Genomic DNA, 288,358 nt, shown 5'->3' on the forward strand with positions numbered 1-288,358 from the left:
AGAAGTTCTCTATTTCATTAAATATCCATTTCCGCCTGAAAGATAATATTCAATTTTGCTGGGTAGGTTATTCTTCATTGTAATCCTAGCTCCTTTGCCTTCCAGAACATCATATCCCAAGCCCTTTGCTCCTTTAATGTGGAAGATGCTAAATCTTGTGTGATCCTGATTAGGGCTCCATGACATTTGAATTGTTTCTTTCTGGCTGCTTGCAACATTTTTTCCTTGACCTGGAAGCTCTGGAATTTGGCTGTAATATTCCTGGGAGTTTTCATTTTAGGATCTCTTTCAGGAGGCGATCCATGGATTCTTTTAGTTTCTATTTTTACCCTCTAGATCCAAGATATTAGGGAAGTTATCCTTTAAAATTTCTTGAAATATGATGTTTAGGCTCTTTTTTTGATTATGGCTTTCAGGTAGTCCAATAATTGTTAAATTCTCTCTCCTTGATCTACTTTCTAGGTCATTTGTTTTTCCAAAGAGATATTTCACATTTTCTTTATTCTTTTAAATTCTTTCAACTTTGTTTTATTGTTTCTTGATGTCTCATGAAGTCATTAGCTTCCATTTACCCAGTTCTAATTTTTAAGGAGTTCTTTTCTTCGGTGAGATTTTGTACATCTTTTCCTATTTGGCCAATTCTGCTTTTTAAGGACTTCTTTTTTTTTCAGTGAATTTTTGTGCCTTTTTGACATTAAGTCAATTCTGTTTTTTAAGATGTTACTTTTTCAGTATTTTTCTTTGTGCCTCTTTTACCAAGCTGTTAATTCTATTTTCATAATTTTCTTGCATCACTCTTATTTCTTTGCCCAATTTTTCCTCTACCACTCTTACCTTTTTCTTTAATGCTTCCAAGAATTCTTGTTGGGCCTGGGTTCGACCAGCATTTTTCCCTTTAAGGTTTACTGTCTGTAGCTGTTTTCACATTGTTGTCTTCTTCTGAGCTTATGTCTTGGTCTTTCCTGCTACAGTAGTAGTTTTTTATGATCAAGTCTTTTTGTTGTTGTTTGCTCATTTTTCTAGACTATTTCTTGACTTTGAACTTGACATTAAAGTTGGGCTTTACTCCCCTGGAGGTGGGAAAGCACTGTCTCAAGCTTCAGGCTTTTCTGTGCCGCTGTCCTGGGGGTCTGAAGGTGCTTCTAAGGTGGTGTGATGTGAGGAAAAGTGTGGTCACTGTTGTTGTGGTCTGTGCTCTGGTCTCTACCTAAGAAGGACCCCTGCTCCCCTGCAGCTACAAGCACTAAGGCTTCTCTAGAATGGGACTGTGAGGGAACCTGACAACAGCGTCTCTAGAAGCAGTAGCAGCGGGCCTTAGAGGTGGGTGCAACAGTGGCGGTGGCAGTGACGGCAGCAGCTTTAGTAGCTCTCAGCCCAGAGACAGTGAAGGGGGTCAGACAACCAGTGAGAAATAAATGACAAGGGACCCTTTGCTGGCTCTGGGAGCAGCCAGCACTGATTGGCAACTCTATTGCTCATATGCAGTTCTGGGTAAGAGGGCTAAGAAGAATGCTTGTGGTCAGTCACAAAGGAGCAGGGGCCCTGCTTACAGTTTATTTTAATGTAGGTGCAATTATTAGGTTATCTGTCATATTACATTATCTAAGTGTTTGCTTTACGTCCTTTAAGATACATTTAAAAAAAAACAAACCTAACACAGCAAGTACAAACGTGAGGAAGAAAAATAAAAGCATGCTACCCAATCAAATTTCCACATTTCAGCAATACTTTACTCATTCATTTAGTAAAGTTTTAAGAAATATCATAATAACATGAGCTTGAAATATCTGTAGGCATTTTCATTGATACTCAGCTCATGACGTAGTACTGGTGATGTTGTGAACAGCAGGGAAACAGGGGCTGCCAAGGGGCCAACTAAGGAGGCACCCGAGCCTGCTTCTTTCCACAGGAACACACCAAATAGTGACAGGATGTTCTTCAAGCGCACTTGCAGGGTGGCTGGCATCATCACGCCACATATCTGTATTCATCTGCCGATGCTCGGCTTCTTGCAACACACTGTTTGTCTATCAGAACGCCAATGCACTTCTTAATCATTGCTAATGCTCTTGACTGACTGATGACCTCCTGAATACATTATGCCCAAACACTTTTTGAGCTTTCGTGACACGGACTATAGCAGCGTGGAGGTACATTTTCCTGCCTTTATCTGCGGCACCACAGGTCTGCCCCTGTGGTGGGTCTTTTTGCATTGACGTGGTAATTTTAAATTTTATTCTTTTAGGCTGAAGTTCATATTTGATGAAAAAGTAGAGTCTGCATCTATGTCTTCCTTTTCTGAATCATGGTTAATCATTTTCTGATTTGATAGTTTTTGCCAATTCCTTTTCATTCATCTATGTTCTTGTCATGGAGCTCTTTGAAAATGATGGCTCCATTATCATGAAAAGTAATCTTGGGGAGGGGGGAGGAGGAAAGGAAAGAGGAGGGAAAATTTACAATTCAAAATAAAAAAAGCAAATGTTGAAAACTAAAAAGAAATTTGTCAATTAAAAAATTTTAAAAACTAAAAAAGCAAGTCGTACTGCCATGTGGCATGTCATCACCGTGCCCAAGCAGGGTTTGGACAAATAATTCATTTTAACTTCACCTGCATGAAAATAAGATAACCATGTAAGTTTGCCTTCTCTGAAATGCTGACCATAAAATAATTCAAACATCTGTACACTTTTTTCCTCGTTCCTGAGACGTGGCAAATGTAGAGGAAGAAGCCTGAGTAGTTTGTAGGATGTATATTTGAAAACAAATTCCCAAATCAATTACGGTGTCCTGAATTTGTTGTTGAGATCAGCACTGATGTTCATGTCTCTATACGGTCAGTGGAGTTTGCTTGTAAACTCAGATCCACGGGCTTACTTTAATTTGTTGATCAAGGCTTCATCAGAATCCATAGACATACACAGGCTGTGAATTAAACGTTTGGCGAATATTCTGGAATAAAACTTTGGAAAAACATCTTTATCATCAATATATTTGAAAACAGTAATGAAGCTGGTAGCCTTGTCTTCCACTTCATTTTCAGTCATTCCTTTTGTGGATTTTTTTTTAGCAAGTTGTCATAGCACTTGGTCAGTAGCTCAGATGCTTTGCAAACAGCTTTGGGTTCTTTATAGTTTACTCTGCACATCAGAGCCTTATCTGGGGCACTCATGAAGTGTTGATCACCATTCAAAACAGTGTTGATAAGTTGGGCAAATTTACCATGTACCTCCAAAACCGAATCCAGAAATTGAGTTGGCATATTTTTCTGAGAAAGATTACCCATTGCTCTAAGACCCTCATCGTGAGTATGGTTCTGCAGTTCTTGAACCATATGAGGTAAACTACTTGACACAGCATGAAACAAGGTGTACATATTTGCCATGCCCCTTCTTTTCTCTCATTGGATAATATTGTGATATTCTGCATGTAGGAACTATAAATGGTCTGCTACCATTTGCTACTGACATTCATGAATCACTTTACTGTATGAACTTGGATGTAAATATTTTCTACATCACGTTTTTTCATCTTTTAATCTACCTAGAACTTTTTCCCTATATTGCGAACAGCTTGATTCTTGTAATAGATTTGAAGTTTCTTGTTTATAATACTCCCCTGTTTCAGTCAGAAAAGACAACTCAAGAATTTCCTGATAAAACTTTAAGGGGAATTTTTTCTTCTGTTGTTCAACATGAACAAAGGAGTTAATAACCAACCCCATGGATTACTTTTTGATTTGGTTCTTCCCCACAGTGCTCATTTTTTATTTCTTGAAGGAGCATTTGTATGAGGATTGCCTGAAGTGGCTCAATCATCAACTTTCTCCACATGTCCAATGCTAAGCTCTCCTATTTCCATACGTGGTTCATTCATATTTACACGGCCATAACCATACTGAAGGTTAGCTTCCACCAGTTTATTCTTCTTAATAAATTGTGTGTTGAGATACTTGTATAAACAGTCCATATAGTCTGTCCTCTTGCTATATTCTTCCTAATACCTATGATACACAACCAATATTTATTCTTCAAATCCAGAACTCTCTTGTGCAGATGGCATACATGATTTTCCAAAAAAAAAAAAAATTGTAGTCTCTGTGTAAAGTCTTTCACCAGGAGGTTCAGGATAGGGCACATATAAAGCATAAATGTCTGAAAAGTGATCATTCCAAGGTGCTCTTTCAACATAATCCAACATGATTGTCTTTAAGAGTTTGTTCCATATTGCATCAAAATCCACTATTCTTGGTCTCAGAGACATTGTGGGAGTTTAGTGTTGAGATCTGTGTGGAGAGGCCTGGAGAGCAGTGCAGAAGCAGGGAAGGCTAGGCCAGGACAGGGCTGTCAGCTGGGCCCCTTCCTGACAGCACCATGGCTGCACTGCTCTGGAGGCGCAGGCCCCACGGGGGAGTGGAGGCCCCAGAGAAGGGGAGTTCCAGCACCAGGAGAGGGGGAAGGGGGGCAGGGGCCTACTGGGGTGTCCCTGCATGCCCCCTAGGTTGTCTTTGGCTGGAAAAATGTCTCAATCCGACCTTTTGTTGACTTTGCTGCTCCAAAACTTTATTTGAGGAGTTATTTTAAAGTTGTTTAGAGGGGAATATTGGGAGAGTTCAGCTGGGTTGCTGCCTGTATTCTGCCATCTTGGCTTCACCCCACCCCTTTCTGCTCTTCCCCATTTGTTTTATAGGATTTTCATCCAGGTCAGACCCCCTAACCCTGGGTACCCCTTCTCTAATTTTTCACAGAGGTTCCCAAACTTATTTCGCTTACTGCTTCCTTTTCAAAAAAAAGTTACTCAGTGCCCCCCTGGAAATCTACTTTCTTTAACCCATTAATGATTTTTTTGAAATTTGTGTCATTTCAAAAAAAAACATAAAAAATATACATATGTATTAAAAGGATACATCTCAAATTTAATAATTTATTGTAAATTTGTGGGTTTTTTCCTGCATAGAAATTTCAATAACACAATATTGCATTATGTAACTGTATAGCAGGCCTGCCCAACTGCAGCCCACCAAAGGATTTTGAGGGGCCTGCGTTTTTGGGGGGCCAACTGAAATCCCTTTGTGTGCCTATGGGCCTTGGCCACAGGTTGTGCAGGCCTGCTGTATAGTATGGTACTGTAAACAAGTCATTACATGCACATATTTCTGAGGATGCATGCTGGACTTCCCAACAATGTGCAACATGCTCACCTGCCAACAACTTGCTTGTTAAGTGGACTTGACCACTGATGGGTTGTAACTTGCATTTTATGTGTTTATTTGGAAGACAATGTACAACTATAACTCTTATAAAATAGATGAAACATGTATGAATGGTTTTTCAAAAATTTCCTCTTCTTTCTTCTTTTCTTATGCTTCCACTGCCCTGTTATTTTTATTCAATGCTCCCCAATTGCACCTGAGGCTACTACTGCCCCCCTGGATCAGTCCAGTGCCCCTCAGGGGGTGTTATCACTTTGGGAACCTGTGCATAGTAATTCACTTAGAGATCTCATCAGCTTCCTTGGATTCAATTAACGTCTCTATACAGATGATTCTCACATCTGTTAGTCTAGCCTTGACCTCCAGTCTCACATCTTCAGCTTCCTGTTGGACATCTCAAACTAGATGTTCAGTAGACAGACTCCTCTCAACAAACAGGTCCTAGACTGAACTCATCTCCACCCTCCCTCCTCTCCTTCTAACTCCTCTATTACTGCTAAAGGCAACTCCATCCTCCCAGTTCCCCCCAGGCCTGGCACCTAGATGTCACCCTCCCTCCTGCTCTTGTACCACTATACCCAGTCAGTTCCTAAATCCTGTCATTTCTACCTTTGAAACATTTCTCCTATAGACCCCTTTCTCTCATGTAATGGTGCTATCATCCTGGCATAGGCCCTCCTCACCATCCCCCTGGAACATTACAGTAGCCTCCTGGTTGGCTTCCACGATTCTGGTCTCTTCCCTATCCTCCACTCAGGTGTCAAACTGATCTTCCCAAAATACACATCTGACCAAGTCACTTCCCTATTCAGTAAACTCTGTTGTCTTTCTATCACCTCCATGATCAAATATAAAATTATCTGTGGTTTCTGTTTTTTTTTTTAGGCTGTCAGGGTTGAGTGACTTGCCCAGGATCACATTCCTATTAAATGTCTGAAGCTGGATTTGAACTCAGGTCTTCCTGACTTAAGGACCTGTAGTCTATCCACTGTACCACCTAGCTGCCCCCTCTGTATGCCTTTTAGAGCTCTTCACAAGATACACTATCTCTCTACTCTGTACATTTTTACTAGAAGTCCCCCATGCCTGGAATTCTCTTCCTCCTCATCTCCACCTTCTGTATTCCTACATCCTAGCTTAAATAGCATCTTCTCCAAGAAGCCTTTCGGTATCTCCCTTAAAGCTTTTGCTTTAAGATTATCTTTAATTCATCTGTATGGCTTATTCATATGTAGTTATTTGCATGTTGTCTCTCCCATTAGACTGTGTACTCCTTGAAGCAGAGATTGTTTTTTGTTTTGGGGTTGGGTTTTTTTTTTTGCCTTTCTTTGTACCCCCAACACTTAGCACAGTGCCTGCTGTGTAGTCGGCACTTCATAAGAATGTGTTCATTGACACAGGCTCTTACAAAGCGTCTCTGTGGAAAAGGCTAGACAATCATCTCTCATCTTGGTTCCTTCCAGGATTTTAGAATTTAGAGCTGGTAGGGCTGGTAACCCAGTCCTTTCCTTTTTGTTGTTAAGTTTCATTGGTTCCTTTTTTTTTTTAACAAAGTAGTAATTTCCTGATATCCTCCCTCCTCATCCACCCACCTGTTGAACCTTTTCCCCTAACAAAGTAAAGATAACCCTGACACCTGGTCATCCAGCCTCCAGCTGAAGACCTCTAGCAAAGGGGAGCTCACTACCAAGAACGGCCCATTTCGCTTGAGCGGATCTATTAGGAAACTGTTCCCCTAAGTCAGCTTCTCTTAGGTTTCTAGTCAAGCAACCACGTTTACTCTGTGCCCAACTTTGGGACTAGTTTCTACACTTCCCTTTCCTCCAGCCATCGGCACTTAAAAGCCTTGTGCTAAAGGGACTGTCATTCACAGGATATTAGGAGTTCAGGGTTGGGAGGGCCCTTTTGTTGTTTAGTCATTTTCAGTCTTGTCAGACTATCCATGACCCCAGTTGGGGTTTTATTAGCAGAGATACTGGAGTGGTTTGCCATTTCCTTTTCCAGCTCATTTTACAGTTGAGGAAACTGAGGCAAACAGGGCTAAGTGACTTGCCCAAGGTCACACAGCTAGTAAGTGTCTGAGGCTGGATATGAACTCAGGAAGATGAATCTTTCTGACTCCAGGCCCACCATCCTATCCACCTAGCTGCCCCGTGAGGGACCTTAGAGATCATCTGATCCGGTCTCATTTTAGAGAGGAGGAAATGGAGACTCTCAAGAGATTAAAATGAAGGCCTGTGTGAAATCCCAGGATAAGCTCAGTCAGGGCACTGGGGACATTTATGAATGGAGAGGCCTCAGAAAAGCCTGAAGATGCTGAGATCCTTCCTAGGATATCAGTCTCATCCCCTGCCCTGGCTAGCTGCTGGCCTTCTGAAGTGCTAAACCAGGGGTAGGGAACCTGTGGCCTCAAGGCCATATGTGGCCCTCTAGGTGAGGCCCTTTGACTGATTCCAAACTTTGCATTACAAACCCCATTAATAAAAGAATCTGTTTTGTAAAACTTGGACTCAGTCAAAAGGCCACACCTGAGGACCTAGAAGACCACTTGTGGCCTCGAAGCAACAGGTCCCCCACCCCTGTCAAACCTCCTGAACTCTGCACCTGAGGAAAGTGATTGCCACTGTCCTCTGCTGTGGTCCCCATTCAGCTCACTACATCCCCCATCTCCACTCTCTCTGGGGTTGCTCATTTGTGCCAGTGAACCCTGTATGGTCCCTGCCCTCCATATGTCCCACTTCATGAAGTCTCAGCACAGGGAAGCAACTGTCTCCATCCTGATCCCTCCTCTTTTTCCCTGTCTCTCCTCTCATTCAAAAGTCTCTACCATCTCATGCACTACATCATTTCTCCTGGGCTTGCCCTCAGCCCAGATGAGTCCCCTGAGGCTGTGTTACCAGCTCATGGCGGGATTATGCTTCTAAAGACAAGGCTTGGCCTGTGAATTGGGTTGAATTATTCTAATTGCAGGCAGTTAGGTGGCGGAAGTGGATAGAATTCCTGGCCTGAAGTCAGGAAGATTCATCTTTCTAAATTCAAATCTGGCCTCAGACACTTACTAGCTGGGTGACTCTGGGCAAGTCACTTAACCCTGTTTGCCTCAGTTTCCTCATCTGCAAAATGAGATAAAGAAGGAAATAGCGCTCTAGTACCTTTGCCAAGAAACCCCAAACAGGGTCACAAAGCGTCAGACACGACTGAACAACAATTCTAATTGCAAGGTAATAGGAACTATCCCTTAATTTAACTGCGTTTCCCTCTTCTTCCCTCTCTGTGTTGAGAGATGGAGTCTCATAAGTTGTAGAGCATGAAGACTCCAGAACATGTTAACTGAAAGGGACCTTAGAACACAGAATGTCACAGATGGAAGGAACCTTAGAACCAAAATGGCAGAGCTGATTTAGAAATCACCTAGTCCAGGGGTTCTTACCCTTTTGTGTGTCATGGACCCCATGAGAGTCAGTCTGGTGAAACCTATGACCCTCTTCTCAGAATCATATTTTTAAATAATTGAAGGAAATGCTAAATTTTAGTGAGAGGTGAGTGAAAGGACATGATTTTTTTTTTTTCCTGTCCAAGTTCATGGAACTTTCCCAAAATCTACACACAGACTCTATCCTCTGTATCCTGTTAGGCCTACCTTTGCAATATCTCCTGTATGATCCCCTTCTCTCCTTTGACACTGCCACCATCCTGGTACAGGACCTTGTCACCTCACCCCTCCACTACTGCAGAAGCCTTCTGATGGGTCTCGCTGTCACTCTAGTCTATCCTTCACTCAACTGTCAAATTGTATTTCCTAACGTGCACATCTGACCATTATCATTCCCCTATTTCATAAACTCCACTATCTACCTACCACCTCCATGATCAAATATAAAATTCTCTATTTGACTTTTAAAGACTTTCATAACTTGGTGCCTCCTACCTTTTCAATCTTCTTATCCCTTATTCTTCACCCCACATACTCTGTGCCCCAGTTCTTGTTAAATGTAATTGTTCATCTAATATTTCTTATTTAAAAAACTGGATTTGCATATCAAACGCCCTGTTTGCTTCTGCTTTATTTTGAAAGAAATCCTCCCTTAAAAAACAATCTATCTTTTTTCCTCTGGTGTTTTAAGCATGCATTGCAGCATGTATTATTTTGGGGTTCTTTTCAGAATTTCATATTTTAATATTTCTCTGATTTCTCATAAATAGGGAGTAGTCTTGAGTAATTTGGATTTTTTCTTATTATATGATGCTCTTTCTTCTGGTTACTTACAATATTATTTTTACTTAAAACAAGAGTTCATTGGTTTGATTACGAGGTTTCTTAGTGAATTAAATCTGAGGTATCTTTTTGTCAACAGTCTATAGATTCTGTCATATCTATTTTTCTTTTCCGATACATCTGGGCAATTTTCCAGGAAGATTTTTTGAATTATAGTCTTCAGACTTTTTGTTTCATTGTGTTTTTCTGGGAGGCCTACTACCCTTTGACAGTCTCTTCATAAGACAGTTTGCTAACCTTGCATTCCTTGCCTAAATATAGCGGACCAAACGAGTTATCAGTTACTTAGGAACTTCTTGGTAGCTAGGTGAGTCAGTCAATGGTTAAACATGGAGCCCCTTTTGTCAGAGAGGGCCTAGCAATAGGCCAATCCTATCTTCATATAGTATCCTATCTTCAGGCACAATTCCTTGGCTTGTAGAGACCATATATGTTCTTCAATTTTGTTATTTAAAAAAAATTGTTCAATTAATTTTTCTTCTAACTACACTTGTGTTCTAAAAATGTGGTTTAAAATGAGTTTTTCTGCTGTTATCTTTTTCAGAGAATCTATGATTTTGGAGAGTTTCTCCATTGTTTGTCCTAAATTCTCTGCTCTCTTTACTGTCATATTGATTTCATTCAGATCCTCAGACTTGGAAAGGACCTCAGCAGCCATTTGGTCCATACATGGGGGATCCAGAATCCACTCTACAATGCTATCAACATATGGTCATCAAGCCTTTGCTTGTAAAATTCTAGTGAGGGGAACCAACTACTTCTGAAGACAACCCATTTTATTTCTTTTTGGCTCTAATTGTTAGAAAGTTTTTTCAAGCCTGAATCACCCCTTTGCTATTGCCCCCCTAAGAACAATGGTTCTTAGTTCTTCTCTTGGATATGAAGCAGAACTTTCTTCTATATGACATTGCTACAAATATGACTCTTTCCCCCTCTACGTCTCCTCTTGCCTAGGCTAAATGTCTCCATTTTTTTCAACAGATCACCATAAGGCATTGTCTCCAATCCTGTCACCAGCCTCCTCACTGTCTTTTAGACTTCCTCCAGCTTCCCAATGACATTCCCTAAAAGTGATGTACAGGACTCCCTGTGTGATCCAACCAAGCACAGTACAGCAGAATTCACTTCCCTCAGCAAGGATGTTATGTGTCATAATGCACTCTAGAATAGTATTTGCTCTTTCGTCTTCCTTGTAATGCTGTTCATTCATGTTGAGCTTGAAGTCCATTAAATGCTCACAGGCACGTTTCCCATTGTGGTGTAGCCAAGTTTCATTACTCTATTTCTTCTTGAGAGCTCTAACTTCTATCCTAACTCATTTATCTTAAAATTTAATTTAATGATCTTTTGAATCATTCCGGAGGTTTTTGCAATTGTTCATTGCCACTTCATGGTACATAGAAGGTACTTAATAAATGCTTTTAATTGATTGATTGCTTTCTGGGGCTATTCATAGAATTTATTCTATATAATGCTTTCTTTTGCTTCAGGGATTTTCAAGTTAATTTCCCTTACTTCTTTGTAATTATTCATTGCATTCCTTGACCTTTTTTTTTTATCAACTGTGTACTCATTTCTTCTGCTTTCTCAGTTTTTCTGTTGTTTTTTTTTCTGTGATGTTTCAGCTATAATTGGCCTTTTCAGTGGAAGTTCTTTCCCTTCCATACTACATAGTTTGATGCAGGCCAGCACGGTTGGGCCTCCCTCCCAACCATGGCCTCTCACTTTCTCTCTTCCAGACCTCCAAGGTTGGGTGTAATGGAGGACAGCCTAGTAAGTCCAACCATCATGAGCTTGCACAGCATGCATTAGTATGATACAAGTCCTCACGTGGAAGAGGCTGAGGAGCCTGTTTCCAAGACAGTTTCAATAATGTATAATGGAAGTGCCTTGAAGAAACTTTTGGAACAGGAAAAGATATTCTATAATTGCTTGTGATCTGCTAATCACTTGGTGAATGGCAGCTTCTTAATTGGCTACAGCTGTGAAATAGAGCTGGAGAATCCTTCAAAGGGCCTTAGTTATCCACTACTCTTGCCTCTTGGATGGACCTCTGCTCTTGGTTTCACTCATTAGGAAAGGAATGCTGTAAGAGGTCTTGGTTCCTCTCTCTCCAAAGTCAACATGTGGCCTTGTGAATACAGTCTTGGTTCTTTGTCTGCCTCAGAGTTCTCTTTGGAGAAGTTGGAGACTGTGGACTGGTAAATTTTGAAAGGTCAGGAGGATGAGTGACTTGATGTCCTGGAGTTGAGTACAAGCCAGGTTTTTGCAGCCCAAGGAACAGCAACAGTTCCTTGAGGATGCCAGCTGCAGTGCTCCTTCAGGACCTAGCCCCATGGTAGCTGAGACAAAGACTCCTTTAGCAACAATAGATCTGACCTTGGTGTGACCAATGCTACATAGAACCTATATAAATTCTGAGCCCACTATCCCCAGGGACCATAGTAATATAAGGGAGAGTAATCTTCCTGAGATATTGGGGGAAAATGCTTGACCTTCTGTTCTAGACATATCTTTGAAGTAAATATCCCTTTGTAAAATTGGTCAAATGGTGGTTAACAGTAGAAGGAACATACCTGGAACACTGAGGACATTAAACAAGAGACATCCCAATCTTTCAAGGGTACCCCTAGAAACCTGAATAGGGCATGTAGTGACATGATTCTGGGACAGTGGGACTAGAGCCATACTGAAGACAACTCCAAAAGGCAGCTATGGTTGGATTTGTACTGTGCCTTTCAATGGACTTTTCTGATGAAAGTTCCTTCCCTTCCGTACTAGGTGACATAAAGCACAGAGCACTTGTCATGGAGTCATAAGACTCATGATTGAATCCTGCCTTAGTTGCTGACCAGCTATGTGATCCTGGGCAAGTCACAACTTCTTTTATCATCAGTTTCCACAGCTGTAAAGTGGGGATAAAAATGGCAGTTACCTCATGGACTTTTTTGTGAGTATCAAATATCTATAATAATTCTTTGCAAACCTTAAAGCACCATTTAAAATTAGCTATTGTTATTGTTGTGGTACTAAATGGTGTTTTGTTGGGCCCTTCTCCGGTCCATAGTCACCTGCTTTTCTCTGGTCCACTAAAATTAGTTGAATTCATGGATTTCTATCTGTTAAGAGCATTGGAGGAGGTAGGACAAAGTCCAAAGGAATCCTCTTTAGCAATGATTCCAAGAGGTAATTTAAAATGGCATCTCAGTGGTGGGTGGGACAAAGGTAATACTAAACTAGGGGTGGTGCCCTTTTATTAAGGGGATTTGTTCTGTGCAGTTTGGATTCAGTCAAAGGACCACACTTAAGGACCTAGAGAGCCACATGTGGCCTCAAGGCCATAGGTTCCCCATCCCTGTACCAGACACAGACAGGGCCACCTTGTTTTTTCTTTAGATTTGCTCTGTGCTAAGTGATTTCCTTTCTTCCTAATCATGTTTATGTTGTTTTAGCTAGTTAGTATCTAGATAATATTTTATCTAGCCCTTATGGCTGTTTTGTAGTGGTGAGTGGAAGCTGCGTTTAGGCACAACCTCTCACTCTATCCAAACCATCAGATTTAGAGCTGGAAGGGACTTTTGAGATAATCTGGTCCAACGCTATTCCCCTCATTTTACAGTTGAGGAAAATGAGGCTCAGAGAGGTTGTGAGTTGCTTGAAATACCACAACATTTAAAATGAATGTGGGGACTAGGAGGCCAGTTATGGCAAACGGCCCCAGGAAAAAGGGGAAGGTGATTAGGGAAGGAGGTAATTGGACTAAGACCAGGAAGCCAAACAAGCCAGGAAGGTCCAAGTGAGTTGAGGCTAGAGAGAGACAAAGTTTAGAAAGTAATAAAAGGTGGAAGCTCTAAATCTAAAGGCGTAGGTCACTAGGCTTGGACCTTTTCGTTCCAACCAGACTGGATCAGTCTACCTTCTCCTGCCTCATGCACTTACATAGGCTCTCCTCCATGTTTGGAATGTACTCCTTCCCCATCTCTGCATGCTGAAAGCCTCCTCTTCCTTCAAGCTCACCATGTCTTCCAGGAAGCCCTGATCATCTCTATTCTCCTCCCTACCCTGCAAAGAATGGGAGGGAAATCTTGCATAATCTATACCTGAGCAAGAGTTTTCTTCACAGCTTCACCTGAAAAGTGGTCATCCATTCTCCACTTGATGATCTCCAGTGATAAACAAATTGCAACCTCATATGCTAGCCTATTTTACTTTGAAGGCAGATCTAATGGTTGGGAACTATTTTCCTTAAATTGAACTGAAATCTCCCTTTTCGAATGCTTCTAGTTCTGTCCCCTGGGGTCAGTGCCTGGGCCTCCTCCTGCTGGTAGGCGTTTCCCACTCTCTTTGTGCTTCTCCATGAAGTTAATACACAGTCATTTGGTGGTATGAAAAATAGAACATCACACAGCCTATCATCTCCATCCCTTGGCCCCTGCCTCTGAATCTGGGGAAGAACTGTAAATGGGGAGCCTGGGGATGGGGAAACGTTGGACTAGATGGGGACTGGCTCCCCCTCCCCCAAACTCTCTTTTGTGTAGCAGCATGATATCATGGATAAGCCATTGGACTTGCGGTCAGGAAGACCTAGGTTCATATACTGTCTTAGATGTTTACTAGTTCTGTGACCCTGGATAAATCTCCTTGTGTCTTAATGTTTTTACTTGTAAAATGATGAGGTTGGACTTGAGGAACTCTAAGGTCCCTCTAGGTCTAAATCTATGATCCGTTGGTTTGTTCATTTCCTAGATGTATGACTCTGAACAAGTCACTTCAACTCTGTGCCTTGATGGTTTCTCGAGCTATAAAATGGGGGATGATACCTGTACTACCTACACTTTATAGGGCTGCTAAGGGGACATTGTTTGATAAAACTTAATGCATCACAGAAATGGGGGGTGGAGACAGTTATTACTACAAGGGCGGGACTCAAATAAATCAATCAAATCACTCACCTGAAAACCATTAATTATAACTTAATAAATTTACACTTGTCTTAATTAATCTGAGTCTTTGATCAGTACTCAGATTCTGGAGTGGCATTGTACAGGAATGTTCAAATTTGTCTGCAGAAACCAGATTATGCCCTAAGAAATATCTATAAAATATCAAGTCAGTTTGGGCCCAAGAGATTGTTCCAGCTAAACTCCAGTGAAGGATTCAATGGGAGTAGGGGTGGGGAAGAGGAAGGAAAAGAGGTCTGAGCCTTTCCATCTTCCCATTACTATTCTAACAGTGTCTCTGGATCAGCTGATGGTAGTGTCTGCACCAGGATCCAAGGACAGCCTGGATGAACATTCAAGGCTCCACAAAGAGTCCAGCAACAAAACAAAACAAACAAAATTATACCATACCTAAAGGGAACATGCATAAGGACTTTCAGGAACTGCTACCCTTTTGCCGCACGTACTTTTAAAGTTGGAGCTCACATTCCCTTGGACTTTGTATGGACTTATGGGAGAGTGTGTCACAGGCTCTTAGGGCTTTTTAAATTTTTTTTTACTGTTTTTTACTATACTACTTTTCTAACAACCAATTGAGTCTGGCTGACTAAATGATATTAACTAATAATCATGAAGGGAAGCACACTAGTGGGGGCTTGAGCTGTAGCATTAGAAAGACATCCCTCTTGGGTAACCCGAGAACCCTGAGGTAATGTAAATAGCCATACTCTGGGGAACCAATTAGTTAGTGAGAATGGGAGTTGGGATGATAGCTCTAAAGTATGAACTACATTATTATCAAACATCTGACAAGTAGAGTCTTTCCCAAGTCTTCTTTTCTTCAGGCTTAACATTGCTAGTTCTTCCTACTTTTGTGACCTTGGATGTCACATTAAATCTTCCAGGCCAGTTTCCTCATGTATAAAATGAAGGGGTTGGCCTAGTCAATCTTTGTCCCTTCCCTCTGAATCCTTCGTTCCCATCCATTCTCCCATGGTATGGCTTTCCACTCTCTTCTTGTTTTGGCCATCATCCTCTTGGGGACACCCAGCCCTCACAATACCTGCAGACAACCTTGTAGGTAATTTGCACTCCTGGTGCAATGTTCCTTCTGTGGGACAATTTGACAACCCAACTTTGCACACCATTGTCTCTATGGGAAAATGTATTCTGTGCTCCTAGCCACCAACTTGGCAAACGTTTGGCATCTTTCCTGTCCCAGAAGGAAGCTGAGCCAATTATTTCATAGGATTTAGAAATGGCAGGGGGTGGCAGGGGAGAGACCCCAGACCATCCAGTCTGGGTTCCTAACCTTTTTCTTTTTCTTTTTTTTTTTTTGGCACAGACCCCTCTGATGAAACCTTTTCAGAAGAATTTTTTAAAAAAATTCATAATTGAAGAAAATGCTAAATTTCAGTTGAAGGTTAGTGAAAATAAAGATACATTTTTCCCCACATGAGTTCATGCTTTCCCTGAAATCTATCCACATATTCAGAGAGTCCAGGTGAAGACCCCCTGATCTAGTCCAAACTGTTCATTTTACAGATGAGACAACTGATGTCCAGAGAAGAGAAAGGACTTGACGAAGGTCACATGGGTAGTAAGTGACAAAGCTGGGTTTCTTAAGAGTTCCTAGCTCCCTTCAAGCAGGCATTACCTCTCAGAGAGGCCATGACCAGAGTGCAGAGTGGTCCTCTCACATGCCCCATGGTGTCTGTTTGTGGCCTGTCAGCCCTATTTCTATACCAAGGTGGCAGGATGAACTATGGCCATCCTCCCAATCCCACCCCCACCCCAGGACATGTTTATTTTTTTCTCTGTGTTTCTGTTTATTGACTTGTTTGAAACTTCATCATCCATGGAGTTAATACATGGTCATTTGGTAGTGAGTAAAACAGGACCTTGAACCCGTGTCCCCAGCCCTCACCCTCCCGAAACCTGGCACGAAAAGCCAGAGTCCCCAGTGAGGCAAAACCTTTGGAGTTACAGCTTGGAGAATGCGGGCAGCAGGGAGGTCAGGCTCTTTCCCCGAAGGTGAGTGGGTGGGGGAGCTGGGGCTAGACAGGGGGTATATCTGGGTTCCCCAAACCACTCCCTTACCTGTCCCTTAAAGAGGCCCCATCAGATTCACTCTGCTTTGGGGGTGGAAGTAGAAGGGACTAGGAGGTTATCTTCCTGGCAGGGCTCAGTCTGTGAGGATGGAGAGAACTCAGGAGGGAAGGAGGTTCAGTGGTTAGAATCTGGGGTGGAAGAGAGGGAGCTTGGGACTTCCAGATTTGGTTCTTGACTCCATCAGTCCCTCTCCCCTGTCCCCTAGTCATCATATGTGCCAGTGTACCAGATGCCACAGTGTGCAGGCATGATGGGAGTGGGGCTAGGGGCTCAGATGGGCCTGGAGGGGAAAGGCACCAGAAGGTTCCCAGGCCCTTCCTGCCTAACTTGACCAATGGTCAATTAGCCCAGGGCTGGGAAACCAAAGATAACCCATGTGGAACTCGCTGTGTGACCTGGATAACCCAGAGGCTTCATCACCATCATCATCATCACCATCATCACCATCATCATCATCACCACCACCATCATCATCATCACCATCATCATCATCACCATCATCACCACCATCATCACCACATCATTAGCTGCCTCCCTGATCCATCCAGGGCTCTCAAATGTCTTCCTTAAACAACATAAAATAATGAAAAGCTGCCAATGACCAGGAAAATGGCTCAGGGTGGAGGAAAGAACCTGGAGAATTTATACACAGAACCCCTGGAGAATTGAGACTCAAGAATCAATTGATTCTCCCTCACCCATCCCATCCCTCAGTGATGAGAGAAGGGGTCTAGAAAACTGAGAATGGAGCTTTCTCGAACCCTGTATAATGGACAATAGAGCTGCTTCCCTGCCTTGGATAAAGGAGAATAGAACCAGAAATGGGAGAGTGGAATCCCTGGAGCACAGGGTCCACAGTTAGAAGAAACCTCAGCAATCGTCTAGTCCGATGCCCCTCAGTTTACAGACGAGGAGATTGAGGCCCAGAGACAGGAAGGTGACTAGTTCACGGTCACACAGCAGAGTTAGAATCTGAATCGAGATTCTCTGGCTCCAGATCCAGAGCTATTTCAAATTCTAGCAGGGGACGCTGACAAGTGGAATTCATTTCTCCAGCCCTGAATTGCCATGACGGTCATAGATGTGGCATGGTGGGCTGCATGTTCTGGGCAGGGTCTGTGAAGCTGTGCCTATAGGGATGGGGGAGGAAGTGAGTGGGTTTGGAGGGTCCAGAAGGAAAGGAAGGTGCTATGAATGTGCAAAACTATTCTCTGGGGACCGAAGTGGAGATGGGGATGATGGGGGGACAAGGACATTAGGCTCCCTTCAGGAAGGTCAGTTTCAGGCATGAACTCAACACCCCTGTAGGGAAGGGATGATTCTGTGTTTCTTGCCCCCAAATCCTGCCCTTCCTATCTCCCTCACTTTCTCCTTTGCTTGCTAGGCTGGACTGGGGCATAAATAAGTGCTCTGGGAGGTACCACGAGCATCAAAAAATATACATAAATACTGTACACATGGGGAGGTGCCGTCCACGTCTCATGTGGCCTGGCTGCCTCCTCCTCTGATTGCCAGCCACCAGCCTGGGCTCCATTCACCCTTTCACCCTTAATTTTTGCCCTGTGGGGCTACCTCCCCAACTCTGCCCACAGCCTCCAGGAAGCACTTGCAATATTGCACATGGCCCTCTGGCCCGTGGCTGCCCTGGGATGAAGCCTTCCTCCTGCCCCAAGGGAGTGTGATGGGGCCTCGGTTACCTGGACAAGGAGGGAATCAGGGCAACCCTGGGAACACAGAGAGAGGGCAAGGTGAGGAGGCTGGGGCTGGCAGCGGCTGGCATGCTGCTGCCCCACAGGCCAAGGCCTCCCCATATGCGATCCGTTCTCATGCACGTGTGTGGTCCCCAGATGCACATGGAGCAGAGGATGGGGGATGCCATGAGGGGAGACGTTGGGCGCAGCCTGGCCGGTTGTGTTTCAGACACCAGTCCTTTGAGGGGCCACATGCCTGTGCCCAAGACGCCCACACACCAGTCAGCCCAAGGCCCACAAGTGCACACACCGGTGCAGAGCGGGGAGGCGGCGGGGGTGCGGGATCGTGTCCAGGTCACACCCTCCACAGGAGGAGGTGGTTTGTGCTATCATCCCGCCCCACGGTCTCACTGCTACTGCTGCTCAGTCTGAAGTCCTCATAGCCATCACCCCCGCTGATCACCAGCATCTTGGGCTTGACCAGGGCTGGGGCTGAGCCTCGGTGTCGGGAAGAATCCCTTCGTTCCAGCAGGGCCGGCTTCTCGGGACCTGGAGGGGGGAGCAGTAGAGCAATCTGGTCAATGGGAAAGAGGCAGTCCATCCCAGGCTCCCCCCAGCCAATGTTCTGTTGTTTTGGTACTTTCTGCCCCAAACCGTATCACTTCCTGCCTCCGTGGCACTTCCCATTCTGTATGTGACTTCCTGTCATTTTATAACCATTCTCCTGTCTTCTAATGTATAACTGCTTCCTGTTTCCTACATCACATTTCTCATCCTGTGTAATGGCCTCCTGCCTGCCACATATCACTTCCTGATGTGTCCAGCCTCTTCCTGTCTCCCACAAGCCATATTTCCGTCATGCATAACAATTTCCTTTACAACCATAAGCTACTTCGTGGCAGCTATGGACACCTATAATAATAACACCAATAATGATGATAATGATCATAACTAGCAATTAATTATATAGTTCTTGAAGGCTCGGGAAGCACTTTACGATGATTATCTCATTTGATCCTCACAACATCCTTGGCAGATCATTATCTCCATTTCACAGATGAGGAAACTGAAGCAAACAGAGGTTGAGTAATTGGTCCTGGGTCACACAGCTACTGAGTGAGGCTGGGTTTGGATTCAGGGCTTCCTGATAGCATAGACCACGCGCTGTGCACTATGGCACCACCTAGTGGCCTCTTCCTATTAGAAACTACTTCCAATCCCTACCAGCCATTTCCTTTCCATTTTAGTTCCTTTATTCCCTCTGGCCCTGTTCCCAACTTTTTCTGGACCATGCCCTTTCTACTTCCTTCCTTCCTTCCTTCCTTCCTTCCTTCCTTCCTTCCTTCCTTCCTTCCTTCCTTCCTTCCTTCCATCCCTCCCTCCTTCCTTCCCTCCTTTCTCTCTCCCTTCCTTCCTCCCTTCCTTCCTTTCTTTCCCTCCTTCCTTCCTTCCTCCCTCCCTTCTTTCCTTCCTTCCTTCCTTCTTTCTTTCCTTCCTTCCATCCCTCCTTCCCTCCCTCCCTCCTTCCTTCCTTCCTTCTCTCCCTCCCTCCTTCCCTCCTTCCTTCTTTCCTTCCTTTCTCCCTTCCTTCCTTCCTTTCCCTCCTTCCCTCCTTTTTTCCTCCCTTTCTTCCTTTCCCTCCTTCCCTCCTTCCTTCCCTCCTTTCTCTCTCCCTTCCTTCCTCCCTTCCTTCCTTTCTTTCCCTCCTTCCTTCCTCCCTCCCTCCCTTCTTTCCTTCCTTCCTTCTTTCTTTCCTTCCTTCCATCCCTCCTTCCCTCCTTCCTTCCTTCCTTCTCTCCCTCCCTCCTTCCCTCCTTCCTTCTTTCCTTCCTTTCTCCCTTCCTTCCTTCCTTTCCCTCCTTCCCTCCTTTTTTCCTCCTTTCCTTCCTCCTTCCCTCCCTTCTTTCCTTCCTTCCTTCCTCCTTTTTTTCCTTCCTACCTTCCTTCCTCCCATCTATCCATTCATCATATAGCTATAAAAAATTACAGCCCACTTCTGATCTTGTATGGCTTCTTCCTATCAACCACAAACTACTTCCTGGGTAGCAGGACCATCTCTTGCCCCTTCTCAGATCATTTCCCGGTGACTATCCCAGCAATCCTTTTGGGCCAGACTTGCAATTTCATTGTAGGGAACTCCCAATGACAGAGTGGCCTCACCACCTTCTCTGCCGCTTCTAGGCCTAAGGAGTTGCCTTGAGCACCCAGAGGTTAAGTGATTTGACCAGTGTGTGTCAGAGGCAAGACTTGAACCCATGTGTTTGTGACTCTCGATAGCCTTCTTTTCACTATGCCAAGCTACTTCTCACAATGATCATATTTTCAGGGGAAAACAAAGTAAACACAGAAATGAAAACTAGGACACACGGCTCGACAAAGCAGCCCTTCTACAAAGCCTGGCTAGAAGTATTCTGGCTTTTCATGAGAACAAGAGCTGCCCTGGAAAATGTGGGCTGTGCAGTAGCCTTCATCTGAGGCTTCAAGCCTCCTGTGACCTGTTTCCTGTCTCAGGTAACATCCCCCTCTCTACACACTCACTTCCTGGATTTGTGGAGCGTCTGAGAGGCTCCCTCTGTTCCACCTTTGAGGTCCTCCCTTCCAGCGAGAGGATAAAGTGGCAGCTGTGGCTACTGTCCTCCCAGAGCCTGGCTGACTTACTTGCGTCATGGGATGGCGGAGGGCAGAGGAGGTCAAAGTTGTCCGGGAGCTCGATAGCGGTCAGGAAGCGCACATGACCCGTGTGGCCCTGGACCAGGCCAGCAGGACTCAGTGGGGCTCGAGGGGTGCTGACGGTATTTGGGGAGGTAGGCATCGTGAGCACTACCCCGGCACTCGTCCCGATCCACAGCAGGTCCTCACAGGCCAGCAGGGCTGTGATGCGTAGACAGGCAGCCTTGTGCTGGCGAATGATGGCATCAGAGCCTGGGGAGAGTGAGAATGAATGGGATGTGGGGCCTCCCTACCCTTCTAAATGCCCACAGCTCCAAGGCTACAAAAACAGCCTTCAACCTCCTAACCGAAGGGGGCAAGGGACAGCTCCCTCAGGTGAATGGCAGATCTGGAGGGGCCCTTAGGAACCACCTGCTCCAAACCCTGCATGGTACAGAAGAAAATCCTGGGGCTCAGATGGGGGAAGCCACATGTACAAGGTTCCCTGGCTGGCAGAATCAGGACTCGAGCTCACGGCTCCTGATGCCCCTGGCCCTTGGCCCTTGCTGATCATCTGGTTTGTGGCCATGCACTTGAATGAATTTCCCAAGCCTGATGTTGGAGGCATTTTACAGTCTAGCTCCAATGAGCCTGTCGACCTCCATCAACTCTGCTTCCTGAGGTCTCCTATTTAAATGTGTCAGTAACTAGGACCCTCAGACCCCTTGCCACCCTAACCAGAGGAGCGCCTCCCCGTCTCTGGTTACTGATCAATGTACTGTTTGTGTGTCGGGGGAGAAAATTTAAAAAATGACAGCTAGCATTTAAAGAACACTTTAAGGTTCGCAAAGGGCTTTTCAAATATTCTTTCATTTCATCGTCACAACCACCTTGGGAGGCAGGCGGTAGTATTATTCCCCTTTTACAGACGAGGAGACTGAGGCAGACAGAAGCTAAGTAACTCGTCCAGGGTCACACAGCTAGTAACTGTCTGAAGTTGGATTGGAACTCTGGTCTTTTTGAATTCACAATCATAAAGCAAAGTTGATTTCATCCACAGCAAATTCATTGACCAGCCTGGATTCAATGCACCTCGATAAGCTAGAGATCTCTCAAGATCCCACAGAGAAGCTAAAGCTTGGAGGAGTCAGAAGACTTGTCCAAGGTCACACAGCTAGTAAACAGCCATTTGAACCCCATTCTGCTGACACCGATCCAGCGTCCTTAGCATTAAATCATCTCACCCCATCTTTCCTCCTTTCACTCACCATCCTCTTAGGCTCCAGTGGAGCCTGGACAGCCCCTCCCACCAAGCCACTGGCCTCCCCCTCTCCTTCCCTCAGCCTGGCCCTGGGTTCCTGACCCGCCTCACCAGCGAGCATCTTGTGCACAGGGGGTGTGATGTCCACCTCAGCCAGCTGCTCGAAGGTGCCCGAGTGATACAGTCGTACTTGGGCCGTGCTCTGTAGGGCGATCCAGACACCCAGGCTGGAGTTCACCATGCAGGCCACATTGCGGTTGGGGTCCAAGCCAACCTGGAACATATGCTGGGGTGGCAAGGGGTGGGACGGAGACGAGGGATGAATTTGACTTTTCTGGGCTCATTTTACATCATAAAGCCTCCTCTTCACATATTCCGCATTCTATTTTGTAGCCAGACTAGCCTACTGGCTGTTCTCTATAACATTCCATTTCCCACCTACATGCTTTTGCACTGGTTTGTACCCCTGCTTGGAATGCATTCCCTCTTCACTTTCTGAGAATCCCCAGCTTTCTTCAAGGCTCAGCTCATGGGTCGGCTGCCTTCTACTCGAGGTCTATCCACATCTCCAGTTACTGGCACCCTCCTACTCCAAGACTTGGTCTATATTTTATATCAGTGTTTCTGGGTACATTCTCTTTCTCCCCAGTCCCCAGTAGGGTGGGGACTGTTTTATTTGTGCCCTCAGGTCCTAGCAGAATGCCTGGCACACACTAAGTGTTCAGTGGAATGAATGAATGAATGAACTCAAACACCTTTACCTCTGGTGTCTCAGTTGATTTTCCCAATCAAAGCTAAGGGACATTAGATCAAATTTTGCATTCCTAGCTCCCTGAAACCTGAGTAAGGCAAGTTAAAGGGAAAAATGTTAGAAGGCTGCTCATGGTGCACGGCTGGCTTGGGAGGAAGGTCAGCTGGCCAGGTGGTGCTATCCCAATTCACGTGTGGAGAAACTGAGGTCCAGCGACAACCCCACTTCTGTAGCACTTGAAGGTTTTATAAAGAGCCTTCTTCACAGCAATGTTGTAGGGTAGGGAGGATTATGTGCCCCATTTTACAGATGAGGAAACTGAGGCTTAGAGAGGAGAAATGGGTCAGTGGCAGCGCTCCTGATTCAGCCCAGGGCTCCTGCCTCTCCCAGATCAACCCCTGCCAAGACAACAGGGCTGGTTGCTCAGTGCCTATGGTCCCCAAATGGGGGGCTTGAGGCCCTCGTGGTTGGTCCCCAGCCTCCCCTAACCTGGTCCCTCTCCCTGCTCTGAGGCCCTCCCCTTCCCTGGTCCCAAGTACCTCCTGCTGCAAGCTGCCTGTGTTGAGGACGAAGATTCGATTTTGGCATCCACACCACAACTTTCCTGACACTGACACCATCTTGGTAACGGGGTTCCCCGGGCTCCCCAGGACCAGAGATTTGGAGTTCTGGGGGTCCCAGAAATGGCCTGCCCAGGGAGAGAAAGGAGAAGAGAGGGCTTGGCTGGCATTCCATCAGAGTGCTTCCTAGATTCCCATTGCCCCAGTGCCCTTGTCCTACCCCTCTACCAGGTACCCTCTATTTAGAAATCACAAGGTATTAGGGCTGGGAGAGACTCAGAGAAAGAATAGATCAGCCCAAAGTGACACAAACATGGCCGGACCCTAGGTCTCCTTCATAGGTCCCAGTGTCCAATTACTTGCCCTGAACCCGGAGAAATCCTGGCTCCCAAGATCCTTACCTGCTTCCCGGTTATAAACAACAAGTTCTCCATTCGCCAGAGACACAAACACTTGGTTATCCAGGTACCTAGCCGGGGAGAATTGGGGGACAGGAAAAGAAGGAGTCAGCTTTTCCCTGTGGCTGGCAGAGGTCCCCGAGGCTAGCTTGAGTTAGTTAGGGGCCCAACCACGGCCTCCCCCAAACAGAACTTCAGGGGCACCCATTGGAACCTGGAAGCAGTGGTGATAGTGGTGGGATGCGGTGAGACTAGGGAAATAATTAGTTTTCCAGTTACCTCTAGACAAACTTTGAGGAGCACTATAGAATCTAGAATCTCGGACCTAACTCAACCGCCTCATGTTACCAGTGGGGAAACTGAGACCGAGAGAGAAGCGGGGATTTGTCCACAGCTACACCGTGGGACAGGGGCAGAGCCCAGATGAGATTTCAGGTCTTCTGTCTCTCAGACACAGTCTCTCTAACTTTCTTTCCCCACCCCAACACTCCTAATGAGTGGGTGGGGTTGAAGGGTTGCAGAGTTGGGGGTCAACGGTAGAATAGTGGGTAGGGGGAATCAGCTGGACAAGCCAATGAAGAGTTGGGTCGGGGGATTCAGTGCCAGCAGGCTTCATAATGGCTATTGTTTATATAGCAGTTTAAGGTTTGAAAAATGCTTTATGTATATCACTTATTTGGTCTTTCCACCTGTGGCAGGTACTGTAGGTATTATTCCCATTTTATAGATGAGAAAAAATGAGGCCCAGAGAAATTAAGTGATTTGCTTAGAGTCTTATAGCCAGTCTGCATTCAAGTGAGCCCAGGTGTCTCCTGACTCCAAGCATAGCACTCCTTCTTCAGTATGACTCTATCTCTCTAATGCAAGGCTGGAGGAATTAGGGGTTTGGTGTTTAGGAGGGTTAGAGGGCTTGGGGGTTCAGGGCCTTACATGATGGCTGTGACGGCTGCTGCATGCTGAAGTTTCATGCTGTTCTTGCGGTTGCGGATACTGTCTGACGACTGATAGACATGGATGCTGCAAGGGACCATAGCCATGAGACAGACGACAATTCCTCCCCTGCTTTGCCCTTGACTCTGTCCACTGCCTGATGGCTTCAAGTCCATTACCTGGTCCCAAGGCAGACCCAGCCTTCCTCTCCTGGCTGGTTTTTTCTTTGGTCTGACCCCAGGCCCTTATGCTGAGACTCAAGAACCCTCAGAAGAACCAGGCTCGTTGGGTACTGGACAGTGCCTTAGACGCCCACCCACAATATCTTCATCGTCCATCCCCATCTCTGAGTTTCTGCCACCACCATTCTGGTATAGATTGTCACCTGCCTGGACTACTATAATAGCTTCATTTAGAAAAGTGTTTTAGTGATGCTCTTTTTGGGAGTAAATCTATCAGTACCTATTAACAGCCTGCTACAGTCCCCTCTCCTTTCCTAGTAAAAGCTGTCTCTTGTCACAACCATGTGTATTCTAGCAAAACAAATCAACAGATCTCATTCTGTATCTCTAGTCCCTTAGCCCTTGGCCAAGAGGTGGGAGCTATGTTCTTCCCATGCATGCTCTCTTCTTCATCCAGTTCAGCTGTCACATGCTTCCAGAACAATCTTTAACTTTGATTTAGGTTCGAACCCTTCAGTGGTTCCACATTACTTACTGAGTCAAGTTCAGACTTTCTGCGGGGCTTAGCATACAAAGCCCTCCATGATCTGTTGCTCCTCCGCTTTTCCAGACTTATGTCATTACCTTTCACACATTTCTTGCTCTAGCCAAGTTTGCTTATTCTCTGTCCCCACCAACATGTGCTGCACTCTAGTTTTGGGAGACTGGACTTGATTAGATAGACTCGATTAGACTTGGAGCATCATGAGGGCGGGCACTGTGTCTCATCTAGACTTCACATCTCCATAAGTGGAGCATGGGGAAAGCCAACGTAGCCCTAACTATGTTGGCCGCACTGTTGGCCTAGGATGCTGAGGTCGCTGCTGTTGCTTGCCCTGTCCCTTCCCTCCACCCTCCAGTCCCTCATAGTCCACCCCTGAGGGCCATACCAGCCATCTTCAGTGCCCAGCCACATGGAGCTCTGGTAGGCCTCGGGGTCCATGCTGAGCAGGTCTTCCAGGCTGCCCCGGGTAAAGGACCCACGGCTGGAGCGACGAAGGGCTCGTCCGTCCACAGGACTGCCACCGTGGGGCCCGCTGGGGCCAAAGGAGCCAGACAGGGGCAGGAAGCCGGGCTCTGGCTCCTCCTCAGAGCTGGTTGTCTCTGCTGTGGCCTCTTTGGAGCTGGGCATCTCCTCATCTGGGGAGGGGGAAAGGGAATGTGGAGGCCCAGGTCCCCAGATCCCTCGCAGCTTTCTCTTCCTTCCTCTCTCCCTTGCACCCTTCTTTCATCCACCCTGCAGATTCATTGCCCACTGCAGCAAACTTTTTCCTGACTCCCCTCCCAAATCCCTGAGCCTCTACCTGCCTCTCTGGATGTGGAGGTGGAGTCACCTTCCAAATGGGGTGCAAGAGAGAAAGCCTTGAGTCAGGGGCCAGAAAACCTGGGTTTGAGTCCAAACTTTGCCCCAGATTCACTGCGACTTTAGGAAAATCCCTTCTTCTCTCTCTGGGTCTCCACTTCCTTCTTTACAAAATGAGGGGGTTGGATCTCTAAGGGCCCTCCCATCTCCATGTCCCTCCCCTGGCTCAGTAACCTGTCCTGACTCCCCACTGCCTAACCATGGGCCAGATGTCATGGAAGTCTAGCCTTGTCAGACTGGAAAAGCAGGGTCTCTGATCTGGCTGCATCCTCTCTCTCCATCCTCACCAGGCCTTACTCAGAGGGTGGCAGGATTTCAAGGTTGGAAGGGACCTCAGCAATCATCCAATCTAACCAGCACATACCTTAATAAGGATCATCTCTGCCATCTGCTTGCTAAGGGGTCACCCAGCCACTGATCAAAGATCTCTGGTGATGGAGAACTCACTATCCTCTGAGGCAGTATACCTCACTTTTGCATAGACCTCCTTATTAGGAAGTTTCACATTATATTGAGCTGAAATAGGTTTTTTTAACTTCCACTCATTGCTCCTAGTTTTGCTTTCTGGAGTCCAACAGAATAATAACCCCTCCTTCATATGCCTTCTTGCCTTCTGGTCAATACTTGAGAGCCTTCATTCCCTCTAGCCTTCACCCCTGCCTGGTCTCCTCTTCTCCAAGCTAAAAATGCCCAATTCTCTCAGCCAATCCTTAGATGGTCTGTTCTCCAGGCCCTCCTCCATGCTGATTGCCCTCCTCTGGATGCACTCCACTTTGCCAATGTCTTTTCTACAACATGGCACCTAAAGGAGGTCCCAGATGTGATCTGACCAGAGTAGAGGACAGTGGGACCAGAATCTTCTTATTCCCCTTCTCTAAAGCTAGACTAGATGAATCAGTACCTTTCCTTCAGGAACCAGGTTAATTCTGGTGGACAAAGGTATAGACCTTTGCTCAAGCTGTTTTCTCCTTTCTGCCTGTTCATATCTTCTGGTCCTTCAAAGCCTGGCGAAGGCCCTGCCACCTCCAGGAAGCCCTCAATGAACTGACTCAGTCCACAGGGAATTCTTACTCTTCTTGGAGCCCCTACAACTTTTAGTATCTGAATCTTATTTCATTCTTGAAATGTTCCTCGGGTGTCTCTCATCTCCGCAACCAGATTGTGAGCTTCCTGAGTTCAGGGCCCAGGTCTCAGAATCACTGAACATTAGAGCTGGAAGGGGCCTTGGAGATCATTTAGTTCAAACTGCTCACTTTACAGAGGGGATACTGAGGCTCAGAGAGAGGGCTGCCACAGTGAATATGTGTAAGAGCTGGAACTCAGGACCAGATGCTTCTAATTCCATGTTATTTTCATGATTACCATCCTGCCTCTTTTTTTTCCATTTACACATCACAGGGACACATGGACCTAGAGGTGGGGACTGGGGAGGAGGACTAGGTAAGTAACTGAGCTGATTTACTGACCAATCTATTAGCTCTGACGCACAGCTTGGAAACCATCTGACTTTCTGATCCCCACCCAGCCATCTTCACCTGCCCCCCAAATCACCAAGAGAGAGGGGGCTGTGGCTACCTCTGCCTCCAGGAAGCCTCCTTAGATTGATACTCACTGCCAAAGCTGGAGGAGATGGTGGAGCGGCTGGCCTGGCTCTGTAGTGTCCCGGAGGGGCTGGGGGATGACTCATCATCTGAATCATCACTGTCGAAGGGCATGAGTTCTGGGCCTGGAGTACTGTTGGCAGGCCCTGGGGGCAGCTCTGGGGAAGAGCCCGAGATGGAGATGTGCAGGCAGGGCTGGGAACTGCCTTCATCGAGGGAAGCTGCTGTGGCTACCACCTCTGGGGGAGATGCTGGGCTTACCAATGATGGGGGCTGATCCCTGCAACAAAGGGAAAGTCAATGCAAAGTTCTGGACCTGACTGTCACGCCCTCCCCAAGCCTTACAGTAGGGGCTCCAGAACCATAGGGATGACAGCAGCAGCTGCTGCCTCCTCTAGGAAACCTTTCTGCATTGGACAAGGTTTTCCCCAGCACCCTAGTTCTGGATTCTCCAGATTCTGATAAGTAATCTTCACATCACCTGTCCCTGCCCCTGCAGGGCTCAGTCTAGGTACTACCAGCAATAGTCTTATTAATGTGAGCCATAAGTCTGGGCCTGGATATTTGTGGGGCTGGAGGCCATGGGCATCACCTTCAAAACTCTGCCTCCGAGCTCGTCAGGAAACTGCTTTAGACTCATTTGACCAGCGTATTTCCTCTAAGTTCATGTCTGCCACTGGAAAGCCTCAGACTAAGCAGTCCAAGCTCTCCTGTTCCCATGGCAACTCAAAGCCTTGCCTCCTCCAGGAATTTAGACTGTCTAGACTGTCATCTCTAAGTCTAACTCCTCTTCTAGGAAGTCACTCAGATTAAGTTGGCCAGTTACTCACAAACTCTTGCTCCAAACTCAAGTCCTTTCATCTCTGACTAACTCATCCGGTGTCTTCTGTGTTCATGACACTTCAAAACCCTTGTGCCAAGCCTACCTCCTCTGGGAACCTTCCCATACTAATCCTCCTAGAGATTCCCAAACCCTGGTTCTAAGCCCTATTCTGCCTCTAAGAAGGTTTCCCATTCTAAGGTGATGGGAAACGACTTGTGTGTGCACCATTCTCTGACCTCATCATGCTCCCATGGCCAAGGGCCCCCAATACCTGAAGCTATTGTTGCCTGCTCCACCTCCTCCACCAGGCTGCAGGCCAGGCACGGATCCCATGCAGAGGATACGGGCAGAACAGACGGCGATGCAGGCCTCTACGGTGGGCTCGGCTCTCAAGCTCAGCAGGCAGACCTGTCCCACATAGCCATCGCTGTTGCACACCCACACCTCGTGGGCACTCTCAGCACAGGTACTATGGCTAGGGGAGGCACAGGAGAACTGGAGGAGATGGAAGGAGAAGACAGAGTCAGTGTCTGCTGGGACAGGGATCAGAGAAACAAAGAAACTCAGGAGAAGAAAGGACTTCAGATATCCTTGTCATCCAACCTGTGTCTCCCTGAGAATCCTCTTGACACCATTCCTGTCAAACGGTCCTCTGCCTGGAGGCCTCCAGTGAGGGGGACCTTGCTACACATCCTGAGATATTCCTTTCACTTTCGGACAGCTCTTATGCTTAGGAATGTGTTCCTAACATCAAGCCGAAATTTGTCTTTCTACAACTTTTACACATTGTCTCTATTTCTGTTCTCTGGGCCCAAGTAGAACAAGTCTATTCCTTGTGCCAACTCTTCAAATACTGGAAACCCGGCATTCAATGCCCTTTATGGTCCCAATCTCCCTCTCTCCAGTCTCATCTCATTTCCTTCGATATCTCCTTCCCTTTGCTTCAGCTGAATCAGCCCGGTATATAAAAGCCCAGCCAAGACTACTGAGTGGTCCCCATGTTGTTTTCCACCTAAGTCTTCTCTTCTCCCGGTTACACACCTCCAGTTCCTTTAACTGATCCTCACATAGTAGAATCTTAAGCTCTTTCAACATCCTGGAGGTTGACCTCCTCTGGATAATCTATGCTTGGCTCTGCACTTTTGGTCAATTATTGGTTGGGGAGCTTGAATAAGTATGGATAGATGTCGTGCTTTTCAAATTTGAAGATGACATGAAGCTAGGAGGAATCGAGATTAAATTTAATAGGAATAAATGTAAAGAGCACATGCTTGGGTCCAAAGAGTCAATTTTACAAGTCCAAGATGGGCAAGGTATGACTAGACAACATTTTGCACGAAAAGATCTATATGTTTTGGTGGACAGTAAGCTCAGTATGAGAGTGATAGGGTAGCCCCAAATCTAATGCTATTATACACCATTTTAAGAATAGTACAGTATCTAGAACAACAGATGTGGCATTATCCAGAACAGTGGTATCCAGAACAATGGATGTGACAGTATCCAAAACGATGGATGTGTCAATACCACAGTCCTCTGCCTTAGTCATGTCATATCTACACTACTGTGTTCAGTTTCAGGCACCTCATTTTAGGAAGGACATTGATAAGCTGATGAGTGTCCAGAGGAGGATGACTAGGATGCTGATAAGCCTTGAGACCATGCCTAATAAGGATCACGTGAAGAAATTTGGAATGTTTAGCCTAGAGAAGGAGAAGACTCGGGGTATCTGTATCTTTGAAAGTCTTCCTTGTGGAACAGGTAACAGACTGGTTCTGCTGGGCCCCAGAGGGTGGAACTGGAATGGTGAGTGGAAGCAGCAGGAAGGCAGATTTAAGTTTGTTATAAGGAGAAGATTCCTTAAAATAAGAGCTATCCCAGAGTGGAATGGGCTGTCTCAGGAGATTGGTGGGAAGTGTGGGGACCTCTCTCATCAGACAGCTTCAAATAGAGGCTGGATGACGAGTTGTCAGAAATATGGTAGAGAGAATTCTTGGTCAGAGAGATCCGCGTTGGACCAGGTACCCTCTTCCATCTGAGTAGGGTGGTCTGTGATCTGGATTTGAATTCTGGCTCTGGCCATGACTTATCAATTTGGGTGAGTCTGGATGCTCACCTGTCAGATACCTGGCATAGTAGGTCCTTGTTCAGGCCAGTGCTCCACGGTCACTTCTAACACTAGAATTCTGAGATATCTGGCCTTCAGGGGTTTTTTCCTGGTTCTAAATCATGGCATTCCACATGCCCTCTGGACTAAGGGACCTTCCTAAGTCTGACTACCTCTCTTCCCTATCATGACTGTGCCAGATGCTGCATTAGGTTGCAAGGCTCTTAAGAGCAGAGTCTGTGTTAGACCTCTCAGTATTTTGTAGACAGAATGCAGGGCTTTGCACCAATGAAACATTTAATAAGTGCTGATTTTATAGAATTGACTTGGGGAGGATGCCTGAGTGTGGGACCCTGGGGGGCAAGGATTCAGGGTGGGGCTGAGGGCCTGTTCCAAGCTCTAGCGGCTTCTTCTTGCCTCTGAGATAAAATGCCAACTCCTCATCTCAGCATTCAATGCTCTTCATAATCTGACTCCAGCCTATATATTCCAGATAGATTTCATATTACCCCTCTTGACCCATCTTACGTTCTAGCCACTGGCCTACTTGTCATTCCATCTCTCATCTCTCTGTCTTTGCAAAGGGAGTTCTCCATTCCTGGAAGGCCTTCTCTCCTCACCTATACCTTGGAAAATCCCTAGGTCCCTTCCAGGCTAAGCTCAAGCACCACCTTCTGCATAAGGCCTAACCCGACTCCCCCAGTAGCTAGTGCTCTACCCCCCCCCAAAATCAGTTTGAATTTACATTGTAAATATTTTGTTTTCTTTTCATGTTCATATCATTTTTCCCCATTAGAATGTAAATTTCTTGAGGGCAGGGGCTATTTCATTTTTACCTTGGTATCTCCAGTGCCAAACCCACAGTAGGCACTTAATAGATGTTTTTGAAATGAATGAATGAACTTTAGTTAGAGAACTCTACACAAGTAAACTTGGGAGCCTTCCAATATGGCTTCCTTCAAGTCCCAACCAAAATCCCCTCTTCTAAAGGAAGCCTTTCCCAACTTCTCTTGACTCTCGTGCCTTCCTTCTTTTAATTATTTCTTCTTTTTCCTGTATGTTGCTTGTTTGTACTTCTTTGCTTGTTGCCTCCCTCATTGGGCTGTGAATTCCTCAAGGGTGGGGACTGTCTTTTGCTTCTTTTTGTATCTCCGGCACTTAGCACACAGCCTGGCACATAGTAGGCACTTAATAAATGTTTATCAACTGCTTGAATGAAGTAGATTTTTTAAAATGCACTTTATTCATTAACTCATAACCTAGTTTATTATTCCTGAACCTGAACTTCTCTCTTAAACCGGTAGATGCCTTGATTATGGGATAGGAGAAAAAAGAGATGGTGGAAGCTGAAGCTCATGGGGTGACGGTGAGAGTGGAAGGGAAGGTCCTCTGACCCCTGAAGATGGGAGTTCAGAGCCTCAGAAATGAGAGATCTTCCCTGCCTGAGGGTAAGTTGGGGGAAAAAGTAGGGAGTTGGAGTTCTTGGATGCTGCAAAGGCTGTATCCCTCTGGGAGGAGCCCCACCCTCCCCACTCTACTCTTACCTGCATGCCACTTCGGGTTTTCATGATGGGGATGGCTTTCAGGAATTCTGGGTCCAGACAGTTTTTGCTTGAGGCTGAAATGAATAATCAGAGATCGAGATAGATGAGTAAATGCATAGAGGATGGAGTAAGAAGAGGTGAGTGTCATCCAGGGCAGGCAGCATGGCTTAGGTGGAGTGATCAAATGAGATGATTTTTGTAAAGTGCTTAACATGTGCCTGGCACATAGTAGGTGCTTAATAAATACTTGTTTCCTGTCTCCCTCATTGAAGATGATGAAGGCAATAGACTAGGCTGGGGTTCTTCACCCTTTCTGTGTTATAGCCCTTTGGCAGTCTGGTGATCCTCTGGACACTTTTTCAGAATGATGTTTCTAGGCAGCTAGGTGTTGGCAGGCTACTGGGCTTGGAGTCAGGAAGACCTGAGTTCAAATTTGGCCCTAGAGAGAGCTGTTGTAAACCTGGACTCCGTCTACTTCAGTTTTCTCATCTGTAAAATGGGGATAACACTAGCACCTACCTTGTAGGGTTGTTATGAGGATCAAATGAGATAATAGTTGTAAAAATGCTTTGCGGCCTTTAAAGCACTATATAAATGCTGGATAGCATTTATAAATGTATAAAATAAAATGTAAATAAATTTATAAATGTATAAAATAAATTATACAGGATTACAATGGAAACAAATTATATTGAAATGCAGTTGTCAGTTATCAAAATAATAAAAGTTCCAAGGTTCACGGACCCCCTGAAATCCTGGACTAGATCTCTGAGACCCTTTAGCTCTAAATATTTAAGATCCCAGAAGGTTGGAAGGATGAAGTACTAAGGACAGTGTGTGGGAGGCAGAAGAGGCCTTAGTCTAGTCCAACCCCTTCCTTATACCAATTTATAAACTGAGGCCCAGAGAAGGGAAGGAACTTGCCCAAGGTCACACAGTTAATAAGTGATGAAGTCAGGATGTCTATCCAATTCTTATTCTTGGCCCGCATATCTTTCCATAGGATGAGCCTATGGTAGGGTTGGAGCTTGACTAGAGCTGAGCCAGGACCCTCACCGAGTTTCCGCTTGGCTTCATCGAAGGCCTGCTCAAAACCAACTCTGGCATCTGGGTGAGGGAATTCGAAGATGAAAGTATCTGTGCCCTCTGGCCGTGTGGCTGACAGTTCCACCTTGTTGGGTGGAAAGGAGAGTGTGTAGCACAGTGCCTGCTTCTCGGCCAGGTCCCGGTGGGCAGCAGCTGTGAGCTCCTTGATGACATCATCCAGGCTCTGCAAAGCACATGAGACCTCATTTCCCAATCCAGGTCGGCCTCCTGGCCTTGGGTGCCCCAACCAGACCCTGCCCTTTGCTATGGTGCAGGCCTTGCCCATGCCAGCTTCAGTGCTGCCCCTAAGTCCATATCACCTCACTTTCAAGCAATGCCTGTCCTATTCTGTCCTCCTCCCTCCCTCTGCCCCCTTCACCATATTCTTTGGGATCAAGCTCCTTTTCATAGGGGGTGGAGGTGGAGGTGGTGAGAGAGTCCTGTCTACTGCAGCCCATCCTCCTCTCTCTAAGCTCCAGGATTTACTACTTAATTCTCTCTCACTCTGGGGCTGTCACCCTTTTAAGGCAGGGGTACCCCTAGGGAAAGGTCCATGCCTCTCCCCTCAGATCACAAACTTCTCCAAAGTCAAGAGGACTCTCTGTCTCTTCAAACCTGGGGCTCTCTGGAAACAGGAGCTATGTTACATTACTCCTTTAGACTGGGGGGTCCCTAAGGCAGAGGTCACATTCCCCATTTCAGATCACAGGCTTCTCTAAGGAGCCATGTCTTCATCTCAATTTTGAAGCTCCTTGGAGGCAGGAACCCCCTGATTCTGAGGGTTCCCTGAGGGCAAAGGGGCTACACCTCCACTCTCAGACCGGGAAGACTGTGTGAGGGGCCTGGTGTCCTCTACCACTTATTGCCCAGGACTCCGACTTGGGGAGAAGCTAGGGCAAGGAACTCTAAGGAGTGCCCAGGGAGGGTCTCACCTGATGGGGGAAGCTGAGGCTCTCAGACAGCTTGCTGATCTGGCCCAGGGTGTTAAGGTCCTCATCCAAGTGGCTAATGGCTTTCTGGACACTCTCTCGGTTGGTGGCATGGGATGCTCCTTGGGGAGGGAGAAAGAGGGACAGAAAATATCAGGAAGATTAGTAATAGATAGGATAAAATGGGGAGGGGGCAAAGACCCAAGGGGGAGCAACAAGCTAGATGAGCTTATAGCATTCTAGTCTGTGACCTTCTGTGTGACCCTGGCTCAGAACTTTCATCTTTCTGGAAGCCTTCTCTAGAATTGCAGACCCTTAAAACGAGAGAAAACAGAAACCTAGAATGCCAAGTCATAAGAATATTCAATACAGAATCTTAGGATGTAGAGTTTTAAGACACTTTAGAATCTTGGAATTTAAAATCTTAGAATACAATCTTGAATCTTACAAGGTAGAATATTAAGATACAATTTATAATGTTAGAATATAGACCCTCCTAAGGATACATTTTTTACTTTAGAAGGTAGAATCTTAGGACTATGCAATATAGATTGATAGAAGTATTCAATTTAGAATCTTAGAAGTTTACAACTAAGATTTATTGAATGAAGAATTGTAAACTAACGAAATTTAGAATTGGAAATATAGAATCTTAGGAGTATATAATTTAGAATCTTAGCATGTAGAATCTGAGAAGTATATAATTTACAGTCTTAGAAGTATTCAATTTAGATGTAGAGAATGCAGAATCTAAGAAGTATAAAATTAAGAGTCTTAGAATGTAGAAACAGAAATAGAAACTTTAGAATCTTAAAATGTAGGATCAGTCTGCCATTTAGAATTTTAGCACTTAGACTCAGAAACATTCAATTTAAAATGTTAGCATTCAATTTAGAATATTAGTATTCAATTTAGAACATTAGAATATAGAATCTCAGATGCATCTAATATAGACTTGTAAAATGAAGAAATAAATCAGTCTTAGAAAGCAGAAATCTAAGCATTTTAAATTAAAAATCTTAGAAGTATATATTTTGAATTTTAGAATGTAGAACCATAGAAATATTCAAGTTATGATCTTAGAAGTATTCAATTAAGAATCTTAGAAGTCTCAAATTAAGATTCTTAGAATGCAAAATCAGAAATAAAAAATTTGGAATGTTAAAATGTGAAATTTTAGCATACACAATTTAGAACCTTAAAAGTATTAAGTTTGTAATCTTAAAATACTGAAATTTAGAAGCATACAATTAGTATTCTTAGAATGCAGAATGCTAAAATTTATAACCTTAAAATGTAAAATGCCAGAAGCATAAAATTTAGAAACACAGATATATTCGACTTAGAATTTTAGATTGCAGAATCTTAGAAATAAACAATTATGAGTCATAATGCAGAAATTTAGATGTGTTCAACTAAGAATTTTATACTGCCAAATCTTAGGTGTATACAAGTTTGATTCTTAGAATGTAGAATCAGATAAGCATTCAATTTACAATCAGAGAAGTATTTGATTAAGAATTATAGAATGCAGAATCTTAGAAGTATATAATTATGAGTCTTAGAACATAGGGTCTGAGAAATATACATCTTAGAGTCTTAGATGTATTCAACTTGAACACATAGAATGAATCATCTTAGAAGTAATTAATTTAGAATATGAGAATGCAGAATTTTGAAGTTTAAAATGTAGAATTTTAGGGTTCAATTATGAATCTTAGAAGAATTCGATTTAGAATCCTAGAATACAGATTCCTAAAAGTCTTCTTACTAATGGAATTTAGAACATCAGAATGCAGAATCTGAGAAAAAAGAATCTTAGAAATAGTCAATTTAAAACATTTAAAGGTGGGGTCTAAGAAGAATGCAACTTGCAACCTTAAAAGTATTCACTTCAGACTATTAGAATGAAAAATCTTAGATTTGTACAATTTAGAATCTTAGAATGCAGAATCTGAGCAAGTAGAATTTTAGAAATATACAATTAATATTCTTAGGGAGCAGAATCATAGAAACATGAAATCTAGAATCCTAGCATATAGAGATATATAATTTAGAACCTTGGAATTCAGGGTCTTACAAGTATTCAACAAAGAATGTTAGAAGTACAAAAATGTAGAATCTTAAAATTTAGAATCTTAGAAATATGTATTTTTTGACTACAGTTCTTTTAAAATAACATTTTATTTTTTCCCAATTACATTTAGAGACAATTTTAAACATTCATTTTTTTAAATTATGAGTTCCAAATTCTCTCCATTCCTCTTCTTCCTGAGACAGTAAGAAATTGATATAGGTTATACGTGTGTGAGCATGTAAAACATATTTCCATATTAGTCATAGTGTGAAAGAAGACAAGAAGTGTACAATTTAGAATCTTAGCAAGTAGGATTTAAAAAATATACAATTTAGGACCTGTGATGTACTACATTTAGAATTTTAGAATGCTGAATCTTACAAGTATTCAATTTAGAGTCTTAGGATGAAAACTCTTAAAAATTAAGAATTAGAACATAGAATCTAAGAAGAATACTATTTTAAATCTTAGAAGTACTCAATTTAGACTCACGGAATGAAGATTCTCAGACAATTTAGAATCTAAGAAGTAGCATTTGAATAATAGGATGTAGAATCTTAGAATGAAAATGTTTAGAAGTATATAACCAAAAATTAAAATGTAGACTCTAAGAAGTATACTATTTTGAATATTAAAAGTACAAAATTTAGATGTAAAAAATCAACAATCTTATAAGGAAATAACTTAAAATCTGAGAAGTAGAATTTTGAATTTTAAGATGAATAGTCTTAAAAGGATTAAATGATAAATTTGGAAAGATTCAGTTTTGAATGTTACAATGCAGAATCTTAAAAGTAAACAATTTAGACTCTTAGAATGTAGATTCTTAGAAGTATTAAAATTAGAATCCTAGAATGCAAATTCTGAGATGGCAGAATCTTAGAAAAATACAATCTAGGATAATAGGCTACAGAATCTTAGAATTAATCAATTAAGGATTTTAGAATGCAGAACCTTTCTTAGAATTATTCAACTAAGAATCTTAGAAAGAAGAATCTGAGTAGTATACAATTTAGAATGGAAGAATAAAATTCATAATGTACAATTTAGAATCTTAGAATGTGCAATTTAGAATATTGGAATGAAGAATCTTCAATGCACACAATTTAGAATAGACTGCAGAATCTTAGAAGTGCACAATTAAGGTTCTTAAAATGTAGAATTGTAGAATTATGAAACTTAGAATTTTGAAGTGTAGAATCTTAAGGTATACAATTCAGAATCAGTATGTAGCCTTACTTAGCAAGCAGAGAAGTAGACAACTTAGAATTTTAGAATGAAGGATCTGAGAAGTATACAATTTAGAATCTTAGAAGTATTAAGTTTAGATTTGTAGAATGAAGAATCTTAGAACTATTCAATTTAGAATCTTAGACTGAAGAAACTCAGAAGTATATAATTAAGGATGTTATAATGTAGACTCATAATAGTATAATATTTAGAATAATAAAATGTAGAGCCTTAGTGTATACCATTAGGAATCTTACAATGCAGAATCATGGAAGTATGCAATTCAGAATCTCAAAATGCAGAATATTACAAATATGCAATTAAGATTCAGAAAATGCATCATCATAAAACTAAAATTTAGAAGCTTAAAATGTAGAATCTTAAAGTATACAACTTTTTTTTTTCCTTTTTTTTTTTTTTTTTTTTTGCTTTTTGGCAGGGCAGTTGGGGTTAATTGACTTGCCCAAGGTCACACAGCTAGTACATGTGTCAAGTGTCTGAGGCCGGATTTGAACTCAGGTCCTCCTGACTCCAGGGCCGGTGCTCTACTGACTGCGCCACCTAGCTGCCCCTTAAAGTATACAACTTAGGATCTCAGAATGCAGAATCTTCAAAGTATTAAATCCAGACTCATAAAATGCAGTATCTTAGAAGTATTTCAGTGAGAATCTTAGATTGTAGACTCTTAGAAGTATATAATTAATATTCATAGAATACAGAATTACAGAAAAAATTCATGATCTAAACATGTAGAATCTTATACAATATAAAACATTTGCATGAAAATTCATAGAAGTATACAAATTAGAATCTTAGAAAGTAGGGTCTGAGAAGTACACAGTATTTTATCTTAGAAATATTCAATTTAGACTTGTAGAATAAAGAATCTTTGAAGTAAACAACTTAGAAATAGAGAAAGAAGAATTTTGAATCTTAGAAGGATACAATTATGAATCTTGGAAGGATTTAATTTAGATTGTTAGAAGGTAGCTTCTCAGAAGTAAAGTATTTAGAATTTTCAAATACAGATTCTTAGAAATCAATATAGAATTTTAGAACATAGAAACTGAGAATGTAAAATCTTAGAAATATAAAATTTTAAATCTTAGAAGTATTAAATTTATAATTTTAAAATGAAGAACTTTAGAGTCTGTATTCTATGATTTTTAATTGTATACTCTAATATTTAAAACTTTTAAATTCTAAATTGTCTAATCTACATTTAATTATTCTAAATATTACACTATTATGATTCTGCATTATAAAAGTCTCAATTGTATACTTCTAAGAATCTTAGAAGCCAAAATCTTAGAACTATGCAATTTAGATTCATACATAGGAGTATTCAATTTTGAATCTTAGAATGTGGACTCCTTAAAGCATTCAATTTACAACATAATAAGTATTCATTTTAGAATATGAGAAATAGAATCTTAGAAGTAAACAATTTAGAGTCATAGAATACAGAATCATAGAAATATTCATGTAAAAATCTTATAATGCCAAATCTCAGATGCATCCACTTCAGAATCACAGAATATAGACTCTTGGAAGTATGCAATTATATTTCATAGGATGCAGAATCCTCTTACCATAAAATTTAAAATCTTAAAGTATAGGTTGAGTACACAATTTAGACTCTTAGAAGTATTGCATTACACATCTTAGAATGCAAAATTTTAGAAGTATTCAATTTAGAATCTTCAAATGTGGAATTTTAGATTATACAATTTAGAATCTTTGCATTAAATACTTAGAAGCATTTAAGTTAGAACATTAAAATGTAAAGACTGAGAAGTATACAATTTTTAGAATCTCAGAATGTAGTCAGATATATTTTAAAATAATAGAATACAGAATCTTAGAAGTATTCAAGTAAGAATCATAGATGGAGAATCTTAGAAGTATACAATTAAGATTCTTAAAATGCACAATCACACATATAAATGCAAAATCTTTGAATATAGAAGCTTATGATATAAAATTTAGAATATTAGCATGTAGATTCTAAGAAGTATACAACTTAGAATTTAGTAATTGAATGAAGTAAATTAGAATTAAATGAAGTAAATAATTTACAGTCTTAGAAGTATTCAATTCAAAATCTTAGAATACAGAATCTTAGAAGTATTAAATTTAGAATCTTATAATGTAGAACCTTAGAACTATAACTTGGAATCTTAGAATGCAGTAATTTAGAAGTATACAATTCATAATCTTAGAAAGCAGAATCTTTAAACTATATTATTTAAATTCATAGAATGTAGAATTTTAGAACCATAAATTTGGTATCATAGAAGTATTCAATTTGGTATCTTAGACTGCAGAATCTTAGAAGTAAAAAATTTGGAATCTAGAATGCAACAATTTAGCTGTATTAGAATCTTAGAATTTAAGGTCAAAAGTATATAACAATCTTAGAAGTATTCAACTGAGAATATTAGAATGTAGACTCTCTGAAGTATAATATTTTGTATCTTAGAATGTAGAATTTAGACAGATAAAATTTAGAATCTTATGATATAATTTAAAATCTTAGAATGCTGAGCCCTATAATATAGACTATCAGAATAGACAATTTATCATCATAGAAATATTCAATTTAGAATCTTAGAAGGCAGAATCTTAGAGAAATGTAACTTATCTTAGAATGTAACAAGTATACAGTTTATAATCTTAGAATGTAGAATTTTAGAAGTATTCAATTTAAAATCTTGTAACTTAAAACCTTAGAAGTAAACAATTTAGAGCATGGATGGTTAAACTCTGGCCTGCTGCCTGTTTTTGTACAGTCAGCAAGCTAAAAATGTTTCTTTTTACACTTTAAAATACAATAAAACTTTATTCAGAGATATAAAAACCATTGTTAGCTTGCCTTGCTGGCTGTACAAAAATAGACTGCCAGTAGTTTGCCAACCTCTGATTCTTAGAATGGAAAAATATAGATGCATACAATTAAGAATCTTAGAATTATATAATTTAGATTCTCATGATGTAGAAACTTTGAAATATTTAATTTAAAATCTTAGAAGGATTCAGTTTAGAGTTGTAGAACATAGAATCTTAGAAGTAAGTAATTTAGAATTTTAGAATGCAGTCTTAGAAGTATTCAATTTAAAATATTAGAATGCAGGAATTTAGAAGGACATGATGAAGAATTTTAGAAGGTAGAATCTTAAAAGTATAAAATTTTGAATCTTAGTATGTAGAATCCAAGAAGTTTAAAATTCAGTTTAAAAACTTAGAATGCAGAATCTTTGAGGGATTAAATTTAGAATATTAGAATTATTTAAATCCAGAGAAAGAATTATGGAGTCTGAATGCAGATCAAAGCATACTATTTGCTCTATCTCTTTTTTGTTTTGTTTCTCCTTTCTCGTGGTTCATTCCATTGGTTATAATTCTTCTTTGCAACATAACTAATGTGAAAATATGTTTGATGTGAATGTATATGTAGAGCCTAACTCAGATTGCATGCCGTCTTTGGGAGGGGAAAGGGGAGGGAAAGGGAGAAAATTTGGAACTCAAAAGCTTGTGGAGCTGAATGTTGTAAACTAAAAATAAATAAATAATTTTTTAAAAAAAGAATTATTTAAGTTAAAATCTTAGAATACATAATCTAAGAAGTAGACAATTTAGAATATTACAATGTAGAATATAAGAAGTATACAATTTAGAATCTAAGAAGTATTCAATTTAGTATCTTAGACTGAAGAATCTTAGAAGCAAAACATTTAGAATCTTAGAAGAAACCAACTTAGAATCTTACAATGTAGAGTGTGAGAAAAATATAATTTATAGTCTTAAAATATAGAAACTTAGGATCCTAGGATGCAGAACCTTAGTATTCAATTTAGAATCTGAAAATGCAAAATATTGGAAATATATACTTTAGAATCTTAGAATTTACTCAATTGGAATGCATGTTATTATAAAACAAATTGAAATATTAGAATATAGAATCTTAGAAGTATTCAATTTAGAATCTTAGAAGGTAGAATTACAGAATTCAAATTAGAATCCTAAAAAGCAAAATCTGAGAAATGTAAATTTTAGAATACTTAAATATAGAATATTAAAATGTACAATATTATAAATATGTAACTTAGAATCTTAGAATATAGAATTTTAGAAGTATAAATTTTAGCTTCTTAGAATGTAGAATCTGAGATATACACAATTTAGAATCTCAGAAATATCCAATTTAAAATATTGGAATGCAGGATCAAAATATTCAGATTAGAATCTTAGAATGCAAAATGATAGAAGCATGCAGTTTGAAATCCTGGAATTTAGAATCTTTGAACTGTATAATTTAGAATATTGAAATATAAAACTTAGAATCTTAGAATGTAGACTCTTAGAAATATTAAACTCAGAATCTTAAAATGTAGACTCTTAGAATTACACGATTTAGAATCTTAGAATGAAACATCTTAGAAATATTCAACTTTAATTTGTTGATCTCTTAGAACTCTGTTGGAAGTAATACAATTTAGAATCTTAGGCTCCAGAATCTTACATGGAAACAATTTAGAATCATGGAATGCTGAATCTTGGAACTATACAACTTAGAATCTTAGAAGCAGTGGTATCCTGGTAAATGTCTAATAATAGGCTGGGGGTGGGGTGGGAATTGTGCAAGGCTCACTTTTAAGCTTGATCTGCATTATTAACACGTTCTCCAGTGGAGATAATCAACAAAATCTGAATCTTAGAATGCAGAATTTAGATAGAATTTAGAATCTTAGGATTTAATTTAAAATCTTAGAATGATGAATCCTATAATATGGAATATTAGAATAGACAATTTATCATCATAGAAGTATTCAATTTAGAATCTTAGAAGGTAGAATCTCAGAGGAATATAACCTATCTTAGAAGGTAACAAGTATAAATCAAGCCCTCATTTGTAGTATTTGCTGATTCCCAAGGTGTAAAGGCTCTCACTGAATGAACATTTACAAATAGGCATTCAGGAGTTGGCTCCAGCACACCCCTATTTAGAAGTATGAAAGTTAGAATCTTAGATGTTTTAAATTTGAATCTTAAAATGAATAATTTTAGAAATAGACAATTTAGAAACACAATTTACAAATATACAATTAAGAATAACATATTAGTGCTTTAAAGTTTGCACATAGTTTCTCATTATAGTCTCACAACAACCTCTCCATTTTATAGATGAGGAAACTGAGGCAAAGAGAGGTGAAGTGACTTGGCCAGGGTCACATAGATGATAAGTAAGAAGTCATATTTGAACTCAGGTCTTCCTGACTCCACGCCCAGCACTTTATCCACTCCACTCCCTAGAATGTAGAATCTTAGGAACAAAGAATTCAGATTGGAGACCTAGAAATATAGACTCCTAGAATCTCGGAGCTGGAGGAGACCCCAGAAGTTATCTAGCACAAACATTCTCAGTGTAGGAAAGGTTCCTCTAGCTTTCCGGATAGGAGGGTCACCGGGAGAACCCAATCACAAATGCCAGTAGCTACACTAGTCTCTGCATACAGCTTTTCTCACTGATAGAGTCACTGTACAAGTGTCTGCTGAATGGGTTACTCTACATGGTACTTTTAGTAGCTACGCCTTTCCCAGGAGCCTGTGGGGCTCCCCAAGGGAGGCTGTGCCTCCCCCTCTGACCACAGTATCCATGGACTCTCATTGGGAGCCTGGCTATACCTTTGATGATGTCTGCATCCTCCAGGGGCAGTTTCCACAGTAGCTTGTATTTGCTGGCTATGTCAATGACGCTGGCGGCCGTATAGCTGCAGAGAGAGGGGAAGGTCTGAGCGAGGGATGGGGCCAGAGGGACAGAGTTTCCAGCCTCAGTTCAGACCGCACTCAGAGAAGGGCAGAGCTGGAAAGGGCATTAGAATACAGAGTATGTTAGAGCTGTAAGGGACCTTTGAAATGATCTCTTCTTTTACAGATGGGAAAAATAAGACCCAGAAAGAAATCAGGACTTTCCCTAAATCACACAGAGGGTCTGTGGCAGAACCGGGGCTAGAAAACTGATGTCCTGACTCTCGGGGTCAGATCACTCTCCATCATTCCCCCAGGAGACACAGAAGTTGGAAAGGGAATTAGGCCAACAGAAACTAGAAGATAGTCTGAACCCCCAGGGGGCACCCATTTAGCCACAGAAATGGGGTGCTGGAATGGGCTCCCTCCTAGGTATCTAAAGATTGAAGCCCTCTCTGCTTTCAATGCCATCCCTTCCATGAAGCCGAATTCCCTAGCCGCTCTCACGAAAGTGGTCTCTCCCTCTTCCCCTTGCTCACAGCTCTTGGCCTAAGGCTCTCCTCTCTTCCACACTATAGGCCGAAGGTGCTTGTCCTTCCCTCTGAACAGAGGTTCTGAACCTTTTTTGTGCATCTATCTGGTGAAGCCTTGAGACACCTCTTAGAATCATGTTTTAAAATAATTTAAAGAAATGCTACTTTAGTCATAGGTTAGTGGAAAATAAAGATGTATTTTTTTTTCAATCAAGTTCACACACTCCCTGAAATCTATCACTGTACCCCTTGGTTCCTGCACCTCAATAGTTAAGAACCCTTGGGTTATGGTATTCTTGAAAGTAGGGCTAATGTATTCAGTAAATATTTGTTGAAGAAATGAATGAATAACCCTTAGAATCCCAGACCACAGGGGAAGAAAGTAGAGAGAATAGGATAGATGGGGTGGGGCAGGGGGTGTCCCTGGTTTGAGCGCTCAGGCCTGGGCTGGTGGAGCCCTGCCCCTGCCCCAGGGCTCCCCGATCAGCCCATCACTCACAGACTCATTGAACTTCTCCGCAGGGAACCAGATTTCCGCTTCAGGGTGGTGCAGACCAGGAGGTCACTGAAGAGGAAGAGGGATCTGTCCTTCTTGCCACCAACTGCCTTCTGCAGAAGAGGGAGAGAGAACTCAGGCAGGGGTACTAAGGGAGAGGAAGCAGGACAGACAGTGTAGTGGGAAGGGCTCCAGCGTAGAGGGCAACAGATTGGGAATCTAGTCTCAGCTCTGCTGCCATCTTGTGCTGTGATCTCAAGCAAGCCCCTTCCCCTCTCTGGGTTTCAGCACCCTGCCCTGTGATAACCCCTGCCTCCCTCCCTCCCTTGCTGGCTGGGAAGGGCAAAGGAGCAGCATTAGGGAGAGCAAAGAACACTGGATTGGGAGTCAGGGGCCCTGGCTTTGGGTCTCTCCATCACTAACCAGCTGTGTAACCTTGGACATCACCTCCCCCCTCTATTCCTCAACTATAAAAATGGAGAGGTTGGGATGGATATCTCTAAGGGCCCTTTTGGCCCTGAAAGTCTGTGGGTGGATAATGCATAGGAAAGAGATTTCGGGCCCATTTTATGCCTATGTTATTAGCCTTATTGATTCTCAGGCACCTCACAGGGCATCTAACTATACTTCCCCCCAACACGGATTAGGCACCTTTATTACAGCCTCCTTGACTGGCCCTCATCCAGCCCCCACCTGAATAACATTGTGACAGGGAGTGCCCTCCCTCTCTGTTGCATTATGGGACAGTCCTGAGTGTTAGAAAGTTCTAGCATTCGGAGTGGAAAGAGACCTTAAAACCAGCTGGTTCTCCTTTCTACTGAGCCCAAGTCTACCTCCATCTGACTTCTCCACATGACTACTGATTCTTCCCTTTGGGGCCACACAGAGCAAGTGTGCTCCCTCTGGCCCCACAAGAATCCTACAGATTTTAAGAATTAACTAGAGGCAGCTAGGTGGCCCAGTGGACAGAGTGCTGGGCCCAGAGTCAGGAAGACCTGAGTTCAAATCCAGCCTCAGACACTTACTGGGTATGTGACCCTGGGCAACACATTTAACTTCTGTCTGATTCAATTTCCTCGTCTGTAAAGTTAACATAGAACCTATTTTACCTCTTAGGATTGTCGTGAGACTCAAATGAGAGCATTTTACAAACATTAAAGCATGATATCAGTGCAATTATTAACAATAACAACTCCCATTTCCAAATTCCTTTAAAGTTTACAACCATGCTGGGAGGTACTATTACCATCCCTATTTTATAGAAAAGGAAACTGAGGCAAACAGAGGTTAAGTGACTTGACCAGGATCACACAGCTACAGAATTTGAACTCGGTTCTTCCTGACTCCAGATCTAGTTCTCTATCCTCTAGGCCACATTGCTTCTCTATTATAGAGCAGTTATTTCATCCACACTCACCCCCTCCTTGGCCTTCTCTTTTCTTCTCTCCTCTAGCCTGAATACCCTACTTTTCCTAGACTGCTTCACTGTCCCAGTGTCACAGTTGGAAGAAACGATTTTACAGAGAGGAAAAACCTGGACTCAGACAAGGGAAGGAGCTGAAGTCCCAGGCATCTTTACCTCTTATCTCCCTCACCGTACCTAGCGCAGAGCTGGGCACATACTAGTCATTTAATGAATGATTGTTAATGTGCTATGATACTCTAAGATCTTAAGAGGGCAAGCGGCTATTTAATTCTTTCATCTTTATATCTCTCCAGGCATTGATCTTAAGAACTGGCCTGCAGAAGGTGCTTTTAAAAAGTCTGGTGACCCAAAGACATCATAAAAAAGGGAAAAGGACCTACATATGCAAAAATATTTATAGCAGCCCTTTTCATGGTGGCAAAATATTGGAAATTGAGGGGATGCCCATCAATTGGGGAATGGCTGAACAAGCTGTGGCATATGAATGTAATGGGATGCTCTTGTGCAATAAGAAAAGATGAACAGGCAGATTTCAGAAAATCCTGGAAAGACTTACATGAACTGATGCAAAGTGAAATGAGCAGAGCCAGGAAAACATTGTGCACAGTAAAAAGTTTGTTGAATTGAATCAACAATAGATGATAATGTCTCCATTTCCAAGGATATCTATATTTTAATAAGTACTTTAAATACTCCAAAGTCTTCAGAGGAATCCAACTCTAATGGTGGAACCCAAGGCACAGAGACAGGCAGGAAGGAGAATAGGAAAGGTTGAGGGGGACGGTGGGATCCAGGACTGATGACATGTCTGGAGACAGGCTTTGCTTCAATAAGGAGCGGCTGGGGATCAGGGCATGTGTGTGTGTGTGAGTGTATGTATGTGTGTGTGTGTGTGTGTGTGATAAGGACTAATCCTTCTCCCCTTGGTAGGATAGGACAGGATGAATGGAAAGTAGGAAAGCTTGAGGGAGGGAAGTTAAGCTGGATCTTACCACCTCTACTACCATTTCCTGCCTCAGGAACCTCCGCAGTGGAGCTTGGAGCTGTAGGTAGAAAGAGACAGGGGTCAGAGGTGCCCAATGTTAGAGTCAACCAGCCTCGGGTGACCTTAAGGAGGCAGGTGGGAGCTTCTCTCCATCCTTTTGCTTCTAGGACAGGACAGAAGCCCTGGGCTCCTTGCCCGTAGGGTTTCTGGATGGCCCCATCATCCCACCCTCCATATCCCAGAACTGTGAAGCAGTGTGACTCTCCAGGAAGCCCTTTCATTCTTTCTGCATAGGTCTGCTTACCCCCTTCTGCTCAAAACCTGTCTGTGGCTACCTACTGCCTCCAGAGTAAAGTTCAGGCTTTTGTTCCTGGGATTCAAACCTCTCCACACCTTGATGCTGCCCCTGTCTTTCCAGGCTTATCTCATCTTGGTACTCTCCAGGCTCTAGGCAAGCTGGAAGATTGCCTAGAATGCCCTCCATCTCCTTCATCACTGAGCTCTTATCCAGCCTTTAAAGCTCAAGTCAAATGCCTTTTCCTCCAGGAAGACTTCCCTGATCTCCCTGCTGGGTGAGTGGTGCATTTTTTCTTGTAAGATTCCAGTTTTCTGGGTTTCTGTTTTTGCCCCTATTGGACAGTAAGCTCTAAGAGGGCAGGGACTGTGTGTTAGCTAAACTGTGTATCTCCCTTTGTCCTAACACAGTGCTCTGCAGTCAATTCATCCCCTAGGATTTATCATGTGCTACCGCGTGGCAGGCCCTAGACACAGGTGGCAGCTAGTTGATGGAAGATCATTAATTAAATTATTTTATTGCCATCTAGCTTGGATGATTTTTGATGTTGTTGTTGCAACATGAGCTGCAGAGGTCAGTGGGTAAAAATGAGGTGGGCGTGAGTAAGGCTGCCAAGTGCTTCCAATGCAAATTTGCACAAAGGAATTTTGTTGTTGTTCAGTTGTGTCCGACTGCGGTTTTCTTGGCAAAGATATTGGAGGGGTTGGCCATTTCCTTCTCCAGCTCATTTTTTTTTTTTACAGATGAGGAAACTAAGGCAAACAGGGTTAAGTGACTTGCCCAGGGTCACACAGCTAGTAAATGTCTAAGGCCAGATTTGCCCTCAGGTCCCTCCTCATGCCAGAAGGGCCAGCATAAAAGATGGGACCCAGGAGGTATGTGATCAGAAACAGAGCTGCGCTGCCCCTGTGCCACGGGTGAGGGATAATGGCACCCATGAAGCATCAGAGCCTGAGAAGATGGATTCTGGCACCTTGGGCAGTCTCCCTCGTGGTCTATTTTTTAGTGAATAGTCCACAGAAGCAGCATTTTCAGAGATGAGAACTGTCAGCCATCAGAACAGGTGAAACAGGAAAGAAAGTTCTGGCCACCAAGGTCCTTGGTGTTGTCAAAAATGGCTATGATTTTATCACTGAAAATGGCATTTATGAGGCATTACCATCTGCTTTGCCAGTATATACTTTTGTACTGGAATACACACTATTGCATGTGGAAAGGACCAAGGGCTCTTTGGAGCTAAAACTTGGAGCTGAAACCTCCTATATATGTTGTCTTCCCTGTAGGAAGGGAAACTCCTGGAGAACAAGGACTGTCTTTTCTATTTGTATAACTAAGTACTGATTAATGTGAATAGTTTCTCCATGGTCTCATTATTCAAATTTGCACTATATACTTCTATTAGGATGGAACCAATTTTATCCAATTATAACTTTGAATAGTGCAAATTCAGATATATGCAAACACATGCTGAGATTCATTATTTTCACTTATCAAGCCCTAGCTGTAAGCCCAGGGCTTAGTGCAACTCTTTATATATAATAAACACTTAATAAATACTTTGTCATTCATTTGTTCATTCACTCATTCATTCAAGGATTGCACAAGATGAGAAGTCATGGATCTGTACCATAACCTAACTTGGACTGTGTAAATTAATCTTGTTTATATTATAATCTTACGATATACTATATTATCGTATGTATTATATTATATAATGTGTTATATTATAATCTGTTGATATACTCTATCCCCTCTGGTGAATTTGAAAGAGTCCTGAGGGCAGGGATTGTGTTTTATTTAATTTGTGATTCCTCCAGTACTGAACCCAGGGTAGGTATTGAGTAAATGCTTGTGGAATAGATAAAAGGTTGAGAGAACCTTCTGGGGTGAGGGGTTTCATCTAATGCATTCTTTTTTCTGGATGGGCTCATCCCCCTCCAGGGCCCATACCAATAGATCCCCATGTTCCTGGGTAACATGATGAGGGCTGGGCCTGCCCACCCCCTCCCCCAGAGTTCTTCCTGCCCTCATCCCCACTTCCTCCCATCCCCCAGCTCCCCCATACATCTTCCATGCCCTCGATGTGGGCTTCGATCTCGAGCAGTACTCGGGCATGCCTTTCCACCTCTTCTGCATTCTTCATCCCCTTGTTAATTTTCTCAGCCACTTGCTTGATGTTCCGATGGGCATCGATCAGGAACGGCCGGTCCGGGTGGTCCTCGGGTGTGTGTTTCAGGAGGTCCTTGGTAGGGGAACAGGAGATACAGATGGCTTCAACTTGGGGGAGAAGACACATCCTCCAAAGGGCCCCTCCTTCCCATGTTCAGAATTACCAGGGCAACAGGAGGGCCTAAGTGTAGACACCAGAAAGGACTTTCCCCAACTCAGCGCAGGCCTACGGACAATGACTGTTCCACCCCAGCTATTTATACCTATGTGACCTGAGGCAAGTCACTTGATCTCTCAACCTTAGTCTATTTGTTTATAAAATGGGTGCATTGGATTAGTTCTTTACGGCCCCTCCCAGCTCTAAATCTTATGATTCTATGATTCTCTTACAGGCACAGACCCACATGTTCAGTACCTGCTGGAGCTGGGGTAGGTGGTACCTTGGGTAGTTAGTATTCACTAAGATAAGAGGTAGTATGGGGTGATGGAAAGAGCTTGGGGTTTTAGTCCTGACTAGATCACCTACTTAGTGGCTAGGTAGCCCCTGGTAAAATACTTCTCTCTGAGTCTCAGTTTCTTTCTCTGGAAAATGGGGATAATAATTCCTGTATTACCTGCCTCATAGAGTTATAAAACTTCAAGGGCTGTAGATAAGTGAACCATTACAGACAAGGAAAGTCTGACTCTAGTCTCCTGATGCCAAGTTTAGCGTTCTTCCTGGGGTCCAAGATAGAGTTCGGTTGGAAAGACACTGGTCGGGATGGTCAAGACATTGCAGTGAATTTGGGAACCACCCAGGGGACCATAAACAGCTTTTTTTTTCTAAGTGATTTCATTTTCTTTCCTCTATTTTTAATTTTTAATAAAGTCTTGTTGCTGACTTCAGTTATTATGTCATTGTCATTTCCAGATATGCCCAGCCCTCCGTGGTGTGCCTTTCTTTGCAACATAGAAAAATAATTAAGCAACCATGTCTGATAGCATCTGCAACACCCCACACCCATATTCCCCCATCTTTCCAAGAAAATGAAGGAAGTACATTTTCTCTTCAATTCCTAAGCTCTTTCCAAAGGCCTATAACTATGAGCACAGTTCAGAAATAACTCCTTCTTGTAAACTCCCCCAAGGAGACCAGCTTCTCATGAGGGTCCCAGTGAAGGAGGGGTAGAAGTAATAAGCATTTTCTGGAGGCACAGAGGATTGTAGGCAGAAGACTTGAGCTCTCTGTAGACCAACAGAATAGTTTAGGAATCCTGGTTCTGCTCTTCCCCTCCCAGACTGATTCTTCTCAGTAGGCAAACTAGGCCATTCTTTGTCTCATTTCTTACCTAGCCTTAAATCACTGAAAGGTGTTGCCTCAGACCAACTGAGACCTGAGAAAGACCTTAGCTTAAAAAGGCCAAGGTCTCCCACTGCATCTTGGACCATCTCTTCTCCAGAGCTATATCTGGCCACTGGACCCAGATGGCTCTGGAGGTGAAAGTAAGACTGGTGACTTTGCACAGCCCTCCCTCACTTAAATCCAATTCACTTGCAAGTCATGGCATCACCTTCCCAATATCATGGTCCTCTTTGAGAATGAAGGACAAAAACAACAACAAGCCCATGTGACCCTTAGCAAGCTCCTCTCCCTTTCTGGGTCTCAGTTTCTTCATCTGTAAAATGGACAAATTGGTCTCTAAGTTCTCTCTCAGGTTCAGTCCTAGGCATCTATTTGGTGGCCCTAAACCGGGGAGATGGGCATTTGGAGAACTAAATGGACTAAGGAATAGTCCTCTGCTCTGCCCCCTTTACTGGTGGGCACAGAGCATGCTGAGGGACCCTAACAGATCGTTACGGCAAGGTTGGGTTTCTCCTCAGGGATCCTCCTTCCCGCCCACCCTACCCCAGCCAGCCAGCTCCCAAGTCACCTTTACGAGCAGCTCATAACGGGGGATCCTCTGCACCGGTTTGATCATGAGGTCAGACAGGGCCTGTTTCTCCTTGTTCTCCCGCATGCTTTGCTGCAACATATGTATGGGTGAGGGTGGGATGGAGGGGCCTCGGAGCTTCTATCCCCAACCAAGCAGAGGATCCCCCCACCCTATCCCAGGCTCAACCCTGAGAGAGAGACAGAACAGAGACCACGAAGAGAGAGTTATAGGCAGAGGAATAGAAACACAGAGACAAGTACAAAGACAGAGACACCCAGAGATGGAGAGAGAGAGGAGGAATGAGGGAGAGAGACAGACAGAGACAGAGACAGAGAGACAGGGACAGAGATTGTGTGAAAGCATGTAAGAGTGAGAGACAGAGATAGAGACAGAGACAGGGACAGAGAGAGAGACAGAGAGAGACAGAGAGTGAGAGAGAGAGACACAGAGACAGAGAGACAGAGAGACAGGGACAGAGCTTGTGTGAGAACATGTAAGAGTGAGAGAGACAGACAGGGAGAGAGATACAGAAACAGAGAGAGACAGAGAAAGACAGAAACAGAGGAGAAAAAGGAAGACCCATCTTCCCACTCCCTGTCCTTAGAAGCCTCCTCTCATCCAGTAAGGGGGTATTTTTCAAGGCTAACCAATCAGTGTATGTGCATAGAGAGAAGAGGGAAGGGGAAGGAAAAAGAAAGAGGAAGAGGAAGGAGGAGAGGGGAAGGAGAGGAAGAGGAGGGACAGGGGAGAGAGAGGAGAAGGGAGGTGGGAGAGGAGAGGAGGAAGTGGGACAAGGGAAGAGGAAGGGGACAAGGGAAAGGAGGAGGGGGACAGGAGGAGGGGGAGGAGGGAGAGATGAAGGGAGAAAGGTGGGGGGGGAGAGGTTCTTTTCACTTGGCTGAACTACTTTGTTGTATTCATTTTTTATGCATTTTGTTTATAATTAACTGTGTTCATCTTATTTCTCCCCAGTAGAGTGTAAATTCCTTGAGAACAGGGACTGATTCTTTTTTTGTCCTCATATTCCCTTGCATAGAGTAGGGGCTTAATCAGTGCTTGCTGAATTAAAATGAAGTGAAGTGAATTGAAGGTCTGATACACCATGAGGGCTCTATGGTGTTCAGGGCCCAGCTCTGGCTCCAAGCACAGAAAACAATCATTTTAATTGACACAAAGTCCATTAATATTCCAGTTCTTTAAGAAACTCATCCATTGGGTTACTGAACACTGTTGTCCCTCTGACCAAAGACGAAGAAATGTAAGCAAAGGGGATCCTGATGAAATAATTAGCCTGATTTTTGGGAGGCAGAACTCCTGTACCCATTTCTATGCCCTTATTTCTTTTTGACTGGGGAAGAGAGGGCATCTTTATATAGGAATATGGGCAAACACCCTACAGCCAGGCCAGGTACTCAGAATCTTTCTGATTGGCTGAAAGGGAGCCTAGGATTGTAGAATGGGCCAATGAGCTTGGACCAGTGCAACCAGGTGGGCAACTCCCAGATGAGGGCAGGTATGCTAGAGTGGGAAATGGTGTCTGGGGAAGAAAGATGCCATTTTTATCTGAGTCATGAGGGGACCCATATGTGTCTGGCCTTGACTTTTCTTTACAACTGCACATCTAGTATCATTCTCCTGGTGTGTTATTAGTCATAGAAAACACACTCTTGGGGTTTGGAGTATGGGGTGGCAAAGGTTGTGAACAGAAGTGATGTGGATGCCAGACATGGGTGCCCAGTGATGGTGGCAGGGGCAGGAAGGTGATTAGGGACGGGAGCAGTGGACACCAGTTTCTGAGCCCAGGAAGCCAAACAGATTCAAAAGCAGGGTAGGTTCGGGAAGCAGAGACTTGAGGTAGGGCCAGAGAAGTTTAGAGGGGACTGAAAGGTGACAGTTCTTGGCCTGAAGGCAAAGGTCCTCAGGATTTCCTCTATATAACAGGGGTTTATAATTTCTTGTAAAGCCTTGGGACTCTCTCAGAGTAATGTTTTTAAATGCATAAGATAAAGTTCTTAGGATGGCAAAGGAAACAATTATTTTGTTAATTATCAAAATATTAATGATTAATTAATATTGTGTTGATTATCAAAATATTTTTAAAAACCAGTTTGTAGTTTAGAAACTTTGCCTTAGAAAGGAATTGGAGCCTTGAAGGTTGACAAAATTCAGTAACGGCCCAAAGCCCAGGCTAGAATCCCTTCTAGGTTGGAAGTCTCAAAGTTTACGAAAACAGTTCCTTTTCTTACATGAAATTCAATTTAATTCAAGTTAATTCTAAATCAATCCAACAAACATTGACCAAGGGCACACCACATGTACATTGCTACATAAGACAATATCCCAGTCCTTATGGAGACCCCAGTCTATTGGGATGGGGGACCCTTAAGGTGACCAAAATGACCCCATTGGGGGTGGATAAGGAGGGTGGATTGTGGCCCCAAACTCTACTTCCTCATCCCAATGTTCTGTTCATGGAGGCTCCCTCCGTCCTCAAGCTTAGAGGGTCATTCCTATGTGCCCCATCCTCCCTGTGTGCCTCTGGACCCCGTACCTCCAGGAATTTGAGGAAGGCAGGCCGGGCCTCCTTGGCAATTCTCACGGCATCTTTGGCATTGAGGAAGTTATCAATGTAGGCTGAGTAGATGTTCACCAGGATGTCTTTGGAGAACTGAAATAGAGAAGAGGTAGGTGGATGGATATGGGGAAGGGGGTGGTATTAGGGATTATTATCCAAGTCAGCCCATCCACTGAGCTCTGCCTGCCTGGTCTATGGCCCATACTAACCTGCGTCACCTCAGTACATAATAATAATCATTGGACTATAGGATTTAGACCTGGGAGGGCCTTAGAGATCCTCCAAATCCAATCCTTTTATAGAGGATGAAACTGAGACTTGGAAAAGGGAAAGGACTAGCCCAAGGTCACACATGTAGCAAGGATCAGAGGCAGAGCTTCTGCTTTCACGTCCTGAGTGCTTTCAACCACATCACACTGAGTCTCAGTTGCCTTGTGGTCAGCCCGAAGCTACACTCTACTGTTGGGTCCTCTGGATGTCCCATATACACCATGCAGGGTGTGGCTGTATGCTAATGAGCATGCAGGCATGTGTGTGTGTGTGTGTGTGTGTGTGTGTGTGTGTGTGTGTGTGTGTGTGTGTGTAAGAGCCAGGTCTTCTCAGGGAGGCTGTGTGCTGCTTGGGGATAGGGATTAAATGAGTCATCTGGTCTAATGAATGAATCAGGGGTCTTCTGGTTAACAGCCTCCGACTAGATATGAGGAGACTGATTTCTTGGTCCTGGATCTGCCACTGTGTCGCATTGGGTCAAATAGGATAAATAATCCTAATTCAGCCTCACTCCCAGGGATGGCATTCAGATAAGGTGACAGCAAAGAAAGACCTCTGAGAAAGTAAGAAGAGCCCATCTGCTCCCAAGACAGAGGATCCTGGAACTCTATCAAGCTCTCTGGGCTCAGGAGACTCTGGGAGTGTTGTACTGAATCTTACCCCTAGATAGGCCAAGGTTAAGGGCTGGCTCGGGGGCAGGAGAGATAGCGATATCAGTGTCTGATTCTGGGATAGGCTCAGTTGGATTAGAGGAGCAATATTCGGGTCAGTTTCCAGGTCCGGGTCAGTGTCAATCTCTGAGTCTGGAGATCAATATCTAGGTTGGGGTATCAGTATCTAGGCAGTGTCAGCATCTGGGATAGGAAAGCTCGGTGTCTCGGTTGGTGCCGTGTGAAAGAGGTAGAGAAAGCAGTGTGATGGTCTGGATCTGAGTTCATGATTGGGCAAAGGGGTCAGTGTCTGTGCCTGGAGGTCAATATCCAGGTGGGGGGGTCATTGTCTGTGCCTGAAGGTCAGTCTCCTAGTGTGTGTGGGGAGAGTCAATGCCTAGGCCTAGAGGTCAGTGTCTGGGTAAAGGGGTCAGTGTCTGTACCTGGAGGTCAATGTCCAGATTCGGGGGGGGGGGTCAGTGCCTGGGCCTAAAGGTCAGTGTGTGTGTGTGGGGGGGGGGGGGCGTTAATCCCTGGCCCTGAAGGTGAGTGTCCAAGTGGGATGGACATAAGTGTGAACTCCCAGGAGGGAGCTGAAGTCCGAGGTGAGGCAGAGGGAGGGGTGGCAGGGCCAGGAGGGCTGGGGGTGGGGGGCTGGTGGCGCTCACCGACTGCACAAGCAGGTCGCCCACTTTCTGCCGAGTGTGCCACTCTTGCACACGGCTCTGCACCTGCTCCAGGAACTGCTCATGGTGCTCCAGCAGCTCTGGAATCTGGTTGAAGATTTCATCCACCAGGGACGGGTCGCATAGAACCGCGTTCTCAGGCTGCTTGAGAGGCTGCATGTAACCCTGGGGGGACCAAGCTGGGTTGGGAGGGGGCTGGGGCTAGGGAGTAGGCGGGCCCCGTCACTCCTGAGCCCCAAGCCTCTCGGGTCCAGTTCAGTGAGACAAACACATGGTGAAGCAAACACCCCGGCACACGTGTGTGCACACACATGCACACGCAAACACAGTTAGCCAGCTTTCTGACTGCACTCCCAGCCACAAGTTTCTCCCCACTCCGATTCATCCTCTTTGCAGTTGCCAGCGTGATTTTCCTAAAGCACAGGGCTGCCCGTGTCACTGCATTACTCAGTAAACTCCAGGGGCTCCCTATGACCTCCAGGATCGAATATAAAATCCAGTGTGACAGCTAAAGCCTTTCACAACTTGGCCTTTTCCTACACTTCCCATCTTTTTCTCTCATTTCCTCCTTTGCACACTCTCCGGTCCAGCCAGATTGGTCTGCTCGATGCGCCTCATGAGAGATGTTTGATTTCCTACCACCATGTTGTTGCAGAGGCCTAGAACGTGTAGAATGCTCTCCTTCACCCTCTCTCAGATTTCTTAGAATCCTAGACTCCTGGGCTTCCTTCACGACTCAGCTCCAGCTTCACTTTCAGTAGGAGGCCTTTTCAGGCTCCTCCCCACCCCCAGGGCCTACTGTCTTCCCTCTAAGGCTACCTTCCATCCCTTCTGAAGGAGTCTAGCATCTAAGGAGATAATGTATGGAAACCTTAAAGTGCAAAGGTTATAATGTTGTTTGTTATTGAGTTGTTTTTCAGTTGTGTCAGACTCTTTTTGGCACAGATATTGGAATGGTTTGCCATTTCCTTCTCCGGCTCATTATACAGATGAGGAAACTGAGGCAAACAAGGTTAAGTGACTTGCCCAGGGTCACTAGTAAGTGTCTGAGGCCAGATTTGAACTCAGGAAGATGAGTCTCCCTGATGCCAAACTCTGTGCTCTATCCACTGAGCCACCCAGCTGCCTAAAGGCCATACAAGTGTCGGCTATCATTAGCATAGTTATTTCCCCCATTAGAAAGTAATCTCCCTGAAGGCAGGAGCTCTTTCACTCTTGCTTTTCTATCTCCAGGGCTAAGTATGGCACTTAGTAAAGGCTTGTTGATTGATGGATCTATCACAGCATCTGAATACACAAAATCCAATCAGACTTTCAGGAACTAGTTTATAGGGCCTTTGGAATCAAAACTAGGGAGGGCCCTCGGAGGCCCCGAAGTCCAGCCCCCTCATTATCCAGGCCCCGGTTGGGGAAGAGGCTGGGTGGAGGTCTCGCAGCTTGTGAGCGGAAGGGCACAGATTTGCACTTGGGCCTTCTGCCACCCAATGTAGTCCTTTTTACACCTTTCGATGATGCCTCAAGCTTAACCTGTGCCTCTTGCAAGAGGGGGAGCTGGAGCTATTGGTGGAGATGCCCACAATGACAGTACCTCCTCAGAGGGAAGTGTCCTCTTTCCTGGCTAGCCTGGGGGCTCCCTGAGGTCAGGGCCTGGGCTGCTCTTCCTCTGTCTCTCCCAAACCGAGTTCTCGAAGAGAGCATTGAGGCACAGTGGAAAGAGGCCTAGATGTGGAGTTAAAAGACCTGAACTCAAAATTGGGCTCTGCCAGTTACTACCTGGGTGGTCCTCTCTCTGCCTGTCTCAGTGTTAAATGATGGGGTTAGGAGACACAAGCCCTAAGGTCCCTGCCAGCTCTGCTCCTCTAGTGAATGCCTATGATCCTGCCTCCCCAGCCCCAGCCCTGCACACAGAGCACTGCAGGAAGCATGTATTGATTTAAAAGAAAGCTTCACTGTAGAAGCCAGGAAGCCTAGGCTCTAGTTAGGAAATACTTATAAAGGGCAAGAAAAAAGCCCTGAAGTGGGAGTCAGAGATCTGGGTTCATGATGCTGTAGAAAGGTCCCCAAACTCAGAGGAAGAGAATCTAGGTGAGGATGCTGGCTCTGTAAACTATCTTGCCTCTGTGGGCCTTGGCTTCCTTCTTTGTAAAATGATGGGGGTGTACTAGATCAGAGGTGCCAAACTAAGTGTGGCCCCCACCAGATTAAATGTAATTGGGAAATGTTAAACAAAATAAATAAAAATACAATACAACATAGATAATGTTGATTTGTGGTTTTCTCAGTCCATATGCCTTTCTAGCTGGTGGAGGGAATGCAGTACTGGGCCTGGAGTCAGGAAGACTCATCATCTTCCTGAGTTCAAATCTGGCCTTAGACACTTAGCTGGGTGACTCTGGGCAAGTCATTTAACTCTGTTTGCCTTAGTTTCCTCATCTGTCAAATGAGCTGGAGAAGAAAATGGCAAACCACTCTAGTACCTTTGCCAAGAAAATCCCAAATGGGGTCTCAGAGAATTGGATGTGACTGGAAAAATGAATGCATTTCTATTTGAGCTTGATACCATTGGTTTGGAGGATCTATCAGGACTCTTCTTGCTCCAAATCTAATTACTCTTGGCTAGAATCTACTGATAACTCAATGTGGGGCCTGTTGCTGCTGTTGTTCAGTCATGTCTGTCTCTTCGTGACCCCGTTTGTGGTTTTCTTGGCAAGGATACTGGATGGTTTTCCATTTCCTTCTCCAGCTCATTTTACAGATGAGGAAATTGAGGCAAACAGGGTTAAATGGCTTGCCCAGGGTCACACTGCTAATAAGGGTCTGAGGTCGGATTTGAACTCAGGAGTCTTCTTGAGCTCAGGCCTAGCACTCTTTACACTGCACCACTAGCTTCCCCAAGTGTAGACCAGCCTTAGCTCACATATCTGTCTAGTAGTAGAACTAGGACTTCTGGCTCCCATTGTCTACACTAGGCTACCATGGAAGGAAAGCACTTGTAGGGCTTCTCTCTGCTCTTACCTGATTATTCAACTCTCATGAGAATGGAAGACGAGTGGAGAAGCATTGATTAAGCACCTACTGAAAGAGATGGCCCTTGCCCTCTGGCAGCACCTACTCTCAACATGTTTTGACTCCTGAAAGCTCTTGGAAAAGCCGCTTAATCTACTGGGTCTCAGTTACCTAATTCACAAGCAGAGGGGAAGGTGGGGGCAGGGTGCTGTGAGGCCCCATCTTCAGTGGCCTGCTGAGGTCCTGTGGGCTCTATTGACTTTCTAACTAAACCAGGGCAGGCATTGTAATCACCTTCATTCTATTAATCACTTGAAGTCTACACTTTTTCGAGCCCTCTAAGGACTACAAATCCCTTTCCTCACAACAACCTAGTCCGTAGAAAAACTAACAATTATCGCTGCCATTTTATAAATGAGGAAACAGGTTCACAGGATCATGCATTCTGGTTTAGGAGGGACTTCAGAGGCCATCAAACCCAGTCCTCTCATTTTATACATGAGGAAACTCTGTTGCACAGGCCTGCTGTTGCACAGGCAGGAAGGGTCAGGTCAGGGGTGGAATTGTAGACCAAGTCCTTTGTCCAGAGGCCAGAGTCAACGCTTTCCCCACTGCCCTGTGCTCCTCTCCTCATCTGCCCTCCCTTGGCCTGTGGGTTATTCTAGATATTCACTGAGATCTCTTCCCATCCTGAAGTTTTGTGATTCTGTTTAGACCTTTGGAAAAACCATCTCACTTCCCTATTTTTCCAATAGAAACTAGACACACACCATTCCACTTCAGTATTTTTCCATTGGAAAGACACAGACTCTCATTGGAAAGACACAGACTCTCCTTCCCATATCACTAGTGGAAAGACATCCACCATTCCATCCCCCCATTTATCCAATGGAAAGATACACACGAATCATCCCAATTCCCTTTTCTCCACTAGAAGGACAAAGGTATTATTCTATTTTCCTATTTCTCCAGAGGAATGACACACAAACACTCTCCCTCTTCCCCATTTCCACCCCAATCTCCAATTTTTTTCCCTTTAGCCCTGCCTGCCCCTTAGGTCAGAGAAAGCCAGAGTTAGTTATATTCTTACAGATCAGGACATAGGGGTGGTAGGAGGGATGTAGGTACTCTTACCTAAGACAGAGTGGATAAACAACAGAGTCCCTCGCCCTGTCCCTGGGCCCCTCACCTGCATCAGTGTCCGAAGGGACTCCACATATGACTGTTCTGTGTCCAGTAGTGTCATGATGACATGTTTTCTCATGTCCTGGGAGAGAGGAGAGAATGGGAGAGGGTAAGACTTCATTATGGAGATCCCTGTTTTATCATTGTCATTGCTCAGGTCGGGGGAAGAGTTCCCCTCCAGCTCAGTCCTTGGAACCAATCCCCTTCCTCTGTTACTTTTCCCTACAACTCCTGGGTTCTTGCATATGCTCGCTAGGTGCAAGAACCAACTTTACTGCCATATGAACATGACTGGGACATAAACTTTGTAGGGTTGTGCATTATGGGTACACAGCAGAGTTACAGAATCCAGCCTGGTCCATCTGAAGCAATGGTGATGATGATGATGAAGATGATGATGATGACAGTTGATGTTGTATGTATATACATCCTTTAATCTGGGCTTTGCAATAGCCTTTTAAAAATATTTTATTATATTTCCCAATTCCATGTAAAAACAATTTTTAACATTCATTAAAATTTTTTTTTTAGTTCTAAATTCTCTCCCTATTTCCCCTCCCTCCCCTTCCCTTCCCTCCTGAGACAGTAAGAAATTTGATGCAATAGACTTTTGAGGTAGGCAGTGTAAAGTATTATTATGCCAATTTGATAAATTGGGATACCGAGGCTCAGAGTGCTAAGGTGACTTTCCCAGAAAAACACAAACAGTAAGTATCGGGTTTAAGATTCAAGAACCTAGATCTTCTGATTTCAAGACTAGGTTTCCAACCCCCACCCCTACCCCATTATATCATGATGACCTAGGATCCCAGGATCCTAGAACCCTAGAATCTCAGAGCTGGAAGGAACTTTAGGGGGTATCTTGTCCAACTTTTGTCTGAGTAGCAGTTTTTTCTTCTACATCCCCAACAAATGGACGTCTAGCTTCTCGGAGACTTTTAGTGATGGGAAACTCATTGCTTCCTTAGGTAGCCTTTGGGACAACTCTCTTCATGAAATTCTTCCTTCATCAAGTCAAAATCTGCCTCTTGGTGACTTTCACCTAAGGCTCCTGGTGCTGCCCTCTGGGGTCAAACAGAACAAGCCTAATATCTCCCTTAAAACACCTGAAGACCAGATATCAAGTTTGCTGTCCTCCCCCCAAGTCTTTCCTTCTCCAGAATAAACATTCCTAGTTCTTTCAACCCACTTACACTGTGACCTGGTCTCCAGACCTGGTCATTCCGTGTCCTCTGGACACTCCTCAACTTGGCAACCTCCTTCCAAAAAGGTGAGCCCAGAATGGAACATGTGGTCTGCCCAGGACACTGACTGCTAGGTGCTAGGATCACAAGATGTCAGAGCCGGTGGGGGGACCCAAGACATCACCCAGGGCAGAGGTGTCAAACATGGCCAGTGGGCCACGACACTCTTGAATGTTGCCTGAGCCAGAGTAAAATGCAATTAGGAAACATTTAACAAAATGATAAAAACACAATAAAACAGAAATAATATTATATTTTAATAAATCAATTGACTTATTGACTATAAGTCAACAGACACTACTAAGTCAATATGTGGTCCTAAAGAACCTTATGAATGAATTAGTGGCCCCTGTTCCTATTTGAGTTTGATATTACTGCATGGATTATAATCTCTTAATTTTCCAGGAGAGGGCAGGGTCATAGTAGTCGAGCAGCACAGCCAAGACTCAAATCTAGACCCTCTGCCTCCAAATACAGCGCTCCTTCTACCCTATTGCCCACTGTATGCTCAAACCCAACCTTCTCCAGGGAGCCCTTCCTGATTGCTCTAGCCCACACTGACCTTTCTTCTCCTCTGGGCTCTGGAAGCCCTGACTCAATCTCTCTCTGGGCACTGACCAAGCCCTGACTGGGGCAGCTGACCTTGTTCTACCTCTGAGTCTCACTTCCCCAGCCAAAACTAGGATTCCCAGTAGAGGAAGCCCAACAACTTGACCCTTCCAACTCTAGTGTGGTTGGAAGGGGTTAACTCAGGTGACACAAAACTCTTGCCTCCTTTGCTTTGTTAGTTACTGGCCAAAGTCACTGTCCCAACCAAGTAAAAATGTTTTGGGCCAATCTGGAAACCGAATCGCTCCCTGTTACGAGAGATCATAGGAGGCACAGATGAGCGCTGGAAGGGAGGGACTTTAGAGGTCATCAATCCCAACTTTTTCATTTTATAGATGGGGAAACTGAGACCCAGAGAGGTTAAGAGATGTGTCCGAGGTCACACTATGATTAAGACAGAATAATTTGAACTCAGGTCTTCCTAACTCCAAGTTTAATTCTCTATTGACTACATCACATTACATGGGTCTGAATGATGGCTGTATGTATGTATGTATGTATGTGTGTGTGTGTGTGTGTGTGTGTGTGTGTGTCTATCTGTTTGTCTAAGGGCTTTATACTCCAGGAGAAATTGGCTCTCATCAGTTGGACCATAAGCTGTTCCACAGTCAGCAGAACTATCTTCCTGCCTCTTGGGCTGGGCTGGGTATTGACATCTTATACCCTGGTCAGCTACTGCCCAGGAAAGCTATTTTCACAACCTCCCCTGGTTGCCCTTCTCAGAAAAGTCTAAGAAGTTGTCCCCTGGAATCTAATATGAATTCTTCCTTCTTTCCTCTTGTCTTGCTCCACGGCCATTCTTTGTGCCTGAAGAACCATACTGCCCTGCTGGGGTTTCTGATCCCCAAACCTACTGGTATCCACAAAGTACCTTTTAAAAGGGGCTCTCCCCAAAAGCTCCCAGGCCTGTCCCTTGCGTCATGTCCTGGGGAAAGGAGCATTCTTCCTTAGGTGGGGAAAGGGAGGATGGAGATAGGGGTATGTGGGACTAGGTGGGTAAGGGACAAGTTTGTATTGGGAGCATCTGTAAGGGAACTCAGTTGTGTGTCTCCTCATGAGATCAGAAGATTTTTGGGGAGGCGGTCTTAGAGATCATCAGGTCCACATGAGGCCCAGAGAGGGGAAGGGCCTTCCACAGGGTCACATAGCAAGTAAATGGCAGAGCTGATGGTCAAATCCCAATTATGCAACAGAGAAGAGATCTTTGGACTCCAAAGCCAAGCCTCTCTGTTCTACAACATGTAGCTTTCAGCCTTCTTCTCTCCCATCCGAATCCTCCAGATGCCTGCCTGGTCCCCCCCCTCCAAGAGGGCTTCTTGGCATGGAGATCCAGACCTTGGAACTTGAATCTCATGTAAGTCTGGGGGAATCAGAATCCCTGGCATGGACACAGAGGCACAGACAGGGAGAAGGACCCCAAGAGACAGGGATAGAAACAAGCTGGGAGACAAACACACAAAGGCATAGAGAGGCTGAGACATAGATGCCCAGAGACAGGGACACAGTGAGAGATACATGCAGAGAGGGAGAAGGGCCCAGAGAGAAACAAGGACAGAGACAGTGAGAGATGTGTACAAAGACAAAAAGACACGTAGAATACTGTTACACATAGCCATAGAGGCAAAATAAGCTGAGGACAGAGATGTAGAGATATGTATACACAGAGACAGAAGATATAGACAACTCCAATCCAGCTCTCCTGGGGCACTGTGAAGCCTTAAATGTCATCGGATCTAGCCATTCCAGCAGCACTGAGGTCAGATACCTGGACACTCAGCCCTCCAGAAATGTTGAGATCACAAATACTATAGTAGTCTCTGCCCTCAGATACTGTGAGGTCACAAATACTCCAGTCCCCAATGGACACTGTGAGGTCATAAGTGTCCCCAGAGCCAGCCTCCCCAGAAGCCCTTTGAAGTCTGAGACACCTCTGGACCCAGCTCTCCAGATATACTGAGGTCACAGACATTCCCAGCCCACCTAGGGAGTAAAGTCACAAATACCCCAGTCCCACGGAGACATTGTAAAGTCATATGCCCCCGGCCCTTGGGAGACACTTTGAGATCCCAGAAACCTCTAAACCCAGACTAGAGACATTGTGAGGTCCCAATAGTCCAGAATTCCGGGGACCCCATGAGGTAATATATACTCTTACTTCTAGCCCCCTAGAGATACCGTGAGGTCACAGTTACCTCCCCCCACCCACACATATATTGTGAGGTCAGATACCCCCAGCTCTCTCAACCCTGATATTGTGATGTAACATCTCAACAACAACAACAGCTCCTATTTCTATAGTCCTATAAGGCTTACACAGGGCTTTTCTCTCAACAACCCTAAGGAGCATAGACGGTAAGTCTTTTCTTCCCTATTTTACAGGTGGGTAAGATGAGGCTCAGACAGGAGAAATGAGGTCACAGTCATAGACATGTTACAGATATCTCCCATCCCTATCAGAGGTACTACCAAATCACATAAACCCCCCAAGGCCTAGAGGCCCTCCTGACCTAGTAAATACCCTAGACCCAGAACCCTTAGGATTGCAGATCTCCCTACCCCCATCCCCACCCCATAGACACATCATAGACTTCCTTAAGGTATACATTCAGGTCACAGAATTCCCCTGAAGCCACTCTCAGATTGCAGCCTTCCAGGAGGTTATCAATGTCCCAAGATCCAGGACCAAACACCCCAGAGACCACGATGCCCGAACATTTCAGATACCAGCAATAACAGACTTTCTAGCTGAACTGTTGCTGAACTTGGACCCCTTAACACGATAGAGACTCACCAAACTCCAGGCCTCTCTACCAGAGGGCTTCTCAGATAACAGGCTCTCAGCCTAAGAAACCCCAAGATCAGAGAGCCTTTCCAATCATAGATCTCAGGCCTCAGATCCTGGACCTCTCATATGGGGTCTAATACTGCAGAACCCTTAGTCTCTAGGCCAGTCTCTTACTAGAAAGGATTACAGACCACCCTCTGTCCCAAGGCCACAGAGGCCTCCAAATACTTCTTAGAGTCCAGAGTCCTGATTCAGAGACCCTTAGGCAACTCCTCCCATAGACACAGATCCCAGAGTTCTAGGCCAGAGACCCCTAACACTCCCCCACAGACACAGATCCCAGAATCCTGGGTCAGAGACCCTTAACACATGCCCCCATAGACACAGATCCTAGGGTCCTGGGTCAGAGACCCTTAACACCCTCTCATAGACACAGATCCCAGTGTCTTGGGGTCAGACACTGTTAACACATACCCCCATAGACCATAGATCCCAGATTCCCAGGTCAGAGACCCCTAATACCCCCTCATCATAGACACAGATCCCAGAATCCCAGGTTAGAGATCCCAAGCAACCCTCTACCACCCTCCCCATAGACACAGATCCCAGAGTCTCAGTCCAGAGACCCCTAACACCCCCATAGACACAGATGCCAGATTCCCAGGTCAGAGGCCCCTAACACAACCACCTCTCCACAGACACAGATCCTAGAGTCCTGAGTCAGAGACCCTTAACATTCCCACCCCAAGACACAGATCCCAGATTCCCAGGTCAGAGACTCCTAACACCTCTACCTATACCCCCTCCCCCAGGCACAGATCCCAGAGTTCCAGGTCAGAGACCTATACACACACACACACACACACACACACACACACACACACACACACACCCCTAAGAACTCAGTCCAAGTTCAGAGCCCCATATCTAATAACTCAGAGACTGAAGTGATAGGTCCCCAAAAATACCCACCTAAAGAACTCAGAGGTCTTGATCATACCCCTCCCCCAATAAACACACCTAAGAACTCAGAGTCCTAGGTCACAGCCTCCCAAACCCACTCTAGAACCCAAAGCCCTCCCCATGCATACACCTCCCAGTCGAGCTCCAGGTCAGGGTCCCTCAGACACACATACACATGTACTAGAGAACTCAAAGCCCCCAGTAAAGACACTCTAGGCCCCAGAACTGCCCTCTCACTTAAGTTGGCCCCTCAGATAAGAGATAGCCTGGCTTTCCCCACTCCATCCCCTAGTGTCCTGCCCCTGAAGACCCCACCCCCCCAGCCCTGTCACCTCATTGCTGCCTCCACTGCTTGGCACTGGCAGGCCACTCGGGCCTGGCCCCATCCCTGTCCCCAAACCTAGCCCTGGCCCGGGCTGCTCGCCATCGCCCATCTCCCGCATGTCCTCCAGGGCGATGGTAAACTGGGCCAGGGTCTTCACCATCTGCAGCATGGGCCTGGGGGCTGGGGCCAAGGGCCAGGAGGGATGGATGAAGGGAGGAAGGCAGTGTCTAGAGCCTGGGCCCTGTGCTGCCGCCTGGTCTGTGCCTGGGCCGGCGGCCGCCTGCCTGCCGCTGGCTGTCAGGGGAAGCTGAGCCGAGCTGAGCCAGGCATCAGGCTGAGCAGGCGCAGCTCTGGAGGGGGAGGGAGGGGGGAGAGCTGCAGGCGCGGGGGCTGGGAGGAGGCCCCTCACCCTCCCCTCTTCCCTCTCACACTCACACACGCAGGGGAAGATTGATTTACATTCAGAGTCACTCAGCTGCATGCCCTTGGAGAGACGTACCTGTCCACATAGGGCACACACATGTACATGCTACACATACACTCATATACTCACTGGCACATTCACACACAGCACATCCATGCACTTGTATGTTGACACATGCAGGGAGGGATATCACACATGTATATAGAGATACATGGAGACTGAGAATCGATCATACATATTCTCGTTGGTGTCCTTAGGAGCCCACACAGACCTGAATTTACCCTAATCTACAATTTGACCAACATACAAACATGAATGCAGATCAGACACATTCATACTCACACACATCACCATGGGTGCATTCGGGGAGGAAGAGGTGAACACGCATATTTACACACATGTATATAGATATGTGTACTGAGATCCATATGAGCTCTCTCATTGACATATTCAGGCAGATATAGTCACATAGGTTCACACCGTTCCACAATTCACTGATAAATATATGTAGAGGAAACACATAAATTCCAAATTAGGCTCACACACACACACACACATATAAAATCATTAATTCATTCAACAAACATGTATTAGTCCCTTATTCAGGGCAATGAAGGAGAATCAAGGGTAAGGGAAACCTGGTTGGTCCCAGCCCTCAGATCAGCCTAGAAAAAATAATTCACACTAATATGGTACCAGACAAGGTATATCCTAGCCACTATCTCTGGATCTTCACCCAGCCTGGATCAATAGCTCCATTTTACAAAGAGGGAAACTGAGACCCCGAGAGGTAGAAGGTCATACAGAGAGATAGTGCCAGAATCCAAACTCCAAATCAAGTTTCCTACTTTCTAGTGGCCGGGGTGGGGGCCTCAAGGCCACATGGGGCCCTCTAAGTCCTCAAGTGCAACCCTTTGACTGAATCTCAAAGGATGCACTTGAGGAACTAGAGGGCCACCAAGGCCTTGGATTTAGTCAAAGGGCTGCACTTGAGGACCTAGAGGGCCACATGTAGCCTTGAGGCCTTGGATTCAGTCAAAGGGTCACACTTGAGGAACTAGAGAGCCACATGTGCTCTCAAGGCCTTGGATTCAGTCAAAGGGCTGCACTTGAGGACCTAGAGGGCCACATGTGGCCTTGAGGCCACAGGTTCCCCAATCCCTGTAATCTAGCCCAAGCCTCCATGCCTTTGTGGATAAATACACTCACACAGACACATCTTTATGTATGTATACAGGAAAGAGTGGACAGATGCCATTCTCCTTATTAGTAATAATAATAATAATAATGATCATAGCAACTCCTATTTTAATAGCCCTCTCTAGTTTGTAAAGCACTTTCTTTACAGCAGTCTTGTAAGGGAGGTTGTGTAAAGAGTATCGTTCCCATTTTGCAGATAGAGAATACTGAGACCAGGAGAAGTGAGGTAACCTCTTCAGGGTCACAGAGCTGTTGATTTTTTCAGATGGTATGTATACAACTGCATGATTATACACAGACATGCTTTTTCACACAAGGACCACGTAGGAGACAACTCTGAAAAATGAGCCAGTGTGGCATGCTAGATGCCCCGTGTATGTTACTAGTAACAGACACATACCCATATACTCACTGAGCACCACTGTAAACAGGAGCCATTGGGCAGTGTTTATGGAGTGAGGGCATCCCAAAGCTCCCGTCTTCTGAGAAAACTGGCCCTGAGCTGTGTCTCTCACAGTGGGGATGGGCTGCAGGTAGCCGTCCCCCTCTCATTGAGTCCTCCCAGTGACCTTGGCTTGTCTTGTGACTCAGCTGGTAAGAGCCGGGGTTCGGTGGGGAGTCAGAGATTGAGTCCATTCTGTGACATCTGCTCTCTCCTTCAGGCAGATGCCCCCCTTATCTGTATCTCCAGCTCTGACTTCTCTCCTGGACTAGACACCCACACCCACACTGCCTGCTGATGGGGTGGGGATAGAGGCCACAACAGGCATGGTGGTGAAGGGGATGGCAAAGAAAAGAATCCCAGTGGACTTTTATGTGGCACTTTTAATGTTATAGATGCATTCTAAACTATAGATAGTTTAGAAGAACATGGCCTAGTGGATATAGAAATGGCCTCAGAGTCAGGAAGATGGTGGGTTCAAGTTCTCTGACACACACTGGCTGTGTGACCCTAAGTGAGTCACTTAACTTCTGAGCATAAACTACAAAGAAGGTGCCAACATGTACTGGGAGAGAGAGTTTCCTCACCTGACCATTCCTGTACCCACGAAACCATAGGTTTCCTATCCCTATATGCGCTTTACATAAATAGACATATTGTCCAACTCACTCACTCCCCACAAACCTATGAGATCAGGACTATAGGTATAATTATACTCATTTTACAGGTGACGAGAATGATGATGCCTCAGCAGGCATCTCAAAGAAACGAAATATCCACTATAGCCCACCTGTTACAATAACTTTCCCTTTTTTATAATTAAGATTTTTTTTTATTTTTAGTTTACAACACTCAGTTCCACATAATTTTGAGTTCCAGATTTTCCTCCCCCGCTCCCTCCTCCCTCCCCAAGATGGCATGCAATCCGATATATCTTTTACATATAACTTCGCATTGAACTTATTTACACAATAGTCAAGCTGTAAAGAAGTATTATGACCAATGGAATGAATCATGAGAAAGGAGAAACAAAACCAAAAAAAACCCAAAAAAAACAAAAACAAGAACAAAAACAAAAGAGGAAAAAAAACAAAGGGAAAAAAATGGAGAGCATATACAGTGTGCCTCCATCTGCATTCATACTTTATAGTTCTTTCTCTGGATGTAGATAGCTCTCTCCATCATGAGTCCTTTGGAGTTGTCTTTGAACCTTCTATTGCTGAGAAGAGCAAAGTCCATCAGGGTTAGTCATCACAGAATCCATATGTCTGTGGTTGTGTATAATGTTCTCCTGGTTCTGCTCCACTTACTCAGCATTATATCGTGTAGGTTTTTCCAGGTTATTATTAAGTCCGTATCTTCCCCATTTCTTATAGCACAATAGTATTCCATTACCTTCATATACCACAACTTGTTCAGCCATTCCCCAATTGATGGGCATCCCCTTGATTTCCAATTCTTTGCTGCTACAAAAAGAGCCACTATAAATATTTTTGTACATATGGGTCCTCTTCCCACTTCTGTGATCTCTGGGACACAACCCTAGAAGTGGTACTGCTGGATCAAAGGGTATGAACATTTTTATAGCCCTTTGGGCATAGTTCCAAATTGCTCTCCAGAATGGCTGGATCAGTTCACAACTCTACCAGCAATGTAACAATGTTCCAATTTTCCCACATCCTCTCCAGCATTTATCATTTTCCCATTTTGTCATTATAGCCAATCTAAAAGGAGAGATGTGGTACAAGAGTTGTTTTGATTTGCGCTTCTCTAATCAGTAGTGATTTAGAGCATTTTTCATATGCCTACAGATATCTTTAATTTCCTCCTCTGAAAACTGCCTGTTCATATCCTTTGACCATTTCTCAATTGGGGAATGACTTGTGTTCTTGTAAATTTGGCTCAGTTCCCTGTATATTTTAGAGATGAAACCTTTATCAGAGATACTAGTTACAAAGATTTTCTCCCAATTTTCTGCTTCTCTCCTAATCTTTGTTGCATTGGCTTTTTTTATACAAAAACATTTCAATTCAACATAATCAAAATTATCCATTTTGCATTTCATAATGCTCTCTCTCTCTCTCTCGTTTGGTCATAAATTCTTCCCTTCTCCATAAATCTAAGAGGTAAACTATTCCTTGCTCTCCCAAATTGCTTATAGTATCAGCCTTTATGTTTAAATCATGAACCCATTTTGACTTTATTTTGGTATATGGTATAAGATATTGATCTATGCCCAGTTTCTGCCCTACCATTTTCCAATTTTCCCAGAAGTTTTTGTGAAATAGTGAATTCTTAGCCCAGAAGCTGGATTTTTTGGGTTTATCAAAGAGTAGATTGCTATAGTTGTTGACTACTGTGTCTTGTGTACCTATCCTATTCCACTGATCCACAACTCTGTGTCTTAGCCAGTACCAGGTAGTTTTGATGACTGCTGCTTTATAGTACAGCTTAATATCTGGTATGGCTAGGCCACCTTCCCTAGCATTTCTTTTCATTAGTTCCCTAGATATTCTAGACCTCTTGTTCTTCCAGATGAATTTTGTTATTATTTTATCCAGCTCAGTAAAATAATTTTTGGTAGATCGTTTGGTATGGCACTGAATAAATAAATTAATTTAGGTAAAATTGTCATTTTTATTATATTAGCTTGGCCTAACCATGAGCAACTGATGTTTTTCCATTTATTTAGATCTGACTTTATTTGCGTAAAAAATGTTTCATAATTGTGTTCATATAGGCCCTGTGTTTGTCTTGGCAGATAGACTCCCAAATATTTTATAGTGTCCACAGTAACTTTGAATGGAATTTCTCTTTCTATCTCTTGCTGTTGGGCTTTGTTAGTAATGTATAAGAATGCCGAAGATTTATGTGGGTTTATTATATATCCTGAAAATTTGCTAAAGTTGTTTATTATTTCAAGTAGTTTTTTACTTGATTCTCTAGGATTCTTTAAGTAAATCATCATATCATCTGCAAAAAGTGATAATTTAGTTTCTTCTTTGCCTATTCTAATTCCTTCAATTTCTTTTTCTTCTGTTATTGCTACAGCTAACATTTCTAGTACCAAATTGAATAGTAGGGGGTGATAGTGGACATCCTTGTTTCACCCCTCATCTTATTGGGAATGCATCTAGTTTATCCCCATTACATATAATGCTTGTTGATAGTTTTAGGTAGATGCTATTTATAATTTTAAGGAAGGCTCCATTTATTCCTATGCTTTCTAGTGTTTTTAATAGGAATGGGTGTTGTATTTTGTCAAAGGCTTTTTCTGCATCTATTGAAATGATCATATAGTTTCTGCTAATTTTGTTGTTGATATGTTCAATTACGCTGATAGTTTTCCTAATATTGAACCAGCCTTGCATTCCTGGAATAAATCCTACCTGGTCGTAGTGTATTATTCTCATGATAAGTTGCTGCAATCTTTTTGCTAATATTTTATTTCAAATTTTTGCATCAATATTCATTAGGGAAATTGGTCTATAATTTTCTTTCGCTGTTTTGAGTCTTCCTGGTTTGGGTATTAGTACCATATTTGTGTCATAAAAAGAATTTGGTAGGACTCCTTCTTCACCTATCTTCCCAAATAGTCTATAAAGTATAGGAATTAATTGTTCTTTAAATGTTTGATAAAATTCACATGTAAAACCATCTGGCCCTGGAGATTTTTTCCTAGGGAGTTCATTGATGGCTTGCTCAATTTATTTTCCTGAGATGGGGTTATTTAGAAATTTTACTTCCTTTTCTGTTAACCTGGGCAATTTATGTTTTTGTAGATAGATATTCATCCATATCTCTAAGGTTGTCAAATTTATGGGCATATAATTGGGCAAAATAATTCCTAATTATTGTTTTGATTTCCTCTTCATTAGAGGTGAGCTCACCCTTTTCATTTTTGATACTGGTAATTTGATTTTCTTCTTTTTTTAAAATCAAATTGACCAAAGGTTTATCAATTTTATTGTTTTTTTTCATAAAACCAGCTCTTTGTTTTATTTATTAATTCAATAGTTTTCTTGGTTTCAATTTTATTAATCTCTCCTTTGATTTTCAGTATTTCTAATTTGGTATTTAATTGGGGATTTTCAATTTGTTCTTTTTCTAGCTTTTTCAGTTGCATGCCCAGTTCATTGATCTCATTTTTCTCTATTTTATTCATGCAAGCATTTAGAGATATAAAACTTTCCATAAGAACTGCTTTTGTCGCATAAAATAGGTTTTGGTATGTTGTCTCTTTTATTGTCATCCTCTTGAGTGAAGTTATTAATTGTTTCTATGATTTATTCTTTGACCCACTCATTCTTGAGGATTAGATTATTTAGTTTCCAATTAATTTTTAGCTTATTTTTCCATGGTTCTTTGTTACAAATAATTTTTATTGCATCGTGATCTGAAAAGGATGCTTTGACTATATCTGTCTTTCTGCACTGGATTGTGAGGTTTTTATGCCCTAGTACATGGTCAATTTTTGAGTATGTGCTGTGTACCGCTGAGAAAAAGTATATTCCTTTTTATTCTCATTCAGTTTTCTCCAGAGGTCTATCATATCTGCCTTTTCTAAAATTCTGTTCACCTCCTTAACTTCTTTCGTGTTTATTTTGAGGTTAGATTTATCAAGTTCAGAGAGGGGGAGGTTGAGGTCTCCCATTATTATAGTTTTGCTGTCTATTTCTTCCTATAACTCCCTTAACCTCTCCTCTAAGAATCTGCATGCCATACCACTTGGTGCATATATGTTAAACAAGGATATTGCTTCATCGTTTATGGTGCCTTTTAGCAAGATGTAGTGTCCTTCCTTATCTCTTTTAATTAGATCTAACTTTGCTTTTGCTTTGTCTGAGATTAGGATTGTTACCCCTGCTTTTTTTACTTTAGCTGAAGCACAATATATTCTACTCCAGCATTTTACCTTTACCCTGTGTGTATCCCCGTTTTAAATGTGTTTCTTGTAAACAGCATATTGTAGGATTATGGTTTTTAATCTATTCTGCTATCTGCTTCCGTTTTATGGGAGAGTTCATCCCATTCACATTCACAGTTATGATTACTATCTGTGCCTTTTTATCCATCCTATTTCCCACCTGTTTATTCTTTTATTTCTCCCTTTCCCCTTCCACTCCTCAACAAAGTTTTGCCTTTGACCACTGCCTTCCTCAGTGTACTCTCCCTCTTGATTCCCCTCCCTTATTTTACTATTTTCCACTTGCTACTTCTTCCCTCCCTTCTGACCATCTCCCTCCCTTTTTTCCCCTTTCCCCTCCTACTGTCTGTAGGACAAGTTAGATTTCTATACTTGTTATTCCCTTCTTGAGCCAAATCCGATGAGAATAAAACTCAGATACTGCTCTTCTCCCTCCCTTCTTTCCCTCTACTACAATATATTTTTGTGCCTCTTCATGTAATATTAATTACCCTTTTCTACTACCTCCTTACCTCTTCTCCCAGAACCATCCCTTTATATCTCTTAATTATATTTTTATCATTATATTGGTTATTTTATACTGATATCCACAGTCTATGAATATCCCTTTCAAATGTCATAATGAGGATACTGTTCTCCAGATTGACATATACATATATAATGTATATAAAACAAAATAATTCTATATAGGGATGAATTTATCAGCCTTATTGATTAACTAGCCCCCCCCATTTACCTTTTTATGTCTCTCTTGAGCTTTGTATTTGGAGATCAAATTTTCTGTTGAGCTCTGGCCTTTTCATCAGGAAGGTCTGGAATTCCCTTATTTCGTTGAATGTCCATCTCCTTGCCTTGAAAATTATGCTCAATTTATTGGGTAGTTGATTCTTGGTTGCAGTCCAAGCTCCTTTGCCTTTCGGAATATCATATTCCAATTTCTCCTGTCTTTCAATGTAGAAGCTGAAAGATCCTGCGTGGTCCTGACTGTAGTTCCATGATACTTTAATTGCTTCTTTCTAGCTGTTTGCAGGATTTTCTCCTTGACCTAGTAGTTCTGGAATTTGGCTATAGTATTTCTTGGAGTTTTCAATTTGGAATCTTTTTCAGGGGGTGATTGATGGATTCTTTCGATGACAATTTTACCCTCTGGTTCTAGGACCTCTGGGAAATTTTCCTTAAGGATTTCATGGAAGATACTGTCCAAGCTCTTTTTCTCATCATGGCGACCAATAATTCTTAGATTCTCTCTCCTGGATCTATTTTCCAGGTCAGTTGTTTTTCCAATCAGATATTTCACGTTTTCTTCTATTTTTTCATTCTTTAGATTTTGTTTGACTGATTTTTGATGTCTCGTAGAGTCATTAGCTTCTACTTGTCCAGTTTTAATTTTTAATGTTTTGTTTTCTTTCTTTGTCTTCTCTATCTCCTTTTCCATTTGGTTGATTTTGCTTTTCAATGAGATATCTTCTCCAATTATATTCTGATTTTCCTTAAGCAATTCCCTGATTTTACCTTTTAAAGATTTGTTTTCCTTCTTGAATTTTTTTTCCATTTTTTCTTTTACCTCCCTAATTTGGTTTTTAAAGTCCTCCTTGAGTTCTTCCAGAAATGCTTTTAGGTCTGGAGACCAGTTCACTTTCCCTTTTGAGGTTTCAGATATGGGTGTAGTGTCCATGCTGTCCTCTTCTGAATTGGTATTTTGAACTTCCCTGTCTCCATAATATGAATCTATCATCTTTGAAAGCTTCTTGCTATTCTTTTTCATGGTGTTTTTTTCCCTCCTGGTTCCTGAAGTGGATCTCTGCTTCTGAGGCTCAGGGGGCTCTGTCCCAAGTTTCTTGTGTTGGGATCTAGCTTTATGTGTTATGGCCTCTGGTTTCATGAGGTGTGGGGGAAGGGTGGTCTAACTGCTGGGTAGTCTCCTCTTCCCCAGGACTTTCTACAGAATGGGTGGTCTCAGCTCTTGTCTGTGCTGGTGTCTGCTACTTCCCCTGGCTGTGCAAAGCCAAGTCTGGGGTCCTGGCGTTGACGTTAGTTAGCTCCACCTCCTGGGCTCAGTTACTCTCGCTGCTCTGCTGAGATGAGAGCTGCTGGGACGCCTCTCTTCCTGCACTAGTCTCCTTCCACCACCACAGGAAGAGCCCTCTCCCCGACTTCTCTTGCTACTGAAGCCCCCATTCTGACTCCTCTGTTTCTCTTGAGGTTTTATTCTCTCGGTTTATTCAAGCGAGGGATATGAGCCGTTTTACCTGGATATCATGGCTCCTGGAAGTTCAAGAAGGCGAGTTTCAAACCTTTAGACTGTGGGCTGGAGGCCTCTGGGCTAGTTGCTCCAGTGGCCACAGGCTCTGCCCTCCAACAGACTCCCGTCCTGGGCTGAGTGGCTTGGGGCTCCATCGCAGCCGTAGCTGGTACTTCTGCCCTGGGCCTGTTCCTGCTCCGGCGTTTCGCTCACCCAGTGCTCTCCCAGAGCTGCAGGCTGGCTGGATTTCTCTGCTGTTCCCAGTTGGTTTGGTCTGGTGCCAATCCGCGTGCCTGGCACTCCTACCCCTCTCAATCCACTAGTAGTTTGTAACTCTCTCAAATCTGCTCAGATTCACTTTTTTAGATTCATCTGACAGAATTTGTGAGAGAGCTCTGGTAGTTCCTTCCTTTCACAGTGCCATCTTGGCTCCGCCCCCAATAACTTTCCCCTTTGTCTATACCTAGGGACTTAATAAATGCTTGTTGATTGATTAGAGGTAGGTTTCCTGGGGATTTTAATTTCCCCACTTGGGATTTTTCCCCTCTGGGCTGGGGCAGCACAGTGCAGAAACTGAGGCTCCTGATGGGCTCTCTCAGGGTTAGTGGGCCTGGATCTGGGCCTTAGCAGCAGGAAAGAACTTGCTTTGGTGCTTAGAATAAGAAGGATTTCCTTTCCCCCTTTTGGGGGCAAAATCAGTGTTCTTCATCCACCTCTGCCCTCTTCTTTTCTCAGCATGTTGAGGTTCTTTTGAACCACAGGACCTAGGAAGCTTCATGTGAGGTGGCTTCCTGGACCTGCATTTCCCAGCAGTAGGGCCAGACCTCTGACTGATGTTTTGAGCAGAGTAGGTTAAGCCTTAACAGCTTAAAGTGCACTAAGACTTTTGGGACACCCTACATATGTGCATTACTTTTTCTTTTTAAGTCTAGAATAAGATATTTATAATACCTTGTATAGGTATATACAAGACATATTAGATAAAGCAAATTCAAGGTAAACTCAAAATCAGATAACCCCTTAAAACATCCAATTAAGAAAAAAAGCAAACCACTAACCAATCAACAGATTAGTCAAATAAACAGGAAAAAGTCCCAAAGTAGCAGCTGATGCCTAAAGGGCATTGTATGTGAAGAGCTGGCCCTGGAGTCAGGAGACTTGTGTTTGAATTCTACCTCAGGTACTTATAAGTGGGTATGATCTTGGACAATTCAATTAGTCTCTCAGGGTCTCAGTGTTCTCATCTGCACGATGGAGAGGATTCTCTCTGCCAAGGCTTCAGGAGAAAGAATTTTGCCATCCTCAAAGCACTAAATTTCAGAACAACAGTTAACCCAGAATACTCTGAGGAAGCGTTTTTATGGTCACTTTTTTCCCCCTCCTTCAGCAGAATTCTTCTCTCTGCCCCCTCCCCCCACCCCCAGTGTGTGCTGGGCCATGGAGACAACGTAGAAGGGACCCTGCCTAGTGCTGAGTGGAGGTTAAAGGCACCCTGAGCCAGGCAGGGAAGCAGAAAGGAGCTTGGAATGAAGTACCTTTGAGGAATATGAGAGTTCCAGGCCTGGGAGGCAGGGTGCATGAACAGAGACGGGCAGGAGAGGAGGCAGAGGGTGTGTCTGGGACATATGCCAGGGAGAAGAAAAATTAAATGGAACCGGGGCCAGAGCTCCCAAAGGGAGCTGCTGAGCATCTGTCCTCTGAGGTCTAGATAGGGTTGAATCTGATGGCCTCTCACATTTCCTAAGGTGCCCAGTGAAACCTAGGTCAATCTTATTCTGGGCTCGTCTGCTTCCCCAGGAGGCTTGTGGACCATAGCATGGTGGTGGTGGTGGGGAGAATCAAGGATTTCAAGGAGCCAAGGTCTCAGCCTACCTACCTTGGGTGAAACTGCTCAAGGGAAGGTGGGAGGGAAACATTGGAGCAAGGGGCTAGAGAGACCCCACAGGTGTCTTAGGGGGAGGAAGGGGAGGGTGCTCAGGGAGGCTTCAGTTGGGGTGGGGGAAAGAGGAGGTGCTCAGGACCAGAGCCTGTTGCTTTACTAATGAGGCGAGATCCCAGAGATCCCAGTCCGTGAGCTGTCACCATGGCAACCAAGGCTACCAAGGGGTCTGGGTGAGCCTGGCAGGGAAATTTCCTGGGGTAGGATCACACACACACACACACACACACACACACACACACACACACACACATAGATCTACCCCCACAGACAGAAAGATAAAGACAGACGCAAATATACAGACACATGCATCTGTAGACGTATGCAGAAAATGAAAGAGATAAACCCAGAGAGACAGAAATGTTGAGGCACATACGCAGATATGAATCTGCACCTTTTAGACATGCACAAAAAAGATAAAAATACATACCAGATACACACCCACGCTCACAGACATATACAGGAAGACAGGGATACAGGCAGAGCTATAATACAGGTATTCACACCAAAACAGATAAGAAGACAAGATGACACACAGTGACACTCACATCTACTGGCTGCCACAGCTCCACTGCCCACGTGGCCACAGATGGATATAAAGAAACACAATTGCATTTGCACACGCCTATGCACACGCGGGTAGAACCCAGAGCAAACTGGGACCTGAGAGGGTACCATCAATGTATCACACCAGAGAAGTCATCGCGATGCACTGACCCCAGGTCCAGATTTTCTCTGTCTCCTTTTGGGGAAGGGGAGGCGGATTCACCCCATCTTCCAAACATGGAAAGAAATTTTCCCAGACCCATTTCTCCCTCCAGAGTTCACAGCCTGAGGGGGGAGGAGTTGAAACAAAGGAGAAAGTAAAGTCAAGCATGCCCTCAGGGGGCTTGTGGACTGGTGGAGGGATCAGACTGCGATGTAGAGATCTGTGTGACCAGGCAGGATATGATTCCTGTAGTGGCTTAGAAAGGAATATGGGAGCTCAAAGAAAGAGAGCCTGCGGTACCTTGGAAAGAGCACCAACTGGAGGTGGAAGGCTTGGGTCCAAATCCCACCTCTGATGTGTGACCTCGGGCAAGTTACTTAACCTTGTGGGTTAGTTGGGCCTCAGTTGCCTCATCTGTAAAGTGAAAGGGCTGGCCTCTGAGGTCCCACCTCTAGAACCATGAGCCTCTGATCTGAATAACTATCTGGCTAGAGACTGTGGGTCGGACATTGGCGAAGACTTCCTGGAGGAGGTAACCCCCTAGCTGAGCCCTGAAAGACAGGAAGGATTTAACAGGAGAAGGAAAGGGGGAAGGACATTCTAGACATAGGAGATCATGGGAGTGGTGGTGAGGAAGTGGGAGCTGGCAAATTACACGATTTATCTAGAGGGGTCCAAGAGCAGACGAATGACGTTGTCAGGGCCTTGAATGATAGGGTGAGGAACCTGGCTTTAGGACCATAGGGAGCTATGTAAGGATTTTGAGGAGGATAGAGATATAGTTAGAACTGGCCTGTGGGAAGGTGGCTCTGGTCAGATGTACAGAAGGATTAGAGGAGAAAGTTCCTCAGTATTTCCCAGGGGAGCTTCAAAGAAGAACCTTTACAAATGTATAAGATGGCCCTCGTGCATCTGTCTGAGCCACCCTATCAATGAGTCATTCAATAAACATTTATTGAGCACCTACTATATGAATCAAGCACTGTGCTCAGCATCAAGACTACAAAGACAAGAATGAAACAGTCCCTGCCTTCAAGGAACACAATGGAAAGAGCGATGGTCTGGAGTTACAGGTTTGTTGTTTGTTGTTCAGTCGTTTTTCAGTTGTGTCTGACTCCCTGTGACCCCATTTGGGATTTCCTTGGCAAAGACACTGGCGTGGTCTGCCATTTCCTTCTCCAGCTCATTTTACAGGTGAAGAAACTGAGGCAAACAGGGTGTGACTTGCCCAGGGTCACACAGCTAGTAAGTGTCTGAGGCCAGATTTGAACTCAGGAAGATGAGTCTTCCTGACTCCAGGCCTGGCGCTCCATCCACTGCACTGCCTAGCTGCCCTGTGGAACTGTAGGACCAGTGTTGAAATCCCACCTCTGCCACTTACTATTTGGGCAAGTTAACCTCTGTGGGCCTCCGTTCCCTCATATATAAAATGATAGGCTTGACCTAGATGACCTCTGAGGTCCCTTCTAGCTCTGAATCTGTGAGCCAATATAGACATATTAGGGGCAGCTCAGTGGCCCAGTGGATAGAGTGCCTGGCCTGGAGTCAGGAAGACTCCTCTTCCTGAGTTCAAATCTGGCCACAGGCACTTACTAGCTGTGTGACCCTGGGCAAGTCACTTCACCCTGTTTGCCTCAGTTTCCTCATCTGTCAAATGAGCTGGAGAAGGAAATGGCAAACCCCCAAATGGGGTCATGAAGAGTAGAAGATGACTGAAAATGACTGAACAACAACAGATACACACAATATACATATGAAGTAAATACACAGTAGTTTGGGTGGGAAGACACTAGCAGCAAGGCTGAGAGGGATAAGGATTGGCCTCCTACAGGAGATGGCAGCTGAGCTGAGCTTTGAAAGACACTAGGGAGTCTAAGAGGCTGGCTGAGGTGAGGAGGAATAGGGAGCCACTGGAGTGTATTGAGAAGGGAGGTGAACACAGTAAATGATGGATACTCCACAATGCAGGGATGCCTGCTGTTTCTCACACATTTGAAGACTTGGGGCATTTTCCCTGGCTGGCCTCCAGGCCTGGAATGTTCTTCCTCCTCATCACCACCTCCCTTCCCAATCCCTCTTAATTCTAGTGCCTTCCCTCTGTTGAGTATTTCCACTTTATCCTGTATTGTTGTTGTTGTTCGTCCTTCACTTTTGGAACAGTAAAATCATGGGTAATGTCTTGACTCAAGGGTAAACTGGATTTAAGTGAAGCAGAATTGCACAAAGTCATGAGCCTCACTCTCTCTTCCAGAGCCATGAAATCCAATGGGAGGACAAAAGTTGAGACAACTGGTGATGGCTTGGGGTTCGGTGGATGACCTTGGTGTCTTTGATGCCTGGCTAAGCTCTAAAAGCTTCATAGCACCTGCTTCAGACGCCTTTGTGGAACAAATTGTCGCACTGGAGGAAGTCTTCACATGCTTGGGGTAGACATCCCCCTAACTCACTGATGGGTCTGAGGCCTGCTGGTTACCCTCAATGTGGTTTCGCCCATCTGCCGTGACAGTTTGACCTGAGATATGACCGCTGCGCATGCTACAGCTCCAATTTATCCTATATGTAACTTGTTAGAACATGGTCACTTGCATGTTGTCTTTGCCATCAGACTGTGAGCTCCTTGAGAGCAGGGATTGTTTTTTGCCTTTTTTTGTAACCTCAGCACTTAGCAAAGTTTCTGGCACAGAGTAGGAGCTTATTGACTAGACCAGGGCCGAGGTAGCCACATGGCACTTTGACAAGAATCTCTTCCCTGTCTGTTTAGTAAAAATAATGCCCTTTCCCCTCAGGCCCCACGTAAAACTTATCTTTTTCAACTCTGTTATCATGTAATATTGTACACTGAATTGTCTGTGTTTATGTCTCACCCCACTAGAACATGTTAAACTCCATGGGGCATGGGCCAGGTCTTGTCTGAACTGACTATCTCTCCCAGCACTGAATCTAGTACTCTGAACACAGAGGATGCTTCGTAAATGTTTGTTTTATTATATTTGTTATGCTGGATGTACTGACCCTTAGGATGAACACAGAGGGCTGGATTGCTGAGAATCTCCCTCCTTGATCCTGTGATGGAGGAAACTGGATGAGAGCAGCTAGGGTTGGGACCAAGAATAATAGTAAGAGTTCTAGTTTCCATGGGATTTTAAGGTTTACCAGGCACTATCCTCTTCATAGCCCTGCTAGGCAGGTGGGGCAAATATATCACTCCCATTTTACAGATAAAGAAACAGAGGTTCAGAGAACATACAGCCAATGAGTGTCAGACCCAGGGATTTGAACCCTGGTCTTCTAACGTAATACCTCCCATGAGCTCTCCTGTACCTATTCCTCTTCAGAGTTCAACAGATGTAGGTTTTTGACCCCTCCCCTTCTCTCTGACTAATAGAAAACTCATATTCCCTGGTATAACCCAAGTAAAGATTGATCTCCAGTCCTTGCCCAGATCCTTCCTTCTTCCCCTCCTTCTTCCCCATCTCTACCAGGAGTCCAGCATTCCCTCCTGTAAGCTACTCAGGTTAGCTCTTCCTCAACAAGAACTTGGATCTGGGAAGGGAGGGTGAAGGTTTAGCAGAATAATTCATCACACTAGAAAACATCCCAGCTTAACAGGACTTTGGCAGCACTGGGTCCAATCCTTTCATTTTACAGAGAGGGAAACTGAGGATGTATAGAGTTATAGTATAGAGAAGTATAGAGAAGTGACTTAAGTGACCTAAGATCACAAAGTGGTAAAGCTGAGATTTGAACCTGTGACTCTTAAATCCTAGTTTAGGGTTCTTTCCACTACACCCCTGCCTCTGTTGTTCTAACGGTTTTATCTCAACTAGAATACAGACTGAGTTCAGTAAAGGAAGAACTTTGCAACAATCAGACTTGATTTACAACAGGAGGTAATGAATTCCCTGACGCTAGCAGTGTCCAAATAGAGCCTGGATGATTCCCTAGAGAATTCTTGAACTGGGTAAAAGTTGTATCTGATGCCTTTTGTGGGTCCTCCCAGTTTGGAAAAGCCATCCCTACTAGAGCTCAGAGCCAAGGTTCTTCCCCTAAAATATTTCCTCCTAGAACTCAGTTTAGGGTTCTATAGAGAGGGTCACATCAGGGTAGTGACTGGTCCTGGGAAAGGATCCAGAAGCCAAACCATATGAATGTTCTCAGCTCTCCAGTTTGGAAGGTTTCTCCCAGTGCAGGGGTGCATTTGAATCTGAATGGGTCCCAGAGGGGGAAACAGTCTTCCAAACAGTTTGCTGAATGATGAGCTGAGGTTTATTCAGCGAGGGTGGTACAGTAATAATTATATAATGAAAGCTGACACTTATATAAGGCTTCCTATGTACCAAGCACTGTGCTAAGGGCTTTATGATTCATGTCTCATCTGATCCTCACAACCCTGGGAGGTAGGTGCTATTATTATCCCTGTTTTACAGGTAAGGAAACTGAGGCAAACAGGGTCATGAGCTAATGTAAGTATCTGAGGCCAGATTTGAACCCAGGTTTTCCTGACTCCAGACCCAGTGCCCTACCCACTGCATCACCTGAGCTGCCTCAGTGATGCCCACGCAGGGAGGAGATGAACCTCTGAGACCACTGAGTCCCATCCATTGGTTTTAGAGGAGGAAGCTGAGAATCAGTACCTGGCAGTGACTGCCTGAGATTGCCCAGTTAGTTTCAGAAACAGAACTCAAACACAGATGCATAGGTCTGGGGGCACTTTCCACTTATCCATGTCTGGTGCCACATTAAGACCCAGATGGAAGTCTGGGGCTCCTCCCTGGAGTTCGTGTGTGTGTTGGGGCGGGGGAGAGAAGACGGGGGAGCGGGGCGGGGTGAGGGTGGCTGAGGGAATGTGGGAGTTTTTAAAGAGCTGGCCTTTGATTCTCTGAGGAGGAGCTGAGGGTGGGTGTAATCAGGGTTTGGGAACAGGATGTCCTCTGGAGGCAGGGGGAGAGAGGGCCCTATAAATAGGCTTCAGGGGAGGCCAGCCCAGCCTGGGGCAAGGAGTATGTCTCCCCTGGGGACCTCCCCCAAACTTCCAGAGGGTGCCAGAAGAGCTGGATTCAGGGCCTTCTGAGTGGGGGAAGAGCGGCCTGAACCCTGGGGGCCGGCTCAGCTGTAATTCCATGGCTCTGAGACATCCCCTTCCTGCAGGGCCTCAGTTTCCCTTTCTGTAAAGTCACATACTTTAAAAAATGAAATGGATCTTAGAGACCAACCAGTCCAGCCCCCTTGTTTTACCAGTCAGGAAATTGAGGTCCAAAGGGGAGAAGCCATTTTCCCAGGGCCATATGGCTAGCAAGTGGTCAAGTCAGGACTTGAGTAGAGGTCTTCACTTCAACTTAGGACTCTTTCCAGTATTCCCATTGAAGGGAACGGACCCAGGCCCTGCTAGCTCTGAAATTCTGTGAGGCTGTGTGTGTGTTTGTGTGTGCGTGTGTGTGTGTGTGTGTGAGAGAGAGAGACAAAGAGACAGAGACACACAGAGAAAAAAAGTGTGTGTGAGTGCCTCTTCTTCTCTAAACAGTTCAGGGACTGGTGAGAGAGGACGAATGACCCCTCTCCCCATCTAAATTCTGAGATAGAGGGAGGAGGAGGAAAGTGAGCTTTTGCAGCTGGAGCTCCAGGAACACTATTCCCAGAGTGGCCAGAAGGGGGCAGCAGAGGACAGTACTGCAAAAGTCCAGGGCCAAGGTCAGGCAGTCAAATCTCAGAGAGGCTAGGTACATGTGGTTTGAATTTAAGCCCTGCTAGAGTGTGAGAGGGGGGGTGTGTGTGTGCGTGTGTGAGTGAGTGTATGAGTGTGTGTGTGCCTTGAGTGTGTGTGTGTGTGTGTGTGTCTTGCTTTAACCATTCATTCATTCATCTCCTAAAAACCCCTCGTGTGCAGAGCGCTGTGTCCTGGCTGCTAAGAGCCCTTCTAGCTCTGAATGAAGAACAGACACCCACAGTCCCTGAGCGTCTCCACGGCCGTCAGAAGACAGAACATAGACGATAAGAGCCGGAATAAAGCTCCTGACAGAGTACACAGAATGGCAGGGCTGGAAGAGCCTTTAGAAAGAACACAGTGTGGTGGCAAGAACACGGCATCTGGAGCGTGAGGACCTGGATTCAAATCCCGCTCTGAGGCTTAACACCTTCATGACTTTTAGGCAAGTCACTTTCCCCCCCTCCAGCCTCGGTTTTCTCTTCTGTAAAATCATGTGGCTGGACTAGACGACCTTGGAAACCCCCTCCAGATCTAATTCCTATGATCCCAAGAGATTGTAGCGATCACCTGGTCCAACCTCTGCAATTGATACACGGTGGTGGAGGTAGGGAATGGTAGGGAATGAGGCCCAGAAAGTGGAGGGAACCTGCTGCTTAAAGAGGGTGGTGGACCACAATGATCATGGTTACTACTACTACACTGCTACTACTACTAGTACTACTACTACTGATGGTAGAAGGAGCTGTAGCAACAGCAGCAGCAGCAGTACTAGTAGTAGTAGGAGTAGTAGTAGTAGTAGTAGTAGGAGGAGGAGGAGGAGGAGGAGGAGGAGTGATAGTGGAAAAAACCCTGGACTTGGGAGTCAAGAGATCATAGTTCAGAGGAAACAGCTGTGGAGTCAGAGGGCCTGGGTTCAAATTCTACCTCTGGCATTTATTATCTGCATGATGACCTTGGGCAAATCATATAAGTACCTTCAGCCTTGGCTTCCTCATCAACAAATTGAGGGGTTGGACTAGATCAGGGGTGGAAAACCTGCAGCCTTGAGAACCCATGTGGCCCTCTAGATCCTCAAGTGTGGCCCTTTGAATCCAAACTTCACAGAACAAGCCCCTTTTAATAAAAGGATTTGTTCTGCAAAACTTGGACTCAGAAGGCCGCACCCGAGGACCTAGAAGGCCGCAGGTTTCCCACCCTTGGACTAGATGGTCCCTTCTGTCTCTATAACTCTGATCCTGCTTCTGTCACAAACTTGCTGTGTGGGGGGATCCTGGATGAGTCATTTAGCCTCTGAGCCCAAGTCTCATCATCTGTAAAATGGGATTAATACCTCCTCCCTCACCGAGCTGTTAGAATGTGAGCTGTGTGAGCTGCCAGGCTGGCACACTTCTGTGTTTGTAATCGTAGTATCGAGTACAACACTTGGCATCTGGTAATAATTGCTTGTGATTGACTGACCTAATGCAATGATAGATGTAAATGATTTTTTTAAAACAAAGTACTATGTTAATGTTGGCTGTTATTATTTTAAATTTAAAAAAAACCCCTTTTTCTATAGTAGTTAACAGATTACAAAGCACTTTTTTCAGCAAAAGTAAAGAGTTAATTCAAGGATTGTTATCCCTACTTTACTGATAAAGAAACTAAGGGCCAGAGAAAGGAATAGTTCCCCCTCCCCCCTGCTATTGGTGGCATTAGCCCAGGGATCAAACCTCAGTGCCCTTGAATCTTTGCTATTTTTCAAAACAATTTTTTTCAATGAACAATAATCCATTTTCTGCCCTTCTCAACTCCCTCCAATGGCGGGGGGCGGGGAAGAAACAGAAAACCCTTGTCACAAAAATATAGAGTCAAGCAAAATAAATTCTAAGGGAATTCATTTGTCCAAGGTCACACTACTGGCCACAGCAAACCTCATGTCTCTATGCCCCCAGCTTGAGTTTCTTTTTAAATGGTGGTATCTCTGGTTCCCCCCATCTGTGGGATGCTGGTGGTGGGGGCTGGAGAAGGGATAGACCCTGGGCTATGAGGATAGCTTCCTTTCTATAACCCAATTCCCTTGGCCTCTCCAAAGCGCATTGCCTTTCAGTGCCCAGCTCAAGCCCTGTTTCCTATAGGAAGCCTTCCCAGAATCCCCCAACCCTCACTGATCTCTCCCTTCCCTGACTATAGCCCTGGCTACCTGTGCCATCACTGAAAAATGATCAAATCCTTACTTAGACAGTTAATCTTTGCATGTGTGTGAGGCTTGCCTTCCTGGCCACACTGGAGATTCCTGGGGCAAAGTTCAGCTCTCTTCCTCCCAATTCTCCAACAGCTGGGGTGGGCACGTAGGGTCGGGTTGAGTGAGAATATCAAGGACTGTTTGTGGACTGTTTCAATCCAGAAAAGGGAGAGTTGCACAAATTATAGAGACGGAGTGGTCCAGTGGAAAGCACCCTCCATAGACTGAGGGACTGCTTTCCCTTCAGCCTAATGCTTCTTCTGGCATTGACTCTCTGCCCAACCTTTGACAGATTACTCAACCTTTCTGGTCTCCAATTTTTTCCATTTATAAGTGTTGAACAAGGTAATCTCTATGGTCCCTTCCAGATCTGATATTCTGTACACTAAGGTTCTTTCTATTTCTGACATTCTAGGTTCTAAGGTATTTTCTGTCTTTGACATTCTACATTCTAATCACTCTTTCCTTCTTCCTTCCTCCTTTCCGCTCTCCCTATCTCCCTTCCTTTCTCCCTCCTTCCCTTCCTCCCTCTTTCCTTCCTTCCTTCCTTCCTTCCTTCCTTCCTTCCTTCCTTCCTTCCTTCCTTCCTTCCTTCCTTCCTTCCTTCCTCCTTCCTACTGAGTATTAGACCATTATGGTTTATGTTCTAAGGGCCCTTTCAGCTTGGATTTTAAGAAGAGCAGAGTGTGGGGATTCTGGGTTGGTCTGTGTTCCCAGCTGTGTGTAAGGAATCTTCTCTGACCAACCCCCACCTGGGTCCAGTCACCCCAATCCTTCTAACAGCCCCTTTGGTCCAGGGCCAGCTCCCTTTCCTCAGCCCCTGTGTCCCCTCCCTTCCTCTCTATCAGCTGGGCAGAAAGAACAGGGGCCTCAAGGGGGGCAGGGTGAGGGGGTCGTGGGAACGGAAGAGGTCCCAGGGTTCAGAGCTAAGCTGAGCAGGGACTTGGGTTGGTCTGACTCAAATTTCCAGTCACTGCCTCGGACCCTCGCCCTGGGGGTCGAGAGAATGGATGTGTGTATATATCTGTGTGTTTGGGGGAATAGAGTGGGGGTAGGGCTCTGGCCCCTCCCCTAACCCTGGGCCCAGGACACAGTGACCAGGCTAGGGAGATGATTCACTGAGGATCTGAGCCAGGTTCTCCCTGGGAAAAGATAGTCAGGGCTGGACTTAGGCATAGGTGGAGGGGCACCCCTGTGGGGCAAGCAGAGGGCCCTGGGAAGGCCAAGTAACCCCCAACTCTCTCTCCCATCTGAAAATCTCCCTACCACAGCTTGAAATCCCATCATTATGGCTCTGTTCCTTTATGGATCTATCTTCAAGGTGTAGTACAAAGAATATTGGATTTGGAGTCAGAGAACTGAATTTGAATTTTAGTTCTGCCTATGTGATCTGGAACAAATTACTTAATCTCTCTGGGCCTCAGTTTCTTTCTCTTTAAAATGAAGGGGTCAGACTAGATCAGGGGTTCTTAACCTGAGGTCCATAGATGCCCAAGAGGTCTATGAATAGATTTCAGAGGGTCTGTGAGCTTGGGTGGGGAAAAAATGTACACATGTATCTCGATATCATTGGTTTCCTTTGTCTCCCTATGTATTTTATTTTATAGATTTAAAAACATTTCTGAGATTAAATGAGAATATTTGTAAAGTCCTTGGCACACACTAGGCACTTAATAAATGCCTGCTCTCCTCTGAGAAGAGGTCCCTAGGTTTGGCCAGCCTACCAAAGGGGTCCTTGACACACAAAACAGTTAAGAACCTCAGGAACAGATGCTCGCTAAAGTCCCTTCTACTTGTAAATCTTGTGAGTTAACAATCTGTGTTGTAATACAAATGTAGAATGTGCTAGTGGAAAGGTTCAAGCCCTGGTTTGGGCACTTACTCTCTATGTGACCTTAAGTAAATCGCCTGCATTGTCCAAGCCTCAGTTTTCCTCATCCTTACAGTGGGTATAAACACCATTGGAGTGTCTGCCTTAAAAGGCTGTTACAAGAAAAGTGTGCTATAAATTGTTACATTAACAGAAGCTATGATTATTATAACACTTATATGTTTTACGTAACAATGTGATTATTATATTATAACGCATTTGAGGGGAGATAATCAATTACTACCCACTATCTGCTCTGACCTCATCTCCCCTGCCTGCTAACATGTTCAGTTCTAGGACTATATCTCAGAAAGGACTTCTTAAAAATTATCTGTGGTAGGGCAAACAGGATGGGGAGGGGATTGGACACCAGGCCAAACGCTCCATGTTATAGGGGTTTTCCCAGTGGTGTGCTGGGAAATATTGGACAACTCACTCTCTTAAAAAAAAAGTAATAACAGACCCACTTCCTGCCTCACAGAATTCCTCACTTTCTTCATGCCACAGCTCAGGCCCCACCTTCCACGCAGTGACTTCCCCAACCCTCCACAATACTAGCATATTCCCTAGGATTTCTTTCGTAGTTCTTCTGCAAGTATTTATACTAAAAATACTGATATAGGCGCATGTTGTTTCTGCTGGTAGAATCTAAGTTCTTTATGGGCAGAGACTATTTATACCTTTCTTTGTATCCCCATAGCTGAGCCCAGGGCCTGGCTGCCTGGCACACAGTAGGTGCTTAATAAATGCTTGTTGATTGCTTGGTTGAAGAAACTGAAAAGAGGGGAGGGCGGATTGCTGCTTTCCAATAAGCTGGAACAGGGGTTAGGCTTGGTCTGCTTATCTCCAGAAGGGGGAGCTAGGGAGCAGTGGAGGAAGGGCTATGCAGGAAGCTCGGAGTCTGAAAGATCTTGCTGACAGCCAGGCCAGTCCCCCAATGGAAATAGCAGCTCTGGAGGTGGTACATTCCCTGTCAATGGAGGGGTTAGAACAGAGCTGGCTGATCAGCAGGGAAGATGCTATAGACGGTATTTATACCCTGGGAAGGAGCTGGAACAGAATTCTCTCTGAGGCTCTTTCAACTCCAAGAGTTCACAAACCGGGCTCTGAGATCCCTGAGGACAGCAATCTTCTATTTCTCCCCAGTAGCATGACTAGACCTAGCTCCTTCCCCCGTCTTCCTATCTATATATGAATGGAGTGGAAAGAGCACTGGGTGGAAAGTGGAGGGAATGGGAGGAGGGGAAGGGGGAGGGGAGGGGAATAAGCATTTATGTAGCACCTACTACACACCAAGCACTTTACAATCTCATTTAATCCTCCCAACAACACTAATCCTGCCTCTGATGTGTAATAGCTGTGTGACCTTGAGCAAGTCACTTAACTTCTTTGGGTCTCAAGTATTTCCACAGGCAAAAAAGGAATAATTACAATTTCATTAGCTACATCACTGAGTCTGTGAGAAAATATATCACAAACATCAAAGAGCTACAGAAAAATGACCAGTGCTGAGCAGGAAGTACTGTTTACTTGGAGCATTCCATATTCTATGTGATACAATTCCTTCTAACTCTGTCCTCCTGCCTTCTAAGGTCCCTCCTAGCACTAATATTCTATGTTCTTATAAACTCCTTCCCAGCTCTGTCCTCCTATGTTCTAAGGTCCCTTCCAATACTAACATTCTATGTTCTAAGGTCCCTCCCAGCACTAATACTCTATGTTCTTATAAAGTCCTTTCCAGCTCTGTCATCCTATGTTCTAAGGTCCCTTTCAGCTCTGACATTCTATGTTTTAAGGTCCCTTCCAGCTCTGTCATCCTATGTTCTAAGGTCCCTTCCAATACTGACATGCTATGTTCTAAGGTCCCTTCCAGCACTGACATGCTATGTTCTAAGGTCCCTTCCAGCACTGACATGCTATGTTCTATGTTTTAACAGTCTATGTTGTAATGTCCCTTCCAGCTCTGATGTTCTATGTTCTGCCAGTTCTGGCATTCTCTATTCTATGTTACAAGTCACAATAGATTAAGCTATTTCAGGTTAGGAGTCAAGAGGACCTAACCTAGATCTCTGCCATCTCCAGATTGTCCCAGAACTTCCAGCTCAGTACTGGTCTCACTTCCCTGACCCCATGCTCCCCTTCCCTCTCTGGTCTGTCCCTGATCTGAGCTTCCCTAGCTCTGGCTGTACCCTTAACAGAGCACTCAGCACAGATTCCCCCAACGTTGTTAATCTCATACATTCATCCCAGACATCCTGGAGCATCCATCCTGTCATTGCCCCATCACCACTTGGAACAGTCCATTCTGGACCAGAAACCATGCCTTCCTCCCTGGGTGAGTAAATCCACTCGGTTTGGAACTCAGTCCTAGGACTGAGTTTGATTGGCCAGCCAGTGAGTACAAACTTACATCAAAGATTCTATCTAGGTCACCTTCATTCATTCCTATCTCAGGGAATTCTCTGAGGGCAGAGACTCCTCCTCCTCTTCCTCCAGGGTTTAATGAGAATCCCTTCCATCTATAATGTGGCCAAGTGGTTACAAACCATTTTCCCATTCATCCTCGCCAGCGGTGAGCCAGTGCTTACTGAAGAGTGTTGTGGGATCACGTTCTAACTTGTGTTCTGTGCGGCTGTCCCTTTGCCTAACTTTCTCTACAGTATTTCTAAGCTCTCCAAGAGCAGGTCTGATCTCAACTCTGTGTCATTCTCCCATCCCCCCACCATACTGAACACAGCAGACCCTTAATAAATGTTCTTTGAAAGTTGAAGTTGAATGATCTCAGGGGACCCTTCTGACAATTTTGAAGGGGAGGCAGGGCAAGGATTATCCCCATTTTAAAAAGGAGGAAACAGAGGCCCAGATTGGGGAAAGGACTAGCCTTAGGTCACCCAGTAAGTCAGTGGCAGAGCCAGGATTAGGGCCCAGGCCTCCTGGCTCCCATCCCAGGCTCTAGAGGAGAGAAACAAACCTGAAAGAATGATCAGGGAGGAAATGGATTTTCCAGATGGCATAGAGAGGGTGTGAGAAGGAGAGGACAGGGACACAGGAGAAGGAGCTGACCCTGGAAATCTTGGAGTTGGGAGTGAAGAATGGCAATGTTCATTTTTCTAGTGCTTTAAGATTTATAAAGTACTGCCCCCAGAAAACCCTGTGACATAAGTAATGTACTATTGTCTCTCTTTTACAGATGAGAGGACTGAGGCTCATGAAGAAGTGATTTGCTGCCCAAGGTCACGCAAATAAATATTAGAGTCGGGCCAAGGTCTCCTGATTCCTCTCTGGGATTCTTTGGGGCTCATCTTATCTTTTCACTTGTTCTAATCCAGAAACTCCATCTGTTTCTTTTTCTCTCTGACTCTGTCTCTGTCTGTCTCTCTCCCCTCCCCCCAACTCTGTCACTTCTTCCCTCTGTTCCCTCTCTCCCTCTGTCTCTCTGACTCTCTCCCCTTCCTCCTTCTGTCTCCCTGACTGTCTCTGTCTCTCTCCTCTCCCCCTCTGTCTGTCTCTTCCTCTCTCTGTCCCTCCTGCCCTCTGTCTCTTTGACTCTCTACCTCTCTCCTCTCCCTCTTGTGTCTCTGCCTCTGCCTCCTTTTGTCCCTCTGTCTGTCTCTCTGACTTTCTCTCTTTCTTCCTCTCTTCCCCTCCCCCTTCTGTCTCTCTCTGTCTCTTCCTCCCACTATCCCTCCCTGAATCTGTCTGTCTCCCTGACTCTGTCTCTCCCCCCTCCCCACTCTGTCTCTGTTTCTTCTTCCCTCTGTCCCTCCCTCCTTCTGTCTCTCTGACTCTCTGTCTCTCTCCTCTTCCCCCTTCTGTCTCTCTGTCTGTCTTTCTGACTTTATTTCTTCCTCTCTTCCCCTCCCTCTTCTGTCTCTCTCTGTCTCTTCCTCCTTCTGTCCCTCCCTCCCTCTGTCTCTCTGACTCTCTTTCTGTCTCTCTCCCCACCCCATTCTGTCTGTCTGTTTCTTTCTCCCTCTGTCCCTCCCTGTCTGTCTCCTTGACTCTGTCTCTTTCTGTCTCTCTCCTCTCCCCCTCTGTCTCTGTCTGTCTCTTCCTCCTTCTGTCCCTCCCTCCCCCTGTCTCTGACTCTTTCTGTCTCTCTCCCCTCCCCCTCTGTCTCTGTCTGTTTTTTCCTCCCTCTGTCTCTTTGTTTCTCTCCCTTTCCCCACTCTTTGTCTCTTCTTCCTTCTGTCCCTCCCTCTGTCTCTCTTTCTTTCTTCCCCTCCCCCTTCTGTCTCTCTTCTTTCTCTTTTCCTCCCTCTTCCCTCCCTGAATCTGTCTCCTTGACTCTGCCTTTTTCTGTCTCTCTCCTCCTCCCTCCTCTCTCTGTCTCTGCCCCCCTCCCTCTGTCTGTCCATCTTTTTCTCTTTCTCATTCTGCACAGGGAAGTCTAGGTACATACAGAGGCCTCATATCTTTCTGTGGTTTTTCTAAGGATTCCCTGTAAGAGAGGCAGCCTGGCTAATTGAACAAACCCTGGACTAGGAACCAGGAGGAGTTGGTTCAAATTGCTCCTTCTGTTCTTACTAGCTGAATTGAATGAGCTTAGGAAAGAGCTTTCTCGGTCTCAGTTTCTTCCTCTGTAAAATGAGATGATATCTGTGTAGTAGCTATCTCAGAGGGTTGTTGTGAGAATCAGATGAGCTCACGGGTTAAAGTGCTTTGAAAGCTTTAAAGTGCTATATCGGTGTCAGCTCTCACTACTGGGAAAGTCTTCTTCAGGTCAGATCTACTAAGAGCCAACATGCCACATCAATGTCAGCTCTCACTACGGGGAAAGTCTTCTTCAGGTCAGATCTACTGAGAGCCAACATGCCACATCAATGTCAGCTCTCACTACTGGGAAAGTCTTCTTCAGGTCAGATCTACTAAGAGCCACCATGCTACATCAACATCAGCTCTCACTACTGGGAAAGTCTTCTTCAGGTCGGATCTACTAAGAGCCACCATGCTACGTCAGTGTCAGCTCTCACTACTGGGAAAGTCTTCTTCAGGTCAGATCTACTAAGAGCCAACATGCCACATCAATGTCAGCTCTCACTATGGGGAAAGTCTTCTTCAGGTCGGATCTACTAAGAGTCAACGTCTGAGCTGGAAAAAGTCATTAAAATAAAATTTCAGAGCTGGAAGGGCAGAGGGGGAGAAGCATTTCCACAGCTCCTACTACGTGCCAGATACTGCGCTAAATGCTTTCTAAAGATTATCTCATTTGACCCTAACAACAACGCTGTGAGGTGGATGCTACTTTCACCCCCATTTTATAGTTGAAGAAACAGAGTACAAATGACTTGCTCAGAGTCACACAGCCAGTAAGTGTTTAAGGCTGGATTTGAACTCCAGTCTCCCTGGCTCCAGGTCCAGTGTTGTGCCATCTAGCTACCTCTATTCAATCAAACAACATTTATTAGGGCTCAGAATATCTGAGCTAGGTGACATCTTAGAGTATGGAATGTCAAAGTTGGAAGGAACCTTAGAACACCCAATGTCTGAGCAGGTAAGAACCTTAGAATTTGGCTCTAGGAAGGAATCTAAGAACCCAATGTCAGACTCAGAAGGAACGTCAGAACACATAAAGCAGAATGTCAGGGCTGGGAGGAGGGACCCTAAAGATCAACCAGTCCAATACCTTCATTTCACAGAGGAAGAAACTAAGGCATCAACAGGAGAAGGGTCTTCCACAGTGAAGGTGACTTAGGGCCAGGCACACAGGGATGCTCAAGAGAGATATGCTGAACTTTGACTAATTATTCTATGTCCCCAGGTGGTGACTCAAGCCCTCCCCCACTGTCTGTCTGGTTGAGGGGAAGGGACCCCAAAAATTAGGAAAGAGGTGAAACAACCCTTATAGGACCCAGGATATACGAGGTGCAAAAATGATTTTGGGTTCTAAATGTATTCATGGGTAGAAATCTACAGTCGCAAGTATTGGCAAAGAACCAACCCAGTTTTTTAGGAGGTATGGGGGGTGGGGAAAGGCCTTCAAATCTGAGAGAAAGAGGGAGTGATAAGTAGATATCTTTATCACAACCTCCTGCTCCTGAACTTCTGGCCCTTTTGGGTAAATTCTCTGCCAAATGGTTTGAGAATTCAGATGGGTTTTTACAGGATAGTGGAACAGGGGAGAGAATTAAGATTTAGGATAAGAGGAGTGATAATTGGTACTTGATGCAGGAATCAAAGAAGGAAGGAAACAGGCATTTATTAAGCACCTACTGTGACCCAGGCGCTTTTATAAGCATTATCTCATTTGATTTTCACAACAACCCTGGGAGGTAAATGCTGTTATTATCTCCATTTTGCAGATGAGGAAACTGACGCAGACATTGGTTACGGGACTTGCCCAGGGTCACACAGTTGTAAGTCTCTGAAGCTGGATTTGAACTCAGGTCTTCCTGACTCCAGGGCCAACGCTCTATCCACTACACCACCTGATTGCCGGAGACAAGATCTCAGCTCAGCTCAGGCTTTCTCTCTTCACCTGAAACATAACTACTGCTCATCTGTGTTAGGCCCATGGCTGGGTCTGAGGTTCAGATCTGGGGATGTCTCTAACCACTTAGATAACCCGATTCAATAAAACACATCTCTTTCCTTTCTACCACCCTCCTGCCATCCTCTATTCTTTTTTTTTTTGAGGGCAATTGGGGTTAAGTGACTTGCCCAAGGTCATACAGCTAGTAAATGTGTCACACGTCTGAGGCTGGTTTTGAACTCAGGTCCTCCTGACTCCAGGGCTGGTGCTCTACTCACTGCGCCACCTAGCTGCCCCCAGGACTCCATTCTTAATGGCCCAAACTAACCCAGCCTAGAATGAAAAAGTGAGTGAGGGACAACGGTCTTTGACTATCAGGCATTGGTCACAGCTGGAAGGAAATTTTTCTTTTTAAGGGGGTCTGGGCCTGTGATTTCTCTGGTTTAGGGCATCTCTGATTTGGAAACTCTGTCTACTGACTTAGATTGGTGAATCCTCAATAACTTTATCACATTAGAGTGTTGCTGGGCACTAAGAGGTTATATCAATCAATTAGCCAAGCACCTACCTACTACATGCTGTGCTATGCTAAGAGCCAGTGAGTGATACAAAGACAAAAAAACAAAACAACACGATCTTTCCATCATCCAGTTTACATTGTATCAGGGGAAAATAGGTCAATCTATAAGTAAATACATAAGACATAGAATGTACCTACAGAGTAGTTTCAGTGGGGGTGGAAGTAAGGCACGAAGCAGCTGTAAGCAATCATCAAAGGCCTCATTGAGAAAGTCGTGCTTGAGCCGAGTTTAGAAGGAAACTTGGCCTAAGCCCCTAGAGGATCCTGACAGATGGATGGGAGGAGAGGGTGAAGTACAGGCCTGGGGGATATAGTCTGTGCAAATGTCCAGAGGTGGGAAATGGATTATTGCATGTGAAGAGCAGCAAGAAGGGCAGTTTGACTAGGCTGTAGAGTGTAGAGGAAAGGCAGTAACATTTAATAAATCAGAAAAAGTAGGCAGAAGTCTGATTGCAAAGGCCGTTAAATGCTAAACAGAGGATTTTGCATACTATCCGAGAGGCAACAGGGAACCACTGGAGTTTAATTAAAGGGAGGAATAATACAGCCAGACCTGTGCTTTAAGAATATTACTCTGGCAGGTGTGTGGAGGCTGAATGAGTAAAGAGAGGGAGAGGCACACAGATCAACGAGGAAGGAGACCATTGCAATATTCTAGGAAAGAAGTGATGACAGCCTGGACTGGGATGATGGCTGTGTGAGCGCAGAGAGGCAATGGATACAAGATGTGGTAACTGATTGGATATTCAGTGAGTGAAGGAAGGAAATAAGCATTTATTAAGCACCTACTTTGTTCCACACACTGTGCTAAGTGCTTTAAAGATATTATCTCATTGGATGGGAGGGAGGAGTCAAGAATTACAAGTTTCAAACCTGGGATAATGGTAGTGCTTGATATAGAAATTAGGGTGTTCAGAAGACCAGTGGATTTGGGTTCTTTTTTTGGAAAAGAGAATGAGTTCTGTTTTGGACATGTTGGGTTTGAGATGCCTATAGGACATCTAGCTGAAATCAGTCAATCATTTAGCAAGCATTTATTAAGTGCTTACTATGAGGCATTTTCAATAAGCAGTTGGTTGTGCAGGTCTAGAGTTCAGGAGAGAAACCTTAGCTTGATATATTGATCTCAGAGTCATTTGCATAAAGACAAGAAATGAATTCATGGGAGCTAGGATAACAAAGACAGTGGGAGGGTGTTTGTCAGGGCAGGCAGGACATGGATGGTGATCCAACACAGGAGACTGAGAAGTGAGTGACCAGACAGACAGGAGGCCCAGGAGAGAGCAGCATCACAAAGACCCAGAGTAGAGTGAGTATCCAAGAAGGGAGGGTGATCAACGGTGTCAAATGCTGCAGGAAGCCCACGGGGTGAGGACTGAGGAGAAGACCATTTGATCTGGTACTTCAGATATCATTAGGAAGTCTGCAGAGAGCAGTTTTGGTTGAGTAATGAGAATGGAAGCCAGTTTGCAAGGGGTTGAGAAGTGGAAGAGAGGAGAGGAAGGGGAGGCAACGGGTAGGAACAGCTTTTTCTAGGAATTTGGCTGAAAAGGGAGGAGACATACAGACTCAGAGTTTGAGGGGATGGCAAGGTCAAGTGAGGCCTTTTTTAAGAAATAGGGGAAAGACCTGGATATGTTTGTAGGCAGCGATGATGGAGCCAGTAGATGTGCGGAGGCTGACAAGTAAAAGCAAAAGGGGATAGCTGTGGGGGCAACCTTCCAGAGAAAGTGGGAGGAGATGGGATCAAGGATCCAAGTAGAGGAGTTGGCCTTGGCCAGGAGAATGGCAATCTCTTCACGAGAGAATGGAGTAAAGAAGGAGAAAATCAGGGGTGAGGGCAAGGGGGACGAGAGAGGTTGGGGAGAAGAGGAAGCTCCTGACGTATAGGCTCTGTTTTCTCGGAAGAAAATGAGACCAAGTCTTCTGTTGAGAGGGCAGCCCTGTCAGGGCTGGGAGGTGGAGTGGGGAAGGAACAGTGTGGGAGGCTTGAAGAAAGAAGAGGGAGGAGGAGGCTGGGAACAGCTGCTGAGCAGAGTCTTAGAGAAGAACAAGTAGGCAAGTATTAAAGGATTGCCTTGCTGCTGCAGTGATGGCCCAGTTGAGATTAGATGATATCAGTTTATAGGGGACCCAGACAGTACAGTCCAACGACTGTACCATTTAGCAGCTGAATGATCAACAAACACTTATTAATTGCCTATTGTGTGCCAGATACTATGGTAGGTGTTGTAAACTAAAAATAAATAAATTTAAAAGGTTAAAAAAAAGAATGTCCGTCTTTGTTTCCATTGGTGCAGGCCCACCCTCTGCACTTGAAGATCATGACTTTTCTGTGCCTTCTTCAGTTGCTGAAGATGAAAAATGTACTGCCTTGTAGCCAAGCTGGTGCTGACCTCAGTCAGGCTGGTCCTGGGATGACAGAGAAGTTGGGCCCATCCTTGAAGACTTTCTAGTTGGGCAGGACACTTCAGGGCTTGTGTTCTATCGGTAGAACTTTCAAGAACCCCATAATGAAGCCTCGGGGCAGGCTGTGGTAGGGCCACCACCATGGGAAATGATTAAATTCTGCCTGGGTTTGATACTCGGCTCTGCCCCAGACTTGTTGTGTGACCTTGGATATATCACGTCCCATCTCTGGGCTTCGATTTCTTCATTTGCAAAATGAGTGGGCTAGACTTGTGAGTTAGGTGCTATTATTATCATCCCCATTTCATAGATGAGAAAATGGAGGCTGAGAGAAATTAAGCGACTTGCCCAGGGTCAAAAAGCTAGTAAACATCTGAGGCAGGCGATTATCTCTGCCTCCAAGTCCAGTGGCCTATGCCACTCTGCCTCCTAGCTCCTAAGTGGGAGCTGGTATCATTATTATTGTAATGTAAAAGGTGAGGATTTCTCTCAGAGTCTGAATCTTCAGGTCACTCTCAGATCAGGACAATCTGAATGGTGAAGATGCTGCTCTCTGAGCTTCAAAGCAATCTGGTCGTGACCTCAGAGTCACTGGGCTCATCCCCCTGTCGTAGTTCATGGGATCATAGATCCAGAGCCAGATGAGACCTCAGAGGACACCAGTCTAATTCTGGGCAGGGAATCTTTGCTATGGTACCATCTTAGGTGGTACCTTTCATTTTATAGGCCAGGGTAGGTAAGCTACATACACAGTAAGCATCAGAGGTAGCATTGGCACCCAGGTCCCTTGACCCAGAGCCAATGTTCTTTCTACTGTAATCCATTCCTTTTCATCTCCCAGTCAGACCCCTAACTTGGCTTCACAGGTAATCATACTCTCAGCTCTAGAAGGGCCCTCGAGGGCATCTGGTCTAACTCAGGATGGAGGATTCTTTACATTATCCCTCCAAAGTGGTCCCTGGTCTCCAGCGAAGGAGAGCCCAGCAGGGCCACGGAACAGCCTATTGCACCTTTGGACTGACCAATCTCCTCTGTTAAGGGAGTTTTCCTTACTTTAACCCTTTCCATTCCTTTGACTCTCTGCAAAACAAGTCAAATCAAGCTTCCACAAGGCTATCCTACAATTCTGTGATGGCGATTCTTTCCTATAGGGCTCTGAAAGTCTTGGGTGAAGAATGGGGGGCCCTGGGTTCTAATCTCCATTTTGCCTCAAACTTCCTGAATGACCTTGGGCAGGTAGGTCTCTTTCCATCTCTGGGCCTCGGCTACCTTAGCCATATGAAAAAGGGGGCGGACCAGCTGGTCTCTTAAGTTTTCTTCTGGTACTGACATTTTGTTATTTTACAAAAGGACCAGGGCTCGGCTTTCCTCTTCTTTCTCCAACAAGACGACTAATGTCTAGCTCTCGCCCTCCAGGCCTTCTCATTCTGTCCTTTCCTCATAGGCCCTAGAGGAGAGAAGTCCTTCCTGACATCTGGCCTGAACATTCTGGCCATGGAGGGTGAGCGAGAGGGGACTGTGTGATCCAGGGGGGGAGCAGCAGGGGAGGCTCCTGGGGCTCAGGATGGTTTCTCTCCTTTACCTGGCCCCTCCCTGGAGTCTGGGGTCAGCGCCGCCCTGCTGGGGCTCAGGGATAGGGTGTCCTTGGCTGGGGCCGGCTCTGGGGCTCTGTGGACCACAGCCAGGGGCCCCTCCTTGGATGTGGCAGACAATTTGGCCCGCCTTGAAAGGGGCCTCTGTATCTCCTCAGGGCCAGCTGGACAGAGTGCCTATTCACGTGAGACTGATTGGCCCGGCGATGACGACCGAGTGGAGACCTGGGGGAGGTTGTCTCAGCTCCCCAAAGGTCCCAGCCCAGCACCCTGGGACCTAAATATTTAGAGCTGGAAGGGAACCTGGAGATCACCTAGTCCAAATCTCTTATCTTACAGGTGAGGGAGCTGAGGCCCAGAGAGGTGGAGTAGGTATCTGGGTGACAGAACGGATAGTACACTGCACTTGGAGTTAGGAGGACCTGAGTTCAAAACCAGCCCCAGATACTTCCCATGACCCTGGGCAAGTCACTTAACCTTTCTTGGTCTCATCTGTAAGACGGGCACAATGGCAGCGCTTACTTCTCAGGGCTGTCATGAGGATCCAGTGAGAGGCGATCTGGAAAGTACGTCACAAACTCCACAGCGCTGTGAGATGTAGCTGCCGCTATCACTGTTATAACGACTGAGTCAAGTGGCAGAGCTAGAATGCAAATCCATTTCTTTGGGCCATGTCTAACAGACTCTCCATTATTCTGGGCTGGTTGCCACTGGCCCCGCTGCGGAATCACAGGGCTCTCAGAGGGTATCTACTCCAACCACCTCCCCTCCAGTGACAGGGACCTCATGACCTCCAATCTCATGCAACAATTCTTTAGTGAGCACCTACTATGTGCAAGGTGAGATGCAGCATGGGATTGTGGAGTAGTAGCAAGGGAGCCTTGAGAGTCAGAAAGGCTTGAGTTTAACCTTGCCTCTAACTTATACTGGCTGTGAGACCCTGAGCAAGTTTTTTTAAGCTCTTAGTGCTCTGAGCATCTCTCTAAAACTTTAAGCTAGGCTGAATTAGCAGCTAGGTGGCACAGTGGATAGAGTACAGGGCCTGAGGTCAGGAAGACCTGAGTTCAAATCCTGCCTCCAGACACTTACTAGCCATGTGAGCTTAACTTCTTTCAGCCTCAGTTTCCTCATCTGTAAAAGTGGCCTAATAATAGGGGGAGGGAATAAATATTAATACAGTGCCCTACTGTGCATCAGGCATTGTATTACAGATGAGAAGGTGGCAGATGTGAGAAATATGAGAAGACACTGTCAGACTAGGGGTTGAATACCAGAGACAGGTGCTCACACTGGACTCCAGAGGTGAAGAGAAAGCTAGGACAGGTTTGGGGGGGAAGGTGGGGGAGAGGTGTGAACACCCTACCCTTCCATTAGAATTCCAGCTCCTTGAGGGTAGGGACTTGTTTTTGCTTTCCTTAGTATACCCAACATTTCATTCTGTGCCTGGACCATAATAAGCCTCTAATAAATGCTTATTGGCTGCCTAAAGGAAGGACTAGAGTGGGGGAGGGGCAGACAGATTGCAGGATCCCCGCTTTATTCCACATTGCTCCCCTTCACAGATGTTTATATCCCAGCCAAATTAAGCTATTCCATTTGGCCTGAACCCTCCTGCCTGTTCTAGCTTCTATGCATTTGCTCAGGCCTGGAACACACTGCTCTCCCTATCTTTACCTGTTTCTAGGTTTCTTTTTCTCCAAAGCCCAATTCAGGCACTAGCTCCCGGGTGGAACCTTCTGAGAACCTCCCTGCCCTGCCCAGAGCCTGCCCTTCCCCCACCAGACTTCTCACTAAGAGCTGAAAAGTGACCTCACTCTTCTCAAATTTTCCTCAAGTCTGAATTTCTTGGAGCAATAAGTAGAAGTGGCAGAAAAAGGGATAATATAGGTTTACTTAAATAAAAAAGAAAACTTCCTAACAATTACAATTATCTAAACGTGGAATGGGGTTCCTGGATAGCAGTGGATAGCCCCTCATTTGAAATCTTTAAGCAGAGGTTCCCAAAGTGGGCCATACCGCCCCCTGGGGGGTGATGGAAGGATGGGGGGACAGTAGTAGCCTTGAGTGCAATTGGGGGGCATTGAACAAAAATAAGGGGGCAGTGGAAGCATAAGGAAAGAAGAAAAGATAAGAAAATTTTGAAAAGCCATTCATACACATTTCATCTGTTGTGTAACAGAGTTAAAGTCATAGTGATTACATTGTTTTCCAAATAAACACACAAAATGCAAGTTATAACCCATCAGTGGTCAAGTCCCCTGATGGGTCTTAACAAACAAGTGTTGGCAGGAGAGTATATTGTCGGGAAGTCCAGCATGCATCAACAGGAATATGTGCATGCAATGACTTGTTTGAATATGATACTATACAGTTACATAACACAATATTATGTCATCAAAATGTCAATGCAGGAAAACACCACAAATTTACAACAGATGATTAAATTTAAGATACGTCATTTAAAAATACATATTTTACATTTTGTGAAATGATGCAAATTAAAAAAAACTGTTAAAGGGTTAAAGAAAGTAGATTCCCGGTGGTGGGGTGCTGAGTGCTTTTCTTTTTGGAAAAGGGGGTGGTAGACCAAATAAGTTTGGGAACCTCTGTCTTTAAGCAAAGGCTAAATGATGCTTGCCAATATGTTGTGGAGAGGATGCCTCTTTAGGTAAGGGCTGGACTTGATGGTTACTAACAACTCTCAAAATCAGTGCTTCTGTTGCTCCTGCCCCACTCTGCCTTGGATTCTACTTATTTGTCTACATGTCATTGTCACCCAAGCAGAATGGAAGCTTCTTGACGGTAAAGGACTTCATTATTTCTCATCTTTGTATACCTAGAACGTAGCATGCAGTTCAATTCAGTCATTTTTCAGTCGTATCTGACTCTTTGTGACCTTATTTGGGATTTTCTTGGTAAAGATATTGGAGTGGTTTGCCATTTCCTTCTCCAGCTCATTTGACAGATGAGGAAACTGAGGCAAACAGGTTTAAATGACTTGCCCAGGGTCACACAGCTAATAAGTGTCTGAGGCTGCATTTGAACTCAGGAAAATCAACCTTCCTGATTCCAGGCCTGGCCATCTATCCACCGTGCCATATCTTTGCCAAGAAAATCCCAAATGGGGTCAAGGAGAGTCAGACACAACTGAACAAAGACAACAACAACAAAAATGCTACAAGAGAACAGGGTACTAAGAGTCCAAGCCAGGCCCTGGTCATCTCCCTGAAACGGGCTCCTAGGGCCCTGGAACTTCATGGAAATTAGAGATGGCAGTGTTACTAGATGGGAGAAGGTAGGACATTGAACTGTGTGTGTAGGAAGCTTTGAATTCGGTCTCAGACCCTCACAATCTGTGTAACCTTGGGCAAATCTCTTTATCTCTGGGGTACACTTGTAAAGGAAGAGGACAGAACTACATCTCTAAGGTCCCTTTTGACTTTAAATCTATGATTCTGTGCATGTTGTATGATCCTATTTTGACCGTCCCTAAGGAGGGCACCAGCTTCTCTCCCACTCTGAGATTGCCTACAGATCATCAATAAAAGCTGGGAGACCCTGCTCGGTCCATTTCACAGCAGGGGCAGAGCTTTGCATATTGGAAGAAAGTAGGAATCAGGACAGATTTCTTTGTGGCAGAGCAATGGGGATCTTGGGGTATGTGCCTAACAGCAGGATCTCTGAGTCACAGGAAATAGCAGTTAATTTTTTAAAGGAATAATTCCAAATCGTTTTACAGAATGTTTGAAACAAACCTCTTCACCAACAGAAAGTCAGTAAATAAATATTTGTTAAGCACCTACTATGTGCCAGGCACTGTGCTGAGCTCTGGGGATACAAAGAAAGGTAAAAGTGTCCCTGCCCTCAAGGAACTTACAGTCTAATGGAGGAGACAACATGCAAATAACTACGTACAAACAAGCTACATCTAGGCTAAACTGGAGCTTTGGACAGTATGTCAGTGTGTCCCTGACATTGACTACTTCCATCTTTTGTCATCTTTGTCAATTTGCTGGCAATTTCTAAGGTAAAACTTCAGAGCTGTTTCGATTTGCATTTCTTTTATTATTAGTGACTTGGAGTGATTTCATGTGGTTGTTAATAGTTTTTAATTATTGAGAACTGTTTACATGATTGGTCACAACTATTGGGGAATGAGTTTTGGTCTTATGGATTGATGTTAATTCTCTTTTAAAAACATTGCTAATACAGTTGATGAAATAATCTTATTAAGGCACAGGTTTGACCACATTATTACCTCCCTCAATGATCTCCAGGGGCTCCCTATTATTCTACATGATAAAATATAATCTATTTCCCCTGGCATTCAAGGTTCCAGTTTACTTTTCCAGCCTTGTCTATTGTGTTACATTATTCCCCCTTACACACTCTGCACTTCAGCTGCAGTGGTCAGTTAGCTATTCAGAGATCTCCTCCTGCCTGCCCTCTTGTCTCCTTGCATTTGCCAGGGTGCCCCACCATGCCTAAAACACACTGCCACTTCAACATCACCTATTGAAATCTTCTTCTCAATCAAAGCCAAGCTTAGGGGCTGTCTCTCTACAGAGCCTTTCCTCACCCACATCTTCCTCCAGAGACAATCTTTCCTTCCGAGAACCTCAAAGCCTAGAGATGTCAGAGGGTAACAAGTCCAAGCTGTATCAGAGCTAGGAATTCCTCTATAACAAATGTTTATCCAGCTTCTGCTTGAAGCCTTTCAAAGAGGAGAAAACACATTACCTCCAGAGGCAGCCCAGTTAACTTTTGATTATTAGGAAATTTTTCATTATATTAAGCCTACATTGTCCTCATTCATCCCTCTCTATATTGCCTTTCCTATGTACTCAACAGAGTCAAGCCTGTATTGGAGCTCTCTGTGTCTCTTCCTCCTGCTAGATTGTAAGGTGCTTGAGGGCAGGGTCTGTCACTTTTATTGGGCATACCCACTCCTCCAAAGGTGCTTAAATGTTTGTTGAATCAGACTCCATTGAGCATTAAAATTCCTTCTTCCTTTAATTCCACTGAGTCACAGTCAGGTCAAAAACCAAACTTTACTAGGTATTTAAGGAGAAATGTGATATAGGGCAAAAGAAGGCATGAACGCAGCCTGTGGCTGTTGTTTTTAGGAGATTCTGTACTGTAGTGGAAAGAGTGCTGGATCTAACAGAGGAGTTCTTAACCTGGGGTTTGTGAACTTACTTAAAAATTTTTTTATCTGAGTTTGGTGGCACACACTTGCAGCCTTCGCTACAGGGGAGGCTGAGGCTCGTGTAGAAATAGGAGTTATTATTGTGATGGAGAGTGACACAGGGTACTTCTGATGGTGTCTCCTCGAATGGAGGGGCTGGGAAGGCACTTCTGTCATTCATCTTTAGTTGTCAGTCTTGGTTTGACCCCTTTGATGATGGCATCTGGTGAGAGACAGTGTCACAGGTGTGTGTGTGTATGTGTGTGTGGGGGGCATGACCCCAGTGCCTTTGGGGGTGCTGGGGAATTAGTGGTACAGTCAGGCAGGGGGATGGGGGCAATATGCCATCTTCCTGCCTGAAGTCTGGATCCTCCCAAATACTCTTCACAAAAGCCTGTGGTGGGGGGTGGGGGAGGGAAGGGGAGAGAGACAGAGAGACACAAAGAGAGAGAGAGAGAGAGAGAGAGACAGAGAGAGAGACAGAGAGAGAGACAGAGACAGAGAGAGACAGAGAGAGATAGACAGAGACAGATGGAGAGACAGAGAGAGGGAGAGAGAGAGAGACAGAGAGAGAGAGAGACAGAGAGACAGAGAGACAGAGAGAGATAGAGAGAGCCAGACAGAGAGAGAGAGAGAGAGAGAGACAGAGACAGAGAGACAGAGACAGAGAGAGACAGAGAGAGAGATGGGAGAGAGAGAGAGAGAGAGAGAGAGAGAGAGAGAGAGAGAGAGAGATAGACAGAGAGAGAGACAGAGAGAGAGAGACAGAGACAGAGAGAGACAGAGAGAGACAGAGAGAGACAGAGAGAGAGAACGGAGAGGCTGCCTGGGGCTGGAGCTGTCTGTGTGCCTTTGTGTGACTCCATCTAGAGAAGACAGCCAGGGGCCAGGGGGCTGGCAGTGGAGGTGTGGCAGAGGGAGGACCCAACCAGGGCAGGAATGGACAAGTTGCTAGTGACACTAGTTTCCAACCATGACTGGAGAAAAACTGATTAGAACATTCCCTAAAAGGACTCTCCTTACATGGACCCCTGAGCAGGATTTAATATATTTGGGTTTTCAGAGAAGCTATAGAAGAGGATGTTAACCACGAGCTGGGCCAAAGAATCTCTGTACATTTTCTGGGGAGGTGAGGAGAGTGAGAGTGTTCTGCTATGCTCTTTAATTAATGGCTGGCATTTATATAGCACTTGAAGGTTTTGCAAAGTACTTTAACATATATTATCTCATTTGATACTCACAACAACCCTGGGAGGGAGGCCTCTTGTTATGCCCATTTTGCAGCTAAAGAGACTGAGGCAAACAGGGGTTAAGTGACTTGCCCGGGATCACACAGTGTCTGAGGTAGGACTTTCTGACACCAAACCCAGCGCTCTATCCATTGTCACTTAGCTGCCTCACAGAATCAAAGAATCTCCGAGTTGGAGATTTAGAGCTTCAGGGGCCAGCTGGTCCAGTTGCCACTCGAGCAAGACTCCCTCCCTGAAACATACACAACAATTCAGCCTTTACTCAAGAGAGGCTCAGTGAAGGGAAAACCGATACCTCCTGGGGCAGTTAGTTCATTCTACTTGGACAGCTCTAATCATTATTAACTCTCGCCCCGGCATCGCACCCCCGCCCCCACACCATATCCAGCTTAAATCTGCCTCTTTGTACCTTTCCACACTTTGCTGCTAGTTCTGCCCCTGATTCTGGGCCTGGAAAAACAAGTCTTCCGTGGGGCGGCTCTTCAAATAGTTGAACAGAACTATCATGTCTTAGTCTGCTCCAGGCTAGAGGTCCCCAAGTCCTCCAACTGATCCCCATATTGTATGATCTCATTAACAAAGGAAAAAAATAATCGAATATTAGGTAGGATTAAGGGCTAGACTGTGTGGTGCAAATAATGATCCAAGAAGCTCAGAGTCAGTCAGTAAACATCTATTAAGTGCCCACTACGTGCCAGGCAAGCAGCTAGGTGGCACAGGCTCGCCAGGTCTGGAGTCAGGACGACTCATCTTCCTGAGTTCCAATCTGACCTCAGACACTGACTAGTTACATGACCTTGGGCAAGTCACTCAACCCTGCTTGCCTCAGTTTCCTCATCTGTCAAATGAACTGGAGAAGGAAATGACAAACCACTCTGGTGTCTTTGCCAAGAAACCCCAAATGGGATCAAAGAGTCAGACACGACTGAACAACAACAATGGACCAGGCACTGTGCTAGCAATGGGGATACAAAGAGGGCAAAAACCAATCCCTGTGCTTGAGGAGTTCACAGTCTACTGAGAGAGAGAACACACAAACCGATCTGTATGAACGGGCTATACATAAGAAAAATCAAGGGAAGGCTCTGGAATTAAGGGAGCTGGGAGAGGCTTCCTGCAGAAGGTGGGGTTTTGGCTGTGACTCAGGAAACCAGGGAAGGCAGGAGGTCAAGGTGAACAGGGAGACCATTCGGGGCAGGGGAGACACAATAAAAACACCCAGAGTTGAGAGGTGGAGGGGCTTGTTGGAGAAATAGAGACCAGTGTTACTGGATCCCAGAGTACGTGGACGGACGGATTTGAATGCCAAATGGACAGTTTTACATTTGATCCTGGAGGCGATACGGAGCCACTGAAGTTTACTGAGATCAGTCCTGTACTCAATGGATAGAGGATCTCATCTCTCTCTGAGGAGGATGCAATGGCCTTGTACTCGCCAGTCTGATGATGCCTCCTCGGCCATCCCTTCTTTTTCCTTGACTCCAGGATTCATCAGGTCAGTCCCAGAGTGAAATGGGCTTTCCTCTTGCTGATCCGTGCCAGGAACTGAGGTCACCCCAGCCAGTCAGTGGCAAAATGGGGAAAGGGAAGTAGGTCTTCTTCTCCATGAATGGTTTCTCATCAGTCTTCTGGCTAAGCCATGGCCTTGGAAGGCCAGTTCAGTGGCATGTATCTAGCCTGGAAGTGACCTTAGAGGCTAGCTTGTCCAACTCCCCTCATTTTACAGTTGAGGAAACTGAGGCACACAGACATGAAGTGATCTACCTAAGTCTAGTGCAGCATCCTTCCCACCATGACATACTGCTTCTAGTTCCTCTAACGCCTCTGGGAAGCCATCAGCTCAGCATATCATGGTCTAGCAGGAAGAGCGTTATTTTGGAGTCAGGAGGCCTGGAGGCTGGTCCACATTCTGCTTCTTACTTTCTGTGTGACCTTGGATAAATCACTTCTTCTCTGAGTCTTAGCGTCCTGTTCTGTCAGATAATAACAAGTCCTTCCCAGCCTTCCTCACTGAGCTGCGAGGATCTGGTGAACACACTGCTGTATCCATGGAAGGCGGTAGCTGAGATGGGGCTGTGGTTCCAGTCTCAGGGGGCTCCTAAATACTCATTGCAGGGTTGGGCCTGGCACAGTAGGAGAGCAAGGCTGAGAGGCCACCGACTCCCAGCCCATTGTCCTTGCCTAATCCTAGGTCCCAGGCTCCAGCTTGATCCCTGGGGACTAAATTGCATCTCATCCTGACTCTGCTGCCATGACGTTGGTGTTTCTCCATCCCACTTTGGTTCAGTCACCCCTCTTTGGTGTCAAAGAATTTATTTTTTAAGAAAAACCTGATTTTTTCTTTTTTTCAAATAATTTTTTTAAAAAAAATTTATGACGCTAAAGCTGGATGGGCCTTGCTGGAGCTGGAAGAAAGCTTAGAACACAGAATTCTAGAGCTGGAATACCATAGAGTGGCAGACCTGGAAGGGACATGAGAATATAAAAAACAGTCAGAGGTAGGAAGAACCATAAAACATAAATCAGGACCTCAGAAGCTTAGAGGGCCCAAAGAACATAGGATGTTAGACGAGGAAAGGACATGAGAACACAGGATACAGAATTTCAGAGCTTCAAACATAAAGCGGAAAGCCTGGAGGTCATCTTAAAACAACAGTGTCAAAATCAAAGAGAAACACAGTTATTATACCACAGATTCCTACAGGCTGTGGATTGACTTAGTTTTAAAGTAAAACGTTCTCTAGTTTTTAGTTGTATTTTTATTTATTCTGTTAAATATCCTCCAATTGCATTTTAATCCAATTTGGGCCACACTTGGGAGTGTTGAGGGCTGTAAGGGCTGTATGTTTGACCCCTCTGCCCTAGAACATAGAACATCAGAGCTGGAAGGAACCTCAGAAATCTTTTAGTCCATAGCTTCTTAACTTTTGAGGGGTCATGGACCCCTCTGGTAGTCTAGCGAAAACTATGGACCCCTTCTCAGAAGAGTTAGCATTTCTATATTGTTTTAAAGTTTGCAAAGCACTTTACACATGTTATTGCATTTCCTCAGAATAACCCAGTGAGGTAAGTACTAGGATTATTCCCGTTACAGGATGAAGAAATCGAGGCTGAGAGAGGTTAAGGGACTTGACTAGGACCACACATCTAGTGTCCGAGGCAGAATTTGAACTTAGGTCTTTCTGACTCCACGCCTAGCACTCTATTGACTACATCACCTAACTGCCTCAGAATAATGTTTCCAAATGCGTAAAATAAAATGCACAATATTACAAGAAAACCAATTATATGGAAATACGATATTTCAAATAAAAATACTTTTTAAAAAGCCAAGTTTGTGGATTCCATGTTAAGAACTCCTGAGTCTAATCCCTGCATTTTACAGAGCCAGAAACCAAGGTCTCAAGCAGAGGCTTGCCTAAGGGCACAGAGTGAGTCTGTCTGAGCTGGGACTAGAACCCAGGTTTGCTGAGTTGAGGCTTCTGACCCTAGGCCTGATGTTCTTTCCACCACCCAGGTTTCTCACAGAAGGGGGATCTCTCTGCCTGAGGGAGCCGAGCCCTGTCCCCGGGGCCCAGTGGCCTTTCACTCATCACCACTTCCTTTCCTAAATGCACGTAAGTCGCTGCTTTAATCATCTGCTCTAAGATTTTGCCAAAAATCTTAGCTGACAGGCCAATAGGAAGATTCCACCCCCTTTTCCTTCTTCTTCTTCTTCTTCTTCTTCTTCTCCTCCTCCTCCTCCTCCTCCTCCTCCTCCTCCTCCTCCTTCTCCTCCTCCTTCTTCTTTTTCTCTTTTCTCCAGGTCAGGACACCGTGGGCCGGTATCCGGCCCTCCCTCCATGATCTTTCGGAGATCACTGGTAACAATTCAGTACCCCCAGCTTTTTCATTGCTCTAGGGTCCTGTTCTCACTGTAGGCTCTTAGGTACTGGCTTGCAACGCTGATAATAGGAACAACGGTGGCAACGGTGATTGTAATGATAGCTAGCATTTCTGTTGTGCCTTAAGGTTTGTGAAGAGCTTTCGCAATAGCTCACTTGGTCTTTACCCACAGCTCTGTGAGAGGTAGGCGCCATTATTATCACCCCCATTTTACAGATGAGAAAACTAAGGCTGAGAGAGAATGAGTGACCACATCCTCACTTATCTTGGATGTCTGTTGTTGGTTAGCTATTTTTAACTCTTTGTGACCCCATTTGGGGTTTTCATTCTCCGGCTCATTTTACAGATGAGGAAACTGAGGCAAACAGGATGAAGTGACTTGCCCAGGGTCACACAGCTGAGACTGGATTTGAACTCAGGATGAGTCTTCCTGTGCACTATGGCGCCCCCTAGCAGGATTTCTGTTAGCCATGACCAATAGTTGTTAGCACGTTGTTTCTCCGTTAGATGATGAATTGGGAGTAGAGACCATCTTTTTCCTTTCTTTGTATCCTCCGTGCACTTTACATATCCTCACCACTCTCCGAGGGAGGTATTTTATTACCCCTGTTTTTTAGATGTAGAAACTGAGGCTCAGGGCAATTGAGTACTTTGCCTTAAGTCACACAGGTAGCAGGGGTCAGAGGTGGGATTTGAACCTAGGTGATTCCACAGCTGGAGAGCTCTTTCCAGTCTATGATGCTGCTTGCATCCATTGTCACCCCCAGCATCAGCTCTCTCTGGAAGCTCCCTGCCCCCTTCCCAAAGGAGAGGACATAATTGCCATCTTCCTCCTCCTTCTCCTCTCTCTTCTCATCACAGTAATCCTGGGAAGTAGGTTCTATCATCTCCATTTTACAGATGAGGAAACTGAGGCAAACAGGTTAAGTGACTTGCCCAGGGTCATGCAGCTAGTAAAGATTCAAATTCAACTTTGTTGAACACTAGACGCTCACAGATAAACAGCATACACACAAATACAAAGAGATAAAGGGGCTGGTGCTAACAATTAGGGGACTCAGGAAAGGCTGCACTCGCACTGATCCTTGAAGGGAAATAAGGATTCCAAGATGCAGAGGTGAGAAAGAAGGGCATTCCAGGTGGGGGGCACAGCCTATGCATAAACCCAGAGAGGGGAGATGAAACCATAGCTCAGGTGAGAAGCTCATGAAGAGGTGCTGTCTGTCCCACTCCGGAAGGGCTGAGACTGGGCTTCCTCCTCCCTCCTGGTGTGCTCCCCACAGACCAGACCAGTAGAGGCATGCATACAGGAAATACAATAAATGTCTCTGGGCAAGGCCTGAAGAATGGCTTGGGGGTTGGGTGGTGGGCAGTAGAGGCTGCTGCAGGTCCTTGGGTGAGGATAGGGACGTGGGAATAGGGGGGAGAGATGGGGATGGACAGGAGGACTGGGCTGGGCGTCCAAAGTCAGCCCTGGGAAGGGCTGGGCAGAGCTCGGTGTGGGGGGCTAAGGAGCCAGTGACCAAGGGATGACGAGGACTGGCTCCGAGTCTGGCTCCATTCTGTCCGGCCCCAGAGCTTTCTCCAAATATGGAAGGTTTCTCTGGCTCCTTTTGAGTCATGCAGGACCCGGCCCAAGAGATCTGCTTTCCAGATGCTAAGTCACACAGAGGACCCATCCATGGCCCCTTCCCTGCGTTCCCCTCTATACCCCCTCCTCCATCGGACATCAGAGTTCCTCTGCCCCCAACCTTCCCCTTATTCCTCGTGACAATTAGCTCAGCTGAAGTCTCCTCCTCCACTTCTCCCCTGTAGCCTTGCCCAGCATCATCCACTGCTCCCCTCCCCCTCCCTGCCTCATCTAGGCTCCCTCACCTTGACCTCTAAGAAGACCGGGAAACTAAGGTGTCATTGCGACCAGAGCCCAGGTCAAGGACCAGAACCCAGCACAGATCCCAGAGGTTAGAGCCCAAAGGCTGGATAAGGGCATTCAGAGACTCCCTCCTTCCCTTCTCTGAGATTAATTCAAATCACAAGGTTCCCAGACTGTGACTTAAAAGCCCCCTCCTCACTGCCTCTTCAATAGGAAGCATCATACAAGGTAAAATTGCTAGGAAAGGTGGGGAAAGCCACTATCCTGGGGGGAACTGAGCAGAGACCTGGGGAAGGGATGGGATTGGCCACTGGCCTCAGGAGAGTGGAAGATGATTCACTGGGCCAAGGTCAAGTCTATTGTCTCTGCTCTATTAAGAAGCTGAGAGCTCCCTCAGACTGGAAGCAAGAACTCAGCAAAGGTCAAAGGGTGTGAGAATCATAGAGTCCAAGCTGGAAGGGCCCTCAGAGGGCACCTGGTCTAACCTTTCTCCCAGTGCAGGAATCTCTTCTACATACAGCCTCCTTGATAGAAGACCATCTAGCTTCTCCCTGGATACTTGTTGTGACAGGGAGCTCACTGCCCTTGGAGGCAGCCCATAATATTGTGGGAAAGCTTTACTTATTAAGGAAGTTCTTCCTTATATTGAGACAAAATCTGGCTCCCTACAATTTCCCTCTCAACCCGCCCTCCTCCATTTGAAATCTGACTCCCTCTGAATCCTCCCTCCACCCCTCCCATTTAGCCTGGTTCTACCCTTGGGGACTAGCAGAATAAGTCTGCTCCTTTGGCCTCTGGACAGCCTTCCAGATGTGTGAAGATAGCAATTTCATCAACCCCAATACTTCTTTTCACCAGGCTAAAGACATTCATAGTTCATTCAACCAAACATGGTCTCTAGACAGTCTGTACTTTTCTCAATGATCCCCCTAAAATAAGCCTCCCTCTCCCACAACTGAAAACAATACTCCTGTTTGGGTTTCGGTTTTGTTTTTACCAGGACCAAGGATGAAATGATGATCATTTCCCTTGTTTTGGATTTTTGTTGTTGAGTCTCTTTTCAATTGTGTCACACTCTTCATGGGATACTACGGTTCTATTAAGGTGCCCTAATATACCATTAAGGGATAATGGGAAAGGAATAAGCATTTATTTACTAAGTACCTGCTGCGCACCGGGCACTGTATGCTTTATATATATATATATATATATATATATATATATATATATATATTACCTCCCTTTTACAGCTGAAGAAACTGGGGCAGGAAAAGTTAAGTAACTTGCCCAGAGTCACACAGCCAGTGAGTGTCGGAGGCAAGATTTAAACTGGGGTCTTCCTGACTCCAGATCCAGCACATTACGCACTATGGCACCACTTAGCTGTTCCATGTGGGCTGGGGTGTCACACTGAAAACTCACACTGAGCTTGAGGCCAACTGAAACTCTCATGTCTTCGAGATAGGAAGAGGCAGCGATGAGTTCTTGGCTCTTACAGGGAGAAGTCAGCAGTGAGTGGGTTGAGGTGGTCTGTGAGAGGGGAGGCTGGTGGATTACCAGAGCTCTGGAGTTCTGAGCTTTGGGATGCTAAGATTATTGCACTAAGTCTGGTGCCAATATGGTTAAACCCTGGGCAGGATTTGGGAGACACTGCCAAAGGAATGGAGAACTTCTCGGGGTAGACATAGAGCAGGTTAAGTTTCCAAGCTGATCAGTAGTGGGATTGAGCCTGTGAGTGTCACTGTATTTCCAGCCTGGGTGAAACAGGGAGACCTAGTTTCCAAAAAGAAGTAAGGAGTGAAGGTAGAATCCTGGAGATGGTGGCAGCTATCACAGGGCCACAGGGCTACTTTAGGGCCCAGATTGGAGCCTAGAACAAACAAGAAGCCAGGTCCAGCTTCACCAATGCCTGAAACAGACTGAATAACCAACTAGAGAGAGCACTTCATCAGAGAAATGTATAGGGATGGATATGCTTGAGGCAGGGGCCCAGCCAGAGTAATTCTCATGCTCCAAGAGGGCAGGGGGAAAGGAAGAAATATTTATATAATGCCTACTACATACAAAGCATTGTACTAATGCTTTTTACAAATATTATCTCATTTGATCCTGAAAATTCTGAGGGAGGTGCTATTATTATCCCTATTTTAGAGTTGAGGAAACTGAGGCAGATATGAAGTAATTTGCCCAGGATCACACATCTAGTGAGCTGTCTGAAGCTTGATTTGAACTCAAGTCTTCTTGACCCTGAGCCCAGCACTCTATTCCCTGTACCACCAGCTGCCACAAGGGTAGAAGGCTGATCCACTCCCCTAACCTCCACCCTGGGAAATTGTCTTTAGTGTCATATATGCATGTACCATCCCAAATTTGCTTCAGAGCTCTTAGGAATAGAAGGCCTAGATCCATTCATTCACTAAACAGACACTTATTAAAAGACCCACTGTGTGTAAAACCCATTAAGAGACCCACTTGTACAAAGCCCTCAGCCTATGCTGAGGGCAGATATAAAGTTTAGACAAGACAAAGCTCCTGCCTACATGGAGCTCACTGCTTGGGAAAAGAAATGGGATAATTTATACTTCAAAACTTCTAAGATCCAGGATTTCCTTACTGTAAGCCCTCCCTCCACAGTTACAGATGCCAATCTCTCCTTATCTTTCCTGCCCTGCTCCCACCCCTACTCCCAACCTAGCAGACTGCCTTCATGACCTTCTGTGGCTTCACGGGATTTAGAACTAGAAGGAACTTTACCTAGTCCCACTCTTCAATTTAAAGAATAGATGATTGAGGTCTAGAAAAGTCAGGTGGCTTGTTAAAATGACATATGATTCTATAGGAGGGATGGGAAAGTCTCAAGAATGAAATGTGAAAGAAACAAAGAGAAACAATTGACATGAAGAGGAAAAGAGAAAATTGTCTAAAGAGATGAATGTGGCTGCACAGGGGGCTCTTTCACTAACTTAGATTTTAAAGAGACATATAGAGGTGATGGGAAATGATGGCATCTAGGAAGACAAGTATCAAAATATACACAGCCCTGGATCTGGAGTCAGGCAGATGTGGGTTCGGCTCTAGTTTCACACACTTATCTGGGCAAGTCACTTCATTTCTGTCTGCCTCAGTTTCCTTATTTGTAAAATGAGGATAATAATAGCACCCACCTCCCACAGCTGTTGTGAGACTCAAATGGGGTAATATTTGAGAAGAGCTCTGCAAGCCTTAAAGCATTATACAAATGCTTGTTATTATTGTTATTTGAGAAGTGAATGCCAAAGTGTGTTGGCATGGTCCAGTTAGGATGTCAGGAATACTAAAGCTCAGAATGAATTGAAGCTGTCAGGAAAAGCAAAGGACAACAGAAAAAAGGGATAGGTTGAAAAAAGGAAGCCAGATGGAGGAAAAAGGAAGGATGTAAGAAGGGACAGGATTACTACTTGGGGTAGACAGGCCAATGTTAACAGTGAGAAGGCACAACTGTTGAATTCTAAGTTTGCTTCTCTTTTCTCTGTCAAGGAGAATGACCTTTGGACTGGAAAAGACAGAAAAGAAATTGTTGAAAAGATGAGATTCGACCTAAATAGAGAGACCTCTAGATCTTCAGGAATTATGGAGCTGCTTCGGAGGAGTTCAAGGCACCAGGCACAGACGATCCACACTCTGGGGCCCTGAAAGACCTGGAGAATGTGCCTTAGCCCTGGTCAGGGATCTTTGAAAAGCTGTAGAGAAGGGGCAGGTGCTGCAGAAATTGCACAAGGGCAATTGTGTCAGTTTTCAGAAAAGAGAAGAGATAAACAAGCCTGCAAACTAAATGTTGGTGAGCTAGGCTCCAATTCCTGGCAAAATTCCTGAACATATCACAAAAGGTGTGGTTCAGGAACAATCAGAAAAGGAAATACTGATCACAAAAGAGCCAGCATAGCTTCAAGAATGGGCCAGGCCAGACTCAACCTCATTTCCCCTTTTTTGATAAGGCTACTAGACTGTTTGATCAGGAGACATAGCCAGGCAATGCAGTGGACAGAATCTCTCATGTTATCCTTATGGACAAGATGGTGCCACGTGGTCCAGACCATGAAGTGGCTGAATGGCAACATAAATGGATTGTTGTCATTTGGAAGGAAGGAGATGCTGGAGATCTGGGTGTGGCCCTGTGCTCTCCACCATTTTTATCAATGATTGGGATGAAGGCATAGATAACACACTCATTAGATGTTCTTTTGGCCCCAGGAGGGATAGCCAACACACTATGACAGAGGCAGGATCTGCAAAGATTGTGACAGACTAGAAACATTGGGATAAAACTAATCAAATGAAAATAAGAAAAATAAATGAAAGATTTTCCACTTGCATGCAGGCAGGAGGAGTGTAAGCGTGTGCCTTGCAGGGCTGGTCCATCTACATGTTTTGGATTCAGTATGTATATGTCATTAGGCCTGGGGCAATACATATATCTTTTGTAGGGAATATAGGTTGGTGTGAGTGTGTGTGTGTGTGTGTGTGTGTGTGTGTGCATGCGTGTGCATAAAGGGAATGTCACTGCATCCAGGGCCATATCTAGTCATCCTGACCTATGTCTAGAGTGAGCCTGGTGAATTTGCATAGCTCAGTCTCACTTAGGTCCACTTCACTTGCAAGTCAGGACCTCACCCTCCTGATGTCATTGTTCCTCTCTGAGAATGAAGGATGAACAACAAACAAGGGGAATGCAGAGTCAGAGTGGTACAGTGGCACAAAGAGCAGTGGGTTTGGTTGGCATCAGAGGACCTGAGTTCAAATCCTTGTTCTGTCGATTTCTAGCTGTGTGACCCTGGGCAAATTGCTTAACCTCTCTGGGCCTCCTTATCCTTACCTCTAAAATGAGAGCATTAGACTAGATCAGAACTTCTTAACTTTTTTTGGCAGTCTGATGAAACATAGACTATAGACTCCACAGAATCACGTTGTTTTTTTAGTGATCATTGAAGGCAATGTTAAATTCCAGTTAGAGGTTTCCAGTGAAAGTAAAGATGTAACTTTTTCCCATCTAAGTTCACAAAGACCCCTGAAATCCTCCTGAAGACTTCAGGTTGAGAAGCCCTGGCATAGAAGATCTCTAAGATTCTTCCAGGTCTAAAACGACGACCCCACAATTCATCATTTCACCTTTAAAATGAGTGTTAAGTTTTAAAAAAGAAAAAAAGTTGAATGTAGTAGAGATTCGGGGGTTTCATATGCAGTTTTCTTTTCTATTCTTCTTTGTATAGGAAAAGGTTCATGCTTATTGGTGTTTTTCAATTTCATCATAAAGAAAAAGCAAAAATTAAGACAAATGAGTGTAAAAGTAGGAATGGGGGTGACTGTCTTTTCTTCTGTGTGACAGTAGTGGTAGGAGAGTGGAGGTCTATGAGTGTGTGGATGGAAGTCTGTGTATGCATGTGAACTGAAGACAGAGCTGTCATGATTGGAAAGAGAATGGGTGGATGTTGTGGATGGGCAGGTGGTGTGTACATGGGGGCTGAGCACGATACGTGTGTGTATGTTGCACATGTAGAACAGGGAAGTTGTTACCATGTGGAAGAACGTGATACTGTGTGTGTGTGTGTGTGTGTGTGTGTGTGTGTACAAATAGGTGTGGGGGTATGTAATGGCATTTCTCTGTGTGTGTACTGAGTGGGCAGGGATCCAAGTGTTCAGAAGGGTGGGGTTAGTGTGCTTTGTGACTGCTTGTGTGCTGAGTTTGCACCTCCATGTGACTCTGTGTGTATGCAAAGTGGGCTTTGGTGTGCTTATGTGGAAGAGGGTGTTTGTGTGTGTTTTGTGGGTGGCTTTAGGGCAGGCCCGTGCATGCTTACATGTAGCTATGCACAAGAGAGGAATAGAATTGTCAGGAGTATAATGGGTCAGCTGGTGTGCATGCGTGCTCTCTCCAAGGTTACAACAATCTTCTAACTACTAAAGCCAGTGGTCTTTCTCAGTCTGTGTTTCTCTGGGCCTCTTTCTTGTCTTTTCTGCACCTATTACAGGATCCTCTCTTTTCTCTTGGTTTTTGTGACATGGCGCTCTCCTGGCTTTCCTCCTTTCTGTCTAACTACTCCTTCTTAGCGTCCTTTGCTGGTTTATAATCCATCTTCTGTTTGCTAAGTGTGGCTCTGCCTGGGCCCTCCTCTCTTCTATCTCTATGCTTTCTTGGCCATCCCAACCACTACCATGGGTTCAATGATCTAAATAGATGACCCCTACTTTTTTATATCCAACCTCAACCTCTTCTTCTGAATTCTAGTCCTGCAAGACTTCCTATATCCTGGCCATCTAAACCTGGATGTATCTTCAACATATCAAACTTGACGTGTTCAAAATGGACCTCATTATCTCCCTCCTTCAGCCTGCCCCTTTCCTGGACTCTTTATTTTAGCTGGGGCAATTTTATCCTCCTCCCAGTCATCCATGTTCATAACATTGGAGTCATCTTTCAGTCTTCCCTTTTCCTCATCCCTCCTCTGTCTAATAAAATGCTGGATTTTATAGATTCTATGTCCATAATATTTCTTGCATCTGTCTCTCGTCTCCCATTCACACAACCATGACGTTGCTTTAGACTATCACCTCTTTTCTAGAACATGGTAACAAACTTCTAAACAGTCTTCCTGGTTTCACTATCGCCCTTCTCCATTCTATTCTCCATACAATTACCAAGAAATATAATCTAAGTGATAGGTCTGACCATGTTACTCTCCTGTTCAAAGACCTCCTCTGGCTCCTTATTGCCTCTGGGATAAAAGACAAATTCTTTATCCTGGTACTAAAGGCCCTGTACAGTCTGGTTCCCACCTACCTATCCAGTCTACTTTCACATTGCCTTTCCCTCCCGCTCTGATGTCTATGGTTCAGTCAAACTGGACCATTAACTGTCCTTGAAACTGGGTACCCCATGTCCTGCTTCTATGCACTCTCCCATGCCTACAATGCTCTCCCTCCACATCTCTGCCTTTCAGAATTCTTAGCTTCCGGCAAGGCTCAACCCATGCACCCCCTTCTATAAGAAGCCTTCTCTGGTCTCCCTAGTGTTACTCCCTTCTCATTACTTCAAAATATAAATTATGTTTTATACCACTGTAGAATTGCCCTTGAGGGCAACTGTCATAGTTTTATATATCCCCAGCACCTTGTATACAGTAGGTGCCTAATACATGTTTAGTAAATTGTTGAACTGTCCTTATAAGGGCCCAGGATCCCCTTAGTGCCACAGTGAGGCACACAAAGATGAAGATGGTACATATTAGGTTATGACAAGTTCAGAAGGGGATCAGAAAGTATCATGAGATAGAATAGATGGATGGACAAACGGATGGATGACAAAAAAATTTGTTGAGTCTAACTGTGGGTCAGGTATTATGCTAAATACTAGAGATAAAAATACAAACAAGTAAGACAGCTCCTGCCCTCAAGGAGCTTCCAGTCTAATAGGAAAAGACCACACATAAAGGGCAGCAGGAAGGGGGGAAGGTGATGATGGCGGTGGCACAGTTGGGGACATCCTGGAAGCAAGTTTGGGAGAAGACCTGAAATTGACCTGAAACTGAGCAAGATAAAGCCACAGCTGGCCTACCAAAGCCCAGAGTGGCTCCAGAAGGGGAATCCCAGTCTTAGTGGGAAAAGGGTGGAGATGATAGCTCCAGGGAGGGCAAATGGCATGCCTGGAGATGCCCAGGAAGTTCACCCCATACACCCCATCTATAGGGGCCAGTGTGATCAAAGACAAAGATATAGGAACATATAAGACATGGTGAATTTGTCCAGTTTGGATGTAATTTTGTGTGTGTGTGTGTGTGTGTGTGTGTGTGTGTGTGTGAGAAAATGGAGATGACTAGGGAGAGATGAGGCTAGAGATGGAGGTTAGGGACAAGCTATGAAAAGTTTCAAATGACAGGCTGAGGAGGTTGGACTTTGTCCTGTGAGCAGTGGGGAGCTATGGAGAGGGACAAGGCCAAAGAAGGCTGTAGGAAGGTGACCCTGGTTCCCAGTAGGGATGTAGGGAGCTAGACCGGAAGTGGATAAGCCAGCACAGAGGCTGCTGCGAAGTGGCAAACTCCTCAGTGATGGGGGGGTAACTCCCATCTCAACCACTGACTTAGGATCAGGCCACTGGGAGACACACAGAAATAACAAACCTCTAAGGATGACTCAGAGTTTAATAAGGAGATGAGAAACATCACTGACCGCTGTGATGTTTCAGGGGCAAATAGTGGTCTGCTTCTGGGCAAATCAGTTGTAGATAGGGAGATCACCATTCCCCCTCTTCTATACCTAGACCAACCACTCCTGTACTTTAAGTCCCAATTCCAGCTCTGTTGCCTTCTGAAAGCCCGACCTGAACCATGTTTTCCAGAGTGACCTCCTGCTCCCATGGATTCTCCAGGGTACACTTACTGAGAGGAGCTCAATGCAGTGGAAAGAACACTGAACTTGGAGGCAGGGAATGCTGGGTTGGAATCCTAGTTCCAACGTTCGTTAGCCATGTGACCCTGGTCAAGTACTTTAGCTTCCTGAACCTTGGTCTCCTCCTCTGTAATATGAGGATATCTCTTCCCTGACTCTCTCACAGGGCTGTTGAGAGACAAGCCCTTTACACAGAGATGCAAGGTTCTGGTTTTTACTGTCATCTGATGCACATAACCCAGAATCTGACACACTACCTTCAACTATTTAGTTTTTATCTCATCAAAGTGGGGAATTTCCATTGAAGAAACCTCTTCCACTGATGCAAATGTCTGCAAATTGTAACTTAATTGTCTTAGGGAATTGTCTGTAGCACTGAGGGATTTAATGGTTCATCCTAGGAACATACCTTCAAGGTTGGTCCTCTATCTGCTCTGCCATGCTGCTTATCCAAATATTTAATGCCTAAGGTAAAATAGGAGAACTCAATGAGATGATATCTAAGGTCCCTTCTAGGTATAAATATATATAATGGATGAAGACAAATATGGTACTATTTCCAAAACTAGAGAGGGGCATAGAAGAAAAAAAGATAATTATAAATCAATTTCACAAAAGGACACTGATGCAAAAATTGTGTAATAAAATTTTAGCAAGGAGACTGTAGGAATGTATCCTCCAAATAATTCATTATGACTAAACTGGATTTAGATCAGAGATGTAAGGATGGTTCAACATTAGGAAAATAATTGGCATAATTAGTCGTGGTTGTTGCTCAGTCATTTTTTAGTTGTATTTGACTCTTTGTGATCACTTTTGGGGTTTTCTTGGCAAAGGTACTAGAGTGGTTTGCCATTTCCTTCTCTAACTCCTTTTAGAGATGAGAAAACTGAGGCAAACAGTGACTTGCCCAGGGTCAAACAGCTAGTAAGTGTCTGAGGCCACATTTGAACTCAGGTCTTCCTGACTCTAGGCCCAGGGCTCTCTCCACTGCTTCAATTATCTGCCCTTATAACTAGTCATATAAGCAACAAAAGCTGAATTATATCAATAGATGCAGAAAACATCTTCAACAAAACACAGTATTCATTGATGTTAAAACTCTAAAAAATGCAGACATGGTAGGGCCCTTTAAGAACGAGGTAATATTTTAAATGTAGAAACATTTGGAAATAATCTCAATACAAACAGTGGTAAAGCAAGGCTGTTTATTTAACATAGTTCTAGAAAAGCTAGGACTAGCGATGAGAGAGAGAGAGAGAGACAGAGACAGAGACAGACAGAGACAGAGACAGAAAGAGAGACAAAGAGAGACAGAGAGACAGAGACAGAGAGAGAGACAGAGAGATAGACAGACAGACAGACAGACAGACACACACACACACACACACACACACACACAGAGATTGAGATTAAAGGTATATCCATTCCATCATCAAAGATGAAATGAACATTCCTTTTTGCTGACAGCAGGATGGTTTACTTAGAACACCCTAGAGAATCAGCAAAAAAAACTAATTGAGACAATAGCTTCAATAACATCAGAATAAAAAATAAATTAGAAAAAAATTACTAGTATTTCCATAAAATACTAACAAATACTAAGAGGAAATTATAGTAGAGAAATTTCATTTTTAAAAGTTCCAAAATTCAGAGAACATCTAGAAGTTAATTAAGACACACTCAGGATTTTTAGAAATACAACTACAAAACACTTTGTGAAAATAGAGGAAGATACATAGCTGAATAGTTATTCATTAGTCATGGTTGGAGTCATGGTTGGGTTTTACCAATATAATTAAAATGAAAATGGTACCTAAACAAATATACAAGATTGAGTGGTATGCCAAATAAATTGTAAAGGAGTTACTTTATAGGACTAGACAAAATAACAAATCCTTTGGAAGAACAAAAAAATCTAGATTCTCAAGAGAAATAATGAAATTAAGAATGAACAAATGGGACATAGCATTATCAGATTTCAAGCAATATCATAAATTAGTTATCATCAATGACTTAACATTAGTAAAGAAAGAAGAGTAGATTAGTGGACAAGACAAGATAAACAAGACCCAGAAGCAATGAAATACAATAATCCAGTAGAGAATAAGTACAAGAACACAAACTCTTGGGAGAAAGGCTCATTATTCAAGAACTTCTGAGAAAACTAGAAAGCAGATTGACAGAAATTTGATTTTGGCTAGCAGCTTATACCATATCACACAATAAACTCTAAATGAATATGTGATCTAAATATAGAAGTTCACATTAAAAAATTAGAGGAGAAAAAAAGATATACCTTTCATAACTATAGCTAGGGATTATTTTTAGCCAAACAAAGGATAGAGATTATCATAAAAAATAAAAAGACAATTTAAATTATCTCAACTTTTTAAATTGCACAAACAAAATCAATGTAGCTAGAATAATATAATAAATGGTCAAGGGTAGAAAATATTTGCATTAAACAACTGATAAAAACATGATATCCAAGACATATTGGGAATTAACATAACTAAATAAGACTGAGTCAGTTCCTATTAGATAAGTGGTCAAATGATATGAAGAAACAATTTTCAAAAGACCATATGAAAACGTGATTTGAGTCACAAATATTAAGATAGATGCAAATTAAAACAATTCTGAGGTTTCACCTCACATCTTGAAAATTGGCAATAACGACAAAAGATGAAAACAATTAGTGTTGGAGTGTGGAAAGATATGCACACTATTACATTGTTGGTGGGTCTATGACTTGATCTAACCATTCTAGAAAGTATTTAAGAATTATGTAAGCAAAGTCATAAAGCTCTTCATGCCGTTTGATCCAATAATTTCACTACTGAAGATAAGGGGAGGGGAAAGGAATACACATTTATTCAACACCTACTGTGTGCCACTGTGACACATGTGCTAAGTGTTTTCTATAGACATCATCTCATTTGATCCTCACAACAAGCCTGGGAAGTTGGTGATATTATTATCCCCATTTACACATGAGGAAACTAAGGCAGACACAGTTAAGTGACTTGGCCGGGGTCACACAGCTAGTAAGCATCTCAGGTCAGATTTGCACTCAGGCCCATCATCCATTGCACCACCTAGCTGCCTCTAGGGAACACTGAGCAAGTCAAGGGAGCAGCTAACACTAGGACTGATCTCCTTTGACAGTGAGCTCAGGGCTCAGCACACGTTGACACGTGTGACACACTCCAAAGATGACACAGGAGATTTTCAAGGAACAGGAAGGATACAGTGGAAAGAGTACTGGACCTAGAATTGGATTGTTGTAGTTTGTATACTTTAAAATATGAGCTACTGTTATCTCCTATTTGGAATGAGTTCAGTCCCTGGTCCCCTTCCATTGGTTGGGGGAGGAGGGGTGGGCCCTGAGAATTGACTATGCCAAAGGCAAAATCACAGGAGTCACTTGCTTGGCCATTGATCTGTTGGCCGAGGCAGCTGTTTTTTTTTTTTCATGATAACCTCATAGGCCTTCAGGGAGGAAAGCAATGTGTAAATTTTAAAGTGCTCTAGAAACAGAAGCAATGTGAACTACAAAATCATAAGATTTAGAGCCAGAAGGGAAAGGGAAGGGGAGGGAATAAGCATTTATTAAACACCTACTATGTGCCAGGCACTGTGCTAAGGGCTTTACAAATATTATCTAATTTGATGCTTGCAATGAGTTGGGTGACAGGCACAATGATTGTCCCCATTTTAAAGGCAAGATAACTGAGGCAGACAGATGAAGTGACTTCCCCAGGGTCACCCAGCTAGTAAGTGCCTGAGGCTGCATTTGAACTCAGGTCTTTCTGACTCCAGAGACCCAATGTTCTGTCCATGGTGCCACCTAGATGCCCTAAGGACCCCCTCATTTTACAGATGGTGAAACTGATGCTCCTGGAAGTTGAATGACTTGACCAAGGTAATAAGTAGCAGAGTCAAGATCTGAATACAGTGGATCCATTTTGGGAGTAGTTTGCTTATCTAGCTGGGAACCACTTCCTACTTACCTCCTGGTCATTCCCCTGTGGTTATTCTTTCTTCCTACTAACCTTCACTTTTCTTGCATCCCATCATGTGCTGTCTTCTCCAATTAGGATATAAGCTTTTAAGAGCAAGGATTCTCTTGTTTGCTTTAATATGCAACCTGGCATTTTAGTGTGGCACATGGCACATAGTAAGTGCTTAATAAAGGCTCTATCTATCCATCCATCCATCTATCTATCCATCCATCTCTCTCTCCCCCATCTATCTATCTATCTATCTATCTATCTATGAAGGATTCTCTCCTTATGTGTTGGGGAAGGAAGGTCTCAGAGATTACACTGAACTTATGCATGGTGGAAAGACTTAAGCAAAAACAAGCTCTTGGGAGGGAGGACCAGTGACCCCTAGAAGAGCCACAGAGGCAGAGTGAGGAGAATAGAAGGGTTTAAAGGGACTTTGGACATTCTCTGCTGAAACACCTGAAGCACTCCCCCAAAACTTTCATCTAGCTTCCATCTGCAGATTTCTAGCAATGGGGAACCTACTATTTCTGGAAGTGGCTGATTCCACTCTTGGGAAGCTCTAACTGTTTTTTCCCCTTTATTATCGAGCTAAGACTTGCCTCTCTGTAAATTCCACCCATTGCTTCAACATTTTCCCTTTGTGGGAAAAAGAACTAGTTTAAATTCTACAGGCTGGATATATCAGCCTATGTTCTGTGTAAAAGTATGGTAAATCCTTTTCCCTATGGAAGCCCTTCAATGAATACTTGAACAGTGCCCATGTCTTTCTGCTCCTTTCCCCCGTTCTTCTCTCATATGGCACATCGCTGAGTGTCTCAGCTGTCTCCTCCCTTCCTGACAGTTCTCCCCAACTAAACAATGTGCTCATTACCACTCTAGATCCCTCATCCCTATGACCTTCCATAGTTCTCTCACCTCTGGCTAACCTTTATCAACTACTGCTGCCCCCAGGGTTCAAGGCACAAAACGCTGACTGAGCCCACTGTAAATGCATGCCACGGCCCTTGGCATTTCTTTCATTCATCTCTGCCTGCCTGCCTCTCCCACTCTCTCCCCATGGGGCTCTTCCATATTTTCTCCTTTCTCTTCAAGCCCCAAAGATCCATCCAACTCTTTCTCTTGGCAAATGACCTCACCTTCTGCTTTACTGGCCCTACACCATAATCCCCATCATCTCCCCTTCTCCACACCTTGCTTATTTTAAATTATTCCCCTTCACTCACTCGCCATTCCAGTTGAATCAGTTGGCTTGCTGTTCCCTGGACTCAGTATTCCACCTCTCACTTCAGTAACTTTGCACAGGTGGTCTCCCATGCCTGTATGCATTTCCTTATCCCTTCTGATACTTAGAATCCCTAACTTTCTTCAAGGACCAGATCAAGGGCCACCTCCTACAGGAAGTCTTTTCTTACCCACCTATTTGCTAGTTCTTTCTCTCCTCAGATGATCGTTTACATACTTATCTATTTACATGTTATATCCTCCAACCCCCAGTAAATCTTCTGTTGGACTTGTAGGAGAGGTGCAGCCTAGGTGACAGCGTAGGCAGATACATTGGGAACTGGCTGAATGACCTTACCCAAAGCGCTACTGATAGACTGATGCCAATCTGGAGGGAAGTATTCAGTGGAAGGGCTCAAGGGGTCTATCTTTGGCCTGTGACATTCAACATTTTTACCAGTGACTTATATGAAGGCATGAATGAGATGATATTGAATTTATTCAACCTAAGAACATGAACCTGAAAGAGACAGCTCAAACAATGGATGGCAGAATGAGAATCCAATAAGATCTTGAAATCTGATCTAGAACAACTGGTCAGATCTCCGGGAATGGAATTTAACATGGACAAACACAGTTTACAGTTGGGTGCCATGAAAAGTCATGGCTTTAGAGCTGTGCAGAACCTTGGAGATGATCTAGTCCGAAATCTTCATGTTACTGATAAGAAAACGGAATCCAAGAAAAGTTAAGTGATACGCCCAAGGTCACAGCAGATTGTGTTTCTACCTCCTAAGAGTAGCTCTGGGATTTGAACCCAGGGTCTCTGATGCCATATTCAGCTCTGGACCCATGGTATATAGGGAGGGAGTATAGTGTAGTGGAAAGAGCTCTGGCTTTGAAGTCAGAACATCAGGGTTTAAATCCCAGTTCTAGTACATGGGGAAAGGGGAAGGGAAGGGAATAAGCATTTACTAAGGACCTACTATGTGCCAAGCACTGTGCTAACCACTTTATAATTATCATCTCATTTGATCCTCACAACAACCCCCATTATCCCCATTTTACAGTTGGGGAAACTGAGTCAGAGAGGTGAAATGACTTGGCCAGGACCACACATCTAGTACATGTCTTAAACAGGATTTGAACATAGATCTTCCTGATTCCAGGCCTAGCACTCTACCCATTGTACCTCTTAGCTGCCTCTTACCTACTGCCTGTGGTGCCTTGGTTAAGTCACCTAAACGCTCTTGGCCTCAGTTTCTTTATCTGCAAATGAAAGTCTATCAGTGATACTGAAAACTAATTTTAAAAACCCTTCCTTGCTCCCCCCATTATCCCCAAATCTCATTGAGACAACTCTCTGGTCCCTCTCCCTCTCTTCCACATTTAGCCCTCCCCATCCCACTTTTCCCTACTGTCTATATCTTCCTCTTTATTTCTGTCTCACTTAGAAGAAAAGCAGTCTAGTACAGTGGAAAGAGCACGGGTTGGATTCAGAGGACCCAAGTTCAAAGCCCATTTTTGCTTTGAACTAATTGTGTGATCTTAGATGAGTCTTTTCCTTCCTCTGGGATTCAGCCACCATCCTTCTAACTCCAAATTCTCTGATCTCTGTTTCCCCACTTCCATACCTCTTGTTTGGCCTTCCCCTTCTCCTTCAATAATGCTCCTCCTTTCTCTCTCTCTCTCTCTCTCTCTCTCTCTCTCTCTCTCTCTCTCCCCCTCCCTCCCTCTCTCTTTCCCTCCTCCTTCTCCCTCCTTTCTTTCTCCCTCCCTCCTCTCTCTCTTTCCCTCCCTCTCTCCCTCCCTCCCTCCTTCTCTCTCTCTCCCTCCCTCCTTCTCTCTCTCTCTCTCTCTCTCTCTCTCTCTCTCTCTCTCTCTCTCTCTCTGTCTCTGTCTCTCTCCCTCCTTCTCTCTCTCTCTCTCTCTCATTCTCTATCTCCCTCTGTCTATCTCTCTCTGTGTGTCTTTCTCTCTCTCTCTCCTTACCCTCTATGTCTCGTCCCGCCCTTCCTGGCCACCCCCCAGGTCCCAGAGCCCCAAAAGTGGGCAGCCTATTTATAGCCTCAGCTTAATTTAGTCCCGTTCCCTCGGAAATTCCTGGGCCCTCCCTCACCATGGCAACAGCAGGGCCAGAAGCCCAGGACCCAGCCTGCCCGCACCCCCCCCCCCAGCCCTTTGGCTGCTGTGCTTTATAAGGCAGAACTCAGGAAGATGAAAAGCCAGCTTCCTGCCTGCAGTCTGGGCCCCCCATCTCCCCATCACAGATTCTCGGAGTTGAAAGAGACTTCAAAGGTCATCTATTCCAGCTTCCACTTGAGCAGGAATCATCTCTACAGTATCCCCCTAAAATGGTCATCCAGCCTCAGCTTGAAGACTTCCAAGTGATGGTGAGCTCACTACCACCCAAGAGAGCCCATTTTCATTTCTTAATTGCTCTAATTGTTGGGAAATCTTTCCTTACAACCAGCTGAGATCTGATTTTCTGCAACTTCAACTTAATCCAACTTCCATTCCTAGTTCTTGCTTCTAGGGTCAAGCAGAATTAGCCTCAATCCCTCCTACACATGATAGTTCTCTAGATACTTTAAGACAGTGATAAAGACCTCTTTTCTCCCTTCCCCCTCTCTTTTTCTCCTCCTCTCCTCTCCTCCCTCCACATCCCCAGTTCCTTCAACCACTCCTCATATGGCATAGTCTCTGGTTTCCTCTTTGGACACTCTCCAGCACATCAATGTCCTTCCTAAACTGTGATGGCCAGAATAAAGCAGAATCTTTGAGATGTGCTAAGACCTGGGCAAAATACAGGGAGACCATCACCTCCCCTGTGATGGAGGCCAGGCTTCTCTCTGAATGCAAACCAAGACTTGGCTTCTCTGACTGCTGCCACACCATAGACTCATATGTAAGTGTTCAGTCCAGCAAAGCCCCCAGACCTTCCCATTCCTCCTGGAGGCCAGCTCTGGGAAGGCTATGCTGCCAAGAACAGTTAGGAACAAGAAAGAAATTGGATCCAACTCATGGTCCAAAGTGTTTGTCAAAACAGAAATCACAGCCTAAAGGTTTTTCAGAGCCATTTGAGATCCTAAGGTACAGAGCTACAAAGGGACTCTATTTGACCAATTCCCAGCTTCCTCTCAATTTATAGATAAAGAAACCATGACTCAGAGAGGTCCAGTGACTTGCCCAGGGTCACACAACAAGCTCATGATGGAACCAAGCTCCTCAGCCCCCATCCAGAGATCTTCCCACAATACCACGAGTCACTAGATCCGAGATCAGGAGCTGAAAGGGGCCTCAGAGGTCACCCAGCCCAACTCCCCCATTTTAAGGCTAAGGAAACTGAAGCCCAAAGAGGTCTAGTGACTGTCCCAAGGTCACACATGTGGTAATGGCAGAGCTGGGACTTGATCTCAGTTTCTATGACTCCAAGTTCAGCAGATAGTTCAATGCCCTTTTCATGGTAACCATGCTGAACCTTCTCATTTGATAGAGAGGAACTGAGATCAGGAGGGACTTGTACAAGATCACCCATGATTCCTCCTTAGAAATACTGGTAACAGAGTGGACCTGGAACCTGGCCCTGGAGCCAGAAAGATCTTAGTTCAAATCTCACATAAGATATTTACCAGCTCTGTGACCTTGGGCAAGTCACTTAACTTCTTGGTGCCTCAGTTTCCTCATCTGTAAAATGGGGATTAAAAATAACCTACCAGGGTTGTTGTTAGGACCAAATGAGATAATACTTGTAAAGCACTTTGAAAAACTTAAAGCACTATATAAATGCTAACTATTAGTAGTAGTAGGAGTAGGGTCTGTATTAGTAATAATATTAGTGTATTAGTATTATCTTGGGTACCTTCCTAGGCAAAGATTGCCACATGAACAACTCTCATCTCCTCTTGCATCTACCCAAGGTCCCCCGATTCTTTAAGGCTCAGCTCAAGGCCCCATCCTCCAGGAAATCTTTTTTGTTTTCCCTCCAGCCCACCCTGGGCTCTCTTTGTCTTTAAGCCAGGAAGGCATCTGCTTCTACATCCTCCCCATCCCCCTATTTCTCTTTCTAATTGTTTCTCCTGGATCAGCCCTGTTTCCTCAGCCAACCCATGAGTCCCCTAGGTTGGAATCCCAGCTCTGACCCTTCCTAAACATGTGACCTTGGGTAATCACACTCAGTTTTCCCATCTGAAAAAAGAGAATGATAACTACAAAACCTTCCATTTTTTAGAGTTCTTTAAGGTTGAATCAATTAAATGCTTAAACAATAAGCATTCATTAAGTGCCACTTGTATTCCAGACACCTTGTTAGGGACCAGGGATATGGAAGACAAAAATGAAGCAGCCTCTGCCCTCAAGGAGTTTACTTTATAATAGGACAGACAATGCTGATGATGCACATAAGTAAATCCAAAATAATATAAGATGAGTACAAGGTAATTGGGGAAGAGGTCCTAGAAGGGGAGGGGCCGGTCAGAGAGGTGGGGGTCATAAAGGACAGAAAGTGGTGCTTGAGTTGAGCTTTAAAGGAAATGATGGATTCTAAAATGCGGATGAAAGTGAGGAGGAGCAGAATCCCAGGAGGACAGCTTGTGCAAAGCCAATTGGAGTACACTGTAGCATGTGTGAATGGGAGCATTGTGCTCCAAGGCTAGAAAGGGAGACCAGAGTCAGCTGAAAAGCCAGAAATGCTGAGCAGAAGAGTCTTTATCTGGTCCTAAAGTTAACGGGGAGTCCCAGGAGCTTGCTGAGTAGGGGAGTGACATAGAGGAGCAGCTGGGTGGAAGATGGACTAGAGTAGGGAGAAACTTGTGGCAGGGATGCCCAGGAGGAAGTCACCAAAACAGGCCACAACTCTATAGGCTAGGCAGCACGTGGATCAACATCCCCATTTTGCAGATGGGAAAATGGAGGCCCAGAAAGGGGAATTAACTTGCCCAGTGTCACAGGCCTAGTAGATATCAGAGCTGGGACCTGAACTCCAGTATTCTACTGCCAGTACCAGGCTATTTCCAATAGATGATATTATCTCTTAGTCTACCACTCCCTACCTTTCAATGCTGATGGGGAAAAAGTGCTTTGCAAAGACTGAGCACCATAGAAATGGGAGCCACTTATTAATCAATCACCGTGCATTTATTAAGTGCTTACTAGGAGCCAGGCACTGTGTTAAATTCTGAGGATGGAAAGAAAGCAGTTCCTGACCTTGAGGAGCTTATATTTTAATGAGGGAGATAATTCATCTAAGGGAAAGTCAGCCGGAGAAGGGAGTGTTGGTCCTCCCCATTCATCTGAGGTTGGTCATCTTCTAGATACCCCTGAGGTCCTTCTTCCACCACTCTGCTAGGAACAGAAGAAAGGAGGGGGATTCCCTCTGCATGAGGGGAAACCAGGTTTAGATTGTTAAGTTTTCTTCAGAACTGCCCATCTGGGACCCTTCCCTAAATATGGCTGAGAGGTTCCCTCTTCCCACCCTCCACTCTACCTCTACTGGGAAGGATAGCACAGCAGATGTGATTGGAGAACCTTGGTGACTCTTGGCCATCACTAACTGTCTCTAGGAATCTTGGATCTAATCCCTTGGAGTCTCCAATGTTGTCCAGCTCACCTCTTTCTTCTAATAATATCTGAAGGGCCATCCTGGGGCAGAGGGAGCAGACTTGTTCTGTTTTGCCCAGAAAGCAGAATTAGGGCCAGTGCATGTGTGTGTGTGTGTGTGTGTGTGTGTGCATGTGTGTGTGTGTGTGGTTTCTTTCTGGGGGGAAACATAGTTACAAGGAGGTGTGCTTAGGGAAGCTACAAGGAGGAAGATTTTGGCTTAAAGTAAGGAAGGATATCCTAGTAAACAGAATTGTAAATCAATCAATCAACCAATCAGCATTGATTTTGTGTTATTATGTGCCAGGCATTGTCCTTGAGGTAGCTAGATGGCTCAGTGGATAGAGCACTGGACCTTGAGTCAGGAAGACCTGAATTCAGATCCAGCCTCAGACACATACTAGCTATGTGACCTTGGACAAGTTACTTAACTCTGTTTACCTCAGTTTCCTCATCTGTAAAACGAGCTGGAAAAGGAAATGGCAAAGACTCTAGTATCTTTCCTGAGAAAATCCCATGGAAAGTATGGCCCATAGGGTCATGATGAGTCAGACATTACTGAATAACAACCAAAAGGCATTGTGCCATCCCACAGGGGAAGGGCCTACCTCAAGAAGGAACTCCCCTCTGAGTAATGACTCCTTCCTTGGGTTCTCATGGAGTTTATGACCCTCCCCACCACGCCTCACATATAATTAATAACCAATAGCAAAAATAAAGATCACCACAATTCACACTTCTATAGCACTTTAAGGTGCATCTAGCATTTTTCTTCACAATAGTCCTTTGAAGTATCCGACAGGGGAAACTGAAACACACAGGTCAAATGACTTGCTCAGGATCACTGGGTCAAGAATCAAATCCAGATTTCCTGGCTCCAATTCCAGGAATCTTTCTATTATACTAAGCTGCTATCCCTAGACTACATCTATGCGTTTCAAGGTTATCCCTGGCTTCAGCCTGAGCTGGGGCCTCATCCCCTCTAGTGTGGGATGATTGAATGAAGGAAGAAATAAAAAAGCATTTATTGAGTGCTTACTATATGCCAGGCTGCAGGGAACAAATACAAACCAGAAGACCATCCCTGCTCTCAGGGAGCTTATGTTCTAATGTGTGCTGATCCGGGAAGGGATATTTGGTCTGGGGAATCTCAGGGATGGTCAGTTGAAGCACCTCTGCTCAGGTGACAGGCCCTTTCCAAAAACAATGGTTCTGTAGATTTGATTACTGTGCTCAGAGCAAGAGATGGAAAATGAGGGAGGGCAAAGAGACCTCTCTACCCACTGGGTGCAGTCCCTTTAACAAGATGGTCTGGGTATATGGCTGCATGGGATGTAACGTGCAGTCCAGTCTTGTCTGGGGCTGCCTAGATATAAAGGGCTTGGCAAGTTTGCACCCAATCAAGATGATTTGACTCCAAGGCTGAATAAATTAACTTCTCTAGGGACTGGGGCAGTGAATTCTGGAAGTCTGGTGTGGGATGCTAGTCTAGGTGGGGAGAAAAGGGGAGACAGCCTGGAGGATCCATATTGGTTTCCCTGTTTCTAATCTTTCTGCAAACCTGGCCAGAATCTCCTTCCTAAAGCCAAGCTCTAACCAATGATCTCCCCTGCTCAGGAACTTGCTGTAGCTCCCCATGGATTACTGAAGGAGGCCCTCTCAAGTCTGGCTCCAACCCCTCTTTTCCAGATACAACTTCCCTCACCCCTTTCTTTACACATCCTGCTGGCTCCAGCTGGGCCAGCTCCCCTAACATTCCCAGAGCATGTCAGGTTACTTCCTTTCTCTGCATTTTTGTTCAATTCAACAAACATTCACAATGTACTCAATATATGCAAGCAATTATACCAGATACTGGGAATAAACAAAAAAACAAAACAAGCCTTCCCCCTCCACCAACCTCCTATCTCTTCATATCTTTCCCATTCTTCAAAGACCAACTCAAGCATCACCTCCTCCAGGCAGCCTTCTGTAATCTCCCTAACCCATTGCTTTAATCCTTGGAAAATGCAATCTCTATTATGACTTAATTGTCTCAGCTGTGTGTCTTCTCTTCTCCAAGGAAGGGGGTTTCTTCTAATGAACCAATCACCAGCTCTTTGAGCAGGAAGGGACAGGAAGATGCTAGAGGGGATTTCTACACTGGGAGACCGATTAGACGTTCTCCAAGGCCTCTCCCAGATTAAGGAGTCTGGGACTCTATGAATGTAAGATTCTAGGATTCAATAAACATTATCAAATGAATGGACAAGTCTGTACAAAGGATTCACATGAAGGCAATGCCAATCAGGTCTTCTCTTCATGAAAGGAAGATCAAATGGGGAAAATGCATTTTTGATAGAAGTGAGAAATGGATTGGTTGCTCCATCTGACCCCACAGAGCAGATCTAGGAACAGTGGGTGGAAGGTGTGGAGGGAGGTCTTCTTGGGTCAGGCTCAGCACTCTATCCGTTGTGCTACATAGCTGCCCTGCTTCACACCAGCTGCCTCACCCTCTTAAGGATGTTTCCTTCCTGAAATTTACTCTCTGATTGGCCAATCGCTGCCTGGGCTACCATATCTTGAGGAGCTCCAGCCACAACACTCACTTCACCTCCAGCTCACACTCTGACCTGCCCCACCTCCCCAACAGCTGTCTTGCCCCTGTGGGAATGTCTTCTTCCCTCCTCAACTCTCTCTAAGCTGCCCCTTTGTGATTTGTCTTTCCCTATTAGAATGTAAGCTCCTTGAAAGTTGTTTTCTTGTATCCCTAGAACTTAACACAGTGCTTGGCACACAGTAAGTTCTAAATAAATGTCCTATCAAAATGAAACCTTCCTAATGATTAAAACCATTGAAATATGCCTGCACAGTGGTAAATTTCCCTATCATGGAAGGTCTTCAAGTGAAAGGCTAGGTGAAAACTTGTTGGAGACATTTTGGAGGGGATTGCTATTTCAGTAGGAGTTGGGAATAAATGGCCTCTTAGGCCCCTTTTCACTTCTGAGAACCTGTGATTCCAGGGGAAGATGCTCAGCATGCCTTAACTCCCTGACTGCTAAGAGAATCACACCAAGACTAGGTGGCATCTCTATTTCTGGAGATCAATCCTCAGGCAGATAACAGACAAACCTAGCCCATGCTGTGGGATGGTCTAAAGCGGGGGGGACCTGCGGCCTTGTGGCCATATGTGGCCTTCTAGGTCCTTAAGTGCCACCCTTCAACTGATCCATTTGGATTCAGTCAAAGGACAGCCCTTGAGGATCTAGAGGGCCACATGTGAACTCAAGGCCAAAGGTTCCCTACACCTAGAGGGGTCTGATTAAAAGGTGAACTTGCTGAAGGGATGGGAATTCTGTGCCTGTGTGGTACATTTTGGTTGTCTCTTGGTAGAGGAGAGAGGAAATTAAGCACTCACTGAACCCAGGATGAGGGAAGCACCTCACTACAATCCCTACCATGCCCTCATGAAGGCCTCTGATTGACTGGAAGGGAGCCAGGGACTGGAAGAAGGGACCAATGATCTTGATCCAGAGGGGAAATAGAGGTTATTGGAATCATAAAATTAGAGCTGGAAGGACTTTTCAATCCATCATTCGCCTCATTTTAGACATGAGGACACTAAGTCTCAGGAAAGGTAAGTGACTTATATTATAGGGCAGGAGACACAATTCACATCCAGAAGCCACAAGGAATGAGGTGTGCAGCCTAGGGGGAATCAGACTGGTCCGGGCTAGGCCTGAGGAATGTTACTGGTATCCATTCATCTACGGTCCTTCTCCAGGTGGGTTATCCTTGAATCTGTGAACTGTCTTGTCCTTTATGGATAAACCCCAGAAATCATTGTTGTTGTCGTTCATCCTTCATTCTCAAAGGGGACCAATTTCATCAGTAGGAGATGGAAATTGTGCTTGAGTCTAGGATATATGAAAATGGAGAGTGAAAGACAGAAAGAAGGTGGGGCCAGGCAAAGGCACTGAGAGACAGAGTTAGGAGAGTGCTTAGGAATTGGGGTCAGCAGGTCTCCAAGGCAAGGTGGCCAAGCAGGCCCAGGGCTAAGGAAAATCAAAGAGGCCCAGAGCCCTCATACCGGGGCTTGGGAATCAGAGAGGTTTGGGAAGTAGTGAAAGGTGTAAGCCCTGGCTCTGCTGCTCACTTCCTCTGTGACTTTGCCCAAGTCTCCTGAACCTCATCTTCCTCATCTTTAAAGCAAGGGGGCCGGCCTAGAAGTTCCCCTCCTGCTTTAAATCTAGGATCCTAAGATCTCTGGATCTGCTCCAAGGAGAAGGCGGGGTCCTAGGAAGCTGGCTGCGAGTCAATGAGGCCGGAGGCTTAGGGTGGGATCATTGGCAGCTAGGGAAGGAGGTTTCTGTGTAGTTCAGTAATAGCTCATAACCACAGTGATAATTATAACTTCCCTCTCTATAGCACTTTCAAGTTTACTCACAACAACTTTGTAAGATGGGTATCAGTAGTATGAAACTACTACCACTGTGATACTATGGTAGTAACATCATGCCCATTTTACAGATGGGGGACCAAGAACACGTAGCCAATAAATATGGAAGTTTGGATTTGGATTTGAGGCTCACGTCTCTTCTGATTTAACAACCTAGTCACAAAGTTTCTGAGTTGGAAGGGACCTCAGAGGCCTTCTATAATAATAGCTAGCATGTAGACAGTGCCTTTAGGTTTTCAGAGTACTTTATATACATGATTTCATTTGACTCTCACAAAAACCAGATTTTCCTGACTCCAGCTCCAATGGCCTAGCCACTAGGCTGACCCATACACACAAAAAAAATCCCTACCCCAACATATCTAATAAGTGGCCAACTAGCCCTTGCTTGAAGACTTCCATTAAGGGAAAGGCCACTGCTCCCCCTTTCTGACACCTCACAGTCCACTTTCTGGACAGCTATAAATGTTAAATTTTTTAAAATCTAAATTAATCTCTTTGCAACTTTCACTCATGGAGGATGGACTGTCTCCTGGTGGCTTTGGAGAATTGGGTTGGTATTTAAGCAATGGAGAGGCTTATAGAAGTTCAACAACCCAGCTTTGTCCCAGATCCTCTGTCACTTTCTGGTCCCTCCCAGGAGATCTAGTCTCTCCTCCTTCACCAAATCTGGCACATTTTAGGGAGGAAAAAGTTAAGGCTTCATGTTGCAGCTCTCTTCAGCTCAGCTCCCATCACCATTCCCTGCCTGCTCTTAATCCTCTTGAAGGGCAATAAGCTGTGATTCTCCAGAAACAGCATCATCAAATGCCAGTTTCTCCATATTTCCTTTGGGGTCAAATATAAATTCTTCTATTTATCATGTAAAGCTTTTCATGGAGGATGTGGTCAGTTGGGAAAGACAAAAATCTTTGCATCAGATATCTTTGATAAGGGCCTGGTAGCCAAGCTAGATAGATAACAAATAGAAATAAATAAGACTAAAAGACTTCCCCAATAGATAAATGGTCAAAGGGCAGGAAAAAAGAGTTCTCAAAAGAAGAAATGCAAACTATCAACAATGATGAAAGAATGCTCCAAATCACAAATAATAAGAAAAATGCAAATAAAAACAACCCTGAAATTTCACCTCATATCCATCAAATGAACAAAGATGACAAAATAGGGGAATGGTCAATGTTGGAATGGTTTTGGAAAGATAGGCACACTGATACATTGTTGGTGGAGCTGTGAATTGATCCAACTCTTTTGGGAAACAATATGAAATCATGCAGAGAATGACCAAGATGCCAGTACTTTCTGATCTAGAGATTCCACTGCTAGGTATATACCCCAAGGAGGGTATTGATCAAAAGAAAGTACTCTTATACACCAGAATGTTTATAGCAGAACTTTTGGTGGTAACAAAGAACCAGGATCAAAGTAGATGCCCATAGATTGGGAATGGTAAATAAACTGTGGTACAAGAATGTAATAGAATATTACTATGATCATAAATAATGAACATAAAGAAGGAAGAGCGAATAGGAAGATTTTTATGAATTGATGCAAAGTGAAGTGAGCAAAACCAGGAAAATAATACTATACACAATGACTACCACAACGTCATTGAAAAGAACAGCAACTCTTCATGCTCTGGCCCTGACTTACCTTTCCAGCCTCATTACACATTACTCCCCTTTATATACTCCATGGTTCAGTCAAACTTGTCAGCTTGCTGTTTCTTGTACAAGACATTCCATCTCTAATCTCCCTGCATTTGTACTATCTGAGCCTCCATTCTTGGAATGCACTTCCTCCCCTCTTCAAATCTCTGGTCTTCTTCAAGACTCCAAAGCCATCTTTGACATGAAGCCTGTCCTGATGCCTTTGGAGGTGACTGGTAGAACAACAGAAAAAAAAAAAACAACTGGGCATAGAGTTGAGAAAACTTAAATTCAAATCTGGTCTCAGACACTTACTAGATGTGTGACCTTGGGCAAGTCACTTAACCTCTGTTTGCCTCAGTTTCCTCAAATGTAAAATGGGGATAATACCAGCACCTATCTTACAGGGTTGTTGGGGGATCAAATGAGATAATATTTGTAAAAACACTTAGCACAGTACCAGGCACATAGTAAGTGCTATCTAAGTGCTTATTACCTCCCTCTCCCCTGGTCCTCCTTAGTTACTAATGCCCTCCCCTACTTTGTCTCCCCCTCAAAACCCGGTACTTATATCATGTCTTTATTTTGTATATATTTAGAGAGTCAGTGGCATAGTGGTTAAAGAATTGGTCTCATAACAAGGAAGACCTGGGTTTAAGGTCTTGCCTCTGACACATATTGGTCATGTGATCCTGGGTAAGTCCTTTAAGCTCTCTGTGCTCTAAGTAACGAACTAATTCTCTAAGACTCTAAGTTGCAGAGAAAATGCCAACTTGTGTTGGCAGAGAAAGTTCTGAACTGGAAGGTCTGTACATCAATGAAATCAAAGGTCCAGTCCATATCCCTATCTTGCCTATATGTCTATATGTTGTATTTCCCAAAAGAATATAAGCTCAGAGGTCAGAGATTATTTTACTTGTCTTTGTATTGCCAGGGCCCAACACTGTGCATGGCAAATAGTAAGTACTTAATAATGCTTGTTGATTGAATGATTGGAAATATATTTGGAACTTAATAAGGGAAGGCTTCAAATATCTCTTTGATCTATGTAGCACTACTTGGCAGCTCAAGGATGCCAAGGTAAGCAGGAAGACACACGGCTGCAGAGCCAGGGGGGTCAAAGGACCAGTAAATAGAGACACGAGGTTGGCAGGGCATGGGGAGCTAGCTCCCCAATGTTCTGAATACGTCATCTCAGTCTATGGGATCTTTTGGGAACTTTTGGATCTTTTCTGGACTGATTCTCCTCTCCTCCTACTCCCCAACCACATGTTTCCATTCCCCTACTTTGTCTCTGGATGGGAGGAGTAGCGTCATATGACTACGGGATCTAGAATCAAGTCAAGTCAGGTCAACAAGCATTTATAAAGCATTTAATATGTACCAGGCACTATGGGGACACATTTATATGCAAATAGGATAATCCCTGCCCTCAAGAAGCTCACATTCCAGTGGGGAACACAGAATATAAAAGGGAGTTGAAAAGGGAGTAGGCATGGAAACGTGGTAAAGTTTAGAGAAGGAAGAATGGCTGGTCTGGGCCCTTCCTCAAAATGGTGATTCCAGGAAGGACTTGACCAATGGGGCAAGAGCTGAAAGGTTCCTTCAGAGATCATCTAGCACGACTCCCTCACTTTACAAATAAGGAAATGTAGGCCCGAAGAAGTCTAGTAACTTTTCCATGATCACACGGCTGGTAGGTGGCAGTGCCAGGATTGGAACCCAGCTCTTTTTACTTTAAAGAAAGTGTCCTTTCCACTATACCAAGATGAAGGGCATTTCTATTTCTATTCATACTAATACGGCAAATCAGTGAGCCCCAGGGCCCCCAAAGGGTCATCCTGTCCACCTCCCTTCTTCTATGTGGATCTGTCTACAATGGAGATGATCCTCAAAGAAATGTCCCAGGCTCCATTTTGGCCTCTTCCCCTAAAATTTTATCCTTTAATAAATTCCCTGTCCTTCTTTCCCAGGAGCCTGTGCCACCCACTACCCAAGCCTGAGACTCAAGCCCCCTAAGGCAAGGGCAGGGAAATACAGACAATTCTGCCAAGCAGTGGGAGGATGTAGATTTGGATAGGACAGAGAAAGAGAAGGCTACAGCTGGCAAGCTGGGATCTGCCCTTGGATTCAGTGAATGTTGGGATAGAACAAGGGAGAGAGAGAGAGAGAGAGAGAGAGAGAGAGAGAGAGAGAGAAGAGAGGCAGAGACAAGGTTATGGAGACACAGTGACAAGGAAACAAATATCCACACACATATACACCTATAAGATAGGTATATGTATAGGTAATATGTGTGTATATATGTATGTATAAATATATGATATACACAGATAGACAGATAGATAATAATAAGAAAAATGCAAATGAAAACAACCCTGAAGTTTCACTTCATATCCATCAAAATACATTGTTGGTGGAACTGTGACTTGATCCAACTATTTTGGAAAACAATATGAAATCATTTAGAGTGACTAAGATGCCAGATAGATATGCACCTATAAGATTGGTAGAGGTTAAGTGACTTGCCCAGGGTCACACAGCTAGTAAGTGTCTAAAGCCAGATTTGAATTTATTTCTCCTAAACTCTCTGCCCAGTGTTCTATCCATTGTACCAAAGTCAATTTTGTTTTGGAAAAAGAGACAGAAACCGCTTAGAACGGACTCCAAAAATGTCATAACTGGACCAGATCTTTGAACTGAGGATGTCAGAGCTAGGAGGGACCTAAGACAATAGAATGTCAAAGCTGGAAAGGGCCTTAGAAAATAGAATGTAATAGCTATCAAAGACCTTAGAGAAATGAAGACAGAGACAGGGAGACAGACAAAGTGATAGATTGAGGGTAGGAGACAGGAGAGGAGGAGAAAGGTATTTTAAGATAAAAAGACAAAGGGAGACATTGAGATAGACAATCAAAGAAAGACAGAAAGAATGAGGGGAAAAGAGATAGATATGGAGACAGAGATAGAAGCAGAAGGGCAGAGATAAATACAAGGTGAAAAGGTAGATATGTTGAGAGAGCCAGAGTCAGTATGCCATAATGCAGAGGCAAAAAATGAAGGTAGAAACGGAGTAGAGGTATGTCAGTGGTGGTGATGGAGTGGGTGGGCTCATGGGAAAAGGCCCAAGGTTTTCCCATGGGGATCTACAGAGTCGCCCGTGGGTCCCCAGGGGCTGTGGAGGGCTGGCTAAGTTCCAGGAACAAAGGGCCTCACTCACCCTCCCGGCCTTGCCATCCTGTGAAGGGCCTATCCCAGCAGATCTGCTCAGTAAGGTCTGCTCACCCCCTGGGAAAGGATAAACAGGAAATCTCAGGCTCACTAACACTCCCCTCTCTCCCTCCAACTACCCCGCCTTCCCCCAACACACATACACAGACCCCTAGGCCTTCTCAGCCACAAGCTTTCAGATGGTCTGCCCTGCCCCCTCCTAGGCCCTGCCCAAGGGTCCCAGAGGCTTCAAGCTAAGTGTCTAGCTTTTCAGAATCCCAGAGTCGCATTATCACAGAACGTTACAAGAGAAGACTCTTGGAACCTTAGACCTAAGAGAGAGTATCAGAGACCCTGTTCCCAACTTGCTGATTTCTTTTCAGAGCTCCACCATCCTTTGAATTACCCAGGTTTGAAACCTCAGTATCATCCCTGACTCTTCAATGTCCCTCACCCCACACTCCCAGTCTATTACCAAACTCTGTGTTTCTAGCCCACAGCCCCTCTCACGTCTGTCCTCTTCTCTCTGCTCACACGGCCATCACCCCAGTAGAGCCTGCATCCCCTCATGACTGGACTACTACAAAAGCCTCTTAATCCCTCTCCCAGTCTCAAGTCTCTCCTCCCTCCAATCCAATGTCCACGTGCCCTGTCCTCAAGAAGCTCCTGTGGCTCCCTAGTACCTCTAGGATCAAATACAAATGCCTCTGTGTGGCATCTAAGGGCCTTCACAAAAGTCCTGGCTCCAGATTACTTTCCAGCCTTATTATATATTACTCTCCTTTATGCTATCAGTCAAACTGGACTTCTTGCTTTTTCCACACCCAAGATACTCCATTTCCCATCTTTATGTCTTTGCATAGGCTATACCCCGTGCCTAGGATGCATTCCCCCAATCAATCATCAAGCAATTATTAAGAGCCTACTATGTGCCAGACACTCTGCTAGGCGCCCCTAGGTGTTCCTCACCACTTCTCATAATCCCTAGTTTTCTTCCAAGCCCTGTTTAAGCAGCTGCACAAGAAGCCTTTCTTGGTCCCCAAGATCTCCTTTCTAGTTACTCTGTATTCAATTTGAGCGTAATTTGTATTCATGTACACATACATGTTGCCTTCCTTGATAGAATGTAAGCTCTTTGGGCTGGGGACTTTTGACCCTAGACCCATTTCTGTCTTTATTTTCCCCCATGCCTAGCACAGTGCCTGGCACATAGTAAGTACTTAATAATTGTGTATTGATTGACTGATTGACCTATAGAATCACACCCTTAAAATCACAGATGCCTGGACCCTTATAATCCTATTATCTTCAAAATAAAGAACGTGAGAATCACATATTCTCAGTGTTGGAACCTCCATTCCAGTGTAAAAATTCCTTGTTAGCTTCCTGGTAGGGACTGGGCATCCTCCCCAGGGCACCCCAATGACAGTGAGCATACTTCTTCCAGGAGGCAATCATTCCATCCCTGTTTGGGAGAAAATGTGTCTTTCTATTCGTCAGAGAGCTGCCTCCTTGTCACTTCCTTCCAGTGGTCAGAGGCCTCCCGTTCTAATCTGGCCTCCGTTATTTACTGTCTGTGTGACTTTGTGACCCTGAATTTCCTCCTACGTAAAATTCTAGAGCTGAATTTCCTCTTTTGTAAAATTCTAGAGCTGGACTGGGTTGTCCTTGAGGTTCTGTCCAGTTCTAGATCTAGGGTCCCATGAAGCTTCTTCTGCAATGGCTTGACAACAAGTCAAGTTAAGACGATGCTCAGCCAGTGCCTGGCCCACTGTGGGCACTTACACATGCGCACTGACTTGACTTGACTTTGTGGTGAATTATGGGGCTGCACTAACTATACTGTCACTCTGGGAGGTCACAAGTCACAGGGCAATGGACCCATTTCTATTTCCTTGTCTGTCCCTCAGTGGAGGGATGTACCTCTCACCATCCTGGTTGTTTCTTACTCTCTGGCCTATTACGATCCTCCCTCAACTGTAGTTTCCAGAACTGACCACAATAATCTACTGGTCATCTGAGCAGGGTATGACACACAGGGCTATTGACCCCTTCTTCCTAGAAGCTCTCTTAATGTAGCCCAAGAGATAGGGACTGATTTCATTGGAATAGGGAACTCTCAGGTGAGGAAACTCGCTCTGCTAGTGATGATTAGAACCTTTTCTGCAAATTTTAGTCTTTAGTTGTCTAGATCACTGAGAGGTTGCCCAGGGTCACACATGGTGGCAGAGCTGGGATTTGAAGTCCAAAATCCAACAGTTTTTCTATTTTAGCGCATTGACTCCCTTAGAATTCAAACCAATGCCCTTTGGCTATAAAACCACCTACACCAAAAGTTTCTGAGGTAAGGATTTGGGGACCTATTCCTGCTTTGAGAGGGAGGGAGAAAGGAAGGTTGACCTTGGCGTCCTCTAGGCCAGCCTTTATAAGTAGGTCCTAAGGCTGGTGGGGTCATGGGATGGAGCAAAAGTGTTAAGCCACCAGGTTTCTCTCCCTCTATTCTTGAGATTCCATATTTGTACATACTTGGGACCTTCCCCTCTCCCCACCCCATCTCTCAACCTTGATTAGTCCCCAACCTACTCGTTAGAAACAGGCCAACCAGGGGTGTGCCCCAGCTAGCTCAAGCTCTCTGGGACAACTTAAATTTTCAGTGCGGGCATTTACACCTTGGAAAAGGACAAAACGCTACAAGTCATGGCTTGATTTATTGTTTTGTTGATTGTCTAGACTTAAGAAAGTGATGGAGAGAATGCAGATTAAATCTTAAAGTGTGTCATGGGTACTTTTTTTATTTCTGAAGAACTGGTTGTTAAGCATTTTTCATCACATCTCCAAGCCAGTCCTTCCATCCGAGCACTGCATGCTTCGCTCTAAGTGAACTCCTTGGTTCGAGGCTCCAAATTCTGTCTTCCTAACTACATTTCATAGATTGTGCCTCCCTGGCAGCACTGACAGGTGAGTAAGGAAGCCAGCAAGGAGTCCACAGGGAATGATTGTTGACTGGCTAGTGGACATGATACACAAAACAAGGCAAGGCTGTATAGAATCATGAAACCATGAATCTCAGCTGTAAGAGCTTCAGAAATTAGTGGGTAAATTGGAAAGAATCCCAGCCTTAGGATCAGGAGACATGTGTTTACTTCCCAGTTCTGCCAATAACTCATTGTGCGACCCCGGGTAAGTCAGTTCCCTTCCCAGAGCCTTGGTTTCCTCATTAGTAGAATAGGGATAATGTTGACACTCCCTCCCTCCCGAGGACATTGTGAAGAAAGGACCTTGTAAAATGGAAAACCCCCAAATATGGGAGTGATTGTTATTATCCTCTAACCTCCTCATCTTACAGAAGAGGAAAATGCAGTCCAAGAAGGGATTGTCCATCCAAACCAAGAAGCATTTATTCAGAGTTCGCCATGTGCCAACATGATCATGAGTGCTGGCAATACAAGTATGAGCAGAAAGAAAAACAGCTCCTGCCCTCAAGGAGACTACTCCCTGCCCCCTCCCTCTCCCCCTCCCTCTCCCTCTCCCCCTCCCTCTCCCCCTCCTTCTCCCCCTCCCCCTCCCTCTCCCCTTCCCCTCCTTATCCCCTTCCCCTTCCTCTCCCTCTCCCCCTCCCTCTCCCCTTCCCCTCCCTCTCCCCTTCCCCACCTCTCTCTCCTCTTTCCTCTCTCCTCTGTCTCCCTCTCCCTCCATCTCCTTTCCTCTCTCCCTCTCCCTCTCTCTCTCCCTCTCCCTTCCCCTCTCTCCTTTTCTCTCTCTCTCTCCCTCCCTCCCCTCCACTCCCCTCTCTCGGCAGTCAGGGTTAAGTGACTAGCCCAGGGTCACACAGATTGTCAATTGTCTGAGACTATATTTGAACTCAGGTCCTCCTGACTCCACAGCTGTCACTCTATCCACCACGCCACCTAGTTGCCCCCAAGGAGATTACATTCTAATGGAAAAAGGAACATACAAAGAAGTTGAAAAGGTGTGAACACTGGCAGAGAAATGGTTCAACCTAATAGCCGACATTAATCTAACACTTAAAAGGTTTCCAAAGAGCTTTATAAACACAATCTCTTTTGATCCTCACGAGCCTCTGGGGTAGATGCCAAAGGTATTACTATCTCTATTTTGGAGGAAATTGAAGGTCAGAGAAGTTTAGGCAGCTTGCCCAGGTGGCAACCCATGAAGCCCACGGTCACACAGCTAGGAAATGTTTAAGGCAAGATTTGAACCCAAGTCTCTCTTGACTCTAGGTCCAGAGTGCTTTCTACTCCTCCACTTAGCTTCTTGACTGCCAGGGTAGTCCCCTTTCTACTTCACCTAATTGCCACTAAGTGGGTGTAACTAGATCCCATTCATTGAGTGTGGTGTATGCCACCAGTGTTCAGGAGGGTCCCAGGTAGTATGGGAGTCTTATAGTTCATAGCATCCGAGGTCATCTAGTCTCAGCCCTTCATTTTACGCATGAGGAAAATCACCAGGGAAGTTGCTTGAAAGGATAGAAAGTGTCAGTGGTGGGATTTGAACTCAAGTCCCCTGACTTAAGAGGCAGGGCTCTTTCCACTGAGCCATCCTGTTTCCCCCAGGAAATCTTTCTAGAGAAAATAGACTTTGAAAGACAGTGGTAGAGATGAGCTGGTTGATTTTAGAAAAATGTGGAAAGACTTGCATGAAATAACAAAGAGTGAAATGAGCAGAACCAAGAGAACACTGTACACAGTGACAGCAATATTGTTTGAAGAACAACTTTGAATGGCTAAGTCATTTTTAGTATTATAAATACCCAAATCAACTAGAAAGGACCTATGAAGGAAGATGCTATCCACCTCTGGAGAAAGATCTGATAAACAGATGCCTGTATAGTATGGTTTTACATATATTTACATATTTGTGTCTAGAGCAGGGTGGGGAGGGAAGGAGAAAAAAAATAAAAAGTATACAGCAGAGAACAAAAGAAAACAGAAGGAAACACAGAAAAGCAGGGGGGCTTTGAAAACAATGTTAGTATTTATTACATAGTTTTTAAAAACGTAAACAGTGAAATAGAAATTCATGGTTTTATGGTGAATCCTCTTTTACGATGTGCTGTGTACATGGGAATGTTCTCCTTTTTGTCTTTTTGTATTTAAGTTCAAAATCAATCTTTTTTTTTAAGTAGTAGGATGGGAAGAATACTGGATTTGGAGCTAGAGGATCTGGGTCCAAATTCTGGCCCTACTATTTACCACCAACCCAACCTTGGCTCTCCCTGGATCTCCTCTGTAAAATGAGGCTGGACTAGATGATCATTCAGCCTTCTTTCAGTATTCAGTCCTCTACTCTATGGTCCTATGAAAAGGATGTTCTGGTCTAGGTAGGGTTAGGTCTTACCAGTAGTGTGCTGGTAAATGTTTAACAACTGGCTCTCTGAAAATATAGGATATCTTTTTAACTTAACATTTTCTCCATCTTAAGTCTAGACACTTAACAAAATAATAAATCAAGCCCTAATATGTACCATTTGCTGATTTCCAAAGTTTAAATGCTCACACTGAAAATTTAACAACTGGATTGGTTCTTGCTGACATCCATCAGCATTCTTGGGCTTCACTGCCTCCTCTCATAGGCTGAGAATTAGAAAGGACCTCAGTCATGATCCAGGCCAAGGTTCCCATTTGATGGCTAGGGAGACTGAGGATCAGAAAAGTAAAGTGACTTGCCAGATGTCACTCAGGACATAAGTGGCAAATCGAACCCAGGTGGTCTGATTCTTTCTCTTGCTCCACATTTGTCTCCCATCAGCTCCTTCTTTGGAAATATTAAAGAGAATTTTGCCTTTGGCCCCATGACTTTGCAAACTTTACTGATTCCCAAATGGCTACCCAAGGCTGCCCTTGAACTTTCCCAGCCTGTGAGTTTTCCTTATTTCTCAGGGTTCAGAGATCCACCACCTTAGAGGCCCCCTCATCTTCTCCCTCCATCCCTAGGCTCTCTCCTTTTCCTGCTACTGCCATTGTCTAGAAGCACCTGGTCCCAGCAGCCACATTCCTCTTCAGTTTCTCTCCCTCCATCTTTTGGCCACAAGAATGAGCTTTCTAGAGTTTATTCACAAAGTACAATGGAATAACCAAATTGAGGAACAGCACACAAGGAACAGCAGCCTAGATGGGTACCAAAAATTCCTTGGTGTCAGAATAGAGAGATCCATGGCTTTAAGGGAAGTTCCTTAAAGGCCCAGCCTTGTCCTGCATAGTTCTCTCTAACCTTCCACATCCTATACAAGAACGGTAACTTCTGCCCTAGGTCTCCTCTAGGCCAATTTGGTTTTTGCCCATTCAGACTAAGTAAACTTGAAGGACCCTCCCAGCTCTGACATTCTGTTTCTAAGGCTCCATCTGGCTCTGATGGTCTATGTTTTAATGTCCATTCCAGCTCTGTCATTCTGTATTCTAAGAAGCTTTCTGGGAAGCTAGGTGGCACAATAGACAGAGTGCTGAGCCTGGATTCAGGAAGACTCACCTTCCTGAGTTCAAATATGGCCTCAGACACTTACTAGCTGTGTGACCCTGGGCAAGTCACTTAACTCCTTTGCCTCAGTTTCCTCATCTGTAAAATAAGCTGGAGAAGGAAATGGTAAACCACTCCAGTATCTTTGCCAAGAAAACCCCAAATAAGGTTACAAAGAATCAGACAGGATTGAAATAGCTGAACAACAAAAAGAAACTTTCTAGCTCTGATAGTCTGTGTTCTGAGGTCCCTCGCAGCTCTCATATTCTATGTTCTAAGGTGCCTCTGATGGTTTATGTCCTAAGGTCTTTTCTATCTCTGACATTCCATGTTCGGAGGGCTCTCCCATCTCTGGAGTTCTGTGTTCTAAGGCCCTTTCCAGCTCTGACACTGCCATTACCAGGTAATGAGCTTCTCCTTGGTTACCTAGGATTGTTAGACAACAGCAGCACAGATTAGTGCTAGATCAGTACTCCAAGCCCTTCTGGCTTGGGTCCAAAGATTGGACTGCCTGGCAGAGTATTTCTGAGGCACCAGAGCAAGGAACTTCTTCTTGCTGTTTCCATTCTCTCAAAAATTAGAAGTCAATAGTATGCACTCAGGGCATCCTGAATATTCCCAAGAGGTGGCCCATTTCCTTAGGGATAGGGAAGCTGGAGAGAGAGGTGAGGAGACCAACAGGGGTAAGCAGGGGAAGGGGACGAGGAGAGCAGCTCTTGGAGGGAGGCCCTATCCTCAAGAGGGTCAATACAGGCTCCCTTTGGCTCCATCCTGGGTCCCACACTGGTGTGGGGAGAAGAGAGGGAGAGGGAAAAAATTTGGAAGAGGCCAGAACTGGAGAGAGGAAGAACAACGAACGCTCAAGCTATACCCTGCTGCTCTCGTTCCTTTTCTCTCCCACACCAATTGTGCATCCCCACGGATCTTTCTGCCTCTGCTGGTTGGCTCCAGGGCTTGGTGCTTGCACTGTGATCCTACTGTGTCCCTCTAAACCACCTAGTTGAAAGGTCTGGTGGCCTCTGCCTTTCCTGATCCTCTTCCTGGAGCCTGGAGTGGTCTAGCCAGGGCTGAGGACAATGGCACTATCACCTTCTAAAATATGGCACCCAGAATGGGGCCCAACTATGCTTCGACCCTAGGTGGTTTTTTTACCTCCCTTTCTGATACTCCCCGGTCCCTCCATACCTAATTCCTTTAGGGTGGTATCTTTAATACAAACAGATTTCGAATCGGCCAATCCTGGGCTAAGCATGGCTAAAAATGGACAGTAATAATCATGATAAAAGCCCACTTTCTACAGCTAGCTCTTGAAAGTTTACGAAGTACTTTTCTTTCGATATCTCATTTGATCCTCCTACAACCCTGGGACCTCAGTACGCTATTATTATCCCTGTCTTACAGATGAGGAAACCGCTCAGAAAAGGTACATGTCTTACCCAAAGCCCATCTATGATAAATGTCTGAGGTGAGATTTGAACTCAGGCCTTCTTGACTTCAGGAGCAGCCACTCCACTACATTGCCATTTGAGTAGGGAAGGATCCTGGAAAAAGAGCTGGAGATCTGAGCTTGAATCCCTGCCCTGGTACTTACTGGCTGGGCTTCAGTTTTCTCATCTCTAAGCTGGGTACAGCATGACCTCCCTCCCAGCGTTATTGTGTTGAAAGAACTTTGTAAACCTTAAAGCTACGGACACAAATGTTATCGTCATATCATTTCACTGTCCCTGTCCCATCTGGGGGAGACACCTGACCTCCTTGAGCTCAGCATCGCCCAGGTCCAGCCTCAGGAATCAGAGCTCTGGGGCTCTTAATCTCCAGGCTCCCCACTCAATTCGATGATGTGCTGAATGTGCTTAGAGCTCCGTCCCTAGATGTTGGGGGAGATACAAAGTTTAATTAAGTGGAATTCAAGATAAGCTTTAAGGGATGGATTCAGCAGGCTACAAAGAACTCCTTGGGCACTTTGTTTGCATCTGATAAACTTATCATGTGTTGTCCTGTATTAGAATTATCTCTTTTGGTGGCTTATTCTGAGCTCAGTGATGACGAGAATTGTTCTTGAAATTAACTCTCCAGCTCCTCCAGCTCCAAGTACTGGGCTCTGCATACAGTAGGTGCTTAATAAATGTGAGATGAATGAATGAATGAATGTTGTTAAACTCACAGGAAACCAACTCAGACAGTCTAAGGGACAAGAGCAAAGGCTCAGACAATATTTGAGTAATAAAGCTGGGTGGGCTCAGAAGAGGAAGGGATCACTGTGAACTAACATTGTCCAAGAAGGCTTCCTGGAGGAGTTGAGACCTGAGCTGGCCTTGCAGGATAGGGAGGAGTTCATAAGGAAGAGGGAAGGCTTTCCAAGGGAGGGAAGGGTATGAATAAAGATATGTGGGACCCTCTCTCAAGTCTCTCTAATCCATCTTCCAAACAGCTGTCACAGCAATTTATCGAAAGCACAGTTCTGACTGTGTCACTCCCCTCCTCAATAAACTGCAATAGCTCCCTATTACCTCTAGATTCAAATACAAATTCCTCTGAGGGCACCTGGTTCCAGCCTGCATTGTTCTCCTTCACAAACTCTGTGGTATAGCCCAGAGGTGTCAAACTCTCTGCCCTCTGTGGGTGCTTAATAAATACACGTTGATTGACTACAGCCTGATTAGAAGGAATGTTGATGCAAATTCATAGGGTCGACTCCAAGTACTTCTCAGTTGGTCTCTGGAGGTGTTGAGGCAGGCCTGGACAGGCCAAACACTGAAGTAATCCCAGGCAAACAGGAACATCTAGCTTCCCCACCTTAATGTCTGTTGGTGGAGGGCATCCACTTCAGGGCCTCAGAGTCTCCAGTGGGTGCCTTCAGCATCACTAACTAAGTGCAGTGACCTGGCACCCAGACTCCATGGCATTTGGCGGTTTCCAGGCCGCCTCCACTCAGAGTTGGGGACAAGACTGTTCCTCAGGCTCTACCCACCCCATGGATTCTTTGCAGGCCTTGTGGGAGTTGGGACACGCTCCTGACAGGGGGCAGGAGGAGGGTTGAGGTGGTTTCATCTGGCCTTGCCTGGCCTCTGCCCCTGGGGACCCTCGGCCCCTCTCCAGGACGCGCCAGCGAGACGCTGGGCTGCCCAGCTGGGCGCCTCTCCCTTCTGTAGTGCCAAGGTGACGGCTGTTTCTGGGAAAAGGCCTTCCCATGCTTTCCTGGTGGGAATTTCCACCTCATTCGCTGTAACTCTGGTTTAGCCCCCTCCCGTCACAAACTGAAATTCTGTCTCTGTCTATACTGCAGTCCCAGAGGACACCAGCCTCATCAGTGACAACCCACTGGCTATTCCAGTCAGAAACGGAAATCTTGTTGCCAGGCCTGGAACATACTCCCTCTGTTCCTTTTTTCTGACTGTTGAAATCCTCCCTGTAGATCAAGGGATGATCTTGTTTAGGTGCCACTTCCTCCAGGAAGCCTTCCCTGATGTCCTCAGCTAAAAGTGAGCCCTCCCTCATATGATCTCATAGCACCTGGTACTCCCCTAATATTTTAACTTGCATTACACTTATCTGGATCCATGAAGATAGTGCAGGGGAAAAAAGATAGATCTTAAGAGTCAGAAGACCTGGGTTAGAATCCTGTAGCTGACATTGGCTATGTGCCATAGGGTAAGTCACAACCTCTCTGGGGCTCTGTTTTCTCATCTGTAAAATGAAAATAGTATCTCCCATTTCTAGTGTCTTTCTCATGGCAATCCTGTGATGGAAGCAATGCATTATATCCATTTCGCAGCTGAGATAACTAAGGCCCAGAGAGAAGAATAGTTATTTCAAGTGTTCAAGTTATTTAATTTTTTCTGGGGCTCAGTTTCCTCATCTCTAAAATGGGGATAACAATACCACAGTTTCCCTATGTCTAAGATGAGGATAATACTGCTGTGGGCAAGTCCCTTCCCCATCTTTGAATCTTTGTTTTCTCATCTGTAAAACAGGAATAACAATTCTTACCCTATTTGGTCAAGGTCATATGGGTTCTAAGGAACAGAGTCAGGATTTGAACCTAGGTCCTCTGACTCCAAATTCAGCATTCTTTCTACTGTGCCATGGATGAGCAGTGGTGTGTGTGTTTGTGCACACACGTATGTACATATCTGTGTGTGCATGTGCATTGAAGGATGGGGCAAGTGGGCCGCTCCAGTATCTCTAGTGGCCTAACGCTAATCTCTTGTACTATGTGACCCTGACTCAGTCACCTTTGCCATGAGATGGGTCAGGATGCCAACTGAGTTGCCCCAAGGGTTCAATGAATCCAATCAGAGACAGGATTCAACCTATGAGGAGGCTTTGCATGAAAGCCTGGGCTTGGCCTGGCTGATAATCCATCCCAAAAGGTCTGTGACGTCATTGGCTCCCACACACTCAATCATGGTAATTATCTCTTAAGCAGGCACAGCCTTTGACTGTCACCTGGTCCTTTCCTGTCTTTTCTCTCTCCTCCAAAGGGAGGTCATGCTATCATTAGCCCTCCTTTACAGCTGGGGAAACTGAGACCCAGAGACAGGAAGAGGCTTGTCCTTAGAACCCAGAATGTCAGAACTGAAGAGGACCATAGAGACCACCCACCCAAGACTTCTTAAACTTCTTGTGTGTCATATCCTCTTTGGCAATCTGCTGAAACCAGGGTTCTGTTTTTAAACACAGAAACCAAAATTCATAGGATTGCAAAGGAGATCAATTAGGTTGAAATATGGTTATCAAGATATTTTAAAAATTCACGGGCCCCAGGTTAAGAACCTCTGATCTAGTCCATTTTAGAGCTGAGTCAGAGAGACAAAGTCACTTGTCCTGGGTCATGCAGTTAGAAACGATGTAAACAGAACTCAAACCCAGATTTCCTGACTCCCAGGCCGGTGTTCTCTCCACTATACAGATTTCTTCTCAACCTCCCCCCAAATCCTTTCCCACCAGGAGTCAACAAAGCCTGTGGATATCCAGGCTGTGAGTAAACCCAAGCCAGGGAGACTGGGGGAGGAGAGGCGTAGCAGGGGAAAGGAAAACAAGGAAAATGAAATCTTTTTCCCTGCCTCAACCCCTCCCCGCCACCCTGCCCTTAAACTCTGCCTGCCGGGTGACATGACATTAATTATAGATTTCCAGCAATGCTCAAAATTCCAAGGGTCCTAATCACTTCCCTACCAGAATGTAGGGAACATGGTTTCTATGGGAAATTCGCAGCAAAAAGGCAGAGGGGAGAGGCCCCTGCATTCTCCTCTGGCTGGTCCCAGTCTTCTTCCCAGGCAGAGGGAGAACAAGACAATTCTGAACACCCTTCTACTTGTAACTCAGTGAGGAAGGGGGATTCTGGGGGTGGGGTGGGTTGAGTAAGGGAGGAGGAGGGCAGATCCCCAGGGTATACAATTGGGGGAGCAGAGGAGTTGTCAGTACCCCTGGTGTTGGGACAGGGGCCAGAGGCACTTGGGTCTTAGTTGTGAGGATGACCTTGGGCTGTGTGATCTTGAGGAAGCCCCTTCTCTTTCCTGGGCTCCAGCAGGTCCCAGCTCCTCCTCAGCCAGAGAACTGTCTCTTTGCCAGTACTCAAACATGACACTCCACATCCAAACTGGGCATTTTCTCTGACTGGCCGGCTGTTTTCAGGTGGTCCATCCTCGCTGCCTTCCTTAAAGTCTCACTTTCTGCAAGATGCCTTTCCCAGGCCTTCTTAACCTTAGTGCCTTCCCTCTGTTAATTATCTCCAATTTATCCTGTCTCTATCTAGATTACGTGGGAATGCTGTCTTCCCCATTGGGTCTTGAGTTCCTCCAGGGCTGGGAATGTCTTTTGCTTTTCTTTGTAGCTTCAGCACTTGGTACAGTGCCTGGCACATAGTCAGCACTTAAATGTTTGTTGACTAACTGACTGACCTCTAAACTCCTTCCTTCCAGGGGCTGTCCTAAGTCTGAGATGGGATTGATTGGTGAGAAGATCTACTGGAAATAACTTCCCAAACAGACTCCCTGCCCCTGGGCCGCCTTACTCATGAAAGAACAATCAAGACCATTTGGCTAAAAGCAAAGGATCCCTTTGAACTCTAGGATTCAGAGAGTATGAGAGCCATGATGTTAGGAGTCTAAGAGTCCATTATCCTAGCACTGGGGAATTTGGGTAAGGTCATGCAAGGAATCACTGGCATGTATGGGAGCTGAAACTCAGGATTTTGTGATTCTCAGGCCCAGGTTCTTTCTACTCTGCAGGTAAGATTGTATTACCCCCATTTTATAGATAAGGCAGCTAATGCTTAATGAAATTAACTCTCCATTAAGGGTCAAGGTTCAATGCTTCTGAAAAGAAGCCCTCTTCACATGTGGACAGGGCTTTAGGCTTTCCCATTGGAGTTTTACAGTTCTCTTGTGAGTGAGACTGGGTAGGGATTTAGCTCCATTTTTTACAGTCTAGGAGACTGAGGCCCAGAGAGGGCAAAGTGAACTGGCCCAAGCTCACAGAGTCAGGTAGTGGCCAGTCCTGGGACTAGAACCAGGGTCTCCTGGCTACCAGTCCAGGCCTCTTTCCTGCTGGGCCAGACCTATGAGACATCCCATGCCTCCAAATCCAGCCTCCCTGAAGGCAGGTGGGGAGGGGCTGAGGAGCAGGAGCATAACCTCAGAAGGTCAGATCTGTCCCCCAAGCTCCAAGCAAGCCTGGCATTCAGCGAAGAGAAAGTAGGTAGCTCCTTTTCCCACAAATACTAATTGTATGACCACAGGCAAATTACTGAATTTCATTAGGCATTAGTTGTCTTCTCTAGCAAATGTGGGTAATACTAGCTCACCTGCAAAGTGGAAAGAAGACTGGCTTAAGAATCACGAAGTCCAGGCTTTTGGTTTCCATATATGTGCCAGTGATTCCTTGTGTGACCTTATACAAATTTCCCTTTTGAGAAGATCTATTCTGATAATGGCTTCTGACTAATAAGGAGTCAAGACTATAAGGTTCCTTTTAGCTCTGACACTTTACACTCTGAGGTCCCTGACATTTTGTATCCTTGATCCCCTTCCCATACTGAGGTTATTCTCCTGCTCCTCAGTCCCTCCCCACCTGCCTTCAGGGAGGCTGGAGTTGGCGGCATGGGATGTCTCATAGGTCTTCCCTGTTCTCAGTGGGGACACTGAGTCAGCTCTGGGATTTCTCTCCGCTTTATTCCATAAAATCTTCAACTCTGTTGAAGTAGCAAACCTGAGTGTAATTAATGTCTGAGGTGTATACATTTAGCTCTGATGTTCTGTTCAAAAGCCCCTTACAACCCTGACATTCTATGTTCTGAGGTTGCTCTTAGCCCTGCCATAACATGTTCTAAAGTCTCTTCTAATGTTGACATTCTCTGTTCTAAGGTTATCTTAGTTCTTCCAGTCCAAGCTCTAAGGTTTCTTCTGGTGCTGACATTCTTTGTTCTAAGGTTCTTTCTAGCTCTGATGCTATGTTCTCAGGTCCCTTCTGTGTTCTAAGGACCTTTTCAGCTCTGAGATTCTATGCTCTATGTTCTAAGGCCAGTTTCAGTTCTGACATGCTAGGAGGATGGAGAAGACATACAAGGAGGTCAGTGGGAGCAGGAGGCTGGGCCTCCAGAGGAAACACGCCAGAAGATCACGCTCTCTTGCCTGCTAGGGGTGGGGGGAAAAGCTGACAGCAGAAGAAAGGAGAGAAGAACATTGCATAAATGAGTCATTCTCCTTCCTTAGTCCTTGGGGAAGACAGGGGAAGAGGGGGGTGGGAAAAGGGTAGGACGAGGAATCTGCAGTAAAGAGAAAGCTGGAGCCAGGTCCTGGCCCAACCCTGAGCACTGCCCACACAGCCAAGGGCCAGCTAATGAGGCCTCGCTGGGAACAGAGAGTCAGGGGAGGCTACTGAGTGAAAGCCTGCTAGCTCTAGGTTGAATAATCTCAGTGTCTTCCCTGGTCCTATAGGCCTTGCCTTGATCCCAGACTGGGCCCTGACATCACCAATGAGTAATGAACGTGTGCTGGGGGTTACCTGGGGATCTCGGGGGAGGGTGGATGGCTCCATCCAGTAGGAGTCAATGGAAAGAGCCTGGACTGAGCAAGCCCCTTGTTCCTAGATGTGGGCTTGGCTTCATTTCAGGGCAGATGGAAGGGAGAATAGATCCATGCCCTGTCCTCAAGGAGCTTCAGGTCCAGTTAGGAAGACAGTGACACTTGGGAAGAAAGTGCTATTTATAACAGCACTTTAAGGGTTAGAAAGTACTTCAAATTTCTGGTCCTCATGACAACCCTGTAAAATAGGTATTATTATCCCCGTTTTACAAATTAGACAATTGAGGTTTAGACACTTGCCCACAGTGACAAAGCTATAAGTATCCTGGTCACGTATTCCTGAGTACAAACACAACCCTCTTTCCACTTTGCTGTGTAGCAGCTAATTGAAGTTAAAGATACTCAGGGGAAAGGGCGATAAAGATCAGCTGGAATAGTTACAAGGGGGAGAAAAGTCTAGGGGTCTTAGTGGACGCAAACTCCATTATCAGTCAGCAGAGCAGTGTGGTTGTCTAAAAAGCTAATCTGATTTCAGGCTGGGTGTTCAGAACACAGGAGGGGACAGTCTCACTGCACTCTGCTTAGGTCAGATCACATCTGGAATACATCTGGAATATTTAGGTGGTGCAGTGGATAGAGTGCCATGTCTGGAGTGAGGAAGACTCATCTTCTGGGGTTCAAATCCAGCCTCAGACACCTACTAGCTGTGTGACCCTGGGCAAGTCACTTAACTCTGTTTGCCTCATCTGTAAAATGAGCTGGAGAAGGAAATGGCAAACTATTCCAGTATCTCTGCCAAGAAAACCCCAAACAGGGTCACAAAGAGTTGGAAACACCACCACCACCACGTTTTAGGAAGGATGGTGTTAAGCTACGGAGTGTCCAGGGGAAGGCAACTAGGATGGTGAAGAGCTTTGAGTCCATGTTGTATAAGGATTGTTTGAATAAACTGGGGATATTGAGCCCAAAGAAGAGAAAGACTTAAAAAAAAAAAGAATCTGCAGGGCTCTTTTGCAGAACAGGGAATGAACCTGGTCTGCTTAGCCCCAGAGGGCACAGCTATAAGCAATGAGTACAGGCAGCTTGCTATAATGGAAATAATGTATTTGAGTTCAAATTCCACTTCTCCCATGTACTACCTGTGTGATGTTGGGCAAAGTCCCTTAACTTCTCTATGCCTCAGTTTCCCTATCTGTGAAATGGGTGAGTTGGGCTGGATGGCATCTAAGATCCTTCTCAGCCCTAGGTCTATGTTTTTAGGATCCCATGAGGTTACAGGGAGGCAGGGAAAAACTTTCTAACCATTAGAGTCAATCCAAAGTGGAGTCAGCTACCTTAGGAAGGAGTGGGATTCTCCTCCCTGGAGGTCTTTGAGCACAGACCTTTGACCACTTGCTTGGAATGCTGGCACTTTCTCTGAGATTTGCAATCTTAGACAATTGGCCTAGAGAGTTTAAGTGGCTTGTTTGATGTCATACAACCATTATGTATCCGGGGAAGACATTTTTAATCCTGATGTACAGAATTTAATCTGTGATTATTTTTTATGATGATCCCTCATATCTGTACAGCTGTCATCTCTCATTAGATCTTTCAAGTACCCCTTTTAGTGGGGTAGGGCAGGGATTATTCTCCCTATTAAACAGATAGGGGTACTGAGTCCCAGGAAAAGGGACTTGCCCAGGGTAAGCCAGGATTAGAACCTATGTGTCACTATAAAGTGAAACCAACTTCTTTGTACCTTGAAAGCACTACACAAACATTAAGACTAATAGGATCAGAAGATTTAGGGTCCGGAAGGGCCCTAGAGATCATCTTACTCTTACACGGAGGGAAACCAAGATCCAGAGAGGGGAAGGGACATACCCAAATTACCAAGGGAGTAAACAGCAGAATCAGCATTTGAGCTAAAGTCCTCTGATTCTGAATATCATACCAAGCTACTGTTAGATTCTTCCTCTTACTCCCAGCCCTGAAAAGCTGCTACTTCTGGAGATTCACCGCCTACTAAGAGACAATCACTGAGGCCACTTACATCAGCCCCTCTCCTTTCCCAGAACAGAAGCTGGTAGGGGGAGGGGATCAGAACCAGGTCAAGGCCAGCAGCAACTGGTAGCCTTAACTCCTTCTTCCCCAAAGTGCCTTTTGAAAAGAGCCAGATGTGGAGGAGGAGAGATTAGACCTTCCAAGAGGGGATATGAAAGGGCAGGGGATCTGGTATGAAGTTGGATGCTGGCTTTACATATGTCTTTCCATTCTTTGGGTACCACTATGGATCTCCACAGCCCTCAAGAGAAAATCCAGCCTCCTCAGCTTAGCGTTCAAGGACTGTGAGATAGGCTAGCTGGGCTCTGCCACTGACTCGCTGTGCCACTATATGGAAATCCTTACTCTCCTCTGGGTCCTCTCTTCAATACAAGGAGGGGAGGGTCAAATCTGATTCATTTCTGTCTTTGGATCCTTGGAGCCAAATACGGTATTTGGCACAGAGTAGGTGCTTGTAGTGGATATGGCACTGGACCTTGGAGTCCAGAAGACCTGGGTTCAAATCCCACCTCACATATTCACAAGCTGTGTATGACTATGGGCAAGTCACTTAATTTCTTTGTGCCTCAATCTTCTCATCTGTAAAATGAAGGGGCTGGATTGTATGGCTGATAAATCCCTTTTAGCTTTACATCTATGATCCTATGAAATTCATGTTTCTTTTTAAGACTCACGTGAGACCCCAATATATGAAACCTTTTCTGATCCCCCCAGATAGGGTTGCCCTCCCTCTCCAAGCTACCTTGTATTCATTTCTTATCTATACTATATATATTTACATATGTACATATTATCTCCCCTGATAGATTGTAGACTTCTTGAGGGAAGGGACTATTTCCTTTTTGACCTTTGCTTTTTTTGTGCCAAGCACAGTGTCTGGCTTAATAGGTGCTTATTTATCGACTGAGTCTTGATTGACTTGATAGATGGTCCTTTCAGACTCTAACATTCCATATTCCGTGTTCTAAGATCCCTTGCAGCTTTAACATTCTAAGTTCTAGAGTGTCTATCGGCTTCAACATTCTCTATTCTAAAGTCCCTTCCGTCGGGGACGTTCTATGGCCTAAGGCTCCTCTGTGAGCCTCTGAGACACATTTTGGGAATGAGGCAGTTCCCACCTTTCCCTTCTACTTTAGGGGAACTCCCCACCTTCTGAAATCACATGCATGCCAGATTACCCTCCCCCCATTCCTATCCAGGAGACCCAGTTAAAAACAGCACATCTTCCCACTATGCTCTCTGTTTTAAGAAGTTCTTCCTTACATAAAACTGAAATCAATCTCTCTGACTTCTTCCCATTGCTCTTCTCTTAACTTTGCTATCTAGGGCTAAATAGGACAAATTTAATCTTGCTTCCACAAAACAGTCTTCAAAGACAAGAATCATGCCCTCTCTAAGCCCTTAGGGCAAACCTAGTCTTGCTCCAGTTTGGCTCCACCCCCACCCCTATTCTCCCTGGCTAGGATCCTTCTCTGACTCCTCCTGTTCCCTCAAGCCCACATACAGTCACTTCCCAAATCCTGTGCCTTCCCTCCCTAGTCTCTCTAGATCACTTCTCTTCTCTCCATCCCTACGGTCATCATCCAAACCCAGGACTCCTCACCTGATGTACCGATGACTGTAGCAGCTCCTCACCATCCACTTCCTCCAAAACAATCTTATTCTTACCACTGAGACTTTGTCCGAATTGTTTCTCCCACCTGGAAGCCTCTCTCGTCAGCTCTCTTCCCTAGTATTCAAATGAAACTGCTCACCCTGAAGGCACCAATAATCTCTCTGTTGCCCAATATAACGGCCTTTTCTCCATCCTGGTCCCTATTGACTTCTCTGTGGCATTGAACCCTGTTGAACATGGTCACTTCTCCTGGGCATTCTCTCCAGGTTTTCATGACCTAGACCTGTTTCTCCTCCTATCTGTCTCCCTGATCCTTCTCAGCCTCCTTCGTTGATTGTTCAACTACATCAAGCCCCTCTAATGGTGGATATTCCCCAACTCTCTGCCCTGGGCCCCTTTCTCTTTTTACTCTACAATCTCATTTGTTGATCTCATCATGGGTTCATTTATTATCTCTATGTAGTTGATTCCTAGATTTTAAAACCAGCCCTCATCTCCCCTGAGCTAGTCATACATTGTCAACTGCTTCTTGGGCATCTCAAAGTGAATATCCCAAAGGCACCTGAAGCTCATCACATCCAAAACAGAATTTATTATCTGCTCCCTCACTTCAAGCTCTGCCCCCTTCCACATGTCCCTAGTGCTGTCCAAGACACTACCATCCTCTATGGACAAATCTCCAACCTTGATGTCAGCCTGGATTCTTCACTCACATCATATATCTAATAAAATTGTCCTATATATCTACAATAGTTGTTCTACCTTCACAATTTCTCCATTCATATAACCACAATCTTAGTTCAGGGACTCACCTGGGTTATGTCTCAATTTCTAACTGGTCTGCTTGTCTCATGATTCCTCTTTCCAATATACGACAGTGCCATCTCACCCTTCTCCATTCAGTCACCTCCAGTGGCTCCCTATTGCCTCCAGGATCAAAAAGAAAATTCTCTTTTTGGCATGTGAAGCCCTCAGTAACCTAGTCCCTTCCTACCTTTCCAGTCTTCTTACACCTTATACTGTTCCTTGTTCCAAATGGACTCTTCAATCCACTGACTCTGGTCTCCATCATGCATGATGCTCTGTCTCTATACCCCAAGGTTTTCAGTGGCTGCCCCCCATGCCTGGAATGCTCTCTCTCCTCATCTCCATCTCTAGGCTTCCTGGCTTCCTTCAAGTCTCAGCTAAAGTCCCATCTTCAACAAGAAATCTGTCCCAATCCCCCTTAATGGTGGTACCTTTCCTCTATTGACTATCTCCAATTTATCATATATGTGTGTGTGTATTATTTGTGTATAATTGTTTGCATGTTGTCTCCCCCATTAGACTGCAAGCTCCTTGAGGGCAGAGACTGTCTTTTGCCTTTCTTATCACTATGCTTGGCACATAACAAGTGCTTAATAAATGCTTGTCAATTGATTGGCCAAATCTTATCTGGTTTTCCAGTTTTGCTCAAGCTTTACTAGTCTCCTCCAGAAAGCCCTTTTTCACTAGCCTAGTTCATTCTAATCTCTTCTTCCAATGAATTCCTCTAGGCCTCAGAGTCTGTAAGGGAAAGCTAAGTGGGACTTTTTACTGTCTTTTTCTTTTGGAGTGCTTCTCAGCACTAAGGCAATAAAGTGCCTTCGTTTGTAGGAAGGCCTACACCCTTTTGCTAATTAGGTCATGAAAGGTGTGAAGCAGGGTATGTATGCTCTGAGATTAGCATTTTGTTTGGGGCTCACTCATTGGAAGAGTGTTGGTGTGGAGACTCTGGGCAGCCATTAAGGAGTTCCCTGGCTTTGAAAAACTCAGATGTTGGTGCTGCTCTCTCTGGTAACTATTTATACAATGTCTTGGACAGACAGCTAGAAGCCTGCCTGTTGATTTGTGTTATTTTGCTCTGTTTATATAATTTCTGCTTATAATTTCTGTTTGTGTTTTCTCTGAAGTTCAGGGTGCTGACTTTTTCCCCTGAACTAAGTGAATGATATATGTATGTTTAATTCAAGTGAGATTGTAAACCTCTTAAAGTTGCTTTCCTTAGAAAAGCATATCAAAGAATCTGTGCTAGCAGCTTTCCTGTGTGATGGTGTTATTGGCCTTACAAGGCCACAGTAGTAGCAAGTAGCATTGTTATTACGGAGTGAGAAGCAGAGAATTGCCTAGTTGAAATGGACTTGAGAGGCCACCTTGTCCAACCTAGAACCACCATATCTGACGGGTGGTCATCCGAGCCTCTGCTGGCAGAGCTCCAGTGGGGGGGAACCCATTGCCCTCTGAGACAGCTCATTCTACTTTGGGATGACTCATTATTAGGAAATTTTTCTAGATATTAAGTCTAAATTTGCCTGTCTGCAACTCCCACCCATAATTCCTGGTCCTGTCCTCTGAGGCCAAGTGGAACAAATCTAATTGTCTTTCCTCTGGGCAGCTCTACAAAAACGAAAACAGCTCCTAGACCTTTTCTGTTCCTTCAACTGATCCTCCCGTCTGACTCTCTGCAGCTTAACATTTTCATTCTATTCTGTTTTATACTAACGTTCCCTTAGTGTAAGGCCCCGTTTTCCAGACCGTGAGTTCCCTTAGGCAGGGTCCCTGTCTGCTCCTCCACTGTTTCCTGCCCGGCCACTCCTTCCCCTCTCCTCTTCAGACTCTGAGCCCCCAAATCCAAGGGCCTGGATCTGCTCCTTTATCTACCTTCCTCACATCAAAGCCGAGCCCAGACACACCGGGAAGACTCAGGACACAGCTCCCTCATCTCTCCTCACATTTATCTAGTACCCTGATGTTTCCAAAGTGCTTCACATGTTACCTCAGTTGATCCTCACACCAACCTTAGGAATTAAGCGCTTTTACAACCCCCATTTTATGAATGAGAAAACTGAGATTCAGAAAAATGGAATGACTTGTCTAGGTTCACACAGTAAGAAGCTGAGGTGGGATTTGAACCCAGGTCTTCCTGCATGCAAGTGCAGGATTCTATCCATTATGTCAGGATGCCTACCATAAATGAATGAGGAAGATGCTTGAGCTCTGAGGGACAAGGGAGTTACTTTCTTGATGGTAGTGGTGCTCGTGGTGTGCCCTTCCACAACAAATTTATTTCCCCTTCTGTGTTTTAAGAAAGTTCATTTGGATAATAAATAGTATATCTTTTTTCACTCTGTAGAGCATTTTCTCCTCCATTACTTCATTTCGTCCTCACAACAGAAATAGGATTGTTGCTCTATGTAGGTGAGGAAACACGTTCAGAGAAAGAGATGAGCTGAGTGCCTTCGCATAGCTGGTGAGGTCTAACAATGGGCTCAAACAGAGCTCTCCTATCCTCTTCCCACCGCTCCACGAACAGAATCATGCCCATTTGACGGATGAAGACCCTGAGTCTCATGGAAGGTCAGATGGATTAGGGTTATGGAATCTCAGAGCTAAGCAGGGCTTTAAAAAGCATCCAGGCTGTGAGGCCTGTGGAGATGAGGACAGAGGTGAGCAGAGATGGCAGGTGAGGTGTTACGATATCACTTGCAGATCCTGAAGCACCAAAGGTGAGTCACCCCTCCACAGGTGGGCTCTGGCCAGGGTTGCTTCCTCTCTGTGCACCCTCTCCTTTGGGGCACAGGACCATGTGTTTACTCCTCCCATTAATACTGCTTGTATTTTAGGGGGGTACATCCCAGATTTACGGGAGAAAATGTTTTCTTGCCAAATCCAGGTGTCTTGACTTCCAGGCCTATTGGTCTTCCTCTCATACTCTGATGTCCTGTCTCCATTGGTCACTGGGTGACCTTGGTCAATTCAAGTCAATCCAACAAAGAGTTCTTAAGTGCCTACTATGTATGAGACCCTGAGCTCTCTATTGGACATAAAAGGATAAAAAGGGACCCCAGGCCTTGCTTTCAGGGAAGTGATATTTTGGAAGTCAAGACCCCAGCAAGAGCAGTGCACAAATAACTATGAGACAAAGGAAAGGTCTTTCCAGGCAAAATGCTATGAGAGGTTGGAAGAGGGGATGGTCACTTTCACCTGGAAGATCAGGGAAGTCTTCATGGAGAAAGTGGCCGCTGGCCCGGGTATGGAAGAGGCAGAGACATAGGGGGCCTTGGGGCTGGGAGAATCTATTCTAGGTATGGAGTGCAGTTATATAAAAGCACAGCTACAGAAGAAGGCAATATGATACAGGAGGAAGGACAAGGGATTTGAAGTCAGAGGACCTGGGCTCAAATCCTGGCCCTGTTATTTACTGTCTGTGTGACCTTGGGCAAGTTGTTTAACATGCCTAGGACTCTGTTTCATTTAGGTGGTACAACGGAAAGAGCGTGGGGCTTGGAGTCAGGGAGACTCATCTTCCTGAGTTCAAAGCCAGCTTCAGACACTTACTAGCATGTGTGACCATGGACAAGTCACTTAACCCTGTCTGCCTCAGTTTCCTCATCTTTAAAATGAGCTAGAGAAGGAAATGGCAAACCACTCCAGTATCTTTGCCGAGAAAACCCCAAATAAGGTCACGAAGAGTCTGACACAACTGAAAACAACTCAACAATAACTGTTTCTTTATCTATGAAATGAGGGGAGATGGGCACTATGGCCTCTGAGGTGTCTTCTAGCTCCAGATCTATGCTTTTATGACAAATTTCTGAGCCCATGAGGATAAGATCAGGGGATAGATAACAGGTAGTCCAGGATGTCTGGAACAGAAAGTACATGGAGAGAAGCAGTGTGAGATAAGGGTGGAAAGGTGGCTGGTAGACAGGAGTCTGCCTGTGGAAGTCCTTAATTCCAGGCCATGAAGCTTTGGGTAAACCCCATCCCCCAATCTGGGCCTCAGTTTCTTCCTCTGTCAAAAGGGGGATAATAATTGTTGCCCTGTCTCCCTCCCAGAGCTACTATGAAGACCAAGTGAGTTAACCCATGTAAAGAGCTTTGGAAATGGTAAAGCCCTATGGATATGTTCAGTAAAGCCAAACATCTCCCAAAAATAATTCTCAGCTGCTCAGAAGTACCCCCCTAGTCCCCTCTAGCCCAGCCCCTGAAAAGCTTCTGTTTCCCTTTCTCACTCCACCCCCACCCTGTGTCTTCCAGCTCCAGTTCCTCCCTGACAAGCCCTCTCAGGGTCTACAGGATTTGCCTGAGAGATTCTTCTAGGCAAAGGAGGGCAGGGGGCAGTGGACAATGGGTAGAATCTCCCCTAGGTTGGGGCCTCCCTCATGGGCCTGGGGCCCAAGAGGAGGGAAAGGGGAATCACGAATGCATGGGAAAATAAGGCAGTTCTAGGAAGAAACAGACATGCTCATTGGCCTCCCCCTCCTCCCTTCACCAAACCAGCTCCCTCTAGGGTGGCAGGGGGAAGGGAAGGAGGCAGAGAAGTTGGCACAGGAAGAGACCAAATGAGTGCCTGGGTCAGGATCTCTTGGCTAGGCTTCTATACTCCTCAAACACAACTCAGCCAGGGACGAAACCACAAATAGCCTTGGCTGGGTCCTGAGTCTGGTACTCAAAGCCCAGTCCTGAGCCATGGGCCCAGCCCAGAGAACCCACATCCTAGAGACTAACCCAGACCCCAAGTCCAGAATCTAGCCTCACCCAAAAGAGGTTTCTTTCAAGAAAATGGCCATGAAAGATTTGAGAAGAGAGGGATCACTTTTACTTGTATCAGAAAAGGCTTCATGGAAGAGGTGGCAGCCAAGCTGGGCCATGAGGGAAGAGAAGAATTTCAATAGCAAGACCATATATAGAGATATGGGACTGGGAGAATCTTTTCCAGGTATGGGCGTTGACATAACAAAAGTATGGAGACAGAAGAAGGAAGCATGTTATGGCCCATGTCCTTTCCACAGCTCACAGACCACACGGTCTGTATCCTAGAGCTAGGATTTGAATTAGGTCTTTCTGAGTGCAAATCCCAGACTCTGAGCTCAGAACCCAGCCAAATGCATCCAAAGCATCACAGTATCATGGGATTTAGAGCAGGAAGGGGCCTCAGAGATCTAGTCAAGGGTTTCTTAACCTTTTTGGTGACATATACCCCTTTTTTGCAGCCTGGGAACATCTCTAGACCTCTTCTCAGAATCATGTTTTTATTTTGGGGGAGGGTGGCAATCAGGGTTAAGTGACTTACCCAGGGTTATACAACCAGTAAGTATTTGAGGCTGGATTTGAACTCAAGTCTTCCTGACACCACTTAGCTACCTACCCCAGAATCGTGTTTTTAAATGCATCAAATAAAATACATAGGAAGACAAAAGAAACCAAATATATTGAAATACAATTATCAAAACATGAAAAGTTCAAGGAGCCCAGGGTAAGAATGCTAGCTCCTAGCTGAAGATACTCATTTTGGAGAAGAAGATACTGAGAACCTTTGACTAAAAAAGCTAGGGTTTCATTTGGAATCCTCAGGCTCCAAAACCAGTTCTCTTTCCACAAGACTATTCCCACAGGCCCAGTAACCAGCGGGGCCAAGGCTCAGTGGCAAGGGCGCCAGCAAAATTTGGAGGCAAGTGACTTCCAGCCGTTAGCTTTCATGGCTGCCTAGGTCTGGGCAAAGGCAGGCAAGGGAGGAGGGGATGGGGAGAAGAAGAAAGAAGAAATGGGACCTAGAGGGCAAGGGGCAGATAGAAAGAAGCCCACAGTGTTGTCTATTGACCCTGCCTAGGCTCCAGTTCGCAGATCCCAGGCCAAATTTCCCCCTAGACACAGCCCCCTCTTTCTGGCCCCCCAAACACAGCCTCCTCCAAGAAGCCTCTGCTTCCCACCCTAACCCCCTGCCTTCTGCCTCCTTCTTCAGCTGAAAGACAGCACCCACCTCTCCGCTTAGATCATGGTGAGAAGAGAGGAGAGTCTGGGCTAGAGGCAAGGAAGAAAGAGTCCCTAAGAGCTGAGGGTTCCTGCTCAGAAAGCTTTGGTGCTAGCATCCTTTGGGGCCTCCAGGGGACCAAGTCAGTCAAACTTTCTCCCTTGGCTTTGACTAAAGGTTGGGACTTAATGATAAGGTCTGAGCAATGGACCTCTTTAATGAATGACACCTATTCTGGGTAGATTGGTACAGGGACTCCAATTGAATGAACAGATATTAATTCTTTGAGAGTAGAGGAGAAAGTTTTGTGAATAGATAAGCTTTCCAAAGAAACATTAATGAATAGATCATCCTCTCTTATTGATAGAATTCCTTTATAAATTGGTAAGAATCCTTTGTAATTAGCACCTATTTACTGGATACCCACGAACACAAGAACCAAATGGAGTTCAAATCGATGACGTAAACATATAAATACTCAGCGATTCTCTCTTTCATTACCCCCTACCCCATGCCCCTGCCTCCCCAACCTCCCTCAACACTCACCACTTGTGGTTTGCTCTGACTCTGCCTCCTTTCAGTGGGAATCGTGTCTTCTGGGGGCCGGGCCAACTCCAGTGGTTTGGCTTCAGTGGAGGTTGGTGTGGCTGGAGTGGACTGGGACACATCTGTGGGCCCAGGAGCAGGGGACTCATTGAAATGGAGGGTCAGCATGTACTGCTTGGTAACATCCTCCAGGGATGGCACCTGGAGGGCTGGATAGACCTTATGTGTGGATCCTGAGCTGTCAGTGCCTGTGGCTACTGATTCAGGGGCCTCGATAGGGATGAAGGCGGCTGGTTCGCTGGCATGTCGAACATGGCGGGAGCCAGGCTGGGCCCTTCCCAGTGTGGCTGTGTCCTCCTCTTTTCGGAACTCCTGGTGACTGCTCCGGGCTGGCCTTTTCTTGGAGCCCCGGCGGGCAAGCCGGGGGGATAGCACATCAGCTAGCTTGGGGTCAAGGTGGAAATCCAGGACAGCAGTGGCTGGCAAGGACTTGGGCAGAACTCTCTCAGACTGAGCCCTGGTCTTTCCTGGCTCACCTGACTGATGTTCCAGTAGGATGGGCTCGCTGCTGGCTGGGGGAAGGGCTGCCTCCAGGATGGGCTCCCCACCAGGGCCCTCAAATTCAGGGCCGGCCTGCTCCCCACGCCGGCTGGGGTCACTCAATGACTTCTTCTTGGCTGCTCTGCCGTGGATACGCTCATCCACTGCCCGGCCCAGGGCACCCGGTTGGTGGACCACACTCTGGATCACTGCTTGAAAGTCCTTCCCACCATCACTGCCAATGGAGGAGTCACTGGCCCCACCAGCCCCACAATCTGCCAAGGCCATGGCTGATGCTGCGGGAAGCCCAGCCTTTGGGCCCAGGGAGCCCAGCAAGTTGCTGTCTACAGAGAAGCCTGAGGACTCCTCAAATGGGGTAGGCCGACGGTGGTGAGGCATTGGATCACTCAGGGAACGGTAGGCCTCACCAGCATCTCCATTGCTGAGATCTGTTCCACCTGGGCCTGTGGGGGGGCCCTTCCGGCGCCGACGAAGGGCACCTGGGGTACCTGGAGCATCCAGGGGCCCAGTGGTGGGGGCCCGGCCTCCCTCTGCTGGGGGGCCACTGGGATTTATCCGAGATGAGGAGAGGGGGAACTCCCCAGACTTCCACTCCGATAGAGGCCCCAGGCCCCTGTAGGCAATACTAGCTGGTTCTGGTTCTGTCACAATGCCTTCATCAGTCAGGCTGGATTCATGGCCTGACAGTTCCTCCAGGGATCTCCGGCAGGGAGAGCTTGTGGGTAGGTGCAGGGCAGGGGGGGATCCGCCATCATCCCGCTGGGCCCCCATCTGGCTAATCTTCTCAAATACTTGCCGGGCTTCCTGCACATATTGATCCTGCACAACCTCAGGGAGCCCATCTTCCTCCTCCTCTTCCTCAGCCCTCCGTCTTGCAAGGAGCAGTTCTGAGGAGAAGGGCTTCAGTGCCCCTGTCCGAGAGAGCCTTCGAGGGGAGGGTGTTTCTGAGCAGGAGAATGATTTTGCCCGGCGCAATGTGGCTGTGAGGTCTTTGAGGGTTGGGCGAGTGCCCAGGGCCTGCCTAGCCGGGGCAAGCAGAGGTCCCTGATGTCCAGTCAGCTCACTCTCCTTAGAAGCATCACTGCAGCTTTGTGGTGGTCCATCATGGTCCCCCCCAGGTCGTCGGCTCCGACGGACCTTCAGCTCAGAAAGGTCGGAGCGGAGGAAACTAAGCAGGGTCAACGTCTCACTGGCAATGTCGGGGTTTGACAGGGACTTCCGCTGCCGACTTTTCTCCAGCTCCATGACCTTGTAGCTGGGCTCCCCAGACTCAATGGGGCTGTCTCTCTGCCCTTTGCCCATACACCCCGAAGGCTTTGGCCGGGCATGGGCCTGAGGCCGAAGGAAACCATCCCCTGTACCAAAGCTAGGTGATCGATACAGGCCCCAGCTTCCTCGTCCAGTCCAAAGATCCTCCTCCTTCAGCTTCTCTGTGCTTGAGTGACGGCCAAGGCTGGCCACATAGGGTGGGAAGCTCACCTTGGCCACCCGGGAGACCATGGGGAAGGTACTCCCAAAAGTCTCTGGCAGGCCCCTGGTGAGCTGCCTAAGGCCTTCCTGTGACCCTTGGGAAGACTGGAGGCTCTCTGATATACACCCTGGCCTCTGGGGGTCCAGGCCCTGACCTTCAGGGGTCTGCTCAGAGGAGTCCATCCTGCCTGGTTTTAACCCATCATTGTCCAGATCCCACCCCCCTGCAGAGGCCTCTTTCCTGTAGGAGGAAGCCTGGAGGATACCTTCTTCCTTCAACCCGTCTGCTTCACGGCCAGAACCTCCGGAGGGCTGGGCCCCCGGGCTGGGGGCAGCAGAGATCCCGGGCGCCCCGGCCTGCTCTTCCTCCTCACTAGAGCTCTCTCCTCTGCTCAGGCTGCGGCTGACAGGATAGAAGGCAGTGGCAGGAGAGGAGGAGGAGGAGCAGACAGAGGCCTGGGGGCCGGCGTGTGGTTGGCAGTAACTATGCCAAGAATGTGAACTATCCGCCTGCTGCTGCCTCCTCCCCTCGGCCTGGGCCCGGGGCAGGGGGGACCGAAGGCCAGAGAGGGGGAAACAGGTCCTGGGGGGAGGTGGAGGCGGCTGCTGGCGGCCAAGGGGCTCCTCTGGGCTCTGAGCCCCGTCCTCTCGGGTGGGGGAAGCAGAGGCCGGGCTAGACGACCCCCACAGGCCATCGGGGCTTGGCCGTCTGAAGCTCTGGCCTCCGAAGAGTTTGCGCATCTCCGTGACGCTGGGCCAGTGCCCCGCGGGCTCCGACCCGGGCCCGCCCCCACCGGCTCCGGCTCCGGCTCCAGCTCCTTCTTCGGCCGCGAACGGTCCCCTGCGGAACTCCGACGGCGCCCCCTCCCGGCCCCTCATCCAGTGGGCCTCTTCCTCGCTGGGGGAGCCGGTCACGGCTACCTGGCTCTGGCTCCGACTCCTGCTCCGCGACCCTCGGCTGGCGCTGTCGAAGCGCTGGGACAACTGGCGGACGGATGGAGAGAGGCTGCGCAGGGGCCGCGGGGAGGACGTCGCCGCAGCCCCCGAACCCCCAGACGCCAGCTTGGAGACGCGTCTGGAGGCCGCCAAGGTGGCGGTGCCGGGAGCCCGCCGCCGGAGTCCGGGGGACGAAGAGGCCGTGTCCTCTGCACAGTCCGCCCTGTCGGAGCCCGGACCTCCGCTCCAGCGCTCCAGCCGTTTGAACGAGATGCTCCGGTAGAGCGGGGGCGGGGGCGGCCCGTCGGTCATGGCTCAGCCCTGGAGGGCACCGGGGGAGACTGAGTTGGGGGCGAGGGTTGGGGCCTCTTGGTCCTTCCGAAGGGAGGTGGTGGTGGTCCTCTGGAGGGGGTGAGGGGGAGACAGACGCCTCAGCTAGTCATGGCAGCCCTCTTCCCCCCTCCGCAGGAGGCCACCCCTTGTCCGATCCTCAATCACAGCCCCTACAAGGTTCGGAGTCCCCGCAGAAGCGGGTCCATGTACTATTCTGCGAAGGGAAGAGGGCTCGGGAGCTGAAGGTGGGGGTGGGAAGGCTAAGAACTTGGATGGGGAGGGATGAATGAGAGCGGGAGCGGGGGGCGGGGGGTATGGATGAAAACTGAGGGGATGGATGAGAGTTGCAGAGGATGGAGAAGAGCTGGGGGTGAAAGAGATATGGAGGATGGATGAGGGGGGAATGTATGGGGAGAACTGGATGAAAACTGGGGAGAATGGATTAGAGGGGGGACAGAGTTGAGGAGAGACGGATGGGATGAGGGGAGAAGGAAGGGAGGGAGGGGAACTGAGAAGGAGGGAGAGAGGGCGCAGGGGAGAGAGGAGGGAGGAAGTTGGGAGAGAGGGAAGGAGAGACGAGAGCAGGGAGGAGGGATAAGGGGGGACGCGGGGAGCTCCCGCGGCCCAAGCCCCTTTCCTCCGGCCCAAGCCTCTCCTGTGAGCGAGCGAGTGAGCGAGTGAGCAAGCGAGCTAACGAGCAACTAACTTTTCCCCTGGCTCAAGTTTTCGTGTCCGCTCGCAGCCTGGAAGGCGGCGGTGCTGGAAGCTCCATAGTCCCGGCCGGCCCCCGGCGCGCCTCAGCCCCAGCCCCAGGTCCGGCCCCTGCCCTGGTCCACGGTCTCAGCCTCAGTCCCCGTCTCCACCTTTGTCCGGCTCGGGGACATAGCGGCCCGGGGGCGAGGGCAGGGAGCCCGGGCCGCCCCCGCCCCCCGACAGAGAGCCGCCTTGGGGGTCCTGCGGGAAGGGAGCTCCTGGGGAGAATCCTTTTCCTCTGGCTTTCTCCCTTCTCACGCCGTTTCCCCCGCTTGCTTGGTCCCTCCTCCTCCTTCTCTCCCTCTCTCTTTTGTTGCCTGCAAATAAACTTTGCCGGGAGGAGGGAGGGAGGGAGGGAAAGGGGGAGGCAGAGAGGGAGGGAATGGGTTGGGGAGGGGGCGGGGTCTGGGAGAGGAGGGGCCACTCTGTTAGGATCTTCGGGCTGGGCTGGGACCCCCAGTGACTGAACACACTGGACTTAGAGAGCACCCCGGGAGGCGGAGGAGGGGCGGTCCCAGGCCTGGAGGCCGGAGAGCTGGGGGTGGGGGAGTGGGGCTGACCTAGCTTCTCCGGCCCCGCCCCCACTCCTCCCCGGTGCCCAGGCTGGGGGGGCGGGGTTGGGGTGGCACCGTAGCCCTGCCCCTCCCCTCTTCTTCCCTCTCCTCTCGGGCTGGGACTCCAGGCTGAACTGGGAGATGAAAAGAGAAGGAGCCAAAGAGGGGCGCGTCTTCTTAACCTCCTAATTCACATCTCTTTTCCTCTTCCTTCTACTCTTCCCTCTTTCTCCTTCTTGCCTTCCTCCTTTCTCTTTTACTCTCTTCTCTTTCTCTCCTTCTCCCTCTCTCTTTTCTCTTGCCTCCCTCCGATCTTTTCTTTTCTTCTCCCCTCCCTCCTTTTTCCCCCTTTTCTCCCCTCGCCTCCTCCCCTCTCTCCCCCATTCTTCCCCTTTCCCATCCTCTTCTATCTTTTCCTCCTCGTTCCGGTCCCCCTTGCTTCTTGACTGTGGGCAGTGCTCTTCCTGATCTGAAAAACCAGGTTAGAACTAGGTAAACCTGAAAGTCCCTTCCAGCTTAGAAAGTCCTCCCTCCCCCACCCCTCCTGCCGTCGCCTCTTCTTTTCATCCTCCCTCCTTCCTCTTCCAGTCTGCTCCCGCAGCTCCTGGGGCTACACTGCCCCCTGCTGACTGAACCCATAAGTATCACTGTGTTTGGGGAGCCTGGCAGGGATTCTAGCCCCCAAGTCATTCCTTCTTTTTAGGGTAATAGGGTTAGAGCTGGAAGAGACTTTAGGGTAATCAAATGTAACCTTCTAATTTTACAGATGAAGCAACTGAGGCCCAGAGAAGTTAACTGACTTGCTCAGGGTCACACAACTAGAAAAAAATCTAAGGTGGGATTTCAGCCTAGGTTTAACTAACTCCAAAGCCCAGTCACTATTCTATTCACTAATCCAATTCCCTCTAGGCTTAAGTGAGTGAATGATAGTGGAACCTGGGAGTTCTGATACCTGGAATCCCAGAACTGTATTGCCACTGACTTGCTGTATCGCCTTGAGCTAGTCTTTTTTCTCCTTGAGCCTCAGTTTACCCCAACATAAAATGAGGAGACTGGCTATTCTATGCCATTGAGTTCAATCCATTAGGCAACAGAGGCTAGCCTTTCTGGGTAAAGAAAATGCAGAACAAAAGTCTAAGTTTAACGTCTTTAGTTAAGGAAGGCTTCTTGCAGGAGGCAAAAAAGAAAAAATCAAGTGAGAAACAGGGAGACATTTCAAAGTTCTCTCAGACCTTGAAAGAGTCAGAAGATGTGGAATCTCAGCTCCATTGCTTATGAACAGTATGACCTTGGGCAAATGCACGTTCCTATCTCAGACTCAGTTTCCCCCTCAATAAAACCAATATGGATATACCAAATGACCTGTTAGGTTGTTTGCTGTAGTGCAAAGAGTTCTAGGTTTCAAGATGGATGGCAAGCTTGAATCCTGATTTTGTTATTTACTTTCCATGTAAACTTGGAAAAAAGTTGCTTAACCTGTCTGGCCCTCCATTTTCTCATCTGCAAAATGAACATATTAGAGTAGAGGACTTCTGAAGTCCCTTTCAACTTTAAACCTATAATCCTGTGATCTTATCAGTCCTATATGATCCTTCCATCTAAATCCTCCTAGTTCCTTCAAAGCCCAGCTCAAGCCATCTCCTCCAGGAAGCCTTCCCAGACCACTCAATCCAGTCTATCACTACCTCAATATGTATACCACATATACATATGAGTATGTGTAAAATAAATGCAAGGTGAGATGACATCACCAAAATAACATCACTATGTTGGGGTCAAGGTACAGTGTGTCCAGCTATGGATGATCAGACCAACATGAGCTCTGAAGGCTCTACCACCGGTCAGACATGAATAGTCCATATGAACATTTGGAGTGGAGATGTCTCTCAATTTGTGCATCTAATGTTCCTTTTGAGCTACTGCAATTCTGCTTTGCTCATAGAGCAAATGTGGGCACACCATGCTGGGTGATCCTATGCCAGAGTCTCCAGGTCTCACAATCAATTCCAAAGTTCTTCAGAGAGACCTCAAGAGTGTCCTTATATCACTTTTTCTGACCTCTATGTAAGCACTTGTTTGTGTGAGTTCTCTGTAAAATAATCTTTTAGGTAAATGTATGTTTGGCCTTAGAACAACATGGCCAGCCCTTTGGGAGTTATGCTTTCTGCAGTAGAGTTTGAGTGCTTGGCAATTTAGCTAGAGAAACAACCTCAATGTCCAGAACCTCAGCTAGAGAAAGAACCTCAATGTCTGGTACCTTATCCTGCCAGGTGATCTTCAGAGTCTTCCTAAGACAATTCAAATGGAAGCAATTCAGTTTCCTGGCATGGCACTCATAGACTGCCCAGGTTTCGCAAGTACACAACAATGAGGTCAGTACAACAGCTCTGTAGACCTTCAGTTTGATAATCAATCTAATACCTCTTCTCTCCCACACTTTCCTTCAGAGCCTCCCAAACACTGATCTAGTTCTGGCAATGCATGCGTCAACCTCTTCATCTGTGTGTACGCCCCTGGAAAGCATACTGCCAAGGTAAGTGAACTTATCCACAGCATTCAAAATTTCTCCATTTGCTGTAACCAATAGTTCCACTTATGGATGGTGTGGTGCTGATTGGTAGAGAACTTCTGTTTTCTTGTCAAAATTAGAATAAGTAGCAGAGTATATCCATACTCTGTTACATCTCAGCCTCAGAAGCTGCACTGAGTGCACAATCATCTGCAAACAAAACATCATGTACCAACTCTCCCTCCACTTTGGTCTTGGCATGTAGCCTTTTCAAGTTAAATAATTTATCATCAATGCAGTAGCTGACCTTGCCATTTTTTTGTCCTTGTTGAAGGCATCTGACGACATTGTTTTCACATCATGCTAAAAAAGCATAGGAGCAAGCACACGGCCTGGCTTTATTCCATTGGTGACTAGGCAAGCATGAGAGCATTGTCCATTATCTAGAACCCAGGCAAGCATGCCATCATGAAATTCACATGCAAAACTGATGAACTTCTCCGGGCAACCAAATTTTGCCATGATCTTCCACAAGCCCTCACAACTGATAGTATCAAAGGCCTTGGTCAGATCAACAGATGTGTATAGACCTGTTCTGCTCCTGGCACTTCTCCTGGAGTTGTCGGTCAGCAAACACTCTATTGACTGTTCTCAGCCCTTTCTGAAGCCACACTGGCTCTCAGGTAGATGACCCTCTTCCAGGTGAAGGATCAGCCTATTAAGGAAAACTCTGGCAAGAATCTTGCCAACAGTAAGAGAGAGGACCATCCCCTACCCCCTGGTGATTGTCACAGGGCAACCTATTTCCTTTTCCTTCATAGAGATGGAGGCATCCTTGAATTCCTAGGCAGGGATGGGGAACCTGTGGCCTCAAGGCCACATGTGGCCTTCTGGGTCCTTGGGTGAGGCCTTTTGACTGAGTCCAAGTGTTACAGAACAAATTCTTTTACTATGGGAATTTATTCTGTAAAGTTTGGATTTAGTCAAAGGGCCGCACTTGTGGACCTAGAGAGCCACATGTGGCCTCAAGGCTGCAGGTTCCCCACCCTATCTAGGGGATAACTTCCTCTGGCCACATAACCCAGAAAATTCCAGTCAGCTTTTGTATGAGCAGTAGACCTCCTGCTATGTAAATCTCAGCTGGAATAGAATCAGCACCAGGCACTTTGCCACACAAGAGGAGCCTGATGGCATTTTAAGACCTGCTTCTTCACTTGGAAGTTCGGTTAGAGAGGGATTGACTTCAACCTGAGGCACAAAGTTAATGGCTTCAGCATTGATCGATGGTGGTCTGTTGAGAACACTATGGAAATGGTCAGCTCATTTCTCCAGGATCATGTTCTCATCACTAATCCAGGTGGCTCCATCAGCACCGAGTAGTTGAGATCTACCATAGGTCTTTGGTAAATAAATAGCCTTCGTTGAATTAGGTAATGCAGGGGAAGGCACTTCCCAGCAGCAGGGAGCATCAGAAAGGGCCTCACACAGGAGATGGTGGTTAACTGAGCTGTGAAGGCAGCTAGGGATTCTAAGAGACAAAGGTAAAGGGGAGAGCCCCTGCAAATGTGCTGAGGTGGGGGATGGAGTGTAGGACAGCAAGGCCAGTTTCGATGGGTAGAAGAATGTATGAAGGAGAATAATGTGCAATAAAGCTGGAAGAATAGAATGAAACCAAATGGTGAAGGGCTTTAAAGACCAAACAGACGAATATGTATCTAACTTATAGAAGGAGCCACAGGGGCGGTAACATGGTCAAACCTGCACTTAAGAAAAAGCACTTTGGTGACTGAGCAGAGAGAAAGGAGAGACTAGAAAAAAAGAGAGTGATTAAAAGTACAGCTGAAAAGTTACCGGGACATGAGCTAGGATGGCGGCTGTGCCTTACAGGTGGTTACACACCATCCCCTCAGCCAGACCGAGCTTTTCTAGACCATAGATCAATATGTCATTGATTGATATCTCTTCCTGCCTCTCCCCCCTCTTAGACAAAGGACCAGATAGCCCAGCTCTGACCATATCCCTGCCCTGCTCAGGAACCTGCCATGGCTCCACAAAACTCACCACCTCAACCTGGTTTTCAATCCTCCCTTTCCAGCTTTCAAGTCTCCCCCAGACTCATTCCCCACTCCATTCCTTTGCTCAGGGTGTTTGCCCATTTAGAAGGCTCTTGTCCCCTTCCAAATCCTCCTGGTCCTCAAATCCTACCTCTTCTAAGAAGCCTCTGGGCCTCATGTGCTCCTTTCTTAGCTCCTAATATTTTGGTTTTCACCTCTTTATTTCATGCAATAGTTATTTATTAAGGGCTCATTGAATTAAACTCCTTTTGATAGGCATTTATTAAATTCCCACTGTGGAATAGTCACAGTGCTAGAAAGAGGGAGGGGGGAGAGAGGGGGAGAAATGGCAGGGAGGGAGGGAGAAAGGGAGAGACAGAGAGACAGAAAGACAGCAAGAGAGAGAGAGAGAGAGAGAGAGAGAGAGAGAGAGAGAGAGAGAGAGAAGTAGTCCATATCTGCCCTTCGAAGGCTCACATTCTACAATCTGGACACAAATTAAATAAATATAAAATGCAAAAACAAATACAGAGTAATTGTGGGGATTGGGAGATTATTTGGAGGGAATCAGGAAAGATCTGCTGTAGAAGGTGGCACCATTGCTGAGTTTTGAAGGAAGTTAGGGATTCAAAGAAGCAGGAGTGAGGAGAGAGTGCATTCCTAGCATCTGGGACAGCCCATGCAAAGGCCTGGAAACAGGAGATGGAATTTCCTGTGTAGGGAACAGCAAGAAGGTCAGTTTGGCTTGAAGGGAGAGTGTGTAAGGGAGAGCTGTATAGTATGTCTAGAAAGCTGGGTCAGAGCCAGATGGTGAATGACTTTCAAAGTCAAACAAAATTTTATCCCTCAGGTAGTAGGGAGCCATTCAAGTTTCTTGAGTAGGGGAGTGTATGGTCAACCTATACTGGAAGAATAGCATTTGGGCATCTGTATTAAGGATGGATTGGTGAAGGGAGAGACTGGAAGTCAGGAGACCCCTGGACTTGACACTTGAGAGATAAAGAGGTCAAATTAGATTCTATCTGCTATCATATGTTTGTGCCTCATCTCCCCTATTAGACTATGATCTCTTTCTTGTACTTTAAGGCCCCTCTCAGCTTTTCCAGGAATCCTTTCTCAATCATCCCAGCTCTCATTAAGCTCCTTCTTCCTCTGATCATGTAGCCTTTAGAGTCTGTGCCCTTTCACTGGACATGTCTTGTAACTATCCTGGTTTCTATTGTGTTTATGTAAAGGCTGTATGGTGAAATAGAAAACATGCTGGATTTGGCGCCAGGGGTGCATGGATTTGTGGATTTAGCAGATCAGAAACAAGCCTGAGAGCCTTCATCCAGAGACAGCAGGCACCCTGCCTCCTTCTTGGACTTGTTCTATTTGAGTGAGCCTTCGTCACATGACTTTGGCTTAAGGGGGTTGACTCTGCACAAAGGCATGCAAAATGTAGGTCTGAATGAATGAATAGGCATTTATTAGGGGCCTAGGGACATTCTGCTAGGTGCTAAAAAGTGAAAAAATGAAAATGAGAATGTGTCTGCTCTTATGATCTTCTAGTAGGAGACAAGACATATCAGAGGAGTGATGTCCGGGGAAGGAATTTCATCTGGATCTGGAGAGTTGAAAGTGGAGCCAAAGGGCAGCTTATTGTCATACTCTTTCCAGAAGCCACGGTAGTATAATGGGGGGACTGGTCAATGAGGCTCAGAGAGAGAAGGAGAAGGGCTCACAAGAGTATGCTTGGATTTATCCTTCCTTCTGGGTTATAAAGGGCATATCCAATATTCTCCAGTATTCTTCCTGATCTTAAGTGAAGGAGTATTGGGAGATAAAATTAACCAAGTTACAATATTGTGACCTTTGAAAGGTTGGTCAAGACATCACCCTCACCATGTCATTGGTCCTCTTGGAGAACGAAGGACAAACACCAGTAACAATAACTGGCGCACCTGGGGTCCATAGCAGAGGCCGCTGCAGCTGATACCAGCAACAGCTGAGTCTAGTAAAGGAGTATTGGGAGATAAAATTAACCAAGTTATAATATTGTGACCTTTGAAAGGTTGGTCAAGACATCACCCTCACCATGTCATTGGTCCTCTTGGAGAACGAAGGACAAACACCAGTAACAATAACAGGCGCACCTGGGGTCCATAGCAGAGGCCGCTGCAGCTGATACCAGCAACAGCTGAGTCTAGTAAAGAAACAGCCCATCGGCTAAGTGACCCTGCTTGATTGCATTGACCCCAGAGCTGAGACGCTGTACCCTGCGAGGAGCCAACCCAGCTGTGCAAGGAAGCAACTTCCCTAGCATGATCCCTTACCCCAAGCAGATGGGGCAGTGAACGCTCAGAGGGAAAGAACAACTTCCTAAAATGTTTTGCTGCATATCCAGGATAGCTTTTTTGTCATTGAGCTCCTTAGGGCTTACGCCCCAAAAGTGGAATCTTTGGGTCAAAGGAAGAGAACATTTTTGTTACTTTCTTTTCATAATTTCAAATTGCTTTCTCAACAGCTTGGACCAGTTCACAGCTCCCCTATTGATGTGTTAGTGTGCTGGTCTTTCCACAGCCCCTTCACCACTGACGATTCCCACTTTTAATCATCTTTGACAACGGAGGTGAAACCTTCGGGTTATTTCAATGTGAATTTCTCTTCTTATTAGTGAATTCTATTATGTGGCTGTCATTAGTCTGCAATTTTTTTTTGATATACAAAGTAGTTACTTGATAAAGTGTTCAGCACAGTGAGTAGAACACCCGCCCTGGAATCAGGAGAACCTGAATTCAAATCTGGCCTCAGATACTTGACACTTACCAGCTGTGTGACCTTGGGCAAGTCACTTAACCCCAATTGCCCTGCCTTTCCCCTTCCAAAAAAAATAAAATAAAATGTTTATTTGAATCGGAGTTTCCTCAAGATGTTAATTCAATAGGGCAGCCTTGAAAGGTGACGGTCTCTCCTCACAAAAAGTGTTCAAGTGGAGGTTGTCACTGGACTCCCAGACTAGGACTCGCTCCATTTCCATCTCCTCACTCCTGCCCTCAGAGAATTGGATTAGTCACTAAAACATTGGGTTTAGGGATGAAGAATAGGTTCAAAGTCCACTTCTCTGGACCTCAGTTTTCTCGTCGGTTATATGAGGGGTTGCATTTGACAGCCTTTGAGGTTTCTTCTGTTCTAACCCTGAGATCCTAAATACAGTGATTGATTGGGCCTGAATCCTTCCCAGGCTCTTCAGATGAAGCGACACTTCTGGATTCAGTCAGCAGAGGGCAGCAGGAGGGACAGTACTCTCATTCAGTTACCAGACCAACAAGATGACTTTTGAGGTCCTTCCAATTTGTATCTCTCACCTTATACTGGGGGGCCCCTCGAAGATGGGACTATGCCTCCCCTCAGGTCCCCAGAAGATCTAGAAAAGGTTGACTGGCTAATAGACACACCGTCATCTCTCCAGCCCCTTCGATCTACCTTCTCCCAGGGTGCTGCCACTCCCTGATTTGGGTGCCTTCCAGAGTCCCATCTTCAGAAAACACGGGACTAGAATGTCAGTGGTGGAAGGAATCTTGGAGACCATCTAACTCAACCCTTTCATTTTATAGACAAGGAAACTAAGGCCCAGAGAAGGGAGATGATGTGCCTATAGCCACCAGCTAGTAATTAGTGACAAGCTCTCCCTATAATAACCCCACCATCTCATTAATATAGGGCTTTATAAATGAATTCTTATAACAGCTCTCTGAGAAGGAGATTAGGGTATGGACTGTGTCCATTTATAGTGGAGGATTTGAGGCCCATAGAGGGTAAATATGCAGCATGGCATAATGGATAGAGTTCTGACCTTGGAGTCAGGAAGAGCTGGGTTTGAATCCTGTCTCAGTAACTTAGTAGCTGCGTGACTTTGGCCAAGTCACTGCTTTCCTGAAACCTCAGTTTCCTCATCTGTGAAATAAAGATGTTGAACTCAATGCTTTAAAGGGCCTTTCAGGTTCTAACTCTATGACCCATGACTCACCCAAAATCACACTGTAAATGATGGGACTAAAACCTAGGTTTCCTAGCTCTCTGAATCAAGGGCAGCTTCTTGTGTGGGAATCCTTGTCTCTCTTCTAGGTCTATGACTCTGTGACCCTACTTAGTGTAGAAGATCTTAGGCTTAAGTGGTACCTGGGGTAAGTGGGGTTAACGATCAGGGTAGGGTGCCCCGAGTTAGATTTGGAGTATCACCTCCAATAGCTGATGCTGTGGGTCCCTGGAATCCCCTTTTTCTGCTACCCAGGATTCAGGGCCAAGTCAGCAAGCAGGGCCCTGAGAGAAATGGAGGAGGCCAGTGTGTGGGCTGACAGGATGATGTCAGTCATCTAGCATTTATTAGGCACCTACTAGTGCTAGGCAGCTAGGTGGTACTGTGGCTAGAGCACTGGGCCTGGAGTCAGGCATGAGTTCAAATCCAACCTTAGATGTGTGACTTTGGGCAAGTCACTTAACTCTGTTTGCCTCAGTTTCCTCATCTGTAAAATGAGCTGGAGAAAGAAATGGCAAATCACTCCAGTATCTTTGCCAAGAAAACCCTAAAGCAGGGGGTGGGGGTGGGGGCAGAGCCAAAATGATAGAGACAGAAGCCAGGAAGTTGCCTGAGCTCTCCTCAGTTTCCCTTGGAAACAACATTAAATCAAGCCTCTAAAATAATTCTGGAGTAACAGAATCCATAAAAAGATGAAGTGAAACAATTTTCCAGCCCAAGATAACTTAGAAGGACTTCAGGAAAGGTCTGTCTCACTTGGGTAAAAGGAGAGCACAGCCCAGTGTGGGCGGTGTCCAGGCAAGCCAGTGGGAGGCTCTTAGCCACAGCGTGGATCAGCAGCCTAAGAAAAGAATAACTCTAGCAATTTACAAGCAAAGCTTCAAAGACAAGCGCAGATTTGCCACAATTTCTACTGGAATTCCTGGAAGAAACGAAGGAAGAGTTAAAAATGATCACATAAATGAAAGGTGAGCTCTAGGAGAAAGAATGGGAATAAAGATAAATAAAAATGGGAATAAATGGGAAGAAAGGAAATAAAAGCTGTTGAGGAAAGGATTGGAAAATAGCTTAGTAAAGGAAATACAAAATCTTACTCACCTAACAGACTCTGAAAATTAGATTGGTCCAGACAGAGGTTAAGGATTCTGTGAGGAGAAGAAGAAATACTAGAACAAAATTGGACTGAAAAAAAAAATCAGGAATTGTAAGGTATCTACTATCAAAAGCAAGTGGCCTGGAAAATAGGTCAAAGCAAGAGAGTCTAAGAATCATTAGACTCCCCAAAAACCTCAACCATAAAAAACCCTATATATCACAACTGAAGAAATAGCAGTAGTAATAACTAGAACTTTCATGTGTGCAAAATGCTATACATGTAAATCTCATTATGAGGATCTCATTTTATGGATGAGGAAACTGAGGCTGAGTAAGGTTAAGTGTCTGGAGCAGAATTTGGACACAGTTCTTTGTGATTCCAAGTCCAGTGCTCTATCTACTATGCCACCTAATGTTGAAAGCATAAATGACACCTACCCAGGCTGATTAGTACTGAAGGACAAAGTGAAAATTGAAAGAATCAATACCCATCATCTCCTGAAAAAAAAACCCAAAATAAAAACTTTCAAGAATATCATAGCCCAAATCCAGAGTTTTCAAATCAAAGAAAAAATATAGTAAGTATCATGAAAGAAGGAATTCAAATACCAAAGATCAACAGTGAGGATCACACAAGACATGGTTTCTACAAAATAAACTATAGGAGAGTTTAGAATATGATACTCCAGAAAGCAAAATATAAAGGCTTACAACAAAGAATAATATATGGCAAAACAGAGTGCAAAGAAAAAAATTTATTGGAATAGAGGACTTCTAGGTATAATTGAAGACTGAAACATGTGCAGAATATGTCTGATGTTACTTGCTACATGAAGAGGCTAGGAAATAGTTATGATGATGTTATGGAAGTGCCTTAGAAAGATGAATACGCATAAACTTTCTGTAACTGGTTCCAATCTACTAACTATGTGGTTAGGAGAAGCCTTTGAACTGGCTAGGTAGCCAGGAATGAAGGTGCCTTCAAAAAGCCCCACCCACCAGACCCTTGGCCATTCTCTTCAGCTACTCTGCTTTGGTTTGGCTCCTTTACTAATGGCATCCAGTGAGAGAGGAGAGACCTTAAGCCCTTCCCACTGAGGACAAGATGTAGCTTTATGAAATAAGCCTTGGACCTTTGCCTCTGTGTTTGTTCTTTTCCATTTTGGGTGAAAGGATTAGAGACTCCAACCACATGAGTTTCTAAAGGTGAGGAGAATGAGCTCCAAGGCATCCTGGTTTTTAGATGTCCTGGTGTCCCCAACACTGGGTATTGTAACTGGCCCCACATACAGTGAATATCTTTGCCCCTCTATCCCAGAACCAGACTGATTACATCTTCCCTTCAGGATTCTAATGGCACTTTGGGCAGTTTGGGTTGTTACTCATCTACTCCTATCACTTGAGTTTCCACTGGTCATGTTCCTCCCACTCATTGGTACCCCAATCCCATTTAACTACTTAACATCAATTTTTGTAATTAACTTTTGTAATTAACTTCAAAGACATAGGAAGAACAAAAGTACAAACATGTCTCCCTTAACACCTCAGGGACATCCTCTACCTTGACCCCACTGGGGAGAGTGGGCTCATTCTTAGCATGCTTTCATCTCACCTGGACAAAGGAAGGTTGAGAAAGCACCCACATGCATCTGTGCACACACACATAAACACACAATGAATTTATCATAGAAATACATTAAATTCATGAGAGAATTGTCTGGGGACAGGGACTGGGGAGAGGTGGGTTAGCCAGGATGGTAGGTTCAGGGAGGGATTAGTCATGAGCAAAACAAACTCCATCTTCAAAGGGTGGAATGTGAAGGAGGCTGGAATAAAGGGAAAGCCTTCCTGGAGGAGGGAGCATATGAGTTGGGCTTCTTAAGTGATCCTTGGCTTGCCCTTGAATAAAAGGTAGGACTACTTCCATACTCACATTGCTAGGCTTTGCTCCTTATGCACAGATCCAGCCATGTCTCTCCACTGCTCAAAGTCCTTTGAGCTCCCAGGCAAAGTTAAGGTTCCTTAGCCAAGTATTCAAGGCCCTTCACAACTTGACACCTCCATATCTTGACAACCTTATCCCCCATTTCTCATATCCACATACTTTATGCTTCAGTCAAAACTAGATGACTCTGTCCCCCAAACATCCTTTGCGTTTGCCTGTCTCCAAGCTTTCTTGCATATTTCTTTGTCTCTTCCTAGAACTGCCTTACTTTCCCTGTTTAGGTGGTGAATTCCTACCCATCCTTTAAAGTCCAACTCAAATATAACTTTCTCTGAACAGTCTTCTTCTTCCTGGTTGGTCATGAACTTCTTCTCTGACCTTACAGACTATGGGGCTTGCATTTCTCTGATGCATTTATGTAATGTTGTATAAAATAGTTATCCGGATTGATAACCTGTCCCTCTACCAGATTGAAAGCAGCTTGAAGGCAGGCACAGGACAGGGCTTATCTAAACTTTGTATCTTTCCCAGTGCCTAAGACAGAGGTTCTATAATAGTGACTGTATTTCTGAAGAATTTTGTATGTCTAACAGCCAGTAGAATGGTAATTAAAAGGTGCTTAATACTTTTTGTTTAGTTGAATTGTGTATCTGTCTATCTGTATACCTTTGTATGTTCATAACTCTCTCTCTCTCTCTCTCTCCCCCCACCACCTCCTTGTGCGCGCCTGTGTGCGCGCGCGTGTGTGTGTGTATGTGTGTGTGTGTGTGTGTGTGTGTGTGTAACCTTTATGTCAGAGGCTCTTATGTAACATTAAGGGCTTGGGTACATTTGGGGGGATTTTTCTCTGCTCTTGCCCATCACTCCCACCCAGATATTCTGGGAATCTTTCTATATGACACCACCCAATACAATGTCACCAACTCCCTTTGCAAACACGCATTTCATAAAACTCAGAGAAGAAAAGTTTTATTTATAGGCTGAAGAAAACAAATAGATCTCATGATGGGGCCTTTTGAAAAAAAAATACCACTGGTCTACCAGTAAGCCTGGGGAAGGGGAGGTGGGTATAGCCTTAATGCTAGGGAATCCAGGACAACCTTAGTCGTTTACAAGCACAAGCTGAAAGAGCCAGCCAGTTTGCCCTCCTGATGTTTCTCAGTGGATGGCTTCTCTTACAGCTCCCAGAAGTTTTACCTGAGTGAGGTTGGGATGCTAGTAGCCAGGAGGTCTGAGTTCTTGGCTCCAGGTTTCCTATGTGACCTTGTGGTGCTGGCTGCTTCTCTCTGGGCCTTGGTTTTCCCCAGAGAGCCTAAGTCTCTCTGAGAATCTAGTTCAGACCTCAATAGGATATAGAAGAATTTGAGTGTTAGAGGCACCTGTTATACCTGTACTGCATACAAGAGGATATGTAGAATGGCTACCTGTGCTCCAATCTGTGATTTGAATACTTGGTTTGGGCATCAGGGCCAGTTCAAGTTAGGAGTTCACAGGATCTAGATGATCTATGGCTTCTGGGCAGGAGATAACAAACCCATTGTCAGCTGCTTAAAAAGTTTCTAACAGAAGCCTTGGGGAGGAAGGTTTACACAATATACATATGTAGGGGGTATTGTTCCTTTCACCAACCCCCTATTGTCTTCCCACTATCTTCTTCTGTCTATTCTCAGTCCAGGGCAATCCCGTAACTGTCTGGTTGCCTCTAGAGAAACTTGTAGGAATTTTAATTTTTATTGATATCTTTTGTTTTTATATCACTTTCGTTTCTGAATGTATATCATCACATCCAACATATCCCTCTTTCATGGGAGAGTCATCCCTAGAGGCAAAGTGAATATAATGTTTCATATCCATGGTTTCCCCTCCTTTCCAAAGAAGCTTCATATCCATCATTTCTTACAGCATAGTGATATTCTATCACATTCATGTAAGACAATTTATTTAGCTATTCCCTGAGTAACATTTATTTTATTTCCAGTTTTTCTAATACTAATACAAAAAGTGTTGCTGTAAACATTTTAGTGTATATGGGACCTTTTTCCTGAACTTTGAACTCTTTGACCTATATGCCTAACAGGGAAATATCTGGGGCAAAAGGTATGGGCCCAATCACTTCTTAGCATAAGTCCAAATAGTTTTCCAGAATAGTCAGAACATTTCACAACTTTACCGTAAGTATGTTAGGATGTCTGTCTTTCTACAACTCTTCCAACATTGGCTATTCCTATCTTTTATTATCTTTGTCAATTTGCTGACTATGAGATAAAATTTCAGTTATTTTGATATGCTTTTTAAAAATTGGAACAATCTTTCATATTGCTAACAGTCTGCCATTCTTTTCTGAGTCTATGTCTCCCTATTTCACTTAGGCAGGAAGTGCAACAGACATTCACAGGCTCCATTCCAACCCTGATCTGCATGAGATCTTTGACCTGCTCCTTATACAACTTGGGCTGGTTCACCAATCCTTAGCCATGCTGCAACCTCTTCTCCACCCTGCCACTCTCCCAGCTTAGCCTCCTGCAGCTCAGAACTCTTGAGTTCAAGCAATCCGCCAGCCACAGTCTCCCAGATAGCAGGGATTATAAGTTTGTGCCACTATGCCTGGTGTAATTTTTTTGGAGAACTATTTGTTACATAATTTAACTATTCTTTGTCATATATTTGTGTTAATTTGCTATCTATCTTGAATATCAGACCTATATTAGAGATATTTGATAGAAAGACCCTTTCTCTCCAATTAGCAACTTCCCTTCTTAGCCTAGTTGCATTGATTTTGTTTGTGTGAAACACACAATTTTCTAATTTTATGTCATTGAATTTAGTCTTTCCTTGGTTAATTGTCTCTTTTTGCAGAGCTGTGAAAAGTATTTGATCTGGTTCCTTTGACTCACAGGGAACTGAGAGACAATTAGGGCAAAATGTGGATGGTTTCTCAAGTTTCTAGATTCGCTCTAGGTTAGTGCTTACTGGGCCAGGAGAAACATTATCAGGGTTAGGGGGGTGGGGGAGTTTAACTCAAATGAGCAATCTTGGTGACTGAAGTAAATATTGAAGAGGGATGGAAAGAAGAAAGGAACGAGACCTCGGCAAGGACCTGCTAGGGATAGCAGCCCTGTTGGAGGAAAGAAACTTGAATAGTGAAGCTTGGCTTAGAGATGGGCTTCATCCTTGGAAAATGGTAGTAGAAGTGTGATCCATCCCCCAGGAAGTCCAGTTCACACCTTTGGACTCTCCTATTTCTAAGAGGAAGCTGAAAGGAATAAGGTGGAAGGAGGCAGGTTGGGGGTGCAGTAGTGGAGAAAGGCACACTGGTAGTTAACTCCCTTGACTCTGGAATTTGAGGAGAATATGCCCGTTGTTAGGTAGACCAACTATTAGCTCAGGAGAGGGGCACAAGGGCAATGGGGAACGTCAGGAGTAAAATTTCAGAGCTGGGCAAGGGAGTAGAGGTGGTCATGTCACAAATGTAGCATAGGCTAGGGCTGGCAGAAGATCATGGGATACAGGAGGATCACTGTGAGTAGAAGCGCCCCTCCCCATGTCAGGAACTCAAGGGTAAAGCCCTGATCGCTCTTCCCTGGAGAAAGCGAACATCAGGCTTTGGAGTCACCAGGTGATTGAGGTGTGTTTGGAGATGGGGAGTGGGTGGGTGGGGGGGTTCCTGACTTCTTGGTGACCTTTGAAGTCAAAGACTGTTATTCAAGGGTGAGACTCCAGAGGTCAAGCCCCTTTGTCTGGTACTGTGATATTGTTATGTAGGGAAGACTCTGACTGGCTCTGTTCTTCTGGACCTCAAAATCATACCCCTGATGCTCTTTAATCCTGGAACTTCCCTCAGTGCCTAGGGCCTTTACACCCTGGAAAATCCTACCACTCCGATGGCCTGCCTACCATGGAGAATATCCCTCTCTGAGCTGCTCCCCTCTTTTTCTTTGGGTGAGTTCCTCCTGGAGCCTCCATTTTGTGAAGGGGCCCAAGCTGGACTGTTAATTTCTGTACTTTAAAACCATGCCTCCTCATCTATTTCCTGCCCTGTCCTCCTTTTCTGTTCTCTTTTGTGTGTTGTCTTCCCCCAGAGGCTCCTAGAGAGCTTTTGTATTCCCAGTGTTTAATACAGTGCCTGACACATAGCATGTGTTTAATTATTCCTTTCTCCTTCCCTCCCACTTTCCTTCCTTCTTTCCTTCCTTCTCTCCCTCCCTCTAACCCCTCTGTCCACAAAAGGTATCATACCCTTACCTGTGGGTGCTCTACCCAAAGGAATATAAATTTTGATCCCTAAAACCTCACAAGATATCTTGGGGTTTACTGGCTAGATTTCTTTCTTAAGGACCATTTCTTAAACCCAAATCAATCTGGCTCTCATTGATAGCATGTGTTTAATAATTCCTTTCTCCTTCCCTCCCACTTTCCTTCCTTCCTTCCTCTCCCTCCCTCCCCTCCTTTCTTCTTTCCTTCCCTCCCACTTTCCTTCCTTCCTCCCTCCCTTCTTTCCTTCCTTCCTTCCTTCCTCCCTCCCTTCCTTTCTCCCTCCCTCCCTTCTTTCCTTCCTTCCTTCCTCCCTTCCTCCCTCCCTCCCTTCTTTCCTTCTTTCCTCCCTTCCTCCCTCCCTCTCTTCCTTCCTCTCTCCCTCCCTCCTTCCTTTCCTTCCTTCCTTCCTTCCTTCTCTCCTTCTCCTCCCTCTTTTCCTCCTGCCAAGGTATAGAAACTATTCCCCCCTTCAGTGACAGCTTGGAGTAATTGTCAGAGAAAAGCTTTCCTCTGGCTTAATAAAAACTTGATTGGTAGGCAAGCCAGAGATGCCGCCCAGTGGGAGGAAACCTAAGGAATGATGTAACAGAGCAGAAATGCTGCCACCTGCTGGTTATTATAGAGAGCTGCAGGACAAGCCGGGAAGGGGAGAAAGGACTCCTTGTGACTTTTTTTCTTGGATTTCCCATCAGGATTTGGTCTGGTACATTTTCTAGATCTGTTGGGAGGAGTTTCTCGGGGGAGCTCACTCTATTTCTTCCTGTTATTCTGCCAACTTAGCCTCTTCTTATAATCTTATTTCAATGTAATTGGTTTCCTTTGTAATCCTGCATATTTTACTTTATGCATTTAAAAACATTCTTCTGAGAAAGGTCCATAGGCTTCACCAGACTGATTGCCAAAGGGGGGCCCTGACACGAAAAAGTTAAGAACCCCTGGGCTAAAGAAGAACAATGGGCTGCCCTTGATGACACAGAGAAGCAGAGCAATAGGTGTTGGGGTGAGAAAGCCTCTGTACTTGAGAGGAGCTGGGGCCCTCACCCTCTTGGATCAGGAGGATCAGACTGGGAGCTGGGTTATTCCAGAAGTGCCTCATCTCTCCTCTGTATCAGAGGGCCACATCTACCTGGCCTTTGGGGGGTTGCTGGTGGCCCTGTTTTCTCTAGTGGTGATGGGTAGTATACAGTGACACAGGGCAGAAAGTAGAGACAGAGTCAGAGCTGAGGGGAAGGGGATATTTGGAGCATGAAATGTCAGAGTTGGGAGGGACCTTAGAACAGGGAATATCAGAGCTGAGAGGTACCTTAGAATACAGAATGTCAGAGGTGGGAGGAACCTTAGAACAGGGATTATCAGAGCTGGGAAGTACCTTGGAACATAGAATATCAGAAGTAGGAGGAACTTTCTGGCAGGGAATGTCAGAGTTGGGAGGAGTCTTAGAAGAGAAAATGTCAGAGCTGAAGTCAATCTTAGAATATACAATTTCAGAAATGTAATTTTATTTAATAAATGTTTATTAAGTACCTACTGTTTGGGGCTGGCAACTGTGCTCCGACTGAGGGAGACACACAGTTTAAATAAAACTCTATCCCTGCCCTCATGGAGCTTCCAGTCTAGTAGAGGACAAATATCTAATCTGCAACATTACATGATAAAGTGTCTCAGAGAAGTGCTCTGTGAGGTCTGAGGGGAAAGGTTGTTACTGACTAGGGAGAATCAGGGAGATGCCATTTTAGTTACACTTTAAAGGTTTAAGCAGGAGTTCCCCACGTAAAGGGCAGGAGGCAGTTCATTCTGGGTAGAAGGCATAGTTTGCCCAGAAACAGAGAAGTGGGAGAGCGCCAATGCATTTGGGGGACAGCCATCCTTAGGTGGAGCATGAGTTACACACTTTGTAGTTTCTCAAGACTAGAAGAGACCATAGGGGTCATCTAGTCCTACCCCTGACATTTGACAAAAGGGGAAGCGAATGGAAGACTCTTGCCCAAAGTCCCACAGCAAATCAGGACCAGAGTCAGGACACAGATCTGGATCTCCTGCCTCACAGAGGTCTAGGTCTCTTTTGGATATACTGCCCTTCCACCTCAGGGGTAGGGGAGGTCTTTTTGGGGAAGGATTGTGGGAGGCCTTTTCAGGGTACCCTGTATCATACCACATAGGGACACATGGTATCTGCTCCTTTAGGTTCCCTGGAGAAAATAATGACCCTCTGGCCATGTTCTGGGGAGGGGCCACTGGTCTGAGCACCACATAGGTGCTTTATTTTACAAATGGGGAAACTGAGGCCCAGAGAAGGGGAAATGGCTTTCCCAAGGTCATACTGGGGATGAGAAGCAGAGTCAGGATGGGAGCCCAGGTCTTCCCACCCAGTGTCTGGTGTTCTTTCCACTCTGTCTGGGGAATGCTGTGTGTGTGTATGTGTGTGTATGTGTGCGAGCGTATGTATATATGTGTGTGTGAGTGTGTATTTATGTGTGTATATGTGTGTGCATGTGTGTATGTATGTGTGTGTGCGGTAAGGTTGAATTATTCTGATTTTTGAGGTGACAGGAACACTGTCCTAGTTATGCCTTTGAATTCCCTCCTTGCCCCTTGGGGAGCGGAGGGGCAAGAGAGATAGCAATTGCCCTGGAATGTGAAGGGAGTGCCCCCAGCTCTCATGCTCTGATTCAGAAGAGGTGCTGAATTGCCTTCTATCGAGCCTGAGATTATAATAATAATTATATGTGGTAATGACAACAGAAACAACAATGACTGGTGTTCATATGGTATTATCTTTATAATTGCTGACCACTTTACATACATTATTTCATTTGAGCCTCACAACAACCCTGTGAGGTAAGTATTATAGGTATTAACACTCCCACTTTACAGATGACAAAACTGAGGCACAGGAAGCCAGCAGGCTTAGGAGCATGTTTGGTGGTGAGAGGGAGAGGGTCAGGGGTCCTTGTGTGTGGGTTTTAGGATGAGAGAAATTCAGCAAGCAGTGAAAATTGGAAGCCTTTCCTCATCTCTCTGTTTGTTAATGTCTCTCTTTGACCCCCACCCTACCCCCACTAATTTGCATTTACCTTTTATATAAACATCCTTGCACACATTATTCCCTCCTGGTGGAAAGTCTGGGACCAGGAGCTATTTCTTATTTTGTCTTTATATCCCCTGTGCCTAGCAGAGAGAGAGTTTGTGATATAGGAGGCATGTAAGCCTAGTTGAATAGAGGTGAATGGAGACCCCTGATCCAGAGAGGGCCTCTGGCTGACTTAGAGAAGGAACTGGCACCCTGGGAAGACAGCCTGAGTCAATGAGGGCTAGATGCCAGGGCTGCCTCCTTCAGAGGATCTTACCTATCTCTACCTCTCCTGGGAACTGACCATAGAGCTCTGGGATTTCTAGACCTCACTGAGCTTTTGCTGAATAAATGGGTGAATGAGTTAATGAAGGAATGGATGGATATTTGGAGGGCAAATAGCAGAGACTAGAAGTGCAGTAGCCTAAGGTGGCATCTGGATTGAGAGGTTTGGGAGAGTGTGAATGAGGAAATACGAGACATTGTCTCCATGCAGCCCACAGGGCTAAATTGAGACTTTTTAGGTTGGAGATGAAGGCCAGCTATGTTCCAATCCTACCTTCACTCTTCAGTATTATTTCTCTCTGATCTCTTACCCCCACCCCCAACCCCTGCCCTCTGTTCTTGCCAGGCAGGGCTCCGAACCTTGGCTCACACCATTATCCTTCCAGGGAGGTCCTCTTGCTTCTCTGAATCTCCCTCTGTCCTTCAGGGCTCCATTTGGATCCCATCTCCTCCCTGATGCTCTCCTTAAAGACCCTACTTCTCTCCCTCTTTTTTTTTAGAGGGAGGAAGGCAGGGCAATTGGAGTTAAGTGACTTGCCCAAGGTCACACAGCTAGTAAGTGTGTCAATTGTCTGAGGCTAGATTTGAACTCAGGTCCTTCTGACTCCAGGGCCACCTAGCTGCCCTGCTACTTCTCACTAGTTTCTTTTTTCCTCTGTAGCTCTGCCTCTCTGTCTTCACTGGGTCCTTAGCATATTTGGCCTAGTGTCCATGTTTAAGTCTTGTCTTCCACCCTTTCACACCTCTCTCCCTCCCTCGCTGCCTCCCATAAATCTGAGCTCTGTAAGGGTGGGAGCCACAGCATCCACCCAGGATCATAGGATTTAGATTTGGAAGGAACCTTAGAGATCTTGTCATCATCATAATAACAATGATAGTTAACATTTATGTAGCACTAACTGTAAGTACTACACCATTTACTTCAATGACTATACCACTTAATCTTCCTCACAATAAGTCCATTTATTCCTTTTTTGTGACTGCAGAGGAGGCCTGAGAGGAGGGTAGCCTTACCCAATGTCATACAATAAAATGGTGGCTGGACTCACACCCAGGTGCCTCCTCTGAGTTCCCATCCAGGGCTCTGCTGCTTTTTGTCCCCAGTTCCACACACAGTGTAAGTGCTCAATAAATAAGTGATGAGTGTGGATTGATTCAGGGCTCAGCTGGGAGTTTGAGAATCACTTCAGATCCCAGAATGATTCTTCTTGTTCCACATGCTCCAGAAATAGTTATCATGATGGACAGCAGGGTACCTAAAGAGCTGGATCATCCCATCTCTTCCCCTTGGAACTATCCAAAACCGAGGCCCAGAAAAGTTACATGATTTGCCCAAGGTCACACACAAGAAGGAGGTAGCAGAGCCAGGATCTGAACCCAGGATGCCTGACTCCCAATCTAGTGCCCTTTGCCACTTCACTCCAAGATTCCACAGGTCACTGGGATCCTCAGTGACTGGTCTCTGGGCACACCTCTCCCTTGGGGGAGTGAGTTACAGTTATCTTAGAGTTCACTGCTGTCTGAAGGAGTTGTCCCTGGGGCAACACAGGGGGACAACTTAGAGCTGATGCCTGGCTGAGCCCTCTGGGGCCCACGACCCATCATTTTCCTTCTGTGTTCAGTGTCCCCGATGCCACTTAGTGCTTAGCTTGGACCAGATCTGCTGGGGGCTCTGGCGGAATTTCTTCTGAGTAAAGTAGAAGAGGATGGGGTCAAGGACACTGTTGGCACTGGCGAAGGGTCTCGTGCCCTTGTAGGCAGCGGCAAAGGTCTGCAGGACAGGGCAGGAAACCCCAGGAACTGATCGGACAGCCAGGTAGGCAGTCTTGGTAACATGGAACGGTAGGAAGCTGATAGCGAAGGCTGCTACCACCACCACAACCATGCGAGCTGCCTTCCCCCGCTTCTCAGCCACAGCTGGCCCCTCGGGGCCACCTTGCTGGCAGAGACGGCGCACGAGGGGCACATAGCAAGCCAGCACAGCGCTGAAGGGCAACACGAAGCCGGTGACAGTGAGGGCCATGCCATAGGGCAGATAGTTGGCAGACAGGCTGGGAGGGCTCAAGTCATAGCAGACGGTGCGGTTCCGTTGGATCCCTGTCTGGGCAAAGGCGATTGTGGGCAGGCACTGGGCTGAGACAACCAGCCACACGGCCCCGCAAACCAGCCAGGCTGAACCACGGCCCCAGCGTTTGTGCCAGGTGGACAAGGGGTGGCATATACCCAGGTAGCGCTGGAAGCTAATGCAAGCCAGGAAGAGGATGCTGCCATGGAGGTTGGTGTAGAATTGAAAACGGACCAGGCGGCAGGAGACGTCACCAAAGGGCCAGTGGTCGCCCTGGGCGTAGTTGTAGATGAGCAGAGGCAAGGAGCAGGTATACAGCAGGTCTGCAAAGGCCAGGTTCAGCATGTAGATAGTCGTGCGGGTCAGTGCCTTTCGGGACAGCCAGATCTGCACGATGACGTAGGAGTTCAGGGGCAGACCCAGAGCCAGCACCACCGAATATACCACGGGCAGAAGCACGTACTTGAAATTCTCATGGAAGACACAGGAGGGCGGGGAGCCTGGAGAGCCAAACGTCGTCGTGGTTGTCTCATTTCCTGGCTCCATTTCCAGGGGACCTGTTGTGGCTCTGAAGGACCAGGCAAGGTCAAGGCTTCCTACACCTGGAGAAACAACAAAAGCAATGGGAAACTCTTTAGGGACACAGTGAGGCTTAGCGATGATTGAGGCAGCTTAGCCTTTCAGATGGAGAGACACCGGTTCTAGTACAGCCCTGTCACTGCTTTGCTGCATGAACCCAGGCAGTTCTCTCCATCAGTTGGTTAACAAATATTTATTAAGCTCCTACTATATGCCAGGTACTCAATGTGCTAAATGTTAAAAATACAAAGGAAGGCAAAGGACAATCCCTGCCCTCAAGGAACTCAGAGGTCTGATGGGAGAGACAACAGGCAAACAAGTGATGTATGAACAACATACATCCCAGATAAAATGAAAGTAATCAAAAGAGGAGAAGGCACCAGAATAACCAGGAATTGGGAAAGGCTTTAGGTAGAAGGTGGGATTTTAGTTGAGACTTGAAAGAAGCCAGGGAAGGCAGGAGGCGGAGATGACTGGGGAGAACATTCCCAGCACGGGGGAGAGCTTGTGAAAATGGTCAGAGCCAAGGGAAGAAGTGTTTTGTTGGAGGCGGTCAGTGTCCCTGGATGACAGGCTACAAGGAGGGGTAATGGTGGTGGTAGTGTAAGATTGGAGAAGACTGGAAATGTAGCAGGGGTGTCAGGTTAGGGAGAGCTTTGGGTGCCAAACAAAGGATTTTACATTTGATCCTGGAGGTCATAGGGAGCCACTGGAATTTATTGAGGATGGCATATGATAAGGTCAGCCCTGAGCTTCAGAAAATTCAGTTGGACAGCTGGATAGAGGCTGGACTAGAGTGGTGAGGCACCTGTGGGTAGCAGGCTATTGCAATTATCCAGGCATGAGGTGACGACAACCTGCACCAGGGGTTGGCAGTGTTAGAGGGGAGATTAGGAAGGAAAGATTGGACTTAGAGTCCCCTGACTCCAAGGTGGCAGGGGAGAGTGCTTCTGTTTGCAAGAATGAGCATCTCCGGTCGTCCTGATCTATATCTGGGCACTGGACCCAGATGGCTCCAGAGGAAAGAAGTGAGGCTGGTGACTTTGCACAGTCCTGTCCCACTTAAATCCAATTCACTTGCATGTCATGGCATCACCTCCACGATGTCATGGCCCTCTTTGAGAATGAAGGACAAACAAACAACAACAACAAGGATGTTGGATGAAGGAAGGCAGAGTCTAAGGGCTGGCAGTGGGTTCAGAGGGCATTTAGCTCCCTCTTCCTCCCTTCCAGGGCAGGAAAATCCTTTACAAGAGGGGTTCTCAAACTAGGCTCTTCTCACCCCCAAAGCGTCTATGGATAGATCTCAGGGGGACTGTGAACTCAGGAAAAAAATACACCTTTATTTTCACCAACCCTGTAATGGAAATTTAAGATTACCTTCAATTATTTAAAAATATAATTCTGAGAAAGGGACCCATAGACTGAGTCTGACTGCTGGAGAGGTCCATGACATAAAAAGGATACAGATCTCTCCTCTGCAGCTTTTCCAACAGGGGGGTCATGTAGGTCTGGCTGAATACCTTCCATGATGGAGAACTCAGTTTTTCCAAAGGCAGCCTGGTTATCTGTGGAACAACTTTCTCTGTCATCATGTTGAGCTGAAATCTGCACACACACACACACACCCCCCCCCCCCCCCCCGCCAAGACCTCTCCCCAGTGCTCCTTGTTCTTGGTCTCTGGGACCAAAGAGAATAAGTACGTTCCATCTGCCACATTTTGACAGGTATGAATGGGGTAGGAGAGGGTTGCATGCTTTGGCAAGGCCTTGAGTCAAGGCAAACAGTGAAGAGGTTGGAAAGGAAGGAGCATGCCTGGAATCCAGCAAGGGGTCCTGGCTGGCTGGTTCAGAAGGTGTGGAAAGGAGCAGAAGGAGGTGAGACTGGAAAGGGAGTTGGGGGGAGAGAAAGAAAGGTCTTAAGATGATCTCATCTTCTCCCCCCTTCCTTAGGGTTTGGGTACTGGTAACCCCAAATCCACCAACCCTTTCCCATTAGTCCAGAAGGCCCAGCTAACAAAGAGCTCTTGTTATAGAGCCCATGTGACCTCAAACAAGTAATTCAGTCTCTCTTGATCTTAGTTTTCTTCTCTGTAAAAAGAGGATAAATTGATCTCTAAGCTTAGAAACTTATGATCCCTTCTCTGCTTCTTCTTCCTTCCTTCTATCCCCATGGGGGCCTGTCTGTGTTTCCCAGGGGGAGCATGATAGTTATCATGTCAGGAAACAGTTTCCAAAAGAGTGTCAATCTTTCCATTGGACCACCTTGCCTATTGGGTATAAACAGGACTTTCCCCATTTCTTAACCCCAAAGCCAGGTGACTCTGAATGGCTTTAAAATGAAAGCTGGGCTTTGTAAAGGTGGAGAGGGGTATGGGTGTAGCATATTGCCTTTGCTGTTAGACCCAATAGACATGTTGGCTGTTTTGTTTTTTAACACCTTTTTTTTTCCTCTTTTTTGATCTTTGTTACAGGACTTGGCTCCCTGGGTAAAGGAGGGAGAGGTCTCAGTTGGGGAATAAAGGTGATATAAAAAACAAAACCTATCACTAAAAATGTAATTAACTTCCTCCCCGACTAAAGCTTGCCAGAGAGAAGGGAAGGAAAGAAATGTTTATAGGGTGCTTACTATGTGCTAGGCACTGTGCTCAGAGCTTTTTACAAATAGTATCTCAGAAGAACTGGGTCATGACCCATCCCCACTTGGGGTCATAGGGGTACAGGCCACCTGGGAAGGAAATCTCATGGGGGAATGGCCAAGTGGAGCAGACAGTGTAGAGCTGTCCACACTGGGTAGTTATTATGTTCGCTTGCTTCAGAGGACCTGTAATCTTGTGTATTACTTTGAAATCTGTATATTCTCTTCTCCCTTGTGAGGGAATGTATGCTTCTGTTGTCTGGAGTGTGAGGAGAAGGACTGGGAGGAGAAGACACAGGGGGAGGAGCAGGTACCACTTCCAGTGACTGGAGGAGGAAAACAAGGTGATTGAGGGATGGAGGTGCTGTCAGGAGATCTCGGCCCAGGGAGGCAGGTGACTTTAGGGGCCAGAAAGGTCTCAGGGGTTTGGGGCCCCATGCCAGGAGTTAAAGGAAGCTTGGATTGCAGCAATAAGGAATAAGTTCCCTTATTGGGACGTCTTTAGTGAAGCCCCACATGGGGCTTCTAGAGGAGACCACATGCTGTTCAGGCCATAGCTACATAACTGTACGCACAACACATGGCAACGCCCACATATAATATACACTCATCCTCACAACACACATACTTCCCACAATGCCCATATGTAAAAACATAATATGCAATGCGTGTACATATGGTATGTATATATGTATATACATACACATGGGCACATACACATACCATACATATGCATATACACATACATACACACTTAGTTTGTACTAGAATTGTGATTTCATGATTTCATTTTCCCTATACCAATGCATGACTCTATAATTTAGAGTCTTAAAGTTGCCTGGGGACATGAAAGATTAAACGATCTACACAGGGCCACAGGCAGCATGGGTCAGAGGTGGGATTTGAACCCAAAACTTCCTGATCTCAAATCTGATTCTCTCTCCACTATACCACAGTGCAATGTTCTCTCTGTCTCTCTCCCTCCCTCCCCCCACCTCCTCTCACACGTCTCAGTAGATAGAGAGAAGACTTGAATTGAGCTTTCTTGTGACATATCCACGGTCTGACCCTGGACAAGTTAACGTAGCCCCTCAGGGGCCCCAGGCAGCTAAGCTGTAGAGTAGGATTCTTCAGTGAGAGCTCCCTTACAGGAGCCTAACCTCCAAAAAGGGAGTGTATCTAGATTCCCAGTATCTCACCTACACAGGGAATACCCACAAACGTGGCAAGGACTGTGGGCTGTTTGTGAGACCCTGACTCTAGAGCTGACCCTGCTGCAGACTCGAGGTGTGAACTTGGACAATCCCTTATCTCCAGGCCTCAGCTTCTCTCTCTGACCCTGTGCTCTATATGACTAATAGCACCAGGGACCAGGGAAGTCAAATCATTTTTTCCAAGGTCCTACAGCTAGAACACAACAGATACAGGATTTGAACCCAGGTCTCTTCAGATCCCATGCTCTTAGTGAGGCATTTTCAGGTTCACCCCACGCTTCACTCATGATTGCCCTGGGAAGCAAGCAGGCTAAGTATTTTTAGTAATGGTGAGAACTGACCAATGCAGTTTGCTAGAGGGGGCCTCCTCTCCTGCACGTAGGTCCCTCTCCCAACGAAATGACAGGTCCAGACACCAACATCCACCTTCCTCCACTCCATCCCAAACCCCTTACCTTTATATAATACTTTAAAATTTGCAAAATAGTTTACACATATTCTCTCATTTGAGCCATAAAACAACCTTGTGAAGTAATAATTCCAAAGATATTCCCACTTTTCTGATGAGGAAAAATGAGGCTCAGAGATGTTAACTGACTTGCCCACTGGCCATCCAGCATCACAGGAAGGATTTGAACTTAGATCTTCCTGACTTCAATCCCTGTACTCTTATCTACTCCATCACTTTGCCTTTTTTATCACCATCTCTCTTTAAAAAAAAAAACAACAGATGAGGAAAGCCCCCTGCTCAATAAGTTTCTGTGGCTCCCTCTTTCTTCTATTGTGACTTGCCAGATCACACCGGGAAGCCTGATTCTAAGTCCAATTCTCTGTCACCTCCCTGTTCTGTCTAGGATTACATACCCACGTGAGCCCCCATACAAACACAGTAACATAGATATGATGTGCTAGCCACAACATGTGATGCTTCAGGGGCACTCTAGAGAAGGGGTTCCTTACCTTTGGCCTTGAGGCATCAGCTCTGCTCCCCTCCTGGTCTGGGATGTTTCGAGGTTCTGCCCCCTGGAAGCATCCGCCCTCAGCCTGCCTTGGACTATCCTCCGCCCAGCTGCCTGATCAATTTTCTTTTCTGCTGCCTGGTCCAACTTGGCTAGCTGAAATAGTCCAGCATGTGGCCTTCTCCCCTCCTCCCCTCTTCCTCACCCACGCCCCCATCCAGCCTCAAGACCATGCCAAGGCCATAGCCGGAAACCAATCTCAGGAAGTGCTCGACTCAGAGCCTGGAGAGTCAGAGAAAAAAGACTCATTCCCAAAAAATCATCTCCTTCTGCCCCCGCCCCTGCCCTGCCCCTTACCTCGTGGTGACTTGAGATATGCATGGAAGAGGGTAGGCATCAAACCTACCAGGCAGGAGTCCCACCCTAGTCCTCCCCCTTCTCCTCAAGCAACAGCTTCCCTTCTCTGAATTTCAGTTTCTTTATCTGTCAAATGGGCTAGTAAAATGCTGTGAGGTTCTCTTAATGGAGGCCCCGAGGCTGGCAGCTGTTGGTCCCGTGGGCTCTTCCTCTTTCCAGTGTTGGCAGGGGCTTAGCGAAGAACGGGCTGGAAGGATAGTCTAAAAAATTCAGTTCTGTTCAGTTTGTAGAATTAGAGGATTTCTAGCAGGTGGGGCCTTCGGAGGGCATCTAGCCTGAACTCTGATTTTACAGATAATAATAATGATAGCTAGCATTTATCTAGTACTTTAAAGGGTTGGAATCTGCTTATGGATGCTGATGTCATCCTCAGAACAACCTGAGGAAGCAGGTGCTATTATAATCTCCATTGTATGGATCAGGATTTTACGGTTGGGGAAACTGAGGCCCAGAAAAGGAAGGGATGGGGCCTAAGGTCACACAGGCAGTAAGTGGAAAAGCGAGGAGATGAGCCCAGGTTTTGTCTTGTTTTTTTTTTTTAATTCTAAATTTGGTGTTCTGTGTGTGTGTGTGTGTAATTATTATTACTAAGGACCCAGTGTGGTGCCTAGCCCTTTGTAGAAAGTCCAGGCCATCCACGGCTACTCTGAAACTAACCTAGGCCTTTATTCTCTCAGGTTCTCACCACAAACACACTTCCTAGCCCCTTTTCCTCAAGAGAACGTGGTATATGGACTAGTGGTTAGCGGTCTGAACCTCTTCTCCTCCTCCTCCTCCCAGCTGGAGAAAAGCTCCCTCCCCTGTGGTCAAGCCCAGAGAGAGGGGAGGCACAATGGGAAGAAGGACCAGAGCTCTTCCTCCCTGGTTTCTCAGAACAGCCTCTGTGACCTTTGACTCTGACTCTGGGGCATTGGGGAAGACATCCAGGCACATTGGTTAGACCAAGACCAGCAAAAGGTCAAAGGATGTGGGCTCCATTGACTCACTCATACCTATATTGGTTGCTCATCCATCCATCCACCCATCCATTTATTTACGTTTGCTTGCTTATTCATTTCACTCACTCATTCTTCATTCCTTCACTTCATTCACCCTTCATGCATTTATTTTTTTCACTAATTTATTCCTTCACTCATTCCTTCATTTGCTCACTCACTCACGCATTCAATAAGTATTTCCTAGTATACCCACTGTGTGCTGAGCCCTGTGCTAAGTTACCCAGTGGGAGAGATGAAATGTGTAAGTAGCTCACAGTCTGGCCTGTGGGATGCTGAATACTCCAGGTGTGTCTACCAAGGACCTGGTTAGCCAGTCTGTACTCATAGCCCTGTGTGCCTAGACTTGGGCCGAGCTCCAGTGTGGGCAGGAGGGGGAGCCTCGGGTCCAGCTCTGCTCTAGAGGGAACTCCCAGTCTCATGTCCTGAAATGAATGGGCTGTATATTGGTAATTGGGGGGTGGGAGGGAAAACAAAGGGATCACGGTACTTGTCACATTCCCCCTTCTCTGATTGGTCTTACAAAGGCAAGGTTGAACAGTCAGCAGAAAGAGCCCTGGGCTTCAGGTCAAAAAAGTTCTTTATTTGGGTCCTGATTTCATCACAACTCTGGGCAAATGACCTTGACCAAATGCCTTTTCCTCCTCCTCATTAAAATGGGGACAAGAACATATGTCCTCCCTGCCTCACAGGGCTGTTGTGAGACTCCAGTGAGATGATGAATGTAAGGTGCTTTGTATTTATAATGTCCTCCAATGATGATGATAATGAGGACCATAGATTTAAAGCTAGAAGGAAATCTCAGAGGTCACACAGTCTCGAGAGAGGTGTCAAACTCAAGGCTAGATGCTGTCTCCCTAGCGCAGCTGAACCAGATGAAAATGCGTTTGGGAAATGCTTAACAAAAGAAATAAAAATACAATGCAGCATACATAATGTTAATTTGTGGTTTTCTAAGTCAATATGTGGCCAGCAGGAGGGATCTATTTCTATCTGAGTTTGACAGTATGTTTAGTGCATTAGACTTTTTCATATTACAGGCGAAGAGACTGAGGCTCAGATAGGCCGAGTGACTTGTGACTTGCCCAAAGTCACACAAGCCTAGAACACAAGACCCAGAACTTGGAATCCACTTGCATCCCACAGCTCCCTCCTCTACTCTGACTCCTGATCTTCCTGGCTTCCTTTAAGTCCCAACTAAAATCCTACCTTCAACAGGAAGCCTTCCCTAACCCCTCTTCATTCTAATGCTGTCCTTCTCTTAATTATTTCCTGTTTATCTTGTAGATAGCTTGCTTTGTATATATTCCTTTGATTGTTGTCTCCCCATTGGATTATAAGCTCCTTGAAAGCAGAGAGTTTTCCTTCTCCTTCTTCCAAGGCAATTGGGGTTAAGTGACTTGCCTAGGATCACACAGAGAGTAAGTATCAAGTGTCTGAGGCAGGATTTGAACTCAGGTCCTCCTGACTCCAGGGTGGATGCCAACTAGCTGTCTCATTTTTGCTTAGCAGTACCTGGAACACAGTAGGCACTTAATAAATGTTTATTGACTTGAAAGTCAACATTTTTTCTAATCTCATGTCTAGAGTGCTTTGGGATTTAAAAGTACTTTCTCCACAGCAAACCCCTCAGTGAACTATGTAGCCCTAGATTGATTATCACCATTTTGTAGATGAGGAAGCCATTTTAGAGAAGAGAAATGACTTTTCCAAGGTCACAGCTAGTAAACAGCAGTGATGACTCTCTAAAGTCCAATGATCCAGGTCAGGAAGCTAGGCAGTGCTAGAGTGCACAGATTGCTGGGTCTGGGGTTAAGAAGACCTGAGTTCAAATCCAGCCTCAGATTTTATCCAACTGTATGACACTGGGAAAGTCACTTCACCTCTGTCTACCTCAGTTTACTTGCATGTAAAATGGAGCTAAAAATAGCACCTACTTCAAAGGGTTATTGTGAGGATGAATGAAATAATATTTATAAAGTGCTTTGTAAACCTGAAAGTATTATCTAAATGCTAGCTATTGTTATTATGATCTCAAACTTTTTTTGGTTGTACACACCAGATTGGTTAAAAAAAAATTGAGCAGGGGCAGCTAGGTGGTGCAGTGAGTAGAGCACTGGCCCTTGGATCAGGAAGTCCTGAGTTCAAATCTGGCTTCAGACACTTGATGCTTACTAGCTGTGTGACCTTGGGCAAGTCACTTAACCTCAATTGCCCTGCCTTCCCCCTTCCAAAAAAAAAATTGAGCAGGTAACACCAATATATGTGGATTTATTTATTTGTAAACTCTTCATGTACTAATATGATATGAAATTCACTCATAAGATAGAAATGTAAAATGGGAGAAATAAAAATGAAATAATATTTGATCCTAGAGGCAGTAGGAAGCCACTGGAGTTTAATGAGTAGAGGAGTGACACGGTCAGACCAACACATTATGGAAATCGCCTGAGCAGCGGTGTGGAGGATGGGCCAGAGAGTGAAGAGACTTGAGGCGGGGTGACTAGTTAGACTTGCAACACTGGTGAGAGGTGATGAATGGGGTATGTGTTGGGGGGAGTGGCTGAGTAAGAAGAAAGATGGGAATAGTTAGGAAAGGTGCTGGGAAGGTAGAATGGACAAGATGTGGCAGCTGATCGGATGGGGACGGGATGCAAAAGAGTAAAGATAACATGGGAATTTACAAAAATGGGTGCAGGGAACGATGATGGCTCCCTTGGCTTAAACACAGGGAAGTCTGGGGAAAGAGTGGGCTTTGGGGAAAAGATAATGTAGAGATCCATGATGAAGACTGAAACCCATCCATACCTGGGTCACTTATCCTATATGACTCGCTCTGTCCTACTGAAAAACATTGGGGTGGAGGTGAACTTTGTAGACCACTGCTATTGACTATATAATTGCTAATGTCCCTGCGTGACCCTGGGCAAGTCACTTAACCACCGTCTACCTCAACTATCAAATAAGGACCATAATAGCACCTTCTTCCCAGTATTGTAAAAGAAGCAAATGAGATGTTACTCAGTACAGTTCCTGGCGCATAGTAGGTGCTTGATAAATACTTCTTCTCTTCCCCCTTCCCTCCTTCCCCTTCCTGCTCTGACAGGTGACAACATGGAATAATAGAGAGAACACTGGTGGGGCGGGGTTGGACGCCTTTCTGGAAGCTTACCAGCTGTGTGACTCTTGGCAAATCTTTTAACCTCCACGGGCCTCTGTGTCTTCCTTCGTAAAATGAGGGATTCAGGCTAAATGTCTGAAGTCCTTTCCAGTTCTAGATCTGTGATTTGATATTTTATGTTCTTTGTTGTTCAGTCGTTTCTGACTCTTTGTGATCCCATTTGGGGTTTTCTTGGCAGAGATGCTGGAGAAGCTTGCCATTTCCTTCTCCAGCTCATTTTACAGATGAGGAAACTGAGGCAAACAGGGTTAAGTGACTTGCCCAGGGTCACACCGCTAGTAAGTGTCTGAGGCCAGATTTGAACTCAGGAAGATGAGTCTTCCTGGCTCCAGGCCCGGCACTGTATCTGATGCACCGCCTAGCTGCCCCAGGTTTCTTCTATTTCTGACATCCTTAAGTTCTTTCCAGTTCTGAGATTCTACATCTTACCTAAAATACTGATTTTAATATTTCCACATACTCCTGCTCCAGAACCTGAGGATGGCAGAGATTTAAAGAGTCTAGGACTAGTCCACTAGGTGTCGCTAATTGTAAGTTGAAGATGCCTACAGGTCTCAGACCAAGGCTGAGAGTTTTATCCCACTGCGTATTCCTCTAGGGATCAGGGATCATGGTGTCTTTGTGAGCTGGAAATGTTTCAGAATGACTTCGACTTGACCGCACAACTCTTCAGGGAGCCAGTGAACCACAGATCCCAAGAATGCCAGGGCTCATCTAGTCCAAGTGTTTCACTTTACAGATGGGGAAAACTGAGGCCCAAAGAAGGGCAGGGATTTGCCTAAGGTCACATGTTGAGTCATTGAGAGAGCCTAGACTAGGATTCCAAAGACTTCATTCCCATCTAGGATTTTTTTCCCCTGTTATTCTAGGATGCATCCTGGTAATCTGAAAAGATTGTAGGTTTAGGGGTGGGATTGAGAAGGCCCTTAACGATGACTGGGTCTGTCTTCATGCCTGCTGTTCTCATGATGCTGAAGGCAGCTAAGAACCCATGGTGTTTTAACAGCTGCCTTCCTGCCTCCATCTCTCCTATCAACTTTAGAGCCCAGGGCAGAGTTCGAAGCCTCTCTCAGAGACTCCTTCCTGAGCAGAGTAAGACACAGATTTGTTGTTGTAATTGTTTAGTCGTTTTGAGGGGAGTCTTGAAAGAGGCCAGGGAAGTCAGGAGGAGAGGGCTCCAGGCATGGAGGACAAATAAAGGAGAATGATTGAGAAAAGGAGAAGATCAATTGTGGTAGTGTGTGGCCCAGCCTCTAAGGACTCCCCAGAAGTCCAGACAAGGGAGGGATCACTGTGGTTTGGAGCAGTCACAGAGGGCTTCTTGGAGGAGGTAGGACCCTGAGCAGAGCCTTGAAGGAAGGGTAGGATTTAGAGGTTGAGAGAGGAGCCAGGAGAGAATTCAAGGTATTGGTAATATTCTGAGCAAAACCTCCGAGGTGGAAATCATGGCACAGTATAGAAAGCAGATTAGGAGTCTGAGTGGCCCTGAGTTCTGGGTCTTGCTCTGCCCCTACCTCGTGTATGCCTCAGTTTCCCCATGTGTGACGTGAGAGGAATGAGCTAGATGATCACTAGTAGCCCCACAAATATTCTGTGTCTTAGGCTATGAGGTCCCTTTCAGTTCTGACATGCTATATCCTAAGGTTAAGATTTTGTGTTTGAAAGCCTAGATCACTGTGACAAATCTAAGAAGATGAGACTTAACAGGGAAGGGAGGGAAGGAAAGGAAGGGAATGAGCATTCATAAGGCACCTACTATGTGCTGGGCACTGTGCTAAGCACTTTACAAATATTATTTCATTTGATCCTCACAACAGCCCTTTGAGGTAGGTGTTATCATCCCCATTTTACCATTGAGGAAACTGAGGCAAACAGTGGTTAAGTGACTAGTGTCTGAGACCACATTTGAATTCAGGTGCTCCTGACTCCACCCAGTGCTCTATCCACTGAGCAACCTAGCTGCGTCCTAGGCAAACAGAGGTTAAGTGAATTGCTAAAATCATACAACTAGATAAGGGTCTGAAGTCAGATTTACATTCAGGTCTTCCTGACTCCAGACCCAGCGCTGTATTTACTGCACCAATGAGTTGCCTCAATAATAATGATATCCATAATAAGGATAAATGTAAAGTCTTTCATCTAGTTTAAGAAAATCAGTGTCACAAGACAAGACCTGGGAAGCATATGTAGATGTTAGTTCCTAAGGAGAATGCCTGATGGTTTCGGTGGGCTGCAAACCCACTGAAATGAGTGTGGGCCAAGGGTATGACACAGAAGCCTAAAAGGCTAGCACAATCTGAGGCTGCAGTTAAGAGGTGTAAATTTACGGGACTAAAGAAGTGATGGTCCCATGGTCCTCTGCCCTGGTCAGGCCATGTGCAGGATGCAGCATTTGCTTCTGGGCACCACATTTTAGCAAAGACAGCAATAAGCTGGAGAGAATGGGGTCCCTGGGACAAATGAAAGACCATTGGTTCTTCTTGACCTCTATGCCATATGAGAAGCAACTGAAGGAAATTGAAGTGTTTAGCTCGGAGGAGAGAAGGGGAAGGGATCTTGATAGCCATCATCAGGTGTCTGAAGGGCAATCATGTGGAAGACATGTTCTGTCTGGCCCTAAGGGCAGAATAAGGAGCCATGAGGTGAAGTTATAGGGAGATAGGTTTACCCTCAATGTGAGGAAGAACCGCCCCATCTATAGAGCTGTCCCAAAGTGGAATGAGATGCCTAGGGTGGGGCAAAGGGGGAGTTGGATAGTGATTCCCACCTCACTAGGGGTCTTTTTGTTTAACCTAGCCTTAAATGACAGAATGGGCATTGCCTCAGACAAACTGAGACCTGGGAAAGACCTTAGCTTAAAAAGACCAAGGTCCCCCACTGATCTATCTTGCCACTGGGCTCAGATGACCCTGGAGGAGAGAGTGAGGCTGGAGACTTTGCACAGCTCTGCCTCACTTTAATGCAATTCATTTGCAAGTCAAGACACCACCCTCCCGATGTCATTAGTCCTCTTTGAGAAGGAAGGACAACTAGCAATCATTAAGCAAAGGTTGACAAACCCTTCTCAGGCATGTGGTATAAGGGACTGGCCAAAAGGTGCGGCCTAGATGACCTCTGAGGTCCCTTCCCACTACGGGAGTTTGTTTTCTTCTGCTCTGACATTTTTCATTCTTAGAGTCTAGGTTTTTAACAAGAAAACAATGATTCTCAACGTCTGACAAATTTGGCCTTAGCCCTGAAGAGGGGGAAAGGTCGAGGAGGGCATGAATTTGCTAGGGCATTCTCCCCGCTAGGCTCCTGAAACCTCCAGTCTTAGGCAGGAAAGGCTGAGACTGAATTAGCCACAAGCAAGAGAGCCAGCAAATAGGTCAGAGAAGGCCAGAAGGCTGCCATTTAGTTAGTCTGGACTCTTCTTTCCTCTCCCACCCTCCAGGCCCGTGACTCTGCAGGCTTTGTGGCAATCTCTGTTTTTGCCTTTGCCTTCTCAGCATAACCCGGTTTCATGAGATTGTGAAACCTGGGGTTAATTGGACCCTACCTCTAGGAAGGAGGGGAACTCCCCAGAGCAGAGCAGCTGCCCTCTCTCCCCTCCCAGCTTGGGCAGATCATCGGGACTGAGGGACTGTGGGGAGGCCAGAACCACAGATGTTGGAGGGGCTGAGGTTTGTACAAACAGACATGCACCCTGGCTCACACATACTCAATCACCCTCAGACTTTGGCCCCAAAGACACACAGAGTTAGTAGCAGAACCAGGATTTGGATCCAGCTCTCCTACCTGCCCTCAGATCCAACATTTTTTTTTACTCTATAAGGAAGCTTGAGTTTCTCTATAACCTTGTTAAATACTAAACTCTGTGGTCCCAGATGTCTGCTCCCTGGGTTTCTAAAAGCCTAGTTGCCAACTGAGGTTGGACATTGCTGACCTTTTCCCATCTGTCTCTTCACTTCTAGTACTCTGGCCAGGCTTACCCATGGGTGGGGTGGGTGGTATGGCACAGCAATCACTCCCCATGGCAGAGTGGGAGGATAAGGGTAAGGACCAGGAACAGCCTGAGAGTAAACAGGCTCAGAAAGTAGAAGAGGCAACTGAAACAAATGGGAAGGAGCCCTTTTCTGCCGTTGCCTTTGGCCAGTTGTGTGACTTTGAATCATTTCCTTTCTTAGATTTTAGCTTCTCCGTTTGTCGATTGGAGATGTTGGACATTCAAAGGTTCTTAACTTGGTATCCATAGACCCTCAAGGGGTCTGTCAATAGATTTCTGGGGTTTGTGAACTTGAATGGGAAAAAATTACACCTTTATTTCAATAGAATCGGTTTCTTTTGCAATCCTATTTTTTATTTTGTATATTTAAAAACCTTATTCTAAGAAAGTTTTGTAGGCTTCAGGAGACTGGCTGCCAAAGGGGTCCGGGACCCAAAAGAAGTTATGAATCCTCGGGACAGTTTCTGCCTTTGCCCAGCTTTGTCTCACTCCAATCCAATTCGCACAAGTCAAGACATCACGGCTTGCGATGCCATGGGTCCTCTTCCAGAACTAAGGAAGAACAACACCACAAGGTTCCCTCCAGCTCTGGCATTCTGCATTCTAGGACTCTCAGGATCTCTGGGGAAACAGTCCCCTCCTCTGGTCATAATCTCTTGCCCTTCCATTTCTCCCTCTGCCTCATACCTCCTAAACATATCATTTCTTCTCTCCATGATCTCTAGTTCTGGAATCCTTCTTTTTCTCCAAGACCATCACCCCTGCTGTGGCCTCACTTTTCTCTCATGGTCTTGGTCCCATAGGTTACCGGGTCAACCATCACTGGGTCAGTCAACTAGCATTTATTAAGTGCCCACTATGTGCTAAGTGCTGACTGTTGTATGCTGTCCTCCATCCCCCATGACTCCAGCTGCCCTCTGCTCTGGCCACCATTCATGCCCTGTCCACCTTCGACCCCGGCCCAGTCCTACCATCTGCTTTCTCTGCTTGTACTGCTGAATGACTGAATGTTTCTCGGGGGATTTACGCAGCTCCTATGTCTTCTTTCCCACCAGCTGCATGCTTTTGGACTGGGCTCCACTCATCATCCAGGGAGACTACATCAGCTGTGGTACTCACATCCCATCAGTAGTCTCTGCCCCTCTGACTGGAAGGCTGGAAAATGGAGCTAAGGGCTCCTCCCCAAATCTCCGTTTAAAGAGGGCCCTCGGGCCAGCCCCCTCTCCATTTTCCTCTCAGCTACCCTCTTTTGGACCGAACCCCATTGTGCCGCTGCTCCAGGGACCCTCCCTCTCCGCCTTGCCCCCTCCTTCCCTTTTGCGGCTTGTCTTCCTCCATCAGACTGTAAGCACCATGAGGGCAGGGACTTTGAATCCCTAGTGCTTAGCAAAGTAGACACAGAAATGTTAATTGACTGATTGGCAGCAAGGTACAACGGAAAGAATGCTAAGTTTGGAGTCAGAGGCTCAGAGTTCAAATGCCCCCCCTGCCACTTCCTATCTGATTGACCTTGGGAAAACCATTTCACTTTGGCTCCTCTTCTGTAAAACAAAGCAGTTGGACCAGGCGGCTTCTAAGGACTCTGCAGGAATCCTTTTACTCAGTCCTTTCCCCATCTCTTACTTGGAATGCCTTCCCTCTGAAATTACCTTCTATTTACCCTGCACATATCTTCATGTATGTTCAGAGTTGTTTGCGTGTTGTCTCCCCGTTAAAATGTGGGCTGCTTGAGGGCAGGGACCATATTAATGCCTTTAAAAAAATTCCCAGCCCTTAGCACAGTACCTGGCACACAGTAAGCACTTAATATATTAAATTGTAAACTCCTCGAGGACAGAGACTGTCTTTCTTTTTATTCATTGTATCCCTAGTGCTTGGCAAAATGCCCAGAACATAGTAGATGCTTAATAAATGTTTACTGGGTTGAATTAATAAATGTTTGTTGTCTGACTGACAGCCTGGCTCTGGCCCACCTATACAGGCTTATTTCATATGACTCTCCTTCATATAGTATATAGCCCAGCCAAATTGGCTTACTGGACAGTAGGCAAATTTGGCATTCCATCTGCCACCTTTATGTCACTGTACTCATTGAAGCTGCCTTCAAGGCTCAGTTCACCTACAGAAAGTTTTTCCTGATTCTCCTAATAGCTTGGGCTCTATCTCTGTTTCTCTTCCTCCCCATCTTTTCCTTCTCTTCTTCCTTCTCCTCCCTCTCCTTCTCCTCCTTTTCCTTTTCCCCCTTCTCCTCCTCCTCCTCCCCATCAATTTTCCCCTCCTCTCCTCCTTTTCCTCTTTTTCCTCCTTCTTTCTACCTTCTCTTCCTTATCCTCCTCTTTCTCCTCCCTCTTCTCCTTCCTCTCTGTCATCTTTTTCCTCTTTCCCCCCTCCTTCTCCTCTTCTTCCTTCTCTTCCCCCTCCCCAATCATCTTCCTCTCCTTCCTCTCCTTCTCTTCTTCTTTTTCCTCCTCCTCCTTCCCCCTCCTTCTCTTTTTCCTTCTCCCCCTCTTTCTTCTTCCTCTCCTCTTCACCCTCTCTGTCATCGTCATCTTCCTCTTCCTTCCCCCCCTCCTTCCCTTCCTAATTATCTTCCTCCTGTCCCTCTCCCTCCCCATTATCTTCCTCCTCCTCCCCTTCTCATCTTCTTCCTCCCCCTCCTTCTCCTCCCTTTCTTCCTCATCATTTCCTCCTCCTCCTCTTTCTTTTCCAATTATCATATATCTGTTTGCTTATTATCTCCTCCCAGAAGGCTGTAAGTTCTTGCTGGGACTTACAAGGCAGGCATTATTTCTTGTTTTGGCTTTGTACCCTCAGCACCTAAACAAAATGGGCACATCATGCTGCTTATTGGATGAGATCACAAGTTGCCAGGTGAGCTCCCCCGCCCATTCCTACCAGTGTCCCAGGGTTTCTGATTCCCCCCTCCTCTCCAGAGGTGAGGATGACTTTCTGGCCTCTTGCCTCAAGTACAAAAATTCCTGACTATGGCTTTAACTCCAATCAACTTTTCCATCCTTCTTTCATATCATCTCCCTACATACACTCTGTTCCAGCCCAGCTGGCCTAGTCCTTGTTCCCAGAACCCAGAAGTCCATCTCCCACCTCTGCATAGACCATCTCTCACCTCTGCATAGACCAGCCCCAATCTCTGCATAGACCATCCCCCACCTCTGCATAGACTGTCCCCCACCTCTGCATAGACTATCTCCCATCTCTGCAAAGACCAATCGCTATGACTGCAGATCCAGTACTTTCTCTGCTCTGTCTCTTCCATTTGCTTCAAGGCTCTTCTCAGGTGCAACTTCCTACCAGGAACCTCCCCTGATCCTTCCAGTCGTCACTATTCTCTTGCTCCTCTTGTATTTACTTATCCTTGTAAAGGTTGCATCCTTCCCAGTGGAATGTAAGTTCCTTGAGGTCAGGAGACATATTTTTAAAATGTTGTTTTTGCACCTCATGCTGTTACAGGTGGCATGACAGAGTGGATAGAACACTAGACCTGTACTGGAATTCTGCCTTGGAGGCTCGGGAGCTGTGGGATCCTGGGTAAGTCACTTCCCTTCAAGCCACAGTGACTGAATCTGTAAAACGGGGATAATTGATAAGAGCACCTATGTCAGAAGATTGCTGTGAGGATCGAACAAAGTAATGTGTGCAAGGAGCTTCGTAATCCTTGAAGTGATAAATAACTGAATGTTTAGCTCCTGTGGTTATTCACTAATTCTGTCTCATTCAAAGTAGACTACTAGTTGCTCTCAAACTTCACAGCCTATGATTTTCCACAAGCCTGGAATTTGCTTCCTCCTCATCCCTGACTCTCAAGCGTCAACTCCTTCGTGAACCCTTCCTTGATCCATCCAGATGTTCCTGCTCTCCGTCCTCAATTTTCCTTGTACCATACTTTCGTTATATGCCTTGCCGCCCTTACTGTACAATACTCACCCCATTCACAAACGCTATATGCCTGGCCCGGTCTTCTAGATTTTCCCCGAACATCATTCCATCCCCTCCCTCTACACCTTTGCACAGGCAATGTTCCCCATTCTCAGAATGTACTTTCTCTTTGCCTCCACCTGTGAGAATCCTTAGTTTCTTTCAGGGTACAATTTAAGTATCACATCCTACTTTCCTGATTCCCCCCAGCTGTTAGTGCTTCCTCATGAAATATATTTTATATTTATTTCAATTTATCAGTTAATAAGCACTTAGTATTTATTTATACTTATATAATTGCATACGTATATAATTATACTTCTGATATATAATGTGTAATACTCATCATTACGCATTTATTTTGCATATATTTTGTGAATACTCATCTGGGTACATAATTTTCCTTCTTTCCTTGGGGAAAGAACCATCCCTACATTTAGCACAGTGCTTGGTACATAATTGTTCAGTTGTGTCTGAATCTTCATGACTCTATTTGGGGTTTTCTTGGCAAAGATATTGGAGTGATTTACAATTTCCTTCTCCAGCTCATTTTACAGATGAGGAAACTGAGGCAATCGGGGGAAATGACTTGCCCGAAGTCACATGGCTAGGAAGTATCTGAGGCTGGAATTGAATTCAGAGTTTTCCTGACTCCAGGACTCCAGCACTCACTCCACTGGGCCACCAAGCACTTATAAATACTTGCTGAATGCCTGAATGAATGCAACTATATATGCATGAATCACCTCCAAACTCCAGTGGAATGGGAGCTCCTTGAGGGCAGGAGCTATGTCCTTCTTGTCTTTGTACCCCCAGCACCTTGAACAGAGCAGCTTTTTGATAAAGACTTGTTGAAGGGAATTGTTAAATTGAATTGGATCTTTTGAGCGGGCTTTTGGAGGGATCCATCCCTTTGGGTTGCATCCCTCTCTGAAGGGAGTGAACAGAGGCTGGAGAGGGGTCCGGAGCCTGGAGTTTGGAAACTCCAGGGAGGAAAACTTATGGGTCAGTATGCAGAGGCAAGGAAAGACTGAGTCACTACCTGGGCAGGAACTGATTCAGACAAAGACAGCATTGATAGGTTGTGGGAAAAGCTGTCCTAACTTTGGAGAAGGTCTTATCTGCTGGGAAACAGGTCTGGGTCCTGGGAAATCCCTGTTTTGATTCATACTAAGAATGGTACAGAGTGATAATGAGATGGGGCTCTCTGACTGGGGCTAAGACCTAACCCCAGCCCCACACTGAATACAAACACTCCTATTTGGCCCTCTAAGTCCTTCATAATCTGGCTTCAGCCTACTTTTTCAGTCTTATTTCTTTCTTACACTCTGTATTCCAGCCAGATTGACTTTTCTCTATACATAACATTCCATCTCCCACCTCCAGATCTTTGCACATGCAGCCCCTGTGCCTAGCAGGCACTTCCTCCTCATCCCTGTCTCTAAGACTCTCCAATTTCTTTGAACTCAACTCAAGTTCCACCTCTTCCTTGAAGGAAGCATCTTTCTTGCTCCCTTCCAGTTGTTAGTGACCTCCCCTAATGAAATTACTTTGCATTTAATTTGTATGTATTTTGCATTTACTTCAATTAACAATCACTTATTAAGTGCCAGACATCGTGGGAAACTAATGCAAAAGTGAGACAGTTCCTGCCCTTAAAGAAGCTATGTGATACTAGAAAACTCCAGTATATTCACAGATATGCAGGATGCAAAAGAAAAAATACAGTGATCAGGAGCATACTAATAAATGGGGGAATCAGGAAAGGTTCTATGGAGGATTTAGCATTTGAGCTGAGCTTGGGGTGGGGGTGGGGGGGTGGGGAGGGGCTGGAAGAGGCAGAGCATTCTAGGTATGGGAGAACAACAATAAAAGATGGCACAACCTCTAGGGGTCATGTAAGTGGACCAGTTCATCCAGAAATTCTTAACCTGGGGTTTAAAAACTTGTTTTGAAAAATATTTTCATAACTGTACTTCAGTGTAATTGGTTTCCTTAATAAGCCTATGTATTTTATTTAATTCATTTATTTGAAGATTGGGTCCATAGGCTTCATAGATTTCAGGTCTGTAGACTGCCAAAGGGGTCCATGACCCCAAGGTTAAGGACTGGTGAGCTAGAGAAGAGAGTTCATGAGGAGGAGTGATTTGTAATTAGCCTGGAAAGATAGCTTGGATCTGGGCTGCAAAAATGCCATAACAGATGAATTGTGCTTTAACCTAAAAGCAATAGGGAGCTACTGAGGTTTCTTTAGCAGAGGAGTGACATGGTCTGACCAGTGCTTTGGGGATTTCCCCAGTGGATGAAATGGAGAGGGAAGAGAAGGATGCAGAGAGGTGGCCAATTAGGGGAATTGATGAGTGTATAAGTTATTCTCTCCTCCACTTTTTTGTTTCTATATCCTCAATGCCTGGCATACAGTAATAAATGTTTATTGAGTGAATTAATGAATGATCCCAGGTAAAGCCCTGACCTCAGACCAAGTCCTGACTTCATCCCTAAACAGAATCCTGTTCCTGGACCCAGCCTGCTCCTGACTCCACTAGCCCTGCCATAGTCTGGCCATGCTGTCTTTCTTTTTCAACCCTACACAGAGAGGATGCTCATCCCAGCTAGTATCTGTATCTGTTAATGCTCAATCTCTTAAAGTAAATGAAACACACACACACACACACACACACACACACACACACACAAATACAAAATAGAAAAAACTTCTTCTTGTGTGAATTAGCCTCCTTCCTGAAAATGACCCCAGGCCCTTCTGGTCTCTGTGTTTTGGGGTGGCTGAGGGGGGTGAGGGGAGGGAGGAAGGACTTGTTTTCTCTTCTCTTTCTCAGTACCCACTTCTTCTTCTGTCGATGCAGCTCATCCACATCTGTGCAAGGGGGGATATGAGGGGAGGGAGAGAAGAGGAAGGGGGAGCCCAGAGGCCTTAGGGAATCAGTGGGGAAGGTTTCATTTCTCTGTAGATTTGAGCTTAGGAAAAGAGTTGAGGGAGCTATGATTAAGTCTTGCAAGGATTTTGTGCTGAGGGGAAGAGCTATATCTCCCTCAGTGGCTGTATCTCTAGATTAAGGTCTCCCTAAGGGCAGGGACTAATCTGGAGCTAACAGATGTCCAGACCAGAAGGTTTGGCTGGTTCTGGATGATTAAGGGCTGAATTCAGCCCAGTGAGGTCAGAAGAGTAGGGTCTCTGTTCCTGTTAGAAAAGCCATTAGCTTCTAAGAGACCACAGGAAAAGTGCCACAATTTTGGATATGAGCAAATAGAGGTGGGCTGACACAGCCCAGCTTGTGGATACCTTCCAGGGCTTCAGATAGGCCCATACTGCCTCAGCCCAATTAGCCCAACCCAGCTTTTGTGGAGGAGCCTCAGAAATCCCAAGTACAGCCTGAATTAGGTCCACCCTTTTCCTTAGTCCTTTGTTAAATTGCTCATTCATAAAGGATGTATAGCTACAGTTTCTCTCTTTCTCTCTCTCTCTCTCTCTCTCTCTCTCTCTCTGTCTCTCTCTCTCTCTCTCTCTCTCTCTCTCCCTCTCTCTCTCTTTCCTACCTCTGTCTCTCTCTCCCCTACCCTACTCTTCTCATCTACCTCTCCTTTTCTCTTTCACCTTTCTCTTCTTTCTTTTTCCTTCTCTCTCCTCCTTTCTTCCTTATATCCTCTCCTACTGTATAATAAAAAGAGTCCTGGGGGAGAGATAAAGCAGAGAAAAAGAACTAACATCACTAGCAAATACTGATGCAAAAATTTTCAATAAAATACTAGCAAAATGACTATAGCAGCATAAGCTTTACTATGACCAAGTTACATTCTTATTATAGATATGAGAATGGTTTAACGTTAGGAAAACAATATAATCAGTCATATTAAAAACAAAATTCCCTAAATGACATGATTATATCAGTAGATACAAAAAAGGCCTTTGACAAAGTATAAGCCTCATTTATGCTAAAAACCTTACAAAGCACAGGAGTAGATGGACTGTTTTCTACTATAGCCCCAAACTAGAATTTTCTGTAATGGGGAAACATTAGAAACTTTACTCAATAATTCCAAGAATAATGTAAGAATGCTCCCTATTTTCACTACTATTTGATATAGTCATAGAAATGCTAACGAGAGCAATAAGAAAAGAGAGAGAAATAAAAGACATAACTACTGTAAGAGAGGAGCCAAAGTTCTCCCTATTTGCAAATAACATACTGATTTTCTTAAAATACCGTAGGGAATTAACAAAGAAAATTACCGAGACAATAAATTGCTGCAGTAAAGCTGCAAAATAAAGCCACAAAAGTCATCAGTATTTTTATATAGCAATAACAAAACCCAGGAGGAAATAGTAGAAAGACGAAAAGAGTCCTGGGGCCAAGAGTCAGGAAATCTTGGTTCTAATCCTGGATTTGGACTGATTTGCTGTTGGGCAAGTGACTTGCCCCTCTTGGAGCCTCACTTTCAGCCGTGGAAAAATGAGATCAGATGGTCTCGAAGGTCCCTTCTAGTTTTAACATTGTACATTCTAGCTGAGGGATCCAGATGGTTAGTGAGGAAAATTATTTGTAAACTTTTAAAAATCCACATAGGAAAGCCATTAAATTTCCTTATCTGTGAAATTAGAGGACGCTCAAGTATCTTCCAGCTCTAAATCTATGACTAAATAAATCTCTCCAGTTTCTCTAGTCTGAAGGTCCCGTGGTTTGTCTGATTTGAAGCCAGGGCTGGCCAGGATCTCCCCACCAGACACTGGACACTTTGAGCTGAAACCTCTTCCCAAGGCTCACCAGGGTTCTCAACTCCCCTGGGTCTCGAACCGAAGAGGAAACACCTTGGGCTACCACCTTAAAGGAAAGGTAGGCCCCTCAACCTAAGGGCCCCGGAGAAAGGAAAAACACAACCTTCTTTAGTTAAGAAGAGAGAAGGATAGAGAGGAAATGTTCGTGTTTATAATAATCTTTCCTCTACCCCACACATTCTGGCGCTTAATCATATACTGTCTGTGGGGAAATGATTCCTCCCTTACTGTTAGCAGGAACTGTATGTTATTTACGGTCTTCGTAAGCTATAATAAGAAGAATCTCTCTGCTAGGGGTGGGGGCCTTTACAGTTTGGAAAACATTTTTTTTCACCCTTTACGTATTTAATGTCAAGTTGTCATTTTACAATTCACAAATAATTTTCTTCACCAATAATCCCATAAAGGTATTATTAGGCCCATTTTGCAGATGGGGAAACTGAAGTTCAGAAGAGGGAAGAAACTTGTCTAGGGTTAAAGACAGTAAGTGATGATGTTGGGGACTTGGACACTGATGACCTGCTTCCTATTCCCATGAAATTTCTCACAAATCCCTTCTCTTTTTGGTGGAAACCTGATAAATTGCAAAGCTGGGCACTATGGAAGGCAGTGAGAAAGACTTAGGAAGAATGACTAGAAAGACAAAGATCAGTAGAGGAGATGCCCATTGTTTCATAGGAGACAAATGCCAGGGAAGAGGGCCCAAAACGGTAGTTACATAAAGACAGTCTCTTAATGACAAAGAATGGGTGATTAAGTGAAGTAGAGGTTATAATTTGAAGAGATGAAAACAACCTCACAGGTATGATAGAGTGTTGGTGGGATGAGATTCAGGTCTAGATTACAGCAGTGGTGGGGTGGGATTCAGGTCTAGATTATAGCAATGGTGGAATGGGATTCAGGACTATATTGGAGCAATGGTGGGATGGGATTCAAGTCAACGTTATAGCATTGGTGGCATAGGATTCTGGACTAGCAATGGTGGGATGAGATTCAAGTCTAGAATACAGTAATTTGAATGTATAGTGTTTAAAAGGAATACACAAAGGCAGAGCCAAGATAGCAGTGTAGAGGCAACAACCCAGCTGAACTCTTCCAACAGTCTCCTCCAAACATTTAAAAATGCATCAGATCAAATTCTGGAGTGGCAGAGCCAACAAATGGTGAGACTTTTTCCGAGCCTTAGACAATTTTGGAGATTGGCAAGAGAGGTCTGTGGCACAGGGATTGGAGCTGGCCCAGAGCACACATAGTGTCAGCAGCAGCATCCAGAGATCTCAGTCCAGAGATTGTAAAGGTGTCAGACAACTGGCCAAAAAGAGATTACAGGGAACCCTTTCCTGGCACTGGGTGCAGGACCTGGTGTTGCTTGGCTTGCAGTTTTGGGACAGAGAGGAGCACTAGCACCTGCAGCTACAGGAAAGCAGACGGCATTGCTGAGTCAAGACGAGAGAGCAAACCAGAAGAGCAGTGACCACATTTCTCCCCAGATCACACTACCTTGGAAGCACAAAAATCTTGCAGACCCCCAGAGTAAGCTCTGAAAATAGAAGCATGAAAACCCCAAATCTTGGGACAATACCTCCCCACCCCTCCCAGTCAAGCAGAGGTCAACTTTAACATAAAGTTCAAAATCAAGGATGGGCTGGAAAAATGAGTAAACAACAAAAAAAACTTGACCCCAAAAAGCTACCATGGTGGCAGGAAAGACCAAGACGTAAACTCAGAAGAAGACAACAATGTGAAAACAGTTACAAGCAAAGCCTTTTAAAAAATGCTAATTAGACATAAGCACAACAAAATTCCTGGAAGAGTTAAAGAAAGAGATGAGTGGCAGAGGAAAAATTGGGAAAAGAAATGAGAGCGGCATAATAAAATTGTAAAAAGAGAACTAACAGCTTGGTAAAAGGGGCATAAAAATGTTGAAAAAAAACCACTTTAAAAAACAGAATTGATCAAATGGTAAAAAGAAGTGCAAAAAATTCCCTGAAGAAAAGAACTCCTTAAAAATTAGAATTGGGCAAGTGTAAGCTAACGACTCCATGAGACAAGAAGAAACAATAAGACAAAATCGAAAGAATGAAAAAAAAGAGAAGAAAATGTGAAATATTTCTTTTGCAAAATGACTGACTTGGAAAACAAACTGAGGAGAGATAATTTAAGAAGTATTGGGTTATCTGAAAGCCATAAAAAAGGCTAGACATCATATTTCAATAAATTATAAAGGAAAACTTTCCTGATATCTTAGATCCAGAGGATAAAATAGAAATTGAAAGAATCTACTGATCATCTTCTGAAAAAGATCCCAAAATGACAATTTAAGGGGTATTATAGCCAAATTTCAGAGCTCCAGGTCAAGGAGAAAATATTGCAAGCAGCCAGAAAGAAACAATTCAGCTATTGTGGAGCACAGTCAGGATCACATAAGATTTAGCAACTTCCATATTAAAGGAATAGAGGACTTGGAATGTCATAGGATTAAAAACAAGAATAACCCACTCAGGAAAACTGAGTACTATCCTTCAGAGGAAAAATGAATATTTAATGAAACAGAGGGCTTCTAAGCATTCCCAATGAAAAGGCCAGAGCTGAATAGAAAATTTGATAAACACAAGACTCAAGAGAAGCATAAAAACATAAACATGAAAGAGAAATCATAAAGGATTCAATAAGGTTAAACTGTTTACATTCCTATATGGGAAGAGGATGCATGTAACTCCTAAGAACTTAACCATTATTAGGGCAGTTAGAAGGAGTCTACATAGACAGAGGGCATGGGTGTGAGTCAATTATGTTGAAATGATCTAAAAAAAACAAAGAGGTGAGAAAGAGGGATTCTGGGAGAAGGAGGAAGGGCAAGGAAGACTGGGGAAAATTATCTCACATGAAAAAGACACACAAGGAAGAGATTTTACAGTGGAGGAAAACATGGGGGTGGCAGGTAACTTTTGAACCTCACTCTCATTGTAATTGGTGCGAAGAGGGAAGAATATATATGTGCGTGTATATATATATATATATATATATATATATATATATACACACACACACACACACACTCAGTTGGGCATAGAAATCTATCTTACCCATTTGGGAAGTGGGAAGGGAAGGGGATAACAAAAAGAGGATAGGGGTGATAAAAGGAAGGGTAGATGAAGGGAGGCAGTGGCAGTGGTCAGAAGCAAAACAGACTTTTTAGGAGGGGCAGGGTAGAGAGAGAGGGGTGGGGGGAAACATGCAGTAATCATAATTGTGAATGTGAATGGGATGAACTTATCCATAAAATATAAGTTGATGGCAGAATGGATTAGAAACCAGAATCCAACAATATGTGGTTTTCAAGAGACACACTTGAAACAGAAAGACACACAGAAAGTTAAAATAAGGGGCTGGAGCAGAATCTATTAGACTTCAGCTGAAGTAAAAGATAAAAAAGCAAGGATAGCAATCAAGATCTCATACAAAGCAAAAGCAAAAAGAGACCTAATTAAAAGAGATAATCAGAGAAACTACATTTTGCTAAAAGGGGACCATACATAAGTGAGACAGCTATGTGGCTTAGTGGATAGAGGGCTGGACTTGGAGTCAGAAGGACCTGAATTTAAATCTAACCTCAGACATGTACTAGCTGTGTGACCCTGGGCAAGTCACTTAACTTCTGTTTGCCCTAATCCACTGGGGAAGAAAATGGTAAATCACTCCAGTATTTTTGCCAAGAAAACCCCATGGACAGTATGGTCCAATAAATATAGGAGGAAAGCAAAAAGAAAAAAAATAGATAATAATCATAGCAACAGTTCTCAATATTAATAAAACTGCCCAATGGTGTAGATACCAACCCATCCATGCCTACCAATCTTTAGCAACTCTCATTCATGTCCCCCTATAAATTGATCACAGAGGGGCCATCTAATGTGCTGAGGCTTTCCTTTAGATCTCTTGATATTGCATGGATACCTTGGTTGCTCAAAGACTCTGTCAAAGAAGCAAAACTCTGCTGGGTTCTGTCACACTAGAAAGATTTCAAGTATGGTCCTGGTTACAAATTATGTCTTCTTTTCAAAGCTTAGCATCATCATCATCATCACCATAATCACCACCATCATCATCATCATCATCATCACCATAATCACCACCATCATCATCATCATCATCATCACTGTAATCACCACCATCATCATCATCATTGTAATCACCACCACCATCATCATCATCACCATCATCATCACCATCATCATCATCATCATCATCACCATAATCACCACCACCATCATCATCATCATCATCACAACCCAGAGAACAGGTTAAGTTTTGCAAAGCCTTTTCCTCACAACAATCTGGGGAGTAAAACTACCCTCATGGTAGAAATGCTGAAACTGAGAGTTGGAGAGGAAAAGAAACTTGCCCAATATCACAGAATCAGTAAGCCAGTGAGTCCGGATTTAAATCTACACCTCCTGCCCTCCAATTTCCTGATGAGGAAACATAGTGAGAAACACGTGAGAGAGAATCATAGGAAGGAGGAGGAGAAGGAGGAGGAGAAGGAGTATCACTGTAGGAACATACAAAAGACTTCCCAGTCAGATGGAGATGGATCATGAGTTACTACTCCCTTTTATTGTCAATCTTACCCTCTCCACTTGCTTCTTCCCTTCTGCCTACAAACATGTTTAGATCTCTGCTATCCTAAAAAGAAGCTGAAAAGGGAAAAAAGCTTCTTTTGACCTTCTTATCCCCTTCATCTACTGTGCTATATTTCTCATCCCTTTGACTGAAAACTTCCAGAAAGTCACCTCTGAGATTCTGTGATTGTGTCATTCCGTGAGTAACCCAAAGAGCCCATTCCCTGCTGGGTGACCCAGGATGCCTCTGAGATGTTGGCCATTTTTCAAAGCTCATGCACGAAGTGGGATCAGCCCTCCGTCCCTTTGCTCTCCAGGTCCCCTTCACCGCTCCCAGCTCACGTGCCCCTCACACTCTCTGCTACTTGTTCTGATACACCAACATCCATCCCTACTATGCTCTTACGTTAGTGGTCCTCCATGCCTGGAATGCTCTCCTTGCCTCCATCTAACTGTTTTCTTCAAGACACAGCTCAAGTTCCTCACCTTCTACACAAAGCCTTTCCAAAGCTGAGAGTGCAAGACTTCCCAAACTAGTATTTACTTTGCGTTACTACATACAGCTGCTAGTGCAAGCCTCCAAGCTACCTTGTATTGATTTTGTATGTGTTAGTACACACTCACAGGTCAGAGACTGGATCAGAAAATAACCCCGAGAGCCTCAGACCAAGAGTCATTTGGTCAGAAGATCAAGCAAGGCAGCCCTAGTAAACGCCTTTTGACTGTCCCCTTCTTTCCACTCACCCAGCCTCTATCCTAGCTCAGACCCTCATGGCTTCTCATCTGGACTATTGTAATAAGCTCCTAATTGGTCTCCTTCAACCCATTCTTCCCACAGCTGCCAAACTGATGTTCATAAAATATAGATGTGACTGTCACTCCCGACTTAAAAATCTTCTGTGGCTCCCTATCGCTTCTGGAATAAAAGACCCCTAGAATAACAGATCCCTCAGTCTTGTATTTTAAGGCTTCCACAATCTGGTTCCAACCTGCCTTTCTAGTCTTACTTCGTTTTACTCTCCTTCCTGCTATCTGCTGCATGGGACTGTACTTTCCAAAGCCCAGGACTGCTATAATCCAATATACTATCCAGGATAGTCCAACTGGTTTCCCATCTATGAAGGTCCTCCTCTTACTTCCATGCTTTTGCACAAGTTATCCCCTTTACTACCTCCTCACCTCAATCTAACATTATCCAAGGCAAAGTCCATGTGCCACTGCCCACAGGAAGCCCTCCCTGATCCTCTTAGTTGCTTGCATTCTCTCCCTCTCAATATGTCTTTCTATTATTTATATATATTTTTGAGTTTGCTTTCTTGTGTGTGTGTTACATCCCCCAGTAGAATATAAGCTCCCTGAGGGGAGGGACTGTTTTGTTTTTTGTCTCCTTATCTCTAGTGCCTTATACATATTAGATGCTAATAGATATGAATACATGAATGAATTTTCTGGCCTCTGTCATCAAGCATCTATTTAGTGCCTACTCTGGGTCAAGCACGATGCCCGCCACACTCACATAGATTTTAAGTTGGTTCACAAAATCCAAGAGCTGTTGGCAATCTCAGGAGTTGCTGATGATGAGATTTTCTTCTACAAAACCCCTGACAAGTGGTTCTTTAGCTGATGCCTCAAGATCTCCAGTGATGGGAAAGGAACCCACTTCCTCCCTGGGCAGCTCACTTTTCCTTGCAGAAGTCCTAATCATTAGGAAGTTTTTCCTAAATCTCCATCTTCACTCATTGCTCCTTGCTCTGCCCTCTAGACTGAAGTACAAAAAAATCCAATCCCTCTTCCCCAAGACAACCCACTCAAAACACAAGATACTATATATCTCCTTACTGTCATAGCAGTTCTGGGATTGGGAAAGAATGGTCCCATACAACGTCTAGCATTTCTTCACAAGCAGCCCCTCTAGCACTGACCTCCAGCTAGTGTCTCAGGGCTTCTGACTACACCCCTTCCAATTTGGACACCTGGCTTTGAATCCAAATCTTCTCTTGGGCAAACCCCTTCCCTTTTCTGGGGATCAGTTTCCCTCTTTGCAAAATGAGAGAGTAGAACAAGATGGTCTCTAAGACAGCTAATGCTCTGGATTCTTCTCCTTATTTTCTCTACATGTCTCCTATCATCTTATTAATTTTCATATTCCATAGTCTCTAGGTAGGATGCAGCAGACTGGATTGGATGAGCTCTCCAGTTGCCCATTTTGACCCGAAGTTCCCGTGATTCTCTGAGTCAAAGCCAAAGCTGGCTGGGAGCTTCCCAGAAAGACACTGGGTACCCTGAGCTGAAACCTCTTCCCAAGACTCATCAGGGTCTTTACCTCCCCTATGCCCAGAAGCCGAGAAGAAATGTCATGGGTTACCTTACAGGAAAGGCAGCCCCCTAGCCAAGGGCCTCATTGAAAGGAGAGCTTTCTCTTTCAGTCAAGGAGTGTGAGGGAAGAGAGGAAATGTCCTTGCTAATAATAATCTTTTCTCTGCCCTACACATCTTGGCACTTATTCATTTACTGTCTCTGGGGAAGTGATTCTTCACTGTTAGCAGAAATTGGATGCTATTATTACTATCTTGGTAAACTATAAAAAGAAGAATCTCCCAGGTGGGGAGGGGTCACTTTACAGTTTACAAAATGTGCCTTCATCTCATTTAAAATAACAGTAATAACTCCCATTTTATAGAGATTTTCAATGTTAAAAAAATTTTCTCCCAATTCCTTTGCGAGAGATGTAGTGAGCGTATTTCCCATTTTATAGATGGGAAAACTGAGAATCAGAAGAAGGCAATCAATTTGCCCAGGATAACAGTCAGTAAGTGGTGGAACTGGAGACTTGAAGCCAGGTGTCTTGGCTCCTAGTGCCTTGAAATTTTTCCTACATCACCTCTCTTTTTGGTGCCCTAGATCAAATGGCAAAGCTGGGTACTTAGGAAGGTGGTGAGAACAAAATGGGAAGAATGATTTCAGAAGAGAAACAGGGATGGAGAAGCTTAAGTAATGTTTAATAATTCCCAGCAGAAAAGACAGGGCAGAAGGGATACCTGTACTTGGAGTGTGGTGATGAAGCAGGGTAGTGATGGTCACGGAAGAAGGTAAGGGCGATGTCCAAGGTATGACCAAGACATGGGGGGGTAGAGTGAAATGGAAAGTCCCACATTGTTCAAAACAAGTCAATAATGATGATAACAATGACATCTTGCCTGCTACAAGAGTTGCACCGAGGTTGCCTTCAGTGCCCTACAGATGATGAGTTTACATCCTAACATATAATTCCAAAAAACAGTTATTTTACCCATCTAGGCCATGGTCTACAGAACATTAAATAGAAATAAGTACTTATTATTTCATCAGTGTAAGGAACTCCTTGGTGAGAAGTCCCCCTCTATCCGTGCCAGCCACATCTTCTCTGAAACGTATAGTACTAGAGAATTTCGTGGGACAATGAGAAGTTAAGTGACTTGCTCAGAATCACATAACTAGCATATATCTAAGGTAGGATTTGAATCTGGATTTTCCTGGAACCCAGATTAGAATGTAGTTGGGAAATGTTTAACAAAATTAATAAAAATACAACACAGCATAGTTGATGCTAATTTGTGGTTTTCTAAGTCAATATGCAGCCTACAAGGATCCTATCCATTTGAGTTTGACCCCTACTGCCTCCTTATATATTAAATATAAAAGAATAATAGCAGGAAAGCAACTTGTTTAAGGAATGTTTTGTATGAACTTGATCAAAAAAGATAGAAAAAGAGATAACCATAATATTTATAACACTAATAATAAACAGCTAAGATCTGAGAGAGGCATTAAAAAGATCCTGTATGGGCAAAATTGGCATAAACGGCTCTTTATATGTTGACAAATAAAATCCAATAAATGTGGATTTGTTTATGGCAATGAAGGGGTTTATGACAAAAATTTAAAAGCAGGCTGTTGCCAACAGAAATTTCAGATGGGCATCCTTAAGGAACCTAGACTTCCTAATCAATGTAAATTATTCAAGGAAATGGTAAAAACTGCAGAAATTTAGTATCCACTGACTACCTAGCAAGACATGATCTCCAGTCCTCTCAGAACCTCTATTTAAGGAGGGCACCCAGGCCAGCCATCTGGATCATGCCCCAGAAAGCTCCTCCTCCTGGAAGATCACTTCATTCCTGGAACTCATACCTTGGATGTACCTTCTGACCCTGGGTCCCTGGCTCCTTCCAGAGCTGCCGTTAAGGACAGCGCCCAAGCTGGCTGTTTTTTCACTCTCCACCAAGCTGCACTCACCCTAATTTTTCCATCATGCTTCTGAACCTTCCCTTCCTTCCTCCTCTCTTAATTTCCCTTTATACATTGTCTTACCTATTATAATGCAAGCTCCTTGAGGGCAGGGACTGTCTTTCTTTTTGCTTGCCTTTGTATTCCTAATACTCAGCGAGTGTCTAACACATGCTTGTTGACCGATTGACATGATCCAGTGGCTAGAATTATCCATCAGAAATCTGCTCTTTCTCATAGATTAAGAGATAAGGAGACACTCTATTAATACAGCCCTCAAAAGAACCCAGAGCATTCAACCAATAAACTGCATTATCAGTCATTATCACATTGCCCCAATTGCCTGGACGTTATACTGATCCATAAAAGTTTGTGAATGACATTTTTGGTGTATGCCACCACCCGATTTCTTATAACATCCAAGCTGAGAGGAACAAAAGGTTTTCAAAACATAGAGACAGCACAGAACATCAAAATTATCTGGGAAGCAGACGAGGTACCCTGTCATCCCTGTGGTCCTGGCTGCTGCTGGAGTTGTGCTGAGAATTCTGTAAATGAGTTTACATCCTAAACCTTTATTCCATCTACAAACATCACTTATTTTATCCACCTGCGCAATAATCCACGGAATGTTGAACATAAATGATAATAGAATTGTGACTCATCTTAGGACCATTTCTAGCTGAATTCCACTGGAAAAGATGAGAACAAGAGGATGCTGATAATCTCCTCAAAGCCCATCTCATCAGCCAGGCCATGAAGGGAGAGGCAGTGGGAGAGAAGAGGCATTTATGCAGTACCTACTACATGCCGGGCACTGCGCACAGGTATTATCTTATTTGGTCCTCACAACAGCCCTGGAAGTTAGGTGCTATAGGTGTTGAGTCATTTCAGTCATGTCTGACTCTTGGTGTCTCCATTTGGGGTTTTCTTGGCAAAGATATTGGAGTGGCTTGCCATTTTCTTCTCCAGATAAATTTACAGATGAGGAACTGAAGCAGACAGGGTTAAGTGACTTGCCCAGGGTCACACAGCTAGTAAATGTCTGAAGCCAGATTCAAACTTCTGAAGATGAGTTTTCCTGATTCTAAGCCCAGTGCTCTATCCACTGCACCACCTAACTGCCTCCAGATGCTATCACTATCTTCATTTTACAGTTGAAGAAACTGAGGCAAACAGATTTTTTTAAAAAATGATTTGCCCAGAGTCACATGGCCAGTCAGTATCTGAGGCTGGATTTGAATTCAGGCATTCTTGACTCCAGGCCCAGCTCTCTAACTACAGGGCCACTGAGTGCCAGTGGCAAAAGCCAGGAAAGGTGGTGTACAAATGATTTGCTAATAATCCCTACAGTATTGCGAAGCATTTGAGCTACTTATTAGAGATCTTATGTGATCCAGCTGCCTTCCAGTTTTGCAGAGAAGCTACTGTTACAGTCACCCCCTCGCCACCCCTGACCCTTGACCTAGCTGTTCTGTTTCCATTATATTAACGGTGCCCAAGAATTCTTGGCCACCATTGCCATTTTGCATTTTCAACTTGCATGTTGATTGTGTTAGATCTCTTATATAGACAATCAGAGATGTTTCTATACCTCTCTTCTCGTTGGGGATGGGAGGGGGGAATGTGAGGTTGGGGTGGGGTCTCTCCCTTTCTCAGTCTCGTGTAGCAGAGTGCTTGATTGCTGTTGAATTTTTCTCCTGTCCTCTGCACTGCATTCCTTATATTATTCCCTTAACCTTTTATGTTTTGCTTCCACCTGTGGATTAATGGAAGCATGGATTGCTAATCTACTTTCATTTTCTATATTCTGCTGAACATGTTTTCCCTTTTGTTGCCCTTAATTACCTGCCAATTTCCAGGCCAGTCAGCCCATGAGTAGCCACTGCACTTCCCTCCTGAAAGAGACAGGGAGACTCAGTTTCAAAAAGAAAAAAATTATATGAGGTCGAGTGGAGCTATGTAGGAATCTTCCTAAGGACAGGTAGGTATCAAACGCCACTGTGGCAGAAGTGAGCTGAGAAAGCTGTTGAAGACCTGTAGAAAGGCATGAGAAGATCCCATCAATATCTAGCCATCAGGTCAGTAGACACCATATCACCAAACTAAAGGCAGCAACAATTTAAAAACCCTACATGTTCAGCAGAATATGGAAAATAAAAGTGGATTAGCAATTCATGCTTCCATTAATCCATGGCTGAAAGCAAAACTTAAAAAGTTAAGGCAGTAATACAAGGAATGCAGTGCAGAGAACAGAAGAAATGATTTAACAGCAATCAAACACTCTACTACAGAAGTTTGAAAAAGAAATTTGAAGAAAGTGAGACCCTCCACCCTCCTACCCTCCAAAGTGAAGTATGGAAACCCTCTGGTTGTCTACATAAGAAATCTGACACAATCAATAGGCAAATTGAAAATGCAAAATGGCAGTGGTGGCCGATGATTCTTGGGCACCATTAATATAATGGAAACAGCATAGCTAGGTCAAGGGTGGGGCTGGGATGGGAGTTACTGAAACAGTAGCTTCTCTGCAAAACTGGAAGGTGGCGGGGCCAGATAAGACCCCTAATTATTGGCTCAAATGCTTGATGATATTGTAGGAATTATTAGCAAATCTTTTGATTAGCTTCCTCTAACCTGATTCCACTCTTCTTAACAGAAGATATCATATACCTACTACCAAAAAATCAGAACACTAAAGACCCCTAGTACTATGAGCCAATTCTTTCTTTATATACTTTCTAAAAGCATTCCCAGCTTGTGTCACTAAAAAAGATTTTTTTTAAAGTTCTGCCACTTCTCACCTCTGTGACTTTTATTTTTTATTTCTTTTTTTAATAAATTTATTATTTATTTTTAGTTTACAACATTCAGTTCCATAAGTTTGAGTTCCAAATTTTCTCTCCCTCTTTCTCCTCCCCCAAATGGCATGTAATCCAATGTAGATTCTACATATACCTTCAGATTGAATGAACTTATTTACATAATAGTCCAGTTGTAAGGAAAAATTATAACCAATGGAATGAATCATGAGAAAGGAGAAACGAAACCAAAGAAGAAGGAAAAAAGAGAGAGCAAATAGTTTGCCTTGATCTGCATTCAGACTCCATAATTCTTTCTTTGGATGTACACAGCTTTTTCCATCCTGAGTCTTTTGGAGCTATCTTTGAACCTTGCATTGATAAGAGGAGTCAAGTCTATCAGAGTTAGTCCTTACAGATACTGTGTGTCTGTAGTCATGTATAATGATCTCCTGGGTCTGCTCCCCTCACTCAGCATTAGTTCATATAAGTCTTTCCAGGTTATAATGAAGTTCATCTGTTCCTCATTTCTTATTGCACAACAATATTCCATTACATTCATACACCACAATTTGTTTATCCATTCCCCAACTGATGGGCATCCCCTTGGTTTCCAATTCTTTGCTACCACAAAAGGAGCTGCTATAAATATTTTTGTACATACGGGTCCCTTACCCACTTGTGTGGTCTCTTTGGGATACAGCCCCAGAAGCAGTATTACTGGGTCAAAAGGTATGCACATTTTTATAGCCCTTTAGGCATAGTTCCAAATTGACTAAAAAAGATTTATAAACACTTACTAGAAAATTCTATATGGCTAGACAAGAAGAATGTGCCCAATGGTGCCCAATGACTAGGATTGTAAAGACGGCTTACAAGTCCAGTAATTATTGAACTAGCTACCTGAATGAGTTGTAATGTTGATGATGTTGCCCTTTGGGATCACTGCAGAGCCTTTCACTTAGCTGTGGACTCGTGGCTTATCCATGACACACAAGTCAAGAGAATTATTGGTATCCTGAAATCAAAACTCAATAGGAAGAACATATTTAAAACAACTGATACTTACATATTACTGTCCCAGTCTAAACATATACTTTCAGAACTGAAAAATGAGCAATAATGAATTTGGAAAGTACCTTAACAAAAGCCAATATATGTTAATATTTTAACAAAACCCACGCTCCATTACTCCAAGGGGTCTAAGGAAAAGAAGAATATGTTCTTGTCAAAAAAGAGAAAGATTGATAGGCATTTCAGAACATATGAAAACTTAATATAAAATTACAAAACTGCCTTTAGAAAAGTGGACATCACTTCACTGAATAACAGCAAAGGCTGGCAATAAATATTCATTAAAAGTAACTAAGTGTTTTTCTTCCAGATAGAGACTATGAAACAGCCAAGGATCCAAGGATGGAATCGAAAGGTACTCGATGGATACCATCTATATAAATATCACCAACAATATATTGACAAAAAAATTGAACAAATAAATCATTTGTTTAATTTATAGAAATAGAAAGGTTTAGGTTGGCAATTCAAGAATAGGTCATTACCAACAGAAATTACAGAAAGGTTATCTTTAAGGAGGCTGGACTTATTGACCAATCCAGTTTATGGAAGAAAATGGTAAAGACTGTGCAACACATAATTTCAGGCTACAAAAATTTTAGTACCTACCAAAAACAAGACATGGTCTGGTGGTTAGGATTACATATTAGGAGCTTGCTGTCTTTAACAAACTAACAAATGATAAAACTCTGTTCTATAAATACAGACCACAAAATCTGAATAAATCGATAAACTGTGTTGGAACCAGGCCATTACCATAGAACCATATTGGCCACAATTTCCTGGACGTGACACTGATTCATAAAAATTTAAGAATGACATTTTTAGTAGATATTGCCATCTCAAATATTCATAATCTCTAAGCTAAGTAGAATGGAGAGCTTTTATAACGTGGAGACCTAGTCGATGAAATGAGTATCATATTGGCAGGATGAAGCACATAGCTAACTAGCATCGTCTCTGCTATAAGAGTTGTTTGGATGCTTTCAGCGAGCCCATAAAAGATGAGCCGATAACTCAGAATGCTCATTGAGTTACCAAAAGCACTTATTTTCTCTATGACGGCAATGATGCATAGAACATTAAATATAAAAGAATACATATCAAGGTAGCAACTCGTCCCTGGAATATTCCTGTAATGAATTTCATGGAAGAAAATGAGGAGAATGAAATTCCTAGCAGTAATGATGATGACTACTAATAGTAGACATTTTTTAAGAATTGAGAGTGATTTATCAAGTGCTTCACTCACAACCATCTTTTGGGGTAGGTACTAGAAGTGTTAGCACACACACTTTATGGCTTAAGAAACGGAGACTCAGAGAGAGCAAGTCACTTGTCAGCAAGCACATATCTATAATTTTAGTTCAGGCTTCCTGATTCCAAATTCAATGCCTAGTCCACTATAGAATAGACAAAAGAAACACACCATGTATCTGTTGGGAAATATCTGGGTATAAATTAGGGGGGTATTGGTGAAGAATATTTGGATGAAAATAATGGGAAGATAGACCAGAGGTGAATTTGTGATGGGCATATGCTTTGGACTACTCAGCCAAATGGAAGATATAGATGAGTTTTTATTTTATCTTCCAGCTCACCTTTTCTCCTGGCTCCCTTCTCCCTGTTTACAAATATCTCCTATTGAACTTATCTGATCTTGATCTATAGAGCAGGTGGTGCAATGGTTAGAGCACTGAACCTCATGTCAGGAAGACCTGATTTCAGATCTAGCCTCAGATGCTTGCTAGTTGTGTAACCCAGGGCAAGTCATTTCTGTCTGCCTTAGTTTCCTCAACTGTAAAATGGAGATAGTTATAGCACCTACCTACAGAGTTGTTGTGAGGATAAAACGAGATGATTTTTGTAAAGTGCTAAGCACAGTGTCTGCCATATAGTAGGCACTTATTAAATGCTTGTTTCCTTCCTTCTTCCTTTCTCCTCCCCTTTCACTACAAACTTCCAGAAAGAAAAGTTTACATCACTATGTCCATTTCCTCACTACCAGTTCAACACATTCTAACCCGGCTTCCATTTGTACTGTTTTACTGAAAATAATGTCTCAGGGGTCACCAAAGATCTTCCAGCTGCCTGGAATCAAAGCTCAGTGGGAAGAATGACAAATGACTGGGTCTGATCCATTGACCTTTTCTCTCATTTTCTTTGATCTTTGCAGCAGTTCACACAGTTGACCATCCCCTCCTTCTGGATATCCTCTCCTCCTTTGGCTACTCTGACAGTGATCTTTCCTAGTTCTCCTCCTATTTCTCTTACTGCTCCTTCTCAGTCTTGGGATAATCCTTCTTTTCCTTCTAAATGTGATTCTCCCTAGACTCTATTTATGTCCTCTTCTTTCTTTACACTCTTTGCCAGTTTTATCATTCACTCAAATGGCTCCAAGTATCTCCTCTGTGCAAATGACTCCCTAATTTATAACTAAGTGATGAAAGGAAAACCTTCTTCTTCTTCTCTCCCTCCTCCTCCTCCTCCTCTTCCTCTTCCTCCTCTTTTTCCTCCTTCACCTTCTCCTTCTTCTCCTCCTCCTCCATTGCCTCCTCCCGCTCCTCCTTCATCATCACCTAATATTTGTAAAGTGCTTTAAAGTTCACAAAGTACTTTATTCATTATATCATTTGAGCCCCTGGACAAACAACCCCATAAAGTAGATGCTGTTATTAATTTTATATTATTAAATTATTAATAAGTAATGATTAATTAAAATAATTAATAGTTAAATTATTAAATATTATAGTATTTTATTTATTTTCCTAGCATTCCCATTTTACAGGTGAAGAAACTGAGGCTGAGAGAGGTTAAGTGACTTTATTAAGTATCTACTATGTTCCAAGAACTGTGCTGAGCAATGGGTCACATAGCTACTAAGAGACTGAGATAAGAATTGAACTCAGATCTTCTTGACTCTAACTTCCTCACTCTATCCAAGGCACCACTGAGCTTCAGATGTGGAGTTAGAAGATCTGAATTCAGGTGGGCGTTCTAACAGTTACTAGCTTACCTTCTCTGTGCTTCAGCTTCCTTGCTCTATGACATGACAAGCTTAGGCTGGATCATCTCTAAAGTCCTTTCTAATTCTGTAGAGGAAAGATTGATGAACTTGGACTCAGAAGAGAGCTGGATTCCCATCCCACGTCTGGTCCTTATTAGCTATACCACTTAATTTCTCTGGACCTTAGTTTTTTAATCTGTTAAATAAGCGTGCTAATTCTTGCTCCACCTTCTCCCACAGGGACATTGTAAAGAAAGCACTTTGTAATCTTAAAGCTACAGAGAAATACGAGTTATTAAACCTCTGTTTGCCTCAGTTTCCTCATCTGTAAGACTGGAATAACAATACCACCTACCTCCCAGGGTTGTTGTGAGGACCAGATGAGCCAATAATTGTAAAGCCTTAGCCTTAGCACACTACCTGACACATAGTAGGAGCTTAATGAATGCTTGTTCCCTTCCCCTATTCTTATATCCAGTAACCACCTCCTTTAAGGCCCTTTCACAGGGTGCCCCAGACTCTCAAAGGTTGTGTCGGCTGAGTGCAAACTCTGGCAGGCTCCACCTTCCACTTCTGGAAAGGCCTTAAGGACAGGGCACGAATCGTCAGCCAACCAGTTAGCCAGCTGGGCGTTCCCTGACCAAGCGTTGATTAAGCACTCATTACATATCAGGCACCACACTAAGTACTGGGGGGGAAACCCTAATCCAACAATAACCAAAACCCAAACTCACAGGGCCTGCCCTTGAGAAGCATACATCTTGATGGAGGAAGCAGCACGTAAGTAACTACGCACAGACAAGATACATCTATATCTACACATATCTCTATATCTCTCTCCATATCTATAACTATCTCTATGCACCTATACCTCTATCCATCCACCCACCCTTCCATCCATCCATCCATCTATCTGTCTATCTATCTATCTACCTGCCAGGCACTATGATGTGCGTATATGTCTATGTATATATGTGTATGTATGTATGTTTATGTGTGTATTATGTGCATATGTGTATATACACATACACACATATGAAACAAAAGATAATTTGAAGGGAGAGTAATGAGCAGGTGGTAGAACAAGGAAAGACTTCCTGCAAAAAAGAAGGTTTGAATTAAGTCTGGACAGAAGCAAGTAAACTAATGGGTGGAAGTGAGGGGGCAGAGTATTCTGGGTAAATGGTTCAGCCAATGCTCAGACTAAGAACTTCAAGTAAGCCAGAGTAGCCAGTTCTTGGAGGGGAATAAAGTGTAAGAAAGATAGATAGGAAGGATGCTGCTGTTGTTGTCCAGATGTTTCAGACTCTTCATGACCCCATTTTGGGTTTTCTTGGCAAAGATACCAGAGTGGTTTGCCATGTCCTTCTCCAGCTCATTTTACAGATGAGGAAACTGAGGTAAACAGGGGCAAGTGACTTGCACGGGGTCACACAGCTAAGACATGTCTGAGGCTGGATTTGAATTCAAGAAGATGAGTATTCCTGACTCTAGGCCTGACACCCCATCCATTGCACCACCTACATGCCCCAGATGGGAAGGAACCAGGTTGTAAAAAGATTTAAATGCCAAGCAGAGGAGTTTATTTTTGATCCTGGAGGTAATAGGGAACAACCAGAGGGGTGACATGGTCTTAAGAAAAATCACTTTGGCAGCTGAGTGGAGGATGGATTGGAGTGTGGGGAGACACTGGGTGCAGGAATATCAGGGAGAAGGCCATTGCAGTAGGCCAGGTGAGGGCATGGAGGCCTGAATAGGGGTGGTTAATGAACAGCTTAATTAGGTCAGAGAATTTTATCACCAGGCTGGTCAAAGGGCGATGAATTTTTTGGGCATAGCAACTCTGCAATGCCATCTACTAAGCTGTAGGGAGCAGGGACCTGCAGCTCTGGCAGCGTACCCACAGCACTGACATCACAGATTCTTGAACAAATATTATCATTACTCTTACAAGGTCCCAGCCCTGACATTCTCTGTTCTCTCCTCTGAGGCCCCTTCCACTTCTGACATTCTATGTTCAGCTGCCTTCCTGGTCATTGGAACAAACTGTTCTCATCCACCCATTCTGCTGGGGGAGGTCTTCGCCTGCTTGGGGTACACATCCCCCTAACTCCCTGACGGGTTTGAGTCCTGTCTTTTATCTTCAACCTGGTTGAGCCCATCTGCCAGGATGGTTTACCAGGATGTGGCCGCTGTGCATGCTATGGTTTTTTGGAGCCGCAGGTTCGGTGAAGGTGGACACCGAAGGTGGATGGGCAGCCCTGAAAAGGGCCCAGCAGCCCTCACCCCAGAGTCCTTCTGAACACCCCATACCTTCCACCTGTACACATATACCTGTACATATATACACATATGTGTATGCATACATATGGGGAGAGAAGGAAAGAGAGTGAGAGAGCTTATTATGGACACTTTGCTAAGCATATTTTACAAACATTGTCTTTCAACAACCCAGCAAGGTAGGGGCTCCTATTATCATTTTACAATCGAAGAAATTGAGGCAGACAAGTTAAGTGATTTGTCCAGGGCCACTCAGCTAGGAAGTGTTTGAGTCTGGATTTGAACTCAGGTCTTCCTGATGCCAGGCCGAAAGCTGTAGCCACCGCTGCCTCTGTAATAATAGTTTAATCACTAGCTTCAAGTTTTGCAAAATACTTTATACATATTACCTCATTTAGTCCTCACAACAATTAGGTGCTATCATTATCCTCATTTCGCAGATGGGTAAACCGAGGCAAACAGGTCACACAGCTAGGGAGTGTCTGAGTGGGGATTTGAACTCAGGTCTTCCAGATTCCAGGTCCAGAGCTTGGTGCACCATGGCCCCACCTATGTGCCACAATTGTCTAATTCAAAGCCAAGGCTGACCTGGAGCTCTCACCACATAAGGCCACGCTGAGCTGAAACCTTTCCAGAACCAAAGCTCACCATCATCCTCACCTCCCCCAGAGCTGGAATCTGACAGGACGCACCTCAGGGCACTTTGCAGGCAGGGCAGCCCCTCCACCTGGTGTGCAGCTTCCTTCAGTCAGAGTGCGAGGGTGAGAGAGGAAACCTCCTAGCTAATAATAATCTTTTCTCTGCCCCACACATCTTGGCACTTAATCATCCACTGTCTGTAGGGAAATGATTCTTCCTTTACCGTTAGCAGTGATTGTAGGTTATTAATAATGTCTGCCTAAGCTAAAATAACAGCAAATCCTCGGCAGTTTACGGTTATTTATAAGCTGCAGTTTACAGTTTGAAAAGCACATTCATTATGTCACATAATAATAATAGTACCTCTCATTCTTATAATTTATTTTGCTTTCACATTTTACAAAATATCTTTCTCACAGCAACCCTTATGGGAGACAGAATTTTTTTCCTAGACTTGGGATTTCATTGGTGTAGGGAAGTTCCTCCACAGAAAACAGTTTAACAACTCATCTATAACTCATAGTCTTAAAGCCTGGGGAATTGAGAGGTCAGCTATACCCAAGGTCACACAACCAGTATTTGTCATAGGCAAGGTTTGAACCCAGCTCTTACAGATTCCAAAGCTGGCCCTCTATCTATTACTGAAGGGGTGGAGGGTCGGGGTGGGGTGGAGGCAGTATACACATTTCACAGATGGGGATACTGAGGCTCAGAAAAGAAGGGTGGTTTGTCAAGACTCAGCCAGTACATGGGAGGTCAACCCAGGTCTCTCAAGTTCTGTGGTTTCTCTATAACCCTGTGAATTCAGCAGGACCTGGATTCACTTTTCTGTTGGAGAAATGAAATAGGCTTTTAGCAAAGGAAAGTGACCTTCTCGGGGTCATCGTGTAGCTACCTGGTATCTGAACTAGAAATTGAACCTGGGTGTCCAGACTCCAAGTCCAGCCTGCATACTGCTACTTCTCCCTCTAGGATTCTGCTTCTCCTCACTCCTAAGACTCTAGGAAGTTGGTAATAGGCAGACAAGGCTGAGAACCCAAGTTTTCTCCCTGGATACCTCTCTTCCATTATTAAAAACTCTTTCTTGAATGCTGTTTCCTCTGTGAAGTCTTCCTGGATGAACCCTACTTTGGCTGAGGGCTTTTGTGGCTCTCAGTCTTCTGGATGCCCTAAAAGTACACGTGTGATGTACACCCAATCCTATTTTATCAACATTTTCAGTCATCTGTCCATACATCTACCCTATGGCTATTAATCTATGCATCTAGGAGAACTTGCCCTGGACACAGGAGATTTATATCCCTGGGAATTTCACGGGATAGGAATCTGTGCTTGAACTGGAGGAGGGAGGAGTGCAGGGTGGTATTCCACTTCCTTTTGGGAGAGCTACAAACTATCCCACTACTTCTTAGCAGACCTATCAGTCATTTCTTTGAAGAAAATGATGGAAAAACATTCCACTTTCTTATTTCTGTAACACAAACAATCCTTGCTCCTTATTCCTCCATTTAAACAAATGTATAAGCCATCCTTCTTCCTTCCATGGAAGCAACACAGAAATCACCTCCCTCCCCCCATTTATTTCTCCAAAGAGAATCGCAGAGAAACCATCCCTTTTTTCCTTATTTCTTCAACACAATCTCACTTCCTTAATTTAAAATGGAAACCATCCCCCTTCCTTATTTCTTTAACACAATCTCACTTCCTTATTCTTAAATACAAACCATTCTCCTTACTTATTATTCAACCCAGTCTTGCTTCCTTAATTCTGCAACACAAACCATCCCTCTTTCTTATTTCCACAACACAAATAATGCCTATTATTTATTTTTTTCCAGCACAAACCAACCTCCTTTCTTATTTTTTCCAAAGGGAACCACTGAACAGCCATTTCCCTTCCTTATTTATTTGACACAATCTTGCTTTCTTATTTCTGTAACACAAGCCATACCCCCCTCCTTATTTATTCAACAATCTTCTCACATATTTCTGTAAAAAAAAAACCCTTTCTTATTAATTTCTTTAGCATAAAGCACCCCCTCCTTATTTTTCCAACGTGATCTCACTCCATTCAGAGGAATGTCTTCATTCCTGACTCTACTGGATTTGTTCTCAGTGCCCTCTCCTTGGGTACCTTCATCTTTTACTCCCCCTTCAAATGCCCCCAACTCTGTCCCCTTTTCCAGCTCCTTCTACATGGATCGTCTTCCCCCATTAGACTATAAGCTCGTTGAAGGCAGGTTACTTATTCCTGCTTCCATCTACATTCCCAGTGCTCAGCACAGGGCCAGGCAGGTGCTTAATAAATGCTTGCTGATTTGACCATGAACCATTCTACTTCCTTATTTATTCAACATAAACCACTACCCTTCCTTAAATCCTCAACATGGATAATCTTTCTTATTTCTGTGGTATAAACTATACCCCTTCTTTATTTATCCCAAAGGAACTACAGTAAATACATTACTATACAAACCATCCTTCTTCTTAATTTCTCCAACACAGGTAATTCTTCCTAATTCTTCTAGCTGAAAAGATGAACAAGCCATGCTACTTCCTTCCTTTTTCCTTAGAAGCCAGGTGAAGCTATCCCTCTTTAGTGCTGGGCATTATAATATGCCCTGGGGATACAAAGAATAAAAATCAAAAAAAGTCCCTGCCCTCAGGGAGTTTGCGAATATTCTACTGGAGAGTAATGGGGGTTGGGATACAAAAATACAACATAATTTGAGCCGAGGAGGGAGAGCATTTCAGACACGCTGGGAATGGTCAGGGTGAAGGTACAGGTACAGAGAGATGGCACATCCAGGTGGCACAGTGGATAGAGCATTGGGCTTGGAATCAGGGAGACTCATCTTCATAAGTTCAAATCTAACCTGACACTTACTAGCTGTGTGACCCTGGGCAAGTCACTTAATCCTTTTTGCCTCAGTTCACTCATCTGTAAAATGAACTGCAGAAGGAAATGGCAAACCATTCCAGTATCTTTGACAAGAAAACCCCAAATAGGGTCATGAAGATTTGGACACAACTGAACAACAAGAACAAACAGACTGAAGATGGAATGTCATGGTACAGCTAGCAAGGCCAGTTTATAATTAGAGTGGAGAAGTATGCAAAGGAGAATGATAGGAAATAATCCCAGAAAAGTGATCTAGGGACAGGTCGTGGAGGGCTTTAAATGCCAATGTCTCATTCCTGTAATGACACACAAACTGCCCTTTTTGCCTCTGCCTCTCTCTCCAGGCCCCAGTGGAGGTAAGGGTCCCACTTTGTCCATCCTCTAATCCCCCACCCCTCAGCTCAGAGTTACCTGTTTGCCCACAGGCTCCAGGAGACTTCCCAGAGAGCCTTCCCTTTCTGGGTTCAAGAGTACACAAAGCTGAGTCTGCCTTTAGTCCTCTTTCCAGGGTCCCTTTCCCCTCCTGGGTTCACCTCAGGCTCACCTCTTTCCTCAGTGTCCTCTAGGCTGCTGCAACTATTGACCTTGGACCATGCTGTCCCTGAGGAAGGACTGGAAAGGGACCAATCAGCCCTGTTCACCAGGCCAGAGTCCTCTCGGTCAACTGTCCAGAGGCTGAGTGAGACGGACCATGCAAACACAAGGACATTCCCACCACAGGTGGTCCCCGCCCCCATCCTTCCCACAAGTGAATAGTGAGTTAAATTCTCCAAAACTATTTCATTTCCCCGGAGAATTCTATATTCACTTAGGCTCTGTGGAAAAGACAGAACTCTCTTCTTGATATTCTTCTCTCTAGGTCAGGGGTGGGGAACCTGCGGCCTCAAGGCCACATGTGGCCCTCTATATCCTCAAGTGCGGCCTTTTGACTGAATCACAGTTCTTTGAAGTTTGGATTCAGTCAGAGGGCCATACTCGAGGACCTAGAAGGTCATATGTGACCTCAAGGCTGCAGTTCCCCACCCCTGCTCTAGGTTTTCAGGGCACCATTCTCTTCTGGTTCTCCTTCTACCTTTCAGACTGCTCTTTCTCAGTCTCCTTTGCTGGTTCTTCCTTCGGGTCATGCCCACCAACCACGGACTCTGTCCTGTACCCTCCTCTTTTCTTCCTCTATACTGTTTCACTTGGTGAACTCATCATATCCCATGGATTTATCTTCTCTATCCCGATGATTCTCACATCTACTTATCTCTCTGTTAACCTCCAGTCTTACATCTCCAACTGTTCTATGAGGCATCTCAAACTGGATGTCCCAGAAGCACTTTAAACTCAACATGTCTAAAACTGAGCTTATTATCTTTTCCCCTAAACTCTCCCGTCCCCTAAACTTCCTTGTTATTGTTGAAGGCCCCACCATGATCCCAGGCCCTGAGGCTTAAAACCTAGGTGTCATCTTTGACTCTTCTCTCTCTCATCACCATCCCTCCCTCCCATGTCCAATCTTTTGCCAAGGTCCATCAATCTGGTCTTTGTAACATCTTTCAGATATTCCTCTTTTTCTCCTTTGACATCGTCACTATTTTGAATCAGGCCCCTATCATCTTATATCTGGACTACTACAATAGTCTTCTGGTTGTTCTCTCTGCTACATCTTTCCCAAGTCCAGTCCATTCTCCAAGCAGCAGTCAAAGTGATCTTTTGAGCCTTTTCAGGCTTTTCACACTTTGCTCACCCCCATGTACTGGCCACCTTGCCATCCTTGCATAAGATGCTCCATCTCCTGACTTTACTCATTTTCACTGACTCCCTCACATGCCCTGGAATGCTCTCCCTCCTCATCTCCACCTCTGGCTCTTACAAATCTCATATTCTCTAGAAGCCTTTCCTGATTCCCTTTAATGTTTCTACCTTCCCTCTGTTGGTTACCTCCAATTCATCCTATCTATATGATATCCAAATGATATATCATTTTTGTACACAGTTGTTTGTATGTTGTCTCTTCCATTAGATTGTAAGTTCCTTGAGGGCAGGGACTATTTTTTGCCTTTCTTTGAATCCCCAGCACTTAGCACAGTGCCTGGCAGCTTAATAAATGTTGATTGATCGACTGACCTTCCAACTCTGACATTCCGTGTTCTAAGGTTCCTTCTACCTCTGACATTCTGTGTTCTAAGGTTCCTTCCACCTCTGACATCTATGGATCCTGCACATCAGTCACCTTGGAAAACTCCATTTATATTTCCTCTCAGCTCTCTACATGATGCTTTACAAGTTATTTGACTTCTGTGGAGTCAGTGGAGAATGCTTCCAGTCTCCTAAAGGAAGCCATTGTAGCAAAGAGGAGCCTTTGTAAATGGAGTTCCATAGGGCACAAGCCACTGAAAGACCAATTTCAGTTCAACATAAGGAATAAACTCCCAAACTAACACAGCCACCTCATAGTGGAATGGATTCAGCCGAGAAAGTGACAAGTCCCATCTCAGTTGGTTTGCTTTCAACAAAGCATTTGGCAAAAGCTCTTCTGCTCACCTCATGAATAAGATGGTGAGGTGTGGTCTGGATAATAGCATATTTAGATGGATTTAGAACTGATTGAATGGCCTGCCCCAAAGAATAGTCATTCATGGATCGACCCCAACTTGGAAAGGTCTCCAATGGAGTGCCCAAGGATATGTCCTTGGCTCTGTACTGGTCAATGTTTTCTCAGTCACTTGAATGAAGACACAGTTTTCTCATCATATCTGCTGGTAATTCAAAGTTGGGAAGGACAGGTAACACTACATGAGTCAGGTTCCAAAAAGATAACAAGACTGCCTATAACAACTGGTTAAATCTAATAGGGTGAAATCAAATAGGTATAAATGTAAATGACTACATTTGGATTAAAAACCAAATAAATTCATAGGTGCAATATGGGAATGATATCGATTAACCACATAACATGTGGTTAACCACATAATCGTGTGAAGATGATCTGGGGGTTTGAGTGGACTTCAAGCTACCTGTAAGTTAACAGTACAACCTGACAGCTAAGAGAGCTAGTTTGATTTCAGGAGACTCTAAGTGTGTCATAGCAAGGGAGATAATAGACCTGCTGCTTTCTGCCTCAGCCAGGCCACAACTGAAGTCTTGTGTTCACATCTGGGCACCACATTTGAGGAAGGACATGGACAAAATGGAGAGTTGCCAGAAAACCATAACCAGAATATGGTGGATAGGGAGCTGGCCAGCCTCAGAGTCACCGAACCCTGCCTCTGGTACAGACTGGCCACAGGACCCTGAGCAAATCATTTACCTCCTCCCTGTGGACCCAGGCAACCCTTTAACTATGAGTTATGGATGAGCTGCTGGTAGAGGGCATTTCTTCACTGGGGCTCCTTCCCATGGGATCCCCCAAACCCCCAAACCCCAAATATTTTGTATTTACTTATCTGTGTAGATGGTGCATATTGTCCCACTCCTCCCTAGGATGTACAATCATTGAAGGGAGAGACTAGTTCATTTCTGCCTCTGAACCTCTCCTCCTCCCAGGGCACCTGGCCTGGGTTCTGGCACAGAGTAGGCTCTTGTTGACAAGAATTGATAGAGGGGGATTAGAAGCCCTCTAAGATGCCCCTTCTAGTTTGGAGATTTCACGAGTTCCCAGCTCTAGGGCTGGATGGGACCTCAGAGGCCAGCCAGTCTAACCCCCTCGTTTTTCTGGATGAGGAACCGAAGCCCAGGGAGGTTGTGACTCATCCAAGATCACACGGGTAGTAAGCATCAGACGTGGGATTTGAACTAGGTCTTGTGCCTGAGATTCTGCTGTTCAGATGTTACAGCACGACTCTCTGTAGAGTTCCTTTTCTTAAATGCAAAGTCTCCTCCCCACCTCCATCATCCAAGTTTAGTTATTATGTGAGGAAATTTTCCTTTTAAGTCTGCCCAAGAGTGGGATGTACGTGTGTGGGAGAGGTGGGGTCGAGAGAGCGATGCCAGGAAACTCTGCCAAAGGTCAGGGTCCATGCTCGGGTTAATAAATGATCCATGTTTGCTGAACCCCACAGGGACAACATCTCCCATCAGGGAGTTGCAGTGCTGTGTCCTAAAGAGTCATTGTTTCCAAGTAGGTGTGGGCCAGGATAGCAAAGAAGATCCCCAAAATACCCTTCAAGGTTGCAAGCTATCCTAAAGGGGAGGCCCAGGAAAATCCCCTTAAACTGGGAAGGGAACAATGGGGCCTGGGACAGACTCACAGGGCTAGGCTAAGGGGGAGGGATGGGAATAAACCTTTATATAGTGCCTACTGTGTGCCAGGTACTTTTTAATAAATATTATCTCATTTGATGTCCCTGTGAGGTAGATGCTTTTATTATCTCCACTTTACAGTCGAGGAAACTGAGGAAAAGATTGGTTATATGACTCGCTCAGGATCATCTGGCTAGGAAGCGTCCAAAGCTAGATTTGAACTCAGGTCTTCCTGACTCCAGGCCCACTGTGCCACCATCTACCTGCTAAGGGCAGTCTTATTCGGAAGCAGGGTTTCCACTAAATGACTTACCAGGATTCTCCTTATCCCCGAATCTCATGGTTTAGTGACTTTCCTCTATGGACAGATTTGGTGGAGATTCATGGAATGCAGGAGCCAAAGTCCTCGGCTGGGCCTCAGGGGCACAGGATCAGATATCTAGAGCTGTAGGGACCATAGAGGTTATCCAGGCTAACCCCTTCATTGTACTGTTGAGGAGACTGACGAGTACAGTGATTTTCCCAGGGTCAGTCACATAGGCAGTTTGTGGCCGAGGCAAGATTTGAACTCAGGTCCTCTGACTTCCAGTCTTGGTCTCTTCCATCCTGTGGTTTATGAATTTTACTACTGGCTCGGTCATCAACTTGCTGTGTGACCCAAGGTATAAGAAGTCCCTAAATCAGTTTCCCTCTCTGTAAAATGTGGATAATAACCCTCAGGGCTACCATGTGGTTCAAATCAGAAAATGGATTGATGAATAGCAAGGGAGTCGTTTATAGAATTAGGATTGGAGGAAATTGGGTTCGGATCTTGGCTGTGACACTATTAGTGTGAAGTTACTTCTATCTCTGAAGTTTCCGCATCTGTAAGATGGGGAAATGATCCGTAATCAATTACTGATCTCACAGGGAGTGTTGTGAGAAAAGCGCCATGTAAATAAACCATAAAGCACCGGGAAATGGGAGCTGCTGTTTGTAAACGATAATGCCTGGCCCATCCCAGGGGAAGGGATGTGACTCCAAGTTAATTGTGCCCAGGGCAGACTGAGAGTGAGACAGAATTAGGGACTTTCAGTGCTGGGAGGACTCAAAACGTAAGAACAAAGAGGTCAGAGGTGGGAGGGTCCTTAGAAGAGAAAACAAGGAATGGCAGGACTGGATGGGACTCTAGAACATAGAAAGTGGGAGCTAGAGGAGCCCTTAGCACATAGAATGTCACAGTCAGGACACCTTAGAGCATTGAATGTTGGAACATAGAACAGAGATGAGAGAAAATACATGTTGTTGTTTAGTTGTTTTCAGTTGTGTCTGATTCTTCATGACCCCTTTTGAGGTTTTCTTGGCCAAGATATTGGAGTGGTTTGCTATTTCCTTTTCCAGCTCATTTTACAGATGAGGAAACTGAGGCAAACAGGGTTAAGTGACTTGTCCAGGGTCACACAGCTAGTTAAGTGTCTGAGAACAAATTTGAACTCAGGAAGATGAGTCTTCCTGACTCTAAGCCTGGCGCTCTATCTACTGAGCTACCTAGCTGCCCTGTGTTCCATTAGGAGGCTATTTATTATAGGAGCCCAAGCAAGAGGTGGTGAAGCTCTGAATTAGGGTGATGGCCCTGTGGGTAAAAAGATAGATGCAAGAGCTTTCTCTAAGATTGTCACAGGGGAGGGCTTTTATTTGGAAATGAAGTAGTAAGTAATGAAAAGGAGAGAAGGAAAGAAGGAAGGAAGGAAGGGACAATTAAGAGAAGAGCTTCTGAAATGTTGAAAAACTCCCAGAAGCAAGCAGAAGGAAGCTGAGAAGAGACCCAGAGAAGCAGGGCAGTTTGGTTACTAGCGTGTTAAATTTCATAAGCATTTTTCTTTTTAAAAATCAAACCATAATAGAAGTTCACAATTTTATACATTGTCCCATTTTGGTTGTTTTATTTTGTATCAAAATATTCACGTCTGCAAACTCATAAAAAACAAAGCAATTCTTGAAAGCCTGAGCAAAGAGCTTAGGAGAGGCTCTTGTTACTGTGCTGAAGGGTAGTGTCATACACTGGAAATCACTGTCTTGGAGAGAGAGGAGGACCTGGGTTTGAATTCTGTCTCTGACATATCCTTGAGCACTTCCCCACTTCCTCACTTTGCTCGTCTGTCCGATGGGTATAAGCATCCTTCCACTACCTGCTTCACAAGATTGTCATGAGAAAGGTGCTTCAAAAACCTTAATGCACTAAAGAAATGAGGACGTTGGTACTGTTGTTAACAGCAAAGACTCATAACAAGGACTCAGAGTAGAAGGGTTTCTCCTAGTTCACTTGTTCTAGAAAAGGGCTCCTGGGCTGAGGACTAGACAGGAACAAGACTTCCACAGGGTCATTTGCTCCTTGTCTTGTTTGGGAAAGGGAGTGTGCATTTTTCAGACTGAGGTAACTGAGGATGAGAAAGGTTAAGCAGTTTAGCTCAAGAATATGCATCAAGCCAGAGGGAGAAGGAAGGTGGATAGATGATGGATGAATGGTTTCTTGGAGAAGCACTTGGAGCTGAGTATTCAGAGGAAGGGAAAGTAGTCACTGGAGAAGACATTCAGTAGGGTGGGGACCTCCCTGGGTGGGGAGAGTGGAGAGTGGGAGGGTGTATGTTTGTTTCTTACCCAATATTTCATCAGGGAGGAAGCTTTCTGACATGAACTTGGCTCCCATAAAAAAAGACACAGTGATGGAGGACTGGGGAGTAGGCGGGTAGGGGCAGCCATGAGCAAGGCTGTGTGGGTGAGAACTGCCTTCTGGCTTCCTTGCTTGGGTCACCTTCCTGTGTCTGATAGCTCAGCGTTCCCAGAAGAGAAGAGGCACCTGACTCTGACACTCAGCATGGCCAGGAGAGAGGGAGATGGGAATTCAGGGGGGTCCCGATGGGGAGGGAGAGGGAGAGAGCAAAACCACTGGGTTCTAGGGGAAGAAACCCTGAATCTGGAGTCAAGAGACCTGGGTACACATCTTTCTGCCTTTGAATCCTCCAGGGCTGACATTCTGAGATTCAATTAGTCCACAAGAACTACCTCATGTGACTGTCATAACATCCATCTAAAGTAGGTAGAATAGTACGAGGATCATCAAGCTTGTTTTACAAATGGGGAAACTGAGGCTTGGAAATGGAAGTGATTTGAGTAGTTATCTGATAGAATTGGGATTCAAACACAGCTTTTCTGACTCCAAATCTAGGGCTCTTTCCAAGAAAATTCTGCAGTCCTTCTATTGGATACTCGACCCTATAAGGTAGGGAGTACAAATTTTATTACCTCCATTTCAGAGATTAAGAAACAATCTCAGAGACTTGTGATTTTTCCCAGTGTCAAGATACTTGCAAGGATTCAAACCCAGGTCTCCTGACTCCAAACCCAGAATTGTCTATCCAAAATATTACCCTCACTGTGTCTGTGATTCTAGGGCTCACCAACGCTGCCTTGACCTTTGAGGACGTCTAATCCAGCTGACTCATTTTACAGGAACCTCTGTTATTTTTCAGGAGTCTACAATGACCAAGCTTTGGTGAAGGGAGAATCCAGGACCCTTTTATGGACTGGTATGGCTTCCAAAACCTTGAGCTCTTCTGGGGGTTTCTCTGCGGGAGAGAAGGTCTAGCTGGTAAGTGGGTGGGTAGGTGGGTGGGGGCCTATCTGGAGCCCCCTTTCTACCTCTTGCTGGTTTTTAGGGAATGCGGAAGCCAGGGCTCCAGGAAAGGGAAGGCTTTGTCCATTTCCGTTCCCCACTGAACACTACTCCAGCCCCCAGCCCCCATAGCCCTTCCTCCGTCTCAGCTTCCTGAGGCTGCACAGCCACCATGGCTGAACTCTCCTTCCCCTTTGAACCTGACTCACAGGCATGACAAGGTCCTTTGGCTTCAGCCCTGGGGCTGGGAAGGAAGACTCAAAAGCACCCAAACTCACACAGACACACAGAGGAAGCACCCCTCATCCCAGGCAGGAAAAATGGATTTGTTCAGATTACTGAAGTGAGAAATCTCTTCTCAGGTTACTCGAGAATGAGCTCTTTGGTTCAAAGAATGTAAGCGGCCTTAGAACACAGAGGTTAGAGCTGGATGAGGCCAGAGAGCACAGAATGTTCAAGCTAGAGGGGACCTTGGAACACAGGATGTCAGAGCTGGGGTGGGGAGGATGTTAGAACACAATGTCCAATCTAAAGGAACCTTGGAACACAATATCAGAGCAGGGGGGAATGTTAGAACATGGAATATCAAATTGGGGTGGGGAGAGATGTTGAACACAGAATATTCAAGCAAGAAGGGACCTTGGAACACAGGATGTCAGAGCTGGGGGTGGGGGGCGGGATGTTAGAACATGGAATGTCAGAGATGGGGGAACCTCTGTTTCCCCATCTGTAAAATGAAGGTATTTGTCTAGAACAGGGGTTCTTAACTGTTTTTGTGTCATGGATCCCTCTGGAAGTTAGTCTGATGAAGCTTATGGACCCTTTCTCAAGAATAATGTTTTTAAATATATAAAATAAAATATACAAGATTACAAAGGAAACCAGTTATATTGAAATAATTATCAAAATATTTTTAAAAACCCAAATTCCTAGAATCTCTCCATGGACCCCTTAGGGATCTGAGGACCCCAGCTTAAGAACCTTTGGTCTAGATGGCCCTTCCAGCTCTAAAAATCTATGTCTTATGTCCTAAGGTACCTTTTAGCTGTAAATTTCTCCATTTTTCCTTCAAATTTATGTAATGATTTAAGATTTATGGGTTGCTTTCCTCATCTCTTTGAGGTAGGTAGGGCAAAGATGATTCTCCCCATTATTACAGCCCAGGAAACTGAGACTCAAGAGTAATGAAATGGCTTGCCCAGGATCACACCATTAGTGTCAGTGCTAGAAGAGGAACCACGTCCCTGGGCTCCAAGTCCAAGGCTGTTTTTCCCATACCCTTCCCCAGGGTCTTCCAGAAAAGATAGGTTCTAGGTAGCACCACTTGGGGGAAGGGGGACATCAAGACCACCCAGCTTTGATGGTAGAAGCTTTTCTAATTTTTTTTCCCATGAGTCTTTTCTCTTCTAGAGGGTGAGCTCCCTGGGCCTAGCCAACAGGAGGCTACAGACAAGCTTTGACTGAGAGGTTATAGTTTTCATTGTTGACCTAAATTTTTGGGCAGAATGGGGTGAAGGGGGTGGTGATGAGAGATCCATAGGGTGTGGGCATAATAGCGTGGAGGGGGCAGGAAACAGAAGAAGAACAGACCTGGATCTCTCCCCCTTTAGACTGGGAAAAATCCCCTGGCTTTGGAGTCCTGGAAGCCTGGTTCAAACTTAATGCCTGTGTGATCATGGGCAACTCCCTGCTCTGGACCTCAGCTGTAAGACGGAGGGATTGGACCAGGTGGCCTCTAAGATCCAGCTCCAGGACCATGATCCTAGTAGTAATAGTGAGTAACTAGCATTTGGATAGCATTTATCAAGTGCCAGGCACTGTGCTAAATGCTTTACAAATATGATCTCATTTGGTCCTCACAATAATCCTGCAAGGTAGGTGCTATTATCACCCCCATTTTACAGCCAGGGCACCGAGGCAAACAGGAATTAAGTGACTTTGCTCAGCTCATACAAGCCAGTAAGTGTCTGAGGCTACATTTGAACTCGGGTCTTCCTGACTCCAAGGCCAGCCCTCTATTCACTGAGCCACCTGGCTTCCCTTGATTTCACAGTCTGGTGGAGAAAGGAAACTCATGGTCTGAAGTGACAGGAAGAAGAGAGCAGGTCCTACCCTCAGGACGCTTATACTCAGGGGAGGCAGAGCAGGATGGGACCAAGGCCCCGGAGCTCTCAGCCTACAGGCAGGTCGGTGGCACCTCAGTTTCCCTGGAAACTCTCCAGAGACAGGCAGCCTAAGAACAGGAACAGCATGTGAGGTTTATGGAGGAGATAAGAGCAGACACTCCTGAAAGACAATTGTTTGCTTTTAGACAATTTCCTTCTCTTTTGCTGGAAAAAAGACATTGCTAACAATGGACAAATGTTTCCCAAGCCTGAAGGGAGGAAGAGCCCAAGTTAGGACCACAGATAGAGGGGATTCAGACACCCTTGTGAGTACACACCCAGAAACTTTACACACATGTACAAAGACACACATTAAGTACATGTATAAGAATATCATTTGTGCGACTCCCCCACATCAGGGTCCGGCCATTGGGAATGTTGTCTCTGACTGGGGAGAGGAGTGATAATTTGGGCATGGGTTATGTTCAGAGACTAATATACCCCAAAACATACAGAGAAATGCATACTTACACATTAATAGTCACTTAAGCAAATACTGTCCCCTCCTCTACCCCACCCCTCTACCCCAACCCAAAGGGACACACTCTTCCCTGAACACATAAGAGCCCCTAGGAAAGGTCTCACAGAATCATGGAATGCTAACACTGTTAAGAACCTTAGAGATTGGAGGGAATAACATACACACTCAATTGGGTATCTTACCCTACAGGAAAGTAGGGAGGAAGCGGATAAGAAGGGGGAATGACAGAAGGGAGGGCAGATTGGGGGAGGAGGTAGTCAAAAGCAAACACTTTTGAAAAGGGACAGGGTCAAGGGAGAAAACTGAATAAAGGGGGACAGGATAGGATGGAGGGAAATATAGTTAGTCTTTCACAACATGACTATTATGGAAGTATTTTACATAACGATACATGTATGGCCTATGTTGAATTGCTTGTTTTCTCAAGGAGAGTGGGTGGGGAGAGAAGAAGGGAGAGAATTTGGAACTCAAAGTTCTAAAAAGAAATGTTAAAAAAAATTGTTTTTATATGCAACTGGGAAATAAGACATACAGGCAATGGGGTATAGAATTCTATCTTGCCCTACAAGAAAGTAAGGGGAAAGGGGATGGGGAGGAGTGGGGTGACAGAAGGAAGGGCTGACTGGGGAACAGGGCAATCAGAACATATGTCATCTTGGGGTGGGGGGTGGGTAGAAATGGGGAGAAAATTTGTAACTCAAAATCTTGTGGAAATGAATGTTGAAAACTAAAATTATTAAATAATACAAGAAAATAGAAAAAAAAAGAACCTTAGAGATCAGGGGACTCTGCTGTTCCTTATCTCATACTGCCTTCTCGGACCCCCAGAGGCCATCCACTAGGACTGGAGCACACTCTCTCCTCATCTTGGCCTATTGAAATCCTACTCTTCTTTCAAAGCCCTGCTCAGATGCTGCCCTCTTTGGGAAGCCCTCCCTGAGTCACCCTTCCCTCCAAGCTGAAAGTCACCTCTTCCTCCTTAGAGTCCATATGGCATTTGTATCAGGCTGCCCTTTATTACCTCTAGATCCCTAGGCTCAACACAGGATCTGAAAAAGAATAAACTTTGAATGAATGTTTGACCAATTAAGCTGCCTTCCAGTTTTTCACACCATAGTGGAATGGGTTTTTTTCGAGAGTGGGCTGTCCATCATTGGGGGTCTTCAAGCAGAGACAAGATGACTGTTGGACATTGGATAGAATGGATTCCTAGGTACAGTTTGGACGACAAGACCTCTGATGTCCCTTCCAGCTCTAAGAATTAGGATCCACGAATAATGGGACCTAAAAGGTTGGGCATAGCCATGCTGATGTGTACTTAGGACAGTTCTACCAGGAGCCAGGGGACTGGACAGAATGACCTCAAAGGCTGGGTTCTTAATCACAGAATTTGGAGGGGGAAAGGACCTTAATTGTCATCTAGTCCACCCCCCCTCCTAGTTTGTATACAAACATCCCGAGGGCCAAGTGGGTTAAGTTACTTCTTCAAGATCACACAAGTAAAAAGTGGCAAAGATAAGATTTGAACTAAGGGGGCAGCTAGGTGGCGCAGTGAGTAGAGGACCTGCCCTGAAGTCAGGAGGACCTGAGTTCAAATCCGGCCTCAGACATTTGACACATTCACTAGCTATGTGACCTTGGGCAAGTCACTTAACCCCAATTGCCCCACCTTCCCCCCTCCAAAAAAAATTAAAAGAAAAAAGATTTGAACCAAGGTTCCCTAACTCCAAGTCCAATGTTAGATCCATAGCACCATCTTGGGATGCTTAGCTCAAAGAGCTCATTGGCTGTATGATGCAGCTGAAAGAAGGCTGGAATAGTGTCAGAAGATTTTGCCTTGAGCTCCTGGCTCTGCCACTTCTGAGCAGCCAAAGGAACTGAGAATGTTTAGTCTGGAAAAAGAGAAGAAATGAGGTTGAGGCATGATTTCTAGCTTCAAGTATCCGAAGGGTTGTCATGTGGAAGAGAACCTTGGTCTGCTTGACCCCCAAAGGCAGAACTAGTGAGAGGAGATTGCCTAAAAGCAGGTATGGGCTTGGGTATATGGAAGAGCTTTCTAATAATCAGAACTGCCCTAAGGTGAAATGGGATGCATTGTAAGTTAGTGAGCTCCCTGTCAGTGGAGGTATTCAAGCAGTGACTGAGTGACCACCTTTTAGGGATGAATTAATGTATGTTCCTATTCATGCATATGTTTGAATGGATAGAACTCTGAGGGCCTCTCAAACTTGGCAATTGTGTAGTTCTATGTTGTTCTATGTTATTGCTTAGTCATTTTTTCAGTCATGTCTGATTCTTCATAACCCCATTTGGGGTCTTTTTGCAGAGACACCAGATTGGTTTGCCATTTCCTTCTCCAGCTCATTTTAGAGATGAGGAAACTGAGGCAAGCAGGGTTAAGTGACTTGCTCAGGGTCACACAGCTAGTAAGTGTCTGAGGCCAGATTTGAACTCAGGAAGATGAGTTTTCTGACTCTACACCCAGCACTAGATCCACTGCACCACCAAGCTGCCCTCAAGAAATCCTAGTGTTTCCCAGTTGCCCTTAGGATAAAATACATTGCTCTACATTTAAAGCCTCTCGTAGTCTGACTTCATCCTACCTTCCCTGGTTTATTTCAAATTACTCTCTTTCATACATTCCACCTTCCAGCCCACCAATCCACTTGTTGTCCCCTACATAGGCACATATCTGAGCCTTTGCAGAGGCTGGAATTCATTCCTTTCCTGAACTCTACATTTTAGAACACCTAGGCTTCTTCAAGATTCACCATAAGGGGCAGAGCCAAGATGGCAGAGTAAAAGCAGGGACTTGCTTGAGCTCCCCCTAAACCCCTCCAAATACCTGTGAAAATGACTCTAAATAAATTCTAGATCAGCAGAACCCACAAAATGACAGAGTAAAACAAATTTCTAGCCCAAGTCAACCTGGAAGGTGGACAGGAAAGGTCTGTTGCACCAATTTGAGAGAAGAGTGCAGGCCAGCATGGCCTGTGCAGGCACAGACAGGGCCAGAGTAGGTCTCAGGGGACTGAATCACTGGGAGCTGTCATAGTTTCCAGACTTCTCAACCCCAATGACAATTTAGAAGGTCAGTAGGAAAAGTCTATTAGACCTGTGTGACAGAGGATCACAGTCTAGCCCTGGCTGGGGCAGCAGTGGTGGGCAACAGCAGTGGTGGGGACTGCTTCTGGAGCTCTTGGCCCATAGACAGTAGGGGGGTCAAGTAAGAGAAGTAGAGGAAAATTGGGAAGAGAAATGAGAGTGATGAAAAAAATCATGAAAAATGAGTCAACAACTTGCTAAAGGAGACCCAAAAAAATGCTGAAGAAAATAACACCTTAAAAATAGACTAATCCAAATGGTAAAAGAGATCCAAAAAGCCAATGAGGAGAAGAATGCCTTAAAAAGAATTGGCCAAATGGAAAAGGAGGTCCAAAAGCTCACTGAAGAAAATAATTCCTTTAAAATTAGAATGGAGCAAATGGAAGCTAGTGACTTTATGAGAAGTTAAGAAATTTTTTTCTATTAATTAATTTATTTTTAGTTTTCGACATTCCCTTCCACAAGATTCTGAATTCCAAATTTTCTCCCCAGCCCAAGACAGCATATATTTTGATTACCTTCCCCCAATCTGCCTCCCTTCTATCACACACACACCCCTTCTCTTATCCCCTTCCCCTCTATTTTCTTGTAGGGCAAGATAGATTTCTATACCCCATTGCTTGTGAGTCTTATTTCCCAGTTGTGTGTAAAAACAATTTTTAACACTCGTTTTTAAAACTTTGAGTTACACATTCTCTCCCCTCTTCCTCCCCACTCATCCCCATTGAGAAGGCAAGCAATTTGATATAGGTTATACATGTGTAGTCACGCAAAACACTTCCATAATAGTCATATTGTGAAAGACTAACTATATTTCCCTCCATCCTATCCCCCCCATTTATTCTATTCTCTCTTTTGACCCTGTCCCTTCTCAAAAGTGTTTGCTTCTGATCATTCCCTCCCCTAATCTCCCCTCCTTTCTTTCACCTAGTCCTCCTATTATCCCCTTTCCCCCTACTTTCCTGCAGGGTAAGATAGATTTTCATACCAAAATCTAATGAAAGTAAGATTCACTCATTCCCTCTTACCTCCCCCCTCTTCCCTTCCATTGTAAAAGCTTTTTTATGTGAGATAACTTACCTCATTCTACCTCTCCCTTTCTCCTTCTCCCAAAACATTCTTCTCTCACCCCTTAATTTTATTTTTTAGATATCATCCGTTCATATTCAACTCATCCTGTGCCCTCGGGAGTTTAGGATGGATAGGTTTTTTCATTCCCGAGGTGCTACTGTCCTAGCCCTCCTTCTTTGGTACTTGCTTTTTCAATCTAGTCATCTGTACTTACATTGCTTCCCCTGAAGAGACTATATAGGATAGTAGAGAGCTAGGGCCCGAGAGGACCTGGGAGCTCATTCAGTCCAACCCTCTCTTTCTATAACTGGGGAAACTGAGACCTAATCAAAATTAAGTGATTTGACTGAGGTAATACAGGAAATAAATAAATGAGGATTGAACCAAGTGCCTCCGACTCCAGATGTAGTGCTCATTTTTGTCCTTACATCTCCAGGACCTACTAAATGCTGGTCGAATGAACAAATGAATCAGTGAGAAAAGTGCTTTGCAAACTTTAAAGGGATGAAGAAATGAAAGCTGCTGGTGGTAGTGGTGGTGGTGGTAGTACTAGTAGAAACAACAGTAGTAGCGGTAAGTTTTTTATTAAGCAACTACGATGTGCCAGGCACTGTGCTAAACACTTCATAAATATTATCTCATCTGAGCCTCACAACAACCCTGGGAGGTAAGTGCTGTTATCATTTCCATTTCACAGTTTAGGAAACTGAGGCAAACATTGGTTAGGTGACTTGCCCAGGGTCACAGAGCTAGGTAGTGTCTGAAGTTGGATTTGAACTCAAGTCTCCTTGACTCTACGTCCAGCACTCTATTCACTGTGTCTGCTGGGGAGTTTGACCCAGAAAGAAAGTATAACTTCTTTCTTTTTTTTTTTGGAGGGGGGAAGGCAGGGCAATCGGGGTTAAGTGAGTTGCCCAAGGTCACACAGCTAGCGTGTCAAGTGTCTGAGGCTGGATTTGAACTCAGGTCCTCCTGACTCCAGGGCCGGTGCTCTACTCACTGTGCCACCTACCTGCCTCTATAATGTCTTCCTTAAAGAAAACCTTCACAAAGCTTCAAATATATATAAATTTGCTTAAGGAAGACTTGAGAGCAGGGACTGTTTCTTTGGCTTCTCTTTGTACCCCTGGAGCTTAGCATAGTGCCTGGCCCAGAGTACGCTCAATAAATGCTTGTTGACTTGACTTTGAAAGCCTTGAGAGGCTGGATACTCTTCCTGCTAGAAGCTCAAATGTTTTTAGCTCATTTAAGCAGGAAGAGTTTTATCATAGAGAAACGAGCCTTTCTATATCCCTCCTATGCCGAGGGCCAGGTTTACCTCCCAAATGTGGTGCAGTGGCACCTGAGCTCTACTGCCAGCACCGCCTCAGACTCACTTGCACAACTCTGGCCAAGTCCCTGGGCTAGATGATCTTCCCAATGCCCTAATCCTGTGGTCCTTTGAAGGATGGATGACCTCAAATAACCAGATCCTACAGGTGTGGCCACCTCATCGCCTCACACCTGGACTATTGAAATAGCCTTTCGATTGGTCTCCCCACCTCAAGCCAGTCCATCCTCTACTCAGAGGCCCAAGGGATCTTCCTAGAGCACCTCTGAGCATATCACACCCTCTCCTCTCAATAAACTCCAACACTTCCCTGTCACCTCCACGACTGATCCTCTATTTGGCATTCCAAATACTTCACTACCTGGCCCATTCCTACGTTTTCAGGTTTTTTTCTTCTACATAGTCAAGAATCCAACAAAATTGGCTTCCATCTTCCAAACTTATGCCTTTTGATTGTCTGTCCTCCACGTCTGAGTCTCCCTCCTCCCCTCCACCTTGTGGCTTCCTTCCAAAATTAGCTTAAATCTCAGCCTCTGACGGTAGCTTTTTCCCTTTCATCCCGAGTGCCTTCCTTCTGAGATTACCTCCCATTTACCTTGGAGATTTCTTGCATGTACATACCTGTTTGCATACTTCTTGTCCCAATTGCAGTGGGAGCTCCTTGAGAGCAGAGACCATGTTTTTGCCCTTATTTGCATCCCCAGTTTAGTCCAATGTCTGGCTAAATAACCATTTATTGTTGTTCAGTTGTTTTCTGTCATGTCTGACTTATTGTGATTCCATATGGGGTTTTCTTAGCAAAGATACCAGAGTGGTTTGCCATTTCCTTCTCCGTCTCATTTTACTGATGAGGAAGCTGAGTCAAGTAGGGTCCAGTGACTCGCCCAGGGTCCCACAGCTAGTAAGTGTCTGAGGCTGGATTTGAACTCAGGAAGATGAGTCTTCCAGACTTCAGTCTTGACTTCTCTGTGTACTGTGCCACCTAGCTGCCTCCTAAGTAAGCATAGTAAGCATTTAATAAATACTTTGTTGACCAATCAATCCCTCAAGATGCTGTGGTGGTTCTCAAAGGTTACGCCAGCAGACAAGAAAATGGAGGCTCTGGCTCATTTTTACTGCGCTAGAAAGATACAGAGTAAGATACTAGCAACAAACTGTATTTGCTTACTAGGCCTGGTCTAACCAAGTACAGAAAGTATCACTCCCAATAGACCACTTAGTGAAAACAAAAAATTCTGTAGCTGGGGCAGTCCATGAAATTAACAATAGCTAAAATTTGTAAGGCGCTTACTATGTGCCAGGCCCGGTGCTGAGAACTTCACAATTATCATCTCATTTGATTCTCACAATCCCTCTGGGAGGTGGGTGCTATTGTTATCCCTGTTTTATATATGGGGAAACTGAGGTAGATAGCAGTTAAGTGACTTGCCCAGGGTCACCCATCTAGTAAGTGTCTGAGGCTGCATTGGAATTCAAGTCTTCCTGACTCCAAACCTGGAACTCTATCCACTATACCACCTAGCTACTGATTAATTAATCGATAAGAATTTATTAATGAAAATAAAGGAAAAAAATCAGCCCCCCATCTGTTCTTACAGAGAAGGGGGCAGTGGTGAAAAATGAAACAGAGCATCCCAAGTAATTAAAATGTCTCTGAACTAATAGGTTCTGGTATACTAAATGTGAGAGCCTCGTTTGGCTTTTGTTTGGTTTTTTGAGAAGGGGGGGAAGGCAGGGCAGTTGGGGTTAAGCGACTTGCCCAAGGTCACACAGCTAGTAAGTGTCAAGTATCTGAGGCCAGATTTGAACGCAGTGCACTCACTATTAGAGAAACCAAAGTGTATCAGTCTGTCCACCCTCACTATAAATGACACCAGAAGATGGAAGAAGGTTGCATGGAAGGATGGCTCTCAGATTCTCCTTGGAGAAGCAAATAAAAGAGTTGCTTTTATTGTCCACCCAGAGGCGACAGAGACCTCTTATTCCACTGACCTTTGGCCATCTCCCAATGCAGAGAAAAAGACAACAGATCATGTGCTAATGTTTGTTACAGAGGATGAGGAAGCAGAAAAGGGGCTCTTGACTTTTTTGCGTGTGTCCTGGACCCTTTGGACAGTCTGGTGAAGCCTATAGACTCCTCAGAATAATGTTTTTCAATGGATAAAATAAAATACATAGTATCACTGTCCAGTTGTTTCAGTCACATCCCACTCTTTGTGACCCCATTTGGGGTTTTATTGGCAAAGATACTGGAGTGGTTTGCCATTTCCTCCACCAGCTCATTTTATAGATGAGGAACTGAGGTAATCAGGGCTAAGTGACTTGCCCAAGGTCACATAACTAGTAAGTGTCTAAGGCTGGATTTGAACTCAAAGACAATGAGTCTTCCTGACTTTAAACCCGGCACTCTGTCCAATGTGCTGCTTAGCCGCTCTAAAATACATAGTAGTGCAAAGGAAACCAATTCTATTGAAATAAAGATGTCATATCTTTTTTCCGATCCAAGTGCACAGCCCTCTCCTTCTCCTCTCCTCCCACGCCAGCAATCTATTGTAATGACAACCACACTGGCATACCCAGGATGGTTGCTAGTGCAGGTTCTTTTATCTGCTTTACTAAGGAAAGATAGCTGTTACAGGGGTCAGCAATCTTCTTTAAACAGAAAAAATACATAGAGAAGATAAATAAAGACCAACAGACAGGGCTCTACTGCCTGAATCAAAACAGTACTGCTATATACTTTACATCTACCACTGAATTGAGAGAGCCTTTACCTCTGAGCAGTTGGGAGGTCTGAACATATAGCCACTCAGTCTCGACCAGGGAATCACAACATCTTTCTCATAAGCGAACCCTCAAAGCAAAAGCTCAACTCTCAGAATATATACTCTTTAGGCTCAGTGCCTAAATAGAAATTAACAAAAAGTGTATAAACCTTCCTACAAACAAGCAAGCTTCCCTTAATGGGCTCCCCATGAGGTGTATTGATGGGCGGGGAAGATCTTATTCCCCATTAACCTTGAACTATCCATGAACTCCTTGGGGATTCACTGACCCCAGGTTAAGAACCCTTGAGGCAGAGAAATTCTATGAAGAGCTTGATAAGACCCTCTAGAATAAATCAATATTCACTGCAACACATAGTAGCTTTGGTGCAAAGGTGGGAATAGGTGAAGGTGGTAAAAAAAAATCTGTTGGAAATTATTGTTTTGGATTAAGAAATAAGAAAGGCCAAAGGCTTCTAGACTGCACAGAAGCCACATTCTTGTGTATTATGAATATTTTGTTTGAGAAAGAAATTGGGAGAAAAGCACTAAATGACATAACAAAAGATGAAAATGATTATATTTTAACAAACAACAAATGACTGGTTATTGATGTGGGAGTTATTCTTCAATTAGCTGTTATGTATGGTTGGACCCCTGAGTTGTTCTGGCAAAGAATTAAATTAATGCAAAACTAAAATGAAAAAATTATAATGAGAAAAAGATGCAGCCTATGAATCAGCACACTCAACCTGATCTATTTAAACAAGTTATTGACTCGGAAAAATGGGAAATGGAGAGAAGAACAAACATCAGCGCTAATTATAACCATTTCCTAATGAAGCTTAACTTCTTTATAAATCAATTGCATAATAAGGAAGCCAAAAGAAACTAGAAACAGCCTTAGTCAACAAACACTTGATCCCCTTGCCAACAGAAAGATATGGCAACAGTGGTTTAAAATTTACTCATTTGTAAAATCTGATCAGAGCGAATGATAGAAGATTAGGAGTAATATCACCTCATTTAGCAAATTTGTTATTTTTTTTGAAAGTTACAGGTTGAATTTTTTTGTAAATTTTTAAATTTTAAACAAATACAGAATGATAAAAGAAAAAAAAAGCATTTCCATGTACACAGCAGACCACAAGAAAGGATTCAATATAAAACAATACATTTCCATTTCAAGAAAACCTATATAATAAATACTACACATTGTTTTCAAAACTGCCCAGCTTTTCTTTGCCTCCTTTTTGGTTTTCTTTTGTTCTCTGCTGTGCACTTTTTACTTTATTTTCCCCCCTCCCCCCACAACCACCCTAAAGAAGGCTACTATTAGGTGTGTGTGTGTGTGTGTGTATACACACGTATATATATATATATATATATATATATATATATATATATATAGACACATAGCTATCTATAAACATACACACATATACACATAGACACTCATACACATATATGTAAGACTGTGCTATGCTTATTTTCTCCTATCATCTGTTTCTTAGAAGGTGGATAGCAACTTCCTTCATAAGTCCAAGTCTTTCCATATTTTTCTAAATCAACCAGCTCCTCATTTCCTATGCCTCAGCATTATTCCTTCCTGGATTCAAACAGTACTTTCCTTCACAGGATCTTTGAGGTTAACTTGGGTATTTATAATAGAATGACTTGGTTGTTCGCAGTTGTTCTTAACACAATACTGCTGTTACTGAATACAGTGTTCTCTTGGTTCTGCTCATTTCCTCTTCATTATTTCGTGGAGGCCTTGCCATGCTTTTCTAAAATCACTGAGCTCATCATTTCTTATAGCAGAGTAATATTCCATCATGATCAGATGCCACAGTTTGTTTAGCCACTCTGCAACTGATGGGCACCCCTGTTCTTTACCACCGCAAAAAGAGCGGCTATAAATATTAGAGAACATGTTGGTTCTTTTCCATTTTCTCTGATCATCTTGGGAAGCAGACCTAATAGTGGTATTGCTGGGTCAAAGAGTATAGGCAGTTAAGTAACTCTTCAGGCATAATTCCAAATCTCCCTCCAGAATGGTTGGATCGGCTCACAGATCCACCAACAATGAATCGGTGTCTCAATTTTTCCATGTCCCCTCCAACATTTGTCATTTGTCCCTTCTATCATTTTAGCCAATCTGATAGATGTAAAATTATATCTCAAGGTGGTTTTAATTTGCATTTCTCTAATCAATAATGATTTAGAGCATTTTTTTCATATGACTATAAATTGTTTTGATTTCTTCATTGGAAAACTGCCTGTTCATATCCCTTGACCAGTTATCAATTGGGGAATGACTCATATTCTTATAAATTTGACAAAGTTCTTTATATATTTGAGATATAAGACCTTTATCTGAGAAACTGTCTATAAAATTTTTCCTAGTTTTCTGCTTTTCTTCTGATCTTAACTACATTTATCTTATTTGTACAAAATCCTTTTAATTTAATATAATAAAAATTATCCATTTTACATCTCATAGCACTATCTTTTGTTTGTTCATAAATTTTTCACCTATCCATAAATCTGATAGGTAGTATGTTCCATGTTCTTCAAATTTTCTTTTAACATCTCCCTTTATATCTAGGTAATGTATCCATATAAAGCAAATTTAAAGAAAGTGTGATGAGAGACTCAACTAAGCAAAGTCATTCTGAGGGAATTTAGATTGAATTTAGACAACACACAGAAGAAAAACAGATCTGTAATGAATTTTTGTAAAAGCTTTTTTTTTAACCATCAATGACAGTGACTATATTTGGATCCAAACATCACAGTCCCAGATATGCCTCGTGCAAAAGTAGAAATGGTACCAAAGAAAACAAAGATTGATAAATTAGCTGGACCAGACAAAATACCGGGTGTCCCAAAAGTCTTTTTTGTTTGTTTTTGTTCAGTCATTTTAAGTCATGTCTGACTCATTATAACCCCTATTTGGGGTTATCTTGGCAAAGATGCTGGAGGGGTTTGCCATTTCCTTCTCCAGCTCATTTTACAGGTGGGGAAACTAAGGCAAACAGGGTAAAGTGACTTGCCCAGGGTTACACAGCTGGTAAGTGTCTGAGGGCAAATTTGAACCCAGGAAGATGAGTCTTCTTGACTCCAGGCCCAGCACTCTATCCACTGTGCCACTGAGATGACCAATCCCCCCACAAGTCTTAGAGGGACACTAAACTAAGTTTTAAGATACTGAAGCTTAAAACTTTACTTAGTGGAACATCCTATGAGGAGTTCCATGATAGAGATGACACAATGTTGGTGGCATGGAGTGATCAAATCCTGTTGTATTTAAAAGAAGGGAAGATACCAAAAGCTTGGGGGAAACAACTCATTACAAAAAAAAGATTATAGAAGAAAGATACATAACTATTAACCCATATGTTCATTTCCCCATCTCTACACAATTTAATGAAACTAATCTAATCAGTCTATTAACAAATACTTATTAAACATTTATGTGCTGTGGATACTAGGGATGCAAAGAAAAAGCAAAAACAGTCCCTGCCCTTAAGGATCTTACGTTCTATTGGGGGAGGAGGGTAACGTGTAAGTCAGTACATATAAGACAAATATAGAGTTGATGGAAGGTAACCTAAGAGAATGATACTGAGGGCCCAGGAAGGCCTCCTGCAGAAGGTGACATGAACTGAACTTAAAAGAAATCTAAGGATTCAAAGAGCTGGAGGTTGGGAGAAAGAGCATTATGCATGGGGGATAGTCAGCACAGAGCAAAGGGAGATGAAGTGCAGATTCATGAGGAAAAACAAGGTGGCTGTTAGGACTGACTGCATCATAGATTGCTTGGAGGGGAGTAGAATGTAAGAGACTGGACAGGCAGGAAGTGTCTGGGTTGTGAGGAGCTTTTAATGACAGACAAAAGGCTTTGTATTTGATTGTTGAGGTAACAAGGAATTAATGGAGCTTTTTGTGCAGGAGGGTGATGTGGGTGGCCCTAAACTTTAAGAAAACCCCTCTGGCAACTCTGTGGAGGATGGATTGGAGGGACTTCAGGCAAGGAATTCACTCAGGAGCTATTATAATAGTCTAGGCAACATGAGATGAGGACCTGAATTGGGGGAGGGGGGTGACTGCGTGAACAAAGGGGACACATGTGACACTTGTTGTGATGGTGAAAACGATGAGATTTTGGCAATGGATTGGGCACGTGGGTTGGATGAAGAAGAGAGGAGTGGGGATGACATAAACACTGGGAGCACAAGTGACTGGAAGAATGGGGGTGCCCTTGACAATAATAAGAAAAGTTTGATAGAAGGAAAGTTTGGGGTGGGACAGGTGGAAATATAATGAGTTCTGTTTTAGAATGTTGAATTTGAGATGCTTATGGGACATCTAGTTCAAAATGTCCATTGTTATTGATAAAGGACTGGAGCTCACGAGAGAAATGAGGGCTCAATAAATACACATGCTTTGAGGGCATCTTTGATGAATATGTGAGAAAAGAATAGGAAGGCTTTGGGAAATGATATCCTGTGTCAGATCACATCTTTACAGTCATACAACTTACTGACAGCTATCCCTTCTCTCTAATTTATCCTATATATAGTTGTTTGCATGTTCTCTCCCCCAATTAAATTGTATGCTTGGAGAGGGCAGGGCTAGTTTTGCCTGTCTTTGTATTAATCTCTCTTAGCACTGTGCCTGGCACATAGTAGGTGCTTGTTAAATGTTGGTTGACTTGACTTGAATGAAAGACCCCACTGGGATTGCTGCTGATTATGGGGAAAAAATTTTTTTTGATTGGTTAGAGGAGTATACCTCAAACCTCAACAAATTGTCTTCCATGCACATACATAATGCCATTATATATCTTGAAAGAAGCAATGGTGATAATTGTGCACAACGATTCTCCGATTATCAACATCAAATGAGGCATTAAACAAGAAGAGATCCACTTAACAAAAGTTTTTATAAGTGTCTTGTTCCCTTAATTGTTCCCTTTTCAGCCTTGAACATCGCTGACATTGTTCATCATAGTGGTAATGTCCTCCATTTTCTCCATCTCCAACTGTTAGTATCCTTTCTGTCCTGCAAGATTTAGCTCCAACTTTACCTCTTTTAGGATGCCCTCTCTCACCACTTCATCTGGAAGTAATCTCTACCCAAGGAATAAGCCCAGAGCCATGGATCCCCAGAGCTGAGTCCAAATGGAAGAGAATTTCAATATAGATCAGAAGTCCTTAAACTGGGATCTCTGCCCTCTGCCAAGGACTCTTTGGATTGCTCTTAGAGGAATCCATTAACTTGGATTGGAATAAAATTTCATCTTTATTTTGAGTAACCTCTAAGTTAGATTTAGTATTTCCTTCAATTATTTAAAAACCTTTTTTTTTCTGAGAAGAGGCCTTCAGGCTTTCCTAGTCTGCCCAAGGGGTCCCTGACATAAAAAGATTAAGAATTTATTCTACATATGGTGAAATCCTCCAGCTGCCTGGAGGTGGATATCATCCTATTAATTGTATCAAGGCCTAAAACATTGCAGTTCCTCCTAAATGAGTGTTTGACCTAACTATCCACATGAAATCCAAGGGAATGAAGAATGCCTGCTGTTCAGATTATGAACTATAGTTGGAAGGAACACTTGAAGAGCTCATTCCTAAGTATATCTGCCTTGGATGTTGAGCTGGGCCCAGAACTGAATACCAGGAAGACAGCAAGTTGACTTGCATTTGGGAAATTGCACAACTCCTATAAAGAACTCCAGTCCCTTCCTGAAAACGAAGGCTTGTCCTTCAAACACCCAACTTCTTCTACTGGTGTTGTATGGCTTCCAGTCATAGAATACTACTGATTTGGAAGGTGAAGTTGAAAGTCACCAGGACAATGGAGATGTGCATGGTGGGTGTGAACAGTTTGTAGCACATTATAAACAAAAAATTACATAAGGAAAGTGGTGTAAAGGGAAGTTATTAGAGACCTGGATGACTGAGGGAAAAAAGATGGTCCCCATAATCCTGTAATTAGCATAAGAGTGAGGGAAGGCCAATTGAAAGCTTGTATCCTCCTCTGGTATCCATGTAGTACCAAGGGGACTAGAGGAAGGCCACTAGCTGGTTAGCTGGACCCTTTTCCCCCTCCTCAGGCTCAGGGGGAGGAATTTATGCAAGGACATAGACAAGGGTTATATAGAATGGATGGACATAAATGGATTGTCATTTGTATTTTTAGAGGGACTATCTACATTGATGAGCTACCAGATCTCCTGGCATACTAAAGTATTTACAGAGAAGAAACTGAGGCCTAGACAGGTCAAATTTGTATTGAGTCTCAACTGCAACTAGGGGTGCAGTGGACAGAAGGCTGAGACTGAAGTACTTGAATTCAAATCTAGCCTCAGACACTGATTAGTTGCATGACCCTGAGCAAGTCACCTAACTTCTATCTTTCTTCAACTATAAAATGGGGACAATAAGAGCACCCACCTTATATGGTTGTTGTAAGAATCAGATGAAATAACATTTGTAAAGCACGGTGCCTGGCACATAGTAGGAACTATATAAATGATTACTCCTTTCCCTTCAACTGGGTCCTCACTGCTGCCTGGCAATCCTTTTATTCTTCCCTACTTTCCTCTTTGTCTTCAGGACTCTCTAGAGTGTATGCTTCAAAAGTGTTCCTCTTTCTTCAAGTTCCCACTCCTATCTCCTTCCTCCTCCTCAGCAGAGGACATCTCTTTCCTCTCTACTGAGAAAGTCATGACCAGGCATACTTGAAGTCCTTTTCCTTCTCAGCTCTATACTTTAAAACTCCTCTGCATCATTCCATGTATTCTCTTTCTTTGTTCCAGTCTCTAATTAAGAGGTCAATCCCCTGCTGCTTCCCATTTCCATGAGTCTCTCTCTCCCTAAGCTTGAATCTCCCCTTATCTATTGATTCTTTTCTTGCAACAAATATACTGAGGACTCCCTATTTTTGAAAACAAAAACAGTCTTTGATTGACCCTGATATCCCCTCAATGTTATCATTTTATGTCTCTCTCCCCTTTCACTTTCAAACTCTCAAAAAGAGCCATCTTTTGGCAACTAGGTGGCTCAGTGGATAGAGTCACCTCCTGACTTGGAGTTAGAAAGAACTAAGTCCAAATCCTGGCTCGGTCACTTGACACGGGGCAAGTCACTTAATTTCTCTCAGCCTCAGTTTCACCTGTGAAATAGGAGTAATAAGAGCATCTACCTCACAGAGTTGTTGTGAGGGCTTACATGTGTAAGGTGCTTTGTACATCTTAAAGCACTACATACCTACTATTATCAGTCTCTACATTGGCTGCCTCCTCTTCTTCACCCCCACTGACTTCTCAGCCACTACCTTCCATTCCTATCACTTTGCTGAAATTGCCTTCTACAAGGTTATCACCTATCTTTTTCCTGCAGATTCCATGGTCTTTTCTCAGTACTCATGCTACTTGACTTTTTTTTTTCAATCTTGACACTTTTGATCATGTGGTCAAAAACATTTATATTATTAAGAAATTAATTTCTCTTCTGATATGAATTCTGTGAAAGTATGAATTTGAGCTATTACATAGTAAAGACTTTTGTCTTTCTGGTTTAAAAAACCCTGTTAAGTATTTAATTGAGTGTATTTTCTTTCAAATAAGTAATAGTAATTACTTAGTATTTGGGGAAAGTACCAAAGACCTTATTAATGCTGATAATCTGTGACGTTCTTGGGCACTTGTCAGATTTTCAGTACCCTAGATGCCTTGGTGAGGTCATAAAATCTCATCAACTCTGTGAAAGGAGGATATGAAATTCTAAAATAATGAATTCGTGCCAATAAACTGAGATACCCTCCTCTATCACAAACACAGCCAAAGTGGAAGGACTTACAAGGTTGATTATAGTATAGAAGTGATTTATATGATGATTTGTCTAACCACTGATTATGAAAGTGATAAAATTATATCTGGAACAGTATGCATTGAAATTACATCTTTGAACCAATTTATTATTGCTAGATCTCAGTTTTAAAGATATTATTTTTGCCTGAGGGCTTAATGTGCAATACCTTGAGATATGGATATCTGTTAATCTCGAGATTTACAGTGGCCAGTGTTTTTCTGGGTTCTGAGTGAACTATCATGTGATTATTTTTAATTTCTAATTATTGATTTTTGTACCAGGATGTATTTAAACAAAGTAAAAAAAGAAAGACGTCAAATGAATGGTTTTGGAAAGACTCGTGTTAAAGGTAAATGTTTTTATTTATTGTTATTTATTGTTAATTGTTATAACGACATGAAGGGGGAATCAACTAAACTGTAAGCAGTGAAAATTTCTGTGTAAGGTAGAAATGTAATCTGAATTGTTCAGAGTTTGAATTCAGATAAAACTTATTTCATTATTGTTAAATTAAAACTCTACCATTCTAGAGAAATGCCATGAGCTGCTCAAAGGGAGTGGGATCTGAAAAAAATGCTACTGGTGGACTGAGGAGGTTAAGAAGACAACTGTATGTAAGTAATGGCGGGAGCCTCTTGACTCAGTTTTCCCACTATGCTCTTTCCTTTTTGAACAGGAATATTTCCCACATGGTTGATTATGAGCCTGGCTATGATACCCTGTGAATAATGTGGAACTCTGTTGTATGATTGGCTATTCCAAAAGACATCTATGACTTTTACCTAAAATCAGAGCTATAGGAATTTTACCTTGCTATGTCTATGATAGGTCAGGCTGTGACTTTTGGCTTAGCTCTGAGACAAGTCTTTTTTTTTTTTTACAACTATGTCCTTTCTCCTTTTATAGCAATTTCTCTAGGACAGAAGAACTGCATATGTTTTATTAAGAATCTTATTGTTATAATCATTGAACACTTCTGAACTGCTATAATGGGGTTATCCCCATTATATATAAAGTGTAAGTAAAGTATAAAGCACTTTATTGCTTTGATTTTACTATGTGGAATTTGTGACCAGTAACTGTCAGCTTTCTAATCTGGGTAATTGAGGAAAATCACTTCTTAGACTTGCTATGTCCTTGCTCCTTGGGTTAATAATTAAAAATTTATGTATACAATTAGGTCTATATGTGATCAGAGTTTTTTGGATGGTATGGATTTACATATAAATATACATATATATGGAGGATAGGATAAAGATGTGATGTAATTGAAATGCAAAAATTTTAATTTTTAATAGGTTATCAAACTTTGTTTGGGGGAAAGCAGCAAGATTAAACTGCTTCCACCTGAGAACTAGGATATATGTGATTGGCTTTCAAGTGTTTAGGTAAAGGAATATATTAAAAAGACTCGTGATAGATGTAATTCTATTAGTATCCTTATAACTTCTTCTTTTGTGACAGTGAAAAACAATAGGAAAGGCCAAATAAAAATGATATTTCTAAATGAAATATTTTAGATTTTATTCTGGAAGTAAAAGGGAGCTACCGAATTTCTTTCAGGTCCATTTGAATATTCACAGACCCCATCCATAAATACAGAGGCTTTGGATATGTTTCAGTAACTATTTTTGGATGTGTTTTAGTAATTGTTTATAAGATCTCAAGTTGTATTGAGGCTTTCACATATGGAATTGTTTTAATTAGTTATCAAGAAAATTTTAAATTACGATTTTTTAAAATAAAAAGATAAAACTGGGGCGGAGCCAAGATGGCAGCTGGAAAGCAGGGACTAGCGTGAGCTCCCTGCCGAGTCCCTCCAAAAACCTATAAAAAATGGCTCTGAACCAATTCTAGAATTGCAGAACCCACAAAACAGCAGAGGGAAGCAGGGCTCCAGCCCAGGACAGCCTGGATGGTCTCTGGGTGAGGTCTATCCCACACGGAGCTGGGAGCAGAGCACAGCAGAGCCCAGCGTGAGCACCTCAGACCAACCAGACTAGAAGCCGGGCAGAGCGCGACCTAGCGCCCTGAATCAGTGAGCTGCGGCAGTTACCAGACTTCTCAACCCACAAACACCAAAGACAGCTGAGAAGGTTAGAGGGAAAAGCTGCGGGAGTGGAAGGAGTTCGAGGTTCGGTCACTGCCCCCGGGGCAGCAGAGGTGGGGCAGCTATAGCTGCTGTTGCTTCCGGCCCCAGGCCCACCTGGTGGGAGGAATTAAGTGGCGGATCAGAGCAGGAGTGCACAGCCTGCTGAAGATCTAAGCCCAGTCCGGGTTGGGGGTTCTTGGGGAAGGAGGAGTGCTGGTGTGGCAGAGCTGGCGCATCCCCCCCAAATGTGGAACATAGAACTCTTTAGTCTACAAGCAGTCATATCCCGCTGAAAAACTCAAGGGTCAAGTTAGCTGGTTGGGAATATGGCCAAGCAGCGAAACCACACCCAGATACAGTCTCAGACTTTGGATTCTTTCTTTGGTGACAAAGAAGACCAAAACATACAGCCTAAAGAAGTCACAAAGTGCAAGAGCCTACACCAAAAGCCTCCAAGAAAAACATGAACTGGTCTCAGGCCATGGAAGAGCTCAAAAAGGATTTGGAAAAGCAAATTAGAGAAGTAGAGGAAAAATTGGGAAGGGAAATGAGAAGGATGTGAGAAAACCATGAAAAACAAGTCAATGACTTGCTAAAGGAGATCCAAAAAAATACTGAAAAATACACTGAAGAAAACAACACCTTAAAAAATAGACTAACTCAAATGGCAAAAGAGCTCCAAAAAGCCAATAAGGAGAAGAATGCCTTGAAAGGCAGAATTAGCCAAATGGAAAAGGAGGTCCAAAAGACCACTGAAGAAAATACTACTTTAAAAATTAGATTGGAGCAAGTGGAAACTAGTGACTTGATGAGAAATCAAGATATTATAAAACAGAACCAAAGGAATGAAAAAGTGGAAGACAATGTGAAATATCTCATTGGGAAAACCACTGACCGGGAAATTGATCCAGGAGAGATAATTTAAAAATTTTTGGACTACCTGAAAGCCATGATCAAAAAAAGAGCCTAGATACCATCTTTCAAGAAATTATCAAGGAGAACTGCCCTGATGTTCTAGAGCCACAGGGCAAAATAGAAATTGAAAGAATCCATCGATCGCCTCCTCAAATAGATCCCCAAAAGAAATCTCCTAGATTTCTTTCCTAGGAATATTGTCACCAAATTCCAGAGCTCCCAGATCAAGGAGAAAATACTGTAAGCAGCCAGAAAGAAACAATTTGAGTATTGTGGAAACACAATCAGAATAACCAAAGATCTGGCAGCTTCTACGTTAAGAGATCGCAGGGCTTGGAATACAATATTCCGGAGGTCAATGGAGCTAGGATTAAAACCTAGAATCACCTACCCAGCAAAACTGAGTATCATGCTCCAAGGCAAAATATGGATTTTCAATAAAATAGAGGACTTTCAAGCTTTCTCAGTGAAAAGACCAGAACTGAATAGAAAATTTGACTTTCAAACACAAGAATCAAGAGAAGCATGAAAAGGTAAGCAAGAAACGGAAATTGCAAGAGACTTACTAAAGTTGAACTGTTTTGTTTACATTCCTACATAGAAAGATGATGTGTATGATTCATGAGACCTCAATATCATAGTAGCTGAAAGGAATATGCATATATATATATATGTTTATGTATATATATATAAGTGAATGTGCATGTATGTATATATGTATGTGTGTATATATATATATATATATATATATATATATATATATATATAGAGAGAGAGAGAGAGAGAGAGAGAGAGAGAGAGAGAGAGCAGACACAGGGTGAGTTGAAGATGAAGGGAAGATATCTAAAAGAAATAAAATCAAATTAAGGGATGAGAGAGGAATATATTGAGAGAGAGAGATAGGGAGAGATAGAATGGGGTGGATTATCTCGCATAAAGGTGGCAAGAGGAAGCAGTTCTGTGGGAGGAGGGGAGAGGGCAGGTGAGGGGAGAATGAGTGAATCTTGCTCTCATCAGATTTGGCCTGAGGAGGGAATACCATACATACTCAATTGGGTATCTTACCCCACAGGAAAGAAGAGGGAAGAAGATAAAAAAAGGGGGGGATGATGGAGGGGAGGGCAGATGGGGGTGGAGGTAATCAAAAACAAACACTTTGGAAAGGGGACAGGGTCAAGGGAGAAAATTCAATAAAGGGGGATGGGTTGGGAAGGAGCAAAATATAGTTAGTCTTTCACAACATGAGTATTGTGGAAGGGTTATACATAATGATACACATGTGGCCTATGTTGAATTGCTTGACTTCTTAGGGAGGGTGGGTGGGAAGGGAAGAGGGGAGAGAATTTGGAACTCAAAGTTTTAAAAACAGATGTTCAAAAACAAAAAAAAAAGTTTTTGCATGCAACTAGAAAATAAGATACACAGGCAATGAGGCGTAGAAATTCATCTTGCCCTACGAGAAAGGAAGGGAAAAGGGGATGGGAGGGGAGTGGGGTGACAGAAGGGAGGGCTGAATGGGGAACAGGGCAACCAGAATATACACCATCTTGGAGTGGGGGGGAGGGTAGAAATGGGGAGAAAATTTGTAATTCAAACTCTTGTGAAAATCAATGCTGAAAACTAAATATGTTAAATAAATAAATTTTAAAAAATAGAATCCAGTTTTATAATAAAAATTATAATACAAAAAATAAATAAAAAGATAAAGAAGAAATAAATGATACCCATGTCCTTCACAAAACAACTATCCCAGGATTGTATCTAACTACCTTAGATACATTGGGCAAAGAGAAAGGAAATACTTGTGGCCCCCAAGGTGACCAGAAATAGAGTCCCTTGTCAAACCACATAACAGATCAGGAAGGGTTTGATTGGATTTTTAAAGCATTAACTTGATGCACTGGAAAAAATAGAGAATGGATCAGTGAAATACTGTCATTCTCTCTAAGCAATATGTTTTTATGGTTTTACAAATAGAAACAAAAAATACAATAGGTTATCTGCAAAGGAGATACAAGGATAGTAAATACAGAATTCAGTATTCTCTGTTAACTCAGTAGAAGTTGCTGCTTTCCCTAGACAAATGGTCCAAGATCACTTCCCCTTCTTCCCTTAGTACATGTGGCTATACTTCATACAAAATATAGGTTCATTAAAAACAATAGGTCTTTATAGTCACACAATCCAAAAGCATTTAGCTTTAGAAGAAGGTTTGTCTTGATTTGTTGAAGCTCATCTGGTTCCAAAGCTTTTCAGTGTGTATAAGATGGATGTTAAAAAATTTAAAAATAATAATAATAAACTTGTATTTTCAGAGTTTTTCTTAAATGGGAGATTATTTTTTTCTGTTTGAGATCTCTCTCTCTCTCTCTCTCTCTCTCTCTCTCTCTCTCTCTCTCTTTCCGTCCCTTTCCCTCCCTCCCTCCCTCTTTGAAAATATCAAGAGACAAAAGGACTATTTTAACAAAATCAAGTCCACATGGATTCTTTTTAAGATTCTTTCTCTAACCTGTAAATGATATTATCCATAACAGGTAAAGGATTTGGGTAAAGATAGAAAGAACAGATAGTATATGAAGGCTGAAACTCTGCAAATTTGCAAATGAGTTACAGTTAACTTAATTTGATGTTCTTCCTATAGCTCTGATGTTTTAAAGGTTAATGCCATCAGGTTTGAACTGGCTTTCACCACATGAAATAATTCTTGGAAGACCAATATGATCAGTTTCTGTAGGACCCTACTAAATTATACTGTCTTATTACTAGCAGTTTTAAACAACATTAAAGCTACTTGGAATTTGGAAAATGGATCTACTGGAAGAAACACCTCTGCAAATCTACCTTAGAAACAAGGCCCATTCCAGGTACAGTTAAACTAATAGCCAAGTTGAGGACACAAAGTTGCTGATTCAGAGATGCGCATCTCTGAATCTGAGTGGACCAAAATGGACAACTTGCAGACAGTGGTCAAAGATAGATACCAGAATTTCCAAGGGAAAATTCTTCCCAGAAGCAGACAACTTCATGAAGCAGACAGCTCCTCCTAAGACCAAGACTTGGATATAGTTGTTTTCTTCCTCCTCTCCACTCTCAGTTGCATTTTTGTCTCCTTTGTACTGCATCCACATTGTGGAATTCTCAGTGAAAACTCCTTACATATGCAGTGCTCCTACCTACCATGCCACCCCAATAACACCGTGTTCCAATTCTAAGATGCTCAGCCTTTTGCTCCTATTTTCTTTCTTACTCCTGAATCAAGCATACCCAGTTAAAAACCATAACCCCCTGAAGGTCATAGAATAATTTCAGGCCAAGACCAAGTAATGGACCATACAAACAAATCAGGATGGTTATACTCATCACTCTAGCACACATTTCCCACTAGCTGCTAGGAACTGTATTCCACTCTTATGTGATACTTCCAAGAAAGTGTCAAAGTAGCAGAATTTTGGAAATATACAAGATTGTAGGGTACAGCTGTGAAGATGACTTGTTATTCTACATTACGTAAGTCGAAAAATGTACACATAAGGGTAGGTTATCTTGTTCTGGAAAAATTCCCATGAGAAAAGCTTCACCCATGCCTTCTTAGAATTCAACTGATGTTAAAACTGACCTCAACTGTGATTGGTTGAACTATTCTCACTAATGCTGCAGAATGCTGTCTAAAAGGGATGTATATAAAAAAATGCTTCTCCTCTATGTCCATTGTAGATGCTCACATATGACTGTCTACCTGGCTAGCCAAATAAAGACCTTTTTGCTTTACCTCTGAACTCGTTTACTTACAGAAACTTTCCTCACAAACCTACTGAGATTGGCAAGTAATGACTCCTTAGGGTCAGCTTCAAATTAAATTTAATTCCACCACCACCACCACCACCACCACCTCCTCCTGTTCTCCACCCTTAACCTAGGTGACCCTTTTCTACCTTGGATCCTAACCCACCTGTGTGTTATTTCTTGTTTTTTGTTTTTGGTAGTTCCATAACCTGCTCCTCCTGGTCCCTAGAGAAAGCTAGGTGGCACAGTTAATAGGGTGCTGAGCCTGAAGTCAGGAAAACCTGAGTTCAAATTCAGCCTCAGATACTTATCAGCTGTGTGACCCTGAATAAGTCACTCTGTCTACCTTAGTTTCCTCAACTTAAGATAGAGATAATTACAACACCTATCTCACAAGTGTTGTTGTAAGGATCAAATAAGAAAAAATTTATAAAGTGCTTACCACAGAACCTGACTCTTAAGTGTTGTTTCCTTTCTTCCTTTCCTTCCTTCCCTCCTTCCTTCCTTCCTTTCTCCCTTCCTTCCTCCCCTCCTTGCTTCTCTCCTTCCTTCCCTCCTTCTCATTCCTTCCTTCCTTCCTTCCTTCCTTCCTTCCTTCCTTCCTTCCTTCCCTCCTTCCTTCCTTCTTTCCTTCTTTCCTCCCCTCTTTCCTTTCCTCCTTCCTTCCCTCCTTACTTCCTTCCTTCCTTCCCTCCCTCCCTCCTTCCTTCCTTCTTTCCTTCTTTCCTCCCCTCCTTCCTCCCCTCCTTCTTTTCCTCCTTCCTCCCCTCCTTCCTTCCCTCCCTCCTTCCTTCCTTCCTTCCTTCCTTCCTTCCTTCCTTCCTTTCTTCCTTCCCTCTTCATATAGTTATGTCTCTTTTTCCATCTCTATATACTCTCTTCATGACCTCATCAAGCTTTTGTGGATTCAATTTTCATCTCTATACCAACGCCTCCTAAATCTAAATATCTATGCCTAATTTATGTCCTGAGCACCAGTCTTTCATTCTCAACTGCCTGACGGGTATCCTCCTCTATAAAATGAGGATAATAGTACTGCCTCGCTACTACCAACCACTTACCAGGGTTGTGATGCTAAAATGAGATATTTATAAAGCATTTTTGCAAACCTTAAGGCACTAAAAAATGCTGGCTCGGGACACCAGCTAGATGTTTCATCTGCATCTCAAGCTCTATGAATCCAAAACAACTCATTATCTTCCCCCCTAAACCTTTTATTCCAAATTTCCCACTTTTCCCCACCTTTCCAATAGTCGCCCAAGTTCACTACCTCAGTGTCATCCTTAACTCTTCACTCTTCTTTACTGCCCATCATCCCAAATCTCATTGGTCACCATGTCATCACCATTCTACCTCCACGACCACCACCCTAATTCAGGCTCTCATCACCTCTTGCTTCTGCTGTTGAAATAAGCTCTTAACTGATGTTCCCACTTCTAATCTCTCTCCATCCCATTTTCCATATAGCTATCAAAATAACCTTCCTACAGCATGGGTCTGACCCTGTCATGCTCATGCTCAAAAATCTGCAATGACTCCCTATTGCCTCTAGGATACAATGCAAATTCCTCAGATTGGTATTTAAGGTCCTCCTCAGTTTGTCTCTAGACTGCCTTACCAGAGGTACTCTCTATTACTCTCCTTTGTGCACTCCACATTCCAGCCGAACTGGCCACTTTCGATTCCCTGAAAGGAGAATTCCAACAGCAGACTCTATGAAAGACATTTCCTTCCCACTGACGCTACCTCCTATAGGAAGCCTTTCCTGATTCCCTGACTGATCACTGCTTTCTCCCTCTTTAATTTATTTTTTGCCTTTAGGTATGCTGGCATGATGAATTCCCGACACAGAACTTAAGTGCTTTGAGGTCAGGGACTGTCTTGTTTTTATCTTTGTATTCTTACTACCTAGTTCACATGGATATTTGTGCCGGACCTGCGGTAGAGCATTCTGAGCTCATATTGGTCTGATCAGTCACAGCTGCACACGTTGAAACTTGACTAGCACAGTAATGTCATTTTGGTCCTCTTTGAGAATGAAGGACAACAACAACCAACCACCTAGCATAGTTCCTTGCACATAGCTGGGACATAATAGATGCTTATTGGGTTGAATTAAATGACTGAGAGGCTTGAGATCACAAGATCTAGAACTGGAAGGAAACTTAGAGGTCATCAAGTCCAACCCATCCATTTTTACTGAGGAAGAAACTGAGACCTTAAAAAAAGTAAAGTGACTTGCCCAAAGTCACACTATACTGAATCGATCTAGAATTCAAACCTGGGTCCTCTGACTCCAAATGGAGTATTCTTTTCATTTTCCTTGTGTATTGGCAACCAAAAATGGGCTCCTTAGCACTTAGTCAACAAGTGCCCTTGACTAGTTTGGCTTTTTCCCCTGAACTGAATGCTGTTTGTATGTTGGACTGGAGTAAGCTTGTCGGCCCCTTCACCTTGCTTCCCTTGCTTAAGCTGATGGAAAGAACCTGTGCTTTCCCGGTCAACCCCTTCACCTTGCTTAAGCAGACTGAAAGAACCTGTGCTTTCCCCGGCGTACCTTACACCCCCGCAGAAGCTGGATGGTTAAAAGCAGCTCCCGTTGGAGCCAGAGGCTGCCACAGCCACAGCTATAGCCACAGCCACAGCCACAGCCACAGCTGAAGCAGGAGCTGCCAGTAGCAGAGCTGACCTACGGGAGGAAGCTGAACAAAGACTTCAGGCCAGTGGGTAATCTTTTTACCATAGAGGGGGAAGCATGATTTTGCTTTACGCAATCATGCTTCTCTGTAGCCTCCTGGTTACTCTTTCAAGGCGTACTTATTGGGCCTGGAAGCTTTTGATCAATATATCAAAATGGGGTTGCTGGTTCATGGGTTGGTTACTGTGGAGCCTAAATATATGTTTTGATTCTTCTACCTTCTACTTTGAGAGTTTCTTATATCCGGCGGTTCCGAACCTTTCAGACATGTTTATGATCCTCTTTGAGATTATAAACTCTGCCCTCCTATTACATTTGGCGACGAGGATGGGATCGCTAGGTATAAGATCTCTATTTAGAAGCAGAACAATTTCAGAGGAAGAGATGAATATCCCAGGATGGGAGGATCCATTTTATTCCTCCCTAGCAAAAGAATTGGCTAAAAAAGCTGGACCCTGTGAAAACTGGGAACCAAGGCTACGGAGAGGAGATCCTAGGGATTTGGAAAAGTGTTTACAAGAAGTTGGGATTCAGTCAGGGGCATCACTATCTAGGCAAAGCTGGATAGTGTTATCAGCCTACCGGCTAGTATACGAAAGATTGAGATTAAGTGAAAGACATGGGGGCACTCCTACCCCACAGCAAGAAGGGGAATCTCAGATAGCAGGAGACCAAACTGACTCAAATGAGAACTTTTCTATTAATGTGGCTAAGAGCAACAGGAGACCAAAAAAGCCCAGAGTGCATTTCAACCCAGCCCAGAAAGAGCCTGACTGCCTGCTTCGTCCTAGCCATGGTGGCAGAGGAAGTGAGTGGGGGGAAAATGAGACAATGTTAGGGGCTGAGGCACAAAACACTACTGGGGTTCAGGATGTCCCTCACACAGAGAATAGGAGATGGTTAAATGATCAGACAAGGGCTCGACCCATACAAAGGAGGAAGACAGAAACCCGAGGTGAAGATTCAGTTACAAGGGAAATTCAGGAAGATTTCTCACCGCAAGAGGTCACAGATATTTTGAGTAGATTCAGCCAAAGAATAGGAGAACCATTGATATCTTGGATGGTAAGACTCAGTGATCAAGGGGCCAGTGGAATATCAGTAGATAGGACAGACTGCATGAGATTCATAGGTATCAGCCATGATCCTCTAGTTCAACAAGCTTTTAGGGAACATCATCAGCAAGGAGATGGTGATAGCAGGACTACTCTGTTGGCATTAGCCGCTGTGGGATGCAATAAGAGATATTCTACTGATTCTATGTGGCCCACTGAGCACAGACCCTGGTTTTCACTTAGAGATTGTATCATGAGACTAAAGGAGGAGGTGATGAAGACTGCCATTATGATAGGAACTGCAGACAAATATTACAATGATCCAATGGGACTGCCTCATAGGAATTTAATAATTAGGACAGCTCCCCCTGCTTATAAACAACTAATTTTGAATTTATTACTTGGAGAAGTAGGGAGCCGTCTTACAACAGTGATAAATAAGATTTTACAGTTACATGACTTAGGTGACTGGGGAAGGGATAGATCTCCTCGAGAGAGAAGGGTAAATAACCAGCAAACTTGGCGCCAAAGAAGAGTAACAAGGAAAGAAATGTTTACTGCTCTATTGAGAGCAGGGGTAGGTTTTGAAATGATAGATGGAATTCCAACCAATGAATTATACAGAATGTATAGAGGACTTGATAACACAAGAAATAGGGAAATAAGAACTGCTCCTGCAAGCCCACAAGCCACTCAGACTGAAGGTGACCTTGTGTGATTAACGGATGAAAACTTGTACATTTGGGGAAAGGCTGGGAGGACAATCCTAGTCTCTATCTAGGATGGGATCCTCTTAGTTTAATTTTCCCATTGTGTTTCCTTGTACATCTGGGGAAAGGCTGAGAGGACAATCTTAGTCTCTATCTAGGGTGGGATCCTCTTGGCTTCCTCATTATGTTCCTTTTGAAAAGAAACATTTCCCACCTGAGTTTGGCTCTGATGTTGGATCTTTGCATAACTGAAATCTCAACCAAACTTGAGATGATTTTATTTGAAGAATAATAGTCCATACTTGTCTACTCTTTTTGTCCTTTGTTTTGGCTAACCTTGTTGCTAGTTTTGTTTCCTTTAGGCTTAAGCACCCTGCACTTTCTGGTGACTGCCTAAGCACATAGCATTCTTGGAATTCCTGCCAGCTCGTTAAAGAACTGACCTCTGGAATGGGACTTTTTGGGGCAGGGCCATCTCTACATCCAATTTCAGCATGAAGAAGCTATGGAAAATGAGACCTTCACCCCTCACCCCAAGATTTTGAGCCCCAATCATTCAAGGGGGGTGGGAATGATGATAGTGTTCTATGTTTACTTATTTTGTGTTATCTTTGCTATGTTGTTTTATTATTATGATATTACTGATCCTATGTAATGGATACAAGGATTTAGGAGTGGACATTTGAATTATTAATAATTATTTTGGGGATGATTGATTGAAGAGATTATCTTGCTGGGACCTAGGGGTGGATCACATTTGAATCGTAAACCAATATTTAGGAATGTCACCAAATGATATGTTTTGCTTTATAATGAATGATATGTTTTAGTTTCCTTTGTAATTGGATCACAATGTATGTTCTAGGATACATGGCTGATTAGATTATGTATCCTATAACAAGGGGTGGAGTGTATTGGCAACCAAAAATGGGCTCCTTAGCACTTAGTCAACAAGTGCCCTTGACTAGTTTGGCTTTTTCCCCTGAACTGAATGCTGTTTGTATGTTGGACTGGAGTAAGCTTGTCGGCCCCTTCACCTTGCTTCCCTTGCTTAAGCTGATGGAAAGAACCTGTGCTTTCCCGGTCAACCCCTTCACCTTGCTTAAGCAGACTGAAAGAACCTGTGCTTTCCCCGGCGTACCTTACACCCCCGCAGAAGCTGGATGGTTAAAAGCAGCTCCCGTTGGAGCCAGAGGCTGCCACAGCCACAGCTATAGCCACAGCCACAGCCACAGCCACAGCTGAAGCAGGAGCTGCCAGTAGCAGAGCTGACCTACGGGAGGAAGCTGAACAAAGACTTCAGGCCAGTGGGTAATCTTTTTACCATAGAGGGGGAAGCATGATTTTGCTTTACGCAATCATGCTTCTCTGTAGCCTCCTGGTTACTCTTTCAAGGCGTACTTATTGGGCCTGGAAGCTTTTGATCAATATATCAAAATGGGGTTGCTGGTTCATGGGTTGGTTACTGTGGAGCCTAAATATATGTTTTGATTCTTCTACCTTCTACTTTGAGAGTTTCTTATATCCGGCGGTTCCGAACCTTTCAGACATGTTTATGATCCTCTTTGAGATTATAAACTCTGCCCTCCTATTACACCTTGTCTGCCTTGTCCTGGGTTACATGGCTATCAAGAACCAGAGGGGAAATTGGAACCCAAGCTTCTCCTGACTTCAAGTCCAGTCCACCACACTACAGTGCTTTTTGTGAGGGGAAGGGGCTCCAATCTAGTATAAAGAGCTCTCTCTATTATACAGACAAGAAGAGTCCTGCAATTTATATAGTCTTAGAGAGTTGTCTGGGACACTGAGAGGTTAAATAATTTGTCCAAGGTCACACAGCCAGTGTGTGTCAGAAGCTGGACTTGAATCTGGGCCTTCCTAATTCTGAGGCAGGCTCTCCATCCAGTCCACCACTGCCTCTTCCTACCTGGACCAGTTAATTACACATATTCTCAACAAATAAACAACTAAATATTTAATCCTTGAGGTAACAGGGAATCATTAAAGTTTATTAAGTAGGAGGGTGACATGGTTGGAAGGAAGATGATTTGGGGAACTCTATGCAGAATGGATCAAAATGGGGAAGAGACTTAAGGCAGGGAACTCAACTAGAAGGCTGCTGCAGTAGTCCAGGTAAGAGGAGACAAGGGCCTGAACAAGGGTGGTGACTGTGTGAATGGAGAGAAATAGACATGTAGGTGCAGCTAGGTGGCCCAGTGGATAAAGCACTGGGCCTGAATTCAGAAGACTTGGGTTAAAATCTGGCCTCAGATACTAGGCCAGCCACTTTAAAAAAAAATGTCCATCCGCCTCAGTTTCCTTAACTGTAAAATAGTGGTGGTATTAGCACCTGCCTCACAGGGTTGTTGAGTGAGTCAAATAAGAAAATATTTGTAAAAAAAAAGTGCTTAACAAAGTTCCTGGTGCATAGTAGGCACTTAATAAATCCCTTCATTCCCTCTATCCCATTTTCCAAGTGAAGAAACAGAGGCTGAGTGATTAAATCATTTGTTCACATAGTTACTACATGACCGAGTCAAGACTTGGACCAAGACTAGTAGTGCTTTTCCACCTGCACCATATTTGTTGGTCAGTTGACTGAGTGATTGGCTCAACAAAGACCAGATGACAAGAGCTTGACATGAGCAAAGTTTGTCTTACCAATGGGAGGGGATAGAGCTGGACAGCAGTTCATCTTCAATAGTATCTAGGACTAAAGAAATGATGGATCCCCTCTACTCTGCCCTGGTCAGAATGCATCATGGAGTATAGCACTAAGTAGTTCTAGGTGACATATTTTAAAGTCATCAACAAACCACAGCCTGTTGAGAGGAGGATGACCATGATGGTGAGAAAACTGGCAATCAGGTCATATGAGGTATATGCAAAGGAACTGGAGATGTTGACCTGGAGAAGACCTGCAGAGCCATGATCTTTGCCTTCCAGTGTTTCAAGAGCTGTGAGATGGATGAGAAATTCAACTGGTCCTACTTGGACCCAGGAGCAGCTAGGCGACACCATGGTGCAGAGAGGGCCATGCCTAGAGTCGGGAAGGCTCATCTACTTCAGTTCAAATCTGGCCTCAGATACTTACCAGCTGTGTGATCCTGGAAAAATCACTTAACTCTGTCTGCCTCAGTTTCCTCATCTGTAAAATGATCTGGGGAAGGAAATGCCAAACCACCCCGGTATCTTTGCTAAGAAAACCCCAAACAAAGTCATGAAGTGTCAGACATGACTGAAAAAATGACTGAACTTGGAACTAGAGGCCCAAACTAGGAACAAGTAGATGGAAGTTGCAGGATAGATTTGAGCTTGATAAAATGAAAATCTCTCTCACAATGGGAGTTATTTATCCCAGACCTGAATGGCTGCCTTAGAGGGCAGTGAGCTTCCCTTTGGACAGCCTCAACGGAGGCTGAATGGCCTCCCATTGGGACTGTGATCAAGATCATTCCTGTTAAGGTTCAGTAGAGGTCTACTTGGCTCCTGAGATCTTTTTCAGATCTGAATCTCCTTCAGCATGTACTCCGGCATCTTGTAGGAGTTTAACTCAGCTTGTTGAATTGGAATTTCTTAAAACTGAATACAAAGACCCTATAGATAGATATCTGAAGGGTGATGGTGTTGTGGATAAAGACCTGAACCTGAGTCAAGACATCGTGTTCAAGCTCATCAATGCTTAGAACGCTGTGAGTGACCCACTCCTGGGTGGATGGAGACCTCTACCTTGTACAAGTTTGCAGCTTTCTTCAGGTAGCCCCTCATAAACAAGACCTTTCCCAACCCCCCACTTAGTAGCTCTATCTCACTCTTGAAATTACTGTGTATTTGTTATTGCCCTTCCTTTGCCTCCTTCCACCTGGAAACTCCTGGAGGGCAGGGACTGTTCCTTTCACCTATGCACTCACTCATTTGTTTGTTTGTTTATTGGTATTCCCATTACCTGGCCCAGTGCCCTGCACAATTTGGGGGCTGGATCTTTTATTTGAATAGTGTCAGGAATTCCCAGTGAGAAGACATCTCTACCAAAGTAGACTAGCACTTTCTTTGCCATTTACTCTATTAGTGAATTACCTGGGACCCTGATAGCTACTTGGCCAACATCACACCATCCAAACGTGTTAGAGGTGGGACATCAACCCAGATCTTCCTGACTCTGAGGCCTGTTCCCTCTCCATCACATCAAGCTGCCTCATAATTAACTCAATAACATAACAGATGTTTGTGAGATCCAGTTATAGGATTTAGAGTTGTAACAGACCTTGAGGTTCATCTGGTCCAACCACCTCATTTTATCAAGGAGAAAAAAGAGGCTCAGTGAGGGGAGGAGATTTGCCCATCATCACCCAACTGGCACACAGCAGAGCTGGGATTCAAACTCAGATCTCTGGCTATAAGCCCAGGGTGTTCCCCTCCACTAAGCAGCTTCAGCTCGAAGTAGGTGCGTCCTTTCTAAAACTGAAGCCATCACCACAGAGACAAAGTGGAGATGGGGAGATGGTTATTTGGGTTATGTCCCACTATTTCTTCTACCATCTCATTACCCTCCATTCAAACCTCACATCATCCATATTGCTCATCTGGATTCCCAAGTCCTGCTAGACTTTCTGGCCTTAAACATCCTATATTATAAACTCTCCAGTCTGGCATTTAAAGTCTCCCCCACTCTACCTTTCCAGTCATATTTCGTGTTGTTTCCTTTCCTTCACTCTCTGTTCCAGTCAAAATGACCTGTGCTCGCTGTTCTCCGCAGGTGACATCTCATCTCCTGTGTCTGTATCTTCTCATGAGTGGTTCCCTACATCTGGAATACACTCCCTCCTCCTCTCTGCCTCACAGAATCACTAGCTTCCTCCAAAACACAGCTCGGGGGCCACTACACACATAGAGCCTTTGCTTATCCTCCTGGTTATCAGCCCTCTATCACATTTGAAATTATTTTGTATTACTTTACATGTATTCTGTATCCACTTCTTTTGGTACATTGGTATCCTTCTAGTAGAATGTAAGCTCCTTGAGGGTTGGGACTATATCATTTCCGATATTTTATTCTTCCTCTCCTAGCATGATTCCTTGCATGTAGTAGGCATTTTCATCAATGTTTATTGAATTGAAATGAATTCTTCCATACCTCTCCCTAACTATGCACTATTGGAAGGAAATGAGCCTGGGGAGGGGCCTGCATGGAGTTTAGAAAAAGAAAAACCAGAGAGTATCTTTCCAATCCTTATTCTGGTCAGTTGAGAGGGTTCCATCTGGGTAGACACTGTAACTGTAGAAATTGAAAATGTAAAGACTTTTTTCACCTCTATGTAGAAGGGAGGTGGTTGGGGTTAGAGCCCACCCCATGGACCCTTGGCCTGTGGCCTGTCTCAGCCCCTTGGACTAGTGGGTGTGTTACCATTTAATCCCCAACCTTCTGCCCTGGGGCCTCCTATTGTCCTGATTTTTTAAGTGCCTCTCATAGCCCCCTCCATTCAGGCTGACTCAAGCCATACTTCATTCTCCCTTGCATGTTCTGGTACTATAATCAAATCAATAGTGATATTGTTACTGGAAGAGGTGTGTCAGTCTATTCCCCTATGACTCCATTAACCATCCCTGTAACTTTCCAAACCAAAATATTCTTCCCTGGCCACACCCTGGTAAACCTTCTTGGCAGATGGGTTAAAATCTAGCTAAATCAAGTTGAGGCCTCAAACCTATAGGGGAGTTAGGGAAATGTCTACCCCAAGCTTCCCCTGGCAAAACGAGCCGATGAGAGCAATTTGTTCCACCAGCTCAGAAGGTGGCTGGGTCAGACAGCAAAGACGCCACGGCCACCCACTGTATCCAGGGCCGTCAGCAGTTATCTGACTGTTGTCCTGCCACTGGACTTCAGTGATTTTGGAGGACAGACTGAGGCTGACTTCATGCAACTCTGTCTTACTTAAATCTGATTCACATGCAAATCAAAACATCAGCCTGTGATGTCACTGGTCCTCTTAGACTAACAACAAGCCCCACCATCACCGTTAGTCCTCTCCTCTTCACACTGATTAATCTGAGGGACTCTACCTGGGATAGTCCATCAGCAGGGAGCCACCAGATTCAGTATCTGAATTAGACCCTTGGGGCTGCTTTCCTTTCTGAACAACTTGACCTAGTACTCCTCGTGCCCCATGGCTAGCAAATGGTAGCTTCCTGTTCTTTCTCCAGTCTCTGTGATTCAGACTCCAACAGCCTAGACAGAAATTCCTTTCTCCTGCTACCTCCCATCCCTATCCGGTTCAAACTTCTGTCTCCCTGTTCCTCTGCTCATTTTTTGGATCTCTCTCTCAATTGTTAATAAACCCTCTTTCATTTTATATGCTATCCTTTCACGCTTTTCTTATATCCTTGTGTTTAGAGCACTTTGCTTTCTCCTGATGAGCCTTTACCCCCAGGCAGCCTCTCCCGTGACAGTTGTGCCTTCTCTGTCCTGTCCCCTCCAACACACTGGGTCAAGAGGAGAAGTTGGCAAATATCACTTCTTCCTCATAGCTACTTTCAGATCTTCCCTCTGCCACCTTGACCCAGGACCTCTCATCCTTTGAAGTTTACTCCATGTGTCTATATCAGCCAGATCAGATCCTTTTTAAATTTTACACTAGTTCCCAGTTCATTTTCTCTCTTCTCAAGGTGGTCAGAACCTGGTGTTCTGCATCATATTGGCACACTCTTCCTCTCCACCATAACCCCTGCCCACAGACTCAGGGATTTCAATATTCATATGGATGACCTTTCAAACACCCTGCCCTCCCAGTTTATCAACCTCCATGACTGCCACGTCCACTCTACCTCATCCATTCACCCAACCACTGGGCTAGCCATAGCTTAGTTCTTACCATCACCCAGAACTATGCTACCTTCATGACCTTGACCTATGAACTTGTTCTCTCTGATCACCACCTCCTATTCTTCCACCCCTCCTTTCATATCAATCCTCCTCAGCCCATTCATCATCCTCACCAGTGACCTCTAGATCTTTGCTCTTCCTGTCCATTTACCACTACTCACCACTTTCCTCCCTTCAAAATCTTGACTCTCTCCCCTTGATTGACTGGCTGCTCCGTCCTTCCACCTGGCTCATCCCCAATGCTGGACCACTCCTATTGTTGTCTTCTCTGGTCATCCTTCCCACTCCCTGAGTGCTACTGAAGGAAGCTATATCCCTGTGCTGACTGGATCCCCTGCAAGTCCATGTTATCCAGCCTCAACATGTTATCAATTCCATTATTTCACAGAAAATCTTTCTATTTTTCTCTACCAACTCTATCATACTCCCCACAGTGGTCATGGCACACCTTCTCTCCTCCCAAGTCTAATGCCATTCCCTCCCTACTCTGTCTCTAGGCTCCTACTTTATTAAGGAGATTGAGGCCATCTGGCATCAATTCCCTAATCTGCCCTCCTTGTCTCAAAATGTTGTTATTCCATTACCAATCTTCTTTTGTTTTGTCTCAGTCTCAGGCTGATGGGGCACTTCTCCTTGCCAGAGTAAACTCCTCTACTTTCCCCCTGCATCCCAACTTCTCTCTTCTTCAGGAACTTGCCTCGTGGATGATCTCACCTTCAACCTTTCCCTAATCATTCGGTACTTCTCTATTACCAACAAATAGGATTGTAGATTTAGCACTAGAAGGGGTCTTCTTTTTTTGAGGGGGGAAGGCAAGGCAATTGGGGTTAAGTGACTTGCCCAAGGTCACACAACTAGTAAGTGTGTCAAGTGTCTGAGGCTGGATTCAAATTCAGGTCCTCCTGACTCCAGGGCCAGTGCTCTACTCACTGTGCCACCTAGCTGCCCCTGGAAGGGGTCTTAAAGGCCACTGAGTCCAACCTCCTCATTTATAGTTGAGAAAACTGAGGGGCCATGGCAGGGCCATACAGCTATATGCTCAGGTCTTTAGTGCTGAAGCCAGCTCCTACTGTTATGTTTTTTCAGAGAGCCAGTTGTTAAACATTTACCAATATACCACAGCCTAGATCCTTAAAAAGGAAAAAGAAACCCAAAACAAAAACCCTTCACTTCGTCAGCCCCTCAAGCTATCATACTATGTTGCTATTTAGTCATGTCTGACTTTTTATGACCCTATTTGGGGTTATCTTGACAAAAATACCGGAGTAGTTTGCCGTTTCCTTTTCCAGCTTATTTTACAGATGAGGAAACTGAGTTAAGCAATTTGCTCAGAGTCACTCATATCTAGTAAGTTTCTGAGGCCAGATTTGAACTCAGAAAGATGAGTTTTCCTGACTCTGGGTCCAGTGTTCCATCCACTGAGCCAACTAGCTGCCCTTATCATACCTCTCTTTATTTTGTTGCCATAAAAGCTTTCTAAAGAGTTGGCTGCCTCCATTTCTAAACCACTTGTCTCCTGATCCCCCCACTTTGTTAAAACTGTTCTCTGAGTATCTGAATTGCAAAATTTGATGATCTTTTATCAGTCCTTGCCTGTTATAGTCTCTCTTTTTTGCCATTTTTCTCACTGCTGACTTCCCCAAACCCTCTTTGTTCATCCTTCTTTCCTGGCGACAATTACCCTGCTCTTTCCTGATTCATTCCCCTCCTACCTGTCTGACCACTCTTTTGTTGGCTCCTCATCTCCCACTGCCTAAGCATGAATAGTAAGTCTTAATAAATTTCTTTTAAAGAGATTTAAGTTTTAAATCTCTTTTAAAGGTTTTTTCTTCTGCCTTTATGATTTTATTTATTCCCGTATGTTCAATTATCAGCTCTAAGTGGTTGATCCCCAAATATACATACACACACACATATATACACATGTGTATATATACATATATGTGTGTGTATATATACATACACATATAAACACATACATACACACACACACACACACACATATATATATATATATATATATATATATATATATATATATATATATATATATATATACATATACATATATAAAACCAGACCTCATTTCCCCCCTCAATTCCAGTCTCCATTTCTCCAACTGGGTGCTGGAGATGTCCCTGGGCAGCTCAAACTCAATGTGTGAAACCTGCCCCCTCTTCCCAACTCCCCTATTTTTATTGATGGCATGATTATCCATTGAGTCTCCAAGCCCAAGAGCTTGGAATCATTCTGGATTCTTCCCTTTTATTCACATCCTTCCCCCTGACCCACCCCATCCTATCAATTACCAAGTCCTATTGACCTTACCTCTAAAGTATCTCTTATATCTGACCCTCTCCTTACACTCACTTTATGAAGAGCCATCCCCTAAAGTATGGTCATCCAAATGCTGACCAACAAAACTGAGTTACTTCCATGAAACTGAGAAAGCTACCTTCCTGAGGGCAAACCAAGAAACTGTGTGGTCTTTCTTCTCTCACCTAGGAATAGGGACAGGACCTAAGAGTTCATTGATATAGGAAATTCCCAAGTGAGGAAACACACACCACCAGGTAGATTAGGCACCTCTTCTGCTTAAAGAGTCACCTTGGGAGCTAAGAAGTTAATGTGTGCCATAGGTTGGTCTTCAATCCTAGTCTTCCTGGCTTTGAAGCCAGCTCTCTAATCACTGGGACATATTTTCTATCATTCCCTATCTGTCAATATCCTAATCACACCTCTCTCTGCTGAAGTGATCCTTTTAGCTAAACAAACAATGTAATAATATTAATAATAATAATAGTTTCATTGAACCAATGGATGGAGGCCATACCTAGAATATCTTATTATCTTCCACACAAGACACAGAAAGCCTAAGGATAGGCAGCTAGGGGCACAGTGGATAGAGTTGTTGGCCTGGAGTCAGGAAGACTTGAGTTCAGATCTGGCTTCAGACACTTATTATCTGTGTGACCTTGCAGAAATCACTTAACCTCAGTTTGCCTCAATTTCCTCAAGTGCAAAATGGGAACAATCTTAGTACCTACCTCCCAGGATTGTTGTGAGCATCAAATGGGATATTATTTGTGAAGTGCTTAGCACAATGCCTGCACATAGGAGGTACTAAAAAATCTTTATTTCTTTCCCCTTCCAAAAAAGTATCAAGGTGAAGATTGTGGCTGAATATGCTAAGAGACTTATTGGCATCCTGAAATCAGGATGGAGGGAAAGGATCACATTTAAAGTAATTTAATTAATAAATAAATTAATAAAGTAATATTAAAGTAATATAACTCCAGTCTTAATGTTCACCTTCAAAACTTTAAATATGAACTACAACTGATCTTGAAAGTATCCTAACAAAATGCCATATGATTGTTATGAGACACAGGGCCCAATCACCCCAGGGTAGCTGTAGAATGATGACTACTTCCTTGACAAAAAGGAAGAGAATCGATAGACATTCTTAGAGCATACGGTGAGAAACCTACAGATAGCCTTTTGAAACAGTGACATCATTTCACTAAACAAGAATAAGGGCTAATAACAAGTACATATCCTTTTATTTGTTGAATGTAACCACAAGTGATTTATCTCTAGATGGAGCCTTTGAAACCGCTATGACCCAAGAGAGGAACCAAAAGACTCTCCATGGATGACATTTACATGACTTTAGCCAACAGTGTGTTGACAAAAAAACCGTTAAACAAATGGATGAGTCATATGGATTTGTTTGTAGCAACAGAGCAGTTTATGCAGACAAATCAGAACCAAGTCATCAACACCAGATATTACAGAAGGATCATCATTAAAATGCTCAAACTTAGTGAACAATCCACACCATGTACAGAATATATGCACTATGTATGTGTGTGTGTGTGTGTGTGTGTATACATACCACAGTACATGTGTAAGGAAACAAAAATGCAACATCCCTGCAGGCTATAAATATTTAGCACCTACTGGATACCTAGTAAGACATGACTCAGTGATTAACATTAAACAGAAGCCCCCTGTCTTTCATCAACTGAGAAATGCCAAATCCTCACATTATAAATACAGACCTCAAGATATCCTGAAGGACCCAACCACCAAACTGTATTGGAACAGTCTTATTATCACGAATTGGGCTGTGGCCCATGATGGCTGGGACATAAAGCTGACCTACAAAAATCTGAGAATCTTTTAAAAGGATGTCGCCCTATGAAATATGCATAATCTCCAGAATGTGTGGAATGAATACTTCTCAAAGTATAGAAATCTCACAGAGGAGATTAAATTCGCATATAGATAGGATGAAATGCATGTTGCCCCTACCTGTGATCCTGTCTGCTACTGAAATTGTTCCTAGGATACGTTCAATGAGCTTGAAGAACAAAGGAGCTAATATTTTTATTCCACTATAAATAACAGCTACTTTATCTACCTGTGAAATAGTTTGTAGAACATTAAATATAGAAGAATAATAGTAGGATATTGACTCGTCCTAGGCTCCTAAAGAAAAAACGAGAAAATGATATGATACTGTGTTTGTGGAAGGGTAGGGAGAGCTGATCAGGACATCCCTGACCAAGTGATTTCCTTCTAGCCCAGTCAGTGAAATCACAGAAAAGGCAGGTAATAGGATTGTTAAAGTCTTAAAGAAAATGTCAAGGAAAGCTTTTACTTAATTACCCTTTTACTAGGAGGGATGAAAATTAGGGAAACAAGAGGTCAACTAGCCACTGGCTGGCCAAAGATTGTTCCTACCCTGGTGGCATTTTTAAAGTCCAGGCATGCTCTCTAAAGAGTAAGTTGGTGGTACAGTGGATAGAGCACCAGCCCTGGAATCAGGAGACCTGAGTTCAGATCCAGCTTCAGACACTTACTAGCTATGTGACCCTGATTGTCTCAAAAAAAAAAAAAGTAAGTCAAGGGTCAAGGCAGGAGACAGCTCTGATGAATATGATCTCTGTGAGTCCTGGACATTGGGACTTGAGCTTCAAAGAGGAACAGGCCCAGGGACATTAGCTAAGTGACCTTCTCAGAAGAGACACTGAATCTAGGTGAGGTCACTGGAAGAAGACAGCAGAGATACAAGTTGTGCGGCCCCATGTCTTCCCTATGTGGATGCCCCTCTATTGGTGTGTACCCATTCTTCCCACTGATACTGTGTGTAGCTGTGGGAAAGTATGCACTAGGTTAACGGGAGGAATGTTTTGTAGTTACTGCTCGTACCATACTACCTGAGTAAACACCTTTGTTTTGAGCAGATTGTGTGCTCTTGCTACCATTCAAGGTAAGCACATGGGTAATACGGGCTTGTGAGTCATAGTTTTAGGAGTGTGGACCCACAGCACATCTTGAATTCAAAGTAGTTGAATCTATGAGTGAATGTCAAGGTAGTCCTAGAAGGAAGTGCTGTATAATAATACTGGCAAGTCACATTTATATGGTGTTTTGTCATTACACCCATTCTTGAAAACGATCTTCCCAACAGCCCTTGGGAGCCCCAAGGACAGCACAAAACGGCGTCTATGGCCATCTACCCCTGGGCAAGGCTATGTGATGTAGTGGAAAGAGTGCTGGATTTTGATTCAAATTTCAGCTCTGCCATTTTATTAGCTGGACAATCTTGGGTAAATCGCTTCAACCTCCCTGGGCCTCTGTTGCTCACCTGTAAAAAGATATGGTTGACAATATAATGTCTAAGGTCCCATCCAGCTCTAAACCTAGGATCCTATGAACTTGGATTGACAAGATGGGTTTCAGATCCTTGCCCTGTAACTTCTTAGATTGTGGTCACTTGACTTCTCAGTTTACTCATTCATAAAATGGGAATGATAGTAATCCTTGCATTGGCAGCATCACACATTTATTATAAGGAAAGAGCTTTGTTAACCTAAAAGGCCACAGAAACGGGAGCTAGGAATATGAGCGAACTCCAGTTTCCAGCATTTTCCCTCTTTCCCATTCCATATCTGAACCATCTTGGCTTTAAATCAAGATCTTGACTTACAAGGAAAACAATATCATTTCAGAAATAATACATAAGGCTCTAGGTGATGGATAGTGTGCAGAAAGAAATCCATCCCACCCAGCATGGATGGATCCCAAGCTTACTTGTCTGCCTGATTGGACTGAAGCTTCCTGGGCCCCACCATGACTCTCCTGTTCTCCATATCTCTCATTCAGGCATCTGTTCTACTCTGGCCCAGGCTGAGAATAACTCAGGTGTGAGAAGGGAAAGGTAGAGATAGAGAGAGAGAGAGAGAGAGAGAGGGAGAGAGAGAGAGAGAGAGAGAGAGAGAGAGAGAGAGAGAGAGAGAGAATAGATCTAAGGCTGAAAACTGAAAGCATTTTATCTTCGTAGCCTTTGGAGAGAGTGTTCCTTAGAGAGAGGAGTTTGGTGCCTCAGAACTGAGGCCTGATCTGGACATTTGGCAAGAAATGCAAGTTACTGTCAACAGGCCTTAATTAGGTGCTTACTATGTGCCAGACATTATGCTAAGCATTGGGGATACAAAAAAAGAAACATCAAAAAGTAGTCCCTGCTCCCAAGAAGCCCGCAGTCTAATGGTGGAGACAACATGAAAACAGCTGGGTACAAATAAGATGTATACAGGATAAACTGGAGACACTCAACAGAGGAAAGACTCCAGAATTCAGAGGGATCAGGAATGGCTTCTTGTAGAATGTGGGATTTTAGCTGGGATTTGAAGGAAACCAGCAAAGCCAGGAGGTAGAGACAAGGAGTGAGGGAATTCCAGACATGGCAGACAGCCAGTGAAAATGTCTAGAGTCATATCAGGAGATGGAATGGGGAACGAGAAGGAAGCCAGTGATGCTGGATCACAGAGCAGGTGGAGCAGGCTGTTTCATGGGATGGCAGCAGCCCAATATGCCATTTACAAAAGTAGAAAACCATAAAATTTCAGAGAAGTGACAGTTGTTCCTTCTCTGTCCTGCCCCCTCCAACACACTGGGTCAAGAGGAGAAGTTGGCATATATCAACCACTTCTTCCCCATGACCACTTTCAGATCCTCCCTCTGCCACCCTTACTCAGGATCTTTCCTCCTTTGACATTCACCCCACATCTCTGTATCGGTCAGACCAGATCCTTTTCCCATTATTTCCATTTTACACCAGTTCCTAGTGTATATTTCCTCTCTTCTCAAGGTGGTCAGAATCTGGTGTAATGGTACCTCACAGTGCCTCAGTCTTCCTCTCCACCATAACTCCTGCCCACAGACTCAGGGATTCAATATTCACATGGATGACCTCTCAAACACTCTGGTCCCCCAGTCTGTCAACCTCCTTGACTGCCATGTCCACTCTACCTTACCCACTTACTCACCCACTGGGAGGGCCATAGCTTAGTTCTCACCATCACCCAGAACTATGCTACCTTCATGACCTTGACCTATGAACTTGTTCTCTCTGATCACCACCTCCTATTCTTCCACCCCTCCTTTCATATCAATCCTCCTCAGCCCATTCATCATCCTCATCAGTGACTTCTAGACCCTTGCTCTCCCTGTCCATTCACCCCTGCTCACCACTTTCTTCCCTTCAAAATCTTGACTCTCTCCTTAATGCTGGCTCATCCCTAATGCTGGACCACTCCTACTGTTGTCTTCTCTAGTCATCCTTCCCACCCCCTGAGTGCTGCTGAAGGAAGCTATACCCTCCATGAAGTCCCTTCAGTGAAAGGGAGCCCACTACCTCTTGAGGCAGACTGTTGGGGTAAAGGAAGTCTGGAGGGAGAAAGGGACTTGTCCAAAGTCATTCAGCTGCAGATTCGGGGCTTGTACCCAGCTCTCCATATTCTCAGCCCAGACCTTTTTACAGACTGATGTGATCATAGATCTAGACCTGAAAAGGATCTTAGCAACCATCTGGTAAAATGCCTTTTTTTTTTTTAATGGATGAGAAAATGGAGGCCCAAAGAGACTTGTCCAAGGTCACATGGTAAATAAGCAGTAAAGCAGGACTTTGAACTCAGAATCTCAATTCTACCATTTGCTTACACCAAGGCCCTGGATAAGGTTATTAGGTGAGCCGAGGGAGGATAGGAAAGGTCTAAGGTTATCTGAGCTAATCTTGCATGATAATTAAATATGCAAATCTCCACTTTCCTTTGCCCATATTTTGGAATCTTCCAAAGATGGAATGTGGTTCTGGAGCCTTTTCCTTGACCCCTAGACCAGAAGCCTCCAACATTCCTGACCTGAGAGGGGATGTTCCCACGGTCCTGCCCATCCCTCAGTTTCACCCCCACCATCCTGGCCTCAGTCGGGCACACTCGGCCTCCGCAGGGACCCAGTGATCCAAGTTTGATACTCTACAGATATTAACAACACTGTTTTCTCCCTCTAAGACCAGCTGAGGCTTCCCTAAAGCTGAGTATACAATGGAAGGTGAGCAAATACTGGGAGCTCCCAGGAATTCAAGGACCTAAAACAACTCTAAAAGACTCATGATTGAAAATACCACCCACATCCAGATAAAGAAATATGGAGTCTGAATGCAGATCAAAACATACAATTTGCTCTCTTTTTGTTTCATTTTCTTTTGTTTTTTCTTTTTCATGGTTCCTCCCATTCATTCTAATTCTTCTATATAACATGACTATTGTGAAAATATGTTTAATAAGAATGTATATGTAGAGCCTATATCGGATTGCATGCCATCTTGGGGAGGGGGGAGGGAGGGAGGGGGAGAAAATTTAAAACTTATAGAAGTGAATGTTGCAAACTAAAAATAAATAAATAAATTTATAAACAAACACCGGGAGCC

At 44.5% G+C, this 288,358-nt stretch overlaps 2 protein-coding genes and 1 pseudogene across 8 annotated transcripts; all 3 read right to left on the minus strand.

Annotated features, from left to right (window-relative positions):
* Nucleotides 1-1,968: 1,968 nt before the first annotated feature.
* On the minus strand, nt 1,969-4,263 carry LOC118840378 (annotated as a pseudogene).
* Nucleotides 4,264-16,987: 12,724 nt separating this feature from the next.
* Nucleotides 16,988-167,860, minus strand: ARHGEF17 (Rho guanine nucleotide exchange factor 17). Of its 3 annotated transcripts, none has more exons than XM_036746075.1 (21): nt 164,582-167,860; nt 59,703-59,780; nt 55,490-55,672; nt 53,878-53,994; nt 51,324-51,416; nt 49,310-49,486; nt 46,957-47,007; nt 44,542-44,651; nt 43,447-43,532; nt 34,458-34,576; nt 33,496-33,709; nt 32,440-32,513; nt 29,060-29,283; nt 27,977-28,245; nt 25,892-26,141; nt 24,781-24,867; nt 23,854-23,921; nt 23,432-23,580; nt 22,253-22,427; nt 20,890-21,153; nt 16,988-18,780 (listed from the first exon to the last, which is right to left on the minus strand). In XM_036746075.1, exons 1-21 carry the CDS (start codon nt 167,858-167,860, stop codon nt 18,587-18,589), a joined length of 6,261 nt encoding a protein of 2,086 aa, XP_036601970.1. In that variant the 3' UTR covers nt 16,988-18,586. The 3 variants fall into 3 exon arrangements, with proteins under 3 accessions (XP_036601970.1, XP_036601971.1, XP_036601972.1); XM_036746076.1 differs by having other exon boundaries at nt 46,960-47,007; nt 164,582-166,891; XM_036746077.1 differs by lacking the exon at nt 55,490-55,672 and having other exon boundaries at nt 164,582-166,891.
* A 21,158-nt stretch (nt 167,861-189,018) lies between these two features.
* On the minus strand, nt 189,019-235,397 carry P2RY6 (pyrimidinergic receptor P2Y6). Of its 5 annotated transcripts, none has more exons than XM_036744517.1 (3): nt 235,315-235,394; nt 192,586-192,630; nt 189,019-191,085 (listed from the first exon to the last, which is right to left on the minus strand). In XM_036744517.1, the coding sequence occupies exons 2-3, from the start codon at nt 192,590-192,592 to the stop codon at nt 190,037-190,039; spliced, it is 1,056 nt and encodes a 351-aa protein (XP_036600412.1). In that variant the 5' UTR covers nt 192,593-192,630; nt 235,315-235,394; the 3' UTR covers nt 189,019-190,036. The 5 variants fall into 5 exon arrangements, with proteins under 5 accessions (XP_036600412.1, XP_036600409.1, XP_036600410.1 ...); XM_036744514.1 differs by having other exon boundaries at nt 192,443-192,630; nt 235,315-235,374; XM_036744515.1 differs by lacking the exon at nt 235,315-235,394 and adding an exon at nt 225,772-225,801 and having other exon boundaries at nt 192,443-192,630.
* Nucleotides 235,398-288,358: the final 52,961 nt, after the last annotated feature.

This window comes from Trichosurus vulpecula, chromosome 2, assembly GCF_011100635.1.
Source record: "Trichosurus vulpecula isolate mTriVul1 chromosome 2, mTriVul1.pri, whole genome shotgun sequence".
Classification (NCBI taxonomy): domain Eukaryota; kingdom Metazoa; phylum Chordata; class Mammalia; order Diprotodontia; family Phalangeridae; genus Trichosurus; species Trichosurus vulpecula.

Excerpts from the sequence above, each read along its gene's own strand:
- ARHGEF17 (XM_036746075.1), bottom strand. The coding sequence starts at position 167,860 with ATGACCGACGGGCCGCCCCCGCCCCCGCTCTACCGGAGCATCTCGTTC. Across the intron at positions 33,710-34,457 it reads GCCTCAGCTTCCCCCATCAG|AGCCTGGATGATGTCATCAA; the intron begins GTGAGACCCTCC and ends TGTGCTTTGCAG. Across the intron at positions 24,868-25,891 it reads CTGGGCACTGAAGATGGCTG|CATCCATGTCTATCAGTCGT; the intron begins GTATGGCCCTCA and ends GGTCCCTTGCAG.